General features: G+C 49.6%; 1 protein-coding gene across 2 annotated transcripts; it reads left to right on the top strand.

The window, feature by feature from the left end:
• The first annotated feature begins 82,492 nt into the window (after positions 1-82,492).
• Positions 82,493-205,921, top strand: JAGN1 (jagunal vesicle mediated transporter 1). Of its 2 annotated transcripts, XR_013601155.1 has the most exons (4): positions 150,804-150,999; positions 170,575-170,680; positions 200,421-203,816; positions 203,909-205,921. XR_013601155.1 is itself a non-coding variant. In XM_078661844.1 (3 exons), exons 2-3 carry the CDS (start codon positions 170,592-170,594, stop codon positions 200,881-200,883), a joined length of 552 nt encoding a protein of 183 aa, XP_078517970.1. In that variant the 5' UTR covers positions 82,493-82,625; positions 170,573-170,591; the 3' UTR covers positions 200,884-201,924. The 2 variants fall into 2 exon arrangements, 1 of the variants encoding a protein (XP_078517970.1); XM_078661844.1 differs by lacking the exons at positions 150,804-150,999; positions 203,909-205,921 and adding an exon at positions 82,493-82,625 and having other exon boundaries at positions 170,573-170,680; positions 200,421-201,924.
• Positions 205,922-288,358: the final 82,437 nt, after the last annotated feature.

Here is a 288,358-nt window from a genome sequence, read left to right as displayed (position 1 = left end):
CTCGCCCAGGGACTGTCTGAGGGTTCGATCACTCCTAGGGTCAGCATTTTGGACACCTCGGTCTGGATGCAGGCTCGTACCCGGTCTGGTACGCGGTACGCTCGGTGTCGAATAGGAGGGGTGTCCACATCGTGGAGGCACCAGGGGGTGACTCCGGGGGTGAGGGAGAACAGGGAGGCGAACTGCCTCAGGAGCGTTTGGCATTCTTGGTGTTGCTCCGGGGACAGGGCCTCGGAGAGCTGGACCCCTTCCACTGAGCCATCCTGCTCGAGGGCCCTCAGTAAGTCCGGAAGGGGTTCAGAGTCTTCTTCTGTCCCATTATCGGTAGCCATCAGGAGGCTGAGTTCGGATCGCACAAAATGGGGTTTGAGCCTGTTGGCATGGAGGACCCGTAGGGGGTTCCGGGCAGTCTCCATGTCGATTAAATAGGTGACGGGCCCCTTGCGTTCGATTACCTTGAAGGGCCCGGAGCATCTGTCTTGGAGTGCACAGGGCTCAACCGGGGACATCACCCAGACCTGTTGTCCAGGTTCGAACTCAATGGAGGACGTGTGCTGATCGTACCACCTCTTCATGTCCTCCTGACTGGCCTCGAGGTTGGCTTTGGCGGCGTCTCGGAACCGCCGGGTCTGGTTGCGGAGAGCCAGGAGATACCTGTAGATGTCCGGGGGAGTTTTCTGGGGAGGCTGCTCCCAACCTTCCTTGACTAGGCTGAGGGGGCCCCGGACGGGGTGCCCGTACAGGAGTTCAAAGGGGCTGAAGCCGAGGGACTTCTGCGGGACCTCCCGATAGGCAAACAGGAGGCAGGGAAGTAGCACGTCCCACTGGCGTCGAAGGGGTTCTTCTAGACCCATAATCATCCCCTTGAGGGTGCGGTTGAATCTCTCGACCAGTCCGTTTCCTTGCGGGTGATAGGGGGTCGTGAATTTGTAGGTGACCCCGCATTGTTGCCAGAGGGACTTCATATATCTGGAGATAAAGTTCGTGCCCCGGTCACTGACGACCTCCCGGGGGAACCCCACCCGGGAGAAGATCCCCATCAGGGCCCGGCCCACCACGGGGGCCGTCACGGTCCGAAGAGGGATGGCCTCGGGATAGCGGGTGGCGTGGTCTACAAGGACCAGGATGAACCGGTGTCCTTGGGCTGTTCGAGGGTCGAGGGGCCCCACAATGTCTATTCCCACTCGTTCAAACGGGGTGGTGACGACAGGAAAGGGTTGTAACAGTGCTTTGATTTTTCGGCCACTTTTTCCGCTGGCCTGGCAGGTGGGGCAGGCCTTGCAGTGGTTGGTGACATCCTTCCGCATGTGGGGCCAGAAAAAATGGGTCACCAGGCGGTCGTAGGTTTTATCCTGCCCCAGGTGTCCGGCAAGGGGGACATCGTGGGCTAAGTTCAGGAGGAAGTCTCGGAAGCGAAGGGGCACCACCAGCACCCGACTGGCCCCTAGTTCTGCAACTTTCTGCTCGCTGTAGAGCAGGTCTTGGTCCCAGTAGATCCAGTGGGCCCCCGAGGTATCCCCGGTGCTCTGGGCCAGGGCTTGCTGCCGGAGTCCTTCGAGAGAGGGACAGGTTTTCTGTTCGGCCCGGAATTGTTCCTGCGTGGGGCCTCCCTCCTGCCGCCATTGTGCCAGGTCAGGGACGTCCCGAAGCTGGTCGGATCCTTCTTCGGTTTGGGTCAATGGACTGGCTTCTGGGGCGGCCTCCTCGGGGATGAGCGCGGGAGGAGGTTCTGGCCACTCGGGCTCTTCTGGGCTGGGGACCGCACGGGCGGTCATGGACCTGGTCGTGACGCAGACCCATTCGGGGAGGCCGAGCATCCCCAGGTGCTCCCTCCGTTCGACAGCTGCCCAGGGAGAGCTTTCAAGGTCGTTTCCTAGGAGGCAGTCCACGGGGGCATCATCGCGGACAGTTACTTTTAACATCCCTGTTACTCCTCCCCACTCGAAGGGGACGCAGGCCATGTGGCATAGGCTTTCGGAATTGTCGGCTGATCGGACAGGGCAAAGAACGTTCGGCAAGATTTGGTCTGGAGTGACGAGGTGGCGTCGGACCGCCGTTACACTGGCCCCGGTGTCGCGGAGGGCTTCCGCCCGGCGGCCATTAATGTTGACCCATTGACCGTACTTCTGGGTGTTGGCGGGAAGGGGGGCCCGCGGAATCATGTCTCTCTCCCCTAAGCAGACCAGTGCCATGGCGGCGGGTGCCCATTCAGAGGGATCGGTCTCGTACTCTTCCTGATCTTCCGGGATTAGTTCTTCCCCTAGGGCCGCCGCTGCAACTTGGCGGGGGGTAGTGTTCGGATTCTTTGGGCAATTGGGATCACTGGCGTAGTGGCCGGGTCGCTGGCACCTGTGGCACGTAATGTTGGCCCGGAAACCGGCCCGGACGGCAGGGCTTCCTCGGCCAACCGGGGTCGAGGGGTTTCTGGGGGGTGACGAGGGGCCGGGGTCTCTCCCCCGACCCTGACTTCCTCCTCCCCCTCGGGGGCGATACGGTCTGGATAATTCGCTGGGTGCGTTCCGGCCAACTCGGGTGCTTTCCCACCGGTCGGCTTCGACGGCGAGTTGTCGAGGGTCGGTTAGCTTACTGTCCAGGAGGTGTTGCCGGAGCTCCACGAAGCAGTTGTTCGACAGGTGCTCCCATACGATAAGGTCAAAGAGTTGTTCGTAGGTGGTTACTTTGTTGCCCTTGATCCACCCCTCGAAGGCTCGGCTAAAAAAGTTCACGTACTCCACCCAAGTTGTACCCGGAATCCGTTTGCAGTCGCGGAACCGTTGGCGGTACATCTCCGGTGTGAGCCCGTATCGAGTGAGGAGGGCGGCCTTCATGTGGTCGTAGGAGGTCATCAGCTGGTCCGGGAGTTGTAGCAGGGCGTCCCGCCCTTCGTTGACAAACCTCCCCCATAATCCGGCTCCCCAATCGCTTCGGGGAATCCGGTGGGAGGTCATTGCCACCTCATAGGCTTTAAACCACTGCTGTATATCATCGTTCTTGTGGTATTCCCGGATGACATCTTTGGGGATGTGAACCTTGGGTTCGGTCGAGGCAGACGGGGTCGGTCGTTCGGGGAGCCCGAGGTCTTTATTCTGTTTCTGGACCTCCAGTGTTTTGAGATTGCGCTCATGTTCGTACTCTAGTTTCTTTTCCTCTAGCTCTCTCTGTCTTTGCTTGTCTTCTCGCTCTTCCCTGAGCCGTAAGTGTTCCAGGGTTATTTTTTGTTCTGCCAGCTTGAGTTCTCCATCCAAGCGAAGTCGGGCTAGTTCTAATTCGTGGAGTCTGGTTTTTTCTCTTTCTCGGATCTCTTCCAGGGAGAGACCCGCTCTTTCTTTAGTTGGTGCGGGGCTCGTCTCGGTTGTTTGTGTTCGGGGTACGGCCGTACCCGTTTCCGCCCAGGCTTCTAGGGCTCGTTTGAAGTCTTCCTTCGTACTCAGACCCGTGGTTGGGAGACCAAGTTCCATGCAATATTGCTTCAGTTCTCGGTGGTTGTAATCTTCCAATTTTTCCATCTGGAATTTCTCCGTTGTTCCGCTCTCTGTTGTCATGGTGGTCGTGTGTCGTGGGTCGGGTGACTTTCTGTACGATTATGCGTAGGTTCGGATCCCGTCGCTGGCCACCAATGTTAGACGGGGACCCTGAGGGTCGGCCGGATACTGAGGGAGAGATCCCCGAGTGGGACCGTCTCCTGCGATCGTACAGACAAGTTACCTCCCTCCCCACAAACAGGCACCACACCAAGTCGAGTTCAATGCTTTATATAAGGTTCTTAAGGCAAGGATATCAGCGATACAGGATATCTCGGACCCGGGGGTCCTCTCACTTCTAGTCTCTGTAGGGAAAAAGGGGGTAGCAGGACAGTCTTGGTACCGGATCGGTACAGGTAGTGGTAAGAGGCGAGCTCACAATCCTCGAGCTGGAGTGTCTGTGGATCGGGCCGCGGCAGCGCCAGCAGGCCAAGATGATAGTCTCCCTAGGTAGGGGGCCGCGGCAGCGCCAGCAGGCCAAGACGATGGTTTCACGAGGCAGAGGGCCGCGGCAGCGCCAGCAGGCCAAGACGATAGTTTCACGAGGCAGAGGGCCGCGGCAGCGCCAGCAGGCCAGTCACAGATGAGTTCTTCTCGGGTCTCTCGACTCCAGGATACAACTGGTTTCCTGGTCTGGTCCTGCCCCAGTTATAGGTCTGGTCCCCTTTGATGTCCGGACCCTCGCGCCTGGGGGGCCGGGAGGTCCGGGATGAGGGAGTCCAGACACCCAGCAGGGGGGTGGAGCCAGCGCCCAGGCGGCCGGGGGCGATCGACACCTGGCGGAGGAGAGCCGTTGACGATTCCTTTCTCCCATTGACTCGCCAAGTGGTCACTCTGCCTCCCGGGGGGAGGTTGGTGCCTCGATGTCGGGCCCGGCCGGGCCCAGGGTGAGGGTCGAGTTGAGGCCACGCGGCCTCGTGCTGTAGTGGCCCAAGATGGCGGCTGGGCCGAGGCCGTGGTGTGGATGGTGACCCGGGCCAGCTGGGTTCGGAGCTGGTGTCTTGTGGGTGAGGAATTGCAGTGTACTTCGGGTGGTCGTCGGGGACTCTGGCTGGGGATGCAGGGGGAGCCAGGGTCCAGGTCCCATTGCGGGGAGGGGGCAGCCCGACCATGCGGCCTGTCCAACACCACTCCAGTTTGGACCCAGCCATATGCAAATCAGTCATGACCCTGTTCCTTGTGGGAACAGTCCATCCCAAACTGCCAAGCCAGGTCCACCCTGGACCGGAAAAAAGCATCCTGGGACCAGTGAACGGTGGATTTAACCCAGATCTCATGACTAGGGGTGAATGTATGATTCATTCAGCATTCCGTCCATCATTTATTGCATAGCAGCCTGTATTCTCATAGCCACTGGAATTATGCGATTGTGCGGCTGCACTGATTTTCGCATAATTACAAAATGTGCCACATAATTTATCAACCTATCACCTGCCCCTCCCCACCAACAGCAGTGCGGACTACAGTACAGCCTGCATTAACTCGATGCAGAAAACCGAGACGGAAGAACTACCGTGCTATCACTTCCGGTGCAGCAGGGGCAGCCACTTCCGGTGTGCAGAAGGCGCTGTGGCCTTCGGAGCAGCAGCCGGGGAGGTGTCTTCTGGTGCCGCTGTAGTGACGGCCTCTTCCGGCTGCAGGGGGCGGTCTGTTCTTGAGCAGGGGCGGTCACTTCCGGTGTTGCTGCGGACGCTCTCTTTCGTGATTGGCTGCCTGTTCCTGGGGTCGGTCATTGTTCTTGAGCCCCCTGAAGCCTCGGTCCGTCCCTGCGCCGCCCCTCCGGCCTGTCAGTCGGTCGCCGTCCGAGCCCTCGTGGCCTGCAGCGGGTCTGGAGCCGGGGAGCTGCCGCCGGAGGTGAGGTGCCCGCGGGAGGGGGCGCTGCTCATTGAGGGGGTGAGGCCCCCGCGGGAGGGGGCGCTGCTCATTGAGGGGGGGGTCAGGGAGGTGAGCTCCGTTCATTCACCTCTTCACCCGGGTGTGGCGGAGGAACAGCTGCACCCCTCTTCTGCCCATGCACCCTGCCCCCTTTCCTGCCCTCTGCCTGTCTTTCCTTCACACTTCTTCTGTCCGTTATTCCTGCACCCCTCTTCTGCCCCATAACCCTCTTCACGCCCTGCTCCCCTCTTCACCCCCTGCACTCCTCTTCACCCCCTGCACTCCTCTTCACCCCCTGCCCCCTCTTCATGCCCTGCACCCCTCTTTACCCCCTGCACCCCTCTTCAACCCCTGACCCTTCTGCCCGTGCACCCCTCTTCACCCCCTGCCCCCTTCTCCACCCCCGCACCCCTTCTTCACCCCCTGCACCCCTTCTTCAACAACTGACCCTTCTGCCCGTGCCCCTGCCCCCTTCTTCACCCCCTGCCCCCTTCTTCACCCCCTGCCCCCTCTTCACCTCATGCACCCCTCTTCACCCCCTGCACACCTCTTCACCCCCTGCACACCTCTTCACCCCCTGCACTCCTCTTCACCCCCTGCACTCCTCTTCACCCCCTGCACCCCTTCTTCAACAACTGACCCTTCTGCCCGTGCCCCTGCACCCCTTCTTCACCCCCTGCCCCCTTCTTCACCCCCTGCCCCCTCTTCACCTCATGCACCCCTCTTCACCCCCTGCACACCTCTTCACCCCCTGCACTCCTCTTCACCCCCTGCACCCCTTCTTCACCCCCTGCCCCCTTCTTCACCCCCTGCCCCCTTCTTCACCCCCTGCCCCCTCTTCACCTCATGCACCCCTCTTCACCCCCTGCACACCTCTTCACCCCCTGTACACCTCTTCACCCCCTGCACACCTCTTCACCCCCTGCACTCCTCTTCACCCCCTGCACTCCTCTTCACCCTCTGCCCCCTTCTTTACCCCCTGCACCCCTCTTCAACCCCTGACATTTCTTCTGCCCGTGCCCCTCTTCACCCCCTGCCCCCTTCTTCACCCCCTGCCCCCTCTTCACCTCATGCACCCCTCTTCACCTCATGCACCCCTCTTCTGCCCATGCACCCTGCCCCCTTTCCTGCCCTCTGCCTGTGTTTCCTTCACACTTCTTCTGTCCGTTATTCCTGCACCCCTCTTCTGCCCCATAACCCTCTTCACGCCCTGCTCCCCTCTTCACCCCCTGCACTCCTCTTCACCCCCTGCCCCCTCTTCATGCCCTGCACCCCTCTTTACCCCCTGCACCCCTCTTCAACCCCTGACCCTTCTGCCCGTGCACCCCTCTTCACCCCCTGCCCCCTTCTCCACCCCCGCACCCCTTCTTCACCCCCTGCACCCCTTCTTCAACAACTGACCCTTCTGCCCGTGCCCCTGCACCCCTTCTTCACCCCCTGCCCCCTTCTTCACCCCCTGCCCCCTCTTCACCCCCTGCACACCTCTTCACCCCCTGCACACCTCTTCACCCCCTGCACTCCTCTTCACCCCCTGCACTCCTCTTCACCCCCTGCACTCCTCTTCACCCCCTGCACCCCTCTTCAACCCCTGCACTCCTCTTCACCCTCTGCCCCCTTCTTCACCCCCTGCCCCCTCTTCACCTCATGCACCCCTCTTCACCCCCTGCACACCTCTTCACCCCCTGCACTCCTCTTCACCCCCTGCACCCCTTCTTCACCCCCTGCCCCCTCTTCACCTCATGCACCCCTCTTCACCCCCTGCCCCCTTCTCCACCCCCGCACCCCTTCTTCACCCCCTGCACCCCTTCTTCAACAACTGACCCTTCTGCCCGTGCCCCTGCACCCCTTCTTCACCCCCTGCCCCCTTCTTCACCCCTGCCCCCTCTTCACCTCAAACACCCCTCTTCACCCCCTGCACACCTCTTCACCCCCTGCACACCTCTTCACCCCCTGCACTTCTCTTCACCCTCTGCCCCCTTCTTTACCCCCTGCACCCCTCTTCAACCCCTGACCTTTCTTCTGCCCGTGCCCCTCTTCACCCCCTGCCCCCTTCTTCACCCCCTGCCCCCTTCTTCACCCCCTGCACACCTCTTCACCCCCTGCACACCTCTTCACCCCCTGCACTCCTCTTCACCCTCTGCCCCCTTCTTTACCCCCTGCACCCCTCTTCAACCCCTGACCTTTCTTCTGCCCGTGCCCCTCTTCACCCCCTGCCCCCTTCTTCACCCCCTGCCCCCTTCTTCACCCCCTGCACACCTCTTCACCCCCTGCACACCTCTTCACCCCCTGCACTCCTCTTCACCCTCTGCCCCCTTCTTTACCCCCTGCACCCCTCTTCAACCCCTGACCTTTCTTCTGCCCGTGCCCCTCTTCACCCCCTGCCCCCTTCTTCACCCCCTGCCCCCTTCTTCACCCCCTGCCCCCTCTTCACCTCATGCACCCCTCTTCACCCCCTGCACACCTCTTCACCCCCTGCACTCCTCTTCACCCCCTGCACTCCTCTTCACGCTCTGCCCCCTTCTTTACCCCCTGCACCCCTCTTCAACCCCTGACCTTTCTTCTGCCCGTGCCCCTCTTCACCCCCTGCCCCCTTCTTCACCCCCTGCCCCCTTCTTCACCCCCTGCCCCCTCTTCACCTCATGCACCCCTCTTCACCTCATGCACCCCTCTTCTGCCCATGCACCCTGCCCCCTTTCCTGCCCTCTGCCTGTGTTTCCTTCACACTTCTTCTGTCCGTTATTCCTGCACCCCTCTTCTGCCCCATAACCCTCTTCACGCCCTGCTCCCCTCTTCACCCCCTGCACTCCTCTTCACCCCCTGCCCCCTCTTCATGCCCTGCACCCCTCTTTACCCCCTGCACCCCTCTTCAACCCCTGACCCTTCTGCCCGTGCACCCCTCTTCACCCCCTGCCCCCTTCTCCACCCCCGCACCCCTTCTTCACCCCCTGCACCCCTTCTTCAACAACTGACCCTTCTGCCCGTGCCCCTGCCCCCTTCTTCACCCCCTGCCCCCTTCTTCACCCCCTGCCCCCTCTTCACCTCATGCACCCCTCTTCACCCCCTGCACTCCTCTTCACCCCCTGCACTCCTCTTCACCCCCTGCACTCCTCTTCACCCCCTGCACTCCTCTTCACCCCCTGCACTCCTCTTCACCCCCTGCACCCCTCTTCAACCCCTGACCTTTCTTCTGCCCGTGCCCCTGCACCCCTCTTCACCCCCTGCCCCCTTCTTCACCCCCTGCACCCCCTCTTCGCCCCTACACCCCTCTTCTGCCAGAGCCCCCTGCACTCCTCTTCTGCCCAAACACTGGCTGCAGAAAAGGTACGAGCCCCCCACCCGCCATACTGGCAGTTTAAAAGACACAAGAAGCTTCTGGGGGCAGATGAGGCACGAGGAGCCTTAGAATGACGCCAGGCATAGGGTCCCATGAGACACAAGCGGTCTCCCACAGATTGGTACCTCTTATGCATATAGAACAAGCATTTGCAATGCAATAGGTCTCGCATTAGGAACGTTTTTGGTATTGTAAATGACAATTATTTTATTTACGTGTTGGTTTTGAAAATAGCGAAATTAATAGCTTTGTCATTTATAATGCCAATACTTTTAACTTTTGCAAATGTGACATCATTACGTTTGTAATGCAACATGTTTTGTATTTACGTGACGTAGATTTATTGACATTACAAATAACAATGGCTTTTAATTTTTTTTAAATAATCAATACTTAAATAAAAGTTATTGTAATTTATAATGGCAATAGCTTAAACTTCTGTAAATAACTTTTGTGAAGATTATGTTGTGTATTTTATTGCGACGAAAATCCAAGAACAGAAGTGAAATATTAACATCTTTTTGTGACATTTGTATTAAAGCTTGAAACATTGAGAGAACATATTTGAACCAGTTGTTGTTGAATGGTTGCACAGATTGATGCTGTGGTGGCGCTGAGTGATGTTGGGGTGGCGACGAGTGATGCTGTGGCGTTCAGTGATGCTGTGGTAGCGCATAGTGATGTGTGGTGCCCCGGAGTGCTGTTGTGGTGGTGCTGAGTGATGCTGTTGTGATGTGATAGACAGATAGAGGGAGGGCGATAGATAGGTAGAGGGAGGGCGATAGATAGGTAGAGGGAGGGCGATAGATAGATAGATAGATAGATAGATAGATAGATAGATAGATAGATAGATAGATAGATAGATAAATAGAGTGAGGGCTACAGATAGATAGACAGAGTGAGGGCGATAGATAGGTAGCATGGTAGGGTTTCTAAGCCATATAAAATAACATATAATACATACATTAATAAATAATGACTAAAAGTACTCAACTGGTGCTTCTAAAATACGCCTACCCCGGTGTACCTAACCTAGGGCTAGTACGAGGGAAGAAGTAAGTGAGGTGTAGCTTAAGTTTAGTATTCTTTTGCCAAGAATCTATTCCAAGAACTCTCTAAGGGTCTAATCAGCTCCGTACCTTGGTTTAGAATGAAGGAGGTCTTGTATCTCTCTCTCAGGACTCGATTTCCCAGCAACCCGCAAGGGTAGCCTGGAAACACTGGAGCTGGATTTCTCGGCAGGAGAAAGGACAGCGTCTCTCTCAGTGTGTCAGCTGGAGGGTCGGCTTCCTTCGGCACTTGCTGTAGAAGGGCGTTGGGCAAGTAGATAGTCGAACTACTCCAAACCACTGTGTGTTTGCCTGGGCAAATGTGGGCATATTTATACCTGGAAGGTGCCAAGCTTGATGTAAGGTTGGACATAATAACGTCATCAAAGACTCAGTTCTTTGAAAACTCCATGAGTTCTTGGATAAATCAATATTCAAGCAAGGGGAAGTCCCTGACTGCTGAAGGAGGGTTTTTCCAAGAAATCCTTGTGGATTCTAGGAACTAGTGGAAGTAGCCATGCTGTATTTGGGCTGCATAGGTTAAGTCTAAATATGGTTATGATTCCTATGCCTATATAATTATAGGGTGATTTATACCTATATATGGGCATTAATCGGGAAAATTACAATAGGGTCCTAAATTCATATACAACAAAGTGAGGGCAATAGATAGATAGATAGAGTGAGGGCTACAGATATATAGCTAGAGTGATCCTAAGATCCTGAGTATAACTCACAATACTTTGTATAACAACGGGCCTAAATGCCTCCCAAAGAAACTTAATTGGTATTGTTAGACGGGGACCGGGAGGGCCGGCCGAGCACAGTGATCGCACAGACAGGTAACTTCCCCCCCACAGATGGACACCACACAAAGATTAGGGTAACACCTTTTATAGGCACTTCGGGTAGTAGTGTGGTACGATACAAGGCGATCAGGACACGATGATCCTCTCAATTCTAGTCTCTAGCAAGGGAAGGGGGTAGCGGGACAGTCTTGGTACCCACGGGTACGGGTGTGTAACGGTGATAGCTCACAATCCTCGAGCTCGGTGTTCGGATGGGTCAGACCGCGGCAGCGCCGGCAGGTCCCGAAGAGGTCGTAGGTGGCAATGGGCCGCGGCAGCGCCAGCAGGTCCCAACGAGGATGAAGGTTACAACGGGTCGCGGCAGCGCCAGCAGGTCCCACGAGAATGCAGGTTGCAACGGGCCGCGGCAGCGCCAGCAGGTCCCAACGAGGATGGAGGTTACAACGGGCCGCGGCAGCGCCAGCAGGTCCCACGAGGATGCAGGTTGCAACGGGCCGCGGCAGCGCCAGCAGGTCCCAACGAGGATGAAGGTTACAACGGGCCGCGGCAGCGCCAGCAGGTCCCACGAGAATGCAGGTTGCAAAGGGCCGCGGCAGCGCCAGCAGGTCCCACGAGGATGAAGGTTACAGAGGGCCGCGGCAGCGCCAGCAGGCAGGACAATAGTTCACAAGGCAGGGCTGTGGCAGCGCCAACAGTCCGTCAAGGATGAGTTCGTCGCGGTGTCTCTCGACTCCAGGATACAACTCCCTTCCTGTCCTGGGGCTGCCCCAGTTATAGGTCTGGCGCCCTTTGATGTCCGGACCCTCGCTCTTGGAGGTCGGGAGGTCCGGGATGAGGGAGTCCAGACACCCAGCAGGGGGGCGGAGCCAGCGCCCGAGGAGGCTGGGGGTGCTCGGCACCTGGCGGGGGAGAGCCATCGACACTTCGTACTCCCATTGACCTGCCAAGTGGGCCGTTCACCTCCTGGGTGGAGGGTGGTGCCGGGATGTCGGGGCCTGGCCAGGCCCAGGGTTGGGGTCGGGCTGAGGCCGCGCGGCCGCGTGGTGCCGTGTCCAAGATGGCGGCTGGGCCGAGCAATGGTGCTGACGGTGGCCCGGGCCCTGTCTTGCGGGGAGGGAGCGAGCCCTTCATGTGGCCTGTCCAACATGCGTCCCCCCCAGCTGAAGGCGGGGAGAGTCACCCATCTTCTTGGGGACTTTCCTCGTCGAGGCGGAAAAAGCGGGACAGGCCATCCGCGTTGGCGTGGTCTTGGCCAGGGCGATGTTCCACAGTGAAGTCCATCCCCTGCAGGGAGATGGACCATCGCAATAGTTTGGGGTTCTCCCCCCGCATCTGCATGAGCCATTGCAGGGGCCGATGGTCCGTCTGTACCCGGAAATGGGTTCCGAAGAGGTACGGCCGGAGCTTCTTGAGGGCCCACACCACCGCGAAGGCCTCTCGCTCAATGGTGCTCCAGCGCTGTTCTCGGGGCAGTAGGCGTCTGCTGATGAAGGCCACTGGTTGGTCCACTCCCTCGGGGTTCAGTTGGGAGAGGACGGCCCCAATACCCTGGTCGGAGGCATCGGTCTGCACGATGAACTCGCGGCTGTAGTCGGGGGCCTGGAGCACAGGAGCGGTGCACATGGCGGCCTTCAGCGTCTCGAAGGCTGCTTGACAGTCGGGAGTCCAGTTGACTCTTTTTGGGTGGTTCTTAGACGTGAGCTCCGTGAGGGGCCCCACAATGCTGCCATAGTCCCTTACAAACCGCCGGTAATATCCGGTGAGCCCCAGGAAGGCTCGGACCTCGGTTTGTGTCTCGGGGGGTTGCCAGGACTGAATGGCAGCTACCTTGAGTTGGAGGGGGGCCACCAGACCGCTCCCCACTTGGTGTCCGAGGTAGGTCACGGACCCCTGGCCGATTTGGCACTTGCTGGCCTTTATGGTGAGGCCGGCCTGTTGGAGGGCCTGCAGGACCTCTCTGAGGTGGTGGAGGTGATCCGTCCAGTGGCGGCTGTATACCGCGATGTCGTCCAGGTAGGCGGCGCTGAATTCTTCGAGGCCTGCCAATACCTGGTTCACCAGTCTTTGAAAAGTGGCTGGAGCGTTCTTCATGCCGAAGGGCATCGGGGTGGAGAAAGCGGAACGTTCTTGGGCTCTGGGGGTGAGGCCGATCTGCCAGTAGCCCGCTGTCAGGTCGAAGATGCTTAGGTAGCGGGCTGCCCCCATGCGGTCGACTAGTTCATCTGCTCGGGGGATAGGGTGAGCGTCGGTTCGGGTGACCGCGTTCAGACCCCGATAGTCAATGCAGAACCGGAGTTCAGGGGTGGTGCCCGGGGCCGCGGCCTTGGGGACCAGGACGACCGGGCTGGCCCAGGGACTGTCCGAAGGTTCGATGACTCCGAGGGCGAGCATCTTGGAGACTTCTTCTTGGATGCATGTACGTACCCGATCCGGTACTCGGTACGCCCGGTGTCGAACAGGAGGACTGTCCCCCGTGTCCACGTCGTGCAGACACCAGGAGGTGACTCCGGGTGCGAGAGAGAACAGGTTTGCGAACGGCAGCAGGAGGGCCCGGCAATCTTGACGCTGCTCTAGGGTCAGGGCCTCAGAGAGTCGGACCCCGTCCACCGAACCATCTCTTTCCCGGGTCCTCAGTAGGTCAGGGAGGGGCTCGGAGTCTCCTTCTGCGCCACTGTCGGTAGCCATCAGCAGGCTGAGCTCTGAGCGCACGAAGTGGGGTTTGAGTCGGTTGGCGTGGAGGACCCGGAGGGGGTTCCGGGGGGACTCCAGGTCGATGAGATAGGTGACGGGGCTCCTGCGCTCGATCACCTTGAAGGGCCCCGTCCATTTGTCCTGCAAGGCACATGGTTCGATGGGGGACATCACCCATACCTGCTGACCCGGTTCAAACTCGATGGAGGAGGCATGTTGGTCGTACCACTTCTTCATGTCCTCTTGACTGGCCTCCAGATTGGCTTTAGCGATCTCCCTGAATTTCCGGGTCTGATTACGGAGGGTCAGGAGGTATTTGTAGACGTCCGGAGGGGTCTTTAGGGGGGCCATTTCCCATTCCTCCTTCACTAGGCTGAGAGGCCCGCGAACGGGGTGTCCGTACAGGAGTTCGAAGGGGCTGAAGCCGAGGGACTTCTGGGGGACTTCTCGGTAGGCGAAGAGGAGGCACGGTAGTAGCACGTCCCACTGGCGGCGTAGGGGTTCTTCCAGCCCCATGATCATCCCCTTGAGGGTGCGGTTGAACCGCTCGACCAGTCCGTTCCCCTGGGGGTGATAGGGGGTGGTGAATCGGTAAGTGACTCCGCACTGCTGCCAGAGGGATTTCATATACTTTGAAATAAAGTTCGTACCCCTGTCGCTGACGACTTCCCGGGGGAAGCCCACTCGAGAGAAGATCCCCATCAAGGCTCGACCCACTACTGGGGCTGTTATCGTACGAAGGGGGACCGCCTCAGGATAGCGGGTGGCGTGATCCACCAGGACCAGGATGAAGCGATGTCCCTGTGCTGTTCGGGGGTCCAGGGGCCCCACAATGTCTATTCCCACCCTTTCGAACGGGGTGGTCACCACGGGGAATGGTTGTAGGGGTGCCTTGAGTTTGCGGCCGCTCTTCCCACTGGCCTGGCAGGTCGGGCAGGACCGGCAATGGTTGGATACGTCATTTCTCATTTTGGGCCAAAAAAAATGAGTCACCAGGCGGTGGTAGGTCTTGTCTTGGCCCAGGTGCCCGGCCAGGGGGACATCATGGGCTAGGTTCAACAGGAAGTCTCTGAAGTGGAGGGGCACCACCAGCACTCGCCCGGCCCCCAGTTCTGCGATTTTCTGTTCGCTGTACAAGAGATCATTGTCCCAATAAACCCAGTGGGCCCCGGTGGTGTCTCCTTGGCTCTGGGCGAGCGCTTGCTGTCGCAATCCCTCGAGGGAGGGGCAGGTCTTTTGCTCCTGCCGGAATTGTTCCTGGGTGGGCCCCCCTTCTTGACGCCACTGAGCCAGGTCGGGAAGCTCGGGGGGCTGTGTGGACCCCTCTGGGGTGGGGTCCGGGTGGTCGGTCTGGAGGAAGTCTTCTTCTGGAGTGATCGAGGGCGGAGGTGCTGCCCATTCTGGTTCTTCTGGTCTAGGGATGGTGCGGGTGGCCATGGACCGGGTGGTTACGCACGCCCAGTCTGGGAGACCCAACATCCCCAGATGCTCTCTTCTTTCCACAGCGGCCCACGGGGAGCTCTCGAGATCGTTCCCCAGGAGGCAGTCTACGGGGGCATCGTCACGGACAGTTACTTTCAGCATGCCGGACACTCCTCCCCATTCGAAGGGGACGCAGGCCATCCGACACAGGCTCTCCGAGTTATCTGCCGATCGGACGGGGCAAAGTACGTTTGGTAGGATTTGTTCTGGGGTCACCAGGTGACAGCGGACGGCCGTCACACTGGCCCCGGTGTCACGCAGGGCCTCGGCCTTGCACCCATTGATGCTCACCCATTGGCTGTACTTCCGAGTGTTGGCGGGCAGGGGAGTCCGCGGGACCATGTCTCTTCCTCCTAGGCATGCCAGGGTCATGGCGGCGGGTTCCCACTCGAACTGCTCCGACTCATAGGTCTCCGTGTCTTCGGAGACTTGTTCTTCTCCCAGGGCGGCGGCCGCCATCTGGCGGGGCCCGGGGGCCTGGTTCTTCGGGCAGGTCGGGTCACTGGCATAGTGGCCGACTCGCTGGCATCGATGACACGTCACGTTAGCTCGGAACCCCGGGCGCATCGGGGGGTTTCCCCGGCCTGCTGGGGCCGGGGTGGCGTTAGTGGGTGCGGCCGGGGCGGCGTCTCTGCCCCGGCCCGGGCCTCCTCCTCCTCCTCGGGGACGATGGTGACCTTGGTTGGTTCTGTTCTGCTCATTCGGCCCACTCCGGGCCACTCGGGTGCTCTCCCACCGGTCAGCCTCGGTGGCGAGCTGCCGGGGTTCAGTCAATTTACTGTCGAGGAGGTGCTGCCTGAGCTCGACAAAGCAGTTGTTGGAGAGGTGCTCCCACACAATGAGATTGAAGAGTTGTTCGTAAGTGGTTACGTTGTTACCCTTGATCCACCCCTCGAAGGCTCGGCTGAAATAGTTCACGTATTCCAACCACGTCGTACCTGGGATCCGGGTGCAGTTGCGGAACCTCTGGCGGTACATTTCGGGTGTAAGTCCATATCGACTGAGGAGGGCGGCCTTCATGTGGTCATAGGACGTCATTTGATGGTCCGGAAGCTGCAGCAGGGCATCACGACCCTCGTTGACGAATCTCCCCCATAGACCGGCTCCCCAGTCACTTCGAGCGACCCGGTGGGCGGTCATGGCAATCTCATAGGCCTTGAACCACTGCTGTATGTCGTCGTTCCGGTGATATTCTCGGACCACATCCTTGGGGATGTGGACCTTCTGCTCGGTAGGACCCGGGGAGTGCGGTTGCTCGGGCACCCCTAGGTTTTTGTTCAGTTTGCGTATTTCTATCTCCGCTAGTTTGCACTCGTGCTCGTATGCCAGTCTTTTTTCTTCGAGGTCTCTCTGTCTCTGTTTTTCCTCTCGCTCTTCTCTGAGCCGTAAGTGTTCTAAGTTTATTTTTTGTTCCGCCAGTTTCAATTCTCCGTCTAATCTGAGTCGTGCCAAGTCTAACTCGTGTAATCTATTTTTTTCCCGCTCTTGGATCTCTTCATGGGAGGGGCCTGTTCTCCGTTCCTCCGTCCGGGTGGTGTTGACTTCCGGGGCTGCGGGGTCCCGGGGGGTTGCGGTATTTGTCTCTGTCCAGGCCTCTAGGGCGTTTTTGAAGTCTTCTTTTGTGCTTAGCCCGGTGGTAGCAATGCCTAAGTCCATGCAAAATTGTTTGAGCTCTCGGTGGTTGTATTCTTCCAGCTTTTCCATCTGGAACTTCTCCGCCGATCCGCTCTCTTTGGTCGTCATTGTGGTTTTAGTCGTAGGGTGAGTTACTGTCTGTACGGTACGCGTTGGTTCGGATCGCGCCGCTAGCCACCAATGTTAGACGGGGACCGGGAGGGCCGGCCGAGCACAGTGATCGCACAGACAGGTAACTTCCCCCCCACAGATGGACACCACACAAAGATTAGGGTAAAACCTTTTATAGGCACTTCGGGTAGTAGTGTGGTACGATACAAGGCGATCAGGACACGATGATCCTCTCAATTCTAGTCTCTAGCAAGGGAAGGGGGTAGCGGGACAGTCTTGGTACCCACGGGTACGGGTGTGTAACGGTGATAGCTCACAATCCTCGAGCTCGGTGTTCGGATGGGTCAGACCGCGGCAGCGCCGGCAGGTCCCGAAGAGGTCGTAGGTGGCAACGGGCCGCGGCAGCGCCAGCAGGTCCCAACGAGGATGAAGGTTACAACGGGTCGCGGCAGCGCCAGCAGGTCCCACGAGAATGCAGGTTGCAACGGGCCGCGGCAGCGCCAGCAGGTCCCAACGAGGATGGAGGTTACAACGGGCCGCGGCAGCGCCAGCAGGTCCCACGAGGATGCAGGTTGCAACGGGCCGCGGCAGCGCCAGCAGGTCCCAACGAGGATGAAGGTTACAACGGGCCGCGGCAGCGCCAGCAGGTCCCACGAGAATGCAGGTTGCAAAGGGCCGCGGCAGCGCCAGCAGGTCCCACGAGGATGAAGGTTACAGAGGGCCGCGGCAGCGCCAGCAGGCAGGACAATAGTTCACAAGGCAGGGCTGTGGCAGCGCCAACAGTCCGTCAAGGATGAGTTCGTCGCGGTGTCTCTCGACTCCAGGATACAACTCCCTTCCTGTCCTGGGGCTGCCCCAGTTATAGGTCTGGCGCCCTTTGATGTCCGGACCCTCGCTCTTGGAGGTCGGGAGGTCCGGGATGAGGGAGTCCAGACACCCAGCAGGGGGGCGGAGCCAGCGCCCGAGGAGGCTGGGGGTGCTCGGCACCTGGCGGGGGAGAGCCATCGACACTTCGTACTCCCATTGACCTGCCAAGTGGGCCGTTCACCTCCTGGGTGGAGGGTGGTGCCGGGATGTCGGGGCCTGGCCAGGCCCAGGGTTGGGGTCGGGCTGAGGCCGCGCGGCCGCGTGGTGCCGTGTCCAAGATGGCGGCTGGGCCGGGCAATGGTGCTGACGGTGGCCCGGGCCCTGTCTTGCGGGGAGGGAGCGAGCCCTTCATGTGGCCTGTCCAACAGGTATGTACCCAAAAGACCCTTAAGGACTAGCAATAAATCATTTCTGATCCAACCACGTGTCCGGACCTCCAGATACGGTCATCGTTCTTTTTCCTACCTTGCCCCTTTGCTCTGGAACAAACTGCCTCCCCACCTCCTATCCAACACTGAACACAAACAATTCCGTAAAACTTTAAAAACCTGGCTCTTTCCAAAGTAGCCCTGGCATAGTGTATACAGCCTCATATGCGGTCAACCGTTTTTGTGCTGCAAGCGCCTTGAGACCTCACGGTGATAAGTTGCGCTATGTAAAAACCTTTGACATTGACATTGAGGGCGACAGATAGATAGAGTGAGGGCGACAGATAGATAGAGTGAGGGCGATAGATAGATGTGTGTTGTTGTTTGGGTGTGTGTGTGTGTGTGCGTGGTTGTATGTGTGTGTGGTTGTATGTGTGTGTGCGGTTAGAGAAGGATGTATGTGGAAGAGAGCAGCAGATCAGCACAGCAGAAGAGAACAGGGAGTTAGAGAAAGAGGCGGGTGGACGAGAACAGCAGATTAGCACAGGAGAAGAAAACGGAGTTAAAGAAGGAAGCAGGGTGCAAGAGAGCAGCAAATCAGCACAGGAGAAGAGAAGAGAATAGGGAGTTAGAGAAGGAGGTGGGTGGAATAGAGGAGCAGATCAGCACAGCAGAAGAGGACAGGGAGTTAAAGAAGGAGGTGGGGTGCAAGAGAGCAGCAAATCAGCACAGGAGAAGAGAAGAGAATAGGGAGTTAGAGAAGGAGGTGGGTGGAATAGAGGAGCAGATCAGCACAGCAGAAGAGGACAGGGAGTTAAAGAAGGAGGCGGTGGAAGAGAACAGCAGATCAGCGTGGGAGAAAAGAACAGTGAGGGCGATAGATAGATAGAGTGAGGGCGACAGAGTGAGGGCGATAGATAGAGTGAGGGCGATAGATAGAGTGAGGGGGACAGATAGAGTGAGGGCGACAGATAGAGTGAGGGCGACAGATAGAGTGAGGGCGACAGATAGAGTGAGGGCGACAGATAGAGTGAGGGCGACAGATAGAGTGAGGGCGACAGATAGAGTGAGGGCGACAGATAGAATGAAGACGACAGATAGTGAGGGCGACAGACAATGAGGGCGACAGATAGAGTGAGGGCGAAAGATAGAGTGAGGGCGATAGAGTGAGGGCGATAGATATGTGTAAGGCCAGATTTTGTTAAAGCCACGCCCTTAAGTACATTGATCACGCCACTTTGAGAATCCCCCTCCAGTTCATCCCACTTAAAGCCTTGCTGAAAGGAGCACCCCAACCTGCAGCCTTTATCGTATAAGCTTCTGCAATAAATGTGGAAATGTGTGCACGTAAGCTCAAGCAAAGCCTGCGCGTTTACAACCACCTTTAGAGCTTCAGAAAGACCACAAGACCAGCTCTTTCTGTGAGAATGTAGTGCTCCGATGTTAAATGGGAGAAGCTTTGCTGATTCACTGCTGATGAGGAGGTTGCCCGGATATTGTTTGTATATTTACCTCTGCCATGACACCACGTCTTCGCCATGCATACTCATCAGTCTCTTCCAAAGAAGCGGTCAAACAAGTGGGACATCAACGTGCTACCCTGTTTGTGAGTGCGTGTGTTTGTGAGTGCGTGTGTTTGTGAGTGCGTGTGTTTGCGTGTGTTTGTGAGTGCGTGTGTAAGTGCGTGTGTTTGTGAGTGCGTGTGTTTGTGAGTGAGTGCGTGTGTTTGTGAGTGCGCGTGTTTGTGAGTGCTTGTGTTTGTGAGTGCTTGTGAGTGCGTGTGTTTGTGAGCGTGTGTGTTTGTGAGTGCGCATGTTTGCGAGTGCGCGTGTTTGCGAGTGCGTGTGTTTGCGAGTGCGTGTGTAGCTGGAGCCCGTGATTGATTGAAATGGAGGGGGGAGGGAGAGCGGTGGGTGAAAGCAGAACCAGCGCACCGCTTTGAAGTCCCCATAAAGTCTTTCAACACAGATGCCAGCAGCGCGGAAGGATTGTTTGTTGCCTTAGTAGCTCATGAGCTTAGAATCCTCCAGGAATATGATGGATACAAAATAATCCATCCGAAGAAACATATTGAAAGTGTCTTTCGGTTACCAGTGTATATTAGTGTATAATAACGAGCGGGGGAAGTGGGAAATGTACCTCTCGTATCGTCCTGTGGTTTGGCCAGACTCTCCACGCCCTTAATTACATTGACCACGCCACTTTGAGAGCCCCCCCCAGGTCATCCCACCTAAAGCCTTGCTGAAAGGAGCACCCCAACCTGCAGCCTCTATCGTATAAGCTCTGCAATAAATGTGGAAATGCGTGCACGTGAGCTCAAGCAATGCCTGCGGGTTTACAACCACCTTTAGAGTTTCAGAAAGACCACAAGACCAGCTCTTTCTGTGAGAATGTAGTGCTCCGATGTTAAATGGGAGAAGCTTTGCTGATTTACTGCTGATGAGGAGGGTGCCCGGATATTGTTTGTATATTTACCTCTGCCATGACACCACGTCTTCGCCATGCATAATCATCAGTCTCTTCCGAAGAAGCGGTCAAACAAGTGGGACATCAATGTGCTACCCTGTTTGTGAGTGCGTGTGTTTGTGAGTGCGTGTGTTTGTGAGTGCGTGTGTTTGCGAGTGCGCCTGTTTGCGAGTGCGTGTGTAGCTGGAGCCCGTGATTGATTGAAATGGCGGTGGGAGGGATAGCGGTGGGGGATAGCAGAACCAGCGCGCTGCTTTGAAGTCCCCATAAAGTCTTTCAATACGGATGCCAGCAGCGCCGAAGGATTGTTTGTTGCCTTAGTAGCTCATGAGCTTAGAATCCTGCAGGAATATGATGGATAAAAAAAAATCCATCCGAAGAAACATACTGAAAGTGTCTTTCGGTTACAAGTGTATATTAGTGTGTAATAACGAGCGGGGAAGTGGGAAATGTACCTCTCGTATCATCCTGTGGTTTGGCCAGACTCTCCACGCCCTTAATTACATTGACCACGCCACTTTGAGAGCCCCCCCCAGGTCATCCCACCTAAAGCCTTGCTGAAAGGAGCACCCCAACCTGCAGCCTCTATCGTATAAGCTCTGCAATAAATGTGGAAATGCGTGCACGTGAGCTCAAGCAATGCCTGCGCGTTTACAACCACCTTTAGAGCTTCAGAAAGACCACAAGACCAGCTCTTTCTGTGAGAATGTAGTGCTCCGATGTTAAATGGGAGAAGCTTTGCTGATTTACTGCTGATGAGGAGGGTGCCCGGATATTGTTTGTATATTTACCTCTGCCATGACACCACGTCTTCGCCATGCATAATCATCAGTCTCTTCCGAAGAAGCGGTCAAACAAGTGGGACATCAATGTGCTACCCTGTTTGTGAGTGCGTGTGTTTGTGAGTGCGTGTGTTTGTGAGTGCGTGTGTTTGCGAGTGCGCCTGTTTGCGAGTGCGTGTGTAGCTGGAGCCCGTGATTGATTGAAATGGCGGTGGGAGGGATAGCGGTGGGGGATAGCAGAACCAGCGCGCTGCTTTGAAGTCCCCATAAAGTCTTTCAATACGGATGCCAGCAGCGCCGAAGGATTGTTTGTTGCCTTAGTAGCTCATGAGCTTAGAATCCTGCAGGAATATGATGGATAAAAAAAAATCCATCCGAAGAAACATACTGAAAGTGTCTTTCGGTTACAAGTGTATATTAGTGTGTAATAACGAGCGGGGAAGTGGGAAATGTACCTCTCGTATCATCCTGTGGTTTGGCCAGACTCTCCACGCCCTTAATTACATTGACCACGCCACTTTGAGAGACCCCCCCCCCAGTTCATCCCACTTAAAGCCTTGCTGAAAGGAGCACCCCAACCTGCAGCCTTTATCGTATAAGCTCTGCAATAAATGTGGAAATGCGTGCACGTGAGCTCAGCAATGCCTGCGGGTTTACAACCACCTTTAGAGTTTCAGAAAGACCACAAGACCAGCTCTTTCTGTGAGAATGTAGTGCTCCGATGTTAAATGGGAGAAGCTTTGCTGATTCACTGCTGATGAGGAGGTTGCCCGGATATTGTTTGTATATTTACCTCTGCCATGACACCACGTCTTCGCCATGCATACTCATCAGTCTCTTCCAAAGAAGCGGTCAAACAAGTGGGACATCAACGTGCTACCCTGTTTGTGAGTGCGTGTGTTTGTGAGTGCGTGTGTTTGCGTGTGTTTGTGAGTGCGTGTGTTTGTGAGTGCGTGTCTTTGCGAGTGCGTGTCTTTGCGAGTGCGTGTCTTTGCGAGTGCGTGTGTTTGTGAGTGGGTGTGTTGGTGAGTGGGTGTGTAGCTGGAGCCCGCGATTGATTGAAATGGAGGGGGGAGGGAGAGCGGTGGGTGAAAGCAGAACCAGCGCGCCGCTTTGAAGTCCCCATAAAGTCTTTCAACACGGATGCCAGCAGCGCCGAAGGATTGTTTGTTGCTTTAGTAGCTCATGAGCTTAGAATCCTCCAGGAATATGATGGATAAATAAAAATCCATCCCAAGAAACATATTGAAAGTGTCTTTCGGTTACCAGTGTATATTAGTGTTTAATAACGAGCGGGGGAAGTGGGAAATGTACCTCTCGTATCGTCCTGGGGTTTGGCCAGACTCTTTAATTAATGGCGAGTTGTGTCAACATTGCAACAGACGTGGCTTCCATCTGGCACCAAGGGTCGCAATCGTTGATTCTTGGGAGGGGAATGAGGCCTTGCCAATTGCTCCCCCCCACGGCCATCCTTGTTGGGCAAAGGGAGGGGCGGAAGGCTGCAGCCAGAGGCCACCATCCTCGCAAACACACAGTCGTGCAAGAAAGTACCACTATCCCCGCTAAAAGCCAAATGAGTGTTGTGCCAAATGAATGTTGTGTAATCGTGCCATGGACGTGCAGTCAAATGCGCTCGCCACTCTCTTTGAAAGCGTTTATAGAGGAACACTCTATTAAGTAATGAGCTTTGCAAACTAAAAAAAACAAGAGATAGAAGTGTTGCAGAGAAAGAGCATGTCAGAAAAGATGCCGCCAGTGGCATAACAAGCAGCTACAACAATACGCCGTTTGCGAAGAAGGAAAGGGAGCACTACTCAAGCATCCACAGTGCACTTGCGGGCAAAGAGATAGTGTAATAAAACTATCACAAACGTTTAAAACACATCAGTGCAGGAGTCATGCACGAGCCGTCGTTAAATTATCAATGCAGAGTGGTAGATTGTTCGGGTAAGTGTTATGGGTGCATTTTTGTGAGAGACGGTTGTTATGCGGTATCTTAACGAGGAATTCCAAATGGGTGCTGCTATAATAGGGTCGTGAGAGGGCAAGTCAAATATTGGGCTGGTAGGATTTTATGCCGTAATGGTAGGCGCATTTGTGCAAGAATAACGGCTAGGAATGGGCATTGTATAATCGGCTTACTAAAAGGGATCGTGTGGAAGGTGAGGTTATTCTAAGAGGGAATAATAGTTTAGTGCAGGCAGGGAGGGTGTTGCGGCTAGGTGTGGGCAGTAATCGTGCAAACGTTGAGTTTGGTAATGTGAGCAATTACAAACAAGCACTCGGCATTGCTGTGGCGGGGGAGTGCATTTCTTTCAAATCTGATGCAGGGGCAGGGGAGCGGCAGCCTTTGAAGTCTGATTGGGGGGGGAGCAGCAGCCTTTGAAGTCTGATGCCGAGGCACAGACAAATGGTGGTGTGTGATGTGGCTGACGTTGTGCACGCGTCTGTCTCACATGAACTGTGTCTAATCCGCAGCTTGGTTAGACTTTTCTGACAGCTTACTAGAATCTCGCCGGAGCAATGCGCAAGCGAGACCTAAAAATACATTAATTTGTCCTTTTGTAATGTAACTGGTGCTCTTGTAAAACACTCATGTTCTCGCTATATAAAAATGCCCCAAATATGGTTCAAGTATGAATCGATTGGTTTACGATGGTTTTTCGCCATTGGATGCATTCTAGTAACCACTTATGCAATATTTGTTGCAGTTGAGTAGACATTAAAAGGTGGTGGCAGGGCAACTGATGCACAAAGATGGGGCTGCAGGACACAAGTACATTGCAGGCAGACAATGTTTGGTCTGTTAGAAGTGGGTGCTATTTCACACCTGCCCCACATAAGCAGATGTCTTGAAATAGATTACTTAAGCACCCTTCCCCCACTCAAACACGTGCACTTAATTCACGGAAGTAGTAAAAAGTTTAGGGGTTTGGCGGTTTTTAAAAGGTAATACAACCTTTTTATATGACCCTTGCAATGTTACAATAACACACATTGGGTTTACACTTTCGTTACGTTGTCAATGGCGTGTTGGCATGACATGTTTTAATGCTGTTTAGTTGCAATGAGAAATTATTTTTTTCACGCATTGTCCATAAACGATACCATATTTACAAACTATATTAAACTTGTTGTGTTATAACATTGCCAAAATATGCCGAGGAATTAGGATGACAACAATTTTACCATCTGAAAAACACAACAAATCACTTGAAGCAGAACCCGGAGTGTTCGAGAGGTGCGGGGCAAAGGGGAGGGGTGATGTCTGAAGCTAGTGAAGACACCTCTTCACTCACACGTTAGCCCAATGGTGTCTTACACTGTATATATGTCTCCTTCTGGGCGTGGGACGCTGTGCAGTGATGGTGAAGCAGGAGAAAGTGTATGTTGGGTGGAGGGGTTAGTTGCGCATCCATGAGGCTGGCAAGACATTTCTTCGAGTTACTTTGAGTGGAGGGGCGGCAGCCTCCTTTGACCTGATGTAGAACACCAGCACCAAGCAGAGGAACCCACTGCCACAGAATCCTCCATAGCTGCTGCAATTTGAGTGCATTAGAACCAGAGAGCTGAGGAGTCCAGACCTCAAACCCTCCCAGAGATGTGCAGAACACCAACAAAAGTAGTTTCACATTGCTGCATTTGTGTGTCCCTCTTTTCACTGCGTTTTATGACTCTCAAATAGAAGTTTTCAATAGCTCTTAAACATGTGTAAAGGAAAATCAGATCGGGCTGCTGAGAAATAGCGAGTAAATTAAGCAATCAAACCAGCTTGTCCCGGTCGGGAGAAAGGGAGTGGCTATCAGTGGTGGTATTTGGGGCTGGCGGCAGCAGAGGCCATTAAGCAGCTTTTATTGGCGGTCAGCCTCTCTGGCGGACTCGCTTGTGTTACAGCCACAAAACTGAGGAGGAGCGAAGGAGGGAAGAGTCCACTGTTGACCTAGTAGGTGTTAGAAAGCTAAATAAACAAATGAGAGCAATAAAGCAACAAGCTAGCGGCATTGCTGTGGCGGGGGAGCGCATTCCTTTGAAGTCTGAAGCGGGGGCCGGGGAGCTCATTCCTTTGAAGTCTGAAGCGGCGGTGGGGGCGGGGAATCAGAGTGGCCGCGGTCGCTTTGATGTTCTTGACCTTCTTGCTTTGTGGGAGGGGTAGGGGGAGCGAATTGCTGTGGACGCGCCTGGCTCACATGAACTGTACGCGATCCGCAGTGGGTAGACTTTTGAGGTCCGCTTACTATAAATCTCGCCTATCATCCCTTCGGGATCGAATAGGCGAGACCTAAAAAAGGGCTGTGAGAGCAGCTTGTCATTTCAAAGGGATAAAAGTGACTTGAAACTAGAATGCAGGACCGTGAGTGTCCCGCAGTACCTCTGTGCGGCAGCAGGACAGGAGCCACATTTGCAGAAAAATGCTGGATAATTGGCTACAATAGATGAGCCTCAGGGATGAGTCCTGCCATGCTTCATTGCTCAGGGTTAAGGGCCTAGAGCTGTTCCTGAGAGCCACTGCCTTCCTCAGCTGTGAATTCTTGCTTTGAGGTGATAGATGCCTGCAGACTGAAGTCTGTTCTGTACAGTGCAGTGTCCTTGTGTCCTTCCGTGCAACGTGTGCTTATGGCTTGTTACTTGGCGTTTATAGTGTACTTAAACCATTAGATTGTGTATTCCATATGGTTCTGCGATTTCCTCCCGGCCAACATCTGTCATCTCTCCTGTAATCAGAGTATCGCTGTCTCAATGTCAACCGTTTTTTTTCCTGCTCATTTTGTTAGCACATCAGATTACAAAGGCTGATGTTGATGACCCACCAATTAGCTGTATTTACTTTAATGTTAGATCGCTTCCTAGACGTTGCATGGAAATTTGGGATGGCCTTCATAGCTGCAAACCAGATTTAGTATTCATCACAGAGACATAGCTTAATAACCATTCTATGCCGGATCTGGCTTTTGGGTTACTGACTGGATATAGAGTAAACAAAGGCGATCGTGATGCAAGAAAGAGCAGGGGTATTCCAATCATTTCCAGAAATGCTTACAAGTGTGTTAGGCCAAGGTTTCCCAGTCGGTGGGTCGTGTCCCACCAGTGGGTCACACACTGATTTTTGGCGAGTCCTCTAAGCAATAAATGAAGATACCTTTAAATTCTGTATTTATCTTGTCACGTTTGCTGTGTTTCAAAGACCAGTCCAATGTCAGGCTTTGTCTTCTGACAAATTGCTGCTTATTTTTTTAACAATGGATGGATTGGTGTTTTCAAACTTCTCTCATTTTGCAGTCAGAAAAAGGAAAGTAAAGTGAATTATGTGACAATCGTGCTGGGAAACGGGAGTGTTTAAAGCAAAGGCTGTCGTATGGCATTTTTTGTAACCCACAACAAAAGGTAAATAAATGAACTGTACACATTCAGCAGTTAGAAAGAAAAAAGTAGCACATTTTTTGTAATTCTGAAGTGTGATGTAAACAAAGATTCTAATAGGATCAAACCATCAAGGTACTTTTACTTGGAATTGCACAAATGATGAATATTCACTGAAATCCGATTTCAACACGTTATCATTTGTGTGCATAATAGTTCTATCAATAAAACGGTGTCTGGGCAAGTTTAGTGGCCATTTCTATGGAAAATGTGCTGCCTGTGAATGACACCGTGCTCCCACATGATGCTTTATTACATTTAAAAAAATCACCCACCTGTAGAAGACAGGAAATGTCTTAATAAAAGCAAGGACTCCAGTGTTGATTAAAAGGAAGCTTAATCCATAGGTTCCAACCACAAGAGGAGCGCCTCATCAATCTGGAGTCCGACAAGCAACTGAATATGCCCAACGAACACCAGACTTCAGAAGGCTCCCCACACTTAAAGGAATACATTCTGTGCATGCGATAGTAAAGGAATACATTCTGTGCATGCGATTGTGCATGCGATACAAACACATTCTAAACACATTCTAAACAGTACATTCTAATTACATTACACTACATCACCTTCCCCCTTTTACAGAAACAAAAAGAAAACATCAAATTCAATAAAAGATAAATTCATTGAATCTTGCTGGAGCTTTCCTGATCCGGCCACTATGACTGCAAGAAGGAATGGCAGGAATGGCAGCCCTATCAGTACTGCACGAGGGAGAAGAAGAAATTTCATTTGTTGAAGTGGAAGGATGAGAATCCAACCTAACGTCCTGATGTAACCAATGCATCCAATCACACCCATCCTGAGATAACAAACTTTTCCTCTTACAGATAAGAGCCGCTTGATCTACAGACAATTTCACCAATTGTCTAACATTCCACCAACCTTTCTCTCCCAAGAAAACAGTATTTTTACTAACTTTAACAACTTGAACAGGACTCGTAAAAATTGAATTCCCTTTAGCCACCTTGAAGGGTTTCTTAATCATAACCCAGTCCCCCACAGATATTTGAGTATCTTTCACATTTTTGACTCTATCAAAATTTTCCTTCATCACCGTCTGCTTTTGTCTAACAGTAGCACTAAGATCATCATGACCTACTTTACTCAGACTAGAATCCATTTTACAAAGCCAAGAAGGAAATAAAGAAGAATGTAACTTCCTTCCCCTCAATAATTCAAATGGAGACACCTGAGTTGTACAATGTGGTGAGGTGTTATAATTCCAAATTTTCCTCTCAAGAAACTTAAAAACATCTAGCCCTGCGGCCAACGCAGTTTGGATACCTTCTTTCAAAATCTTGTTCCCACGTTCAACCAACCCATTGGAAGACAGGGAATAAAGCGCCACTTTAAACTGTTTGACATCGTGTACATTCAAAAACTTGCGCATTTTGTCCGACACAAAATGTGTCCCATTATCCGTTACCAAAACCTGAGGTGCCCCTTCCAGCAAAAACACCCTCTCCAAAAAAGAAATAGTAGTATCAGAATTAGGAGCCTCCACAAATCTGTAATACATCCACTTCGAAAAGTAGTCAATGGCCAAAATAAGATATATTTTCCCCTCAGGTAGCACGTTATACGGGCCTGAAAAATCCAGGCCTACCTTCTCCCAAGCAACTCCAGGGAATTGGGTAGGCTGCAATGGAGAATTGTGTGTTTTCCAATGTTTATCAGACAACAAACACTCCTCACAGCTGTTCAATAAAGCTCTTACCTGAGCATCAATGCCAGGCCACCAGTAATGAGATGTAATTCTCATGCACGTTTTCGTCACACCCAAGTGACCCATGTGCGCCAGCTTAATAATTACATTTCTCAAACCGCTAGGTGGGACAAAGTTATCTCCTCTCAACAAAACGCCATCCTTCACAGAGAGTTACTCAGCTATTTGAGCAAAATTCTTCAAATCCCCATATAAATTCCTCATATCAGGCCATACTTTGGAAGAAAACTCCAAAGCTTGAGACAAAATGACATCTTTTAAACGGTGTACAGTCATAATATCGAGTCAATTATTTCGACTGGACAGAATATCGAGTAAAAAATATAGAATGGACATAATATCGACTAGACATAATATAGACAACAAAAATATCGACTAGAGAAAATTAATATCGAATAGAATGGACATAATATCGAATCAAAAATATAGAATGGACATAATATCGACTAGACATAATATAGACAACAAAATTATCGAATTTAAGGTAAGTTAATAATAATTTTTATTTTTTGTGTAATATAAGTCTGTAGCGGGTTGTGGGTTTATAGGGGAATAGGGTGGGAAGTAATTTAATTCAAATTAATTAAATATGTTAATTTATTTATTGATATATATTTAGAATTAATTGTTAATTAATTATTAATTGGTAATTAATTAAAATATAATTGGTAATTAATTATAATTGATTAATTGATAAATATTTTAATTTTAGTAATTTATTTTCTGTAGCGGGTTGTGGGTTTATAGGGGAATAGGGTGGGAAGTAATTTAATTATAATTAATTAAATATGTTAATTTATTTATTGATAATAATTTAGAATTAATTGTTAATTAATTATTAATTGGTAATTAATTAAAATATAATTGGTAATTAATTATAATTGATTAATTGATAAATATTTTAATTTTAGTAATTTATTTTCTGTAGCGGGTTGTGGGTTTATAGGGGAATAGGGTGGGAAGTAATTTAATTATAATTAATTAAATATGTTAATTTATTTATTGATATTTTTTAAAAATTAATTGTTAATTAATTATTAATTGGTAATTAATTAAAATATAATTGGTAATTAATTATAATTGATTAATTGATAAATATTTTAATTTTAGGGTTCAGGGTCAGTTTTCAGTTTTTGGGTAAAGGGGTATTTTTAGGGTTCAGGGTCAGTTTTCAGTTTTTGGGTAAAGGGGTATTTTTAGGGTTCAGGGTCAGTTTTCAGTTTTTGGGGTAAAGGGGTATTTTTAGGGTTCAGGGTCAGTTTTCAGTTTGTAGGTAAAGGGGTATTTTTAGGGTTCAGGGTCAGTTTTCAGTTTTTGGGTAAAGGGGTATTTTTAGGGTTCAGGGTCAGTTTTCAGTTTTTGGGTAAAGGGGTATTTTTAGGGTTCAGGGTCAGTTTTCAGTTTTTGGGTAAAGGGGTATTTTTAGGGTTCAGGGTCAGTTTTTAGTTTTTGGGGTAAAGGGGTATTTTTAGGGTTCAGGGTCAGTTTTCAGTTTGTAGGTAAAGGGGTATTTTTAGGGTTCAGGGTCAGTTTTCAGTTTTTGGGTAAAGGGGTATTTTTAGGGTTCAGGGTCAGTTTTCAGTTTTTGGGGTAAAGGGGTATTTTTAGGGTTCAGGGTCAGTTTTCAGTTTGTAGGTAAAGGGGTATTTTTAGGGTTCAGGGTCAGTTTTCAGTTTTTGGGTAAAGGGGTATTTTTAGGGTTCAGGGTCAGTTTTCAGTTTTCGGGTAAAGGGGTATTTTTAGGGTTCAGGGTCAGTTTTCAGTTTATGGGTAAAGGGGTATTTTTAGGGTTCAGGGTCAGTTTTGGGTTTTTGGGGTACAGGGGTACTTTGTAAAAATAAAGTAAAATTACATTTAAATTACATTTATTTAATAAAATTAAATTATATTAAATTATATTATAATATTTTTTATTAATTTATATTCAAAAAATTATTATATACTTACCAATACTTATGTTGTAATGGTATGCGTTGTAAAGGTATATGCGTTGTAAAATATGCGTTGTAAATGTATGCGTTGTAAAAGTTTTTGCGTTGTAAAAGTTTTGTTGTAATGGTAGGCGTTGTAAAAGTATGCGTTGTAACGTCATACATCCCTGGAGTGGGAATAGTAATTTTAACCTCTACGCTATCCAGCGCTTTCCCTACTGTTGCACCCACTGGAGTGGGAGTAGTAAATTTTACCTCTACGCTATCCAACACTTTTGCTAATGTTGAACTCACTATAGTTGTAACAATAAATTTTAAACATTTTCTAAAATGTTATATATGTTTATTTAATAATATGTTTAATATATATATATATATATATATATATATATATATATATATATATATATATATATATATATATATATATATATATATATATATGTGTGTGTGTAATTTTTGGTGATATAATTGTTTTAATTATATAAATTATTTATTAAAATTATGTTTTTTTAATAATTATTTCTAAGTTTATATTAAATATATTTATTACTATATTAGTTTTAACTTACTTTTAAGACATTTTAAAAAATCGATATTTTGACAGTCTATATTTTTGTAAGTCGATATTTTGGAGTCGATATTTTGGTACTTACCTGTTTGAAGATAGGGAGTCGATATTTTGTCAATCGATATTTTTGACTCGATATTTTTGTATCTCGATATTTGTGTCGTCGATATTATGTCAGTGATCCCTTTTAAACATGCTTCCTTCCAGTCTTCCTCTGAAATAGCAGAACTCCATTCATCAATGGCATCCACCACAGACACACATTCTACATCCTCCTCTACCAAATCATCTTCATCATCTTTATCCATCAACATTCTGGATAAACAATCTGCCCTGAAATATTTACCCCCGGCAATATGTTTCAATTCAAAATTAAACTCTTGAAGTTTAGAGACTAGACTGGTCAACCTTGGAGACAGACTATTGGATCCAGTCACCTTGCAAAAAATAAAAGAAAGAGGTTCATGGTCCGATAACATCACAAACCTACGACCCCAGATGTACATTTTAAATTTCTGAGCGGCCCACACGCAGGCCAAAGCCTCTCTTTCGATTGTACTATAATGTTTCTCGAAATCTTTCAAAGACCTTGAAGCAAAAGCTACGGTTTGTTCCTTACCATCCACCTGCTGACTCAACACCGCACCTAATCCTTTCATACTCGCATCTACCGAGATAACACAAGTACAGTCGTCTCTAAATGCATGCAAGGCCCGAGCCGAAACAATCAACTCCTTAACCCTAACAAAAGATTCATCTAAATCCTTAGTCCATATGAATTTATGTCCTTTGTTAAGTAACAGACGAAGAGGTTCCACAACTTGAGCATAATTTTCCACAAACCTAGCATAATATTCTGCCAGTCCTAAAAAAGAACGCAAAGAATCTTTATCCCCCGGAGGTTTGGCTTCTTTCATAGCTCTTACCACAGAAAACTTTGGTTTAATGCCAGACTCTGATATCATATGACCCAAGTATTCCAACTCTGACACCCCAAACTTACACTTGTCTTCTCTCACGGTCATTCCTCTACCTCCTAGAATGGATAAAACTTTCCTCAATAAAATGTTATGCTCATCCATTGGTTTGGCAAATATTAAAATATCGTCCAAATACGCTTGGACCCCCACCAGGTCTTTGAATAAGGAACCCATCAATCTTTGAAAGACACTGGCTGCTGATGCCAACCCAAACGGAAGCCTCAAAAATTTAAAAGCGCCGAATGGGGTAATAAAGGTAGTAAGTTCTTGAGATTCCTTTGACAAGGGGACCTGATGATAAGCTGACTTTAGATCCAAAATTGAAAACCATTTGGCTCCACCTAGATTTGCTAATAAATCATGGATCTTTGGCAGGGGGTGACAGTCTACCTTTATATTTTTTTTAAGACCCCTGAGATCCGCACATAATCTGATCTCATTATTCTTTTTTCGAGCTACGACGATGGGGGCGACCTATTGGGAGGACTCAGAGGGTTCAATAATTTTATCATTACATAAATCTTCAAGCATTTTTTTAAGTTCCGCTCTGACACTCAGAGGAACTGGACGAACTTTATGAAAAACTGGAGTTGCCCCAGGAATTTGTCTAATCTTGTGTTCAGCCCCATTTACCAAACCAATTCTATTGGTGAAAACATTCTTAAATTCATTTAACAGATCCAAACGATCTATTTAATTTTTCTTTTTAAAACACGCTAAGAAAAAGGCAGAGAAGAAAAGGTGTGTGAGTCACCGAAGTTATCGCACGAAGAAATCCATTCGAGTCACTGACATCAACTCCTGTAGTAGAAATCCTCAACTCCGACTTCTTTGGAAGAAGTACGTAGAAATCCCTTCAAAGTTTACCCAAGATGGCCGCCAAAGTACGTGAGAGCATATTACGTCATACGCTGATCCCAGAATGCAACAGGAGCAAAGTTACTCGAAGAAAGGAAGTTCCGAGCAGGCACCAAGGAGAACGATGAAGATTCTGAGCTGGAATCTCCCAGGTATTTACATTTGAAAATGTTGTTGAGCGAATGCAGCCAAAGATAGTCAAAGGAATAACAATGACACGAAGTCACACAAATGCCATAAAACTCAGGAATCGGAAAATAATTGTCAACAAAAGACGAATAAATCCAGGCAGATTCCACAAGTTGACGCACAGAATTCCGATTAGTTTTAGGCTAGGTTAAGTGCCGTGTGAAGTTTAAAATCCAGTATAATAGTCACAAAGTTGTAGAGAAGCAAGGAGATGTGACAAAATCAGGAATTAAACCAACCATGACGGCAAAATCCAAATCCGAGCATGAAATTAATTTCTCTGTGCTGCGTGAAGTAAATTTTTCTGAGCTGCGTGGGTCGCTGGTTGGAACGAAAATCCCGATCGTCGCCAATATGTAGAAGACAGGAAATGTCTTAATAAAAGCAAGGAATCCAGTGTTGATTAAAAGGAAGTTTAATCCATAGGTTCCAACCACAAGAGGAGCGCCTCATCAGTCTGGAGTTCCGACAAGCAACTGAATATGCCCAACGAACACCAGACTTCAGAAGGCTCCCCACACTTAAAGGAATACATTCTGTGCATGCGATAGTAAAGGAATACATTCTGTGCATGCGATAGTAAAGGAATACATTCTGTGCATGCGATAGTAAAGGAATACATTCTGTGCATGCGATAGGGCATGCGATACAAACACATTCTAAACACATTCTAAACAGTATATTCTAATTACATTACACTACATCACCTCATGCTTATTAACGGTTGGAGGGTTGCACTATATTGTTGTTCTAAAAAGTAGGTCATGGTTCTAAAATGTTTGTGATGCACGTTGTTAGGGTGACCAACTCCTCGATATGGGGGGGGGAGGGGGTAACTGTGAGGTCTCAATTTTAAGGACAAGTTGGATTCCTTAAATAAAAATCTGGAGAGCGAGTTGCAGAATCAGGACCCTATGCACAAGGCAGAGTACACTCTTGATTTGTTATTTACTAGTCTAACTATGGTAACCTTACAGTATTTTGACACTATTATTTTGTCAAATAATTTTTTTAATACATTTTCCTTCACTCGATCAAGTGGTTCTTCAGACAGATATAGTTCAACTTCTGCTTTAGGGAAATTATGGAGGAAAGTTAATCCTGCATCATTTACAAGGAATTTCAGTCCTATGTTAAGAGAAGATTGCTCATTGGAAATAGCTCTAAATGAGTTTGCCAAAGCTATGACAGAGGCTGTGGGTGCTTGTGCCCTGCAGAAGTTGAGGAATTCTACCAGACAATCGTTATCTGCAGAGTGGTATACTAATGCGCTAAGGGAAGTAAAGCGGAAATGTAATACTATTGAGCATTGATAACAGTACTCTAAGGGCTTTGGCGGACCAGCAGGCCAACAATATCACACAAAAAGCTTATTACAAACAGCTCAGACAAGCAAAGAGACAAATCTTTGTAAAAAGATTGGACGAGAATAGTGGCTCATTTTGGGTGCTATTTAAAATAGTTAAGGAGGTGGTCCACCCTGACGTTTTGAGCAAGTCCATGAGAGCTGCAGGCAGGCGTTGTGAGGAACTGGCTGCGTTCTTTAATGAGAAATTAATTTTATATGTTCGAGGTTTGAAAATCGACTCCCTGTGGATGAGAATCTTTTCAGAGGTACCAGTCCTCACCCAAGGGTGGTTTTTTGACATAACGATGGAGAGGGTAGAAAAGACTATGGAAAAGTTGAAATCTGCTTCACGTTTGAATCCATGCCCGTATTTCATCTATTCCAGTTCGGCCCCTATATTAAGCCCATATTTCACACTGCTTTTTAATAAATCATCAAAGAATGCAGTGTATCTCCTGCCTGAAAGCATGCCCTGGTTTTGCCATTGGTGTGTAAAGCTGGTGTGGATGCTTCTACCTTGTCTAATTACTGCCCTATCTAGCTTCTTCCATCTATGGTAAAGGTACTGGAAAGATTAGTTCAAGTCCAACTATCAAACACTTTTTTAGAGACTAACAAGCTGCTTGACCCCACTCAAACTGGGTTTAGAACTAAAAACGCCCCTGAACCTACCATGCTGGCGTTATTGGACAGTATCAGGTATGGGGTCAATCCGGATAAAGCCGCTGCCTTTATCCTAATAGACCTGTCCGATACTTTCAACAGTGTCTCTCGTAGTCTATTGCAGCAGAGTTTGCACGGAATTGGCCTGCACTTTTCTACCTTGCAGTGGATTGGCTCATTTCTGAGCAACAGATCTCAATCGGTACAGCTGACCCCTTTTAATTCGAAACCACATTGTTTAACATATATATTTCATCTCTGGTGGCCATTGTTATGGCTGGGGGTTATAGACCCTTACGTACGCTGATGATTCTCAGCTCATTATTTGTATCCATGAGAGACATGAGGAGACATGCATATTGTCTGAAACTCAATGCTGACAAAACTGAAATCCTGTTCTTTGGTGGGGCTTGTTGAGTTTGGAATGACTCCAGGTGGCCTACGTTCATAGGCCTTGCTCCAAGACCGAAGGTGGTAGTCGGGAATTCAGCTTTCTAATCAAGGATTCCCTCTTTTTGCAGGATCAGGTAAATGCTGTGTGCAGGAGGTGTTTTGGACTCCTGCGCTTGTGCAGGTGGTTTCGGTGGATCCTCACGGCGTGGCCGAAGGGTGTTGTACACACATTGATTAGGAGTAGGCTAGATTACAGGAATGCTCTATATTTAAAAATGGCTAACTACTCGTTCATCCACCTTCAATCTGTTCAAAATTCAGCAGCAAGACTGATTTACTGATTTGTAATGTTACCAAGAGGAGTTGGACTACGGCCTGTCTGAATTCTTTCCACTGGTTTCCTGTGCACAAGAGAGCCACGTTCAAGTTGCTCTGCAAACATATAAAACACTCTGACACAAGTCCCAGTTGCTTTTTACAAACCAGCGCGTGCTCTCTGCTCTTCGAAGCAGGCCCAGTTATATGACAGGAGAATTGAGAACTCCAGAATGGGTGGCTTGTCTTTTGATTACTTAGTGGCCTCTCGCTGGCATTTCTTGCTTCTTATTCTTCACCTGACTTCGGCTCTGCAAACTTTTCCGAAGATATTGAAGACCTGGCTGTTTCCGCTTTAACCCCTCCCATGCTCATGACGAGGTCAGCTTGTCATGAGCCACGGTGCTCGTGTGCTCATGATGAGCTGAGCTCGTCATGACCTTTGGAACGCTCGCACGCTTCTCTAATTCCCCTGCTGTGCGAGCGTTCTACAGGAACAGGTGTGGTCATGACGAGCTCAGCTCGTCTTGAGCACACGAGCACCGTGGCTCATGACGAGCTGACCTCGTCATGAGCACCGGGGCGCTGTGCGCGTCCCCCGCCCCCTAGCCCAGCGGGGGAATAAGACCCGCGGCCAAGGGATTAATGGCCTTACCGTGCATGAAGTTCATGTCAATGAGGTCTAGTGCCGCAAAATATCGCCCGGGGAATGAGGATGCGCTTAATGAAAAGAAAATAGTATGGACGATGGGGCCCTCAATTGAATTTAGAAAAGCTCCAACCTTCCCATTAAAATGTTATTTTTTATATTTGTTTGTGAATTAAATAACATATTTCATCCTTTGTGTACTTCTTTGATGAATGCAGGTTTATTTATTTTTGTTGTTATTGCTTTGCTGTTTAAATAATTGGAAGTGCTTAGGTCCAGATCCCTGGCTTCCTGTAATGATTCAGAGGGGTTCCCTAGATTCCATTAATGATTCAGTGGGGGATCCACAGAAATCAAAAGAATAAGAACTGCTGGTTTGGAACGCATTCTTATCTTTAAAATGTTGGCCTCCATATTGAGTTTTATGTGATTGCTTTTGTTTTATCTTTGTATTTCTTTTAAATCTTAACTGAAACTAACCATACTGCTTTGAACCTTGCTTGCTAAAGCTGTGTTTTTTGGGACGTTATCATATAAAAGAGCTTAATTTCTATCAAAGAAACAGAGGCAAATGTTAGAATGCTTTACTTTCAGTATCTCAACAGCAAGAGCAAACCATAACCTGAATCCACTACGATACCCATGAACTCTGGGAGGATTTTCTTACATAAATAATTTGACCACTATCTCCAATAGGTATACCCCTCCCCCCCTGATGATGGAAAAGCTGGTCATCTGCTCATGTCAGTGGGGCCAGATATTCAGATTAAGGCTTTCCACCTTATGTCAGGAAGGCTATAGATCCAAGTCTTTAGTAATTTCCTAAAGAATGATTCGGAGGTGGTTTGACGAAGAGGAGGGGGGAGTTGATTCCAAGCCTTAGAACCTATGACTGCCAGAGATTTCCCTCCCGTTGTGATCAGTCTGAAGGTGGGAATGATCAGCAGGTTTGCGTTGGTGGATCTCAGGTTGTGGGATGGAAAGTATCGCATGAAGCTCTTTTGAAGATATTTGGGCCCTCGTGAGTGAAAGGCCCTGAAAGTGATAACTAGGACCTTAAACAACACACGCTTATGAATAGGTAGCCAGTGGAGGGCGCCCAACGCCGCTGAGGCCGAGGATTTCCTGGGCCATCTCAGCACCAGTCGGGCGGCTGCATGCTGGACCATCTGCAGCTTATGCAAAACTGCTTTGTTCGTTCCTACATATAAACTATTGCAGTAGTCTAGCCGAGATGTTATAAGGGCAACCGCCACCATTTGTGTGGCTGAGAGTGGTAATAGGTCAAAGAATTTCCTCAGACCTTTAATGATGTTGAAACAGGTACCAGCCACGTCTAAGGCCTGTTGCTTGAACGACAGAGTGGCATCAAACTTGATTCCTAACTGCATTTATTGTGTTAGGGGGCGCAATGGCGTCTTCAGGCCACCACTGCTTTGGACTGAACTGGTTTTGTTGCCCGAAAGGCAAAATTTCAGTTTTTCCTGAGTTACACCTCAGGTGGTTGTTGCTCATCCATTCAAAGGTGGCTGAGACGAAGTTTTTGGGATTTTCTTCTGCCTCTGTCGGGTCATTGTCCAGCACCAGGATGAGCTGTGTATCATCCGCAAAGGAAATGGTGTTGATCTTAAAGGATGATATTAGTTCAATCAGGGGGGCCATATATACGTTAAAGAGCGTCGGGCTCAGGCCGGATCCCTGAGGGACCCCTGATGTGAGCTGTTTTTCCTCTGAGCTGAACTGCCCTAACGTGATCACTTGCTGCCTGTTATTCAGAAAGTTCTGAATCCAGTCTAATACCTTTCCTGCTATGCCAGATGTAGCTAGACGGTCTATAAGGATGGCACGAGAGACCGTATCAAAGGCCGCGGACAGGTCTAATAGTACCAGAACAGCCTTCTTGCCTTGGTCCATAGCAGCACGTAAGTTTTCAGCGGTAAAGAGGAGAGCTGACTCTGTTGAGTGTTGGGCTCTAAAACCTGATTGGTTGGGGTGCCAAACATTGTTTTCCTCCAGAAAGGTTGTGAGTTGCCTATTCACAAATTTCTCGTTTAGCTTGCACAGGACAGGTAAAAGCGAGAATGCCCGTAAGTTTGAATGGGTCCCCGCCCTGTGCTTTGCCCTTCTTTGCACTCAGTGTCACCAAATCCAGAACATACCAGCATCCAACTGGATGTTGAACATCTGCATTGACAGCAGCACTCCATGTGACCCCTCACTGATCTACAGTTCTTATTAACTGAAGAACATTGGTATACAAAACTCCTCAGAAAAGTGGATGGGGCCCACAAGACTATTCTTATACAAGAATCCCCTTTCAAATAAATCATTGTCACTGTAACATGAACATTAAAAAGAAAAGGCTGCAAATATTCATTCAACTTTCGAGGAGTTGTGTTTGATAATAGGGGCCGTGAGCCATTCGATTGGGGTGGTAGGACTGATTCATAACCAGTCTACTTGGGGTAGCTTGAGGGTTGCCTCCGAAACTTTTTGGGATTAAGAACAAGGGGGCCTTGAGGTTCCGTCTGCCCTAACCTCTTCCTCAGGAAAAATTTCTGGTAGATGGTTAGTAATAAATTGTCCTTTCCATTGGCTGTATAGCCAATGAAACTATGGTGGCTTGCTTATACGGAAAACATGTTTCGTCTTCTCAAATTGGTCTTTCTGAAAGAGTGAAGCTCCTTTGCCTCCTTTCTGTGATGTAACAGGACCCTATGACAGGACCTTTGTGGCCCGTTGACAGGCCTGCCCTTGGTCACTGCCTGCACCTCATGTGGGTCATCCAGTACATTGGACCCATTAGCCCTTCATTAACCTTCGGTGAAGATTTGGACGCTGCCCTAGAACTTCCACTAGGGTGGCTTGGTGGCTAGGGTGGCTTGGTGGAGTGGAAAAGTGAAACACAAAATCCTATTTCTAATGAAGTGGCAATATTACCTCAAAGACTGACAAACATATCTTAATCTGCATTATATATAGTGCTTCATACCCTATGCCAGCCATTTCTAAGCACTGTAAATAACACATTTTACTATTCCTCAATTTATGGTCCTCGTTTTGCAGAGTTTGTAAAGCTGCACGTCCGAATCTGCTTTCCTGGTATTTATTTTTTTATTTATTGCAGAGTTTTATATAGCGCGAACTAGACCCGAACTGAATCAGGTATCAGAGCGCTTTACATAGCACCAGTTACGTTACATGAGGACACGGTATTCAAACTCCTACTCTGAGGGACACTGTTCAGATGCAACACTGTTTCATATTTATGTGCAGACATCTGTGTCGACATTTTGCCTGGGGATAAGGGTGTGTCCACAATGCAGCAATGATTTTGTCCATCACAATTGCAGGCCCATTAGCTTGAGCATTGTCCTGAGTTGGGACATGTGTGCCACTCCACATGACAGCCAGCAGGTTTTATGTGCAGGCAACTGTGTCATCAGGGAACGGATGCCCATGTGAGGACTGACATATTTAAAGTTGTCACATAAATGATTGTACCTTGCCACTCACAACACTTGTTAAAAGTTCTTCATGTTTAGAATGTGTTCATTTGTCGAATTGTGGAAATAACACTTATGTGCCTGCATGATAGATGTCTCACAAGGTAGTGCACACAAAACGACATTTCCATTTTCATGGAAGACGCTGGCACCTTTTCAAAGAAGCCAGTCTTAGCGATAAATGGTGTGGCTTGATCTCCATATGCATGTTCCCACAGTGGTCTTGAGTTCTTGAAAGTCCTTTGTTGTCGATGATACAAGCTAAGGAGTGTCAAGACATCAAGACCTACATTGGCCCATGTAAGTGGACATTCTGCAACGCCATTTGTTTCTGACAAATTTTTATTTGGAACGGTGCCAGCTTTTTCAATGAAGGTGGAAGTGTTTTTTTGTGTGCACTTCCTTGCGAGACCTATTTCATGCAGGCACATAAGTGTTCTTTTCACAAAATGGCAATTTACCACATTCAATACATGTCGATTGTGTAAAGTATCATGAGTACCAAAGTACCAACATTGAAAAAATCTTTTTTATGACAAATGTACTTACAGGGCTCTGAGTGTGGTGACGTGTGGAGTGGAGTGGAGAAGTGTGGCTCACCGGTTAGAGGCGGCAGACCCAGAAGCAGAGGTCGGCCCAGGACCAGGGTTCAATTCCCGACGCGGCAGGGTACGGAACCAATGTCAGCGGGCTCGATAAATCTCGCCTCGGTGCCTCTCTAACCATGGGTCCCACGCTGCAACTCTGGGCAATAGCTTGCTTAATCTCCACAACGGCCTCCTCGCTGCTGGGGATGCCTGGCTTCACCTTGGGGATGCCCAACAGGGACCATCTCACAGGGAAAGCCAGGACGGGTTCCCCAGCGGCACACAGCGCCAAGAAACCATGTGGTGAACGTGCGCTCTACAAATTCAGACTAACATAACATAACACCTTGGGGAGTGAGGTGGGTTAGTTTGCCCTGAGGGGCACCACTACTGTTTCTTTCATGGTGAACAAGAGGTGGCATCACTTCATTGTATTGATCTGCTCTCCTGTAAACAAAAACTAGCTTCTCTGGGTATTTCTCATTCAAGTTGTGGCCTGGAGTGTTCTTTGGATCCTTGTGTCCAAGTAGCATTGTGTCTAAACCAACTGGGCAGTAAAGGGCTCAAAGATGAGCAGAGGTATCTGGCTGTTACTCATGATGCATGGCATGATTTGCACTGTGAACCTATTGATTTTGTGCTCAGATGTATACAGGTGACATGCATTTCTGTTTCTTCTCCTTGCCCACAGAATCCTCACCTGAAACTGGAGGAGACTGCTGCACGGACCAGGAGGAGGGACCCAGCCACAGTGCCACCAGCGTGGAGGAGTCCAAGGGAGCCAGTGGCATGGAGGGTGAGGGGAGTCAGTCTGCGGACCTGTTGGGAGGCAACACTTCATCCCACGCCGACGGATCCGATTCTGGCTCCCTGGAGGAGGGGGAATATGCAGCAACACCTGGCAGCATCACCAAGTCTGTCCCCGCCTCCTCCAGCACCATCTCCACCCTCCCAGTTGCTCCCGTCCCTTCTGTCCGTGTAGCCCCCTATGTCTCCATCAGCCCCGGCACCGCAGCCCCTGCCCCTGCCACCCCTGCTGACCTCAGTGCGGAGTTTGAGGACTTACTCCGCCAGTTACAGGTTGGTCAGACATCGATGCTGAATGTCCTCCAAGTCCACACTCAACTCCTGACACAGTTGTTGTCTTTCATGGAGGGCATGTCAACAACGATGTCTGACGTATGTCAGATTATGCACTCCATAGAATCATCAATGACGGCAGTAGTTTCCCTCGTGGAGCAGTCCGCCCCGCCCCCCTCATAAGGACCCATCCACACTCCCCTCTCCCATACCTGTCCCACGCACACGCAGGAGGGCATGACCACGCACCCCAACAGACACAGGCAGCACACCCCCACATAAGGTGAAGCACACACCTCCTGGCACGCACACTCAGGGGGCTGCAGGTACACCCACAGGGGTTGGGGTTAGACCACATACACGCAGCCAGAGTCACAGTCCGCACTCCTCACAGCCCTCTTCCCTCCACTCCAATAGTGTCCTCCGGTGCAGGGGTTGGGCTGGACTAACTGGCTGCAGTGTGCTGCGCAGTGTATATGTCCACCTTCGGCGCTGCACCACCCATTGAGGTGGATGCGTCCACCCCTGCACCCACCACACCTACCCTTACCACTCCTGTCCCTGCGGTGCCTGGTCCTGCCCCCGATAGTGCCCCCCTCCCTCCCCCAAGGGTCAGCATCCCATGAGGTACTCCATGTGCAGGCAAGTTAGAGTTAGACGGCCTACCCAACGTCCCCCACCAAGGACATTTGTGTGAACTGGCCATTGGCCTTATTTGAGCACGGACTCATTTTTTAACATCTTATTTTTTTCCAGCTGAATAAAGCCTTTTATTTTACGTTCACCACTATTGCATTTCAGGTACTTGATGTTGGTGATGAGGTTCCTGGAGTTGGTGTCCTGCTAATGTTTTGGGGTTCTGAAAGATGTTTTTTGTTAATGGTCATGTGGTGGACCATGGTATCTGTGTGCCATCACAATGTCTCTGCAATTAATCATTGATTGTGTGTGTTCAGTTTGGCTTAAGGCATTGTCCCAAGGAGTGTTCCTTCCTCTGTGGCACCTGACATCTTCACTGCAGACAGTTGCACAATTGTTGTGCTGACATGTGTGCACATTTCCTTTTTTGGTGACAGTTCCCTTCAACAATCGCCATGCCTGCTCACAGATGTCTACTGCTCATTCGTCTGTGCCATCCTTGCTACTCACTGTACTTGTATTTTGAGTATGTACAAATGCCTTCAGGGGCACATTCACCCTTTTCACCACTATGCACGTGTGTAATCACAGTCTACCCCTATGATGGGAATTGTTATGCAGGGTATTTGGGCACATGACTCTCAAGTTTGTGCATTGTATCTAAGGGGATTCAACCCTATTCCTTCCATGAGAGACTACATCTTGGGTGGTCTGAATACCACCTGGCCATTCATATCAGTCCTGGGATGTGCGAGACAGTGTGTGTTCCCTTCCGCTCTCTTTGTTTGGTAGGCAGTTACATCACTGTACACTATTGTGTCATGATGGTAGGGTGTGTATTTAGCCTGCAGCCGCCATGGGTGTGTATGCATGTGGATTTTGACATCACACCCACATGTGGGGTGTCACGCAGTGTGTGAAAGTAATCCATCCTCCAGGTAGTGGGACACTGCTGTAAGTCATGTGTTGCTATGGCACTATCATTATAGTCACACGTTAGGGATGTGCACATACCCCCATGTAGTTGTGATATGCTGATGATGATGTACCCCCCCTATATCTGAGCACTGCTGGTAGTCCTATCCACCCACCCCTCATATGGCTGGCCACTGCTGAGAGTCATATCCACCGCCCCCATACTGTTGGCCACTGCTGGGAGTCATATCCACCCACCCCCATATTGTTGGCCACTGCTGGGAGTCCTCTGCACCCACCCCCATATGACTGGCCACTGCTGGTAGTGATGTACACCCACACCCCCTTGGAGCTGGACACTGGTGGGCCAGACCTGCACATACCAATGTGAAGGTAATATGCAGGGCCAGATTGACGTGTACCCTTCTGTGTGTGCAATACGCAGGGGTTGCTGGACACGCACCCCAGGTAACCGGACATTGGTGGTGATGTATGGCATACAGATTATGGGGTGGGACTTTGGTATGGGTGATGTTTCCCGCCCCTCAACCCCCTAGCCCCTGGTTGTTGTTCTCGCACCAGGTCCTAGGCATACAGGACTGGGGTGACACAGACGATGGAGTTGATGGCGTGTGTGTGCCTCATATCACTATTGCAATGGTGCCATACGCGAGCGCACCGCACCCCTACATTCCGGGTGTGTGTGTCTCGTATCACTATTGTGATGTTGCCATACGCGAGTGTGTGAAACGCACCGTACCCCTGCATTCGCATCAGCGTGTGAAACGCACCCTACCCCTGCATTCGCATCAGCGTGTGAAACGCACCATACCCCTGAATTTGCATCAGTGTGTGAGACGCACCGTACCCCTGCATTCGCATCAGCATGTGAAACGCACCATACCCCTGCATTCGCATCATCGTGCGACACGCACTGTACCCCTACATTCGCATCACTCACACCCCATTACCCAAGCCGGCCCTCTGTCCGCTTCAGGTGGGTACACAATGCAGCTTGTTGGGAACTCTCAGACACACACCCCTCTAACGGGATTGACTCATCTGTGACCCTGCCTGGGGAGTTATCAGCCATCACTTGCCTTTCACCTGATGTTATCAAGGGCTGAGGAGAGCTTGAGATTCCCTGTACTTTCCTAACAGCATATACTTTAGAACATAAACACTACTATTTCCAAGCACCTGCTTTCAAAGCTACACAGGAGGTTTCAGCATCTAATTTTGTATGCAGGAGAAGAGTGCTGGCGGGTGGTGGAAATGGACCTCCCTTTGTACTTCTAGCGTTTGTTGTTATTCGCAGCTGCAGGCCACCTAAAAACCTGCATCCTCTCCTGTTTATCCAAGACTTGAACTCTTTCAGCCGGCATCCGCCAGGGGGATGCTAGGTGGGTGACGGCTGCTTCTCCACTGGTACTGGTCTCTGGTTTGGTGGGGTCTCTCTCTCTCTCTCTCTCTCTCTCTCTCTCTCTCTTTTTCTCTTTCTCTCTCTCTTTCTCTCTTTCTCTCTCTTTCTCTCTCTTTCTCTCTCTTTCTCTCTCTTTCTCTCTCTTTCTCTCTCTTTCTCCTCCCTCCTCCCCCCCCCCCTAGAAATAAGGGTCGCTGGCAGCGCACTGAATACTGCATTCAACATCAGAAGCCCCAGAAACAGAGGTCACTGAAAGGCCCTCCAAGCACACAGGTGTACCTCAGTCTCATCATGGAGTCACTGAGGAACCCTGACCACATATGAATATACTCCTTTCACAACAGGAGCCCCAGAAATAGGGTCACTCAAGGAGGCCTGCAGCACACAGGTATACCACATTCATCATCAGTTCCCCCCGAAATAGGGGCCACTGAACAACACCCACTGCAGCCGACATCAGTAGCCCCAGGAACAGAGGTCACTAAAGAACACACACAACACTTAGATCTAATGATACCAAACCCTCAACCCCAGAAAAAGAGGGGCCAGGAAAGAAAGCCCAGGACACCTACCTCCAATAACACACAGAAATACAGTGGCTTTTCAACTGGGAGTCCCCAATAAGCATTCATATAGCATAGGCCTGAACATCCTTAAACTCGCACCCTGAGAAAAGGGGTTTCCCAAACAAAACTAATTACACACGGATTCAACCAGAGTCAACCTGCAAGTAACAAGGGCCACCAAAAGGAAACCCAGGATCCAAGGTTCTAACTAACTAGTCCCTGCACCCCACACACAAGTAAATCAATTTCAGAACACCCATAGTAACACAGAACCTCCAGCACCAGTACCTACTGGGAAGAGAGTACTGAAACTCGTCACTTACCAGAAGGGGTTACTAAGTAACAGAGAAACGCATCCATACACCAGGCACAGCTAAACCCCACAATACCCAGCACGATACAATCGTATCCTGAGAGAGAGGATTTATCTAAAATGTGTGTTTGTGAGTGGAGGGGCAGACTGCGGGTGCTGGGCACTGTTATGTCTTTGAGCATTCTAGTAGCTGGGCGTGGGTGTCATGGGGTGGAGGAAGAGGCGGGGCACGAACAGGAAAGAGTTAGTTAGAGTAGGGACAGGGACGATGAAGGAGTGTGTTAATAAAGCTCCTTGAACATCAAGTAGTGTCTGTCATTATTGCATGCACGACACTACAGCTGGCGACGAAGGAGGGATGAAATAACCTGCCTACCCCAAATTGAGGAAACGAGTGCCCTGTCCCTGGGCAGCACCGAGAAGTAGTCGCCGTCACGACACGTGTGCCCCCAGAGAAGATCGCCGCCTGAGGACCCAGGCCAGCGACAGCTGTGACAGCTCCACGATCCGTCGATCGTGTGGAGCGCTGCCGAGTGAGTACTAAAATAAGTTTGCTGCCGAGAAGTCACTTCGCGCCAAAACGGGAGTTCACCCCAGATGCGTGCAACTTGGCAAGGCATCGGAAGTGACAGCGAGCGAAGCGACAGAATCGCAAGCCTACCGTGACCCCTTCGCGAAGAAGTTCCAGAGAAAGCAAGTGGAGCGCGGCTGCTACAGTGCTACTGACAAGATCGGCGATCCGGTGAGTCTCAGTAACTGGATCAGAGTGAGGAGAATGAATAAGGTTGAAATCTCGTGGGAGCTGAGATTTCACTAGCGGTGGCCATCTTGAAGTCAGGCTGCTCACGGCTCCAGCAAACAAGCATTGGTGAATGCGAAACAAGCACTGGTAAATGCAGAAAACAAGCACTGGCAAACGCAAACAAGCATTGGTAAATGCGAAACAAGCAGTGGCACCTTAAAAAGGGTTTCGACAAAACGACTGGCACCAGTAAGATAAAAGGTGTCGTAGCCAATCGCGCTCAAGGATGTCGAATCCACCGCAAGAGAATAGCCATGCTGCCGTGGCTACATCGACTGAACCTCGAATATCACACTTGCGTCCCCCTGAACCACTAATGTTGGTGGCTGGCGGAAGCATGGGCCCTCGATGGCAGGAGTGGCTAGAAGATTTCGAGGACTATCTTGAAGGTTCAAAGGTCACTGTAGATCATGGGTACTCACAAACTTTCTCTCGGGGGCCAAATTTACATTGTGGTTTGGGTCCGAGGGCCGCACCAGTGGGGGCGGGGTCAGTGGGGGAAGGGGCGGGGCTAGAGCACAACAAAAAAACTGTGGCCATGAGGTTGAACACAGGTCCCTGCAGCCACCAGACCCGGCATACACACATCTCTCTTTCTCTCTCTATCTCTTTCTCTCTCTCTGTGTCTTCCTCCCTCCATCCCTCTCTCTATCTCTGTCACACTCCCTCTATATCTCTCTCTCTCTCTCTCTCTCTCTCCCTCCCTCCATCCCTCTCTCTCCCTTTCTCCCTGTCTCCCTCTGTCTCACCCACTCTGACTCTCTCTCCCTCACTCTGACTGTCTCACTCCCTCTCTCTGTCTCCCTCTCTCCTCCCCTCTCCCTCACTACCCTTCCTCCTCTCCTCCCTCACTCCCCTTCCCACTCTCCCTCTCTCCCTCCCTCACTCCCCTTCCCTCAGTCCCTCCGTCACTCCCCTTCCCACTCTCCCTCTCTCCCCTTCTCCCCTCCCTCCCTCACTCCCCTTCCCTCTCTCCTTCCCGCACTCCCCTTCCCTCTCTCCCTCCCTCACTTCCCTTCTCTCACTCCCTCAGTCACTCCCCTTCCCTCTCTCCCTCCCTCACTCCCCTCCCCTTCCCTCACTCCCTCCGTCACTCCCCTTCCCTCTCTCCCTCCCTCACTCCCCTTCCCTTACTCCCTCCCTCACTCCCCTTCCCCCGCTCCCCCTTCCCTCTCTCCCCTTCCCTCACTCCCCTACCCCGCTCCCCTTCCCTCTGTCCCTCCCCACTCCCCTTCCCTCCATCCCCCACTCCCCTTCTCTCTCTCCCTCCCCTTCCTCACTTCTGCTTCCCTCCCCCGCCTCCCTCACTCCCCTTCCCTCACTCCCTCACTTCTGCTTCCCTACCCCGCCTCCCTCCCTCTGTCGACCTCTGCCCTCTGTCTGTCTCCCTTTCTCTGTCTCCATTTCTTGGTCTCTCTCCCTCTCCCTCTCCCTTTGTCTCCCTTCCTCCCTCGACGTAAAGAGTTTCAGTAACTTCAGAATGCTCTTGCCCCATGAACTCCTATTCAATAAGACTAATTCTCAGCAGTGGCTAATCTTGATTCATTTCACTTTCTGGAAGTAGCATCTCTTACGTGCCCTCACTCCAGACAGTGCCACCAACCATGTGAACCCTGAGGTGTTCCGAGACCCTTGCCACACTATGATGCATTATATTCTAATGCTAAAATCATTGCATGTCTCTCCAAAAGCAGCATAGACAAATGCTCTTCTTGGGCACTCCAGGATGAAGAAGCGCATGACCCTCACCACCATATCGGAAACTGCCCTTGACTCGATACTGAAGGAATTAGCTGCATTACATTTAGAGCAGTGCAACTCTGTGGTAAAATGTCACCTTGAGTAGACTGCTAACATGACTGTGTCTGCCAGGGCTGAGAAAGCTTCCCGCTTCCAGCCGCACCCGAGCACTTCACACGTCTTTAGAAAGACCATTTGCATGTTAGTGGAGCTTTGTGAATTTCACCTCTTCTTAGGCCCCTGCAGCTCCGCTCTGTGGGCGCCGGGTGATTAATTCCAGTGATAGGCAGAGCGGAGCTGCAGGGGCCTAAGAAGAGGTGAAATTCACAAAGCTCCACTAACATGCAAATTGTCTTTCTAAAGACGTGTGAAGTGCTCGGTTGTGGCTGTGTGTGTGTGAGAGACTCTGCTGCTCTGCCTATCACTGGATTGAATCACCTGGCCCCCTCAGAGCAGCAGAGTCTCTCTGAGTGTCGCTGCTGCACCCGGCAGTGTTTGCAGACATTCTTTAATAAAAATGTGTTCTTAAAACACGGGTACGAGGTCCGCGGGCCACCAGGGCAGGCGTGCCGGGCCGCCACCGGCCCGCGGGCCGTACTATGAGTACCCCCTGCTGTAGATAGAGAGAAACTCATTGCACTGTGTAATTTAGTTGGCAAAGAAGTCAGCAAAGTGATTAAAGAGCTGCCAGAAGATGACAAAGGGACTTATGCCAAAGCAAAAGAAGCGCTGAATAAGAAATTCATACACAAGAGGAACGTGGACTATGAGAGATATGTTTTTCATCAAGCTCGTCAAGACAAAAAAGAAATGATGAGCACCTTCATCTCCAGGTTACGACGACTGTCTCAGTACTGCAATTTTGATGCGTTTTCAACGGAAGATGCTATCCGACTGCGAGTGATTGAAGGCTGTCACTCCGAAATACTCTGGAGGAGGTTGCTAAGAAAAAGCCATAACCTTGATGAGATAGAAGAAACGACAAGGGTACGTGATCAGGCGGAGGAACACGCCAAGTGCATGGAGACAGGAAGAAGCGAGAGAAAAGAACAAGCCTTCTGGACGCACAGCACCAAGACTCGCAGGAGGTCAGGTGAACAGCAGAGGAGGTCCAGACCAGCCTCTCGTCATCAACACAAAGGACGCAGACGCTATGAGTCTAGCCGGAGAGCCAAGAAGGCTGAATATGCAAAGAAACTGGACAGGTCTAGAAAGTGCTATCGATGTGGATACGATTATCCGCATTCAGACGTCTGTCCAGCGATGGGTCAACAGTGCCACAAGTGTGGGCGCAAGAACCACTTTGAAGCAATGTGTGGAACGTATAACAAAGAAAGGAGAGGTGAAACGAACAGGCGGCAGTCTGACCCCAGAAGACACCACGCCAAAGCGGTGCAAGACCGGGCGATGTCATCCTCTGGATCGTCCCGCTCCAGCCGAGACTCTCGTGAATCTCAGTGGACCAGAAGGTCACCGAAACGATCACCGTCGAGAGAGTCCAGATCGACGAAGGCAGAGTCTAATTATACTGATGAATATGCCTGCATGGTATCAGACCCTGATCAACTAAAAAGGTATTCTCCATTGGACATAAAAGTGGGGACTCATGCGACACAGTTTATGCTTGACAGGGGGGCATCCGTGAACTACATGCCCGTGACCGAATATAACAAGATGAAATCACCACCTCACCTGAGCCCAGCGCACGTAAGAGTTTTCACCTGGATGGCGAAGAAACCACTTCCATGCTTGGGCAAATTCAAAACAATTCTCACACACGAAGACAAATCGGTGACAGCATATATCCATGTCATTGAAGGTCCCGAGGCGGAGTGCCTCCTCAGCCTGCCGACGGTGGAACGTCTCCGCCTGTTGGAGATCCTTTACAGAGTCAGTGATGATCTGGATTTAATCCCCAAGTTCCCCAAATTATTTACTGGGCTAGGCAAAATGAACAAATGCCAGATCCGCCTCCACATCAATGATCAAGTGCGCCCTGTGGCTCATCACCCTCGACGAGTGCCTTTTCATCTTCAGCAAGCGGTGGAGGAGGAAATTCAGGAGCTGTTACAAACTGACATTATCGAAAAGACAGATGGTCCGACGCCATGTGTTAGACGGACCGGGAGGGTCGGCCGAGGATAAGGGGAGAGGTCTCCGGGGAGATCCGTCTCCAGCAATCGTACAGACAAATAACTTCCCCCCCCCACTGACGTACACCACACAAGGATAAGGTTCAACGTTACTTTATAGGCAATTCTTTAAGTACGGTGAGGTGGTACAAGGAGGTCTGGACTCCGGGGTCCCCTCTATTCTAGTCTCTTGGTTGGGTAAGGGGGTAGCGGGACAGTCTTGTTACCACTCTGGGGGATATGGTGGTAGATGAATTAGCTCACAATCCTCGAGCTCGGCGTTCTAGATGATCGGGCCGCGGCGGAGCCAGCAGGTCCCAGGATGGTTGAAGGTAGCGACGGTCCGCGGCGGAGCCAGCAGGTCCCGGTGAAGATGGGTGCAGAGAGCCGCGGCAGCGCCAGCAGGCAGGTCGGTAGTTCGCAAGGCAGGGCTACGGCAGCGCCAGTAGTCCGTCAAGGATGAGTTCTTCACTGCGTCTCTCGACTCCAGGATACAACTCCTTCCTGCTCTGGAGCTGCGCCAGTTATAGGTCTGGCGCCCTTTGATGTCCGGACCCTCGCATCGGGAGGTCGGGAGGTCCGGGATGAGGGAGTCCAGACACCCAGCAGGGGGGTGGAGCCAGCGCCTGGGGGAGCTGGGGGCGATCGGCACCTGGCGGGGGAGAGCCATCGACACCTCTTTCTCCCATCGACCTGCCAAGTAGTCCGCTCACCTCCTGGGTGGATGGTGGTGCCGGGATGTCGGGGCCTGGCCAGGCCCAGGGTTAGGGTTGATCGGAGGCCACGCGGCCTCGTGGTGCCGTGTCCAAGATGGCGCCCAGGCCGGGCGAGAGGGCCGGTAGGGAATCGGGCCCACGATGTGGAGATGTTCAGGGGCAGGGGCCCTATAGGAGACGGAAAATGGGTTGTTGTTGCGTGTAACACCTGAGGAGCGGGGCTCGGGCCTGGTCGTGCGGGGAGGGAGCCAGCCTTACACGTGGCCTGTCCAACATGCGTCCCCCCCAGCTGAAGGCGGGGAGAGTCACCCATCCTCTTGGGGACTCTCCTCGTCGAGGCGGAAAAAGCGTGACAGGCCATCTGCGTTGGCGTGGTTTTGCCCGGGTCGATGTTCCACAGTGAAGTCCATCCCCTGCAGGGAGATGGACCAACGTAATAGTTTCGGGTTTTCCCCCCGCATCTGCATTAGCCATTGCAGGGGTCGATGATCGGTCTGGACCCGGAAGTGGGTGCCGAAGAGATAAGGCCGGAGCTTTTTGAGGGCCCACACCACGGCGAAGGCCTCCCTCTCGATGGTGCTCCAGCGCTGTTCTCGGGCCAGGAGCCGTCTGCTGATGAAAGCCACTGGCTGGTCAAGTCCTTCGGGGTTCAGCTGGGAAAGGACTGCCCCCACGCCATGGTCGGAGGCATCTGTTTGGGGGCCTGGAGCACCGGGGCGGAGCACATGGCGGCCTTCAGCTCCTCGAAGGCCGCTTGACAGTCTGGGGTCCAGTTGACCTTCTTGGGTTGGTTTTTGGATGTGAGTTCCGTGAGGGGCCCTACAATGCTGCCATAGTCCCTCACGAACCGCCGGTAGTAGCCTGTGAGTCCCAAGAAGGCGCGGACCTCGGTCTGGGTGATGGGGGGCTGCCACGACTGGATGGCAGCGATCTTAAGTTGCAAAGGGGCCACCAGACCGCTTCCCACCTGGTGCCCGAGATAGGTCACGGACCCCTGGCCAATTTGGCATTTGCTGGCCTTGATCGTGAGGCCAGCTCGTTGGAGGGCCTGTAGCACCTCTCGGAGGTGGTGGAGGTGGTCGGACCAGTGGCGGCTGTACACAGCGATATCGTCCAGGTAGGCGGCGCTGAATTCTTCGAGTCCTGCCAGGACCTGGTTCACTAGCCGCTGAAACGTTGCTGGGGCATTCTTCATGCTGAATGGCATGACCTTGAAGTGATAGTGGCCATCAGGAGTGGAGAATGCAGATCGTTCTTGGGCCCGGGGTGTGAGACCGATCTGCCAGTAGCCCGCTGTCAGGTCGAAGATGCTGAGGTAGCGGGCAGCTCCCAGGCGGTCGATTAGTTCATCTGCTCGGGGGATGGGGTGTGCGTCTGTTCTGGTGACCGCATTCAAGCCCCGGTAGTCGACGCAGAACCGAAGCTCCGGCGTGGCGCCGTGGGCGGCCGCTTTGGGGACCAGTACCACTGGGCTGGCCCAGGGGCTGTCTGAGGGCTCGATGACCCCGAGCGTGAGCATCTTGGCCACCTCCTCTTGGATGCAGGCCCGTACCCGATCTGGTACACGGTAGGCCCGATGGCGGACAGGGGGACTGTCTCCAGTGTCCACGTCGTGTAAGCACCAGGGGGTGACCCCTGGGGTGAGGGAGAACAGGGTGGCGAACTGCAGCAGGAGGTCTCGGCAGCCTTGGCTCTGTTCCAGGGTGAGGGCCTCCGAGAGTCGGACCCCGTCCACGGAGCCGTCCTTCTCCCGAGACCGTAGGAGGTCAGGGAGGGGTTCGGAGTCCTCCTCGGTTCCATTGTCGGTTGCCATCAAGAGGCTGAGCTCTGAGCGTACAAAGTGGGGTTTAAGTCTATTAGCGTGGAGGACCCGGAGAGGGTTTCGTGAAGATTCCATATCGATGAGATAGGTGACAGGGCTCTTGCGCTCGATTACTTTGAAGGGCCCCGTCCATTTGTCTTGCAGGGCGCATGGTTCGGTGGGAGACATTACCCACACTTGTTGGCCGGGTTCAAATTCGATGGAGGATGCATTCTGATCGTACCACCTTTTCATGTCCTCCTGACTGGCCTCCAGGTTTGCTTTTGCCATCTCTCTGAACCGTCTGGTCTGGTTGCGGAGGGTCAGGAGGTACTTGAAAACATCTGGAGGGTTCTTTAGAGGGGGCATTTCCCAGCCCTCTTTGACTAGGCTGAGCGGCCCTCGCACCGGGTGCCCATACAAGAGTTCGAACGGGCTGAAGCCGAGGGACTTCTGGGGGACTTCTCGGTAGGCAAAGAGAAGGCACGGTAGTAGCACATCCCACTGGCGACGGAGGGGCTCTTCCAACCCCCCAATCATCCCTTTGAGCGTGCGGTTGAACCGCTCAACCAGTCCGTTTCCTTGAGGGTGATAGGGGGTCGTGAATCGGTAGGTGACCCCACACTGTTGCCAGAGGGACTTCATGTATTTTGAAATAAAGTTTGTGCCCCGGTCGCTGACGACTTCTCGGGGGAAGCCCACCCGGGAGAAGATCCCCATCAAGGCCCGGCCGACTACCGGGGCTGTCACAGTTCGCAGGGGAACAGCCTCGGGGTAGCGGGTGGCGTGGTCCACCAGTACTAGGATGAACCGATGTCCTTGTGCTGTACGGGGGTCCAGGGGCCCCACAATGTCTATCCCCACCCTCTCGAACGGGGTGGTGACCACTGGAAAAGGTTGCAGAGGTGCTTTAAGCTTGCGGCCGCTCTTCCCGCTGGCCTGGCACGTGGGGCAAGACCGGCAGTGTTGGAGTACGTCGTTCCTCATCTTGGGCCAGAAAAAGTGGGTCACCAGGCGACTGTAGGTTTTATCCTGACCCAGGTGGCCAGCCAGGGGGACATCGTGGGCCAGGTTTAGCAAGAAGTCTCTAAAGCGGAGGGGCACCACTAGTACTCGACTGGCCCCTAACTCTGCGATTCTCTGTTCGCTGTACAACAGGTCATTGTCCCAATAGACCCAATGGGTTCCGGAGGTATCCCCTGCACTCTGGGCGAGGGCTTGTTGGCGGAGTCCCTCGAGGGAGGGACAGGTCTTCTGCTCGTGGCGAAACTGTTCTTGGGTGGGCCCCCCCTCCTGACGCCACTGATCCAGGCCGGGAAGGTCCTGATGCTGAACGAGCCCCTCGGGAGTTTGTTCTGGGGTGACGGCACGGTCGGTGTCTGGAGCGACCGGGGGAGGGGGTGCCGGCCATTCAGGTTCTTCGGGTCGGGGGATGGCACGGGCAGCCATGGACCGGGTGGTTACGCACGCCCAATCCGGGATGCCCAACATCCCTAGGTGCTCTCTCCTCTCTACGGCGGCCCACGGGGAACTCTCAAGATCATTTCCCAGGAGACAGTCTACGGGGGCATCATCTCGGACCGTCACTTCCAACATGCCGGAGACTCCTCCCCACTCGAAGGGGACGCAAGCCATCCGACATAGACTCTCCGAATTGTCGGCTGAACGGACAGGGCAGAGGACGTTCGGCAGAATCTGTTCTGGGGTCACCAGGTGACATCGGACGGCCGTTACACTGGCCCCGGTGTCACGTAGGGCTTCGGCCCGGCGTCCATTAATGTTCACCCATTGACTGTACTTCCGGGTGTTGGCGGGTAGGGGGACCCGCGGGACCATGTCTCTTCCCCCTAGGCACGCTAGAACCATGGCGGCTGGTTCCCATTCCTGGCGTTCTTGCTCACATTCCTCATGTTCTTCGTAGCTTTGTTCTTCCCCCAGGGCGGCGGCAGCCATCTGGCGGGGTCTCGGAGTCTGACTCTGTGGACAATTCGGGTCGTTGGCGTAGTGGCCGACTCGCTGGCATCGGTGACACGTGACATTGGCTCTGTATCCCGGCCGCGCCGGGGTGTTGCCCCGGTTGGCCGGGGGTGGGGTGCTGGTAGTGGGAGCGGCCGGGGCGTTGTCTCTCCCTCGTCCCTGGCCCCCTCCTCCTCCTCGGGGACGGTGCTGACCGTGGTTGTTCCGGTTCTGTTCATGGGGCCCAGTTCGGCCCACTCGGGTAATTTCCCACCGGTCAGCCTCGGCGGCAAGCTGTCGTGGATCAGTTAATTTACTGTCGAGGAGGTGCTGCCTGAGCTCGACGAAGCAGTTGTTCGATAGATGCTCCCATACCATGAGATTGAAGAGTTGCTCGTAAGTCGTTACGTTGCTTCCCTTGATCCACCCCTCGAAGGCCCGGCTGAAATAGTTCACGTATTCCACCCAAGTTGTGCCCGGGATCCGAGTGCAGTTTCGGAACCTCTGGCGGTACATTTCGGGTGTGAGCCCATAGCGGGTGAGGAGGGTAGCTTTCATGTGGTCATAGGAGGTCATCAGATGGTCTGGGAGCTGTAGCAGGGCATCGCGGCCCTCATTGACGAACCTCCCCCATAGACCGGCTCCCCAGTCGCTTCGATCGACCCGGTGGGAGGTCATAGCGATCTCGTAGGCCTTGAACCATTGCTGTATGTCGTCCTCTCGGAAATATTCTCGAACGACATCCTTGGGGATGTGTACCTTCCTTTCTGTTACCCCCGGGGGGGCGCGGTTGCTCGGGCACTCCTAATTCTTTGTTCTGCTTGCGTAAGTCTATCTCAGCTAGTTTGCGTTCGTGTTCGTACGCCAGTCTCTTCTCTTCAAGCTCTCTTTGTCTCTGTTTCTCTTCCCGTTCTTCTCGGAGCCGCAGATGTTCCAGATTTAGTTTTTGTTCAGCTAATTTGAGTTCGCCATCCATTTTGAGCCGGGCCATCTCTAGCTCATGTAGTCGGTTTCTTTCCCGTTCTTGGATCTCATCTTGCGAGAGACCCGTTCTTCGCTCCTCGGGAGCCGTGGTGTCTTTCTCTGCTGTTGCGAGATTTTGGTCCGGGGGTCTGACGGCCCCGGTTTCTGCCCACGACTCAATGGCGTGCTTGAAATCGTCTTTAGTATTCAGACCGGTGGTAGCGATACCTAGTTCAATGCAGAATTGTTTCAACTCACGATGGCTGTATTCTTCCAATTTCTCCATCTGGAATTTTTCGGTGGATCCGCTTTCTTTGGTTGACATTGTGGTTTTGTCGTGGGGTGAGCTACTCTCTGTACGATTACGCGTTGATTCGGATCCCGTCGCTGGCCACCAATGTTAGACGGACCGGGAGGGTCGGCCGAGGATAAGGGGAGAGGTCTCCGGGGAGATCCGTCTCCAGCAATCGTACAGACAAATAACTCCCCCCCCCACTGACGTACACCACACAAGGATAAGGTTCAACGTTACTTTATAGGCAATTCTTTAAGTACGGTGAGGTGGTACAAGGAGGTCTGGACTCCGGGGTCCCCTCTATTCTAGTCTCTTGGTTGGGTAAGGGGGTAGCGGGACAGTCTCGTTACCACTCTGGGGGATATGGTGGTAGATGAATTAGCTCACAATCCTCGAGCTCGGCGTTCTAGATGATCGGGCCGCGGCGGAGCCAGCAGGTCCCAGGATGGTTGAAGGTAGCGACGGTCCGCGGCGGAGCCAGCAGGTCCCGGTGAAGATGGGTGCAGAGAGCCGCGGCAGCGCCAGCAGGCAGGTCGGTAGTTCGCAAGGCAGGGCTACGGCAGCGCCAGTAGTCCGTCAAGGATGAGTTCTTCACTGCGTCTCTCGACTCCAGGATACAACTCCTTCCTGCTCTGGAGCTGCGCCAGTTATAGGTCTGGCGCCCTTTGATGTCCGGACCCTCGCATCGGGAGGTCGGGAGGTCCGGGATGAGGGAGTCCAGACACCCAGCAGGGGGGTGGAGCCAGCGCCTGGGGGAGCTGGGGGCGATCGGCACCTGGCGGGGGAGAGCCATCGACACCTCTTTCTCCCATCGACCTGCCAAGTAGTCCGCTCACCTCCTGGGTGGATGGTGGTGCCGGGATGTCGGGGCCTGGCCAGGCCCAGGGTTAGGGTTGATCGGAGGCCACGCGGCCTCGTGGTGCCGTGTCCAAGATGGCGCCCAGGCCGGGCGAGAGGGCCGGTAGGGAATCGGGCCCACGATGTGGAGATGTTCAGGGGCAGGGGCCCTATAGGAGACGGAAAATGGGTTGTTGTTGCGTGTAACACCTGAGGAGCGGGGCTCGGGCCTGGTCGTGCGGGGAGGGAGCCAGCCTTACACGTGGCCTGTCCAACACCATGGGTGTCTCCTGTCGTCATAGTCCCAAAGAAAGGCACTCCAGACAAAGTGCGCCTATGTGTAGACATGAGACTTCCCAATACTGCCATAGAGAGAGAGCGTCACCCAGGACCCCGCCTGAGTGACATGATAACCGCCTTGAATGGAGCCCGAGTATTTTCCAAACTTGATCTGAACAAGGGCTATCACCAGCTGGAACTCCATGAGAAATCGAGATATATAACGACTTTCGCTACACATTTCGGTTTGTTTAGATACAAGAGACTAAGTTTCGGCATTTCATCAGCAGCTGAAATCTTTCAGGAAATGATTCGGCAGTCCATCAGACATATACCCAACTCGCTGAATTACAGTGATGACATCCTGGTATATGGGTCAAACACGCAGGAGCATGATAAGGTGCTGGATCGAGTATGCCGTGCTCTTCTGGAGGCCAACTTGACTCAATAAAGATAAGTGTGAGTTCCACCAATCCACTCTCAAGTTCTTTCGCCATGTGTTTTCGGGAGCCGGCATGAGGCCTGACCCGAAGAAAGTGACTGCACTCAACACCACCAAGAGGCCCCAAGATGTCAGCGACATTCGTTCCTTTCTGGGCATGGCGAGCTATTGTGCCAGATATATCAAAGACTATGCCACCATCAGTCATCCCCTGAGGGCTCTCACCAAGCAAGGACAACCTTTTGTGTGGAGTTCTGTTGGACTTTGGCCCTTAGGGCAGGTTCACCCCTAGACTTTTTGCTTGAAATGGTGACCTGGAGATGGTGATTTTTGGATTGTGCGCACTTTCACTGTGTCCCAGTGGAAAGTGCGTGCGCACTCTGAGTGCATGTGCTGAGCTAGGCCTGCCCGCCCATAGGAATGCATGGGGAATGTATGTGTCCCTGGTAGTTCCTGATGCGTGGGGTGTACAGGCTTGAGTCTGGTATGTGTGAACTCGTGAGAGTGAATGCTGCGAGATGGTGTATGCAGCATGTATGTGTCTAGTAGCGAAGCGCCATTTCTAGACATGGCTGTACGTGTGCTGTGAGGGTGCTGGCGTGTGATTGGCTGGAGCTGGCTGGCATGCCAGGCTCCAGGAAGTCTGGATGGGTCTGCCCGGTGGTGAGTGGGAGATTAGCATGAGTAATGTGTGGGAGGAGTGTACCTGTGTCCTGGATGGGCTGGGTTTTCCCCACACAATGCTGGCTCCGCCCCCCTGTGGTGTGTCTAATGACCCAAGCCCTGCCAGTGAATAGAGAGGGTGGTTGAGGTAAACAGAGTACTCAAGAACCAGCTGCGACTGGTTCCGCCCCCACTCTGCACCCTCAGACAAAGGAATGCACTGTATAAAAATGGGGCTGTGTCCCCACTGAAGTTGTTCTTTCTTGATCCTACTTGAGGGGGCTGCTGCTGCTGCTGGGGCCAGGAGGAACCGCCACTTGGACTGCCTCCCTGCCTGGAGGGCCAGTGAGCTGGCCCCTGGCCCAGCCTTGCCCCCCCCTGCCTGCCAAGGAGGACTTTTGCTGGACTTGTGTTTCCCCTGAAGCGCCTGGAAGCGCTTTATTTTGTCTGCCAGCGCTGGGAGCGCTCTATCTGCCTGAGGGCACCTGGGAGCACTGTGTCTGTGCTTCTAGCGCTTAAGAGCGCTTTATTTTGTCCTGGCGCTGTAGTTTGTGCCCACAGCGCTTGGGAGCGCTTTATTGTCCAGGAGCGTTGTTCATCGTCTCAGAGCGCTTGGGAGCGCTTTCTGTAAGGCAGGTGCCCACCCTGCATTTCGCTGCTCGAGCGGCTGCCCACGCCGCATATTTGTTTGATTTATTTAACACGGGAGCCCACTCCGTGTGAAATCACCGCTGCAGCCCGGGAGACCCGGCCGGGCCGCCGCGCTGCCTACGGCGACCCGGAAGTCCCGCCTCCTTCCTCCCAGTGCCGCGCTGCTATTGGCTGCAGCCGCGACCCGGAAGACAGGCACAAGACGCCCGGACGAGGGCAGGACCGGCGAGGTTCCCTTCTGCTTCCCCCGGTCTGGGGAAGCCTAGGTGAAGACAGAGGTTGGCCCCAGCCGGCGGGGCCCCCGCAGCGGAGCCGAGAAGCAGCCTGCCGAGGCTCCCGAAGGAGAGAGGAGCCCCGCAGCCCGTGAGGAGAGCAGGAACAGCCGGTGAGTGAAAGCCGGCTAGGGGAGAAGTGCGAGGTCGCGCACCTTCCCCCCCCCCCCTGCCTCTACTCGAGCGGCCCCCACTTGACAGCGGGCCGCTCCACCAAGGCGCACCTTTGCCCCACGAGTCCCCCGAGCCGGGACTCCAACGGTTGGGGGCAATTACTGGATCTCGAGTCCCCCAGAGGGGGGGACCCCCAAGAGGGCGCCAATTGTCGTGAGAGCCCAGCGAGGCTCTTGAGAGGGCATTTCTTTGTGAGAGCCCCGAGGGCTCCAACCAGGTGGAAAGTTGCTTTGCGAGCCCTGAGAGGCTCTTGGGGGCACATCAGGAGTTAAGAGCCCAGAGAGGCTCAGGCGACCCCATTGTTGTTTAAAAGCCCCAAGAGGCTCAGGGGCCATTTGTGTATTCAGAGCCCAGCGAGGCTTCAAGGGGACAGTCATTCTGCAGAGCCTGTGAGGCTCCCCCAGCGTGTTGGCCCCATCATTGTGCTACCAGTTGCCCAGCACTTTGTGGGCAACTGCCACGTTTAGGCCCTGACATTGGACACAGGGCGTCCTAGCCCCAGAGAGGCCAGTTGGCCTAGGGACAGTCACAGGTGGTGACTTACGTGAGTTTGGCGCAATTGTTATTGTTTTTGCACCTCTGAATGTATTGTTTATGCGTCATGTGCCTTTACACCTCTGAATGAATGTTATGCATTGCATCATGTGTTTTCCTCTTACACCCCTACAGGTATTGTGATACATAGGTGGTTGTTTTCTCCCTAGTACAGGTGGTGCTAGTGAGATCCTGTTACCAGTAGTTACTGGTTGTGTGCTATTCTGTGCTAGATTCTATGTTCTAAGTGCTATTTCTGAAAGTGCTACTTCTGATTCCTGACAGTGGTCCAGGTGGCCCTGTCTTGTAAATATCCCCCTGTAAATTCTGCCCGTGCCTCTGGCACATTGTAAAGTGTGTGTTTTATCTAATGTGTTTTGGTGTAATACAAAGGCTATTTTTATATAACCTTGTGTGGAGTTTCCTTTGTGGTGGGCCTTTGGTTGTTGTTGCTGGGGTGCGTGCGCAAATACTTAACCTACATCGCCTCCAAGTTTAGCCTTGCTGCTCGCGCCACGTTACCTAGAGGGTGAGTAGGGGTTATCTTGGCGTGTAACTCCCTTGCCCTGACTTGGGTGTGGTGGTCTCTGACTGACTTTGGCGAAAGCCCTGGCCAGCCGGGGATCCCATTTCCAACATTGGCGGCAAGCGGTGGGATAAGGATTTGTGTTTGCGTTGTACCTTGGTAGCAGCTGGCTGCACCACAAAACTCTGCATTTTAGATGACCACATTTTAGGGGATTGTTTTTTTTGAAGTTTCATATTTTCTTCTCCTGAAGGTATCATTGTGCAATTGTGTCAGTACATTTGTCCCCTACCCTGCGCCCAGAGTCTGGTACCTGTGTCACTTGTGGTCAGGTTGAGAAGTCAGGGGTGGTAGAAACTGCCTTACTAGTCCGAGGGGGGGGTTGTGTGTGGATGAATGGTGTTTGGCACTAGGCAAGTGAGTGGAGTTCTCTGGGATAGAGAGCTTGCTGATACCTTGTGAATTGTGTACTCCTGTGTTAGCTCAGACCCCTAGGTTCCCTGTGTGATCTCTTCTCTAGAACGTCTGCCAGAATGGAGCCTGCTTTTGATGTCTGTGATCTGTTTAGATACAGTATGGGAGAGTTGGTAAGGTTCTGTGAAGAGAGAGACATAGGGGTGGACGAGTTAGACACTCAGTCCGAACTTAGGAGCAGCCTGATCCTATGGCAAAAGTGTCAGTGGGACCTTGAGCGCAGTGAGGAAAGGGCCCGGGCTTCACACCAGGAGGGTGGTGGGTCTGTGGGGAGCCCTGAAGATTCAGAAGAGGAGGAAGAAAATGATAGCACAGGGACGCCAGCAGATAGTGAGGACCCCATAGATAGGGAGTCCCTTGCTGGGTCCAGCATAGGAGGCAGCGCCTCATCCCTTTCCCTGTCCCCAGAGGAGCTGGAAGATAGGAGGAGAGAAAGGGAGCACCAGCTGGCTTTAGAAAAGCTCAGGTTGGAGCATGCCCAGGCTATGGCACAGCTGGGCATTAGAAAGCAACAGCTGGAGACCGAGAGGGTCTTAGCGCAGGAAAGGATAGAGGAGGCTGAGAGGGCCGCCACCAGAGGCAAAGTAGCTCTGGAGGGTAGACTATCCCCTGCGCGCAGTGTTGAGTTTCTGGATCCCCCAGGGAGGGTTGGGTCCAGTGGTGGCAGCTATTTAAATCTCAGTCTAGAAAGTCCCAGTTCCCAGAGTATGGTTCCTGTTTCCCCAGAGGAGGAGAATAGGTTGAGGTTTAGGAACCTTAGGAAACCGTCTCATCAGTCTTGGGAAGACTTTGAGGATGACTGTTGTGAAGCCCTGTGTGATTGGGTACGGGAGCCCACGAAATGTGATTGGGACCTATTGTTCGATATGCTTCTCAGAGAGCAGTTGCTCAGTTGTTGTTCACCAGGGTTGCGCCAACACCTGTTAGGGTGTGGATTGTCTGAACCATGTGAGCTGGCAGAGGAAGCAGACCGCTGGGAAGGGACCAGAGGTTCTGTAGAGTCATTGGTGAGTGACTCCAAAAGTAGTGGGTCAGGGATCTTCCAGCCCAGCGTGGTGGAAGAGGCTCAGTGTAGCCCAGCTAGGTCCCTGGTTAGTGAGAAGGGTGTAGGGGCTGACTACCTGGCTCAGTGGAGCAGGAGTCAGTGGGTGGCTGAGAGCCCCCAGAGGCCCGAAGCCCTGTCTCAGAACCTGGGTGGTTTCTTGAGGGAACACCAGGTTGGGGACCTAGGCTGTCCTGTTAGTCCACTTGAGGAGGATCTCCTAGTGAGTAGAGGACCTGGAGTGTCTGTAACCAGAGCTCCTGTGGTTCTAGAGTCTGGCAGTACCGCTCCGGTAGGGAGGGTACAGGAGTCCAGAGGGAGGAGTGATTGGGGGAGTTCCCCAGTGGAAGGACCAGTGGGTCAGGGACTACCCAGTTGGGCTAGGTTCCCGTGTAGTGACCATGGTAACAACACTTCTGGTCTGGGGGATCGTCACGCACTGTCAGGTGGACAGAGGGCGGGAGATCTGCGCCAGACAGACAGTCACACAACAGATGTGACATTTGTTAGCCTCAGGGGGATGGAGTGTAAGTCCCCAGAAATCCTGGAGTGCCAGGCAATTGTTCCACCGAAGGTTTTAGACCAGAGGTTGGAAGGCCAGGTTCAGGGTCAGCCTGACCTGAAGGGTAGGACGACTGTAACCAGTGTCTTGACCGGTTCTTCTTCCAGAGGAACTTCTCCAGGTGGGAGAGGGCAGACCTCTGGAAGGGGGTGCAGAGGGTGGGAGAGCCCACCTCTGACCCCGGTGCAACCTGAGTGGATAAGTCCTGGGTTGGAATGGCGTTCTAGGGGTACCCCTCGCAGAGGGAGGAGGAACCCTAGGAGAAGAGGTAGGGGGAGGAGAGCCTTCCCCGAGACTCCTGGTCCGCCTGAGGTTGTAGGCCCTCGGCTGGAGTACCAGTGGCAGTCTAGTCCTGTCTTGCAGACAGGAAGAGTGGAAAATGGCTCCTATGTGCCAGGGGTTACTACCCCCCGCTCTGCGAATTGGCATGGACCCGTGGCACCTGGGTGGCCCAGGGCCTGGTCCTGGCCGCGGACAACTTGGGAGTACCAGTGGGGTAGCCCAGTTGGTCCAGACAGTGTGTTGAGAAGGAATCCCATGGGTTCACCGTGGCATAGAACAGGAGGGTGTCCCTGCAGTTGCGGGCCCGCGTCCGTGTTCTATCGCCCCAAGCAGGGAAGTCCATCACGGTGGTGATTGGTCTCCCCTGCGTTTTGGCTGGAAGGGGGTTATGTTGGACTTTGGCCCTTAGGGCAGGTTCACCCCTAGACTTTTTGCTTGAAATGGTGACCTGGAGATGGTGATTTTTGGATTGTGCGCACTTTCACTGTGTCCCAGTGGAAAGTGCGTGCGCACTCTGAGTGCATGTGCTGAGCTAGGCCTGCCCGCCCATAGGAATGCATGGGGAATGTATGTGTCCCTGGTAGTTCCTGATGCGTGGGGTGTACAGGCTTGAGTCTGGTATGTGTGAACTCGTGAGAGTGAATGCTGCGAGATGGTGTATGCAGCATGTATGTGTCTAGTAGCGAAGCGCCATTTCTAGACATGGCTGTACGTGTGCTGTGAGGGTGCTGGCGTGTGATTGGCTGGAGCTGGCTGGCATGCCAGGCTCCAGGAAGTCTGGATGGGTCTGCCCGGTGGTGAGTGGGAGATTAGCATGAGTAATGTGTGGGAGGAGTGTACCTGTGTCCTGGATGGGCTGGGTTTTCCCCACACAATGCTGGCTCCGCCCCCCTGTGGTGTGTCTAATGACCCAAGCCCTGCCAGTGAATAGAGAGGGTGGTTGAGGTAAACAGAGTACTCAAGAACCAGCTGCGACTGGTTCCGCCCCCACTCTGCACCCTCAGACAAAGGAATGCACTGTATAAAAATGGGGCTGTGTCCCCACTGAAGTTGTTCTTTCTTGATCCTACTTGAGGGGGCTGCTGCTGCTGCTGGGGCCAGGAGGAACCGCCACTTGGACTGCCTCCCTGCCTGGAGGGCCAGTGAGCTGGCCCCTGGCCCAGCCTTGCCCCCCCCTGCCTGCCAAGGAGGACTTTTGCTGGACTTGTGTTTCCCCTGAAGCGCCTGGAAGCGCTTTATTTTGTCTGCCAGCGCTGGGAGCGCTCTATCTGCCTGAGGGCACCTGGGAGCACTGTGTCTGTGCTTCTAGCGCTTAAGAGCGCTTTATTTTGTCCTGGCGCTGTAGTTTGTGCCCACAGCGCTTGGGAGCGCTTTATTGTCCAGGAGCGTTGTTCATCGTCTCAGAGCGCTTGGGAGCGCTTTCTGTAAGGCAGGTGCCCACCCTGCATTTCGCTGCTCGAGCGGCTGCCCACGCCGCATATTTGTTTGATTTATTTAACACGGGAGCCCACTCCGTGTGAAATCACCGCTGCAGCCCGGGAGACCCGGCCGGGCCGCCGCGCTGCCTACGGCGACCCGGAAGTCCCGCCTCCTTCCTCCCAGTGCCGCGCTGCTATTGGCTGCAGCCGCGACCCGGAAGACAGGCACAAGACGCCCGGACGAGGGCAGGACCGGCGAGGTTCCCTTCTGCTTCCCCCGGTCTGGGGAAGCCTAGGTGAAGACAGAGGTTGGCCCCAGCCGGCGGGGCCCCCGCAGCGGAGCCGAGAAGCAGCCTGCCGAGGCTCCCGAAGGAGAGAGGAGCCCCGCAGCCCGTGAGGAGAGCAGGAACAGCCGGTGAGTGAAAGCCGGCTAGGGGAGAAGTGCGAGGTCGCGCACCTTCCCCCCCCCCCTGCCTCTACTCGAGCGGCCCCCACTTGACAGCGGGCCGCTCCACCAAGGCGCACCTTTGCCCCACGAGTCCCCCGAGCCGGGACTCCAACGGTTGGGGGCAATTACTGGATCTCGAGTCCCCCAGAGGGGGGGACCCCCAAGAGGGCGCCAATTGTCGTGAGAGCCCAGCGAGGCTCTTGAGAGGGCATTTCTTTGTGAGAGCCCCGAGGGCTCCAACCAGGTGGAAAGTTGCTTTGCGAGCCCTGAGAGGCTCTTGGGGGCACATCAGGAGTTAAGAGCCCAGAGAGGCTCAGGCGACCCCATTGTTGTTTAAAAGCCCCAAGAGGCTCAGGGGCCATTTGTGTATTCAGAGCCCAGCGAGGCTTCAAGGGGACAGTCATTCTGCAGAGCCTGTGAGGCTCCCCCAGCGTGTTGGCCCCATCATTGTGCTACCAGTTGCCCAGCACTTTGTGGGCAACTGCCACGTTTAGGCCCTGACATTGGACACAGGGCGTCCTAGCCCCAGAGAGGCCAGTTGGCCTAGGGACAGTCACAGGTGGTGACTTACGTGAGTTTGGCGCAATTGTTATTGTTTTTGCACCTCTGAATGTATTGTTTATGCGTCATGTGCCTTTACACCTCTGAATGAATGTTATGCATTGCATCATGTGTTTTCCTCTTACACCCCTACAGGTATTGTGATACATAGGTGGTTGTTTTCTCCCTAGTACAGGTGGTGCTAGTGAGATCCTGTTACCAGTAGTTACTGGTTGTGTGCTATTCTGTGCTAGATTCTATGTTCTAAGTGCTATTTCTGAAAGTGCTACTTCTGATTCCTGACAGTGGTCCAGGTGGCCCTGTCTTGTAAATATCCCCCTGTAAATTCTGCCCGTGCCTCTGGCACATTGTAAAGTGTGTGTTTTATCTAATGTGTTTTGGTGTAATACAAAGGCTATTTTTATATAACCTTGTGTGGAGTTTCCTTTGTGGTGGGCCTTTGGTTGTTGTTGCTGGGGTGCGTGCGCAAATACTTAACCTACATCGCCTCCAAGTTTAGCCTTGCTGCTCGCGCCACGTTACCTAGAGGGTGAGTAGGGGTTATCTTGGCGTGTAACTCCCTTGCCCTGACTTGGGTGTGGTGGTCTCTGACTGACTTTGGCGAAAGCCCTGGCCAGCCGGGGATCCCATTTCCAACAAGTTCCCAATGTGAGAGGGCCTTCCTGGAAATCAAACAGGCTGTTGAGGCTGCAGACAATCTGGCATACTTTAGCCCCAAGAGAAAGACTGAAACAACAGTGGATGCCAGTCCAGTAGGTCTGGGTGCCATCTTGGCCCAGTATGACAAAGACAATGATCAACGGCACATCGTGGCCTACGCCAGTCGCAGTCTGACTGAAACAGAAAAGGCCTATTCTCAACCAGAGAAGGAGAGTCTCGCAGTTGTCTGGGCTTGTGAGCACTTTCACGTCTTCATCTATGGCAAGCATTTCACCATGATAACAGATCATCAGGCGTTGGTCACCATATTTGGCAACCCTCATGCCAAAATGCCACCTAGGATAGAACGTTGGGGCCTGCGCCTACAGGAATACACATACACAATCATACACAAACCGGGGAAAGGGGAGAATCCGGCGGACTACATGTCCCGACACCCTCAGGAATCCCAGACCTCGCCTCCGTCAATTGCTGAAGAATACATCCATTTTGTAGTAGGATCAGCCCGACCTCCGGCCATTCCCTTAGAAGCAATCCAGGGGCCACTGCCCAAGATGGTGTACTTCAGGAAGTCATGCGCCGACTGCGCACCCATCGATGGAGACACGACAGTGAGGAGGAGCAGACCGATCCTCAGGTCCGCCAAGAAATGCAGGCGTTCAGACACATCTGTGAAGAGCTATCCGCCACCTCGGAGGGGCTCCTCCTGAGAGACCATCAGATTGTCATCCCGAGGCAGTTACGACAAGGAGTCATTAACCTGGCCCATGAAGGTCACCGGGGAGTGGTTGCAACCAAAAGAAATCTCCGTGAGCGAGTCTGGTTCCCGCTGCTTGATACCATGGTGGAGGCCACCCTCAAAGACTGCCCTCAGTGTCAACTAGTCAGCCATGGAACACCCCCGCCCCGCTTCAAATGACTAAACTACCAAATGGAATCTGGCAAGAACTAGCCATGGACTTTTACGGACCCCTTTAGTCGGGCAAGTATGTGGTGGCTATCATGGATGAGTACTCAAGGTTTCCGATAGCCCAATTCGTGTCCTCCACTAATGCCTCCTGCGCCATCGCAGTTCTTGATGAGGTGTTTGCCGCCTGGGGTGTCCCAAAGGAACTCAAAACGGACAATGGTCCTCCTTTCAATGGCCAGGAGTTTAGTGAGTTTGCACGGCACCTTAACTTTAGACATCGAAAGGTCACGCCTCTGTGGCCACAGGCTAATGGCACTATTGAGAGGTTCATGGCAACTCTGAAGAAAACATTCAAACAAGCCACGCTTGAAAAGAAGGACTTGCAAGTTGCCCTCAACGAAGTCTTGCGAGCCTACCGGACTACCCCACATGCCACCATAGGAAAGTGCCCGGCCACTCTCATGCTGGGGCGACCCATCAGAACCAGAATCCCGACATGGGAAGGTGCTCTGCGACCAGTGTCTCCGACACCTGTCCACCAAGAGGTGGCTCTTGCTGATCGCACCAATAAGAACAAGATGAAATCATATGCGGACCATCGACGGCGAGCCAAGTCTCCTTCCTTGCAGACGGGGGACTGTGTGGTGGTCAAACAAGAACAATCCCGCAAGACAGATTGCAGGTTCAAAGACGAACCGTTGGTTATCACCCAACAAAAGGGCACCATGGTCACTGCGGCATCTGACAAGAGAAAGATTACCAGAAATGTGTCTCACTTTCAAAAATGCACGCCGGGCCTGAAGGAGGCTCTTGAACAAGATGGAGACATACCGGACACACAAGGACCCAGTCAAGTGGGCACAATCCAAAGACTTGATCAGCAGACTGAGGCTGAATTGGATGCTGGCGGTATGAGTCTGAGACCGAGAAGGAACATTCACAGACCTAAAAGACTGATTGAAGAACTTGAATAAAGTTAGTTCATTCTTTTGTTAACAACGGGGGAGATGTTATGTCTTTGAGCATTCTAGTAGCTGGGCGTGGGTGGAGTCATGGGGTGGAGGAAGAGGCGGGGCACGAGCAGGAAAGAGTTAGTTAGAGTAGGGACAGGGACGAGGAAGGAGTGTGTTCATAAAGCTCCTTGAACATCAAGTAGTGTCTGTCATTATTGCATGGACAACACTACAGGCACAACTCCAGTTATTTGATTTTGGGAGGAGGAATGCAATAAGTAACATGCAATAAGTAGCACTGAACATCAGTTTGTGCTGCAGCTGCTGCTTTGAAACAGAAATAGAAACAAGAGGAAGTGAGCAGGAAAGAGGAACCAACAAATGCTGGAGTTTGTGAGGGCTTGAGAGTGTGTGTGTGTGAGAGAGAGAGAGTGAGGAGGAGAGTGAGAGAGAGACAGGAGGGGAGAGAGAAATGAGGTGACGGAGAGAGAGAATGAGAAGGAATCATGAACGAATGAAAGTGCTCGAGGGAGACAGATAAGAGAGGGGTGACAGAGGAAGCTAGATGAGAAGGAGGTCAGAATGTGATGAAGAAAGGAGTATACCAGGGTATGAGAGAGAATGCCAAGTGGAGGTTGTATGAGGGAAAAGGCGAGCACATGGGAGGGGAGGTTTAGCAAGAGAGGAGAGAAAGTGAGTGCATGTGCGAGAGGAGGAGTCAGAGGAGGTGATGCAGGCGAGTGGAGGATTTTTAGAGGGCAGGTTGTGAGCAATTAGATTATTATATATATAATATTATTGAGTTAATAATTAAATTGTGTGGTCATCTCTAAATTAGCCAGACAGCTCCACCTTGTGGCAGACTGTCACGCCGGTGCTGACAATTAGGAGCCGGTGCAGAGCACCGGAAACTACTGACTCAAATTAAGCACTGCAATGAATTTTTTTTTAGTTGTGATATCCTCAGCGCTCACTTTGTAAACAAGCATTTGCAATGCAATAGGTCTCGCATTAGGAAAGTTTGAGCTATTGTTATTGTAAATGACAATTTTTGTATTTATGTGTTGGTTTTGAAAATAGCGAAATTAATAGCTTTGTCATTTACAATGCCAATAGTTATAACTTTCGCAAATGTGACACCTATAGCATTTGTAATGCAATATGTGTTGTATTTACGTGACTTAGATGTATTGATATTACAAATAACAATGGCTTTTTTTTTTTTAATAATGAATACATAAATAAAAGTTATTGTAATTCATAACTGCAATAGCTTAAACTTTTGTAAATAACTTTTGTGAAGATTATGTTCATTGTATTTTATTGTGACGAAAATCCAAGAACAGAAGTGAAATATTAAAATCTTTTTGTGACATTTGTAATAAAGCTTGAAACATTGAGAGAACATATTTGAACCAGTTGTTGTTGAATGGTTGCACACTTTGATGAGGTGGTGGCGCTGAGTGATGTTGTGGTGGCGACGAGTGATGCAGTCGCGTTCAGTGATGCTGTGGTATCGCATAGTGATTTTGTGGTGCCCCTGAGTAATGCTGTGGTGGTCCTGAGTGATGCTGTGGTGATGCGATAGATCGATAGAGTGAGTGCGATGGATAGATATAGTGAGTGCGATAGATAGAGTGAGTGCGATAGATAGATAGACGGAGTGTGATAGATAGATAGAGGGAGGGCGAGAGACAGATAGAGGGACGGCGAGAGATAGCGGGAGATAGATAGAGTGAGGGCGACAGATGGATAGATATATAGAGTGAGGGCGATAAATAGATAGACAGCGTGATGGCGATAGATAGATTGAGTGTGATAGATAGACTGATAGAGTGAGGGCAATAGATAGACAGAGTGAGGGCGATAGATAGAATGAGACGAAGGGATAAAGAAGAAAATGCAATGACACGGTGAACGAAGGAGAGAGGGGAGCATGTAAACGGGTCTAAAGGGACGTTAGTAAGAGAGACAGAACAACAGAAGTGAGTGGATGGCAGAATGTTGAGAGGAGGAGAGAAAATAGAGAAATATGAGGGGTTAGTGGGAGAAGAAGGGAGGGGACAGCGAGGCAGAAAGAAGGAAAGAGGAATAAAAATGGAGCACGAGGAGGCTGGAAAAAATTGTAAAAGGGAATGAAAAGACATAAAAATAACACGCTGCAAGTTTCCAAACATTAGAAAGAACACAAAGCAACCAGTCACATTTTGTTTAACAGTGGTAGTTGCGCTGGACAATTTTTTAACTGCGTGTACTTGAAGGTTTGCGCTTATAAATTGGCTTGACCTAAAAAGAGGAGGAGGATGTAAAAACACGGAGAGCAAGGAAGAAGTGGAGGTAAATGAGGAATAGAAGGAGAAGCAAAAAAACATGATGAAGTGATATGTAGAAAGATGGAGCAATACAAGTGATAGTTGAGAAAGCAGGGCAGTGAGATGAAGGGGAGAAGGGAGATTAGTGCAGAGATTATTGTTAAACTGTGACATGGAGGCAAAAGCAGTTAATAAAAAGAGAGAGCATTACAGGCCACAAACAGCTTTAAATTACTCTGCGTATTGCTAGGCGCGAGCAGGCAGGAGAGGTGTGTGGGGAACGAGAAGGGGTGACGGGGGTGTGAGGGAGAGGGCAGGGGAAGGAGCGGGGGAGAGAGGAAGGGAAATGTATTAGTACGGAGCAGGGGGAGAATGGGAGAGGGGAAGAGAAGGCCGAGAAGAGAGGAAGTGGGGAGAGAGGGTCAGAAAATGAAGGTGCACAAAATGCTGCAACTGTGTAACCCCACCCCCCTCGCAGTCCTCCCCACCAGCACTGAATCAAAGGCATTAGGGTAAGTAACAGAGGCGGCGGGCCAGCGCTAAGCTGCCAGGCTGAGCGCTCCCTGGGGCAGCTGAATAAAGCAATTAGCAGCTCCCCTGGAAGCCGCGCGGCTGATCAGTGTCACGTACATGCCTCAATATCGTTATCAGGTCAGAATGTCGGCAATGATGCTGATGTACATTGTGTGAGTACAGCCTATAAGGCGTTACGGTTTCATTTCATTTTAACCTCATGCCAAAAATGATTTTTCTGCGAGGTGCACTTTTTTTCAATCGAAGAGACTGCCCTTTAAAACAAGAAGGCATTGCACTAGGGGCAGGCACGAAAAGAAAGACGGTACTTCTTATACACGTTTCTGTGAACCGCAGTAAACAAACAAGAAAAAACACAGAAGCACTACATTTCAGTGATCGCGATCACAAAAACAAACAAGAACAAGGGATGCGGGTGCTTGCACACTCTGCAAGTTCAAGAAAAGGAAACTTAAAAGATGACTTCTGTATGTTGCTGTAAATCTGGGGTAAAAACTGCACGGGTCAAAACGTACATTCAAGATATTAAGTAAATATACAATACAATATTAAGTAAATGATGCCTTCGACTCTAGTACCGATGAGGGAGCACTGCAAATGACAATACAAATGCATGTCTCTTGTCAGATCAATACAAATACAATCACTACTAGCTAGGCTCTTTCTTTCTGAACTTGATTGCGAGAAAAAAGTGTAGCTAAAAGACCACTTAGTAATGCAGGAAACTTTAAAAAACAAGGCATGTGGCATAGAAGGATGCTGGTAAAAACAACAAGCCCTCGGCATTGCGCGCTGGGGAAAATTCACGCTTGAATGCCTGAAGTCGGAAGGGTGGGAGGGAACCTTTGAAGTGTGAAGCTCTCGGCATTGCTGTGGCGGGTCTGAAGAGCGTGCACGGGCACATGAACTGCATGTAATCCGAATCCGCGCTTGGTTCAAAGAGTTTGTTTCAGCTACAATAGATCGACATCTGCAATGCGCAAGCGCATTGGCAGAGGTCGCCCTAAAAATGAAGTACCAGGTCCATTCTTGGAAGCCGACTGCAGCCTCACCATGCATTGCTCCTGCCAGCACTGCCAGTGGCAGTACCAACATAACACCTAACCTTCGCACTCCTACCAGAATGACAATTTAGACTATTTCAGGCCACACAAAGCTAGAATGGCATGAGAGGCTTGCATTATTCATTTTCAAAGTATATCGATATAATAAACACTTGTGTTCTGCTCATTTCAAAATAAACAGACTGTGCCACCATGTGGTGATCTGTCACTAGAGCCGGTACTGCCAATTAAGTGCGGGTGCCGAGCACCGGAAACCACCAGCACAAATTAAGCTCAGGATATCCTCAGTTTAAATAACCTGAAAGGAGGCAGGTCCAGCTTTACCTGTAAACTGGATTCAAGAAATCTGAGCCAGGTTTCCCGCTTAAAAATGGTGCATCTCCTCCTGCCCCATCCGGAGCACAGCATTCTGCTTTTGCCCTGGGGTCTGCACCACCCAAACTTCAGGGCACAGTGTTTTGAAATTAATTGAAGGATTAAAGGCACAGATTTCAGAGTTCCTTGTGTGCCGCCAATTATTAGGCAATAATAATGAAACAGCAGTTTAACTCTGGTGATTAATGTATCTGTTGGAAGGATCCCAGTTTTCCCTAGCCCCAGTTTTGACATATACAGTCGTGCAGAGGATTAATGTGACTCTTGCAAAGCACATGTGTAATGTGAGGATCAAAGACCTCCAGCCAACATGACTAGGGGCCAAATAGGAGAACGGCTGTTCATTCTCTTATTTGGCCCGAGTCTCTGGAATAATCTTCTATCACACCTCCCATCCATAGTTGATCATAGATGCTTCAGAAGAAAACTAAAATCCTGACTCTTTTCCCAGTAAGCTGTCCTTCACTGTCTTTTGCTGTTGTCCGTCTGCTGATGTTGCTGCCCAGCGCCATGAGACCTCCCTGGTGATATGTGCACTTTACAAGAACATTTGACATTGACATGAGACTCGGCCACAACCTGGAAAGGTTTTCCTACTCTGTCAGGTGAGGAAGAGAATAAGAAAACAGGCTGCATTGGTGCAGGGCCTACTCTGCCTCACATCCCCCTGTCCAGGCCGCTGCCTCTGGGCAGGGGACCTATCCTAATAGTGATGGGACCCTTTTTTAATTGGACTAGATCTATTTCCTCGTTTCTCCTTTTCTTGGGGCTAGATGCATTCCTCTCTGCTAACCCTATCTTAGCCACGGCAACCTCCAGCTTACCTAAAGAGGTTACCCAGAACTGGAGTAATCCCACCATGACCAGCAGGGTCAGGGGGCCTGTCTTGATATGAGGTCAGACCACCATACCAAGGACAGTGCAGCCATAAAAGCTAACACTCAGCAGTGGCTACTGACAGCTGTCAGCACCCAGACCATACCTTTAGCTGACCACTGATAGGTGGATGGGCTAACAAATAGATTTATTGGGTTCAGGGGGTCCTACTGCTATTTTGGAGTGGGGGGTTACTAGATTTTGAAGAAAACACCCTCCAGTCACTCTCTCTTCTGCTAGCTGAGGGACCACAACCTCCTGCTGAACAGTTGCCGGACTAGTTAGGACTTTTTGTGGGGCTGGTAAGGCTTCACCAGTGCCAACTTTCTACCTTACCAGAGCTGAATTTCATTGGCACACTAGAACTTTTTCTGAAAGTTGCCCACCTTTCCTCCTCTTGCCTTTCCTCTGGGGCCTAATTTTACCAACTGTAGGTTCAGCACCTCTGGAATCCTTGGGAGAGGACTGTCACTGGACCAGTACCTCTTTTGGGCTCAGACCAACCTCTGGGATGTCATTTCCAAGGAGACAATCAAAAATTTGCTAGCATTCGCGCCAAGAATTTTCAATTCTATTAAGGACACGGAGGCGAGGATTATGCTTCTCTTATCTTTACTGCAAAACACAGCAGCCAATGAAAACATACAATTAGTTTAAAACAACTACATTGCCCAAGATGCACACTTATAAGCCATGCCTCCATAGTCCATAAGAGCCTTCTGCGTGGTGCCATCTTCCTCTTTCTTTGCAGAAAACGCAAGTCCAAACTTCAACAATGAATACGTCCATAACCTTCTCCAAGGTGGAAGAATAACCATGAAGTCTTCAAGCACAAGCTCTTGCCATCCTCCATTGTCTAGTCAGACTTCTTGTCTGATCCTGAAATAAAGGATATGAACAACCATAACCACTGTGTAACCAAGTAATGCATAACATTAAACAAGGGTGGGTAAGCTTTAATACCATTAATAAAGCCGGGTGGGATAATCCTCGCCTCCGTGTCCTTAATAGAATTGAAAATTCTTGGCGCGAATGCTAGCAAATTTTTGATTCTATTACAGGACCAGAGGCTTCAGATTATGCTAGTTCAACGCTTTCCAAATACCACCGAAGTAATATCACCCACCGGCTTGTAATAAAACGTTTTGAAAGTAGATTCTGAAGATCAATCAGCACAACGCATAATGTCTTGAATGCTGGAACCCAACATATATGATTTGGAGGCCATAGCGCTTTTTACAGAATGCGCCCCAAACCTCTGGAGGTCAATACCAGCTTCCTGCATGATAAATCTGAGCCATCTAGCAATAGTGGCAGCCGCCACTCGCTTATACGGTTTTTGCAAAGCAATCAGCAGCTGAGAACAACCCTGCGGCCTCAATGAACTTGTACATTCTTCATATACCTTTAAACATTGTACTACACATAATTTCTCATTTTCCGGAAAAGCATTGTAGTCAATGTGAAGGGAAAGTGTCTTAGTACGTCCAGTAATAGCGAAAGAAACCCCTTCTGGGGTAAATACTCTACCTGTAACGTCGAGAGCTCTCACATCCGATGATCTTCTACATGTTGACAGACACAGCAACATCGCCAACTTGGCCGATAGCTGTTTTCTAGAAAGCAGAGCATTATTAGGCCAACGATTAAACAATGAGATAACTAGGGAAACATCCCACAGAGCCGTATATTTGGGTTTAGGAGGGTTAGCGACCCTGGTTCCTTTAAGAAGTCTGCATACCACCTGATTCATGCCTACAGGCTTGCCATCCACCAGCTCATGACCTGCAGAAATGGCCGATCTAAAATTGTTGACCGAGCGATAAGCAAGGCCCTCCGAAGCTTTATCTGAAAGAAAGTTTAACACTTGGGGTAACTCCGCCCCCACGGGATCCAAATGTTGTTCCACGCACCAATCCACCCAGTTTTTCCAGGCTGAGGAATAACGTTTCCTTGTGGAAGGTGCCCATGCTTGCTTGATAAATTCAGAAGCTGTGTCCGAAACTCCTGGCATGTGCCATTGTTGCCGGAAAGCCTCCATGCCATCAGCGTGAGGCGGCCCTCCAGAATCATGGGATGACGTTCCTGAAGAGGGCCCAGGAGCAACGATGTCGACTCTGAGAGCAACCCGGGGAGGTCGCAGCTCCACTTTAGCAACTTCGGAAACTAAGGCTGAGATGTCCACCACGGTGTCACAAGGACTATCACTGCCGGACGAGTTTGTTTCCACCTCCCTTCTTCTGTACTAAGAAGAAGTTGCTGCAAAAACCGTGAGGCCCCCCATTGCACGGCGCTATCGCGTGTTTTTGCAGCAATTTCTTTGTCTATAAAACTGCGATCTTGTAGGGAAAAATGGAGATCCGCGGGGAGACCGCTCTGAAAAGGAGGAGAATAATACTCCAAATGAAAACCCATGACGGTCTGCAATACCCATGCGTCCTGGGTCAGCCTCTGCCAATGCAGAAGACAGTGCCTGGTGCGACCCCCCCAATGGAAAATGGGAATGCTCCGGGACACTCACCTGAAGATTGCTGGGCTTTAAAGTTTGCCCTGTTGCCACCATTCTGGAATCGTCCCCGGTTGAATCTGCGGCGTGACGGGTAGAAAGTACCTTCACGTGTGGAGTCCCACTCCCCTCTGCCACGACCGAAGTCACCTCTTTGGGAGCCTTGCTTGAAACCGCGGCCTGACGAGCGGCCCCTGCCTCGTCCGGTCCGATTAAAAACACCTTGTTGAAAAACTCTTCTAATTCCTATTTGAGCCTTGTCTAGGGATGTAAAAGTGCCAACATATTTCGACACGTCCTTGACAAAGTGCTCTCTGAAGAGATGCCCACTAGCCAAGAGACCGGGTTCAGCCTCCGCCAGCTCGGTGAGGTTGATGTCCATCCTGATGAGTAGCGATCTGCGTCTTTCGGCTGAGATCGCACAATTAGCGTTGCCTAGTAGGCATATGGCGCACTGGGTCCATCCCGCGAGTATATATGGCTCCACTGGAGCAGCGCCCTCCTTTGCCACGAGGGCCATTTCCAGAATTGTAGCCAAGGGGCCCACAATGTCCAGTAACTTGTCTTGACAACCGTGCCAAGCTCGGTCAATGCCCCGTTTGGGATCCTTGGAGAATTTCTTTAGGAATGTGAGCAGACTCGCATCTATCTCTGGTGTCTCCGTCACCTTGTCAGGGACTTCCGGGCGTGGACATTCTGGCCTAAGCCGGTTACGCACCTCTCTAGGAAAGCTCTTTCTGAGATTCTCATGTAAGTAGTCAGAGACCTCCGGAGGTGGGGTCCAGTCCGAGGACTGGGGGTGCATTATATCAGTAGGATCAAATGTAAAAGGAGTGTTCGGGAGGTCCCAAGCCGACTGGTTTGAGGGCTTCGCCTTCTTGGGAGGAGGAGGCTCCTCGGAGGTATCGGTATCCGTATCCGTGCCCGTCGTGGTGTTATCAGTATCCGTGTACACCCTCTGTTTAGACTTTGCCTTGCCCCCAGAATAGGTGGTCGCCTGCCCCACTACTGGCCAGCACTTTCAGGGCGTGTGCGTGTGGCCAATGCCGACCTGTATCAGTGCTCTCATTAGAAGCCGAAGCTTCAGACTTCCTCTTCTGCGACTCCTTGCCATAGCCCTGACGCTTGGCGAAACTTTCAAGCTGCTGTTTAATAGGTCGCAGGGCCGCAGCCAAAGCCTGGTGGACGTTCTGTGGAACCGCGCTCTCAATTGCTCTATTTACAGAAGACTGGACAGAGGCGTCCAAAGCTCCCACCAGGTTATCCTCCAAGACAGTCTCCTGCTGTCCTCTGTAAAGCTCCTACTCATCATCATTGGGGTATCTAACCCAGTCTTCCATGACTAAAGGTGGTGTAAAATACACTCTTTTATGTATATAAGTAATTATAACCACAAGCCACCAGGAGGAGTGATGGGGGGGTGTCAGCCCACCTGCACACCAGTTCAAGAAACACTCTGTATAGTTCCAAACCCCCCTCAGCAAAGCTGTAATTGCAGGTCAGAGACTTAGGCCAGTCAAAATGAATACATGGAGCGTGTGCGCACTCCTATGGCCCCGATTTTACAACCAGCAATGGCGATACACGACAGAGTGGCAAAACCGAACTTTCAAGTGTGCCAGTAAGGCCAGGGAATCGCGCTGAGGCGCGCTGCCCAAATCGTGCCCAAAAAGGAGCCCAAAAGCAGCCCAAATGCGTGCGTTGGGGCGCGCGCTTCAGCTGAGAGCCACCCGGCGCGTGCGGCGTAGGAGGGCAATCAGGGAAGCCCAGACGCCAACACCCTGAAGCGCAAGAACGGGAATGAAAACCAAGCCGGGGTAAAAAGGTGTGTGAAAAACGGCTGCCGCACTGCCCGGTCAAAGACCGAATTTCACACGCGACTAGAGCGTCTCTTCTGTATTAGAAATGGGCACGAGTATCCTCCGCTAAAGAGCGGGCATGTGTAAACAGCGCTAGTGGCCCATCTGAGACCGGGCAAAGCGCGAATGTCGGAGCGTTCCCTCCTAATCAATCAACAACACCCTGCAAGAGAGTTCGAAGCAGTAAACCACAACAATATTAATAATCCCAATGATATAATCACAAGTATAAATGAAATCCCACATGCAAATAGCAGAGTGAGGAAACATGAAAGGGTGCACTTAACTCTTGCTGTGAGCAGCAAAGAAAGAGGAAGATGGCACCACGCAGAAGGCTCTTATGGACTATGGAGGCGTGGCTTATAAGTGTGCATCATGGGCAATGTAGTTGTTTTAAACTAATTGTATGTTTTCATTGGCTGCTGTGTTTTGCAGTAAAGATAAGAGAAGCATGATCTGAAGCCTTTGGTCCTGTAATAGAATCAAGGGGGGAGGTCTGATCTGACTATCACCCTCTGCAAACTAAGGGACCCAGCGATCTCCAAGGATACTAACACCAGCGGCATACCAGTAAGCTCACATGGGACAGCCCTTACTTTTCTAGTCTCTGGTGGTAAATACTGATCTGTGGATACCAGTCTGTCATGCACAATGGTGTCACAAGTATCCCTCAGGGCAGTGATTGGGATTTCATTCATCTTGAGGTGATGAGGAGTGTCTGCTTCCCTCAGGAATCATCACCTCACCTTCTGCACCCTACTTCATAGTTAAAAGCTACAAGGATGTCCTCATCTGAGGAGCAATCCTCAAAGGCTACACTGACCATCCCACTGCCTCCCTTTTTCCAGGGAAAAGCTAAGTCCCCTCTGTAGTGCCCAACCTGCTGAAAATCAAAGCAGGCCCTACTATCTATCAACTTTTTAGGCTTAGGGTCCCCACTACTCTGGTGGACACTAGAGGTGGGGTTGGATGTTCTATCCATTTTGTTAGGGACCTGGGTCTCTGAATGAACTTCTTTGGAGGACTTACCACTCCCTTCTTTTCCCTTCTGTGGGCCTAACCCCCCTTTCTTGGAATGACCCTCCCCCCCTGATGCTTTTTGGGTCTCATTGTCCTAACCCACTCATCAGCTTTCTTAGCCAGCTTGCTGGGACTAGACAGTGATGTATCTAATAAATGCTGATATAACTTTTCTGATGTACAATTCTCAAATGTGCTCCTTCATAATCAACCAGTAGAGCCCTTCATAGTCCTGCGGTATACAGGAAGGGGGGTCCCCGCAAGGAGAGAGTGTTGTGTACAACACACACTAAGAAGGACAATTAAACTAGAAAAACTTCAATCCAAATTACTTATGAAAAAATATTGTCCTTTATTTAACAATACCTGATTTCATTTGTAAAACAACCATCGTATTTACAATTAGTAATAGGCCCCAATCGGGTAGGAAAAGAAAGGGAAGGGGGGGTGCTCAGGGCAGTGCAAAGTCGTAAAGAAATAGATACAATCAAGAAGGGGTGCATTTGCTACAATTTAACACAGATTTCGAAATGACTCAAAATAAAGCCGAAATAATTACGGCATCATTTGAAAACAGTCAATCTAAGAACATTCTACGGCTACATACATAGTTGAAAAAATCATGGGCATGTGCCGGAAGTCCAAAAAAGAAAGAAGAAGGCGTCGACGTTTCGACCCCTAGCCGTAGGTTACTTTTAATCCTATAACGGGGTCATCATCAGGACAAATGCAGGGGGTAGTGGGGCATTTGAATATCAAATTTAGACGCGAGGTGATAGAGGGTGATGGTGGTATAAAAATACCAGTTGCCGTTATCCGCACCCGGGTAAGGTATCAGTTAATTACACGAATTATTAGATACAGGAAGTAAAGCGCTGTCGGCCTTTACCCCGGGGATATTAGTTCTGAAGTGGTTTGGTAGCAGAGTTTTTTTAATTGGGACTCAACATGGCGGGATACCGAGAGTCCAGGTAATTGTTATATAGTTGCGCCACTATAAATGTGTCTTGTATTTTGCAAGCTCGATCTCTAAATATGAACGAGGCGAGGGTTAGACGGCTGCTGCGTCCTCCGACGTCAAATTGCTAGCCGCCACGTTGCTTCCCGTAATCCATTACCGGGGATGCCGACCTCGTTTGAAAAATATATATATCCGGTATTTCGAGGTCGCTGCAGTCTGCTTTTACTCGAACCCAACTCCGTCAGACAGCTTCATAGTCCTGCACCTTGTTACCTTTCAGCCATCCACCTGGTATCTTGACTGAGAAGTGTACAAAATAAACCCAGGTCTGACTTGAGGTTTTGTGAGTCTCCCTGAACGTAACCCTGTAGTCTTCAGTGGTGAGCCCAAAGCTCTCAGTGGGGGGCTCTTTTGTGAGGTCATAGGACTCAGCATCGGTCTCACTAAGTGTCAGGAGGCTATCCCTGCACGTGTATGAGAACAACTCCTAGAGTAGAGCACACCAATGTTTCTGGTGGAACCTTCTGATTCTACAAGCCCTCTCGAGGGCAGAGAACCAGCTAGTTACTTCATCACCTCCTACATATTTTGGTACAATCCCTTTGGAGATTTTAGGGTCAAAAGCTTCATCTTTCTCCCTATTTAAACATGTGCTGCCACCAGAGTTAGGTCCTAGGTCCTTCTCAGCTCTTTCCTTTTATAGGGCTAAGATTCTCCTCACTAGTTTTTGACGATCAGGGTCTTCCGCTTCTATTTCATCTGGGGGACTACCAGAAGTACTCCCAGTAAAGGTGCAGTCAGTAGGGAAATATAATTTGAGGACACATCATCCTCACAGAAAACTCCCTCCCCTGTTTCATTAGGGCGTTCTTCCATTGCCCTGGCTCTGTCATGTCCAGCAAGCAGGTTCTTCAGATGAGCCTTTGTAGGTTTAGACCCCATGGCAAGGTTCCATGCATTACAGAGGTCCTCAAATTGGGTCAACTTAAGCTTCTTGTAGGGTTCAGGTTGAGCACCCGATTGGTACCCTCTGCTCAGACATGGTATTAGATCCATTGGGACCTTTTAGAATATCAAGAAAAAATCAATCAGATTATTTTTCTTTTTGTCTGTTTCGGATACTTTTAACATTTGAATACAATTGGACTGGGGGACTTAGCCAAGGCCCTAACAGTTCAAATTTTGAAAAATCGACAAAAATTATAAAATAATGTTTTAACTAATGTCAATTGCGGATTTACTTCATGGAATCACCTATTGGCCAAGTGGTATCAGCAAATGCAAAGTCTTGGAACCCACAGCTGCCACCAATGGGAAACAACCATTATAAAGCAACTTTTACAACGCACTACCATTACAACGAAACTTTTACAACGCAAAAACCATTACAACGCATGTATTTACAACGCATGTTTTTACAACGCAGGTACCTTTACAACGCATACCATTACAACGTAAGTATTGGTAAGTATATAATTATATTTTAAATTTTATATGTTTGGGTTTTTTATGGGGTATTTTTAGGGTTCAGGGTCAGTTTTCAGTTTTTGGGTAAAGGGGCATTTTTAGGGTTCAGGGTCAGTTTTCAGTTTTTGGGTAAAGGGGTATTTTTAGGGTTCAGGGTCAGTTTTCAGTTTTTGGGTAAAGGGGTATTTTTAGGGTTCAGGGTCAGTTTTCAGTTTTTGGGTAAAGGGGGTATTTTTAGGGTTCAGGGTCAGTTTTCAGTTTTTGGGTAAAGGGGTATTTTTAGGGTTCAGGGTCAGTTTTCAGTTTTTGGGTAAAGGGGTATTTTTAGGGTTCAGGGTCAGTTTTCAGTTTTTGGGTAAAGGGGTATTTTTAGGGTTCAGGGTCAGTTTGGGGTTTTTGGGGTACAGGGGTATTTTTAGGGTTCAGGGTCAGTTTTGGGTTTTTGGGTAAAGGGGTATTTTTAGGGTTAAGGGTAAGTTTTGGGTTTTTGGGGTACAGGGGTATTTTTAGGGTTCAGGGTCAGTTTTGGGTTTTCGGGGTACAGGGGTATTTTTAGGGTTCAGGGTCAGTTTTGGGTTTTTGGGGTACAGGGGTATAAGGTAAAAATAAAATAAAATTAAATTTTAATTAAATCAATTAAATAAAATTACATTGAATTAAATTAAATTAAATTATATTATTTTCAATTATTTTAAATTAAAAAAAATAATATATACTTACCAATACTTACGTTGTAATGGTATGCGTTGTAAAGGTACCTGCGTTGTAAAAACATGCGTTGTAAATACATGCGTTGTAAAAGTTTTTGCGTTGTAAAAAATTCGTTGTAATGGCATGCGTTGTAAAAGTATGAGTTGTAACGTCATACATCCGCCACCAATGTAGGAAGATGGCTTTTTATATAGTGGGCCAAAATGAGGTACACTGGGTAAAGAGCCCAGGCAGCCCTTATTGGTTTACAGAAACAAAAATGGTAACACTAAATGCTCTCTTTTGTGGCAGTGTTGGAGAGCAGTTTATGCTTATTAGAGGGTAATGATAAGCATTTGTTTTACTCACAGAGGCATTAAATGAGATACACATTCAAGAATAAATCCTAGACCAATTTATAAAAATAAGTAGTATTTTTATATAAATTATTATACCAAGAACTTTATTTTCAAGTGAGTACTTTTCTAAATATCGATGTATACAAGTAAATAAAATGTTCACTTAAATGCGTCTTTAAGCAGCAGTGCTTTCCTACAGGAAAGAAGGCCTATGTTGCATACAGTTATTTGTGGTCAGTTTCTGGGGGTCTCCTTCTGGACTGAGTCATAGAGGGCCAAGGTCCAAAGAACCACCAGAAGTTACTCATTACCTGCCCTGGGGTGCTCGGGTGCAGAGATGCTGGTCAGGTTGGTAGATTTGTGCGCTACGGTGTTGGAAAGAATTGGGGGTCACCTGGAAACAGGTTGCAGAGGGGGATTTGGGGACATGTCTGGGAGCTCCCAATGGAGGGCTCTGGTCACAAGGGATCAGAGATCAAGAAACACAGATGATTCTCGGGTAACCGGGCTGAGACGGTCAGGTGCAGATAGATAGATCGGCTGGGTTTGGTGCATGAAAGGCCCATGTGATTGTCAGTCTCGCCGGTTGTGGGAGTAAAATCAGGACAGCTGGGCCACTCTGGAAGTGGGTCTCTATGGTGCCGAAATCCCTCAATGGCTGCTCATTCTGGGTGCAGTAGGAGTCTGGATTGGACTCACATGGGCTTTGTTTGCTACAAGGGGTCCGGTACAATGCCACTCCAGTTTGGACCCAGCCATATGCAAATCAGTCATGACCCTGTTCCTTGTGGGAACAGTCCATCCCAAACTGCCAAGCCAGGTCCACCCTGGACCGGAAAAAAGCATCCTGGGACCAGTGAACGGTGGATTTAACCCAGATCTCATGACTAGGGGTGAATGTATGATTCATTCAGCATTCCGTCCATCATTTATTGCATAGCAGCCTGTATTCTCATAGCCACTGGAATTATGCGATTGTGCGGCTGCACTGATTTTCGCATAATTACAAAATGTGCCACATAATTTATCAACCTATCACCTGCCCCTCCCCACCAACAGCAGTGCGGACTACAGTACAGCCTGCATTAACTCGATGCAGAAAACCGAGACGGAAGAACTACCGTGCTATCACTTCCGGTGCAGCAGGGGCAGCCACTTCCGGTGTGCAGAAGGCGCTGTGGCCTTCGGAGCAGCAGCCGGGGAGGTGTCTTCTGGTGCCGCTGTAGTGACGGCCTCTTCCGGCTGCAGGGGGCGGTCTGTTCTTGAGCAGGGGCGGTCACTTCCGGTGTTGCTGCGGACGCTCTCTTTCGTGATTGGCTGCCTGTTCCTGGGGTCGGTCATTGTTCTTGAGCCCCCTGAAGCCTCGGTCCGTCCCTGCGCCGCCCCTCCGGCCTGTCAGTCGGTCGCCGTCCGAGCCCTCGTGGCCTGCAGCGGGTCTGGAGCCGGGGAGCTGCCGCCGGAGGTGAGGTGCCCGCGGGAGGGGGCGCTGCTCATTGAGGGGGTGAGGCCCCCGCGGGAGGGGGCGCTGCTCATTGAGGGGGGGGTCAGGGAGGTGAGCTCCGTTCATTCACCTCTTCACCCGGGTGTGGCGGAGGAACAGCTGCACCCCTCTTCTGCCCATGCACCCTGCCCCCTTTCCTGCCCTCTGCCTGTCTTTCCTTCACACTTCTTCTGTCCGTTATTCCTGCACCCCTCTTCTGCCCCATAACCCTCTTCACGCCCTGCTCCCCTCTTCACCCCCTGCACTCCTCTTCACCCCCTGCCCCCTCTTCATGCCCTGCACCCCTCTTTACCCCCTGCACCCCTCTTCAACCCCTGACCCTTCTGCCCGTGCACCCCTCTTCACCCCCTGCCCCCTTCTCCACCCCCGCACCCCTTCTTCACCCCCTGCACCCCTTCTTCAACAACTGACCCTTCTGCCCGTGCCCCTGCCCCCTTCTTCACCCCCTGCCCCCTTCTTCACCCCCTGCCCCCTCTTCACCTCATGCACCCCTCTTCACCCCCTGCACACCTCTTCACCCCCTGCACACCTCTTCACCCCCTGCACTCCTCTTCACCCCCTGCACTCCTCTTCACCCCCTGCACCCCTTCTTCAACAACTGACCCTTCTGCCCGTGCCCCTGCACCCCTTCTTCACCCCCTGCCCCCTTCTTCACCCCCTGCCCCCTCTTCACCTCATGCACCCCTCTTCACCCCCTGCACACCTCTTCACCCCCTGCACTCCTCTTCACCCCCTGCACCCCTTCTTCACCCCCTGCCCCCTTCTTCACCCCCTGCCCCCTTCTTCACCCCCTGCCCCCTCTTCACCTCATGCACCCCTCTTCACCCCCTGCACACCTCTTCACCCCCTGTACACCTCTTCACCCCCTGCACACCTCTTCACCCCCTGCACTCCTCTTCACCCCCTGCACTCCTCTTCACCCTCTGCCCCCTTCTTTACCCCCTGCACCCCTCTTCAACCCCTGACATTTCTTCTGCCCGTGCCCCTCTTCACCCCCTGCCCCCTTCTTCACCCCCTGCCCCCTCTTCACCTCATGCACCCCTCTTCACCTCATGCACCCCTCTTCTGCCCATGCACCCTGCCCCCTTTCCTGCCCTCTGCCTGTGTTTCCTTCACACTTCTTCTGTCCGTTATTCCTGCACCCCTCTTCTGCCCCATAACCCTCTTCACGCCCTGCTCCCCTCTTCACCCCCTGCACTCCTCTTCACCCCCTGCCCCCTCTTCATGCCCTGCACCCCTCTTTACCCCCTGCACCCCTCTTCAACCCCTGACCCTTCTGCCCGTGCACCCCTCTTCACCCCCTGCCCCCTTCTCCACCCCCGCACCCCTTCTTCACCCCCTGCACCCCTTCTTCAACAACTGACCCTTCTGCCCGTGCCCCTGCACCCCTTCTTCACCCCCTGCCCCCTTCTTCACCCCCTGCCCCCTCTTCACCCCCTGCACACCTCTTCACCCCCTGCACACCTCTTCACCCCCTGCACTCCTCTTCACCCCCTGCACTCCTCTTCACCCCCTGCACTCCTCTTCACCCCCTGCACCCCTCTTCAACCCCTGCACTCCTCTTCACCCTCTGCCCCCTTCTTCACCCCCTGCCCCCTCTTCACCTCATGCACCCCTCTTCACCCCCTGCACACCTCTTCACCCCCTGCACTCCTCTTCACCCCCTGCACCCCTTCTTCACCCCCTGCCCCCTCTTCACCTCATGCACCCCTCTTCACCCCCTGCCCCCTTCTCCACCCCCGCACCCCTTCTTCACCCCCTGCACCCCTTCTTCAACAACTGACCCTTCTGCCCGTGCCCCTGCACCCCTTCTTCACCCCCTGCCCCCTTCTTCACCCCCTGCCCCCTCTTCACCTCATGAACCCCTCTTCACCCCCTGCACACCTCTTCACCCCCTGCACACCTCTTCACCCCCTGCACTCCTCTTCACCCTCTGCCCCCTTCTTTACCCCCTGCACCCCTCTTCAACCCCTGACCTTTCTTCTGCCCGTGCCCCTCTTCACCCCCTGCCCCCTTCTTCACCCCCTGCCCCCTTCTTCACCCCCTGCACACCTCTTCACCCCCTGCACACCTCTTCACCCCCTGCACTCCTCTTCACCCTCTGCCCCCTTCTTTACCCCCTGCACCCCTCTTCAACCCCTGACCTTTCTTCTGCCCGTGCCCCTCTTCACCCCCTGCCCCCTTCTTCACCCCCTGCCCCCTTCTTCACCCCCTGCCCCCTCTTCACCTCATGCACCCCTCTTCACCCCCTGCACACCTCTTCACCCCCTGCACTCCTCTTCACCCCCTGCACTCCTCTTCACCCTCTGCCCCCTTCTTTACCCCCTGCACCCCTCTTCAACCCCTGACCTTTCTTCTGCCCGTGCCCCTCTTCACCCCCTGCCCCCTTCTTCACCCCCTGCCCCCTTCTTCACCCCCTGCCCCCTCTTCACCTCATGCACCCCTCTTCACCTCATGCACCCCTCTTCTGCCCATGCACCCTGCCCCCTTTCCTGCCCTCTGCCTGTGTTTCCTTCACACTTCTTCTGTCCGTTATTCCTGCACCCCTCTTCTGCCCCATAACCCTCTTCACGCCCTGCTCCCCTCTTCACCCCCTGCACTCCTCTTCACCCCCTGCCCCCTCTTCATGCCCTGCACCCCTCTTTACCCCCTGCACCCCTCTTCAACCCCTGACCCTTCTGCCCGTGCACCCCTCTTCACCCCCTGCCCCCTTCTCCACCCCCGCACCCCTTCTTCACCCCCTGCACCCCTTCTTCAACAACTGACCCTTCTGCCCGTGCCCCTGCCCCCTTCTTCACCCCCTGCCCCCTTCTTCACCCCCTGCCCCCTCTTCACCTCATGCACCCCTCTTCACCCCCTGCACTCCTCTTCACCCCCTGCACTCCTCTTCACCCCCTGCACTCCTCTTCACCCCCTGCACTCCTCTTCACCCCCTGCACCCCTCTTCAACCCCTGACCTTTCTTCTGCCCGTGCCCCTGCACCCCTCTTCACCCCCTGCCCCCTTCTTCACCCCCTGCACCCCCTCTTCGCCCCTACACCCCTCTTCTGCCAGAGCCCCCTGCACTCCTCTTCTGCCCAAACACTGGCTGCAGAAAAGGTACGAGCCCCCCACCCGCCATACTGGCAGTTTAAAAGACACAAGAAGCTTCTGGGGGCAGATGAGGCACGAGGAGCCTTAGAATGACGCCAGGCATAGGGTCCCATGAGACACAAGCGGTCTCCCACAGATTGGTACCTCTTATGCATATAGAACAAGCATTTGCAATGCAATAGGTCTCGCATTAGGAAGGTTTGAGCTATTGGTATTGTAAATGACAATAATTTTATTTACGTGTTGGTTTTGAAAATAGCGAAATTAATAGCTTTGTCATTTATAATGCCAATACTTTTAACTTTTGCAAATGTGACATCATTACATTTGTAATGCAACATGTTTTGTATTTACGTGACGTAGATTTATTGACATTACAAATAACAATGGCTTTTAATTTTTTTTAAATAATCAATACTTAAATAAAAGTTATTGTAATTTATAATGGCAATAGCTTAAACTTCTGTAAATAACTTTTGTGAAGATTATGTTGTGTATTTTATTGCGACGAAAATCCAAGAACAGAAGTGAAATATTAACATCTTTTTGTGACATTTGTATTAAAGCTTGAAACATTGAGAGAACATATTTGAACCAGTTGTTGTTGAATGGTTGCACAGATTGATGCTGTGGTGGCGCTGAGTGATGTTGGGGTGGCGACGAGTGATGCTGTGGCGTTCAGTGATGCTGTGGTAGCGCATAGTGATGTGTGGTGCCCCGGAGTGCTGTTGTGGTGGTGCTGAGTGATGCTGTTGTGATGTGATAGACAGATAGAGGGAGGGCGATAGATAGGTAGAGGGAGGGCGATAGATAGGTAGAGGGAGGGCGATAGATAGATAGATAGATAGATAGATAGATAGATAGATAGATAGATAGATAGATAGATAGATAGATAGATAAATAGAGTGAGGGCTACAGATAGATAGACAGAGTGAGGGCGATAGATAGGTAGCATGGTAGGGTTTCTAAGCCATATAAAATAACATATAATACATACATTAATAAATAATGACTAAAAGTACTCAACTGGTGCTTCTAAAATACGCCTACCCCGGTGTACCTAACCTAGGGCTAGTACGAGGGAAGAAGTAAGTGAGGTGTAGCTTAAGTTTAGTATTCTTTTGCCAAGAATCTATTCCAAGAACTCTCTAAGGGTCTAATCAGCTCCGTACCTTGGTTTAGAATGAAGGAGGTCTTGTATCTCTCTCTCAGGACTCGATTTCCCAGCAACCCGCAAGGGTAGCCTGGAAACACTGGAGCTGGATTTCTCGGCAGGAGAAAGGACAGCGTCTCTCTCAGTGTGTCAGCTGGAGGGTCGGCTTCCTTCGGCACTTGCTGTAGAAGGGCGTTGGGCAAGTAGATAGTCGAACTACTCCAAACCACTGTGTGTTTGCCTGGGCAAATGTGGGCATATTTATACCTGGAAGGTGCCAAGCTTGATGTAAGGTTGGACATAATAACGTCATCAAAGACTCAGTTCTTTGAAAACTCCATGAGTTCTTGGATAAATCAATATTCAAGCAAGGGGAAGTCCCTGACTGCTGAAGGAGGGTTTTTCCAAGAAATCCTTGTGGATTCTAGGAACTAGTGGAAGTAGCCATGCTGTATTTGGGCTGCATAGGTTAAGTCTAAATATGGTTATGATTCCTATGCCTATATAATTATAGGGTGATTTATACCTATATATGGGCATTAATCGGGAAAATTACAATAGGGTCCTAAATTCATATACAACAAAGTGAGGGCAATAGATAGATAGATAGAGTGAGGGCTACAGATATATAGCTAGAGTGATCCTAAGATCCTGAGTATAACTCACAATACTTTGTATAACAACGGGCCTAAATGCCTCCCAAAGAAACTTAATTGGTATTGTTAGACGGGGACCGGGAGGGCCGGCCGAGCACAGTGATCGCACAGACAGGTAACTTCCCCCCCACAGATGGACACCACACAAAGATTAGGGTAAAACCTTTTATAGGCACTTCGGGTAGTAGTGTGGTACGATACAAGGCGATCAGGACACGATGATCCTCTCAATTCTAGTCTCTAGCAAGGGAAGGGGGTAGCGGGACAGTCTTGGTACCCACGGGTACGGGTGTGTAACGGTGATAGCTCACAATCCTCGAGCTCGGTGTTCGGATGGGTCAGACCGCGGCAGCGCCGGCAGGTCCCGAAGAGGTCGTAGGTGGCAACGGGCCGCGGCAGCGCCAGCAGGTCCCAACGAGGATGAAGGTTACAACGGGTCGCGGCAGCGCCAGCAGGTCCCACGAGAATGCAGGTTGCAACGGGCCGCGGCAGCGCCAGCAGGTCCCAACGAGGATGGAGGTTACAACGGGCCGCGGCAGCGCCAGCAGGTCCCACGAGGATGCAGGTTGCAACGGGCCGCGGCAGCGCCAGCAGGTCCCAACGAGGATGAAGGTTACAACGGGCCGCGGCAGCGCCAGCAGGTCCCACGAGAATGCAGGTTGCAAAGGGCCGCGGCAGCGCCAGCAGGTCCCACGAGGATGAAGGTTACAGAGGGCCGCGGCAGCGCCAGCAGGCAGGACAATAGTTCACAAGGCAGGGCTGTGGCAGCGCCAACAGTCCGTCAAGGATGAGTTCGTCGCGGTGTCTCTCGACTCCAGGATACAACTCCCTTCCTGTCCTGGGGCTGCCCCAGTTATAGGTCTGGCGCCCTTTGATGTCCGGACCCTCGCTCTTGGAGGTCGGGAGGTCCGGGATGAGGGAGTCCAGACACCCAGCAGGGGGGCGGAGCCAGCGCCCGAGGAGGCTGGGGGTGCTCGGCACCTGGCGGGGGAGAGCCATCGACACTTCGTACTCCCATTGACCTGCCAAGTGGGCCGTTCACCTCCTGGGTGGAGGGTGGTGCCGGGATGTCGGGGCCTGGCCAGGCCCAGGGTTGGGGTCGGGCTGAGGCCGCGCGGCCGCGTGGTGCCGTGTCCAAGATGGCGGCTGGGCCGGGCAATGGTGCTGACGGTGGCCCGGGCCCTGTCTTGCGGGGAGGGAGCGAGCCCTTCATGTGGCCTGTCCAACAGGTATGTACCCAAAAGACCCTTAAGGACTAGCAATAAATCATTTCTGATCCAACCACGTGTCCGGACCTCCAGATACGGTCATCGTTCTTTTTCCTACCTTGCCCCTTTGCTCTGGAACAAACTGCCTCCCCACCTCCTATCCAACACTGAACACAAACAATTCCGTAAAACTTTAAAAACCTGGCTCTTTCCAAAGTAGCCCTGGCATAGTGTATACAGCCTCATATGCGGTCAACCGTTTTTGTGCTGCAAGCGCCTTGAGACCTCACGGTGATAAGTTGCGCTATGTAAAAACCTTTGACATTGACATTGAGGGCGACAGATAGATAGAGTGAGGGCGACAGATAGATAGAGTGAGGGCGATAGATAGATGTGTGTTGTTGTTTGGGTGTGTGTGTGTGTGTGCGTGGTTGTATGTGTGTGTGGTTGTATGTGTGTGTGCGGTTAGAGAAGGATGTATGTGGAAGAGAGCAGCAGATCAGCACAGCAGAAGAGAACAGGGAGTTAGAGAAAGAGGCGGGTGGACGAGAACAGCAGATTAGCACAGGAGAAGAAAACGGAGTTAAAGAAGGAAGCAGGGTGCAAGAGAGCAGCAAATCAGCACAGGAGAAGAGAAGAGAATAGGGAGTTAGAGAAGGAGGTGGGTGGAATAGAGGAGCAGATCAGCACAGCAGAAGAGGACAGGGAGTTAAAGAAGGAGGTGGGGTGCAAGAGAGCAGCAAATCAGCACAGGAGAAGAGAAGAGAATAGGGAGTTAGAGAAGGAGGTGGGTGGAATAGAGGAGCAGATCAGCACAGCAGAAGAGGACAGGGAGTTAAAGAAGGAGGCGGTGGAAGAGAACAGCAGATCAGCGTGGGAGAAAAGAACAGTGAGGGCGATAGATAGATAGAGTGAGGGCGACAGAGTGAGGGCGATAGATAGAGTGAGGGCGATAGATAGAGTGAGGGGGACAGATAGAGTGAGGGCGACAGATAGAGTGAGGGCGACAGATAGAGTGAGGGCGACAGATAGAGTGAGGGCGACAGATAGAGTGAGGGCGACAGATAGAGTGAGGGCGACAGATAGAGTGAGGGCGACAGATAGAGTGAGGGCGACAGATAGAGTGAGGGCGACAGATAGAATGAAGACGACAGATAGTGAGGGCGACAGACAATGAGGGCGACAGATAGAGTGAGGGCGAAAGATAGAGTGAGGGCGATAGAGTGAGGGCGATAGATATGTGTAAGGCCAGATTTTGTTAAAGCCACGCCCTTAAGTACATTGATCACGCCACTTTGAGAATCCCCCTCCAGTTCATCCCACTTAAAGCCTTGCTGAAAGGAGCACCCCAACCTGCAGCCTTTATCGTATAAGCTTCTGCAATAAATGTGGAAATGTGTGCACGTAAGCTCAAGCAAAGCCTGCGCGTTTACAACCACCTTTAGAGCTTCAGAAAGACCACAAGACCAGCTCTTTCTGTGAGAATGTAGTGCTCCGATGTTAAATGGGAGAAGCTTTGCTGATTCACTGCTGATGAGGAGGTTGCCCGGATATTGTTTGTATATTTACCTCTGCCATGACACCACGTCTTCGCCATGCATACTCATCAGTCTCTTCCAAAGAAGCGGTCAAACAAGTGGGACATCAACGTGCTACCCTGTTTGTGAGTGCGTGTGTTTGTGAGTGCGTGTGTTTGTGAGTGCGTGTGTTTGCGTGTGTTTGTGAGTGCGTGTGTAAGTGCGTGTGTTTGTGAGTGCGTGTGTTTGTGAGTGAGTGCGTGTGTTTGTGAGTGCGCGTGTTTGTGAGTGCTTGTGTTTGTGAGTGCTTGTGAGTGCGTGTGTTTGTGAGCGTGTGTGTTTGTGAGTGCGCATGTTTGCGAGTGCGCGTGTTTGCGAGTGCGTGTGTTTGCGAGTGCGTGTGTAGCTGGAGCCCGTGATTGATTGAAATGGAGGGGGGAGGGAGAGCGGTGGGTGAAAGCAGAACCAGCGCACCGCTTTGAAGTCCCCATAAAGTCTTTCAACACAGATGCCAGCAGCGCGGAAGGATTGTTTGTTGCCTTAGTAGCTCATGAGCTTAGAATCCTCCAGGAATATGATGGATACAAAATAATCCATCCGAAGAAACATATTGAAAGTGTCTTTCGGTTACCAGTGTATATTAGTGTATAATAACGAGCGGGGGAAGTGGGAAATGTACCTCTCGTATCGTCCTGTGGTTTGGCCAGACTCTCCACGCCCTTAATTACATTGACCACGCCACTTTGAGAGCCCCCCCCAGGTCATCCCACCTAAAGCCTTGCTGAAAGGAGCACCCCAACCTGCAGCCTCTATCGTATAAGCTCTGCAATAAATGTGGAAATGCGTGCACGTGAGCTCAAGCAATGCCTGCGGGTTTACAACCACCTTTAGAGTTTCAGAAAGACCACAAGACCAGCTCTTTCTGTGAGAATGTAGTGCTCCGATGTTAAATGGGAGAAGCTTTGCTGATTTACTGCTGATGAGGAGGGTGCCCGGATATTGTTTGTATATTTACCTCTGCCATGACACCACGTCTTCGCCATGCATAATCATCAGTCTCTTCCGAAGAAGCGGTCAAACAAGTGGGACATCAATGTGCTACCCTGTTTGTGAGTGCGTGTGTTTGTGAGTGCGTGTGTTTGTGAGTGCGTGTGTTTGCGAGTGCGCCTGTTTGCGAGTGCGTGTGTAGCTGGAGCCCGTGATTGATTGAAATGGCGGTGGGAGGGATAGCGGTGGGGGATAGCAGAACCAGCGCGCTGCTTTGAAGTCCCCATAAAGTCTTTCAATACGGATGCCAGCAGCGCCGAAGGATTGTTTGTTGCCTTAATAGCTCATGAGCTTAGAATCCTGCAGGAATATGATGGATAAAAAAAAATCCATCCGAAGAAACATACTGAAAGTGTCTTTCGGTTACAAGTGTATATTAGTGTGTAATAACGAGCGGGGAAGTGGGAAATGTACCTCTCGTATCATCCTGTGGTTTGGCCAGACTCTCCACGCCCTTAATTACATTGACCACGCCACTTTGAGAGCCCCCCCCAGGTCATCCCACCTAAAGCCTTGCTGAAAGGAGCACCCCAACCTGCAGCCTCTATCGTATAAGCTCTGCAATAAATGTGGAAATGCGTGCACGTGAGCTCAAGCAATGCCTGCGCGTTTACAACCACCTTTAGAGCTTCAGAAAGACCACAAGACCAGCTCTTTCTGTGAGAATGTAGTGCTCCGATGTTAAATGGGAGAAGCTTTGCTGATTTACTGCTGATGAGGAGGGTGCCCGGATATTGTTTGTATATTTACCTCTGCCATGACACCACGTCTTCGCCATGCATAATCATCAGTCTCTTCCGAAGAAGCGGTCAAACAAGTGGGACATCAATGTGCTACCCTGTTTGTGAGTGCGTGTGTTTGTGAGTGCGTGTGTTTGTGAGTGCGTGTGTTTGCGTGTGCGCCTGTTTGCGAGTGCGTGTGTAGCTGGAGCCCGTGATTGATTGAAATGGCGGTGGGAGGGATAGCGGTGGGGGATAGCAGAACCAGCGCGCTGCTTTGAAGTCCCCATAAAGTCTTTCAATACGGATGCCAGCAGCGCCGAAGGATTGTTTGTTGCCTTAGTAGCTCATGAGCTTAGAATCCTGCAGGAATATGATGGATAAAAAAAAATCCATCCGAAGAAACATACTGAAAGTGTCTTTCGGTTACAAGTGTATATTAGTGTGTAATAACGAGCGGGGAAGTGGGAAATGTACCTCTCGTTCATCCTGTGGTTTGGCCAGACTCTCCACGCCCTTAATTACATTGACCACGCCACTTTGAGAGACCCCCCCCCAGTTCATCCCACTTAAAGCCTTGCTGAAAGGAGCACCCCAACCTGCAGCCTTTATCGTATAAGCTCTGCAATAAATGTGGAAATGCGTGCACGTGAGCTCAGCAATGCCTGCGGGTTTACAACCACCTTTAGAGTTTCAGAAAGACCACAAGACCAGCTCTTTCTGTGAGAATGTAGTGCTCCGATGTTAAATGGGAGAAGCTTTGCTGATTCACTGCTGATGAGGAGGTTGCCCGGATATTGTTTGTATATTTACCTCTGCCATGACACCACGTCTTCGCCATGCATACTCATCAGTCTCTTCCAAAGAAGCGGTCAAACAAGTGGGACATCAACGTGCTACCCTGTTTGTGAGTGCGTGTGTTTGTGAGTGCGTGTGTTTGCGTGTGTTTGTGAGTGCGTGTGTTTGTGAGTGCGTGTCTTTGCGAGTGCGTGTCTTTGCGAGTGCGTGTCTTTGCGAGTGCGTGTGTTTGTGAGTGGGTGTGTTTGTGAGTGGGTGTGTAGCTGGAGCCCGCGATTGATTGAAATGGAGGGGGGAGGGAGAGCGGTGGGTGAAAGCAGAACCAGCGCGCCGCTTTGAAGTCCCCATAAAGTCTTTCAACACGGATGCCAGCAGCGCCGAAGGATTGTTTGTTGCTTTAGTAGCTCATGAGCTTAGAATCCTCCAGGAATATGATGGATAAATAAAAATCCATCCCAAGAAACATATTGAAAGTGTCTTTCGGTTACCAGTGTATATTAGTGTTTAATAACGAGCGGGGGAAGTGGGAAATGTACCTCTCGTATCGTCCTGGGGTTTGGCCAGACTCTTTAATTAATGGCGAGTTGTGTCAACATTGCAACAGACGTGGCTTCCATCTGGCACCAAGGGTCGCAATCGTTGATTCTTGGGAGGGGAATGAGGCCTTGCCAATTGCTCCCCCCCACGGCCATCCTTGTTGGGCAAAGGGAGGGGCGGAAGGCTGCAGCCAGAGGCCACCATCCTCGCAAACACACAGTCGTGCAAGAAAGTACCACTATCCCCGCTAAAAGCCAAATGAGTGTTGTGCCAAATGAATGTTGTGTAATCGTGCCATGGACGTGCAGTCAAATGCGCTCGCCACTCTCTTTGAAAGCGTTTATAGAGGAACACTCTATTAAGTAATGAGCTTTGCAAACTAAAAAAAACAAGAGATAGAAGTGTTGCAGAGAAAGAGCATGTCAGAAAAGATGCCGCCAGTGGCATAACAAGCAGCTACAACAATACGCCGTTTGCGAAGAAGGAAAGGGAGCACTACTCAAGCATCCACAGTGCACTTGCGGGCAAAGAGATAGTGTAATAAAACTATCACAAACGTTTAAAACACATCAGTGCAGGAGTCATGCACGAGCCGTCGTTAAATTATCAATGCCGAGTGGTAGATTGTTCGGGTAAGTGTTATGGGTGCATTTTTGTGAGAGACGGTTGTTATGCGGTATCTTAACGAGGAATTCCAAATGGGTGCTGCTATAATAGGGTCGTGAGAGGGCAAGTCAAATATTGGGCTGGTAGGATTTTATGCCGTAATGGTAGGCGCATTTGTGCAAGAATAACGGCTAGGAATGGGCATTGTATAATCGGCTTACTAAAAGGGATCGTGTGGAAGGTGAGGTTATTCTAAGAGGGAATAATAGTTTAGTGCAGGCAGGGAGGGTGTTGCGGCTAGGTGTGGGCAGTAATCGTGCAAACGTTGAGTTTGGTAATGTGAGCAATTACAAACAAGCACTCGGCATTGCTGTGGCGGGGGAGTGCATTTCTTTCAAATCTGATGCAGGGGCAGGGGAGCGGCAGCCTTTGAAGTCTGATTGGGGGGGGAGCAGCAGCCTTTGAAGTCTGATGCCGAGGCACAGACAAATGGTGGTGTGTGATGTGGCTGACGTTGTGCACGCGTCTGTCTCACATGAACTGTGTCTAATCCGCAGCTTGGTTAGACTTTTCTGACAGCTTACTAGAATCTCGCCGGAGCAATGCGCAAGCGAGACCTAAAAATAAATTAATTTGTCCTTTTGTAATGTAACTGGTGCTCTTGTAAAACACTCATGTTCTCGCTATATAAAAATGCCCCAAATATGGTTCAAGTATGAATCGATTGGTTTACGATGGTTTTTCGCCATTGGATGCATTCTAGTAATCACTTATGCAATATTTGTTGCAGTTGAGTAGACATTAAAAGGTGGTGGCAGGGCAACTGATGCACAAAGATGGGGCTGCAGGACACAAGTACATTGCAGGCAGACAATGTTTGGTCTGTTAGAAGTGGGTGCTATTTCACACCTGCCCCACATAAGCAGATGTCTTGAAATAGATTACTTAAGCACCCTTCCCCCACTCAAACACGTGCACTTAATTCACGGAAGTAATAAAAAGTTTAGGGGTTTGGCGGTTTTTAAAAGGTAATACAACCTTTTTATATGACCCTTGCAATGTTACAATAACACACATTGGGTTTACACTTTCGTTACGTTGTCAATGGCGTGTTGGCATGACATGTTTTAATGCTGTTTAGTTGCAATGAGAAATTATTTTTTTCACGCATTGTCCATAAACGATACCATATTTACAAACTATATTAAACTTGTTGTGTTATAACATTGCCAAAATATGCCGAGGAATTAGGATGACAACAATTTTACCATCTGAAAAACACAACAAATCACTTGAAGCAGAACCCGGAGTGTTCGAGAGGTGCGGGGCAAAGGGGAGGGGTGATGTCTGAAGCTAGTGAAGACACCTCTTCACTCACACGTTAGCCCAATGGTGTCTTACACTGTATATATGTCTCCTTCTGGGCGTGGGACGCTGTGCAGTGATGGTGAAGCAGGAGAAAGTGTATGTTGGGTGGAGGGGTTAGTTGCGCATCCATGAGGCTGGCAAGACATTTCTTCGAGTTACTTTGAGTGGAGGGGCGGCAGCCTCCTTTGACCTGATGTAGAACACCAGCACCAAGCAGAGGAACCCACTGCCACAGAATCCTCCATAGCTGCTGCAATTTGAGTGCATTAGAACCAGAGAGCTGAGGAGTCCAGACCTCAAACCCTCCCAGAGATGTGCAGAACACCAACAAAAGTAGTTTCACATTGCTGCATTTGTGTGTCCCTCTTTTCACTGCGTTTTATGACTCTCAAATAGAAGTTTTCAATAGCTCTTAAACATGTGTAAAGGAAAATCAGATCGGGCTGCTGAGAAATAGCGAGTAAATTAAGCAATCAAACCAGCTTGTCCCGGTCGGGAGAAAGGGAGTGGCTATCAGTGGTGGTATTTGGGGCTGGCGGCAGCAGAGGCCATTAAGCAGCTTTTATTGGCGGTCAGCCTCTCTGGCGGACTCGCTTGTGTTACAGCCACAAAACTGAGGAGGAGCGAAGGAGGGAAGAGTCCACTGTTGACCTAGTAGGTGTTAGAAAGCTAAATAAACAAATGAGAGCAATAAAGCAACAAGCTAGCGGCATTGCTGTGGCGGGGGAGCGCATTCCTTTGAAGTCTGAAGCGGGGGCCGGGGAGCTCATTCCTTTGAAGTCTGAAGCGGCGGTGGGGGCGGGGAATCAGAGTGGCCGCGGTCGCTTTGATGTTCTTGACCTTCTTGCTTTGTGGGAGGGGTAGGGGGAGCGAATTGCTGTGGACGCGCCTGGCTCACATGAACTGTACGCGATCCGCAGTGGGTAGACTTTTGAGGTCCGCTTACTATAAATCTCGCCTATCATCCCTTCGGGATCGAATAGGCGAGACCTAAAAAAGGGCTGTGAGAGCAGCTTGTCATTTCAAAGGGATAAAAGTGACTTGAAACTAGAATGCAGGACCGTGAGTGTCCCGCAGTACCTCTGTGCGGCAGCAGGACAGGAGCCACATTTGCAGAAAAATGCTGGATAATTGGCTACAATAGATGAGCCTCAGGGATGAGTCCTGCCATGCTTCATTGCTCAGGGTTAAGGGCCTAGAGCTGTTCCTGAGAGCCACTGCCTTCCTCAGCTGTGAATTCTTGCTTTGAGGTGATAGATGCCTGCAGACTGAAGTCTGTTCTGTACAGTGCAGTGTCCTTGTGTCCTTCCGTGCAACGTGTGCTTATGGCTTGTTACTTGGCGTTTATAGTGTACTTAAACCATTAGATTGTGTATTCCATATGGTTCTGCGATTTCCTCCCGGCCAACATCTGTCATCTCTCCTGTAATCAGAGTATCGCTGTCTCAATGTCAACCGTTTTTTTTCCTGCTCATTTTGTTAGCACATCAGATTACAAAGGCTGATGTTGATGACCCACCAATTAGCTGTATTTACTTTAATGTTAGATCGCTTCCTAGACGTTGCATGGAAATTTGGGATGGCCTTCATAGCTGCAAACCAGATTTAGTATTCATCACAGAGACATAGCTTAATAACCATTCTATGCCGGATCTGGCTTTTGGGTTACTGACTGGATATAGAGTAAACAAAGGCGATCGTGATGCAAGAAAGAGCAGGGGTATTCCAATCATTTCCAGAAATGCTTACAAGTGTGTTAGGCCAAGGTTTCCCAGTCGGTGGGTCGTGTCCCACCAGTGGGTCACACACTGATTTTTGGCGAGTCCTCTAAGCAATAAATGAAGATACCTTTAAATTCTGTATTTATCTTGTCACGTTTGCTGTGTTTCAAAGACCAGTCCAATGTCAGGCTTTGTCTTCTGACAAATTGCTGCTTATTTTTTTAACAATGGATGGATTGGTGTTTTCAAACTTCTCTCATTTTGCAGTCAGAAAAAGGAAAGTAAAGTGAATTATGTGACAATCATGCTGGGAAACGGGAGTGTTTAAAGCAAAGGCTGTCGTATGGCATTTTTTGTAACCCACAACAAAAGGTAAATAAATGAACTGTACACATTCAGCAGTTAGAAAGAAAAAAGTAGCACATTTTTTGTAATTCTGAAGTGTGATGTAAACAAAGATTCTAATAGGATCAAACCATCAAGGTACTTTTACTTGGAATTGCACAAATGATGAATATTCACTGAAATCCGATTTCAACACGTTATCATTTGTGTGCATAATAGTTCTATCAATAAAACGGTGTCTGGGCAAGTTTAGTGGCCATTTCTATGGAAAATGTGCTGCCTGTGAATGACACCGTGCTCCCACATGATGCTTTATTACATTTAAAAAAATCACCCACCTGTAGAAGACAGGAAATGTCTTAATAAAAGCAAGGACTCCAGTGTTGATTAAAAGGAAGCTTAATCCATAGGTTCCAACCACAAGAGGAGCGCCTCATCAATCTGGAGTCCGACAAGCAACTGAATATGCCCAACGAACACCAGACTTCAGAAGGCTCCCCACACTTAAAGGAATACATTCTGTGCATGCGATAGTAAAGGAATACATTCTGTGCATGCGATTGTGCATGCGATACAAACACATTCTAAACACATTCTAAACAGTACATTCTAATTACATTACACTACATCACCTTCCCCCTTTTACAGAAACAAAAAGAAAACATCAAATTCAATAAAAGATAAATTCATTGAATCTTGCTGGAGCTTTCCTGATCCGGCCACTATGACTGCAAGAAGGAATGGCAGGAATGGCAGCCCTATCAGTACTGCACGAGGGAGAAGAAGAAATTTCATTTGTTGAAGTGGAAGGATGAGAATCCAACCTAACGTCCTGATGTAACCAATGCATCCAATCACACCCATCCTGAGATAACAAACTTTTCCTCTTACAGATAAGAGCCGCTTGATCTACAGACAATTTCACCAATTGTCTAACATTCCACCAACCTTTCTCTCCCAAGAAAACAGTATTTTTACTAACTTTAACAACTTGAACAGGACTCGTAAAAATTGAATTCCCTTTAGCCACCTTGAAGGGTTTCTTAATCATAACCCAGTCCCCCACAGATATTTGAGTATCTTTCACATTTTTGACTCTATCAAAATTTTCCTTCATCACCGTCTGCTTTTGTCTAACAGTAGCACTAAGATCATCATGACCTACTTTACTCAGACTAGAATCCATTTTACAAAGCCAAGAAGGAAATAAAGAAGAATGTAACTTCCTTCCCCTCAATAATTCAAATGGAGACACCTGAGTTGTACAATGTGGTGAGGTGTTATAATTCCAAATTTTCCTCTCAAGAAACTTAAAAACATCTAGCCCTGCGGCCAACGCAGTTTGGATACCTTCTTTCAAAATCTTGTTCCCACGTTCAACCAACCCATTGGAAGACAGGGAATAAAGCGCCACTTTAAACTGTTTGACATCGTGTACATTCAAAAACTTGCGCATTTTGTCCGACACAAAATGTGTCCCATTATCCGTTACCAAAACCTGAGGTGCCCCTTCCAGCAAAAACACCCTCTCCAAAAAAGAAATAGTAGTATCAGAATTAGGAGCCTCCACAAATCTGTAATACATCCACTTCGAAAAGTAGTCAATGGCCAAAATAAGATATATTTTCCCCTCAGGTAGCACGTTATACGGGCCTGAAAAATCCAGGCCTACCTTCTCCCAAGCAACTCCAGGGAATTGGGTAGGCTGCAATGGAGAATTGTGTGTTTTCCAATGTTTATCAGACAACAAACACTCCTCACAGCTGTTCAATAAAGCTCTTACCTGAGCATCAATGCCAGGCCACCAGTAATGAGATGTAATTCTCATGCACGTTTTCGTCACACCCAAGTGACCCATGTGCGCCAGCTTAATAATTACATTTCTCAAACCGCTAGGTGGGACAAAGTTATCTCCTCTCAACAAAACGCCATCCTTCACAGAGAGTTACTCAGCTATTTGAGCAAAATTCTTCAAATCCCCATATAAATTCCTCATATCAGGCCATACTTTGGAAGAAAACTCCAAAGCTTGAGACAAAATGACATCTTTTAAACGGTGTACAGTCATAATATCGAGTCAATTATTTCGACTGGACAGAATATCGAGTAAAAAATATAGAATGGACATAATATCGACTAGACATAATATAGACAACAAAAATATCGACTAGAGAAAATTAATATCGAATAGAATGGACATAATATCGAATCAAAAATATAGAATGGACATAATATCGACTAGACATAATATAGACAACAAAATTATCGAATTTAAGGTAAGTTAATAATAATTTTTATTTTTTGTGTAATATAAGTCTGTAGCGGGTTGTGGGTTTATAGGGGAATAGGGTGGGAAGTAATTTAATTCAAATTAATTAAATATGTTAATTTATTTATTGATATATATTTAGAATTAATTGTTAATTAATTATTAATTGGTAATTAATTAAAATATAATTGGTAATTAATTATAATTGATTAATTGATAAATATTTTAATTTTAGTAATTTATTTTCTGTAGCGGGTTGTGGGTTTATAGGGGAATAGGGTGGGAAGTAATTTAATTATAATTAATTAAATATGTTAATTTATTTATTGATAATAATTTAGAAGTAATTGTTAATTAATTATTAATTGGTAATTAATTAAAATATAATTGGTAATTAATTATAATTGATTAATTGATAAATATTTTAATTTTAGTAATTTATTTTCTGTAGCGGGTTGTGGGTTTATAGGGGAATAGGGTGGGAAGTAATTTAATTATAATTAATTAAATATGTTAATTTATTTATTGATATTTTTTGAAAATTAATTGTTAATTAATTATTAATTGGTAATTAATTAAAATATAATTGGTAATTAATTATAATTGATTAATTGATAAATATTTTAATTTTAGGGTTCAGGGTCAGTTTTCAGTTTTTGGGTAAAGGGGTATTTTTAGGGTTCAGGGTCAGTTTTCAGTTTTTGGGGTAAAGGGGTATTTTTAGGGTTCAGGGTCAGTTTTCAGTTTGTAGGTAAAGGGGTATTTTTAGGGTTCAGGGTCAGTTTTCAGTTTTTGGGTAAAGGGGTATTTTTAGGGTTCAGGGTCAGTTTTCAGTTTTTGGGTAAAGGGGTATTTTTAGGGTTCAGGGTCAGTTTTCAGTTTTTGGGTAAAGGGGTATTTTTAGGGTTCAGGGTCAGTTTTCAGTTTTTGGGGTAAAGGGGTATTTTTAGGGTTCAGGGTCAGTTTTCAGTTTGTAGGTAAAGGGGTATTTTTAGGGTTCAGGGTCAGTTTTCAGTTTTTGGGTAAAGGGGTATTTTTAGGGTTCAGGGTCAGTTTTCAGTTTTTGGGGTAAAGGGGTATTTTTAGGGTTCAGGGTCAGTTTTCAGTTTGTAGGTAAAGGGGTATTTTTAGGGTTCAGGGTCAGTTTTCAGTTTTTGGGTAAAGGGGTATTTTTAGGGTTCAGGGTCAGTTTTCAGTTTTTGGGTAAAGGGGTATTTTTAGGGTTCAGGGTCAGTTTTCAGTTTATGGGTAAAGGGGTATTTTTAGGGTTCAGGGTCAGTTTTGGGTTTTTGGGGTACAGGGGTACTTTGTAAAAATAAAGTAAAATTACATTTAAATTACATTTATTTAATAAAATTAAATTATATTAAATTATATTATAATATTTTTTATTAATTTATATTCAAAAAATTATTATATACTTACCAATACTTATGTTGTAATGGTATGCGTTGTAAAGGTATATGCGTTGTAAAATCTTGCGTTGTAAATGTATGCGTTGTAAAAGTTTTTGCGTTGTAAAAGTTTTGTTGTAATGGTAGGCGTTGTAAAAGTATGCGTTGTAACGTCATACATCCCTGGAGTGGGAATAGTAATTTTAACCTCTACGCTATCCAGCGCTTTCCCTACTGTTGCACCCACTGGAGTGGGAGTAGTAAATTTTACCTCTACGCTATCCAACACTTTTGCTAATGTTGAACTCACTATAGTTGTAACAATAAATTTTAAACATTTTCTAAAATGTTATATATGTTTATTTAATAATATGTTTAAATATATATATATATATATATATATATATATATATATATATATGTGTGTGTAATTTTTGGTGATATAATTTTTTTAATTATATAAATTATTTATTAAAATTATGTTTTTTTAATAATTATTTCTAAGTTTATATTAAATATATTTATTACTATATTAGTTTTAACTTACTTTTAAGACATTTTAAAAAATCGATATTTTGACAGTCTATATTTTTGTAAGTCGATATTTTGGAGTCGATATTTTGGTACTTACCTGTTTGAAGATAGGGAGTCGATATTTTGTCAATCGATATTTTTGACTCGATATTTTTGTATCTCGATATTTGTGTCGTCGATATTATGTCAGTGATCCCTTTTAAACATGCTTCCTTCCAGTCTTCCTCTGAAATAGCAGAACTCCATTCATCAATGGCATCCACCACAGACACACATTCTACATCCTCCTCTACCAAATCATCTTCATCATCTTTATCCATCAACATTCTGGATAAACAATCTGCCCTGAAATATTTACCCCCGGCAATATGTTTCAATTCAAAATTAAACTCTTGAAGTTTAGAGACTAGACTGGTCAACCTTGGAGACAGACTATTGGATCCAGTCACCTTGCAAAAAATAAAAGAAAGAGGTTCATGGTCCGATAACATCACAAACCTACGACCCCAGATGTACATTTTAAATTTCTGAGCGGCCCACACGCAGGCCAAAGCCTCTCTTTCGATTGTACTATAATGTTTCTCGAAATCTTTCAAAGACCTTGAAGCAAAAGCTACGGTTTGTTCCTTACCATCCACCTGCTGACTCAACACCGCACCTAATCCTTTCATACTCGCATCTACCGAGATAACACAAGTACAGTCGTCTCTAAATGCATGCAAGGCCCGAGCCGAAACAATCAACTCCTTAACCCTAACAAAAGATTCATCTAAATCCTTAGTCCATATGAATTTATGTCCTTTGTTAAGTAACAGACGAAGAGGTTCCACAACTTGAGCATAATTTTCCACAAACCTAGCATAATATTCTGCCAGTCCTAAAAAAGAACGCAAAGAATCTTTATCCCCCGGAGGTTTGGCTTCTTTCATAGCTCTTACCACAGAAAACTTTGGTTTAATGCCAGACTCTGATATCATATGACCCAAGTATTCCAACTCTGACACCCCAAACTTACACTTGTCTTCTCTCACGGTCATTCCTCTACCTCCTAGAATGGATAAAACTTTCCTCAATAAAATGTTATGCTCATCCATTGGTTTGGCAAATATTAAAATATCGTCCAAATACGCTTGGACCCCCACCAGGTCTTTGAATAAGGAACCCATCAATCTTTGAAAGACACTGGCTGCTGATGCCAACCCAAACGGAAGCCTCAAAAATTTAAAAGCGCCGAATGGGGTAATAAAGGTAGTAAGTTCTTGAGATTCCTTTGACAAGGGGACCTGATGATAAGCTGACTTTAGATCCAAAATTGAAAACCATTTGGCTCCACCTAGATTTGCTAATAAATCATGGATCTTTGGCAGGGGGTGACAGTCTACCTTTATATTTTTTTTAAGACCCCTGAGATCCGCACATAATCTGATCTCATTATTCTTTTTTCGAGCTACGACGATGGGGGCGACCTATTGGGAGGACTCAGAGGGTTCAATAATTTTATCATTACATAAATCTTCAAGCATTTTTTTAAGTTCCGCTCTGACACTCAGAGGAACTGGACGAACTTTATGAAAAACTGGAGTTGCCCCAGGAATTTGTCTAATCTTGTGTTCAGCCCCATTTACCAAACCAATTCTATTGGTGAAAACATTCTTAAATTCATTTAACAGATCCAAACGATCTATTTAATTTTTCTTTTTAAAACACGCTAAGAAAAAGGCAGAGAAGAAAAGGTGTGTGAGTCACCGAAGTTATCGCACGAAGAAATCCATTCGAGTCACTGACATCAACTCCTGTAGTAGAAATCCTCAACTCCGACTTCTTTGGAAGAAGTACGTAGAAATCCCTTCAAAGTTTACCCAAGATGGCCGCCAAAGTACGTGAGAGCATATTACGTCATACGCTGATCCCAGAATGCAACAGGAGCAAAGTTACTCGAAGAAAGGAAGTTCCGAGCAGGCACCAAGGAGAACGATGAAGATTCTGAGCTGGAATCTCCCAGGTATTTACATTTGAAAATGTTGTTGAGCGAATGCAGCCAAAGATAGTCAAAGGAATAACAATGACACGAAGTCACACAAATGCCATAAAACTCAGGAATCGGAAAATAATTGTCAACAAAAGACGAATAAATCCAGGCAGATTCCACAAGTTGACGCACAGAATTCCGATTAGTTTTAGGCTAGGTTAAGTGCCGTGTGAAGTTTAAAATCCAGTATAATAGTCACAAAGTTGTAGAGAAGCAAGGAGATGTGACAAAATCAGGAATTAAACCAACCATGACGGCAAAATCCAAATCCGAGCATGAAATTAATTTCTCTGTGCTGCGTGAAGTAAATTTTTCTGAGCTGCGTGGGTCGCTGGTTGGAACGAAAATCCCGATCGTCGCCAATATGTAGAAGACAGGAAATGTCTTAATAAAAGCAAGGAATCCAGTGTTGATTAAAAGGAAGTTTAATCCATAGGTTCCAACCACAAGAGGAGCGCCTCATCAGTCTGGAGTTCCGACAAGCAACTGAATATGCCCAACGAACACCAGACTTCAGAAGGCTCCCCACACTTAAAGGAATACATTCTGTGCATGCGATAGTAAAGGAATACATTCTGTGCATGCGATAGTAAAGGAATACATTCTGTGCATGCGATAGGGCATGCGATACAAACACATTCTAAACACATTCTAAACAGTATATTCTAATTACATTACACTACATCACCTCATGCTTATTAACGGTTGGAGGGTTGCACTATATTGTTGTTCTAAAAAGTAGGTCATGGTTCTAAAATGTTTGTGATGCACGTTGTTAGGGTGACCAACTCCTCGATATGGGGGGGGGAGGGGGTAACTGTGAGGTCTCAATTTTAAGGACAAGTTGGATTCCTTAAATAAAAATCTGGAGAGCGAGTTGCAGAATCAGGACCCTATGCACAAGGCAGAGTACACTCTTGATTTGTTATTTACTAGTCTAACTATGGTAACCTTACAGTATTTTGACACTATTATTTTGTCAAATAATTTTTTTAATACATTTTCCTTCACTCGATCAAGTGGTTCTTCAGACAGATATAGTTCAACTTCTGCTTTAGGGAAATTATGGAGGAAAGTTAATCCTGCATCATTTACAAGGAATTTCAGTCCTATGTTAAGAGAAGATTGCTCATTGGAAATAGCTCTAAATGAGTTTGCCAAAGCTATGACAGAGGCTGTGGGTGCTTGTGCCCTGCAGAAGTTGAGGAATTCTACCAGACAATCGTTATCTGCAGAGTGGTATACTAATGCGCTAAGGGAAGTAAAGCGGGAATGTAATACTATTGAGCATTGATAACAGTACTCTAAGGGCTTTGGCGGACCAGCAGGCCAACAATATCACACAAAAAGCTTATTACAAACAGCTCAGACAAGCAAAGAGACAAATCTTTGTAAAAAGATTGGACGAGAATAGTGGCTCATTTTGGGTGCTATTTAAAATAGTTAAGGAGGTGGTCCACCCTGACGTTTTGAGCAAGTCCATGAGAGCTGCAGGCAGGCGTTGTGAGGAACTGGCTGCGTTCTTTAATGAGAAATTAATTTTATATGTTCGAGGTTTGAAAATCGACTCCCTGTGGATGAGAATCTTTTCAGAGGTACCAGTCCTCACCCAAGGGTGGTTTTTTGACATAACGATGGAGAGGGTAGAAAAGACTATGGAAAAGTTGAAATCTGCTTCACGTTTGAATCCATGCCCGTATTTCATCTATTCCAGTTCGGCCCCTATATTAAGCCCATATTTCACACTGCTTTTTAATAAATCATCAAAGAATGCAGTGTATCTCCTGCCTGAAAGCATGCCCTGGTTTTGCCATTGGTGTGTAAAGCTGGTGTGGATGCTTCTACCTTGTCTAATTACTGCCCTATCTAGCTTCTTCCATATATGGTAAAGGTACTGGAAAGATTAGTTCAAGTCCAACTATCAAACACTTTTTTAGAGACTAACAAGCTGCTTGACCCCACTCAAACTGGGTTTAGAACTAAAAACGCCCCTGAACCTACCATGCTGGCGTTATTGGACAGTATCAGGTATGGGGTCAATCCGGATAAAGCCGCTGCCTTTATCCTAATAGACCTGTCCGATACTTTCAACAGTGTCTCTCGTAGTCTATTGCAGCAGAGTTTGCACGGAATTGGCCTGCACTTTTCTACCTTGCAGTGGATTGGCTCATTTCTGAGCAACAGATCTCAATCGGTACAGCTGACCCCTTTTAATTCGAAACCACATTGTTTAACATATATATTTCATCTCTGGTGGCCATTGTTATGGCTGGGGGTTATAGACCCTTACGTACGCTGATGATTCTCAGCTCATTATTTGTATCCATGAGAGACATGAGGAGACATGCATATTGTCTGAAACTCAATGCTGACAAAACTGAAATCCTGTTCTTTGGTGGGGCTTGTTGAGTTTGGAATGACTCCAGGTGGCCTACGTTCATAGGCCTTGCTCCAAGACCGAAGGTGGTAGTCGGGAATTCAGCTTTCTAATCAAGGATTCCCTCTTTTTGCAGGATCAGGTAAATGCTGTGTGCAGGAGGTGTTTTGGACTCCTGCGCTTGTGCAGGTGGTTTCGGTGGATCCTCACGGCGTGGCCGAAGGGTGTTGTACACACATTGATTAGGAGTAGGCTAGATTACAGGAATGCTCTATATTTAAAAATGGCTAACTACTCGTTCATCCACCTTCAATCTGTTCAAAATTCAGCAGCAAGACTGATTTACTGATTTGTAATGTTACCAAGAGGAGTTGGACTACGGCCTGTCTGAATTCTTTCCACTGGTTTCCTGTGCACAAGAGAGCCACGTTCAAGTTGCTCTGCAAACATATAAAACACTCTGACACAAGTCCCAGTTGCTTTTTACAAACCAGCGCGTGCTCTCTGCTCTTCGAAGCAGGCCCAGTTATATGACAGGAGAATTGAGAACTCCAGAATGGGTGGCTTGTCTTTTGATTACTTAGTGGCCTCTCGCTGGCATTTCTTGCTTCTTATTCTTCACCTGACTTCGGCTCTGCAAACTTTTCCGAAGATATTGAAGACCTGGCTGTTTCCGCTTTAACCCCTCCCATGCTCATGACGAGGTCAGCTTGTCATGAGCCACGGTGCTCGTGTGCTCATGATGAGCTGAGCTCGTCATGACCTTTGGAACGCTCGCACGCTTCTCTAATTCCCCTGCTGTGCGAGCGTTCTACAGGAACAGGTGTGGTCATGACGAGCTCAGCTCGTCTTGAGCACACGAGCACCGTGGCTCATGACGAGCTGACCTCGTCATGAGCACCGGGGCGCTGTGCGCGTCCCCCGCCCCCTAGCCCAGCGGGGGAATAAGACCCGCGGCCAAGGGATTAATGGCCTTACCGTGCATGAAGTTCATGTCAATGAGGTCTAGTGCCGCAAAATATCGCCCGGGGAATGAGGATGCGCTTAATGAAAAGAAAATAGTATGGACGATGGGGCCCTCAATTGAATTTAGAAAAGCTCCAACCTTCCCATTAAAATGTTATTTTTTATATTTGTTTGTGAATTAAATAACATATTTCATCCTTTGTGTACTTCTTTGATGAATGCAGGTTTATTTATTTTTGTTGTTATTGCTTTGCTGTTTAAATAATTGGAAGTGCTTAGGTCCAGATCCCTGGCTTCCTGTAATGATTCAGAGGGGTTCCCTAGATTCCATTAATGATTCAGTGGGGGATCCACAGAAATCAAAAGAATAAGAACTGCTGGTTTGGAACGCATTCTTATCTTTAAAATGTTGGCCTCCATATTGAGTTTTATGTGATTGCTTTTGTTTTATCTTTGTATTTCTTTTAAATCTTAACTGAAACTAACCATACTGCTTTGAACCTTGCTTGCTAAAGCTGTGTTTTTTGGGACGTTATCATATAAAAGAGCTTAATTTCTATCAAAGAAACAGAGGCAAATGTTAGAATGCTTTACTTTCAGTATCTCAACAGCAAGAGCAAACCATAACCTGAATCCACTACGATACCCATGAACTCTGGGAGGATTTTCTTACATAAATAAATGACCACTATCTCCAATAGGTATACCCCTCCCCACCTGATGATGGAAAAGCTGGTCATCTGCTCATGTCAGTGGGGCCAGATATTCAGATTAAGGCTTTCCACCTTATGTCAGGAAGGCTATAGATCCAAGTCTTTAGTAATTTCCTAAAGAATGATTCGGAGGTGGTTTGACGAAGAGGAGGGGGGAGTTGATTCCAAGCCTTAGAACCTATGACTGCCAGAGATTTCCCTCTCGTTGTGATCAGTCTGAAGGTGGGAATGATCAGCAGGTTTGCGTTGGTGGATCTCAGGTTGTGGGATGGAAAGTATCGCATGAAGCTCTTTTGAAGATATTTGGGCCCTCGTGAGTGAAAGGCCCTGAAAGTGATAACTAGGACCTTAAACAACACACGCTTATGAATAGGTAGCCAGTGGAGGGCGCCCAACGCCGCTGAGGCCGAGGATTTCCTGGGCCATCTCAGCACCAGTCGGGCGGCTGCATGCTGGACCATCTGCAGCTTATGCAAAACTGCTTTGTTCGTTCCTACATATAAACTATTGCAGTAGTCTAGCCGAGATGTTATAAGGGCAACCGCCACCATTTGTGTGGCTGAGAGTGGTAATAGGTCAAAGAATTTCCTCAGACCTTTAATGATGTTGAAACAGGTACCAGCCACGTCTAAGGCCTGTTGCTTGAACGACAGAGTGGCATCAAACTTGATTCCTAACTGCATTTATTGTGTTAGGGGGCGCAATGGCATCTTCAGGCCACCACTGCTTTGGACTGAACTGGTTTTGTTGCCCGAAAGGCAAAATTTCAGTTTTTCCTGAGTTACACCTCAGGTGGTTGTTGCTCATCCATTCAAAGGTGGCTGAGAGGAAGTTTTTGGGATTTTCTTCTGCCTCTGTCGGGTCATTGTCCAGCACCAGGATGAGCTGTGTATCATCCGCAAAGGAAATGGTGTTGATCTTAAAGGATGATATTAGTTCAATCAGGGGGGCCATATATACGTTAAAGAGCGTCGGGCTCAGGCCGGATCCCTGAGGGACCCCTGATGTGAGCTGTTTTTCCTCTGAGCTGAACTGCCCTAACGTGATCACTTGCTGCCTGTTATTCAGAAAGTTCTGAATCCAGTCTAATACCTTTCCTGCTATGCCAGATGTAGCTAGACGGTCTATAAGGATGGCACGAGAGACCGTATCAAAGGCCGCGGACAGGTCTAATAGTACCAGAACAGCCTTCTTGCCTTGGTCCATAGCAGCACGTAAGTTTTCAGCGGTAAAGAGGAGAGCTGACTCTGTTGAGTGTTGGGCTCTAAAACCTGATTGGTTGGGGTGCCAAACATTGTTTTCCTCCAGAAAGGTTGTGAGTTGCCTATTCACAAATTTCTCGTTTAGCTTGCACAGGACAGGTAAAAGCGAGAATGCCCGTAAGTTTGAATGGGTCCCCGCCCTGTGCTTTGCCCTTCTTTGCACTCAGTGTCACCAAATCCAGAACATACCAGCATCCAACTGGATGTTGAACATCTGCATTGACAGCAGCACTCCATGTGACCCCTCACTGATCTACAGTTCTTATTAACTGAAGAACATTGGTATACAAAACTCCTCAGAAAAGTGGATGGGGCCCACAAGACTATTCTTATACAAGAATCCCCTTTCAAATAAATCATTGTCACTGTAACATGAACATTAAAAAGAAAAGGCTGCAAATATTCATTCAACTTTCGAGGAGTTGTGTTTGATAATAGGGGCCGTGAGCCATTCGATTGGGGTGGTAGGACTGATTCATAACCAGTCTACTTGGGGTAGCTTGAGGGTTGCCTCCGAAACTTTTTGGGATTAAGAACAAGGGGGCCTTGAGGTTCCGTCTGCCCTAACCTCTTCCTCAGGAAAAATTTCTGGTAGATGGTTAGTAATAAATTGTCCTTTCCATTGGCTGTATAGCCAATGAAACTATGGTGGCTTGCTTATACGGAAAACATGTTTCGTCTTCTCAAATTGGTCTTTCTGAAAGAGTGAAGCTCCTTTGCCTCCTTTCTGTGATGTAACAGGACCCTATGACAGGACCTTTGTGGCCCGTTGACAGGCCTGCCCTTGGTCACTGCCTGCACCTCATGTGGGTCATCCAGTACATTGGACCCATTAGCCCTTCATTAACCTTCGGTGAAGATTTGGACGCTGCCCTAGAACTTCCACTAGGGTGGCTTGGTGGCTAGGGTGGCTTGGTGGAGTGGAAAAGTGAAACACAAAATCCTATTTCTAATGAAGTGGCAATATTACCTCAAAGACTGACAAACATATCTTAATCTGCATTATATATAGTGCTTCATACCCTATGCCAGCCATTTCTAAGCACTGTAAATAACACATTTTACTATTCCTCAATTTATGGTCCTCGTTTTGCAGAGTTTGTAAAGCTGCACGTCCGAATCTGCTTTCCTGGTATTTATTTTTTTATTTATTGCAGAGTTTTATATAGCGCGAACTAGACCCGAACTGAATCAGGTATCAGAGCGCTTTACATAGCACCAGTTACGTTACATGAGGACACGGTATTCAAACTCCTACTCTGAGGGACACTGTTCAGATGCAACACTGTTTCATATTTATGTGCAGACATCTGTGTCGACATTTTGCCTGGGGATAAGGGTGTGTCCACAATGCAGCAATGATTTTGTCCATCACAATTGCAGGCCCATTAGCTTGAGCATTGTCCTGAGTTGGGACATGTGTGCCACTCCACATGACAGCCAGCAGGTTTTATGTGCAGGCAACTGTGTCATCAGGGAACGGATGCCCATGTGAGGACTGACATATTTAAAGTTGTCACATAAATGATTGTACCTTGCCACATACAACACTTGTTAAAAGTTCTTCATGTTTAGAATGTGTTCATTTGTCGAATTGTGGAAATAACACTTATGTGCCTGCATGATAGATGTCTCACAAGGTAGTGCACACAAAACGACATTTCCATTTTCATGGAAGACGCTGGCACCTTTTCAAAGAAGCCAGTCTTAGCGATAAATGGTGTGGCTTGATCTCCATATGCATGTTCCCACAGTGGTCTTGAGTTCTTGAAAGTCCTTTGTTGTCGATGATACAAGCTAAGGAGTGTCAAGACATCAAGACCTACATTGGCCCATGTAAGTGGACATTCTGCAACGCCATTTGTTTCTGACAAATTTTTATTTGGAACGGTGCCAGCTTTTTCAATGAAGGTGGAAGTGTTTTTTTGTGTGCACTTCCTTGCGAGACCTATTTCATGCAGGCACATAAGTGTTCTTTTCACAAAATGGCAATTTACCACATTCAATACATGTCGATTGTGTAAAGTATCATGAGTACCAAAGTACCAACATTGAAAAAATCTTTTTTATGACAAATGTACTTACAGGGCTCTGAGTGTGGTGACGTGTGGAGTGGAGTGGAGAAGTGTGGCTCACCGGTTAGAGGCGGCAGACCCAGAAGCAGAGGTCGGCCCAGGACCAGGGTTCAATTCCCGACGCGGCAGGGTACGGAACCAATGTCAGCGGGCTCGATAAATCTCGCCTCGGTGCCTCTCTAACCATGGGTCCCACGCTGCAACTCTGGGCAATAGCTTGCTTAATCTCCACAACGGCCTCCTCGCTGCTGGGGATGCCTGGCTTCACCTTGGGGATGCCCAACAGGGACCATCTCACAGGGAAAGCCAGGACGGGTTCCCCAGCGGCACACAGCGCCAAGAAACCATGTGGTGAACGTGCGCTCTACAAATTCAGACTAACATAACATAACACCTTGGGGAGTGAGGTGGGTTAGTTTGCCCTGAGGGGCACCACTACTGTTTCTTTCATGGTGAACAAGAGGTGGCATCACTTCATTGTATTGATCTGCTCTCCTGTAAACAAAAACTAGCTTCTCTGGGTATTTCTCATTCAAGTTGTGGCCTGGAGTGTTCTTTGGATCCTTGTGTCCAAGTAGCATTGTGTCTAAACCAACTGGGCAGTAAAGGGCTCAAAGATGAGCAGAGGTATCTGGCTGTTACTCATGATGCATGGCATGATTTGCACTGTGAACCTATTGATTTTGTGCTCAGATGTATACAGGTGACATGCATTTCTGTTTCTTCTCCTTGCCCACAGAATCCTCACCTGAAACTGGAGGAGACTGCTGCACGGACCAGGAGGAGGGACCCAGCCACAGTGCCACCAGCGTGGAGGAGTCCAAGGGAGCCAGTGGCATGGAGGGTGAGGGGAGTCAGTCTGCGGACCTGTTGGGAGGCAACACTTCATCCCACGCCGACGGATCCGATTCTGGCTCCCTGGAGGAGGGGGAATATGCAGCAACACCTGGCAGCATCACCAAGTCTGTCCCCGCCTCCTCCAGCACCATCTCCACCCTCCCAGTTGCTCCCGTCCCTTCTGTCCGTGTAGACCCCTATGTCTCCATCAGCCCCGGCACCGCAGCCCCTGCCCCTGCCACCCCTGCTGACCTCAGTGCGGAGTTTGAGGACTTACTCCGCCAGTTACAGGTTGGTCAGACATCGATGCTGAATGTCCTCCAAGTCCACACTCAACTCCTGACACAGTTGTTGTCTTTCATGGAGGGCATGTCAACAACGATGTCTGACGTATGTCAGATTATGCACTCCATAGAATCATCAATGACGGCAGTAGTTTCCCTCGTGGAGCAGTCCGCCCCGCCCCCCTCATAAGGACCCATCCACACTCCCCTCTCCCATACCTGTCCCACGCACACGCAGGAGGGCATGACCACGCACCCCAACAGACACAGGCAGCACACCCCCACATAAGGTGAAGCACACACCTCCTGGCACGCACACTCAGGGGGCTGCAGGTACACCCACAGGGGTTGGGGTTAGACCACATACACGCAGCCAGAGTCACAGTCCGCACTCCTCACAGCCCTCTTCCCTCCACTCCAATAGTGTCCTCCGGTGCAGGGGTTGGGCTGGACTAACTGGCTGCAGTGTGCTGCGCAGTGTATATGTCCACCTTCGGCGCTGCACCACCCATTGAGGTGGATGCGTCCACCCCTGCACCCACCACACCTACCCTTACCACTCCTGTCCCTGCGGTGCCTGGTCCTGCCCCCGATAGTGCCCCCCTCCCTCCCCCAAGGGTCAGCATCCCATGAGGTACTCCATGTGCAGGCAAGTTAGAGTTAGACGGCCTACCCAACGTCCCCCACCAAGGACATTTGTGTGAACTGGCCATTGGCCTTATTTGAGCACGGACTCATTTTTTAACATCTTATTTTTTTCCAGCTGAATAAAGCCTTTTATTTTACGTTCACCACTATTGCATTTCAGGTACTTGATGTTGGTGATGAGGTTCCTGGAGTTGGTGTCCTGCTAATGTTTTGGGGTTCTGAAAGATGTTTTTTGTTAATGGTCATGTGGTGGACCATGGTATCTGTGTGCCATCACAATGTCTCTGCAATTAATCATTGATTGTGTGTGTTCAGTTTGGCTTAAGGCATTGTCCCAAGGAGTGTTCCTTCCTCTGTGGCACCTGACATCTTCACTGCAGACAGTTGCACAATTGTTGTGCTGACATGTGTGCACATTTCCTTTTTTGGTGACAGTTCCCTTCAACAATCGCCATGCCTGCTCACAGATGTCTACTGCTCATTCGTCTGTGCCATCCTTGCTACTCACTGTACTTGTATTTTGAGTATGTACAAATGCCTTCAGGGGCACATTCACCCTTTTCACCACTATGCACGTGTGTAATCACAGTCTACCCCTATGATGGGAATTGTTATGCAGGGTATTTGGGCACATGACTCTCAAGTTTGTGCATTGTATCTAAGGGGATTCAACCCTATTCCTTCCATGAGAGACTACATCTTGGGTGGTCTGAATACCACCTGGCCATTCATATCAGTCCTGGGATGTGCGAGACAGTGTGTGTTCCCTTCCGCTCTCTTTGTTTGGTAGGCAGTTACATCACTGTACACTATTGTGTCATGATGGTAGGGTGTGTATTTAGCCTGCAGCCGCCATGGGTGTGTATGCATGTGGATTTTGACATCACACCCACATGTGGGGTGTCACGCAGTGTGTGAAAGTAATCCATCCTCCAGGTAGTGGGACACTGCTGTAAGTCATGTGTTGCTATGGCACTATCATTATAGTCACACGTTAGGGATGTGCACATACCCCCATGTAGTTGTGATATGCTGATGATGATGTACCCCCCCTATATCTGAGCACTGCTGGTAGTCCTATCCACCCACCCCTCATATGGCTGGCCACTGCTGAGAGTCATATCCACCGCCCCCATACTGTTGGCCTCTGCTGGGAGTCATATCCACCCACCCCCATATTGTTGGCCACTGCTGGGAGTCCTCTGCACCCACCCCCATATGACTGGCCACTGCTGGTAGTGATGTACACCCACACCCCCTTGGAGCTGGACACTGGTGGGCCAGACCTGCACATACCAATGTGAAGGTAATATGCAGGGCCAGATTGACGTGTACCCTTCTGTGTGTGCAATACGCAGGGGTTGCTGGACACGCACCCCAGGTAACCGGACATTGGTGGTGATGTATGGCATACAGATTATGGGGTGGGACTTTGGTATGGGTGATGTTTCCCGCCCCTCAACCCCCTAGCCCCTGGTTGTTGTTCTCGCACCAGGTCCTAGGCATACAGGACTGGGGTGACACAGACGATGGAGTTGATGGCGTGTGTGTGCCTCATATCACTATTGCAATGGTGCCATACGCGAGCGCACCGCACCCCTACATTCCGGGTGTGTGTGTCTCGTATCACTATTGTGATGTTGCCATACGCGAGTGTGTGAAACGCACCGTACCCCTGCATTCGCATCAGCGTGTGAAACGCACCCTACCCCTGCATTCGCATCAGCGTGTGAAACGCACCGTACCCCTGCATTCGCATCAGCATGTGAAACGCACCATACCCCTGCATTCGTATCACCGTGCGACACGCACTGTACCCCTACATTCGCATCACTCACACCCCATTACCCAAGCCGGCCCTCTGTCCGCTTCAGGTGGGTACACAATGCAGCTTGTTGGGAACTCTCAGACACACACCCCTCTAACGGGATTGACTCATCTGTGACCCTGCCTGGGGAGTTATCAGCCATCACTTGCCTTTCACCTGATGTTATCAAGGGCTGAGGAGAGCTTGAGATTCCCTGTACTTTCCTAACAGCATATACTTTAGAACATAAACACTACTATTTCCAAGCACCTGCTTTCAAAGCTACACAGGAGGTTTCAGCATCTAATTTTGTATGCAGGAGAAGAGTGCTGGCGGGTGGTGGAAATGGACCTCCCTTTGTACTTCTAGCGTTTGTTGTTATTCGCAGCTGCAGGCCACCTAAAAACCTGCATCCTCTCCTGTTTATCCAAGACTTGAACTCTTTCAGCCGGCATCCGCCAGGGGGATGCTAGGTGGGTGACGGCTGCTTCTCCACTGGTACTGGTCTCTGGTTTGGTGGGGTCTCTCTCTCTCTCTCTCTCTCTCTCTCTCTCTCTTTTTCTCTTTCTCTCTCTCTTTCTCTCTTTCTCTCTCTTTCTCTCTCTTTCTCTCTCTTTCTCTCTCTTTCTCTCTCTTTCTCTCTTTCTCCTCCCTCCTCCCCCCCCCCCCCCCTAGAAATAAGGGTCGCTGGCAGCGCACTGAATACTGCATTCAACATCAGAAGCCCCAGAAACAGAGGTCACTGAAAGGCCCTCCAAGCACACAGGTGTACCTCAGTCTCATCATGGAGTCACTGAGGAACCCTGACCACATATGAATATACTCCTTTCACAACAGGAGCCCCAGAAATAGGGTCACTCAAGGAGGCCTGCAGCACACAGGTATACCACATTCATCATCAGTTCCCCCCGAAATAGGGGCCACTGAACAACACCCACTGCAGCCGACATCAGTAGCCCCAGGAACAGAGGTCACTAAAGAACACACACAACACTTAGATCTAATGATACCAAACCCTCAACCCCAGAAAAAGAGGGGCCAGGAAAGAAAGCCCAGGACACCTACCTCCAATAACACACAGAAATACAGTGGCTTTTCAACTGGGAGTCCCCAATAAGCATTCATATAGCATAGGCCTGAACATCCTTAAACTCGCACCCTGAGAAAAGGGGTTTCCCAAACAAAACTAATTACACACGGATTCAACCAGAGTCAACCTGCAAGTAACAAGGGCCACCAAAAGGAAACCCAGGATCCAAGGTTCTAACTAACTAGTCCCTGCACCCCAAACACAAGTAAATCAATTTCAGAACACCCATAGTAACACAGAACCTCCAGCACCAGTACCTACTGGGAAGAGAGTACTGAAACTCGTCACTTACCAGAAGGGGTTACTAAGTAACAGAGAAACGCATCCATACACCAGGCACAGCTAAACCCCACAATACCCAGCACGATACAATCGTATCCTGAGAGAGAGGATTTATCTAAAATGTGTGTTTGTGAGTGGAGGGGCAGACTGCGGGTGCTGGGCACTGTTATGTCTTTGAGCATTCTAGTAGCTGGGCGTGGGTGTCATGGGGTGGAGGAAGAGGCGGGGCACGAACAGGAAAGAGTTAGTTAGAGTAGGGACAGGGACGATGAAGGAGTGTGTTAATAAAGCTCCTTGAACATCAAGTAGTGTCTGTCATTATTGCATGCACGACACTACAGCTGGCGACGAAGGAGGGATGAAATAACCTGCCATCCCCAAATTGAGGAAACGAGTGCCCTGTCCCTGGGCAGCACCGAGAAGTAGTCGCCGTCACGACACGTGTGCCCCCAGAGAAGATCGCCGCCTGAGGACCCAGGCCAGCGACAGCTGTGACAGCTCCACGATCCGTCGATCGTGTGGAGCGCTGCCGAGTGAGTACTAAAATAAGTTTGCTGCCGAGAAGTCACTTCGCGCCAAAACGGGAGTTCACCCCAGATGCGTGCAACTTGGCAAGGCATCGGAAGTGACAGCGAGCGAAGCGACAGAATCGCAAGCCTACCGTGACCCCTTCGCGAAGAAGTTCCAGAGAAAGCAAGTGGAGCGCGGCTGCTACAGTGCTACTGACAAGATCGGCGATCCGGTGAGTCTCAGTAACTGGATCAGAGTGAGGAGAATGAATAAGGTTGAAATCTCGTGGGAGCTGAGATTTCACTAGCGGTGGCCATCTTGAAGTCAGGCTGCTCACGGCTCCAGCAAACAAGCATTGGTGAATGCGAAACAAGCACTGGTAAATGCAGAAAACAAGCACTGGCAAACGCAAACAAGCATTGGTAAATGCGAAACAAGCAGTGGCACCTTAAAAAGGGTTTCGACAAAACGACTGGCACCAGTAAGATAAAAGGTGTCGTAGCCAATCGCGCTCAAGGATGTCGAATCCACCGCAAGAGAATAGCCATGCTGCCGTGGCTACATCGACTGAACCTCGAATATCACACTTGCGTCCCCCTGAACCACTAATGTTGGTGGCTGGCGGAAGCATGGGCCCTCGATGGCAGGAGTGGCTAGAAGATTTTGAGGACTATCTTGAAGGTTCAAAGGTCACTGTAGATCATGGGTGCTCACAAACTTTCTCTCGGGGGCCAAATTTACATTGTGGTTTGGGTCCGAGGGCCGCACCAGTGGGGGCGGGGTCAGTGGGGGAAGGGGCGGGGCTAGAGCACAACAAAAAAACTGTGGCCATGAGGTTGAACACAGGTCCCTGCAGCCACCAGACCCGGCATACACACATCTCTCTTTCTCTCTCTATCTCTTTCTCTCTCTCTGTGTCTTCCTCCCTCCATCCCTCTCTCTATCTCTGTCACACTCCCTCTATCTCTCTCTCTCTCTCTCTCTCTCTCTCCCTCCCTCCATCCCTCTCTCTCCCTTTCTCCCTGTCTCCCTCTGTCTCACCCACTCTGACTCTCTCTCCCTCACTCTGACTGTCTCACTCCCTCTCTCTGTCTCCCTCTCTCCTCCCCTCTCCCTCACTACCCTTCCTCCTCTCCTCCCTCACTCCCCTTCCCACTCTCCCTCTCTCCCTCCCTCACTCCCCTTCCCTCAGTCCCTCCGTCACTCCCCTTCCCACTCTCCCTCTCTCCCCTTCTCCCCTCCCTCCCTCACTCCCCTTCCCTCTCTCCTTCCCGCACTCCCCTTCCCTCTCTCCCTCCCTCACTTCCCTTCTCTCACTCCCTCAGTCACTCCCCTTCCCTCTCTCCCTCCCTCACTCCCCTCCCCTTCCCTCACTCCCTCCGTCACTCCCCTTCCCTCTCTCCCTCCCTCACTCCCCTTCCCTTACTCCCTCCCTCACTCCCCTTCCCCCGCTCCCCCTTCCCTCTCTCCCCTTCCCTCACTCCCCTACCCCGCTCCCCTTCCCTCTGTCCCTCCCCACTCCCCTTCCCTCCATCCCCCACTCCCCTTCTCTCTCTCCCTCCCCTTCCTCACTTCTGCTTCCCTCCCCCGCCTCCCTCACTCCCCTTCCCTCACTCCCTCACTTCTGCTTCCCTACCCCGCCTCCCTCCCTCTGTCGACCTCTGCCCTCTGTCTGTCTCCCTTTCTCTGTCTCCATTTCTTGGTCTCTCTCCCTCTCCCTCTCCCTTTGTCTCCCTTCCTCCCTCGACGTAAAGAGTTTCAGTAACTTCAGAATGCTCTTGCCCCATGAACTCCTATTCAATAAGACTAATTCTCAGCAGTGGCTAATCTTGATTCATTTCACTTTCTGGAAGTAGCATCTCTTACGTGCCCTCACTCCAGACAGTGCCACCAACCATGTGAACCCTGAGGTGTTCCGAGACCCTTGCCACACTATGATGCATTATATTCTAATGCTAAAATCATTGCATGTCTCTCCAAAAGCAGCATAGACAAATGCTCTTCTTGGGCACTCCAGGATGAAGAAGCGCATGACCCTCACCACCATATCGGAAACTGCCCTTGACTCGATACTGAAGGAATTATCTGCATTACATTTAGAGCAGTGAAACTCTGTGTCACCTTGAGTAGACTGCTAACATGACTGTGTCTGCCAGGGCTGAGAAAGCTTCCCGCTTCCAGCCGCACCCGAGCACTTCACACGTCTTTAGAAAGACCATTTGCATGTTAGTGGAGCTTTGTTGATTTCACCTCTTCTTAGGCCCCTGCAGCTCCGCTCTGTGGGCGCCGGGTGATTAATTCCAGTGATAGGCAGAGCGGAGCTGCAGGGGCCTAAGAAGAGGTGAAATTCACAAAGCTCCACTAACATGCAAATTGTCTTTCTAAAGACGTGTGAAGTGCTCGGTTGTGGCTGTGTGTGTGAGAGACTCTGCTGCTCTGCCTATCACTGGATTGAATCACCTGGCCCCCTCAGAGCAGCAGAGTCTCTCTGAGTGTCGCTGCTGCACCCGGCAGTGTTTGCAGACATTCTTTAATAAAAATGTGTTCTTAAAACACGGGTACGAGGTCCGCGGGACACCAGGGCAGGCGTGCCGGGCCGCCACCGGCCCGCGGGCCGTACTATGAGTACCCCCTGCTGTAGATAGAGAGAAACTCATTGCACTGTGTAATTTAGTTGGCAAAGAAGTCAGCAAAGTGATTAAAGAGCTGCCAGAAGATGACAAAGGGACTTATGCCAAAGCAAAAGAAGCGCTGAATAAGAAATTCATACACAAGAGGAACGTGGACTATGAGAGATATGTTTTTCATCAAGCTCGTCAAGACAAAAAAAGAAATGATGAGCACCTTCATCTCCAGGTTACGACGACTGTCTCAGTACTGCAATTTTGATGCGTTTTCAACGGAAGATGCTATCCGACTGCGAGTGATTGAAGGCTGTCACTCCGAAATACTCTGGAGGAGGTTGCTAAGAAAAAGCCATAACCTTGATGAGATAGAAGAAACGACAAGGGTACGTGATCAGGCGGAGGAACACGCCAAGTGCATGGAGACAGGAAGAAGCGAGAGAAAAGAACAAGCCTTCTGGACGCACAGCACCAAGACTCGCAGGAGGTCAGGTGAACAGCAGAGGAGGTCCAGACCGGCCTCTCGTCATCAACACAAAGGACGCAGACGCTATGAGTCTAGCCGGAGAGCCAAGAAGGCTGAATATGCAAAGAAACTGGACAGGTCTAGAAAGTGCTATCGATGTGGATACGATTATCCGCATTCAGACGTCTGTCCAGCGATGGGTCAACAGTGTCACAAGTGTGGGCGCTAGAACCACTTTGAAGCAATGTGTGGAACGTATAACAAAGAAAGGAGAGGTGAAACGAACAGGCGGCAGTCTGACCCCAGAAGACACCACGCCAAAGCGGTGCAAGACCGGGCGATGTCATCCTCTGGATCGTCCCGCTCCAGCCGAGACTCTCGTGAATCTCAGTGGACCAGAAGGTCACCGAAACGATCACCGTCGAGAGAGTCCAGATCGACGAAGGCAGAGTCTAATTATACTGATGAATATGTCTGCATGGTATCAGACCCTGATCAACTAAAAAGGTATCCTCCATTGGACATAAAAGTGGGGACTCATGCGACACAGTTTATGCTTGACAGGGGGGCATCCCTGAACTACATGCCCGTGACTGAATATAACAAGATGAAATCACCACCTCACCTGAGCCCAGCGCACGTAAGAGTTTTCACCTGGATGGCGAAGAAACCACTTCCATGCTTGGGCAAATTCAAAACAATTCTCACACAGGAAGACAAATCGGTGACAGCATATATCCATGTAATTGAAGGTCCCGAGGCGGAGTGCCTCCTCAGCCTGCCGACGGTGGAACGTCTCCGCCTGTTGGAGATCCTTTACAGAGTCAGTGATGATCTGGATTTAATCCCCAAGTTCCCCAAATTATTTACTGGGCTAGGCAAAATGAACAAATGCCAGATCCGCCTCCACATCAATGATCAAGTGCGCCCTGTGGCTCATCACCCTCGACGAGTGCCTTTTCATCTTCAGCAAGCGGTGGAGGAGGAAATTCAGGAGCTGTTACAAACTGACATTATCGAAAAGACAGATGGTCCGACGCCATGGGTGTCTCCTGTCGTCATAGTCCCAAAGAAAGGCACTCCAGACAAAGTGCGCCTATGTGTAGACATGAGACTTCCCAATACTGCCATAGAGAGAGAGCGTCACCCAGGACCCCACCTGAGTGACATGATAACCGCCTTGAATGGAGCCCGAGTATTTTCCAAACTTGATCTGAACAAGGGCTATCACCAGCTGGAACTCCATGAGAAATCGAGATATATAACGACTTTCGCTACACATTTAGGTTTGTTTAGATAAAAGAGACTAAGTTTCGGCATTTCATCAGCAGCTGAAATCTTTCAGGAAATGATTCGGCAGTCCATCAGACATATACCCAACTCGCTGAATTACAGTGATGACATCCTGGTATATGGGTCAAACACGCAGGAGCATGATAAGGCGCTGGATCGAGTATGCCGTGCTCTTCTGGAGGCCAACTTGACTCTCAATAAAGATAAGTGTGAGTTCCACCAATCCACTCTCAAGTTCTTTCGCCATGTGTTTTCGGGAGCCGGCATGAGGCCTGACCCGAAGAAAGTGACTGCACTCAACACCACCAAGAGGCCCCAAGATGTCAGCGACATTCGTTCCTTTCTGGGCATGGCGAGCTATTGTGCCAGATATATCAAAGACTATGCCACCATCAGTCATCCCCTGAGGGCTCTCACCAAGCAAGGACAACCTTTTGTGTGGAGTTCCCAATGTGAGAGGGCCTTCCTGGAAATCAAACAGGCTGTTGAGGCTGCAGACAATCTGGCATACTTTAGCCCCAAGAGAAAGACTGAAACAACAGTGGATGCCAGTCCAGTAGGTCTGGGTGCCATCTTGGCCCAGTATGACAAAGACAATGATCAACGGCACATTGTGGCCTACGCCAGTCGCAGTCTGACTGAAACAGAAAAGGCCTATTCTCAACCAGAGAAGGAGAGTCTCGCAGTTGTCTGGGCTTGTGAGCACTTTCACGTCTTCATCTATGGCAAGCATTTCACCATGATAACAGATCATCAGGCGTTGGTCACCATATCATGCCAAAATGCCACCTAGGATAGAACGTTGGGGCCTGCGCCTACAGGAATACACATACACAATCATACACAAACCGGGGAAAGGGGAGAATCCGGCGGACTACATGTCCCGACACCCTCAGGAATCCCAGACCTCGCCTCCGTCAATTGCTGAAGAATACATCCATTTTGTAGTAGGATCAGCCCGACCTCCGGCCATTCCCTTAGAAGCAATCCAGGGGCCACTGCCCAAGATGGCGTACTTCAGGAAGTCATGCGCCGACTGCGCACCCATCGATGGAGACACGACAGTGAGGAGGAGCAGACCGATCCTCAGGTCCGCCAAGAAATGCAGGCGTTCAGACACATCTGTGAAGAGCTATCCGCCACCTCGGAGGGGCTCCTCCTGAGAGACCATCAGATTGTCATCCCGAGGCAGTTACGACAAGGAGTCATTAACCTGGCCCATGAAGGTCACCGGGGAGTGGTTGCAACCAAAAGAAATCTCCGTGAGCGAGTCTGGTTCCCGCTGCTTGATACCATGGTGGAGGCCACCCTCAAAGACTGCCCTCAGTGTCAACTAGTCAGCCATGGAACACCTCCGCCCCGCTTTAAATGACTAAACTACCAAATGGAATCTGGAAAGAACTAGCCATGGACTTTTACGGACCCCTTTAATCGGGCAAGTATGTGGTGGCTATCATGGATGAGTACTCAAGGTTTCCGATAGCCCAATTCGTGTCCTCCACTAATGCCTCCTGCGCCATCGCAGTTCTTGATGAGGTGTTTGCCGCCTGGGGTGTCCCAAAGGAACTCAAAAAGGACAATGGTCCTCCTTTCAATGGCCAGGAGTTTAGTGAGTTTGCACGGCACCTTAACTTTAGACATCGAAAGGTCACGCCTCTGTGGCCACAGGCTAATGGCACTATTGAGAGGTTCATGGCAACTCTGAAGAAAACATTCAAACAAGCCACGCTTGAAAAGAAGGACTTGCAAGTTGCCCTCAACGAAGTCTTGCGAGCCTACCGGACTACCCCACATGCCACCATAGGAAAGTGCCTGGCCACTCTCATGCTGGGGCGACCCATCAGAACCAGAATCCCGACATGGGAAGGTGCTCTGCGACCAGTGTCTCCGACACATGTCCACCAAGAGGTGGCTCTTGCTGATCGCACCAATAAGAACAAGATGAAATCATATGCGGACCATCGACGGCGAGCCAAGTCTCCTTCCTTGCAGACGGGGGACTGTGTGGTGGTCAAACAAGAACAATCCCGCAAGACAGATTGCAGGTTCAAAGACGAACCGTTGGTTATCACCCAACAAAAGGGCACCATGGTCACTGCGGCATCTGACAAGAGAAAGATTACCAGAAATGTGTCTCACTTTCAAAAATGCACGCCGGGCCTGAAGGAGGCTCTTGAACAAGATGGAGACATACCGGACACACAAGGACCCAGTCAAGTGGGCACAATCCAAAGACTTGATCAGCAGACTGAGGCTGAATTGGATGCTGGCGGTATGAGTCTGAGACCGAAAAGGAACATTCACAGACCTAAAAGACTGATTGAAGAACTTGAATAAAGTTAGTTCATTCTTTTGTTAACAACGGGGGAGATGTTATGTCTTTGAGCATTCTAGTAGCTGGGAGTGGGTGGAGTCATGGGGTGGAGGAAGAAGCGGGGCACGAGCAGGAAAGAGTTAGTTAGAGTAGGGACAGGGACGAGGAAGGAGTGTGTTCATAAAGCTCCTTGAACATCAAGTAGTGTCTGTCATTATTGCATGGACGACACTACAGGCACAACTCCAGTTATTTGATTTTGGGAGGAGGAATGCAATAAGTAACATGCAATAAGTAGCACTGAACATCAGTTTGTGCTGCAGCTGCTGCTTTGAAACAGAAATAGAAACAAGAGGAAGTGAGCAGGAAAGAGGAACCAACAAATGCTGGAGTTTGTGAGGGCTTGAGAGTGTGTGTGTGTGAGAGAGAGAGAGTGAGGAGGAGAATGAGAGAGAGACAGGAGGGGAGAGAGAAATGAGGTGACGGAGAGAGAGAATGAGAAGGAATCATGAACGAATGAAAGTGCTCGAGGGAGACAGATAAGAGAGGGGTGACAGAGGAAGCTAGATGAGAAGGAGGTCAGAATGTGATGAAGAAAGGAGTATACCAGGGTATGAGAGAGAATGCCAAGTGGAGGTTGTATGAGGGAAAAGGCGAGCACATGGGAGGGGAGGTTTAGCAAGAGAGGAGAGAAAGTGAGTGCATGTGCGAGAGGAGGAGTCAGAGGAGGTGATGCAGGCGAGTGGAGGATTTTTAGAGGGCAGGTTGTGAGCAATTAGATTATATATATAATATTATTGAGTTAATAATTAAATTGTGTGGTCATCTCTAAATTAGCCAGACAGCTCCACCTTGTGGCAGACTGTCACGCCGGTGCTGACAATTAGGAGCCGGTGCAGAGCACCGGAAACTACTGACTCAAATTAAGCACTGCAATGAATTTTTTTTTAGTTGTGATATCCTCAGCGCTCACTTTGTAAACAAGCATTTGCAATGCAATAGGTCTCGCATTAGGAAAGTTTGAGCTATTGTTATTGTAAATGACAATTTTTGTATTTATGTGTTGGTTTTGAAAATAGCGAAATTAATAGCTTTGTCATTTACAATGCCAATAGTTATAACTTTCGCAAATGTGACACCTATAGCATTTGTAATGCAATATGTGTTGTATTTACGTGACTTAGATGTATTGATATTACAAATAACAATGGCTTTTATTTTTTTTTAATAATGAATACATAAATAAAAGTTATTGTAATTCATAACTGCAATAGCTTAAACTTTTGTAAATAACTTTTGTGAAGATTATGTTCATTGTATTTTATTGTGACGAAAATCCAAGAACAGAAGTGAAATATTAAAATCTTTTTGTGACATTTGTAATAAAGCTTGAAACATTGAGAGAACATATTTGAACCAGTTGTTGTTGAATGGTTGCACACTTTGATGAGGTGGTGGCGCTGAGTGATGTTGTGGTGGCGACGAGTGATGCAGTCGCGTTCAGTGATGCTGTGGTAGCGCATAGTGATTTTGTGGTGCCCCTGAGTAATGCTGTGGTGGTCCTGAGTGATGCTGTGGTGATGCGATAGATCGATAGAGTGAGTGCGATGGATAGATATAGTGAGTGCGATAGATAGAGTGAGTGCGATAGATAGATAGACGGAGTGTGATAGATAGATAGAGGGAGGGCGAGCGACAGATAGAGGGAGGGCGAGAGATGGATAGATAGATAGATAGAGTGAGGGCGATAAATAGATAGACAGCGTGATGGCGATAGATAGATTGAGTGTGATAGATAGACTGATAGAGTGAGGGCAATAGATAGACAGAGTGAGGGCGATAGATAGAATGAGACGAAGGGATAAAGAAGAAAATGCAATGACACGGTGAACGAAGGAGAGAGGGGAGCATGTAAACGGGTCTAAAGGGACGTTAGTAAGAGAGACCGAGAATAACAGAAGTGAGTGGATGGCAGAATGTTGAGAGGAGGAGAGAAAATAGAGAAATATGAGGGGTTAGTGGGAGAAGAAGGGAGGGGACAGCGAGGCAGAAAGAAGGAAAGAGGAATAAAAATGGAGCACGAGGAGGCTGGAAAAAATTGTAAAAGGGAATGAAAAGACATAAAAATAACAAGCTGCAAGTTTCCAAACATTAGAAAGAACACAAAGCAACCAGTCACATTTTGTTTAACAGTGGTAGTTGCGCTGGACAATTTTTTAACTGCGTGTACTTGAAGGTTTGCGCTTATAAATTGGCTTGACCTAAAAAGAGGAGGAGGATGTAAAAACACGGAGAGCAAGGAAGAAGTGGAGGTAAATGAGGAATAGAAGGAGAAGCAAAGAGACTTGATAAAGTGATATGTAGAAAGATGGAGCAATACAAGTGATAGTTGAGAAAGCAGGGCAGTGAGATGAAGGGGAGAAGGGAGATTAGTGCAGAGATTATTGTTAAACTGTGACATGGAGGCAAAAGCAGTTAATAAAAAGAGAGAGCATTACAGGCCACAAACAGCTTTAAATTACTCTGCGTATTGCTAGGCGCGAGCAGGCAGGAGAGGTGTGTGGGGAACGAGAAGGGGTGACGGGGGTGTGAGGGAGAGGGCAGGGGAAGGAGCGGGGGAGAGAGGAAGGGAAATGTATTAGTACGGAGGAGGGGGAGAATGGGAGAGGGGAAGAGAAGGCCGAGAAGAGAGGAAGTGGGGAGAGAGGGTCAGAAAATGAAGGTGCAAAAAATGCTGCAACTGTGTAACCCCACCCCCCTCGCAGTCCTCCCCACCAGCACTGAATCAAAGGCATTAGGGTAAGTAACAGAGGCGGCGGGCCAGCGCTAAGCTGCCAGGCTGCGCGCTCCCTGGGGCAGCTGAATAAAGCAATTAGCAGCTGGAAGCCGCGCGGCTGATCAGTGTCACGTACATGCCTCAATCTCGTTATCAGGTCAGAATGTCGGCAATGATGCTGATGTACATTGTGTGAGTACAGCCTATAAGGCGTTACGGTTTCATTTCATTTTAACCTCATGCCAAAAATGATTTTTCTGCGAGGTGCACTTTTTTTCAATCGAAGAGACTGCCCTTTAAAACAAGAAGGCATTGCACTAGGGGCAGGCACGAAAAGAAAGACGGTACTTCTTGTACACGTTTCTGTGAACCGCAGTAAACAAACAAGAAAAAACACAGAAGCACTACATTTCAGTGATCGCGATCACAAAAACAAACAAGAACAAGGGATGCGGGTGCTTGCACACTCTGCAAGTTCAAGAAAAGGAAACTTAAAAGATGACTTCTGTATGTTGCTGTAAATCTGGGGTAAAAACTGCACGGGTCAAAACGTACATTCAAGATATTAAGTAAATATACAATACAATATTAAGTAAATGATGCCTTCGACTCTAGTACCGATGAGGGAGCACTGCAAATGACAATACAAATGCATGTCTCTTGTCAGATCAATACAAATACAATCACTACTAGCTAGGCTCTTTCTTTCTGAACTTGATTGCGAGAAAAAAGTGTAGCTAAAAGACCACTTAGTAATGCAGGAAACTTTAAAAAACAAGGCATGTGGCATAGAAGGATGCTGGTAAAAACAACAAGCCCTCGGCATTGCGCGCTGGGGAAAATTCACGCTTGAATGCCTGAAGTCGGAAGGGTGGGAGGGAACCTTTGAAGTGTGAAGCTCTCGGCATTGCTGTGGCGGGTCTGAAGCGCGTGCACGGGCACATGAACTGCATGTAATCCGAATCTGCGCTTGGTTCAAAGAGTTTGTTTCAGCTACAATAGATCGACATCTGCAATGCGCAAGCGCATTGGCAGAGGTCGCCCTAAAAATGAAGTACCAGGTCCATTCTTGGAAGCCCACTGCAGCCTCACCATGCATTGCTCCTGCCAGCACTGCCAGTGGCAGTACCGACATAACACCTAACCTTCGCACTCCTACCAGAGTGACAATTTAGACTATTTCAGGCCACACAAAGCTAGAATGGCATGAGAGGCTTGCATTATTCATTTTCAAAGTATATCGATATAATAAACACTTGTGTTCTGCTCATTTCAAAATAAACAGACCGTGCCACCATGTGGTGATCTGTCACTAGAGCCGGTACTGCAAATTAAGTGCGGGTGCCGAGCACCGGAAACCACCAGCACAAATTAAGCTCAGGATATCCTCAGTTTAAATAACCTGAAAGGAGGCAGGTCCAGCTTTACCTGTAAACTGGATTCAAGAAATCTGAGCCAGGTTTCCCGCTTAAAAATGGTGCATCTCCTCCTGCCCCATCCGGAGCACAGCATTCTGCTTTTGCCCTGGGGTCTGCACCACCCAAACTTCAGGGCACAGTGTTTTGAAATGAATTAAAGGATTAAAGGCACAGATTTCAGAGTTCCTTGTGTACCGCCAATTATTAGGCAATAATAATAATAAAACAGCAGTTTAACTCTGGTGATTAATGTATCTGTTGGAAGGATCCCAGTTTTCCCTAGCCCCAGTTTTGACATATACAGTCGTGCAGAGGATTAATGTGACTCTTGCAAAGCACAAGTGTAATGTGAGGATCAAAGACCCCCAGCCAACATGACTAGGGGCCAAATAAGAGAACGGCTGTTCATTCTCTTATTTGGCCCCGAGTCTCTGGAATAATCTTCTATCACACCTCCCATCGATAGTTGATCATAGATGCTTCCGAAGAGAACTAAAAACCTGGCTCTTTTCCCAGTAAGCTGTCCTTCACTGTCTTTTGCTGTTGTCCGTCTGCTGATGTTGCTGCCCAGTGCCATGAGACCTCCCTGGTGATATGTGCACTTTACAAGAACATTTGACATTGACATGAGACTCAGCCACAACCTGGAAAGGTTTTCCCACTCTGTCAGGTGAGGAAGAGAATAAGAAAACAGGCTGCATTGGTGCAGGGCCTACTCTGCCGCACATCCTCCTGTCCAGGTCGCTGCCTCTGGGCAGGGGACCTATCCTAATAGTGATGGGACACTTTTTTACTTGGACTAGATCTATTTCCTCGTTTCTCCTTTCCTTGGGGCTAGATGCATTCCTCTCTGCTAACCCTATCTTAGCCACGGCAACCTCCAGCTTACCTAAAGAGGTTACCCAGAACTGGAGTAATCCCACCATGACCAGCAGGGTCAGGGGCCTGTCTTGATATGAGGTCAGACCACCATACCAAGGACAGTGCAGCCATAAAAGCTAACACTCAGCACTGGCTACTGACAGCTTTTAGCACCCAGACCATACCTTTAGCTCACCACTGATCGGTGGATGGGTTAACAAATAGATTTATTTGGGTTCAGGGGGTCCTACTGCTAATTTGGAGTGGGGGGTTACTACATTTTGAAGAAAACACCTTCCATTCACTCTCTCTTCTGCTAGCTGAGCGGCCACAACCTCCTGCTGAACAGTTGCCGGACTAGTTAGGACTTTTTGTGGGGCAGGTAAGGCTTCACCAGTGCAAACTTTCTACCTTACCGGAGCCGAATTTCATTGGCACACTGGAACTTTTTCTGAAAGTTGCCCACCTTTCCTCCTCTTGCCTTTCCTCTGGGGCCTAATTTTACCAACTGTAGGTTCAGCACCTCTGGAATCCTTGGGAGAGGACTGTCACTGGACCAGTACCTCTTTTGGGCTCAGACCAACATCTGGGATGTAATTTCCAAGGAGACAATCAAGGGAGAGATCTGATCTGACTATCACCCTCTGCAAACTAAGGGACCCAGCTATCTCCAAGGATACTGACACCAGCGGCATACCAGTAAGCTCACATGGGACAGCCCTTACTTTTCTAGTCTCTGCTGGTAAATACTGATCTGTTGATACCAGCCTGTCATGCACAATGGTGAGACCGTCACAAATATCCCTCAGGGCAGTGATTGTGAATCCATTCATCTTGAGGTGATGGGGAGTGTCTGCTTCCCTCAGGAATCGTCAACTCACCCTCTGCACCCTACTTCATAGTTAAAAGCTAAAAGGATGTCCTCATCTGAGGAGCAATCCTCAAAGGCTACACCGCCCATACCACTGCCTACCTTTTTTCTAGGGAAAAGCAAAGTCTCCTCTGTAGTGCCCAAGCTGCTGAAAATCAAAGCCGGCCCTACGGCCTATCAACTTTTTAAGCTTAGGGTCCCCACTACTCTGGTGACCTCTAGAGGTGGGGTTGGATGTTCTATCCATTTTGTTAGGGGCCTGGGTCTCTGAATGAACTTCTTTGGAGGACTTAACACTCCCTTCTTTTCCCCTAACCCCCCTTTCTTGGAATTACCCCCCCCCCAATGCTTTTGGGGTCTCCTTGTCCTAACCCACTCATCAGCTTTCTTCGCCAGCTTGCTGGAATAAACAGTGATGTATCTATTAAATGCTGGTATAACTTTCCTGATGTACAATTTTCAAATGTGATCCTTCATAATCAACCAGTAGAGTCCTTCATAGTCCTGCACCTTGTTACCTTTCAACCATCCACCTGGTATCTTGACTGAGAAGTGAACAAAATAAACCAGGTCTGACATGAGGTTTTGTAAGTCTCCCTGAACTTAACCCTGAAGTCTTCAGTGAAAGGGGGGCTCTTTTGTGAGGTCATAGGACTCAGCATCGGTCTCACTAAGTGTCAGGAGGCTGTCCCCGCACTTGTATGAGAACAACTCCTGGAGTAGAGCGCACCAATGTTTCTGGTGGAACCTTCTGATTCTACAAGCCCTCTCGAGGGCAGAGAACCAGCTAGTTACTTCATCACCTCCTACATATTTTGGTACAATCCCTTTGGAGATTTTAGGGTCAAAAGCTTCATCTTTCTCCCTATTTAAACATGTGCTGCCACCAGAGTTAGGTCCTAGGTCCTTCTCAGCTCTTTACTTTTATAGGGCTAAGATTTTCGCCTCAAGGGCTACTCTCCTCACTAGTTTTTGACGATCAGGGTCTTCCGCTTCTATTTCATCTGGGGGACTACCAGAAGTACTCCCAGTAAAGGTGCTGTCAGTAGGGAAATAGAATGTGAGAACACATCATCCTCACTGAAAACTCCCTCCCCTGTTTCATTAGGGCGTTCTTCCATTGCCCTGGCTCTATCATGTCCAGCAAGCAGGTTCTTCAGGCGAGCCTTTGTAGGTTTATACCTAATGGCAAGGTTCTATGCATTACAGAGGTCCTCAAATTGGGTCAATTTAAGTTTCTTGTAAGGTTCAGGTTGAGCGCCCGATTGGTACCCTCTGCTCAGACATGGTATTAGATCCATTGGGAAAGAAAAACCAAAGGTGATGATGGACGGAGCGTTGACAATACAAACACTCACCCCCAGTCAACTGATCTGGGTTTAATCCATCACTGTTCTTTAGCCCACTATGCCACCCCAGTTCAGACATGGCCAAATGCATATCAGTCTGATCCTGTGCCTCGTGGGAACAGCCCAGCCCGAACTGCCAAGCCATGTCTTCCCTGGACTGGAATCAAGCTTCCCAGGACCGGTTTCTGGCATGACGGCCGTCTTCAGCCCGGCTTGCTTGACTCCAGTGGCAAAGTGAGCAAGGGACTCACGTCTGAGCATACCCTGCCAACTTAGGGCGAACAAAGAAAAACCAAAGGTGATGATGGACGGAGCGTTGACAATACAAACACTCACCCCCAGTCAACTGATCTGGGTTTAATCCATCACCGTTCTTTAGCTCGATGAGGACTAAAAACATTAAACAAGCATTTACAATGCAACGGTTTCGCCTTTGTAAAAGTTTGAGCTATTGGCATTGTAAATGACAAATTTTGTATTTATGTGTTGGTTTTGAAAGCAGATAAATAAATGGCATTGTCATTTACAATGCCACTAGCTTAATCTCTCTGGCTACAGGGCCCGCATTCACCAACATAGTGTGCATTATTACTGCAGATGTTTTAACGTATCCAGATAAATGGAGATTAAGGGAAACTACTCACTTAAGTAAGAGCCAACATGGGGAACTAGCTTATTTAGTTAAGCATGTGTGGAAATAACATCCTCTTAACGATGTTGCCAACGAAACAGGGGCACAAAGTACACTACTCAGCATTCATGCAACCAAGGGGCTTCCAGGTCGATAAACCTGGATATCTTAATACTCCACACACTTGTTGGCAGGGTATACCCGAAGTGGGTCCCTTGCTCACTTTGCCACTGGATTCAAACTAGCCTTGCTGATTAGGGAAGTTACCCGAAAGTGGCCCCAGGATGCTTGTGTCCGGTTCAGGGAAGACCTGGAATGGCAATTTGGGCTGGACTGTTCCCATGAGGCACGGGGTCAAGACTGATTTGCATATAGCTGGGTCTGAACTGAGGTGGCAAAGTGAACTAAAGAACGATGATTGATTCAACCCCGATCTGTGACTTGGGGCAAGTGTCTGAAAAGTTTCAGCAATTCATCTCCTTGTGTTTGCTATTTAATACTCTAGTCTACACTTAACTCTAAAATCTATCCATGTCTGTGGATAAAGTGGCTGACATTCAGAATCTCATTGCTCACTAGTCAAGTGGTGTTCTTACTACAGTTATGTGACAAAATAACCATTTCCCTTGACATCCAGACGCTCGTGCAATTATCTGCAGGATAGAGCAGCAGATATCAAAAGCACTTGTGGTACACAAAACACTCCAATCCTTAAAGCGAGATGTGACCTACTATGGTCTTCATAAGGTGGGATATCCCCCATTGATGTTAAAAAATAACTGACAGAGCCAATCCTCCTCTGCAATCTCCACTTTAGCCACAGGGACGAGTCAGACATGCTGCAAGGGACCAGGAGTTGAAGTGACTAAACATGTCTTCTTGCCATTGTGCCGGCATGCGTGAAAAAAAACTGAAAAAAGTGTGAGCAACCTCGAAAAAGGGTGCTTGGAAGCCGTTATTGGGATTAGTTGATGGAATGGCTTGAAGCTTCCTAACAACATGTATTCTTTGAGCTGTTGAGTTTCTAAAATGACTGTTTTAAAAACAATAGCACTGTTTACTTACATTGCTAAAATCTACATTTTGGAAGCAGGTTTTATCAAAAACTTTTTCCGCATTTTGTAGCGCCCTATTAGACTGTTTGCAATTTTAAGAACTTAGTCACAGTGCTTTATGTTAAAGACTGGGACCCCGTATCACTAAACATACGCAAGTCACTATTCACCCTGCAACGACCTCGTCTACAATGCCATTTCTGTGTTGGCTAAGTACCAGATCAAACCATACAGGGTTCAAGAAAGTAGAGAAGAAAAAAAAACTTTCAAAAGTTCCGACTATTGTGTTTTACGCAGGGAGCCTCAATCAAGGAACATCAAACAAGCATCTACTCCACTGGTCGGAATAGAAGTGATTTTCCATTTTCAACGTTCGGAAAGAACCGGCAGTAGACAGGAAGCGTTTAAAACGTGCACAGGTAACTAACACCGGCCTTCAGACGGACTCTTAGGAGGCCACCATTAATTTGTTACTTCTTCTCAACTACTTAGGCTACAGGCAACCTACTTTGAAGTGGCGTGAGCTCCTCACAAGGTTCATAAACCAGCAGCATAACAGTGAACATATTGGCCTACTGAAAAGATATTGCCTGTGGTTAAGAAACAGTTACTACATAAGGCAACTTAAACCTGTGCAACTACCCGAAATCTGTATCTGGAAGGAAATGGGGGGGGGGGGTTAAAAGTAACAGCATTTTTGATGTCATGTATATGCTAAGGTTCTAGTGAGTGCGTTGGGGTAATAATGGCCGTACTATACAATAAGGCTACTTTGCAAGAATAAAGTTAGTTAACGAAACCGCGACTTCACCTGACTATAGTGAGAACAGGCAAGAAACTCTGAAAGGGTGCAGTTTATAGTGAAACCGGTAATAAGGAAAACATAAAAAGATTGTGGGCAATTTACTTAGGACCCTCCCCCCCAATGCATTTGTCCGTCTGTAATGCAACTAGTGCTCATGTGAAGCGCTCTGATACCTTCGGATCAAGCTCGCGCACTCACCGACTGTCTTCTGGCGGGGCTCTCCTCCTCACACGGGAGCCTTGCTCCCTGCAGCACTCCTCCGGCGGTCGCTTTGGGGCCGCGGGCGGGGTTCCTCTCCTCCTGGGCTCTTCTCCTAGATGCAGCAGGGCTCCCTCGCATCACGGGAGCCCTGCAAACCGGCCGCCATGCTTCTTCTTTCTTCCCCCCGGGCTGCGGGGGCGGGCACTTCCGGCCGGCCGCGCTGGGATTGGCCGGCCGGCCAACCACTTCCGGGTCGCTGCGGGCAGCGCAGCGGCCCTTCTCCTTAGGTAGGCAGGCGGGGGCTGATTTTTACGGGCAAATGCCGGGTGGGCACCGGCTCTAGATAACAATCAATCGGGAGTGGACACGGACGGCGGGAGGGGGCGGGAGGGGACACGGACGGCGGGAGGGGGCGGGAGGGGACACGGACGGCGGGAGGGGGCGGGAGGGGACACGGACGGCGGGAGGGGGCGGGAGCGGACACGGACGGCGGGAAACGTGCACAGGACAGCGAGGGGGGGGCGGAAATGGACATCGCATCAGTGAAAGGGGAGGGAACGGGAAAAAACGTAACTCCGCCCTGGGAAAAAATCTCGGGAACGCCCCCGAATCTGGTCCGGCCTTGACGGACAGATCTCTGTTCCAATGGCTAGCCTCCATTTATGGAGCTAGCCAATGGGACAGGGGGGCGTATTCCATTCTCCTTACTGGAAATCAAGAGATTTCTCTGGAGGCGGAGCTAAGAGCTCCGCCCTCCAGCGAAACCTAAAAAGCCTGTCATGCACAATGGTGAGACTGTCACAGGTATCCCTCAGGGCAGTGATTGTGAATCCATTCATCTTGAGGTGATGGGGAGTGTCTGCTTCCCTCAGGAATCGTCAACTCACCCTCTGCACCCTACTTCATAGTTGAAAGCTAAAATGATGTCCTCATCTGAGGAGCAATCCTCCAAGGCTACACTGACCATCCCACTGCCTACCTTTTATCTAGGGAAAAGCGAAGTCCCCTCTTTAGTGCCCAACCTGCTGAAAATCAAAGCAGGCCCTACGGTCTATCAACTTTTTAAGCTTAGGGTTCCCCCCCGATGCTTTTTGGGTCTCCTAGTCCTAACCCACTCATCAGCTTTCTTAGCCAGCTTGCTGGAATAAACAGTGATGTATCTATTAAATGGTGATATAACTTTTCTGATGTACAACTCTCAAATGTGATCCTTCATAATCAACCAGTAGAGTCCTTCATAGTCCTGCATCTTGTTACCTTTCAACCATCCACCTGGTATCTTGACTAGGAAGTGAACAATATAAACCCAGGTCTGACTTGAGGTTATGTAAGTCTCCCTGAACTTAATCCTGTAGTCTTCAGTGGTGAGTCCAAAGCACTCAATGGGGGGCTCTTTTGTGAGGTCATAGGACTCAGCATCGGTCTCACGAAGTGTCAGGAGGCTGTCCCCGCACTTGTATGAGAACAACTCCTGGAGTAGAGCGCACCAATGTTTCTGGTGGAACCTTCTGATTCTACAAGCCCTCTCGAGGGCAGAGAACCAGTTGGTTATTTCATCCCTTTAGGGATTTTAGGGTCAAAAGCTTCATCTTTCTCCCTATTTAAAAATGTGCTGGCACCAGAGTTAGGTCCTTCTCAGCTCTTTCCTTTTATAGGGCTAAGATTTTCGCCTCAAGGGCTACTCTCCTCGCTAGTTTTTGAAGATCAGGGTCTTCCGCTTCTATTTCATCTGGGGGACTACCAGAAGTACTCCCAGTAAAGGTGCTGTCAGTAGGGAAATAGAATTTGAGGACACATCATCCTCACTGAAAACTCCCTCCCCTGTTTCATTAGGGCGTTCTTCCATTGCCCTGGCTCTATCATGTCCAGCAAGCAGGTTCTTCAGACGAGCCTTTGTAGGTTTAGACTCCATGGCAAGGTTCTATGCATTGCAGAGGTCCTCAAATTGGGTCAACGTAAGTTTCTTGTAGGGTTCAGGTTGAGCACCCGATTGGTACCCTCTACTCAGATATGGTATTGGATCCATTGGGACCTTTATAGAATATCAAGAAAAAATCTATCCGATTATTTTTCTTTTTAGCTGTCTCGGACACTTTTAAAATTTTAATACAATTGGACTGGGGGACTTAGCCAAGGCCCTAACAGTTCAAATTTAGAAAAATCGACAAAAATTCTAAAATAATGTTTTAACTAATGTCAATTGCGGATTTACTTCATGGAATCACCTATTGGCCAAGTGGTATCAGCAAATGCAAAGTCTTGGAACCCACAGCTGCCACCAATGTAGGAAGATGGCTTTTTATATAGTGGGCCAACATGAGGTACACTGGGTAAAGAGCCCAGGCAACCCTTATTGGTTTACAGAAACAAAAATGGTAACACTAAATGCTCTCTTTTGTGGCAGTGTTGGAGAGCAGTTTATGCTTATTAGAGGGTAATGATAAGCATTTGTTTTACTCACAGAGGCATTAAATGAGATACACATTCAAGAATAAATCCTAGACCAATTTATAAAAATAAGTAGTATTTTTATATAAATTATTATACCAAGAACTTTATTTTCAAGTGAGTACTTTTCTAAATATCGATGTATACAAGTAAATAAAATGTTCACTTAAATGCGTCTTTAAGCAGCAGTGCTTTCCTTCAGGAAAAAAGGCATATGTTGCATACAGTTATTTGTGGTCAGTTTCTGGGGGTCTCCTTCTGGACTGAGTCGTAGAGGGCCAAGGTCCAAAGAACCACCAGAAGTTACTCATTACCTGCCCTGGGGTGCTCGGGTGCAGAGATGCTGGTCAGGTTGGTAGATTTGTGCGCTACGGTGTTGGAAAGAAGTGGGGGTCACCTGGAAACAGGTTGCAGAGGGGGATTTGGGGACATGTCTGGGAGCTCCCAATGGAGGGCTCCGGTCACAAGGGATCAGAGATCAAGAAACACAGATGATTCTCGGGTAACCGGGCTGAGACGGTCAGGTGCAGGTAGATAGATTGGCTGGGTTTGGTGCATTAAAGGCCCATGTGATTGTCAGTCTCGCCGGTTGAGGGTGTAAAATCAGGACAGCTGGGCCACTCTGGAAGTGGGTCTCTATGGTGCCGAAATCCCTCAATGGCTGCTCATTCTGGGTGCAGTAGGAGTCTGGATTGGACTCACATGGGCTTTGTTTGCTACAAGGGGTCCGGTACAATGCCATTCCAGTTTGGACCCAGCCATATGCAAATCAGTCATGACCCTGTTCCTTGTGGGAACAGTCCATCACAAACTGCCAAGCCAGGTCCTCCCTGGACCGGACACAAGCATCCTGGGACCAGTGAACAATGGATTTAACCCAGATCTCTTGACTGGGGGTGAATGTATGATTCATTCAGCATTCCACACATCATTTATTTGCGTAGCAGTCTGTATTCTAATGGCCACTGGAATTATGCGATTGTGCAGCTGCACCGATTTTCGCATAATTATATATTTGTTGTACATGCCACATAATCTATCATCTGACACATAATCTGCAGATTTTAACCCCAAAAATGTGTTCTAGCTCAAACGGTTCAAAAGTTTAAACAAGCATTTTCAATGCAATAGGTCTCGCAATTATGCAAGTTTGAGCTATTGGGATTGCAAGTAAACTATGCATTGTATTTTTTTTCTGATCTTAAAACATAAATAAAACGTATTGTTATTTACAATAGCTTATTTTTTTGAATACTGAAGGTGTAGGTATTTTATATGTGTGCTCCTATTTACACACATATATATGTATATAAGTAAAAGGCGCTTATTGAGCGGAAAATATAAAAGAATATACAAAGTACATATGGGCATTGGGGGTACATATGGATCGGCGTAAAAGGTACATGTATAAGAATATGGATATATAAGTTGTAAGACACATACCGTGCTCTTTGTTAAGCAGGCAAACACAAAAACATTTTATAAAAATCTGCCGCATAATAATAGCCCCGGCATCTCTTTCGTCACAAATTAAGCACTGGGAAAGCGGCTGTTACCAAGCCAATATTAAATTTGTATTTATAGCTAAGCCACAAAAAACAAGGAACTGCAGCTGGCAAGGTACACGTGCCTTGTGTGGGAAGTTGCCTTTACAAATAAAATAAACGTGAGTGCTGAGTGTCTTAGGTTTTTACGTACATTAACTCCCAAACAATAAGCAATAAGTAACTGCAGATGGCTAGGCACAGGTTTATTGTGTGGGTAGTAAAAGGTGCAGATTGAGAGGGGAATGTAAAAGAATATACAAAGCATATATGGCTATTGGGGATACATATGGATGGGCGTAAAAGGCACATGTGGAAGAGGATGGATTTGTGTGACACACAAGTAATGAGGCATATATAAAGACCAATATTCAGTAATATAATGTACAATGCATATTAATGTACCAGAAGGGTACTTAAGGAGAGTACAGCGCACACACAAATGGTAGGTACACGTGCACTGTAGAAGACATAAGCGTTAAAAACCACAGGAGGTGAGAAAACGCTGTGCAATATAACAAAAATGTAGGCGATAATAAAAGCTTCATATAAACATTAAAGGGCACGCCTCAAACGAAAAAGTAAAAAATCTGAATAAGGTGAGAAAATGCCATGCAATGTAACTACAATTTAGAAGGTAATAAAAGTTGCATATATAATTTAAAGGGCATTCCGGAACTTGAATAGCTGAGATAGTAAGCAAAGGCACAATGTGGAGAGAATGTAGCCTAACGGCTATGGCGTCTGGCCTAGGAGCTGGGGAACTAGGTTCGAGTCTCGGCAGGGACACCCCAGATTCTGTGGTTTTGGGCAAATCTATTAATGTCCATGTGGCTAACAAAAATCAATGTAAGTGTATGTAATGAAACTCGTGCTGGTGTAAAGCGCTCTGATACCTCGGAGTCTAGTTAGCGCTATCTAAACCTCCACACATATAATGTGAGAGTAAAGTGTAAAGGCTAAACAGATATTAACAAGCATTGGAAATGCAATAGGTCTCGCATTAGAAAAGTTGGAGTTATTGGTCTTGTAAATGACATATTTTATTTATTTGTTGGTTTTTAAAATTGCTAAATTGATGGCTTTGTCATTTACAATGCCAATAGTTATAACTTTCGCGAATGTGACACCTATAGCATTTGGAATGCAACATGTTTTGTATTTACGTGACTTAGATGGCAGCTCTGGTCGTTAGGCCACATCTTTAGAGAGCAGGAGAGTGCAGCAGGGGAGAGAAGCACAGCAATGCAATAGGTCTCGCATTTGTGATTGGAAAATATGTACATCATTTATTGGGTGTATGGGTTCAATGTTCTGATTTGCTACCTTTGCTTCAAATTGTAAAGCGCTCTGATATCCTTCGGGATCAAGTTCGCGCTATATAAAACTTTATAAATAAATAAATAAATAAATTAGGAAAGTTTGAGCTATTGGTATTGTAAAGGACACATTTTTTATTTATGTGCTTGTTTTGAAAATAGCGAAATTAATAGCTTTGTTATTTACAATGCCAATAGTTTTATCTTTCGCAAATGTGACACCTATTGTAACACAATATGTGTTGTGAGGGTGGGTGAGGGTGAGGGGTTGAGGGTGAGTGAGGGTGAGGGGTTGAGGGTGGGTGAGGGGTTGAGGGTGAATGAGGGTGAGGGTGAGGGTGGGTGAGGGGTTGAGGGTGAGGGGTTGAGTTTGAGTGAGGGTGAGGGTGAGTGAGGGTGAGGGTGAGGGGTTGAGGGTGAGGGGTTGAGGGTGAGTGAGGGTGAGGGTGAGTGAGGGTGAGGGGTTGAGGGTGAGTGAGGGTGAGTGAGGGTGAGGGTGAGTGAGGGTGAGGGTGAGGGTGAGTGAGGGTGAGTGAGAGTGAGGGTGAGTGAGGGGTTGAGGGTGAGGGGTTGAGGGTGAGTGAGGGTGAGGGGTTGAGGGTGAGTGAGGGTGAGGGGGTGAGGGTGGGTGAGGGGTTGAGGGTGAGTGAGGGTGAGGGAGGGTGAGGGTGGGTGAGGGTGAGTGAGGGTGAGTGAGGGTGAGGGAGGGTGAGGGTGAGTGAGGGTGAGTGAGGGTGAGGGTGAGTGAGGGTGAGTGAGGGTGAGGGTGAGAGGGTGAGGGGTTGAGGGTGAGGGGTTGAGGGTGAGTGAGGGGTTGAGGGTGAGTGAGGGTGAGGGGTTGAGGGTGAGTGAGGGTGAGGGGTTTAGGGTGAGTGAGGGTGAGGGGTTGAGGGTGAGTGAGGGTGAGGGTGAGTGAGGGTGAGGGTGAGTGAGGGTGAGTGGGGGTGAGGGTGAGTGAGGGTGAGTGAGGGTGAGGGTGAGGGGTTGAGGGTGAGTGAGGGTGGGTGAGGGTGAGTGAGGGTGAGGGGTTGAGGGTGAGTGAGGGTGAGGGGTTGAGGGTGAGTGAGGGTGAGTGAGGGTGAGGGGTTGAGGGTGAGGGGTTGAGGGTGGGTGAGGGTGAGGGGTTGAGGGTGAGTGAGGGTGAGGGGTTGAGGGTGAGTGAGGGTGAGGGGTTGAGGGTGAGTGAGGGTGAGGGTGAGTGTGAGGGGTTGAGGGTGGGTGAGGGTGAGTGAGGGTGAGGGGTTGAGGGTGAGTGAGAGTGAGGGTGAGTGAGGGGTTGAGGGTGAGGGGTTGAGGGTGAGGGGTTGAGGGTGAGTGAGGGTGAGGGGTTGAGGGTGAGTGAGGGTGAGGGAGGGTGAGGGTGAGTGAGGGTGAGTGAGGGTGAGGGGTTGAGGGTGAGTGAGGGTGAGGGTGGGTGAGGGTGAGTGAGGGTGAGTGATTGAGGGTGAGGGTGAGTGAGGGTGAGGGGTTGAGGGTGGGTGAGGGTGAGTGAGGGGTTGAGGGTGAGTGAGGGTGAGTGAGGGTGAGGGGTTGAGGGTGAGTGAGGGTGAGTGAGGGTGAGTGAGGGTGAGGGTGAGTGAGGGTGAGTGAGGGTGAGGGTGAGTGAGGGTGAGTGAGGGTGAGGGGTTGAGGGTGAGTGAGGGCGAGTGAGGGTGAGGGTGAGGGGTTGAGGGTGAGTGAGGGTGAGGGGTTGAGGGTGAGTGAGGGTGAGGGGTTGAGGGTGAGTGAGGGTGAGGGTGAGTGAGGGTGAGGGGTTGAGGGTGAGGGGTTGAGGGTGAGTGAGGGTGAGGGGTTGAGGGTGGGTGAGGGGTTGAGGGTGAGTGAGGGTGAGGGTGAGGGGTTGAGGGTGAGTGAGGGTGAGGGTGAGTGAGGGTGAGGGTGAGTGAGGGTGAGGGGTTGAGGGTGAGTGAGGGTGAGTGAGAGTGAGTGAGGGGTTGAGGGTGAGGGGTTGAGGGTGAGTGAGGGTGAGGGTGAGGGTTTGAGGGTGAGTGAGGGTGAGGGGTTGAGGGTGAGTGAGGGTGAGGGTGAGTGAGGGTGGGTGAGGGGTTGAGGGTGAGTGAGGGTGGGTGAGGGTGAGTGAGGGTGAGTGAGGGTGAGGGTGAGTGAGGGTGAGGGTGAGTGAGGGTGAGGGTGAGTGAGGGTGAGGGGTTGAGGGTGAGGGTGAGTGAGGGTGAGGGGTTGAGGGTGAGTGAGGGTGAGGGGTTGAGGGTGAGTGAGGGTGAGGGGTTGAGGGTGAGGGTGAGTGAGGGGTTGAGGGTGAGTGAGGGTGAGTGAGAGTGAGGGTGAGTGAGGGGTTGAGGGTGAGGGGTTGAGGGTGAGTGAGGGTGAGGGTGAGGGTTTGAGGGTGAGTGAGGGTGAGGGGTTGAGGGTGAGTGAGGGTGAGGGTGAGTGAGGGTGAGTGAGGGTGAGGGGTTGAGGGTGAGTGAGGGTGAGTGAGGGTGAGGGTGAGTGAGGGTGAGGGTGAGTGAGGGTGAGGGGGATTGAGGGTGAGTGAGGGTGAGGGGTTGAGGGTGAGTGAGGGTGAGGGTGAGTGAGGGTGAGGGGTTGAGGGTGAGGGTGAGTGAGGGTGAGGGGTTGAGGGTGAGTGAGGGTGAGGGTGAGTGAGGGTGAGTGAGGGTGAGGGTGAGTGAGGGTGAGTGAAAGTGAGGGTGAGTGAGGGGTTGAGGGTGAGGGGTTGAGGGTGGGTGAGGGTGAGGGGTTGAGGGTGAGTGAGGGTGAAGGGTTGAGGGTGAGTGAGGGTGAGTGAGGGTGAGGGTGAGTGAGGGTGAGGGGTTGAGGGTGAGTGAGGGTGAGTGAGGGTGAGGGTGGGTGAGTGAGGGTGAGGGTGAGTGAGGGTGAGGGTGAGTGAGGGTGAGTGAGGGTGAGGGGCTGAGGAAGTAAGGATTTTTCAACAATAGGCCACCATGGAAATGGAAAATAATTTTTCTACATGGGTTACGATGTACCTTCGACACCTCGAGATGCTATGAAATGTAGCAAGAGACACACGGCATGCAAAAACAGAATGTAATTAACATTCGCTCCAAGCCATACAATCTTTCCTCGTGGAGAATGCCTGCACATGCAGCCCTTGCGTGCGTCCTATGCCTGAATTGGCAGTACCCTAGCAAAGCATCCTCTGGTACTGCCTTCCCCGACCTGTTTTTTTCTACCGAAGCAAAACAACAGCACGATGTCATCGCACTGCTGCCAAATGTAACAGAAACATTCCTACTGCAACCTTGAGCCAGATACGTCGGGGGATTCATGGCCGCATTCCAGAGACAGCTTGTAACTGTTTAACTGAAACCGGAGAACCCACGTTTATGGAAAATAGCGCATTGGACAAATCGCATGCGCCCATCAAGCATCATCGTCAACGTGGACAAGGCGGCAGCCCTCCTTCACAACGTGCATGGAAGCTGGCATTGCAAATGCAAAATGTCCACATCAAAACACAAGCATATGACTTATGCTATCAAAAAAGGAAAGTGTTTGCATAACCACAACGCCAAATCTTTTTTATTCTAGGACACAGCAGACTCGATGTTGTCAATACCGTTATAAAACACTGGGCAAAAATGACAAAAATATACTACGCAACGTAAATTTTTAAAATATATTTGGGAAACTGACCTGGACTCTCGCCACGCCACGGACCTCCGCTGCTGAATCCTGCCTGCTAAGCCGCTGCTGCTCGCCGGACCCGCTGCGCGGGTCCCGCTTCGCGGTCTTAGCAGTTGTGGGGAATTTTGCCTGGGGCTTGTTGGGACACCGGCAGGGCTGCGAGGGTAGAGCGGGTGGACTCTAAGTTCCAGGAGTCCCCGCGCGCCCGTGTCAGCTGGGCTCCTCTCCCTGCCGGCCGCGCCCCCAACACAGCTGCATTTAATCATCTCCAGCCCCCACACTAGCGGGAAACTGACCTGGACTCTCGCCACGCCACGGACCTCCGCTGCTGAATCCTGCCTGCTAAGCCGCTGCTGCTCGCCGGACCCGCTGCGCGGGTCCCGCTTCGCGGTCTTAGCAGTTGTGGGGAATTTTGCCTGGGGCTTGTTGGGACACCGGCAGGGCTGCGAGGGTAGAGCGGGTGGACTCTAAGTTCCAGGAGTCCCCGCGCGCCCGTGTCAGCTGGGCTCCTCTCCCTGCCGGCCGCGCCCCCAACACAGCTGCATTTAATCATCTCCAGCCCCCACACTAGCGGGAAACTGACCTGGACTCTCGCCACGCCACGGACCTCCGCTGCTGAATCCTGCCTGCTAAGCCGCTGCTGCTCGCCGGACCCGCTGCGCGGGTCCCGCTTCGCGGTCTTAGCAGTTGTGGGGAATTTTGCCTGGGGCTTGTTGGGACACCGGCAGGGCTGCGAGGGTAGAGCGGGTGGACTCTAAGTTCCAGGAGTCCCCGCGCGCCCGTGTCAGCTGGGCTCCTCTCCCTGCCGGCCACGCCCCCTAGATCACCCTTGCATATCTTTAAAAAGAGCAGTCTTTCCCGCTGCGCGGGAGCGCGCGGGGAGAAGCCCGGGACAAGGGCGGGACCGTCTGTGGCCGTCCGGGGCCGGAGGAGGCCGGGCTGGGCCTGACCTCTTTCTTTGCAGTCCGGAGGACATTGTTCATTACATTATGGATATGGCAACAGAAGAAGAAACCCCGGGTAAAAAATCCAGATTACGTAACGGTTCCCTGGAGAATTACTTTCCCAAGAGGAGCGAGGGAGAAAAGGATTCCATTCTAGCAGAGGGCAGGGCAGAGCGGCGTCGCTCCGTTGAGAATATGAAACATAGACCCCTCACTGATAGTCTACTTGAATTGAACCGGGAGGGTGATTCGAATGTCCTAAGTGAGGATAACGTAAGTCAAGATGGAGTCCCCCTATTGTTTCGTGATTTTGTAGCCACTCCTTGTTTGCCCTTAGATAATATTATAATTGTTTCACCCACTCCTAGTTGTAGTCGTGTGGCTGACACATCTAAATCTAGGGAGCAGAAAGTTAAGTTTTTTCCTGCAGCCCAGACCCACCGCCCTCCCCCTAGTAAAAAAAGGAGGAAACAAAGGGTGGTATCAGGTAAAGCCAAAACATCGCACGCTGATTTTGGTAAAGGGACAAAAACTCCGATTACAACTGAGACTCCTCCAGTAGTAGAGCAGGACTATACACCACAGGTAGCTGTCTCACTGGTTCATTGTCCATCTTTAGCAACCACTCAAGATGAGGTTCCTGATAACAACAATAGAGCCATCCCACCTATTACTTCACCACTACTTCCCCCCACAGTGTCAGGGAACTTGGAATTTTTGTTGAGAACTCTCCTTTTAACCATCAATGAGTCTATTAAAAAGGTGGAAATTAGATTAACCATATTGGAAGCCGCCATAACTAGTATGTCTACCCTTACCAAAAATAAAGGAAGTGGGGCGGTGCATTCCACACCCCCTCCTACCACACCACAAAGGAAATCTAAAATTCCTTCTACCCCCGCTCTGACTAAGCAAACTCGCCAGCCTCCGGGTGGAGCTGTGCCCCCAACTCACAACACACCGCCGCCTATACAACCAAAAGCACCAGCCACTGAATTGGGAGCGGGCCCCACTAAATCATCCCTAAAGGCCTCGACGAGCAACAATCAGATCGCACATGGGGATGGTGGAAAAAGTAGAATACCTCATAAAAGGGTCCCACAAGTAGAGATTCCCCCAGAAGCTGTGCCCTACGTGGTGATTTTAACGGGGGTCCCGCAGTTAAAAGAAAATAAGAAGGAGGGATATGCCGACCTCAAGAACAAAATTATCCATTGGTTGCGGTTGCACAGGCCGATAGCACCTAACATCGATGGGGACATAGCTCTTGTTAGACGGATCAACTGGCTGGGGAGTAGAACTAAAGATATCGAGGGGGACCTAGTGGTGGTCAATTTTAGAGACCCTCGGGCAGTTGATTACATCCTAAATTGGCCACCTGGAAATGGGGAAACCTGTATTACCCCACGGGCTTTAACATACTCTACCCCAGGTCAGAAGTCACCAACTCTAAATATTCAAACAGACCACAATCTTATAGGCCGCCCTTCACACTACCCTATATTAATAATCATTCCCAGTATGGGCATCAGTTCACCAGGGTGCCTGATCTACACTCCGCCTGGTCCATGGTCCCCCATGGACTTAGGCTGAACCAGGGCTCCAGTATGAACCACCTGAGACCCTTTACCCCGTTGGATACCTACAATCGGTTTTTCCAGCTGTCAGGGCTGGAAGACTGCGATTGAAGTTGGGGGCAGGGGGGGGGGGGGGGAAATGATAATGAACTTCCTGGGGATGAGGATCCTCGTCCACCTTGGGGTAGCATATATACTGAAGAAGTTAGTCTACCCGCAGACCATATGGCGACCACCAATGACATAACTGAGGATTCTAGGCTAGCTGGGCCCGTGATGAGTATGGTTGGCTGCCTCCCAACCCCCATTTCATTGGCCCAGGAGGGGGTGAGCCCTTTGACTAGGGTGGTTAACGAGAGTTTGCCCAAGGTGGGTTACACTTCTATGCCTAGAGGAAGGCGGGTAATAAACCTCCTCTCGTGGAATATTGCTGGGCTAAAGAGGAAGCTAGAAATTCCGGAGTGGCACATACTCATCGAGCAGTTCGATGTTTGCCTGTTCCAGGAGACATGGAGTCTTGTTCCTCTACATAAATCGGGGTATTCCACCCATTCTGTGCCCGCAGTAAGTAAGGGAAAGGGCAGACCATCGGGCGGTCTCATAGTTTGGATAAAAATAGATCTGAACTGGGTGGTCACTAGCCATATTGTGGAGTGTAATGATATACTCCACCTTTCAGCAAGAGGACGGGAGGATGTCGTCAGGCTTGACCTTTTTAATGTTTATGCGAGAGGGACACAGGGTGACTCTCCCTCTTTGACCTTAACAGCCCTGGATTCGGCTTTAGCCAATTGCCCCTGTTCAGCTAAAATTCTTGTGGGGGGTGATTTTAATTGTACATTTGAACCCCTCCTCGGAGACGACCCCTTAGGAATTGAAGAGGAGGACTCAAAATGGTTCATCCCAACTCTCTCCCTGCCCCCTATTAGGAAGTGGTCACCTAGGCCCATACAAATTAATGCACTGACAAGGGACCACAAATTAAGAGCCCTTAATGGCAGGACCATATCTGATCAGTCAGGGGCATTGACCTTTAATAGACTCTCAGGGCCGTCCCGAATCGATTACATCCTAATGGATGTTGGATTCTGGCCGGACCTAATTGATATGGAGGTCGTCCCAAGCCAGGATAGTGACCACAATCCCCTGTGTTGCAAGTTCAATTGGGGTGTTCTGAATGACAGGCGAGCAATTGTCACCTTAAAATTAACTAAAGAAGCTATCCCATTTAACAATAACCGTAGATTGAAATGGGATAAGGCTAAGCTTAATGAGGGCGATATAGGAAGCATCAAAGCGATGGTTGAGGGTTTGTCTTCCAACTTAGAAATCTGGGTTGGTGAAAATCGGACTGTCAATTGCCAACTACCCTCCCTTGACTCTGCCTATAAAACCACAATCGATCAAATTGGCCAATTTTTTATCTCGAAGGGGAAAAGTAATAGGGCTCCTGCTATACCCTCTACTCTTTGTAAATCATGGTATAATGATCATTGTAAGAGCAAAAGGAAAAAATTGACAAAAGCTCTGCTCTCAGGGGACCCTTTACTGGTTAGAGCGGCCAGGAAGGATTATCTGAAAGCATTATCATTGGCCAAACGGGAGTGGGAGGAACAGCATTGGCAGGATCTCTCCAATGCTGTGAGCAGTAGGAACCCGAACCTTTTTTGGGAATTGGTTAATAGAACAAGGCAGAGCAAATCGCAACCATTGGCTGATCATATAACTTGCCAGCAATGGTTTACTCATTTTTCATCCCTATATGGAGACTCGGAGGAAACAACTAGTCCTGGGGTGAATAGCCTGGGTGAAGGGGACCCCGTAGATGATAATGTCCTTTTATTTTCAACCGCAGAAGTAGTGATGGCGATTAGTCACCTAACCCCTAAGAAAGCCGCCGGGCAGGATGGGATCCCTGGAGATCTGTTGATGGCGGAGCCAGAGGCCTGGGCCAAACTAATTGCGATAATAATGAATCTGATCACGAGGGGACACCAGGTTCCAGACTCCTGGAAAGGGGCCGAGGTAGTTACTGTGTATAAGAAGGGGGCTAGAGATGACCCTGCGAACTACAGACCCATCAGTTTGATAGACACAATCCAGAAAGTGGTCGGCAGGGTCATCATTTCAAGAGTAGGCGACTGGATAGAGGAGGCTAGTATCCTCTCCCACTTACAAGCGGGGTTCAGAAGGAAGGTAGGCACGATGGACCAGGTCTTTCGTCTTTTTGCCATCTATTGGAAGGCGGTTACCATCATGAAAGGCAGTTTGTATATGGCCTTCATCGATCTCAAAACTGCATTCGACCTGGTCCCTCGTACAAAACTTTGGGAAATTCTAGGAGAGATGGGTTTTCCCAGTGGTCTTCTGAGCCTAATCGTAAAGCTGCACGAGGGGAACTATGCAAGGGTTAGATGGGGATCCCAGGGGCAACTAACAGACAGGATCCCAGTGCGGAGAGGAGTACGTCAGGGCTGTGTCATGGCTCCGACCCTCTTCTCCTTATTCGTAAACGGAGTGGTTGACCATCTAAAGGGGGAGGAGTCGGATGCCCCATCCCTGGCGGGGGAGAGAATCCCCACACTTCTCTTCGCTGACGACACCCTATTAATTTCCAAATCCCCGGTGGGCTTACAAAAACTCTTGAATCGGTTTAGCTCCTTCTGCACCATCCGAGGCTTAACAATCAATACATCGAAAACCAAATTGATGGCTTTTGCACCCTCAAAAAGATTTAAAAATAATTTTGTGCTCAACAACGCCCCCCTCGAGCTGGTCGAGTCTTTTGACTATCTTGGTGTCCGGATCAACAGCCGCATGACCTGGAAGGATCATCTTTCCAAAATGTTATTAAACCATCGAAGAGTATCCGGGGTGACGCTGAAGGAGATCCGTGAATCAACCAGTAAACCAGTCTCCCCAGCTATGACCATCTATGAGGGCCAGATTCTTCCCGCAGCACTTTATGGCTCCGAACTTTGGGGGTTCGAAGGGGTTTTGGACTTGATGCGAGCGGAAAACAATTTTTTTATGAAAGTGGTAGCTCTTCCCGCTTCCACCCCAATGATCCCACTAAGATTAGATCTGGGCAGAAAAACAGTAAAGGACTTGGTGAGGCTACGCCCGTTGCTATTCTGGTCCCGCCTAAGAAGAACTGAGGAGCTCGCTAAGTATGCAGAAGGGCTGGATGAACTACTACTACTGGACACATGTAAAAAAAATAGGATGGCTAAATAAACTGAAAGAATTGGCTTTCAGCTTGGGTCTAAGAGAGGCATGGGAGCTGCAATCACCACCACCCAAAGATGTTATAAAAAAACTATACTGGGATTGGGTACAGAGTAACGCTACGAGGCTTACGAATGTGGGCTCACTTACTGACCAATTTTTGACAATTAAGTGTGTGCGAAAATTGGAACCCTTTCTCGACTTAATAACTAAACCATTGGATCGAGCGCTGTACCTAAAATTGCGATATGGGACGCTCCCGGTTCATGACTTTACGGTGAGATGGTCGAATACAGATGCCCGCTCGCGTGCATGCCCTGGCTGTGCGGCCCCTAAGGAATCGGTGGCTCACTTGTTTTTTGCCTGCCCAGCCTATAAAGGGGCGCGGAAATTCTGGTTGAAACCCGTCTGTAGGGAATTAGGGCTGAGGTGCCATAGCCAGGCACTACGTGTCCTCTCTACAGATTCTTCATCTGCCAGTATGATCTGTGGGGTGGCTAAATTTTTGGGAAGTGCGTGGATGACACGTTCCCGCTTACTGAAATTACACTCCGGAGGTTCCACAAGCTGAGGACGAATTTACTGCTAGTAAATTGACGAATGAGGTGTCCATGCTTTTACTGTATTTTGTAATCTTTTATTGGTATTTTGAAATGTTTATGTATTCTTTTATGGTGATAAATTGCCGAATAAAGATATTCCAAACAAAAAAAAAAAAAAAAAAAAAAATAAAAAATTTGACACGTGTCAGTAAGAAATGAAGAAAGAAGGGGCCGAGCACCTTGGTAAAGTTCAGAACAGATAGCGTTATTTTTTTAATTAACAAAATGCAAATAATGTGGAGAGATTTCAAGTGATTCAGGAATGGGCGCCCGTGTAAAGAGAAAGTACGGCCGGCCTGGGCAGTGATAGGGGAGGAGGGAGGAGAAATGCGAGTCACGGCAGCAGCAGCCTTTGATGTGCCGGCCGGCCGTGAATAATTAGGGGGTGAGAAATGCGCTCGGAGGGCTGCCTTTGATGTGGTAATGCGAGGCAGGCAGGCAGGCGGCTGGTGGCATTGTGCACGCGCTTTTTAGGGCTTGCGCTTGCGCAATGACCTAAAAAGCACATGCACTACATGCAATCGCCAGTGAAATCGCCAGTGGTGGTTAACCTCTGTTTAAGCCACAATAGAGCTTCGCCAGCTATGCGCTGAAGCGCATCAGCAGGCGAGCCCTAAAAAGGCTTATATGTGGTTAAAGCAGGCTGGTGTGGCCTGGAAAGGACACGCACAGATTCCAAAGACTTCCCAAAAAGCACTTTAAAGGTACAAATGGTACTGAAAAGGCACACGTAGGAGAATGGAAGACACTATGACGAACCAAACTACACGTTTTGTCTCCCCACCTCACCCACCACCACCACCTTGAGGTGCTATAGGCTAGTGGAAAAGAGGGAGAGTTTGAATTTCATTTCAGGTTGTACAACGAGCTAATAGGCCGAAGCCTGCTATTTATTTAAAACACCAGCATTTACTTTGTTATATCAAATAGCTACCGTACAGAATACAAAAGTAACAAGTGGCGTGCACGTCACGCCTGTGTGGGCACAATCATAGCCCCTCCCACGGCCTATTGGTGTCTATTATGCGCTTGGTGCGCGTAATAGACACCAATAGGCCATGAGAGGAACTATGCGCGTGCTTCGGGCCAATTGCGTGCAGTCTTTTAGAATAAGACGTACGCAAAGGCCAATGGGGAAGCTGAAAAGGAAACGCACGAGCATGTGCGATTCCTAGGTCAGCTTGATTTCCCCGTTTTTCACCTACTAAAGATCACGCAACTTGCGTGAGCACTGCTGGGCAGTTCAGCGCAGGTCGCGAGACCTAAAAAATGCAAGAAGTTTGCACAGTGGTAGGACCTTTGATAAGCTGGACAGGTCACCTTTCTTTTGCATATTGATATATTTGAGTGTTAAATGTGCACTAATGCATACATGCCAACCCTCCCGATTCAGGCGTGAGACTACCGATTTGAAGGCTAGTCTCCCGCCTCCCGATTCCTGCAAGCAAAAACCCGATTCCTCGGGGTTTGTTGACAGGGCGTTTGTGTGAAGTGCTAATTTTTCCAGCAATAGTCAAAGTGGCCATGCAGGGGCTCTCGATGGGGTGAAAAAACAACAAAGGGTCATTAACAAGGCAATAGTCTTTTGAAGACCTGTGAAGTAGGGGGGGGGCGTGTGTGTGCACAGGAAGCTGTTTTCGGCTGGGGTGTCACACAGGGGCGGGGGGGGGGAGGGGGGGACAACACTTGCATCACCCTCTCAGCCTGCCATTGCGCTCCATGCTTGTAAAAGGTAAGAAAAAAAACGTACATTTGTGTTTCAAATGTCCAATCCTGCAGCAGCACACTTCCAAAGCCCATACACGCCAGTAACCCGATTTGAAGCCCCATTCTCCCGATTTTAAAAAAAAAATCTCCCTCTTTGCTCTTCTGAAATGTTGGCATGTATGCTAATGTAATACCACCTAGGCCCAGAAAGTGTTATCAAGTTTGACAATTATGAAATAATGTAGAAATCATCATAACTTACTCAATCCTGCCCCATAATTCCAGTGGCTATTCCTCATAAAACAGAGAAATGGCCCTAAGAATAAGAACACAGGCCCGGTAAGTGTTTCTCTGAGCCCTCCGCCTCCGGACGGAGCTCCCTGTCCGAGGCTGAAGCCCCGCGGCCCCGGGTCCGCCTGTCACCTGACCCGGGCCTCCCCACCAGCCCACAGCCCACAGTACAGACTGCAATAACTCGACACAGAAGACATACGGAAGGACTACTGGGCAATCACTTCCGGTGCAGGAGGGGCAGCCACTTCCGGTGCTGCAGCATGCGCTGTGGTCTCCAGAGCAGCAGCCGGGTGGTATCTTCCGGTACAGCTGCTGTGACGGCCTCTTCCGGCTGCAGGGGGCGGTCTCTTCCGGAGCAGGGGCGGTCACTTCCGGTGCAGCTGCGGACGCTCTCTCTCGTGATTGGCTGCCTGTTCCTGGGGTCGGTCATTGTTCTTGAGCCCCCCCTGCAGCCTCGGTCCCTCCCTGCGCCGCCCCTCCGGCCTGTCAGTCGGTCGCCGTCCGAGCCCTCGTGGCCTGGAGCCGGGGAGCTGCTGCCGGAGGTGAGGCCCCCGCGGGAGGGGGCGCTGCTCATTGAGGGGGCGCTGCTCATTGAGGGGGTTGAGGCCCCCCGGGAGGGGGCGCTGCTCATTGAGGGGGCGCTGCTCATTGAGGGGGTTGAGGCCCCCCGGGAGGGGGCGCTGCTCATTGAGGGGGCGCTGCTCATTGAGGGGGTTGAGGCCCCCCGGGAGGGGGCGCTGCTCATTGAGGGGGTGTCAGCGGGGTTAGATCTGTTCATTCATCTCTTCACCCGGGTGTGGCGGAGGAGCAGCTGCACCCCTCTTCTGCCCCTTGCACCCCTCTTCTGCCCGTGCCCCCTCCACCCCCTGCACCCCTCTTCACCCCTGGACCCTCTTTTGCCCCTGCCTCCTGCCCCCTCTTCACCCCCTGCCCTCCTCTTCACCCCCTGCCCCCCTCTTCACCCCTCTTCTGTCTGTGCCCCCTCTTCACCCCCTGCACCCCTCTTCACCCCCTGCACCCTCTTCTGCCCCTTGCACCCCTCTTCTGCCCCTGCCTCCCGCACCCCTCTTCTGCCCCTGCCTCCTGCCCCCTCTTCACCCCCTGCCCCCCTCTTCACCCCCTGCACCCCTCTTCACCCCTCTTCTGCCTGTGCCCCCTCTTCACCCCCTGCACCCCTCTTCACCCCCTGCACCCCTCTTCACCCCCTGCACCCCTCTTCACCCCCTGCACCCTCTTCTGCCCCTGCCTCCCGCACCCCTCTTCTGCCCCTGCCTCCCGCACCCCTCTTCTGCCCCTGCCTCCTGCACCCCTCTTCTGCCCCTGCCTCCTGCCCCCTCTTCACCCCCTGCCCCCCTCTTCACCCCTCTTCTGCCCGTGCCCCCTCTTCACCCCCTGCACCCCTCTTCTGCCCCGTGCACCCCTCTTCTGCCCGTGCCCCCTCTTCACCCCCTGCACCCCTCTTCTGCCCGTGCCCCCTCTTCACCCCCTGCACCCCTCTTCACCCCCTGCACCCTCTTCTGCCCCTTGCACCCCTCTTCTGCCCCTGCCTCCCGCACCCCTCTTCTGCCCCTGCCTCCTGCCCCCTCTTCACCCCCTGCACCCCTCTTCACCCCCTGCACCCCTCTTCACCCCCTGCACCCCTCTTCACCCCCTGCACCCTCTTCTGCCCCTGCCTCCCGCACCCCTCTTCTGCCCCTGCCTCCCGCACCCCTCTTCTGCCCCTGCCTCCTGCACCCCTCTTCTGCCCCTGCCTCCTGCCCCCTCTTCACCCCCTGCCCCCCTCTTCACCCCCTGCCCCCCTCTTCACCCCTCTTCTGCCCGTGCCCCCTCTTCACCCCCTGCACCCCTCTTCTGCCCGTGCCCCCTCTTCACCCCCTGCACCCCTCTTCTGCCCCGTGCACCCCTCTTCTGCCCGTGCCCCCCTCTTCTGCCCGTGCCCCCTCTTCACCCCCTGCACCCCTCTTCACCCCCTGCACTCATTTTCACCCCCTGCACCCCTCTTCTGCCCGTGCCCCCTCTTCACCCCCTGCACCCCTCTTCACCCCCTGCACCCCTCTTCACCCCCTGCACCCCTCTTCTGCCCCCGCCCCCCTCTTCTGCCCCCGCCCCCCTCTTCTGCCCCCGCCCCCCTCTTCTGCCCCCGCCCCCCTCTTCTGCCCCCGCCCCCCTCTTCACCCCTTGCACCCTCTTCACCCCTTGCACCCTCTTCACCCCTTGCACCCTCTTCACCCCTTGCACCCTCTTCACCCCTTGCACCCTCTTCACCCCTTGCACCCTCTTCACCCCTTGCACCCTCTTCACCCCTTGCACCCTCTTCACCCCTTGCACCCTCTTCACCCCCTGCACCCCTCTTCACCCCCTGCACTCATTTTCACCCCCTGCACCCCTCTTCTGCCCGTGCCCCCTCTTCACCCCCTGCACCCCTCTTCACCCCCTGCACCCCTCTTCTGCCCCCGCCCCCCTCTTCTGCCCCTGCCCCCCTCTTCTGCCCCCGCCCCCCTCTTCTGCGCCCCCCTCTTCACCCCTTGCACCCTCTTCACCCCTTGCACCCTCTTCACCCCTTGCACCCTCTTCACCCCTTGCACCCTCTTCACCCCTTGCACCCTCTTCACCCCTTGCACCCTCTTCACCCCCTGCACCCCTCTTCACCCCCTGCACCCCTCTTCACCCCTGGACCCTCTTCTGCCCCCTGCACCCCTCTTTTGCCCCTGCCTCCCGCACCCTTCTTCTGCCCCTGCCTCCTGCCTCCTCTTCACCCCCTGCCCTCCTCTTCACCCCCTGCCCCCCTCTTCACCCCTCTTCTGTCTGTGCCCCCTCTTCACCCCCTGCACCCCTCTTCACCCCCTGCACCCTCTTCTGCCTCCCGCACCCCTCTTCTGCCCCTGCCTCCCGCACCCCTCTTCTGCCCCTGCCTCCTGCCCCCTCTTCACCCCCTGCACCCCTCTTCACCCCTCTTCTGCCTGTGCCCCCTCTTCACCCCCTGCACCCCTCTTCACCCCCTGCACCCCTCTTCACCCCCTGCACCCTCTTCTGCCCCTGCCTCCCGCACCCCTCTTCTGCCCCTGCCTCCCGCACCCCTCTTCTGCCCCTGCCTCCCGCACCCCTCTTCTGCCCCTGCCTCCTGCACCCCTCTTCTGCCCCTGTCTCCTGCCCCCTCTTCACCCCCTGCCCCCCTCTTCACCCCTCTTCTGCCCGTGCCCCCTCTTCACCCCCTGCACCCCTCTTCTGCCCGTGCCCCCTCTTCACCCCCTGCACCCCTCTTCTGCCCCGTGCCCCCCTCTTCTGCCCGTGCCCCCTCTTCACCCCCTGCACCCCTCTTCTGCCCGTGCCCCCTCTTCACCCCCTGCACCCCTCTTCACCCCCTGCACCCTCTTCTGCCTCCCGCACCCCTCTTCTGCCCCTGCCTCCCGCACCCCTCTTCTGCCCCTGCCTCCTGCCCCCTCTTCACCCCCTGCCCCCCTCTTCACCCCCTGCACCCCTCTTCACCCCTCTTCTGCCTGTGCCCCCTCTTCACCCCCTGCACCCCTCTTCACCCCCTGCACCCCTCTTCACCCCCTGCACCCCTCTTCACCCCCTGCACCCTCTTCTGCCCCTGCCTCCCGCACCCCTCTTCTGCCCCTGCCTCCCGCACCCCTCTTCTGCCCCTGCCTCCTGCACCCCTCTTCTGCCCCTGCCTCCTGCCCCCTCTTCACCCCCTGCCCCCCTCTTCACCCCTCTTCTGCCCGTGCCCCCTCTTCACCCCCTGCACCCCTCTTCTGCCCGTGCCCCCTCTTCACCCCCTGCACCCCTCTTCTGCCCCGTGCACCCCTCTTCTGCCCGTGCCCCCCTCTTCTGCCCGTGCCCCCTCTTCACCCCCTGCACCCCTCTTCACCCCCTGCACTCATTTTCACCCCCTGCACCCCTCTTCTGCCCGTGCCCCCTCTTCACCCCCTGCACCCCTCTTCACCCCCTGCACCCCTCTTCTGCCCCCGCCCCCCTCTTCTGCCCCCGCCCCCCTCTTCTGCCCCCGCCCCCCTCTTCTGCCCCCGCCCCCCTCTTCACCCCTTGCACCCTCTTCACCCCTTGCACCCTCTTCACCCCTTGCACCCTCTTCACCCCTTGCACCCTCTTCACCCCTTGCACCCTCTTCACCCCTTGCACCCTCTTCACCCCTTGCACCCTCTTCACCCCTTGCACCCTCTTCACCCCTTGCACCCTCTTCACCCCTCTTCACCCTCTTCACCCCTCTTCACCCCTTGCACCCCTCTTCACCCCTTGCACCCCTCTTCACCCCTTGCACCCCTCTTCACCCCTTGCACCCCTCTTCACCCCTTGCACCCCTCTTCACCCCTTGCACCCCTCTTCACCCCTTGCACCCCACTTCTGCCCCCTGCCCCCCTCTTCGCCCCCTGCCCCCCTCTTCGCCCCCTGCCCCCCACTTCGCCCCCTGCCCCCCTCTTCGCCCCCTGCCCCCCTCTTCGCCCCCTGCCCCCCTCTTCGCCCCCTGCCCCCCTCTTCGCCCCCTGCCCCCCTCTTCGCCCCCTGCCCCCCTCTTCGCCCCCTGCCCCCCTCTTCGCCCCCTGCCCCCCTCTTCGCCCCCTGCCCCCCTCTTCGCCCCCTGCCCCCCTCTTCGCCCCCTGCCCCCCTCTTCGCCCCCTGCCCCCCTCTTCGCCCCCTGCCCCCCTCTTCGCCCCCTGCCCCCCTCTTCGCCCCCTGCCCCCCTCTTCGCCCCCTGCCCCCCTCTTCGCCCCCTGCCCCCCTCTTCGCCCCCTGCCCCCCTCTTCGCCCCCTGCCCCCCTCTTCGCCCCCTGCCCCCCTCTTCGCCCCTTGCACCCTCTTCGCCCCTTGCACCCTCTTCGCCCCTTGCACCCTCTTCGCCCCTTGCACCCTCTTCGCCCCTTGCACCCTCTTCGCCCTCTTCACCCCTTTCACCCCTCTTCTGCCCGTGCCCCCTCTTCGCCCCCTGTCCCCCTCTTCGCCCCCTGCCCCCCTCTTCGCCCCCTGCCCCCCTCTTCGCCCCCTGCCCCCCTCTTCGCCCCCTGCCCCCCTCTTCGCCCCCTGCCCCCCTCTTCGCCCCCTGCACCCCTCTTCGCCCCCTGCCCCCCTCTTCTGCCCCTGCCCCCCTCTTCTGCCCCTGCCCCCCTCTTCGCCCCCTGCCCCCCTCTTCGCCCCCTGCCCCCCTCTTCGCCCCCTGCCCCCCCCTCCTGCCCCCCTCTTCACCCCCTGCCCCCCTCTTCGCCCCCTGCCCCCCCCTCCTGCCCCCCTCTTCACCCCCTGCACCCCTCTTCTGCCCAAACACTGGCTGCAGAAAAGGCACGAGCCCCCCACCCGCCATACTGGGAGCCGAAGAGACACGAGAAGCCTCTGGGGGCAGATGAGGCACAAGGAGCGTTAGATTGACGCCCTTCATAGGGTCCCATGAGACACAAGCGGCCTCCCACTGATTGGTGCCTCTTATGCATTTCAAAAAGGGCTGTGAGAGAGCAGCTTGTCATTTCAAAGGGATAAGATTGACTGGAAACCAGAATGCAAAACAATGAGCGTCTGCAGCAGCAGGACAGGAGCCACGATTAGGACAAACCTTAAAATGCTGGATGGTTGGCCACCCTCGATGAGGCACAGGGATGAACTCCCATGCTTCGTTGCCCAGGGTTAAGTGCATAGAGTTTTTTCCTGAGAGCCGCTGCCTTCTTGAGCTGTGAATTCTTGCTTTGAGGCGATAGATGCCTGCAGACTGAAGTCTGTTCTGTAGATTGCAGTGTCCTTGTCTCCTCATGTGCCACGTGTGCTCATGGCTTTGTTACTTGGCATTCATAGTGTACTTGTATCATGAGATTTTGTATTCCATATGGTTCTGCGATTTCCTGCCGGCCAACTTCTGTCATCTCTCCCGTAATCAGGGTATCCATGTCTCAATGGCAACAGATTTTTGTTCTTAATTTGTTAGCTCAGGTTAGAGGCTAATGTTGACGACCCACCAGTTAGCTGCGTTTACTTTCATGTTAGATCGCTTCCTACACATTGCATAGAAATATGTAATGGCCTTCATAGTTGTAAGCCAGATTTAGCATTTATTACAGAGACGTGGCTTAATAGCCTTTCTGTGCAAAACCGGACTATGGCGGTACTGACTAGATGTAGGGTACAAAAAGGCGATCTTGATGCAAGAAAGAGCGGCGTATTCCAAATCATTTACAGAAATGCTTGCGAGTGTGTTAGGGCAAGGTTTCCCAATCTGTGGGTCGTGCCACACCATTGGGTCGCACTCTGATTGTTGGTGAGTCCTCCAAGCAATAAATGAAATTGCCTTTAAATTCTGTATTTATCTTGTCACGTTTGATGTGTTGCAAAGACAGGTCCAATGTCAGCCTTTGCCTTCTGACAAATTGCTGTGTTTTTTTTAAACAATTGATTGGTATTTTCAAACTCCTCTCATTTTGCAGTCAGAAAAAGGAAATTAAGGTGAATTATGAGACAGTCATGCTGGGTACAGCGAGTGTTAAAAGGAAAGGCTGTCAGGTGACATTTTTTATAACCCACATCAAAAGATAAATAAATGAACTTTCAGCAGTTAGGAAAGGAAAAAAGATAATGTAGCACATTTTTTTGTAATTCTGAAGTGTAATGTACAGAGGGCCCGATTCACAGAACTAATTTAAGACAAAATCCTAAACTTACTACTTTTGGTATTCACAGAAGTTAGGATTTTGTCTTAAGTCTGTCTTAAGTCTGTCTTAAGTCTGTCTTAAGTCTGTCTTAAGTCTGTCTTAAGTCTGTCTTAAGTCAAAATCCTAACTTCTGTGAATATCAAAAGTAGTAAGTTTAGGATTTTGTCTTAAGTTAGTTCTGTGAATCGGCCCCAGAGATTCTAATAGGATCAAACCATCAAGATACTTTTACTTGGTAATGCACAAATGATGAATATTCACTGAAACCCGATTTCAACACGTTATCATTTGTGTGCATAATAGCTTTAACAGTAAAACTGTATGTCTGTGCAAATTTAGTGTATTTTACAACACAAGGGAACCCAAGGTGCAATCGTTAGGGACCTATGGGTAGTACTTTTTCCACAGAGACAATGGTCCCTAAAGTAACTAAGTGAATTCAATACAAAATAGACTGAATAGTTCTATATTGATGTCCAGCCGGACAGTTTAATTACATTTAATAAGAAATTCGTATCCAAAAATTTTTTTTGTTAAAAGATGTAAGTGGGACACCAGCCGGTGCCTGACTCAACAAACTCCACCAGGGAGAGACATACAACATAAATTTTGTAGGCAAAACAAAAGGCAGTCTGATTGGTATGAATTATATACAGACTATTCATAAACTACACATATGCACACATAAATACTGATATATTAGTGACATTTGTGTATTTTGTCGACGACGTTTCGAACTTCCATTAGTTAAGAGTTCATCTTCAGGACATTTGATCCTTTGCCTATTTACAGATGCTAACATAATTACCCATATTAGTGGTACAGTTGAAAATTAGCATCAAATTGGACATACAATTACATGTAGGGGAAGAAAGAAAAATAGAACAGAATCATTAGGGGGTTAGAAAAAATGGCATGTAAGTTACTCACAACTTGGATTACATTAAACCTGATCAATTTTGATCAGACAACTTATATTGACTTAGTTATAGGTGACTAACAACACCAACCCATGTGACATGGTTCTCAACCTATACAGAAATTTAGGCAGACAACACATTATGTACTGGGGGACTATCAACTAAGAGAGCACTGTGCAACCAGTATTTACCAACAGGGGAGCAAAATTTTATTGGCCTCTAACATTAAGATGAGTTCATGAGTTAATAGGTAATTTAGGGCTGACACTTACCAAGCCCGTCAATTTGGTAGAGGGACCACCACTTGGTTTGGGGTACCTGGGATTACCTATGAATTAAGAAAACTGAGTATTACAACCACTATGGCGCTGTATGAAACAGAGGATCAATGGAATAAGTGAAGAGGCTTACCGAATTACATATTGCGTATTGCGACTTGTAAGTGGTAATTGATGCCGGTTAGTGCAGTACTTGATAGAAGCACGTTCAAGAATACATTTCTGGGGAAACATCGATTGAAATTCCTTATAAACAACCTCCTCTATAACGTGTGGATCAGCACTTCATAGCCACACAGCACAAATGCGCTTACCGGTAAAACGAAGGAAACGTCCACAATAGGGATCCGGTTTCCAGAAGGGGACGTAGCCCTAAAATCGAAGAAGATTGGGCATAACATGTCCGTTTCTTAGTGCAATCTCGTTTAGCTAGCCATTACTATATTGCGAGCTAACACTCACCCGGGCTTGTACAGTCGCGGTTCCTCGATGGGAATCAGTTCTTCGTGTAACTGACGGCGCGCTGAGGTTGAAACGCCGCGCATGCTCTTTTAATGTTAACAACAGACAAGGGATTTGTCGGGTGGGAGTTTGGGGGCCATTTTGAAGTGGTGTAAAACGATAGGATGATTAATGATTCTAAAGGGACTAGTAAATCCGATTAAGCTAGTGAGGTAAGCGCCTCTTGTTAAAACCCAGTATTTTTTACATTTAGTGCGTGTGTTGACAAGATTGGTATTGGGTTTAAATTTCTAAACAGCCTAATTAAAGTGCATGAATTGTATGAACCGAGGACATTTTGTATGAAAGTTCGACCAACTGAGTATTTGTTTTTTTTGGGGGATTTTATATTCCAACAGCCCTGATTAAAGTGCATAAAGTGTAAATGCAAAACATTCCTTATATTAATCATGGTACATACATCCTGAAATACAAGAGACAATATTATTCTCATATTCTCATATGGCGATTGGTGGAACAGACCTTGAATTAGGCCTCGATTGCTACCAGATCATATTCAAAAACAATTCACAACAGTGTCATTACTCACTTATCCATACATCCTGAAAAACAAGAGACGATATTATTCTCACTTGTCGGTTGATGGAACACACCTTGAATTAGGCCTCGATTGATATCAGATCATATTCAGAAACAGTTCACAACAATGAGGTCCAGTCCTCCAATTTATTTAGTCCTTCATGTAGACTTCGTGTTTTCAAAATCCAGTGTAGCTCCTCCTTATTTAAAAGTTGCTGGAGATTAGCACCTCGTGGGGGTACCTTGACCAATGTAATCACAGTCCACTGGAAGTCAAGTTCTGTGTGTCCCAGTTCAACAAAGTGATCGACCAAAGGAGCATTTGGGGTCTTGCATCGAATGCGGCTCCTATGCTGACACATCCTTAGTTTAACTTTTTGCGTAGTTTGACCGATGTAAATCTTAGGACAACTACAAATGATAGCATAAATGACATTATTACTGTTACAATTTGTCAATTGCTTGCGAACATGTCTCACATCATTGAAAGAAAAATCTTTTCCTTCTACTGTACTGTCTCACATTGTGCAGTTACCATATTTGGCATGACCTGTAATGCGCGGTAATGACCATAACCCCTCCAAGATCTCACATTGTTCAGGAGCAGGTAGTGCAGCACGGACAAGATGGTTCTTAATGTTTTTTGACTTTCTGAACGCAAAAAGGGGTCTGTCAATTTGTAGGGTTCCTGCATTCAAAACTGGCCAATGGCGTTTTATGCTCTTAGTAATGGAATTGGAGACAGGAGAAAATGTAGTCACACAAACTAAACGTTCTTCCTTTTTCTTTGATTTTGGCTCAAGTAGTCACACGGGACACACTACTTGAGCCAAAATCAAAGAAAAAGGAATAACGTTTAGTTTGTGTGACTACATTTTCTCCTGTCTCCAATTCCATTACTAAGAGCATAAAACGCCATTCTTTCAATGATGTGAGACATGTTCGCAAGCAATTGACAAATTGTAACAGTAATAATGTCATTTATGCTATCATTTGTAGTTGTCCTAAGATTTACATCGGTCAAACTACGCAAAAAGTTAAACTAAGGATGTGTCAGCATAGGAGCCGCATTCGATGCAAGACCCCAAATGCTCCTTTGGTCGATCACTTTGTTGAACTGGGACACACAGAACTTGACTTCCAGTGGACTGTGATTACATTGGTCAAGGTACCCCCACGAGGTGCTAATCTCCAGCAACTTTTAAATAAGGAGGAGCTACACTGGATTTTGAAAACACGAAGTCTACATGAAGGACTAAATAAATTGGAGGACTGGACCTCATTGTTGTGAACTGTTTCTGAATATGATCTGATATCAATCGAGGCCTAATTCAAGGTGTGTTCCATCAACCGACAAGTGAGAATAATATCGTCTCTTGTTTTTCAGGATGTATGGATAAGTGAGTAATGACACTGTTGTGAATTGTTTTTGAATATGATCTGGTAGCAATCGAGGCCTAATTCAAGGTCTGTTCCACCAATCGCCATATGAGAATATGAGAATAATATTGTCTCTTGTATTTCAGGATGTATGTACCATGATTAATATAAGGAATGTTTTGCATTTACACTTTATGCACTTTAATCAGGGCTGTTGGAATATAAAATCCCCCCAAAAAACCAAATACTCAGTTGGTCGAACTTTCATACAAAATGTCCTCGGTTCATACAATTTATGCACTTTAATTAGGCTTTTTAGAAATTCATGCACTTTAATTAGGCTGTTTAGAAATTTAAACCCAATACCAATCTTGTCAACACACGCACTAAATGTAAAAAATACTGGGTTTTAACAAGAGGCGCTTACCTCACTAGCTTAATCGGATTTACTAGTCCCTTTAGAATCATTAATCATCCTATCGTTTTACACCACTTCAAAATGGCCCCCAAACTCGCACCCGACAAATCCCTTGTCTGTTGTTAACATTTAAAGAGCATGCGCGGAGTTTCAACCTCAGCGCGCCGTCAGTTACACGAAGAACTGATTCCCATCGAGGAACCGCGACTGTACAAGCCCGGGTGAGTGTTAGCTCGCAATATAGTAATGGCTAGCTAAACGAGATTGCACTAAGAAACGGACATGTTATGCCCAATCTTCTTCGATTTTAGGGCTACGTCCCCTTCTGGAAACCGGATCCCTATTGTGGACGTTTCCTTCGTTTTACCGGTAAGCGCATTTGTGCTGTGTGGCTATGAAGTGCTGATCCACACGTTATAGAGGAGGTTGTTTATAAGGAATTTTAATCGATGTTTCCCCAGAAATTTATTCTTGAACGTGCTTCTATCAAGTACTTCACTAACCGGCATCAATTACCACTTACAAGTCGCAATACGCAATATGTAATTCGGTAAGCCTCTTCACTTATTCCATTGATCCTCTGTTTCATACAGCGCCATAGTGGTTGTAATACTCAGTTTTCTTCATAGGTGTTAGACGGACCGGGAGGGTCGGCCGAGGATAAGGGGAGAGGTCTCCGGGGAGAGCCGTCTCCAGTGAATCGTACAGACAAGTAACTTCCCCCCCACAGACGGACACCACACAATGATAAAGTTCAACGATACTTTATAGGCAATTCTTCAAGTACGGTAGAATGGTACAAGGAGGTCTGGACTCAGGGGTCCCCTCTATTCTGGTCTCTGTTTGGGAAAAGGGTAGCGGGACAGTCTTGTTACCAAAAAGATGGAAATAGCTCTCAATCCTCGAGCTCGGTGGTGTAGATGAACGGGCCGCGGCGGAGCCAGCAGGTCCCGAGATGGATGAAGGAAGACGACGGTCCGCGGCAGAGCCAGCAGGTCCCGATGAAGGTGGTGGTTACAAACGGTCCGCGGCCACGCCAGCAGGTCCCGACGACGATGAAGGATAGGGTGGTTCCCAAAGCCGCGGCAGCGCCAGCAGGCAAGACGAGGGTGCACAAGACAGAGCTACGGCAGCGCCAGTAGTCCGTCAAGGATGAGTTCTTCTTTGCGTCTCTCGACTCCAAGATACAACTCCCGTCCTGCTCTGGAGCTGCCCCAGTTATAGGGCTGGTGTGCTTTGATGTCCGGACCCTCGCACCTGGAGGTCGGGAGGTCCGGGATGAGGGAGTCCCGACACCCAGCAGGGGGGTGGAGCCAGCGCCCGGGGAGGCGATGGGCGAGCGGCACTTGGCGGGGGAGAGCCATCGACACCTCTTGCTCCCATTGACTGACCAAGTAGCCCGCTCACCTCCTGGGTGGACGTTGGTGCCGGAATGTCTGAGGCCTGGCCAGGCCCAGGGTTGAGGTCGATCGGGGGCCAGGCGGCCTCGTGGTGGAGTGTCCAAGATGGCGCCCAGGATGGGCGCGCAGGCCGGTAGTGGGTCGGCCTACGCGGTCAACAGGTTCGAGTGTAGGGGTCCCGGCGGGGACGGTGGACGTGCAATGGTGGTGTGTGGTACTTGCGTGGCTGGGCTCGGGCCTGGTTGGGCCGGGGGAGAGCGGCCCTTCATGTGGCCTGTCCAACATGCGTCCCCCCCAGCTGAAGGCGGGGAGAGTTACCCATCCTCTTGGGGACTCTTCTCGTCGAGGCGGAAGAACCGGGACAGGCCATCTGCGTTGGCGTGATCTGGCCCAGGCCGGTGTTCAACTGTGAAGTCCATCCCTTGTAGGGAGATGGACCAGCGTAGTAACTTCGGGTTTTCCCCCCGCATCTGCATCAGCCACTGCAGGGGTCGGTGGTCGGTCTGTACCCGAAAGGGTGTGCCAAAAAGGTAGGGCCGGAGCTTCTTGAGGGCCCACACCACCGCGAAGGCCTCCCTCTCTATGGTGCTCCAGCGTTGTTCCCGTGGTAGGAGTCGCCGGCTGATGAAGGCCACCGGTTGATCACGGCCTTCGGTGTTCACTTGAGACAGGACTGCCCCAATGCCATGGTCGGAGGCATCCGTCTGGACGATGAACTCCCGGCTGTAGTCGGGGGCCTGGAGCACAGGGGCGGAGCACATGGCGGCTTTCAATTGTTCAAATGCAGCTTGACACTCTGGGGTCCAGTTGACTTTCTGGGGCTGATTTTTTGACGTGAGTTCTGTGAGGGGCCTCACGATAGTACCATAGTCTTTCACGAACCTTCGGTAATAGCCCGTGAGGCCCAGGAAGGCTCGTACCTCGGTCTGGGTGATGGGGGGCTGCCAGGACTGGATGGCGGCAATTTTTAGCTGCAGAGGGGCCACCAGGCCGCTTCCCACCTGGTGCCCGAGGTAGGTTACAGACCCTTGCCCAATTTGACACTTGCTGGCCTTGATCGTGAGGCCAGCTCGCTGAAGGGCTTGCAGCACTGCTCGGAGGTGGTGGAGGTGCTCGGACCAATGGTTGCTGTATACAGCGATGTCGTCTAGGTAGGTGGCGCTGAATCCTTCGAGCCCCGCCAGGACCTGATTGACGAGCCGTTGGAATGTTGCTGGGGCATTCTTCATGCCAAAGGGCATGACGGTGAAATGGTAATGGCAATCGGGAGTGGAAAAGGCAGAACGTTCTTGTGCCCGGGGTGTGAGGCCGATTTGCCAGTAGCCCGCCGTCAGGTCGAAGATACTGAGGTAGCGGGCAGCTCCCATGCGGTCGATTAGTTCATCTGCCCGGGGGATGGGATGTGCGTCTGTCCTGGTGACCGCATTCAAGCCCCGGTAGTCGACGCAGAACCGGAGTTCGGGTGTGGTGCCGGGGGCAGCTGCTTTGGGGACCAGTACTACAGGGCTGGCCCAGGGGCTGTCTGAGGGCTCGATGACCCCGAGCGTGAGCATTTTGGCTACTTCTTCCTGGATGCAGGCCCGTACCCGATCTGGCACGCGGTAGGCCCGGTGGCGGATAGGGGGGCTGTCCCCCGTGTCCACATCGTGCGTACACCAGGAAGTGACACCTGGGGTGAGGGAGAACAGGCTGGCGAATTGTGACAGGAGAACTCGGCACTCCTGGCGTTGCTCTCGGGTGAGGGCCTCTGAGAGTCGGACCCCATCTACGGAGCCGTCTTTCTCCCGAGTTCGTAGAAGGTCAGGGAGGGGCTCGGAGTCCTCTTCAGCCCCATTGTCTGTGGCCATCAGGAGGCTGAGTTCTGTCCGTACAAAGTGCGGTTTCAGTCTGTTAGCGTGGAGGACCCGGAGGGGGTTCCGGGAAGATTCCAAGTCGATGAGATAGGTAGCCGGACCCTTGCGCTCGACCACTTTGAAGGGCCCTGTCCACTTGTCTTGTAGGGCGCAGGGTTCGGTGGGGGACATCACCCATACCTGTTGCCCAGGTTCAAATTCGATGGAGGAGGCATTCCGGTCATACCACCTTTTCATGTCCTCTTGACTGGCCTCTAGGTGGGCTTTTGCTAGTTCTCGGAATCGCCGGGTCTGGTTGCGGAGAGTTAGGAGGTAGCGGAAAACATCTGGTGGGTTCTTTAGAGGGGGCATCTCCCAGCCTTCCTTGACTAGGCTGAGCGGTCCCCGCACGGGGTGTCCATATAGCAGTTCAAATGGGCTGAAGTCCAGGGACTTCTGGGGAACCTCTTGATAGGCGAAGAGGAGGCATGGCAGCAGCACATCCCACTGGCGACGGAGGGGCTCTTCCAACCCCCCGATCATCCCTTTGAGCGTGCGGTTGAACCGCTCAACGAGTCCGTTTCCTTGAGGGTGATAGGGGGTCGTGAACCGGTAGGTAACCCCGCACTGTTGCCAGAGAGACTTCATATATTTCGAAATAAAGTTCGTGCCTCTGTCACTGACGACCTCCCGGGGGAAGCCCACCCGGGAGAAGATCCCCATCAGCGCCCGGCCGACTACCGGGGCTGTCACAGTCCGCAGGGGAACAGCCTCCGGGTAGCGGGTGGCGTGGTCCACTAGCACCAGGATGAATCGATGGCCTTGTTTTGTGCGCGGGTCCAGGGGCCCTACGATATCGATTCCGACCCTCTCGAACGGGGTGGTGACCACGGGAAAAGGTTGCAGGGGGGCTTTCAGTTTGCGGCCGCTCTTTCCACTGGCTTGGCACGTGGGGCAAGATCGGCAATGCTGGTGTACATTGTCCCTCATTTTGGGCCAGAAGAAGTGGGTCACCAGGCGGCTATAGGTTTTGTCTTGACCCAGGTGTCCTGCCAGGGGGACATCGTGGGCCAGGTTTAGCAGAAAGTCTCTAAAACGGAGGGGTACCACTAGGACTCGGCTGGCCCCCAGCTCCGCGATTCTTTGCTCACTGTACAGCAGATCATTGTCCCAGTAGACCCAGTGAGTTCCGGAGGTATCCCCTGCGCTTTGGGCTAGCGCTTGCTGGCGGAGTCCCTCGAGGGAGGGACAGGTCTTTTGTTCTTGGCGAAATTGTTCTTGCGTGGGCCCCCCCTCTTGAGGCCACTGGTCGGGGTTAGCGAGGTCTGGAGGTTGAGCTGGTTCGGGGGGGACGTCACGGTCGGTGGTTTCGGCGGGGGCGACCGGAGGCGGTGGCGCCGGCCATTCGGGTTCCTCTGGGCGGGGGTTGGCACGGGCGGTCATGGACCGGGTGGTGACGCACGCCCAGTCCGGGACGCCCAACATCCCCAGGTGCTCTTTTCGTTCGACTGCTGCCCATGGAGAGCTTTCCAGGTCATTACCCAGGAGGCAGTCTACGGGGGCATCATCTCGGACCGTCACCTTCAACATGCCGGAGACCCCTCCCCATTCGAAGGGGACGCAGGCCATCCGACACAGACTTTCTGAGTTATCGGCTGAACGTACAGGGCAGAGAATGTTTGGTAAGTATTGTTCGGGGGTCACCAGGTGACAGCGGACGGCTGTTACACTGGCCCCAGTGTCACGAAGGGCTTCAGCCCGGCGTCCATTGATGCCCACCCATTGGCTGTACTTCTGGGTATTAGCGGGTAGGGGGACCCGCGGGACCATGTCTCTCCCCCCTAGGCAGGCGAGAGCCATGGCGGCTGGCTCCCATTCTTGGTGTTCCTGTTCATATTCTTCTTGTTCCTCTGAGATCTGTTCCTCCCCCAGAGCAGCAGCGGCTACTTGGCGGGGTCTTGGGCTCTGGTACTGGGGGCAGTTTGGGTCGTTTGCATAGTGTCCGACTCGTTGGCATCGATGGCAGGTACCATTGGCTCGATATCCCGGTCGCGCTGGGGTGCTGCCCCAGTTGGCCGGGGGGGTGGTGCTGGTAGTGGGGGTGACCGGAGCGTTGCTTCTTCCGCGTCCTTGGCCTCCTCCTCCTCGGGGACGGTGCTGACCATTGTTGTTCCGGTTCTGTTCGTAGGACCCATTTCGACCCACTCTGGTGATCTCCCACCGGTCAGCTTCGGCTGCGAGCTGCCGGGGATCCGTTAACTTGCTGTCGAGGAGGTGCTGGCGAAGTTCAATGAAGCAATTGTTCGACAGATGCTCCCATACCATAAGATTGAACAGTTGTTCGTAGGTTGTGACCTTGCTTCCTTTGATCCAGCCGTCGAAGGCTCGGCTAAAGTAATTGACATAGTCCACCCAAGTTGTACCCGGGATGCGGGTGCAGTCTCGGAACCTCTGACGGTACATCTCGGGTGTGAGGCCATAGCGGGTGAGGAGTGCAGCTTTCATATGGTCATAGGAGGTCATCTGGTGGTCCGGGAGTTGCAGCAGGGCGTCGCGGCCCTCATTGAGGAATCTCCCCCACAGACCGGCCCCCCAATCGCTTCTATCGATCCGGTGTGCAGTCATAGCGATTTCATAGGCCTTAAACCATTGCTGGATGTCGTCCTCTCGGAAGTATTCTCGAACGACATCCTTGGGGATGTGTACCTTCTTCTCTGTTGCCCCTGGAGTGTGGGGTTGCTCGGACACCCCTGCTTCTTTATTCTGTTTGCGTAGGTCGATTTCAGCTAGTTTCCGCTCATGTTCATATGCCAGTTTCTTTTCCTCGAGCTCCCTTTGTCTCTGTTTCTCCTCTCTTTCTTCTCGGAGACGCAGGTGCTCTAAGTTGATTTTCTGTTCGGCCAACTTCAGTTCAACGTCCATTTTGAGCCGGGCCATTTCCAGCTCGTGTAGTCGGGTTCTTTCTCGTTCCTGGATCTCGTCTGGCGAGAGACCCGTTCTTCGCTCTTCAGGGGCCATGGGGGTTTGTGCTGCGATGTTTTGATCGGGGGTTCCGGCAGCCCCGGTTTCTGCCCAAGATTCTAGGGCCTGCTTAAAGTCATCTTTGGTATTTAGTCCGGTGGTAGCGATACCTAATTCGATACAGAACTGTTTAAGTTCACGATGGCTGTACTCATCCAATTTCTCCATCTGGAATTTCTCCGTTGATCCGCTGTCTTTAGTTGACATCGTGATTCGCCGTGGGGTGAGCTACTCTCTGTACGGTTTATGCGGTGATTCGGATCGCGCCGCTGGCCACCAATGTTAGACGGACCGGGAGGGTCGGCCGAGGATAAGGGGAGAGGTCTCCGGGGAGAGCCGTCTCCAGTGAATCGTACAGACAAGTAACTTCCCCCCCACAGACGGACACCACACAATGATAAAGTTCAACGATACTTTATAGGCAATTCTTCAAGTACGGTAGAATGGTACAAGGAGGTCTGGACTCAGGGGTCCCCTCTATTCTGGTCTCTGTTTGGGAAAAGGGTAGCGGGACAGTCTTGTTACCAAAAAGATGGAAATAGCTCTCAATCCTCGAGCTCGGTGGTGTAGATGAACGGGCCGCGGCGGAGCCAGCAGGTCCCGAGATGGATGAAGGAAGACGACGGTCCGCGGCAGAGCCAGCAGGTCCCGATGAAGGTGGTGGTTACAAACGGTCCGCGGCCATGCCAGCAGGTCCCGACGACGATGAAGGATAGGGTGGTTCCCAAAGCCGCGGCAGCGCCAGCAGGCAAGACGAGGGTGCACAAGACAGAGCTACGGCAGCGCCAGTAGTCCGTCAAGGATGAGTTCTTCTTTGCGTCTCTCGACTCCAAGATACAACTCCCGTCCTGCTCTGGAGCTGCCCCAGTTATAGGGCTGGTGTGCTTTGATGTCCGGACCCTCGCACCTGGAGGTCGGGAGGTCCGGGATGAGGGAGTCCCGACACCCAGCAGGGGGGTGGAGCCAGCGCCCGGGGAGGCGATGGGCGAGCGGCACTTGGCGGGGGAGAGCCATCGACACCTCTTGCTCCCATTGACTGACCAAGTAGCCCGCTCACCTCCTGGGTGGACGTTGGTGCCGGAATGTCTGAGGCCTGGCCAGGCCCAGGGTTGAGGTTGATCGGGGGCCAGGCGGCCTCGTGGTGGAGTGTCCAAGATGGCGCCCAGGATGGGCGCGCAGGCCGGTAGTGGGTCGGCCTACGCGGTCAACAGGTTCGAGTGTAGGGGTCCCGGCGGGGACGGTGGACGTGCAATGGTGGTGTGTGGTACTTGCGTGGCTGGGCTCGGGCCTGGTTGGGCCGGGGGAGAGCGGCCCTTCATGTGGCCTGTCCAACAATAGGTAATCCCAGGTACCCCAAACCAAGTGGTGGTCCCTCTACCAAATTGACGGGCTTGGTAAGTGCCAGCCCTAAATTACCTATTAACTCATGAACTCATCTTAATGTTAGAGGCCAATAAAATTTAGCTCCCCTGTTGGTAAATACTGGTTGCACAGTGCTCTCTTAGTTGATAGTCCCCCAGTACATAATGTGTTGTCTGCCTAAATTTCTGTATAGGTTGAGAACCATGTCACATGGGTTGCATGGGATGGTGTTGTTAGTCACCTATAACTAAGTCAATATAAGTTGTCTGATCAAAATTGATCAGGTTTAATGTAATCCAAGTTGTGAGTAACTTACATGCCATTTTTTCTAACCCCCTAATGATTCTGTTCTATTTTTCTTTCTTCCCCTACATGTAATTGTATGTCCAATTTGATGCTAATTTTCAACTGTACCACTAATATGGGTAATTATGTTAGCATCTGTAAATAGGCAAAGGATCAAATGTCCTGAAGATGAACTCTTAACTAATGGAAGTTCGAAACGTCGTCGACAAAATACACAAATGTCACTAATATATCAGTATTTATGTGTGCATATGTGTAGTTTATGAATAGTCTGTATATAATTCATACCAATCAGACTGCCTTTTGTTTTGCCTACAAAATTTATGTTGTATGTCTCTCCCTGGTGGAGTTTGTTGAGTCAGGCACCGGCTGGTGTCCCACTTACATCTTTTAACAAAAAAAAATTTTTGATACAAATTTCTTATTAAATGTAATTAAACTGTCCGGCTGGACATCAATATAGAACTATTCAGTCTATTTTGTATTGAATTCACTTAGTTACTTTAGGCACCATTGTCTCTGTGAAAAAAATGTGCAAATTTAGTGGCCATTTCTATGGGAATGTGCTGTCTATAAATGACACTGTGCTACCACATAATGCTTTATTACATTAAAAAAAATCACTCACCTCATGTATTGTAGGTAGGTGGGTTGCACAAGTTTGTTGTTCTAAAAAGTGGGTCATGATTCTAAAATGTTTGAGAAGCACTTTGTTTGTGGATTCCTTAAATAGAATTCCGGAGAACAAGTTGAAGAATCTACATTTAACTCCGCACGTAAAGAAGGTCCCTATGCACAAGGCAGTCTACACTCTTGATTTGTGATTTACTAATCTAATGATGGTAACCATACTGTCTATTGACACTATTATGTTGCAGAGTTAATCCTGCATCATTTACAAGGAATTTCAGTCCTCCTATGATAAGGGAAGATTGTTCATTGGAAATAGCTGAAAATGTGCTTGCCAAAGCTATGAATCAGGCTGTGGATTCTTGTGCCCTGCAGAAGTTGAGGATTTGTACCAGACAATTGTTATCTGCAAAGTGGTATACTAATGCGCTAAGGGAAGTAAAGCGGGAATGTAATGCTCTTGAGCAGTGATTACAGTACTCTAATGAGAGCCATAGTTAGCAAATAGAAGTTTACTGTAACCGGATTACCAGATTATTTTAGTTCACCCATGGTGGCAGTGCTGCATTTATTTAATTTCCACCTAATCATTGTGCTGTTATTTCTTCCATTAAATTATTTTGACAGTAATGTGCTTCCTGAGTTGCAAGTAATGTGCTTCCTACGTTGTTAATATTAAACCTGATACACAAGTTGTTGTTGAATGTTTTCAGATGTGTGTGTTGGCTCGTGTTTATCAGCTCATCCGAAGGCCAGAGGTTTCATATGTAAAGCTTGTGTCACATCATGGACTCCTTGTTCTAGTGTGTTACTGCACATTGTGATGTTATTCACCTCTTCTCTGGTTCAAGCCTCACCTGCTTATCTGCCTCTTCCTTTTAGTTGTAGATTCGGTCGCCATGGCGTCCCGTGCGGGCCCCCGGGCTGCAGGAACCGACGGCAGTGACTACCAGCACCGGGAGCGAGTGGCGTCTCACTATCAGATGAGGTAAGATGTGTGGTCCAAAGGCACTTGTCACATCTTGCCTCCAAGGCACAAGACGGGGGTACACACAGGTACATGGGCGTCCACCCACCTGCCTAGAAGTTGGGCACCACAGAAATATGCTGAACTCGTCCTGGTGTAAGACACCGGGACACGTTCAGTAGCGCCTGTATGTTGTCTGCTTTCAATTCCCAGCAGCAACGTACAGGCATCGAGGAAGCTTTGTTTTCACTTCCAGCTGGTCCGAAGTTAAGGGGCAATCAGGCCTACTTTTGTTTGAATATCCTGACTGGAGGCGGCCTGCAACCTCACACTTAAATGTAAATGCTACGAAGGGGAAACAGAGGCACCCAGCTTGTTAACTCTTCACAGTTACTTGAGAGGCTTGCTTTTGCCTTTGTTCAGTCCCTGTATTTAAGAGATGTATGCACTGTAAGAATGTCAGATGTGTGGGTCTGTCCCAGTATGTACACAAATAACAATTTCAGTAGCACTATTTTATTTCTTTTATAGTGCTACGCAACCCAATGCAGGGTGTTTGAACTCTTTACATGATTACAACAAGGAGGGGTTGCTGGACTGTTCCTATGCGTGACTAAGGGAAAAATTATTATCTGGCGTGACCAAAGGTGTAAGTGTAACACCCTAGGGCATCCATTTTGTTGGATGGATTTGCCTCACACACCCAGAAAGGGTGTCATGCTTCATCATCGGCGGTTGCTCCTCGTCGGGGAGGCGGTGCAATCCCCGACGGGCTCACCTCAAAGAGGGGCTCTTTGGCGGAGATCTTTTTCCAACAGCCTTATGGTGAGGTGTGGGTGTGTGGGCAGGGTGGTATGTGATAGTGAATAGGGATATTAAAATGAAGCTAAGAGTACCGGAATGAACTTTATTCTGGGGGTCCCCTGGCTGCAAATAAAAACAGGGTGCTAGCTCACTAGGAGTCAACGAGTAAGGTCAGGTGAACCTAGGTGGGGCTAGTGGTGAAGGCGGTCGACATGTTTCTCGCAGTGGGCAATAGTTACCCGCGATTCATCAGGACCTATAAAAAGGTGATTTACAACATGCTGGTGTCATGTGTGGGTTGTTGTGTGTATTACCTCTGTGGGGGTTGTCCTATGCCTAACAGTCAAGAACTACCAGCCACCAGAGGGGTCGGCGGGATAAGGCATCAAGGATGTGTCCATGGGTCAACACTCCAGTCTCTTGTGCCTTAGCTGCATGACCTACCCTTCTCCGCCGAGCTCGAGTAGACTCTTTACATAACATACACATTATACATTAATAATAAATCATGTACATGTGTAAATCGATGTACAAGATGAGTTACATGAGACAGGATTACAAGGTGTAGGAGTCGCATGTTCTTCAAATCTCCCTGTGCTATATTACAAGGATTACAATGAATGAACTGCAGGAAACAAAAGGATGTCTGTTAAAAGCAGTAATCCACTTTATTATCTACAAAAAATAAAAAATGGACACCTGCATGTTAATTAATGTGCTTTAAACATATACTACTGTGATTCAAATCTGGGACTTCACAAAACACAGATCTCTCCAAAAAATGTGTTAAACTCCAGAGTTATCTCACCATTACTATTCCCTGAGATTTACTGGGCACCTTCACAGCAGATGCCTTAACCCGTTCTAAGATTTTAAAATGTAAACTGTGCAACCAATTAAGCATAAAAGATATAATGCCATGCTTCTCCTTGGGGCCAATTTCTTTGTGGCAGGGCTTAAAAAAATAAATGTATTAGTTGAGGCCCGGATTTTGCATCGGGTTTGCGCCACTTTTTTGGCACCACCCCGGCGCCAAATCTCATTTGTTAAATCTCATAATGCGCTTAAACGTACTCATGATTAGGGCTCCCTGTTTTCCGTTTTTACGGATTTTTACAGATAAATACAGACAGAAAACAATGTGTATTCTGTCAGCATTTATTTTAAAAGGTGGATAAATACAGAAAATGTGCTTTTTTTCCCCAATGACTCTTCGTGCTGTCCTTCATGAATTTAGCCCAACAGCTAAGCAGATGGACAGCATGGGAAATTAAAACTTGGGATGACATTTCTTTAAATAACTGCATTTGTCAACATAAATTTGTGGTATAATGATACTATTTGCCAGTGGATGTACTGTTATGTAATATTTGGCAACTTAAATAGCTAAAATATGACAGACATCAAAGAATGAGTGCGTGTCTATCATTTAAATAAATATGGAAATTTACAGTTTTACAACTACATTTATATGCAAAACACAAAATAAATATGGATAAATACAGATAAAAGGGGTAAAAATTAAATATGGATAAATACAGACGGAAATAATAAAAAAAAAATACCGCAAAACCTGGAGACCTACTCATGATATACCGGATAATCATATGCGGGAGGACTTATTATCTGATGTCACTTCTTGTGATGTCACATCCAGTCCAGCGAGGTCACTTCCTGTGATATCACAAGCAACGTCACGCGTCGTGAAATCAGGCGCTGTGATGGCACTCGTCATGATTTCACTTGCATACTGCCTAACCTGTAAATTAACTTCTCAGCAATGGCGTCTTTCAACTAGTGCGATCTCTGTGGGATCTCCCTTTGTGTGTGTGTGTAGGTACTGGGGTCTCCAATCCCGTAAGGGGTAGCTTGGCGCGAGCAGTTAGGCACCCGAAAGCTTAGGTGTAAAGTGACCATACAGCGCACACACCCACTGAGACAGCAAACGCACACAATGACTGACTCCACACCAGTAAGTTTGAGTAAAAATCAAATAGCTTTTATCTAGATCAGAATCAGGGTAATCAATAATCACGGTATCTCTATTTCACCAAAGCATTTCATCCAGGGAGTAAAGGGAGCAGTTCAATAATCCATGTAGCATATCGCAATAACCCTTTCCTTAAAGAAATAACGTTTCTTTACTCAGCAATAAACATTTCATTGAGGGTTTAAAGGCATTCTGGAAACACGGCATTAGGCAGGAATATAAAACATTCCCTTAAAGATAAGGCAACATCACATTTCATTTAGCAGTAATGAACCATTCAACAGGCCGGGGTAAGATTTCATGAAAACCCAGGCAACCTCTCCTTAGGTCAGCGTGAACCTTTTCATAAGTCAGGTATAAACATTTCCTTAATCCGGAGTAAAATTTTGTGAGGCAACCACAAACATTCCTTGAAGCAGGGTCTAGCAGTCGTCTGTAGCAAACTATTTCCCCCAACCAGGGGTTACCTTTTCTTAACTGATCCCCCCCCAAAGGTGTCTGTGGGGCTCTGGCCCAGTTCCAGGGTCAATCGGGGCCAACGGGGCCCACTAGGTCTTCCCCCAGGGAAGGGGCGAACTCGGGGCCTCCTTCGGCCTTCCGCCCTCCTCCCCGGGGATTTACCTTGACCTTCGGGCCTCCTCGGCCCCTTGCGTCGGTTTCTGGTGAAGGGGGTGGGCTCGTGCTCTTCTCAGAGCCCTCCGGTGTGGTGAGCTGGCCAGGGGAGGCCCGCGCTGCTAAGGCGCTCTTCCCGGGCCTCCCTCCGGCCCAGGGTAGTTCCGGCCCTCGCTCTGGCCCGGGGCCAATCCGGTCGTGTCCCCAGGAGGCGGGGGAGCCGGCCGCCAATTGCAGCGCAGCTGGCTAGGGGCGCGGCCGCAGGAACCAATAGCGGCCAGTGACACGGCCGGGTGCCCCTGTCACGTGGAGCGGGTACGGGCGCCTCACTGGGCCTTGCGCGGCCTACCTCAGCAATGTGGCGGTCCTCTCCTGGCTCCGAGGGGTGCCGGAACGAAATCAATGGGAGCGGAGGTGGCCACAATCCTGCGCGGAGCCGCGGCGGTGATGAGGGCCTCAGCGGGGCCCAGCGGCGGCGCGAGGCAGCGCCAGTCCTCTCCCGGCCCAGGGAGTGGGTCAGCCATGCTAATAGGCACTCCGAGGCACCCGGGCTGCAGCGGTGAGTGGGGGGGGGTGCAGCGCCACGTGGTCCCGGCGCCTAGAGAGGCACAGCGCTTCGGCCGGCGACAGGGATGACAGCGCTGGGTAGAGATAGCGCTTGGGGGGGCAATCAGGGTCGGAAACGCCAGCAAGACAGCAGTCCCAGTAGTTCAGGGCTAGTGCTAAGGATGAGCGCTTCACAGGTAGTATTACAAAGTTACCCCTACAGGGGGGGGGGGGGGGGACTCTGCACAGCAGGTTAGACGAACGAAACGTCTGATTCAATCTTCCATAAAGTTAAATGAGTTCATTGATACCGTTATCAAGTCTTATTTTATTGATCAGCTCATTGTTTTCATGGCTAAGTTCAATCAATTGATAATATCATAATTGTTGTCCTCATGGTTTCAATTTCACCAATAAACGATCATCGCAGTTTAAATCATTCCCAATGCATTTCGGGCGCTGACATGGCCCTTCATCAGGGGATTACTCTACAAGAAAGAAAGTGTGTGTAAGTAACTGGGCTGTTACTCAGTCGCAATCATAAAAAATGACAAGGTCTAGTGAATCCTGCTTTTAATGGATGTGACAATATCATGCTTTAAAGTGAAGAGTGAATAATGAGGTAAATTCGGTGCCGAGAGACAATACTAGCGAGTGAGCCAAAATCAGATTTGTGATCGAGTAGTGAATGCTCTCCAAATAAATAAATAGACGATGTTAATAGGAAACAGTGCTCGTGACAGTGCATGCTGGAGGTAAATGGTGCCATGCGTGCTTAGGTTAATCTGTGCAAATAGCGTTGCATGTCTAAGGACCAAACTAGTGGGGAAACAGAGGTTCACTCACGTGAACGCCGGGTCAATCGGCTTAAAGCCTGGGGAAACAAAAAACGAACACCTATCGTTAAATTCCAATCGCGTTGTCTCTACAATCGCCATTAACGCGTCCTCGTGCGAGGATACTCACTGTGATAAGGTGAAGAATGGCTAGGTATCCGCGTGGATGTTAGTGCTCCCGCAAGTGATCCGCGTTGTATCTAAAGGTTATCGAGTGAGTGATGTGCATAGTCAACTCTGGACAGAGAAGATGGACTCAAAGTTAGTCGCCATCTTGGAGTGGTGAAATCGGCGAGAAACGCTATAACTGTCACTGAATAGTGTAACTGAATCCATGCATGGTTATTAGGACACAATGTGATGATCTGATACAAACATGATAATGATGTGATTTGGACAAATAAAAATAGAAAATTAATACGCTTCACAGGTAGCCCAATTCACTTCAGTTTTAGGCTGGTTAACAGTTCAGGCAAGGCAGGACAGCAAAGGGGGTAGGCAGGACAGCACAGGGGCCCATGTGAAGACAGAGGGGCGAAGAAGTGACACAGCCCAGTACCTGGTTGATCCCCAGTAGTCCTGGTTAGCTCAGGTGGGTTTCTTCTTGGCGCTTGGTGGTTCTGGCGCCCTTGGTAGATATTTTCTTGAAGGGGGGGGGGTTGAGTTGGTGGCTGATGGCAGGATAGTCTCAGCAGGCCACTGCAGGTGGTCCCTGGGTTTCCCTCCCGTCGGGGTAGATCAGTGGGCTAGAGCAGAGTTCCTCACACAGCTTGGAAGGCAGCACCTAAGTCTTGTCACTCCCAGTGGTATAGGTCCCCCTCTAGGCCCTACCGCCGCAGTCTCCTGCGTAGGTTCCCCCAGGTCAGTGATGCCCCAACTGACTAAAAACTTTCCCTCCTTTCCTTATATATGCCCAGGTCAGGTGACCACACTCTAAAGCAAAAAGCAGACTCCTCCCCTGTTCTGGAAGGTTCCAGGAGCTTCCCTACTCTAGCTATGGGAGAAAAAGGCGGGCTGGTGTTGCAACAATGTTTAAGGGTCCCAGCCAGCTCCTAGCAACTAGGGTGCTACTAAAAACACCACTCTGCAGTAGCAGGGGCCTGTGGCAGCCATGTTGGAAGAAGAGAGCACCTGCACCTTAGCATTGATTAGCAATGAGAAGGCGCTCGGAGACCTAAGGCCAACGAAAAAGAGGGTGGAAAAAATGAGGCAAGGGCGAAAAAAACAGGGAAAGACCACCCAAGGGCTGACAGGTCTAACAGTGTGTTTGTCATGCACGGAGAAGAAACCCTGCCATCCTACCGGTAAAGCCCCCCGAGAGGCAAGTGGTACTCTGTGTGTACTTGTAACTTGTCTTTCATTGACTTAGGCAAAGCCTGTCTGACGTCTGTTGCTGATAACATCATTTGGGTATGATTGCTTGTATGACTGCCTCTTCTAAGCTGCCCCTGAAAGGTTAGTAGCACGGTCACACACCTGCACGGAGGCCACAGTTTCCAGCCAGTACTGGCTTTTTACCAATGAACGCAGAGAATGTAAGGTTGATCAGATGAGGTACGGAGTAAAGAGGAGGTCTCGGATGGAGAGTGCTCCTACCTCCAGTGCGGAGTCCTCCTAGAAGGCCTCTGGGACCTTTCCCTACGTGAGGTGGCATGCTTCATCACCGGGCCTGCTCCTCACTCCGAACATAAAGTGTGTACTGTATGGGTGGGTGCCAGGAGAGGGCTGTAGTGGCACGAGCGATTCTCTGCCAGCCCCACGCACCTCAGCCTACCAGCTCAGACAACTGCCTCGTGTAGATCTAGGAACCATAATCTGCATTTCTGTCCGAGGAGCTGCAGAGACCGTCTGATAGTAAACTTGCCCCATGTAGACTCAGGGTGGCTTACTGTTGCCTTCCTGTGGCAGCTGGAGCTGCGTGTTGAGCGCGTTATTGTCGGTGTATGAACCAGTCGTCTGCCTAATCTAACCCTTTACTGGCTCTGTGGCATGTCATCGGCACAAGAAGGGGCTCCCTGGCCCCCTTCACCTCATCACACTAGGTAACCTGCTAGGTGTAGGAGGTAAAAGTATGTGTTATAAAAGGCGAAACTACAAATCCCAGAAGGCCGTATGCTGGAGCAGCTGCATGTGTGCTACGCGACAGGGGGCAACTAGCCATCATAAGGGGTCATCTCTGAACGACAGTATACATGGAGCAGTGTCTGTTACATGCCTGAGCATTACCATTGGCAGGCTGCTGGGGTGTGCACTAGTAGTTTGCATGCCAGGATCCCCAGAAAAGGTCAGTAGGGCCGGGTAATTATCAGTCATACAACAGATTAGCCCTTCAAAGCTGGAAGGGCTAGTTCAGATCTAGGTTCCTATCTGACCAGCAACTTATTTTGTGTTAGTGCTGGGCGCAGTCATTCAAATGCCAAGATCACAGCGGAAAAGCTGGTGAGGGAAATGGTCAGATGTCTGTCTTAAACCTGAAAGGGCGATAGAGCAGGGGTAGAGTCTGTGTTTGGTGCTCTCTTGCGCACGCTCTGTAAATCCCCTCCTGTGTCTGGCGCCCTCTTGCCTCACCCTCTGTACAGTGCTCACTGTCTGGCGCTCTCTTGTCTCACCCTCTGTACATCCCTCACTGTGTCTGACTGTTGGACAGGCCACGTGTAAGGCTGGCTCCCTCCCCGCACGACCAGGCCCGAGCCCCGCTCCTCAGGTGTTACACGCAACAACAACCCGTTTTCCGTCTCCTATAGGGCCCCTGCCCCTGAACATCTCCACATCGTGGGCCCGATTCCCTACCGGCCCTCTCGCCCGGCCTGGGCGCCATCTTGGACACGGCACCACGAGGCCGCGTGGCCTCCGATCAACCCTAACCCGGGGCCTGGCCAGGCCCCGACATCCCGGCACCACCATCCACCCAGGAGGTGAGCGGACTACTTGGCAGGTCAATGGGAGAAAGAGGTGTCGATGGCTCTCCCCCGCCAGGTGCCGATCGCCCCCAGCTCCCCCAGGCGCTGGCTCCACCCCCCTGCTGGGTGTCTGGACTCCCTCATCCCGGACCTCCGGACCTCCCGACCTCCCGATGCGAGGGTCCGGACATCAAAGGGCGCCAGACCTATAACTGGCGCAGCTCCAGAGCAGGAAGGCAGTTGTATCCTGGAGTCGAGAGACGCAGTGAAGAACTCATCCTTGACGGACTACTGGCGCTGCCGTAGCCCTGCCTTGCGAACTACCGACCTGCCTGCTGGCGCTGCCGCGGCTCTCTGCACCCATCTTCATCGGGAGCTGCTGGCTCCGCCGCGGACCGTCGCTACCTTCAACCATCCTGGGACCTGCTGGCTCCGCCGCGGCCCGATCATCTAGAACGCCGAGCTCGAGGATTGTGAGCTAATTCATCTACCACCATATCCCCCAGAGTGGTAACGAGACTGTCCCGCTACCCCCTTACCCAACCAAGAGACTAGAATAGAGGGGACCCCGGAGTCCAGACCTCCTTGTACCACCTCACCGTACTTAAAGAATTGCCTATAAAGTAACGTTGAACCGTATCCTTGTGTGGTGTACGTCAGTGGGGGGGGAAGTTATTTGTCTGTACGATTGCTGGAGACGGATCTCCCCGGAGACCTCTCCCCTTATCCTCGGCCGACCCTCCCGGTCCGTCTAACACTGACGCTCTCTTGTCTCACCCTCTGTACATCCCTCACTGTGTCTGGCGCTCTCTTGCCTCACCCTCTGTACAGTGCTCACTGTCTGGCGCTCTCTTGTCTCATCCACTCTACATCCCTCACTGTGTCTGGCGCTCTCTTGTCTCATCCACTCTACATCCCTCACTGTGTCTGGCGCTCTCTTGCCTCGCCCTCTGTACATCCCTCACTGTGTCTGGCGCTCTCTTGCCTCGCCCTCTGTACATCCCTCACTGTGTCTGGCGCTCTCTTGCCTCACCCTCTGTACATCCCTCACTGTGTCTGGCGCTCTCTTGCCTCACCCTCTGTACATCCCTCACTGTGTCTGGCGCTCTCTTGTCTCATCCACTCTACATCCCTCACTGTGTCTGGCGCTCTCTTGCCTCGCCCTCTGTACATCCCTCACTGTGTCTGGCGCTCTCTTGCCTCACCCTCTGTACATCCCTCACTGTGTCTGGCGCTCTCTTGCCTCACCCTCTGTACATCCCTCAGTGTGTCTGGCGCTCTCTTGCCTCATCCTCTGTACATCCCTCACTGTCTGGTGCTCTCTTGCCTCCCCCTCTGTACATGCCTCTCTGTGTCTGGCGCTCTCTTGCCTCACCCTCTGTACATCCCTCACTATGTCTGGCACTCTCTTGCCTCACCCTCTGTACATCCCTCACTGTGTCTGGCGCTCTCTTGCCTCGCCCTCTGTACATCCTTCACTGTGTCTGGCACTCTCCTGCCTCGCCCTCTGTACATCCTTCACTGTGTCTGGCGCTCTCCTGCCTCACCCTCTGTACAGTGCTCACTGTGTCTGGCGCTCTCTTGCCTCACCTTCTGTACACCCCTCACTGTGTCTGGCGTTCTCTTGCCTCACTCTCTGTACATCCCTCACTGTGTCCAGCGCTCTCTTGCCTCACCCTCTGTACATTCCTCACTGTGTCTGGCGCTCTCTTGCCTCACCCTCTGTACATCCCTCACTGTCTGGTGCTCTCTTGCCTCCCCCTCTGTACATCCCTCACTGTGTCAGGCGCTCTCTTGCCTCACCCTCTGTACATCCCTCACTGTGTCTGGCGCTCTCTTGCCTCGCCCTCTGTACATCCCTCACTGTCTGGCGCTCTCTTGTCTCACCCTCTGTACATCCTCCCTGTGTCTGGCGCTCTCTTGCCTCACCCTCTGTACATCCCTCTGTGTCTGGCGCTCTTGTCTCACCCTCTGTACATCCCTCTCTGTGTCTTGCGCTCTCTTGCCTCACCCTCTGTACATCCCTCAATGTGTCTGGCGCTCTCTTGCCTCACCCTCTGTACATCCCTCACTGTGTCTGGCGCTCTCTTGCCCCACCCTCTGTACATCCCTCACTGTGTCTGGCGCTCTCTTGCCTCACCCTCTGTACATCCCTCACTGTGTCTGGTGCTCTCCTGCCTCACCCTCTGTACAGTGCTCACTGTGTCTGGTGCTCTCTTGCCTCACCCTCTGTACATCCTTCTCTGTGTCTGGCGCTCTCTTGCTTCACCCTCTGTACATCCCTCAGTGTGTCTGGCGCTCTCTTGCCTCATCCTCTGTACATCCCTCACTGTCACTGGCGCTCTCTTGCCTCGCCCTTTGTACATCCCTCACTGTGTCTGGCGCTCTCTTGCCTCACCCTCTGTACATCCCTCACTGTGTCTGGCACTCTTGCCTCACCCTCTGTACATCCCTCACTGTGTCTGGCGCTCTCTTGCCTCGCCCTCTGTACATCCTTCACTGTGTCTGGCACTCTCTTGCCTCGCCCTCTGTACATCCCTCACTGTGTCTGGCGCTCTCTTGCCTCGCCCTCTCTACATCCCTCACTGTGTCTGGCACTCTCTTGCCTCACCCTCCGTACATCCCTCACTGTGTCTGGCGCTCTCTTGCCTCGCCCTCTGTACATCCTTCACTGTGTCTGGCACTCTCCTGCCTCGCCCTCTGTACATCCCTCACTGTGTCTGGCGTTCTCTTGCCTCACCCTCTGTAAATCCCTCCCTGTATCTAGCGCTGTTAGAAAGGCGACCCCGGGGGAGGCAGAAGATGTCTGACTGACCACCCCTAGGTCCACCACTCCGTCGAGAAGTAGCCGAGCGTTATCGAGAGGCCTCCTGTGAGAGGGCCCTCTCCTAGGATCGTACAGCAGAGTAACCACAACACTACAAACAGACACCACACCAGAGGTTAAGTTCTTAGGCTTTATCAAGAATAAAGGTTGCTGGGTCTCAGCGGTATATACAGGCAGATCGAGGGATCTGTAGAGTCTTGTAAAAGGGACAGGGTAGCGGGACAGTCTTGGTAGGGATACAGGAAGGGATACCCTGCGCACAGCTCTCAATCCTCGAGCCGGGGGTTCCTAGAGGTCGAGCCGCGGCAGCGCCAGCAGGCTCTCAAGATGGGTCAGCCGCGGCAGCGCCAGCAGGCTCTCAAGATGGTTCAGCTGCGGCAGCGCCAGCAGGCTCTCAAGATGGTGCAGCAAAGGTGGGCCGCGGCAGCGCCAGCAGGCTCTCAAGATGGGTCAGCAAAGGTGGGCCGCGGCAGCGCCAGCAGGCTCTCAGGGTCTCTTCAGGTTACAGGCAAGGAGTTCTTCTGGTGTCGGCCGTGACAGCGTCAGCAGGGCTTCCAGTCCAGGATACAACTGACGTCCTAATCCAGGGCTGGCCCAGATATAGGACTGGAGTCCTTTGATGTCCGGACCCTCGCGCCTGGGGGTCAGAGGGGCCGGGATGATAGTATCCAGACACCCAGCAGGGGGTGGAGCCAGCGCCCAGGGAGGCCGGAGGGCGATCGAAACCAGGCGTCCGGGGACGGCTGGAGGGCCATCGAAACACCCCTTTCTCCGGGATCTGTCGAGTGGCCACTCGACCACCTGGGTGGATCTTGGTGCCTCGATGTCTGGGCTTCGCTGGGGCCTGGCCCGGGGCCGAGGCCACGTGGTCGTGACGTGGTGGGCCCAAGATGGAGTCGGGTGCGGCCTCGTGCTTAGGTCGTGAGGGGCCCACGATGGAGCCAGGTCGGCAGTGGGGGTCCGGGATGGTGGCCGGACCAGCCATGTTGGGGCGTGCAGTGTCGGGCAAAAGGGCTGCCCGATGCTGGGTGGAGGGCCGATGTCGTCCTGGGCCCGCCATGCGGGAGGGGTAGGACCACGCCATGAGGCCGGGTCCAACACGCGTCCCCCCCCCCCCCCCCCCCCCCCCGCCCCCAGCTGAAGGCAGGGGAGAGTCACCCATCTTCTTGGGGATTCTCCTCGCCGAGGCGGAAGAATCGGGACAGGCCGTCAGCATTGGCGTGGTCGTTGCCGGGGCGATGCTCCACAGTGAAGTCCATCCCTTGCAGGGAGATGGACCATCGCAACAGTTTCGGGTTTTCTCCCCGCATCTGCATCAACCACCGCAGGGGTCGGTGGTCTGTCTGGACCCGGAAGTGGGTGCCGAAGAGGTAGGGTCGGAGCTTCTTTAGTGCCCTCACAACGGCGAAGGCTTCCCTCTCGATGGTGCTCCAGCGCTGTTCTCTGGCCAGCCGCCGCCGGCTGATGAAGGCAACGGGAAGGTCGATTCCCTCAGGGTTCACTTGTGAGAGGACCGCCCCAATGCCGTGTTCCGAGGCGTCGGTTTGGACCACAAACTCTCGGCTGTAGTCGGGGGGCCTGGAGCACAGGGGCGGTGCAAATGGCAGTCTTTAGAGCCTCGAAGGCTGTTTGGCATTCTGGGGTCCAGCGCACCTTTTGGGGTAGCCTCTTGGAGGTCAGTTCTGTGAGGGGCCCCACAATGCTTCCATAGTCTTTTATGAAGCGCCGATAGTATCCAGTGAGCCCCAGGAAGGCTCGGACGGCGGTCTGGGTGACGGGGGGCTCCCAAGCCCGGATGGCGTCAATCTTTGGCTGGAGGGGAGCCACCAGGCCGCTCCCCACTTGGTGTCCCAGATACGTCACGGACCCTTGGCCGATCTGGCACTTGCTGGCCTTTATTGTTAGTCCGACCTGTCGGAGGGCTGACAGGACCTCCCGGAGGTGGGTCAGGTGCTCACCCCAGTGGCGGCTGTACACCGCAATGTCGTCGAGATAGGCGGCACTGAATTCTTCGAGTCCGGCCAGTACCCGGTTCACGAGTCTCTGGAAGGTGGCTGGGGCGTTTTTCATGCCAAAGGGCATCACTTTGAAGTGGTAGTGGCCATCAGGGGTCGAGAAGGCTGATCGCTCTTGTGCTCTAGGTGTGAGGCCGATCTGCTAATACCCCGCCGTGAGGTCGAAGATGCTGAGATATTTGGCGGCCCCCAGGCGATCGATCAGTTCATCCGCCCGTGGGATGGGATGGGCGTCGGTCCGGGTGACTGCATTCAGCCCCCGGTAGTCAACACAGAACCGGAGCTCCGGGGGTGCGTCAGGGACGGTGGCTTTGGGGACCAGGACAACCGGGCTGGCCCAGGGACTGTCGGAGGGTTCGACTACCCCCAGAGCTAGCATCTTGGCCACTTCGGATTGAATGCTTTGCCGAACTCGGTCGGGCACTCGGAAAGCTCGGTGTCTTACAGGCGGGTTGTCTCCGGTGTCCACATCGTGGACACACCACCGGGTGACTCCAGGGGTGAGGGAGAACAGGTCTGCAAATTGCCCCAGCAGCCCCCGGCAGTCTTGGTGCTGTTCTGGGGTCAGGGTAGAGGAGAGCATGACCCCCTCGACAGAGCCGTCTTTCTCGGTGAGGCTCATGAGATCTGGTACGGGTTCGGAGTCGTCTTCAGCTCCGTCATCGGTCGCTAGCAGCAGACTCAGTTCCGTGCGGGCGAAGTGTGGCTTGAGCCGGTTAGCGTGCTGAGCCCGGAGGTGGTTCCGGGGGGATTCCAGGTCCACCAGGTAAGTGACGGGGCTCGTGCGCTCCACCACTTTAAAGGGCCCCGTCCATTTGTCCTGGAGGGCGCAAGGTTCAACTGGGAACATGACCCAGACTTGCTGGCCTGGCTCGAATTCAATGGATGAGGCGTTCTGGTCATACCAGCGTTTCATCTCCTCCTGACTGGCCTCGAGGTTGGCCTCTGCAAGTTCCCGGAACTTCCGAGTCTGGTTGCGGAGTGTCAGGAGGTACTGGTAGACATCTGGTGGGGCACCTCGGACAGCCGTCTCCCAGCCTTCTTTGACCAGGCTGAGGGGGCATCGGACCGGGTGCCCATACAATAGTTCGAAGGGGCTGAACCCCAGGGACTTCTGGGGTACCTCTCGATACGCAAACAGGAGGCAGGGCAGCAGGACGTCCCATCTGCGTCGTAGGGGCTCGTCTAAGCCTTTGATCATTCCCTTCAGTGTCCGGTTAAACCGTTCTACAAGTCCATTTCCTTGGGGGTGATACGGGGTGGTGAACTTATATGTGACCCCGCACTGTTGCCACAGGGATCGCATATGTTTGGAGATAAAGTTTGTACCCCGATCACTCACGACTTCCCGGGGGAAGCCGACCCTGGAGAAGATCCCCATCAGTGCTCGGCCTACTACTGGGGCCGTGATGGTCCGGAGGGGGATGGCCTCAGGATATCGGGTGTCATGGTCCACCAGGACGAGGATGAAGCGGTGCCCTTGAGAGGTGCGGGGGTCCAAGGGTCCCACAATGTCGATCCCCACTCTCTCGAAGGGGGTGGTGACCACAGGAAAGGGCTGGCGTGGGGCCTTGACTATTCCCCCGCTCTTCCCGCTGGCTTGACACGTCGGACAGGATCGGCAGTGGTTGTGCACATCGTTGCGCATCTTTGGCCAGTAGAAATGGGTCACCAGGCGGCTGTAAGTTTTATCCTGCCCTAGGTGCCCGGCGAGGGGCACGTCGTGTGCCAAGTTCAAGAGGAAGTCTCTGAAACGGAGGGGAACGACCAGTACTCGGCTGGTCCCTAGTTCGGCAACTTTCTGCTCGCTGTAGAGAAGGTCGTGGTCCCAATAGACCCAGTGGGACCCCAAGGGACCTCCAGCGGCTTGAGTGGCAGCTTGTTGTCGGATTCCCTCGAGGGAGGGACATGTTTTCTGTTCCTGCCGGAATTGTTCACGGGTGGGGCCACCTTCTTGGCGCCATTGAGCTAGTTCTGGAAGGTGGCCGAGCTCGGTGAGGTCTTTATGGTTGGGCCCCTGGGGGCCAGGTTCAGGGTCGGCGTCCTCGGGGACGGCGGCGGTGGTGGTGCGGGCCACTCTGGTTCCTCGGTTGGAGCATCCTCTGGTGGGGCGAAGGCTCGGGCGGACATGGAGCGGGTGGTCGCACAGACCCACTCTGGAAGGCCTAGCATCCCCAGATGCTCTCTCCGCTCGACGCTGGCCCAGGGGGAACTTTCCAGGTCGTTCCCGAGGAGGCAGTCCACGGGGGCATCGTCCCGGACGGTCACCTTCAGCATACCCGACACCCCTCCCCATTCGAAGGGGATGTGGGCCATCTGGCACAAACTCTCGGAGTTGTCCGCCGTCCGCACCGGGCACATGATATTGGGGAGAACTTGCTCTGGGGTCACCAAGTGGCGTCGGACCGCTGTTACGCTGGCTCCAGTGTCTCGGAGGGCTTCGGCCCGGCGGCCGTTGATGGTGACCCATTGGCGATATTTCTGGGTGTTGCCTGGAATTGGGTCTCGGGGGACCATGTCTCGATCACCCAGGCATGCCAAGATCATAGCGGCGGGCTCCCACTCGGCCTGCTAGTGGTCGTTGTCGTCGTCCTCGCCTCTTTCTTCCCCCAGGGCGGCGGCCGCGATCTGACGGTTGGTAGGACCGGTGGTGCCGGGTCGCTGGTTCATCGGGCAGAGGGGGTCATTCGCGTAGTGACCCTGTCGCTGGCATCTGTGGCACGTCCCATTCGGGCGGGGCCCGGGTCGGGCATGGGGAACCCCCCTTCGGCCCAGGGCTGGTGAAGTGGAGGTAGGGGAGGACCCCGTGGGGGTGTCTCGTCCCCTGCTCTGGCCTCCTCCGCCGCCCCGTGGTCGGTGGATCCCCGGCCGTAGTCTCCCATCGGACTCCGGGGGACTCGGGTGCTCACCCATCTATCCGCCTCGACAGCGAGTTTTCGGGGCTCAGTTAGTTTGCTGTCGAGGAGGTGCTGCCGGAGTTTGATGAAGCAGTTGTTGGACAAATGTTCCCATATAAAGAGGTCGACCAACTGCTGACCTTGTTGCCTTTGATCCACCCCTCGAAGGCTCTGCTGTAAAAGTTCACGTATTCCACCCAAGTGGTACCGGGTATTTTTTTACAGTCTCGGAATCGCTGCCGGTACATCTCGGGGGTGAGTCCATAGCGAGTGAGGAGAGCGGTTTTCATGTGCTCGTACGAGGTCATCTCGGCGTCGGGGAGCTCTAGCAGGGCGTCTCTCCCCTCATTGACGAACTTCCCCCACAGGCCGGCGCCCCAGTCCTTGAGGGGTACTCGATGGGCGGTCATGGCGACCTCGTAGGCTTTGAACCACTGTTGGATGTCGTCGTTCTTGTAATATTCCTTGACGACATCCTTGGGTATGTGCACCTTTGTGTCCAAGGGCGGGGGCGAGGTCTTGCCCCCGGAGGCGTTGTCATCATTCGTTTTGGCTTTGAGTTCTAGTTCTTTTAGGCCGCGCTCATGCTCGAGCATGAGTCTCTTTTCATCGAGGTCTTTGTCTTCTCTTCTCTTCTAGGTCTCCTTCTAGCCGTCGTTGCTCGAGTGCGATTTTCCTTTCCTCCAGCTGTAGTTCTCCATCCAACCGGAGTCGGGCGAGCTCCAACTCGTGGAGCCGGTTCCTCTCTTGCTCTCGGGCGTCTTCGTGGGGGCTCGTGTCTGGATTGGCGGGACTCTCCCCCGCTGGGGTCGTGTCGGTCTCCGGGCGTCCGCTCGGGCCCGGGTTGTCTTCATTCCAGGGTGGAGTGTCATTGGTGTCCACCCATGCTTGTAGGGCTGATTTAAAGTCTTCCTTGGTGCTTAGCCCAGTGGTAGCGATGCCCAGATCTTTGCAGAATTGTTTTAATTCTTTGTGACTGTAATCTTCCATTTTCTCTTTCTGGAATTCCGTAGTCGGTCTTGTCTCTTGCGTAGTCATGGTCGTGGTGTGTTTTTCTCGGTAGTGAGTGAATCACCCTCTGTACGATCTGCGTCGGCTCGGATCCCGTCGCTTGCCACCAATGTTAGAAAGGCGACCCCGGGGGAGGCAGAAGATGTCTGACTGACCACCCCTAGGTCCACCCCTCCGTCGAGAAGTAGCCGAGCGTTATCGAGAGGCCTCCTGGGAGAGGGCCCTCTCCTAGGATCGTACAGCAGAGTAACCACAACACTACAAACGGACACCACACCAGAGGTTAAGTTCTTAGGCTTTATCAAGAATAAAGGTTGCTGGGTCTCAGCGGTATATACAGGCAGATCGAGGGATCTGTAGAGTCTCGTAAAAAGGACAGGGTAGCGGGACAGTCTCGGTAGGGATACAGGAAGGGATACCCTGCGCACAGCTCTCAATCCTCGAGCCGGGGGTTCCTAGAGGTCGCGCCGCGGCAGCGCCAGCAGGCTCTCAAGATGGGTCAGCCGCGGCAGCGCCAGCAGGCTCTCAAGATGGTTCAGCCGCGGCAGCGCCAGCAGGCCCTCAAGATGGTTCAGCCGCGGCAGCGCCAGCAGGCTCTCAAGATGGTTCAGCCGCGGCAGCGCCAGCAGGCTCTCAAGATGGTGCAGCAAAGGTGGGCCGCGGCGGCGCCAGCAGGCTCTCAAGATGGGTCAGCAAAGGTGGGCCGCGGCAGCCAGCAGGCTCTCAGGGTCTCTTCAGGTTACAGGCAAGGAGTTCTTCTGGTGTCGGCCGTGACAGCGTCAGCAGGGCTTCCGGTCCAGGATACAACTGACGTCCTAATCCAGGGCTGGCCCAGATATAGGACTGGAGTCCTTTGATGTCCGGACCCTCGCGCCTGGGGGTCAGAGGGGCCGGGATGATGGTGTCCAGACACCCAGCAGGGGGGTGGAGCCAGCGCCCAGGGAGGCCGGAGGGCGATCGAAACCAGGCGTCCGGGGACGGCTGGAGGGCCATCGAAACACCCCTTTCTCCGGGATCTGTCGAGTGGCCACTCGACCACCTGGGTGGATCTTGGTGCCTCGATGTCTGGGCTTCGCTGGGGCCTGGCCCGGGGCCGAGGCCACGTGGTCGTGACGTGGTGGGCCCAAGATGGAGTCGGGCGCGGCCTCGTGCTTAGGTCGTGAGGGGCCCACGATGGAGCCAGGTCGGCAGTGGGGGTCCGGGATGGTGGCCGGACCAGCCATGTTGGGGCGTGCAGTGTCGGGCAAAAGGGCTGCCCGATGCTGGGTGGAGGGCCAATGTCGTCCTGGGCCCGCCATGCGGGAGGGGTAGGACCACGCCATGAGGCCGGGTCCAACAAGCGCTCTCTCGCCTCCTCCACTGTACATCCCTCACTGTGTCTGCTGCTCTCTTGCCTCGCCCTCTGTACATCCCTCACTGTGTCTGGCACTCTCTTGCCTCGCCCTCTGTACATCCCTCACTGTGTCTGGCACTCTCTTGCCTCGCCCTCTGTACATCCCTCACTGTGTCTGGCACTCTCTTGCCTCGCCCTCTGTACATCCCTCACTGTGTCTGGCACTCTCTTGCCTCACCCTCTGTACATCCTTCACCGTGTCTGGCGCTCTCCTGCCTCACCCTCTGTACAGTGCTCACTGTGTCTGGCGTTCTCTTGCCTCGCCCTCTGTACATCCCTCACTGTGTCTGGTGCTCTCTTGTCTCACCCTCTGTACATCCCTCACTGTGTCTGGCGCTCTCTTGCCTCACCCTCTGTACATCCCTCACTGTGTCTGGTGCTCTCTTGTCTCACCCTCTGTACATCCCTCACTGTGTCTGGCGCTCTCTTGCCTCACCCTCTGTACATCCCTCACTGTGTCTGGCGCTCTCTTGCCTCACCCTCTGTACATTCCTCACTGTGTCTGGCGCTCTCTTGCCTCACCCCACTTTACATCTCTCACTGTGTCTGGCGCTCTCTTGCCTCGCCCTCTGTACATCCCTCACTGTGTCGGACGCTCTCTTGTCTCACCCTCTGCACATCCCTCACTGTGTCTGGCGCTCTCTTGCCTCACCCTCTGTACATCCCTCACTGTGTCTGGCGCTCTCTAGTCTCATCCTCTGTACATTCCTCACTGTGTCTGGTGCTCTCTTGCCTCACCCTCTGTACATTCCTCACTGTGTCTGGCGCTCTCTTGCCTCACTCTCTGTACATCCCTCACTGTGTCTGGCGCTCTCTTGCCTCACCCTCATACATCCCTCACTGTGACTGGTGCTCTCTTGCCTCACCCTCTGTAAATCCCTCCCTGTGTCTAGCGCTCTCTCGCCTCCTCCACTGTACATCCCTCACTGTGTCTGGTGCTCTCTTGCCTCGCCCTCTGCACATCCCTCCCTGTGTCTGGCACTCTCTTGCCTCACCCTCTGTACATCCCTCCCTGTGTCTGGCGCTCTCTTGCCTCGCCCTCTGTACATCCTTCACTGTGTCTGGCACTCTCCTGCCTCGCCCACAGTACATCCTTCACTGTGTCTGGCGCTCTCTTGCCTCACCCTCTGTACACCCCTCACTGTGTCTGGTGCTCTCTTGTCTCACCCTCTGTACATCCCTCACTGTCTGGCGCTCTCTTGTCTCATCCTCTGTACATCCCTCACTGTGTCTGGCGCTCTCTTGCCTCGCCCTCTCTACATCCCTCACTGTGTCTGATGCTCTCGTGCCTCACCCTCTGTACATCCCTCGCTGTGTCTGGCGTTCTCTTCCCTCACCCTCTGTACATTCCTCACTGTGTCGGGCGCTCTTGCCTCACCCTACTGTACATCCCTCACTGTGTCTGGCACTCTCTTGCCTCACCCTCTGTAAATCCCTCCCTGTATCTAGCGCTCTCTCGCCTCCTCCACTGTACATCCCTCACTGTGTCTGGTGCTCTCTTGCCTCGCCCTCTGTACATCCCTCACTGTGTCTGGCACTCTCTTGCCTCGCCCTCTGTACATCCTTCACTGTGTCTGACGCTCTCTTGCCTCGCCCTCTGTACATCCCTCACTGTGTCTGGCACTCTCTTGCCTTGCCCTCTGTATATCCCTCACTGTGTCTGGCACTCTCTTGCCTCACCCTCTGTACATCCTTCACCTTGTCTGGCGCTCTCCTGCCTCACCCTCTGTACAGTGCTCACTGTGTCTGGCGCTCTCTTGCCTCACCCTCTGTACACCCCTCACTGTTTCTGGCGTTCTCTTGCCTCACCCTCTGTACATCCCTCACTGTGTCCAGCGCTCTCTTGCCTCACCCTCTGTACATCCCTCACTGTGTCTGGCGCTCTCTTGCCTCACCCTCTGTACATCCCTCACTGTGTCTGGTGCTCTCTTGTCTCACCCTCTGTACATCCCTCCCTGTGTCTGGCGCTCTCTTGCCTCACCCTCTGTACATCCCTCCCTGTGTCTGGCGCTCTCTTGCCTCACCCTCTGTACATCCCTCACTGAGTCTGGCTCTCTCTTGCCTCACCCTCTGTACATCCCTCACTGTGTCTGGCGCTCTCTTGCCTCACCCTCTGTACATTCCTCACTGTCTGGCGCTCTCTTGCCTCACCCCACTTTACATCTCTCACTGTGTCTGGCGCTCTCTTGCCTCATCCTCTGTACATCTCTCACTGTGTCTGGCGCTCTCTTGCCTCGCCCTCTGTACATCCCTCACTGTGTCTGACGCTCTCTTGTCTCACCCTCTGCACATCCCTCACTGTGTCTGGCGCTCTCTTGCCTCACCCTCTGTACATCCCTCACTGTGTCTGGCGCTCTCTAGTCTCATCCTCTGTACATTCCTCACTGTGTCTGGTGCTCTCTTGCCTCGCCCTCTGTACATCCCTCACTGTGACTGGTGCTCTCTTGCCTCACCCTCTGTCCATCCCTCACTGTGTCTGGCGCTCTCTTGCCTCGCCCTCTGTACATCCCTCACTGTGTCTGGCGCTCTCTTGCCTCACCCTCGTACATCCCTCACTGTGTCTGGTGCTCTCTTGCCTCACCCTCATACATCCCTCACTGTGACTGGTGCTCTCTTGCCTCACCCTCTGTCCATCCCTCACTGTGTCTGGCGCTCTCTTGCCTCACCCTCTGTAAATCCCTCCCTGTGTCTAGCGCTCTCTCGCCTCCTCCACTGTCCATCCCTCACTGTGTCTGGCACTCTCTTGCCTTGCCCTCTGTACATCCCTCACTGTGTCTGGCGCTCTCTTGCCTCACCCTCATACATCCCTCACTCTGACTGGTGCTCTCTTGCCTCACCCTCTGTAAATCCCTCCCTGTGTCTAGCGCTCTCTCGCCTCCTCCACTGTACATCCCTCACTGTGTCTGGTGCTCTCTTGCCTCGCCCTCTGCACATCCCTCACTGTGTCTGGCGCTCTCTTGTCTCACCCTCTGTACATCCCTCACTGTGTCTGGCGCTCTCTAGTCTCATCCTCTGTACATTCCTCACTGTGTCTGGCGCTCTCTTGCCTCACCCTCTGTACATCCCTCACTGTGTCTGGCGCTCTCTTGCCTCACCCCACTTTACATCTCTCACTGTGTCTGGCGCTCTCTTGCCTCGCCCTCTGCACATCCCTCACTGTGTCTGGCGCTCTCTTGTCTCACCCTCTGCACATCCCTCACTGTGTCTGGCGCTCTCTAGTCTCATCCTCTGTGCAGCGCTCACTGTGTCTGGTGCTCTCTTGCCTCACCCTCTGTACATTCCTCACTGTTTCTGGCGCTCTCTTGCCTCACCCTCTGTACATTCCTCACTGTTTCTGGCGCTCTCTTGCCTCACCCTCTGTACATTCCTCACTGTTTCTGGCGCTCTCTTGCCTCACCCTCTGTACATCCCTCACTGTGTCTGGCGCTCTCTTGTCTCACCCTCTGCACATCCCTCACTGTGTCTGGCGCTCTCTAGTCTCATCCTCTGTGCAGCGCTCACTGTGTCTGGTGCTCTCTTGTCTCACCCTCTGTCCATCCTTCACTGTGTCTGGCGCTCTCTTGCCTCGCCCTCTGTACATCCCTCACTGTGACTGGTGCTCTCTTGCCTCACCCTCTGTCCATCCCTCACTGTGTCTGGCGCTCTCTTGCCTCGCCCTCTGTACATCCCTCACTGTGTCTGGCGCTCTCTTGCCTCACCCTCGTACATCCCTCACTGTGTCTGGTGCTCTCTTGCCTCACCCTCATACATCCCTCACTGTGACTGGTGCTCTCTTGCCTCACCCTCTGTCCATCCCTCACTGTGTCTGGCGCTCTCTTGCCTTGCCGTCTGTACATCCCTCACTGTGTCTGGCGCTCTCTTGCCTCACCCTCTGTACATCCCTCACTGTGTCTGGCGCTCTCTTGCCTCGCCCTCTGTATATCCCTCACTGTTTCTGGCACTCTCTTGCCTCACCCTCTGTAAATCCCTCGCTGTGTCTGGCACTCTCTTGCCTCACCCTCATACATCCCTCCCTGTGTCTGGCGTTCTCTTGCCTCACCCTATCTACATCCCTCACTGTGTCTGGCGCTCTCTTGCCTCACCCTCTGTCCATCCCTCACTGTGTCTGGCGCTCTCTTTTGCCCTCTTTGCATCCCTCACTGTGTCTGGCGCTCTCTTGTGCCCTCTGTGCATCCCTCACTGTGTCTGGTGCTCTCTTGTCTCGCCCTCTGTACAGCGCTCACTGTGTCTGGCACTCTCTTGCCTCACCCTCATACATCCCTCCCTGTGTCTGGCGTTCTCTTGCCTCACCCTATCTACATCCCTCACTGTGTCTGGCACTCTCTTGCCTCCTCCTCTGTACATCCCTCACTGTGTCTGGCGCTCTCTTGCCTCGCCCTCTGTATATCCCTCACTATGTCTGGCACTCTCTTGCCTCACCCTCTGTACATCCCTCGCTGTGTCTGGCACTCTCTTGCCTCACCCTCATACATCCCTCCCTGTGTCTGGCGTTCTCTTGCCTCACCCTATCTACATACCTCACTGTGTCTGGCGCTCTCTCGCCTCGCCCTCTGTACATACCTCACTGTGTCTGGCGTTCTCTTGCCTCGCCCTCTGTACATCCCTCACTGTGTCTGGCGCTCTCTCGCCTCGCCCTCTGTACATCCCTCACTGTGTCTGGCGCTCTCTCGCCTCGCCCTCTGTACATACCTCACTGTGTCTGGCGTTCTCTTGCCTCACCCTCTGTACACCCCTCACTGTGACTGGCGCTCTCTTGCCTCGCCCTCTGTACATCCCTCACTGTGTCTGGCGCTCTCTTGCCTCGCCCTCTGTACATCCCTCACTGTGTCTGGCGCTCTCTTGCCTCGCCCTCTGTACATACCTCACTGTGTCTGGCGTTCTCTTGCCTCGCCCTCTGTACATACCTCACTGTGTCTGGCGTTCTCTTGCCTCGCCCTCTGTACATCCCTCACTGTGTCTGGCGCTCTCTTGCCTCGCCCTCTGTACATTCCTCACTGTGTCTGGCGCTCTCTTGCCTCACCCTCTGTACATCCCTCACTGTGTCTGGCGCTCTCTCGCCTCCCCCTCTGTACATTCCTCACTGTGTCTGGCGCTCTCTCGCCTCCCCCTCTGTACATTCCTCACTGTGTCTGGCGTTCTCTTGCCTCGCCCTCTGTACATCCCTCACTGTGTCTGGCGCTCTCTCGCCTCCCCCTCTGTACATTCCTCACTGTGTCTGGCGCTCTCTTGCCCCGCCCTCAGTGCACCCCTCACTGTGTCTGGCGCTCTAGTGGGTGGGACTTGGTCTGTGCTACGTGTCGCTTACATACGTACATCCTTCTGGTTCACTAGCTTTAGACCTACCTCTGTGGGCCTTGGTCCACGCTGTGTTCGTTGTTGATGTCCATTCTTTTGCCTTCAAATATTTGCAGGATGACTGGCTGCAGGTTCTAGTCCATGGGAGCTCACACACCCGCTCTTTCCCACACTAGATCTCACCCCTCGGTCTGGGCTACTTCTAGTTGAACATTACACTCTTGGGCAGGCCACACATTGCACCTGGTGATTTCCTCTCCCAGAGCCGAAGCTCCAGGCACTCTCTGGTACAAAACCAGTTGGCTGTAATTTCCAGCTCGGCCACTAGATGGCGGGGGTGCATGCAGAATGGGAATATAAAACATGAGATTGCAAACCACATGATAATGTTAGCATAACGGTGGTTAATACCAATTCTTATCCTTAGTAATTCTCTTCTTATCCACAGACAGGGGAGTATATCAATATAAGGGAAATGTTGTTCATTTTGCCATAAATTAGCCATAAAACATACTGCCTTTTTTCTCATGAGGTATTCTTGATCAAGATCTCGAGAGATTTCTCTCCCATGAGCCCGGAGTTCTCTCTTGTCGGTCCCAATTTGTAAATTCTGCAGGCACAACTTGATCCTCATAACCCTACAGGCTTTAGTTATGGCTTCCCTTGTCCCCTTTGCCCTCTTCAGCTCACTCTGCACTATCTCATTTCTACACCATTGTGATATTTTGTCCTCTTCCCCACAGCCCAGGCGATGCCAGAATCTTAATGGCGCCATACACGCCATTATATCCCATGATATCATTCCGATTTCCAGTCTTACTGCCTGAACCATTGAGGGAGGTCTTGGACAACGATAATACATGTTTCAAACCTTTGCCCTCTTCGGCATCCCATCTATTTTTACCACTCAGATATAGCATTTCTGCTCCATATTGAAACTGTGGTGGTATCATGGCTGTTTTAACCTTTACAACGGGTCTGTCAGACATATCGCCATAGAGTCTGTTACATTTTTTTCAGACCACTGACCGAAGCAAGAGCCCTTAAACGTAATGCTTCTAGGTGGGTATGCAAATTCAATCTTTTTTTCTCAAACCACATTCCTAGGTACCTATATTCGTTTATATTTTCCAGCTTCGTGGAGCCCAAAAACCAACGGAACCTTATTATTCTTTAGTCAAAGCTCAATACCTTTTGTCTTATCCATATTTACTACAAGTTTTTTTTTAAACTGCAATATTCATTAAACGTTTTCTACTTTCTTTGCAGGCCTATCTCTGTATTATTACGAGATCATTCACATACAGTATACATGCAATATGTTTTCCATTTAGCTTTGGGCTGGCACCCCTCCAGTGCCCAAAACTGAGGTTAAATCTGCAATGAATAGGGAAAAAGTAGGGGGTCCAAAATGCATTCCTGTCTTAGCCCATTTCCAATATGGGATTTTCTACAATAGGGTTTCCTCTATATCGAGAATTACTTGCGCCCAATTACAGGTATGTAGCGCTTGAATTATCATCAGCAGGTCTTTTTGGGATGTTGTATCTAATCAACGCCTCCCACAACTTACTGTCCACTAGATAAAATGCTGAGCGAAAGTCTACAAAGCAGCAGAACAAACTGCCCCTCTGCTCCAGAGACTTCAAAGCAATGGACCCGAGTGCAAAACAGTGATAGACTGTAGAGTGGCCCTCCTTAAACCCTGCCCCCCCCGGGGGCACTCTCTGATTCGCTTCTACACAGTCCTAAGTCTTTCCAAAACTATTTTAGCAAATACCTTTTCCCTACATCCAGTAGGTTAATTCATCTATAATTCTTCGGGGCTTTTATATCTCCTCGTTTGTGAATAGGTCTTATAATTGCTCCTCTCCAATTTTCTGGTATATGACCTGAGGTAAGTATACCAAGGAACATTTTGTAAGAAGAATTCTGCCCATCACTCTGGCCGGGTCTTTATAATCACTGCAGGGAGGTTCTCTGCACCTGCGTCTCGGGTCAAGGTTAAATTAGATATAATCTTTTTAGCATTACTAGTTGTGAAGTGTTCCTTAATATCCTCCTTTGCACCTGGTCAGAATGTAGTTCTCAACCTCTCTGTTACGGGCCATTTTCCATATATTTCCCCCAAATACCTTCCCCAATCGTCTTCAGGTACTACACAATTCAAGGACCCCTGCATTTTGCCGAAACTGTCTTGGACCAACTTCCAACGTCCTTTTATATCTTTGGATTCTGTTGCTGCCAATCCTTTTACCCAGCAGCTCTCTTCATATGTTCTTTTATTTATCTCTGATCATTTTATATTTTTTCCTTAGTTTCTGGAGGTTATGGAGTGACTCTACCTTATATTTTCCCCAAAGTCTTCTTTTCCCTTTTCTTATACTTGCTTTTAATTTGGCCTGACATTCCATATTTTTGGTGCTGCACCCAAAAAGGGTAAGGTTTTTTTTAATTGAATTTAAATATTTTTGTTTAGTCGCATCTTTTTTTTCTGGGGTTATTTTTTTCCCTAGATTTTTTTTATTTTAGTTGGTTAAAAAGCTGAGCTATGGTCGGGGTTTGTACGTGACTCTACAATCAATCATAGCATTTGTAAAGCGCACTACATACCCGTGAGGGTCTCAAGGCGCTAAGGGGGTGGGGGAACGCTGCTACGGTTTGAAGAGCCAGGTCTTGAGGAGTCTCCTGCTGTTCCCAGCGCACATCTAAGGACTCGAGAAATGTCCTGGCTGCGCAGTGTCCCACAAAGGGGTAATGTAGAGGATGTGGTCTAACGGCTAGACTCCTGACTTTGGAGCTGGGAACCCAAGATTCGAATCTCGGTGTCGATTCCACATCCTGTAATTCTGGGCAAATCACTTAATCTCCTTGTGCCTACCAAAAAAATGAATGTGTCCTTGTGTAACGTAACTGGTGCTCATGTACAGCTCTCCAAGACCTTCGGGTCGAGTTTGCGCCATATAAACCTGCAAAAAAAAGTGTGCCCTAGAGACGCTACAGTACAATACAATTAGGGCTCCTGGTTTGATAGTATTTATTTTTTTAACATTTCCGTCTGTATTTATCCATATTTATTTTTTGCCCATTTTATCTGTATTTATCCATATTTATTTAGTGTTTTGTGTATACATGAAGTTGAAAAACTGTACATTTCCATATTTGTTTAACTGATAGACGCGCACTTATACTGCGATGTCTGTCGTGTTTTAGCTATTTAAGCTGTCAAATATTACATAACAGTACATCCAATACTAGCATATACCATAAATGTATGTTGACACATGCCAATATTTAAAAAATGTCATCCTGTTTTTTTATTTCCCATGCTGTCCATCTGCTCAGCTCCTGGCCCATAATTCAGGAAAGACAGCACAGAGAGCCCAATTTTCTGTATTTATCCACTTTAAAAAATAAATACAGAGACGCAACACATTGTTTGTGTCTTTATTTATCTGTAAAAATCCGTAAAAACGGAAAACAGGGAGCCCTAAATACAATGCATTATGTCTTAGTGTGTCCCTAGCAGAAGTGCCGCCAAAGCAGTAATGCGCACGTCAGCCACCCGAGGGCGCTGCAGGGCAACTAGTGATGAGACGGTCCATTCCATATTACATAAACTCAGTCTCCATGCTGCTGTTTGCCGGTTAGTGTCGCCTATGGATTTCACCAGAACAGGTCTGTATTGAAGTCGAGCTGGGAGGGTGTCATAGGTCAGGGGTTACACTACAGACTCGCACACCTGAGTCTTTTGCTGTTTGACCTGCTGCATTTACTTCCTTCTATTCTTGAACGTCAGGCGCTTGCTGCATGGCTAGCGCTACGAAGCCACCAGAAAAGGACGAGTAGGCGCATCTTTTATCCATTATAGTGACCTGTTGGCGATGCACGTTGTATTTTGAGCATTGCCACGATCCGTACTGCAGGAGAGGGTAGATTATTCTAGAACACACTGTCCCTGTGCAGCGCTGGCATTCCAAGGCTGCAGGCCTTCCCTTGTTGACTGTTTTTAAATGAGGTATTGAGTCAGAAACTGGTTCAGCAGGTGTTGAAATCCGAGTTACTGGGCACTGAGCCCCTGGCAGCTCATAGACCGTGCGTCACGGAGTGGCAGAGGAAAGGGGGTGGAGTGACGTGGGGTGGGGCGTGAAAAGCTGAGTGACGGCCAACTTGTGTGTTTATTTTTGAAATATCAGCTGCAGAGACATTGATAACAAGGACATATGTGACAGTAAATCTGTTCTAGATTACTTAATTGGTCACGAAGAGACTGCGTTTTAAAATATCTTACAGGGTTAAGGCACCTGCTGCAGAGATCCTTGTGTGCCCAGTAAAGTTGAGGATTATTATAGGGTAAAATAACTCTAGTAGTTAGCAGAGCTCTGGGAGAGTTCTGTGCGTTGCCCAGTCACAGTTTTGACCCCTAAAGTAGCAGAGCGGGTTAATGTTCCTCCTGCTAAGCACATCCCGTAACATGCATATCACAGATTTGTATTTTATGTAGCTATGTAAAAGGACTCCTGCTTGTGACACCAACATTATTTTGTCACATAACTGCAAGTTATGGGGTTATATCCTTTTTGTTTCTTTTTAGAATCTGTTATTCTAAGGTTGAAAAGAGGGAAAAGTCTTGTTAGTACAGACAACCACAGTTACTGCAATACATTGTACATCCGGACTAGGTGTCTTTCCCGACCATTCACTCTTAACATATAATGTCTACAAGTATGGCTGAAATATAATCTCTACACCTTATAACCCTCATGGTCTTTTCTGTACATTCAGTTACACATTTATATGATTTATTGTGTCTCCGTGTGTGATGCAAAGCACTCTTAACACCCTACACTGGGATGAGTAGTGCCATAAAAAAATTTACAGGTGCCATTTAAATCGTTTTACTGAAATTACTCACACACGGATAAATCTTGCATTTTTACAGTGCGTACACATCTTTTACAGAGGGGGTTGAAAAAAGTCTAAAACCTGCCTCCAAGTCACAGTTTCTCTAAAATACTTGTGAAGTGATAAACTGTGTTAGGCTTCAGATGGCTCCCAGTTAACATGATACCTGCACAAAGAAGGGCTGATTGTCTTTTAAATCAGGCCTTTGCTTTGGTCCCCAATAGGAGTCAGTGTTGCCTGCAGGTACTGCTCCGAATGGAATGCAGACGACTTGCGGACACTGCTGAATTATGTCCTGTGTCTGGAAATGACACTAGGGTTCAGCATGTTTCCCTGGGTTCCCCTCATCCCAGTTACAGCCCAGAAATTGCTACCAGAACTAGGATTTAGCGTAACCCCCTTACTTTCCAGCAGTACGAATTAGGGAACCCCCTTACTTTCCAGCAGTAGGATTTAGCGTAACCCCCTTACTTTCCAGCAGTAGGATTTAGCGTAACCCCCTTACTTTCCAGCAGTAGGATTTAGCGTAACCCCCTTACTTTCCAGCAGTAGGATTTAGCATGACCCCCTTACTTTCCAGCAGTAGGATTTAGCGTAACCCCCTTACTTTCCAGCAGTAGGATTTAGCGTAACCCCCTTACTTACCAGCAGTAGGATTTAGCGTAACCCCCTTACTTTCCAGCAGTAGGATTTAGCGTAACCCCCTTACTTTCCAGCAGTAGGATTTAGCGTAACCCCCTTACTTTCCAGCAGTAGGATTTAGCGTAACCCCCTTACTTTCCAGCAGTAGGATTTAGCGTAACCCCTTACTTTCCAGCAGTAGGATTTAGCGTAACCCCCTTACTTTCCAGCAGTAGGATTTAGCGTAACCCCCTTACTTTCCAGCAGTAGGATTTAGCATGACCCCCTTACTTTCTAGCAGTAGGATTTAGCATGACCCCCTTACTTTCCAGCAGTAGGATTTAGCGTAACCCCCTTACTTACCAGCAGTAGGATTTAGCGTAACCCCCTTTCTTTCCAGCAGTAGGATTTAGCGTAACCCCCTTACTTTCCAGCAGTAGGATTTAGCATGACCCCCTTACTTACCAGCAGTAGGATTTAGCGTAACCCCCTTACTTTCTTGCAATAGGATTTAGCGTAACCCCCTTTCTTTCCAGCAGTAGGATTTAGTGTAACCCCCTTACTTTCCAGCAGTAGGATTTAGTGTAACCCCCTTACTTTCCAGCAGTAGGATTTAGCGTAACCCCCTTTCTTTCCAGCAGTAGGATTTAGCGTAACCCCCTTTCTTTCCAGCAGTAGGATTTAGCGTAACCCCCTTACTTTCCAGAACTAGGATTTAGCGTAACCCCCTTACTTTCCAGAACTAGGATTTAGCGTAACCCCCTTACTTTCCAGCAGTAGGATTTAGCGTAACCCCCTTACTTTCCAGCAGTAGGATTTAGCATAACCCCCTTACTTTCTTGCAATAGGATTTAGCGTAACCCCCTTACTTTCAGCAGTAGGATTTAGCGTAACCCCCTTACTTTCTTGCAATAGGATTTAGCGTAACCCCCTTACTTTCCAGCAGTAGGATTTAGCGTAACCCCCTTACTTTCCAGCAGTAACGCTTCATATCCATGGGGCAGAGCATACGCCCTGCAGAAATCTGAGCAGCCCTCCTCTCCTATGTGCACCCTACCATTTCATGTGGGCGAGCGGAAGTAATTAACACTTTGGTCTTTGTGTTTCAGCGTATCCCTGAAGTCTGAAATCAAGAGGCTCATCTACGTGCACGTGCTCATCTGGCTGGTGCTGGCCACCCAGATGTGTGTGGCGCACCTGAGGCTGGTGTCCCATGACCTGGTGGCGATGCCCTACCAGTGGCAGTACCCCTACATGCTCAGCATCATCCCCTCGGTCTTCGGCCTGCTGTCCTTCCCCCGAAACAACATCAGCTACTTGGTCATCTCCATGATCCTCACCGGCCTGTGCTCGATTGCGCCGCTCATCTACGGCAGCATGGAGATGTTCCCCATGGCGCAGCAGCTCTACCGGCACGGCAAGGCCTATCGCTTCATCTTCGGCTTCTCCGCCGTGTCCGTCATGTACCTGGTCATGGTGGTGGCGGTGCAGGTCCATGGCTGGGCCATCTACTACAGCAAGAAGCTGCTGGACTCTTGGTTCACAAGTACGCAGGAGAAGAAGAAGAAATGAGGGCGCGGATTGGTTGGCGGAACGCGCACCGGGTGCGCGCACCTGTACGCGCTCTGCACGCTTCAGATCTAGCTAACTCAAGTTCAAGTTCAGAAATTTGTACAGCGCACTACTCACCCAGAGGGTCTCAAGGCGCTTGAGGGAGGGTGGGTGCATTACTTCTACTCCTACTGAGAACAGCCCACCAAGCTCCCTTACACCCTCACTTCCAATTCTTCCTCCACTCAGAACTGTTTTATTGAACATTGTAAAATAAAATGGGTGTGGGTCAAGCAGTCTTAACACGTATAGCGCATTTCTTTAAGTAAGCCATAGTACCCAGCGCTGTGTACGCGTACAGTGACGAGACTCCCAATACCTCTGGGGCTTGGTCGGTGGCCCTTCACTGAGGACAACAGCAATGTTTTTAAACCTCGGACTTAAATTCTTATAATTTTGATGAGAGCACAGATATGTCTGTTGTTTTTTGTTCAGATTATTGTATGTGCGCTGTGTGTGAAGCTGGTCTCCGGCAGTCAGTGGGTTATTCTGTTATGCAATGTGTGCCACTAACACATCCGTGCCAGTCCTGGGCGGTGCCCTTGAAATCCTCCCTTTTGAGCCAATCCCCTCCAGCCCAGATTTAGGGCTGGAGGGGATTCTAGTTTAATCACATGTGATTAGGCTGCTCCTGAAGGCGGTGCTGGCATGCTTTGATTTTTGCATGTTGCTTGTCCATAGGCAGTAGTTGTGTGTACGCTAGTTTGAAGAAAAGCCTAGCAAAAGCAACCAGGTGTAGTTCAAAGTCAGACTCCGTAAGGACTCTATCTGGAGGGCCCGGCACACTTTGATTGTCCTATGTCTGTTTTCATCTCCAGGTATGTGGGCGTGTCTTAGCTTGGCAGGCCACACCCCCTCCTGTAATCCTGAGACTGGATTTGACATGAAAGGTCTCATTGATTGGACACATTTAGCAGTTGGACGTTTTGCATGTGGGCGGGGCGTTATTTTGGATTGGAAGTCTAAAGAAAAAACAAAGATTAAAAGACTGGAAATAAATAACCGTGCAGTTTTGGTTTTAATTCAATGCACATTTGTAAATGCAATGGGTTGTTGATGCAGCTTTCTGGTTTCTTCTGTGCCATTATATTGGGGATACCTTTTTCTGCAAGAATTTGTCCTCTATAAATCTGGCCTTTAGAGGGATGATTCTTAATCACTTCCTCAAGAAATGACCTAGACCACCAAGGCACGTTACACTGTTCCTGTTTTGATGTATCTTATGTTGTAAAACATTACAACCGCCTCCTCAACTTTATAGTTACGGGGTTGGAGGTACATTTAACACTGTGCCTAGCTTAAAATTCGCCCAGTCCCTTGTATAAAACAACAGTTGTGAGACCACCACAACAAACCCAGATGTCAAACCTAGACAAAGAAAAAATGTGTGTGAGCGAGATGGCACCTCACGGGCTCACCACCAACGGGAACCTGGCAGGTACTCACCAGGATTGCCCTGATCTCATCATCGGCACCATCAAGCTCTAAAGAAAAATGTGTCCAGAAAAAACAAACAAAACGTTTTTGCGAAAATGCAGAGAATATAAATGACAAACAACACCTATAGTGTCACAAAAAACATATATGACACACAAGCAACACAGATATGTAATTTTATTCTGTTTCTTTCGTGTTAGTTGTGTTCTCTAAAAAAAAAGTGAGTCTGGTTACTACTTATCCAACCATACTCCACTTGCCTTTTGAGTGGAGGGCGACCTATGGCCAATTTTTCCTTCTAAGCTCCTTGTTGTGATTAAAAATGATTCTTGATCAACCAAGAATTTGTCGATCATGACAAATCACCCCCTCAAGGCCCACCCTCATCTGGGATTTTATTTCCATCAGGCTGCACCAATATCACGGATTTCAGAAACCAGCAACTAACTCCATATTTTGTTAACCAAGATCAATCAAAAGCCCACATTGATTACATTTTGTAATTATTGCGAATTTGTAGCATCAAAAAGCAAGTTAACTTTCTTTTATTGCGTAGAAAAAGTACTTTAATTGGAAATTGCCAGGTTAAATCTTACCAACTGCTGGTAATGTACCACAAGGCGACCTCCATTGCCCTACTGAAGGGGCACCTGACTTAAACCAGCTAGTTCAGCCCTTCCCATAAGGAGGCGTCTGGGAAAACTTTACAAAACTTTGTTACCTGTTTTCTGGTCCGATGAGGTTTGTGCTCAGCAGGCGATGCCTATTCTAGTCACATTTGGGGTATGTGTGTGTGGGGTGTTCCAGGCTCGGTCCTTGTCAGTGTGGTAACCACATAATAAGTTTATTCGTCCCCACGCCTGGAATGGTTCCATCCATTGTATACATAATTATCTGTATTAGTAGCACGCGTTATGTGCTAATAGCCCAGCCGAGCAACCCCTTTCAAAGCCCGCTGGTTGTAATTTCTAAGCCTTTGTTCATGTTTTGAAGGAGGGGTGTCCCCTGCCCACAGCTTTGGGGTTCGGTTTCAGGAGAGAGGTTGGCCGGTGAATTTCATCCAGTCTGGAGGATTTCTGAGAGGTCTTCCACCTCGACTCACCCAAGTAGTGTATTTTTCCGCGGTTAAATGTGCACCCAGCTTCTGAATTGTGGCACCCTGGGAGCTTGTTGTGAGTCTGAGGCCTGGTGTGGGAGTCATAGCGATGACTGCAGCTTTTTCATTTTAATTTCTTTTCAATCTGGGCTTGGCGGGGAGGGGCAGTCGTATATCCAAGGGCAGGAGCTGTACCCTGAACAGTCTTTGCCACTGGTTGGATTCCCACCCGTGACACATCCCCTCCAGAGACCACCTGCTTGTAGTGTGATTGTGTCCCCAAGTGCACAGCCTTCAGCGTTTTACTTGAACCACAAATGTTAAGCCTCATTTCTTCAGCTTACTGCTCTTTCGTAGTGCTGCGCTTCTGTTTGTGTCTAAACCCGCCATGAAGCATTTTTATAACGTTGTGCCTATCTTTGAGGGCTAAGACACTAAATGGGCATCTCATAGCTGAACAAGAGTCAAGGACTCTGGAAATGCTGTCCCGGGACAGTAGATAGTGACGTCACAGCATGTCCCAGCTGTCGGTGTGGGAGCATCCACAGATGGGCATCTCTGGGCCCGTCCAGGAGTACCACGGAGGGCATAGTCGGGATACTGGGGAGTCTCAGCCTGGTGACACCCCGTCTGCTGGGGTGGAGCATGGACCTGGGGAATGTGACACGTGTGCCCTTGTGTGTAGCATGTTTGGTGAAAAGTATCATCTACTGTCTGTTCTCTATGGGAAACAGCCTTTACAACGTCTCTCGAACTATGCTGTGCCTTTACAACGCAGTCCGAACCACAAATGCATCTTTACAATGCATTTCTTTAACACGCAAGTCGTTACAGCGACTTGTCTTGGAGAAAGCGTTGTTGGACAGATGTTGGACTTAAAGTACCACACTCTCCCTACTGCTGCACAGGCTGGAGCTGGAATAGTAAATTATACCATTGCAAAGTCTACTGCTTTCCCTAAGGCGCGTCGTTGTAACGATTTGCATATAAAGGAATGCGTTGTGAAGATGCATTTGTGTTTCGGACCATTTTGTAAAGGCACGCGTGGTAAATGCATGCGTGGTTTGAACATACACCTGTAGATTGATGATGGGTGTGGGGCAGACCGCTGGTGCTTGTCACTGCAGATCTAGGGGTGAAATGTTGATGCCACGGCGAGCGATGACTTGTCATTTTAATGGGGGGGGGTCCCTATGTTTGCGCTTTGCCCATCTTTCGCATAGATTTGTTGGCAGATTTCTTCTTGGGTCCTTAAATAAACGTAAATCATTGTAAACATGATCTACGTTTATCATGCGAGACTGTGCGCCCTACTGCCCAAGCACAGGCGGTACGGTACATTGGGAGTGTTTTATAGGGTGATTATAGCATGTTTTTTTTTCTTCTGGAGTTTCATATAGCGCAAACTTGACCCAAAGGTTTCTGGTATCGGAGCGCTTTACATGAGCACCAGTTTAGTTAGACGGACAATTATTTTTTGTTAGGCACAGGGAGATGAAGTGATTTGCCCAGAATCACAGGATGTTGAACGTCGTTGCTGCGGCTCGAACCCAGTTCCCCAGATTTGAGGTCGATCACCCTAGCCGTTAGCCTACATCCTCTCCTGTTCTACTGGGTGGGTCAAGGGGAACACTGCACCTTCTTCCACGTGGCCTGCAAGGAGGGAGTGGGGGGGACACAGAAATACTTCAGACAGTTTACTGATGTGACCATGTAACTCACTCCCGGTACATCTAAGATCGAATTCCAATCTGCTATCTTTTCGCAAACAGCTTAAAACCTTCCTCTTCACCAACTGAACTCTTCTCCAAGCTGTTGCTTCCTGAGGCACTATCTTTCTTTCTTAGCGCTTGGACGCCTAAGGGCAGCAGTCGCGCTCAACAAAACCCCTTTTCATTTCATTTCATTTCATTTCATGTTGGACCATCTCAGAAAAAAGGATGCTGTCCATGTTTTGTCATCCATCGATAAATACTTTAATATGTCTGATGGTGCGCAGTCGTAACATGATTCAGTGTAGTTCTGTATCATATTAACCATTGTAAGTTGCAACAATGTTCGTATTTTCACATGTTACTATTTTGTTCTAACTTAATCACATGTGACTAGGCTGTTCCTGAAGGCGGCGTTGGCATGCTTTGATTTTCGCATGTTGCTTCTCCAGAGATAGTAGTTGTGCTTACGTTGTTGTGAAGGGATGCGTGCCAAATGCAACCAGGTGTCGTTAAAGGCGGATACTGTGAGGACTCTGTCACACTTTGTCCCATGTCTGTTTTCAACTCCAGGTAAGTGGGCATGCCATGGCTTGGCAGACCACAGCCCCTCCTGTAAGCCTGAGACTGGGTTTGCCATGAAAGGTCTCATTGCTTGCGTACATTTAGCAATTGGACGTTTTGCATGTGTATGGGGCGTTATTTAGGATTGGAAGTAAAAAAAAACACAAATAAAAGACTGGAAATAAATAACTCTGCAGTTTCGGTTTTAATTGAATGAACATTTGTAAATTAAATGGATTGTTTCTGCAGCTTCCCAGTTTCTTCTGTGCCATAGTGGGAATATCTTTTTCCCCCCCCAAGATTTTGTCCTTGATAAATATCACAGTTAGTGGGGACAGTTCTCAAGTTCTGCCCTCTTCTGGGTTTTATTTCCATCAGACACAAGCAAGATATCTGCCCTCTGTGCTTACCATGTCTGTGGTGGTCATTTGGGTCATGTGACTCTGTCCTTAAACTGGTTTGTCCACTTATTCCAAAGGTCTGAGATTACTGCGGGAGCTCATTCGGCGCATGGCATTTTACGATATAAGTACCAACTCAGACGCTCGGAGCTGGCATGGAATAAAAGATCTCTGCACTCTTGTGATCACACTGTGACATCCACTTTCATGCTCGGAGAGTACACGGCACAAAAGACTGAACACTCCTCAGATCACACTATGGTACCTACTCTCATGCTCAGAGATGACACAGCACAAACGACCTGAGCACTCTCGTGATCACTGTGGCACCCACTCTGAGATAATGCAGCACAAAAGATCTGTGCATTCCTGTGATCGCACTGTACCACCCACTCGCCTGCTCAGAGGTGACCCGGGATAAAATACCTCTGCCCTCTTGTGATCACACTGGCACCCCTCATGCCCAGAAATGACACAGCACAAAATCTCTGCTCTCTTGTGATCAGTGTGACACCCACTCCACGGTCATCGAGAAGGCTGTCAACGCCCAACTCTCCGCCTTCATAGAAGTGAACCACATCCTAAACTCCCAATCTGGCTTCCGAAGCAACCACAGCATGGAGACCGTGCTCATCACTGTCACAGACGACATCCACTGCCTCCTAGTCCGGGGTGAGACCACAGCCCTTGTCCTACTGGACCTATCGGACACCTCCGACACAGTCTCCCACTGCACCCTAATCCCGAAACTCCACGACGCAAGCATCCACTACAAGGCACTGGACTGGATCCACTCCTTCCTCACGGGCCTGACTCCAGCGAGTCTGACTGCTCCAATTCTTCTCAGAACCTACAGAGATCTGCTGCCGGGTGCCTCAGGGCTCCTCCTGAACCCCACCCTCTTCAACATCTACATGGCCCCCCTTGCAGCCATCTTTAGAATACATGCACTCAACATCATCTCCTACGCCGATGATACCCAGTTGATCCTCTCCCTCACCAACGAACTTACAACCAACTTTCAAAGCAAATGAAGGTGGTTGTCATATGGATGAAAGACATCTGCCTCAAGCTCAACTCTGACAAGACCGAAGTACTCATCCTAGGACCTGCCCCCTCAGCCTGGGACGACTCCTGCTGGCCAGCCGCTCTGGGACCCCCTCCCACCCCAACGGACCACGCTCATATCCTTGGCATCATACAGGACTCATCGCTCACAATAAACCACCAAATCAATGCAGTTACCTCAGCCTGCTTCCACACTCTTCTTGCTTTGAAAGACATTCAGATGGATCCCCTCAGAACTCAGAAAGACGGGCACCCACGCACTCGTCACCAGCAGACTCCTCTACGCCAGCGTCACTCAGAAACAGCTCAAGAAACTACAAAACGCTGCAGGCTGACTGGTCATCTACACCCCAAGCAGCAGCCACATCACACAACACCTCCGAAAACTCCACTGGCTCCCAGTCACAAAGAGAATCTCCTTCAAGCTCATGACACACGCCTACAAAGCTCTCCATGATGACGGACCAACATACCTAACCAACCGCCTCTCGTTCCACGTACCTGCCAGACAAAACCGCTCCACTCAACTAGACCTAGCTTCCGGCCCCAGGATCCACAGGACCAGAACAGGTGAAAGTTCATTCCCGTACCTCACTGCCAAGACTTGGAACACCCTGCCCCTCCACCTCAGGCCATTTAAGAAGGACCACAAGACCTGGCTCTTCGAATGATCCTACTCCCAGAGGGACCAGCAGCCTCCCCTCAGGCGCCTTGAGACCCTCACGGGTGCGCTTTGCTATCTATTGACTGACTCTCATGCTCAGAAATGACGACACAAAAGACCTCTGCAGTCTTGCGACCACACTGTGCCCCCATTCTCATGCTTGGAGATGACACAGCACAGAAGACCTCAGTACACCTCTGATCACATTATGGTACCCACTCTGACATGACACGGCTCAAATGACCTCCGCACTCCAGTGATCACACCTTGGCACGCACTCTCATGCTAGGGCCGGACAATTCCTATTGGGCGCAGGGGCAAGACTGATTTGCCTATGGCTTGGTCCAAACTGGAATGGCACAGGGAGCAAAGAAAACGATGGATTTAGGCCCAGATCTCTGTACTGGGGTGAATGTGTGACATTTTCTGCATTCTGTCCATCAATTGTTCTTTTTGCATTTGTCACCTCGAAGATCGCACTGCACAAAAGATCTGTGCGTTCTTGTGATTACACTACACCCACTGTCACGCTCTGAGATGTCGCGGCACATTAAACCTCTGCACTCTTGTGATCACCCTGTGGCGCCCACTCTCACCTTGTCAACTGACACAGCACAAAATCACTCAGCACTCTTGTGATCCCACTGTGGCACCCAATCACGTACTCCGTGTCTGCCCCACCCTTTGCCACCGGGCATGGAGGAGGTTTCACGAGGGTTGAGCAATTCCATTTACTCTGTATTAATAATTGGGTATTGCTTTGCAACCAAAGCCCTGGGACAAACCTATTCAATAATCCTAATGACAAACCAGAGTGACTCATTCAGTACTGCAGTGTTATGGTTTATTTGTACACATTCCTGTGTGGGCCCAATCTGCACAGCAGGATCCACCTTGTGCCTGGGTCTGGTTGCATTCCACCTCTGATTGCAGAACCACATTTATGTAACAGGATTTATTGCGTACCCCCTGTGGTGAAAAGGCACCAATGGCACTTCATGTATATGTGTGTGTTCATATTGCCTAAGTTTTAAGTGCCCAAAAACAGTTGCCTAAAACCCATATTTTACAGGGAGCTGTGAAATGTGGAAAATATTGCAAGATTCCTCGTGAAATATGGGTTTCTCATCTTACTGAGAGTCCCAGCCCGTTCCATAGAACTGTACCAGCTCTGTCCTCCTGACACAAACTGAAATAGCGTCAGCACTTTCATATAGGTGACTTGAAAAAGAATATTTGACCACTAGCACTAATTTGGGATGTAGTCAATTTCTCAATCTGGAATTATGCCAACACAACATTCCTTTATTCAAACTTTTAATGATGTCTTAAATGTTTCAATACATAGTTGATATCTAATGGAAATAGGGTATTTTCAGGTGTGTGTTTACGGGGGAGGGTGATGCAGGATAGTGTGATTTAAAGTTTCTTAGATGAATAAAATGTTTTTTTAGCTGTTGTGTCAAAGAACTTTCAATTCTGTTAAGGACACGGAGGCGAGGATTATGCTTCTCTCACTTTACTGCAACACACAGCAGCCAGTGAAAGTACAACAAACATGTCAGTAAACCACAAAAGTTTCCTTTCCCATTAACAGCTCCACGACATCACTCCCCATCTCCCAATCAGGACCTGAAATAGCCTATCAGACCTGCTGTCCCCATTGTCCTCCTTTCTTTGCGCGAGTCCAATCGAACCAGAACATTTTAAACGACAACAGCGCCGAAAACTCTGTATCGCCCAACAGACGAAGAACACTGTTCCAAGGAGGTCTTCTGCTCCACCTCTGCAGTGAGAAACGCTTCTTTGATGAATCTAGAACTTCAACCAAAACTACACAGAGAACCCCCAAACGCTTGCCATCCGAACCTGCAGAAAAAAGAATAATGCTTAATATCACTCAAATATTTCTCTATAAACAAGCCAGGGTGGGCATTATCTTAAAAATACCATTGCGATTGATCGTGTCAGTCACAATAAACATTAATAAGTATACAAATATACAGTAAGGTGGGATAATCCTCACCTCCGTGTCCTTTACAGAGCTGAAAAATCTTTAGCGCTTTGGCTGTCAAAATTATTTTTGAATGTCAGGACCAGAGGCGTCCGATTATGCTTGTTCAAAGCTGACCCACAACAGCAGAGGCAACATCAATAATTGGTTTATGATAAAACACTTTAAATGTAGAAGCCACAGTCCAGTCAGCAGCCGCCATAATGTCTTCCAATCGAGCCCCCAAAGAGAAAGATTTAAAGGCCATGCCATCTCTCACCGAATGTGCACCAAAAATGGAAGTGTCTATGCCATCTTCCGATAACAACCATGTAACCAATTGTGCCAGAGCGGCTGACTTCAGTGGCCTGAAAAGTTTCTGTAGAGCAATAAGTAGTTGCTTGCCAGTGGTCTAACGTACTTCTCTGGTGCAGTCTTTGCACGCCTTGAGATAGCACACTATGTAGGGTTTTATTATCTGGCAGCATTGGATAACTCGCACAACACAAATGTAATTGAATTAGAAATTAGAAATAACACATCAGAAGGTGAAAAAATGCTACCTTCTAAATCCAAGGCATGTACATCTGAGACCTGTGTACACAAAATGGGACACAAAAGAACTGTAGGTTTTTCTGACAGCTGCTTTCTGGAAATGTCTTAGCCAGCCAGCCATGCCCTAATAATTCTAAGGACCACATCTACATCCTACAAAACCAATATTTCGGTTTAGGCGGTTGGATCAAACTAATACCTCGTAACAATGTACAAACGAAAGAATGTTCACCTATTGGTCTCAATAGGTGGCCTGCAGAAATAGCTGACTGAAAATTATTAATCGATTTATAAGCCAAACCCTGATCTGCCAACCGAGATAGAACATTACCGATCAGACCAGTGCCTTTGTCACACCAACAAACTCTTCCATGCCGAAGCATATCCTTTGTGAGTACTGGTAGCCCAGGATTGATTGAGGTAGAATGAAGACCTTCCCGAAAGACCTGGTATTTGCAATCATCTCTTGAAACTTTCTAAGCCATCAATGCCAGCTGGTCTCACAGAATCAGCAGATGAGGAAGCCCCAATGGGTTGGTGCGAAGGTCCTGGAAGGTTGGAATCCGAATTGGAATTTGACGCAACATTTCCAGCAGCCAAGGGAATCATGGCTGAGCCCTCCAAAAGGGCGTCCCCAGAATTTGGTTTACCATTTGGTGCCGCATCCGAGAAATGCAAAAGGAACAATTAATGGATGGAATGCTGAACAATGGATGCCTTCACCTCCAGTCACAAAGATCTGGGTATAATCCATTGTTCTTTTTCTCACCGCGCCACCCCACTTTGGACCCAGCAACATGCAATTCATGGGAACAGTCCAGCCCGAACTTCCAAGCCAGGTCCTCCCTGGACCATAATCAAGAATCCTAGGACCAATTTCGGGGCATCACCTCTCATCAACAGGGTAGCTTGAAACCAGTGGCGCATTGAGCACGGGATCATCGTCTGGGCATACCATGCGCACTTAGGATGACAAAAACAAAGAAACAATTGATGGACGTAATGCTGAACAATGCAAACATTCATCCCCGGTCACAAAGATCTGGGTTTAATTCATTGTTTTCAGATCTCTGTAATGGGGTGAATGTTTGAGATTCAACATTCTGTCCTTCAATTGTTCTTTTTGCATTTGTCACCCGAGTAGGAAGGGTATGCCCAGACGTGGATCCTGCGCTCTCCATGCCACTGGAGTCAAGCCAGCCTGGCTGATGAGGGGTGAAACACTGACACCGGTTCCAGGATGCTTGTTTCCAGTCCAGGGAGGATCTGGCCTGGCAGTCCGGCTGGACTGTTCCCATAGGGAGCAGGGTCAAGACTGATTTGCATATGGCTGGATTTAAACAGGAATGGCATGGGGAGCAAAAAATACCATGGATTTTGGCCCAGATCTCTGTACTGGGGTGAATGTTTCACATTGTTCAACATTCTGTCCATCAATTGTTCTTTTTGCATGTGAGAAATGACCCTCGTAATCATGATGAACTATGGAAAGGCATAATGGATATTCCCCTGCCAAAACTCACCGCAAGGGGATCCGGTCTCCGACTGAAGATCGGGAATTGTGATTTCAGACGGGAAACACAAAGATCTGCTACACACAAGCCCCATGTTTGGTTGAGGCGCCGAAAGACTCTGGGATGTAACCTGCAGACTCTGGAATCCTATCAAGAATTCCAACTTGCAACCGCATTTTTCTTGCCCGGAATGTACTCTGCTATTACTGCGATCTTGTTCTGGAGACAAACGTGCCAAAAGTCCTTGGCAATCTCCCCTAGGGTCTTGACCTTGTTCCCCCACCACATTTGTTTATCTATCTCACAGCGGGGACATTGATCAGCCACAGGAGGATACAGCATTGAGACTTGTGAGGGGACAAAGTCTTGATTGCAAATGGCCCTGTCAACGGCTCGAAGCAGTTGATATGTAACTGATATTCCAGTGGTGACCAACAGCCTCCGGTGGAAATGGTTCCACATCTTGCTCCCCAGCCCCATCTGCTGGCAATCAATTCTATCACTACATCTGGAAAGCTGCGGAAGATGGCTCTGCCGTTCAAGGCCTCCATATGATCCAGCCACCTAGTCCTCTCTACTGTGGCCTCCTCGAAGAGGGATATCTGTTCTGAATACGACAATCCCTTCCCTTCCGAAGATGGAGGATCTTTAGGCGTTGAAGGGTCTGGTAATGAAGGGGACCAGTAATGACCTGAATAGATGGTGCTCAGTCCTCACAATCCTGAGCAGGGATCTCAAAGACTGTAGAAGAGGAGGGAGCCCGCCTCCATTCCCTTTTGATTGACAACATTTTCTGAAAGGGAAGATGTAAGTTGGCCTGAACAGATTCGATCTGGAATCCCAGAAATTCCATTGATTGGGAAGGGATGACATACGATTTGGGAGTATTTATTATGCAGCTTAAATCCTGTAGCAACTGAATCGTCCAGGTTAAATTGAGAAGAACCTCATTGGGATCTTGGGCCATTATAATCAATTAGTCTAGATAAACGATGAGACGGACCCCTCTGAGTCTGAAGGACTCCACCACCGATCTCATTAATTTGGTGACGCACCAAGGAGCCAAAGAAAGCCCAAAGGGAAGCGCTGCAAACTCGTACCACTGGTTGAGCCCATTGGAACAGTAGAAAATGCCTGTGCGGAGAAAAGATTGGTATTCTGAGGTATGCGTCTTCCAAGTCGAGCCCCACTAGCCAATCGTCCTTTCATCTTGAAGTGGATATAACCCACCCAGCCATTGAACTGTTGAGGTTTAGAACCGACCTGGAATCATCCACTTTCTTCTGCACCAGAAAGATCATGCTGACAAACCCTTTGGGATGCAGGTGAATCAACACAATCTCTTCCTTTCACAAAAGTTCTAGGATCTCTGCCTCAACGAAACTCGTCTCCTTGGGGATAAAGTTAGGAGAAGAAGCCTCTCCTGCTGTATTGGCCTCCCATAAAATTCTAGTTTGAACCCCTGCACTGTCTCTAATACCTATAGGTTGTTCGTAATCTGATGCCAATTTGAGAGGAAATGATGCACTCTGCCCCCCCCCCCCCCCCCCCCCCCCCCCCTTCAGCATGACCTGTCGGGGAGAAATCACTGGTACCTGAGTATGAGGAGTCTGCATTCCCAGCTGTCCCAAATCGATAACAAGCCTTGTTGAAACACCCTCGACCGTGGCGATCTCTGGCCGGATAGACGTTTCTTTGATTGGGGGCATTAGTTCAACCCCCTCTACCTCTAGGTTGGTAGCCTCTGCGGGAGGCCTTTGCCAAATCTATGGCTTGACGCTTGGCTTCTATAGTGTGTGGCCCTGGTAAAAAGGGTTCTGTGAAAAACCTTTTTAGAGCGGACTGTTTCTTATCATTGTGGAAAAAGTGGCCACAAACTTTCCCAAATCTTTTGGAAAATAATCACTGAATAGTTGCCCATTAGACATGAGACCCGACTCTTAAGGCATGAGTTTTGCCACTTTAGGGTCAATGCGCATAAAAATATAGCGGCGACTCTCCGATGATATTGCACAATTGACTTTGCTCAATAAACGAATAGCACGCTGTACCAGACCATAAGGACATCCGCATCCACAGCAGAATATGTCTCCTTAGCCTTGACCGCCATTTCCAGGATCTTGGTTAGAAGGCCGGAAAAATCCATCACTTTGTCTTGGCAACCACGCTAAGTGTTGTCAATGCCTTTCTTGGTGTCCCTGAAATACCTCTTCATAATGATTGCTGTGTTCTGGTCGATCTCAGGAGTGTCCACAACTTTCCCTGGAAGGGAACGGAAGGGAAGGGCGAGGGCATTATGTACATAGTTTTGCCCTGACCGCCTTCTCAAAGCTTTAACGTAGCTGGGGTTGCACATAGTCCACAACCTCCGAAGAGGGACACCACTTCGAAGACCTCACAAGCACTATTTCTTCTGGGTCGAAGGCCAGGAGTCTGTCCTGAAGAGCTTGTGACTCGCAAAAGTGAGTTTCGCAATTTCATTTCAAGGCTGACGGGGGACGCTCATCCAGGGAAAGGTCTGAATTTGAGGACCAGTTTGAGGCATCATCCTATGCTGCCTCAGATGGCTCTGAAGCACTAGACCGTCTCAGAGGATTTACATACACATAACCATGATCAAAAAAAGCCTTTTTATCCAAGGCCTTCTTGTGTGGCCAAGACTTTATTAACGGACACTTGCGACAGAATTGTCTATGTCCTCCACCAGTTTATAATCGGAGGGTTCATCATACCCCTAGTAGCCCTCATAGTCATTCTGGAAATAACCTGCCATGACAGGCAATGGATATAGGGTTTAAAGCCCCAGCCAGACCCAAGGAGGAAGAGGCAAGCAAAACAAGCATTGGAAATGTAATAGGTCTCGCAATAGAAAAGTTGGAGCTATTGGTTTTGTAATTGACAAATTAATTTTAATGTATGGGTCTTGAAATGTGCAAAAGTAATGCCTTTGTTATTTACAATGGCAATACTTTATACTTTTTCAAATGTAACACCTATAGCATTTGTAATGTCAACGATACATACAATCCAGACCCTACTGCCTTTGACAGCGCTCGTCATTTGCGAGAGGTACAATGGCAGGCAGGGTGGGTGTCTGTAAAGGTGGAGCAGCCAAGGAACTGAGTTAAGGAGCCACCGTGCTAAGAGAGAAGAGCTGTGTGACAACAGTCAAAGCAGCAGGGGACGAGCTGCATTTTTGCCACCCACTAAAAACAAGCTTTCGGCATTGTGGGGGGCTAATTGGTGAGAGTGGGGAAAGGGCCTGAGGTTTCAGTGGGACGGAGTTGGGCTCGCAGTTTGGATGGGTGAGGGAGGTGGGGGGTCGCATGGCTTGGGAGGAGGTGAAAAGGGGATGGGTACAGGAGGGGAGAGACATTGCATTAAGGGGGTGGTCGCAGCAGGGGCCTTTCATCCTTCTGAGGCCGTTTGGGTTGGGGATAAATGATGGCTATGCCCGGAAGGGGGTGGGGGGAATCTGGAGCAATCCCCGGGAGCGCAGAAGCAGAGATTGACTGGGAGAGTGGGGCGAGAGGTGGAAGGGAGCAGATGGCGCAAGGGGGTAGCGCACAGGGGCAACGAGGTGACAAAATGCCAAGTGCTAGGGGGCCGCTAATGGAGTATGGGTGGCGTGTCATCTATACAAGGAGGCTACTGGGTGAAGTGATGGTGCGGCGGGCAAGGAGGCTGGAGGGCAGTGAGGTGGCGTGCGTGCAAATGGGTGGAGGAGGGAGGCAGGCTGGCAGATTAAGAGACCGAGGGGTGCCGTGCACGTGATCGGTCAGTAGCAACGGATGAGAAAGCGGGACGGCAGTGAAGGGTTTGAAGGGATGCGGGAACCATCATACCTGGAGGTAGGAAGTCAAGGCGGGGTAGTGGATCGGCAAAATGGATCCGAAAAAGGGAAGCGAGCAAGCGTCTTCCTGGGGAGATCTGGAATGAGAAAGGTGCTGGTCGGCAAAAAGTACGAAGAGTGGGGCAGGGGGTGGGGCGCAGGGGTACTAACTTATGGGTATGTAGATCGGAGCGCCGGAGTCGGACGTCTCTGAATACGATGGCGATCGGGTTGATCGTGGAGTTGAGTGAACAGGACCTGCGGGAGGAAGACAGGGGGTGATTAGTGTACAAGGGAAAACTGAGCGGTACGAGTAGGGTTGGTGGGCAAAGGGGGTGCAGTAAGCATACCTGGTTCAATCGTTGTCACTGTATGGAGTGAATCCGGTATGCGAGCCCAGCAGCTAATCGGGCTGGAAACGACTTCCGCGTTTGGCACGGTGGTGGGAGTGGAGAAGAATGGTTATGACGTGTGGAAATGGGCGTGATCGGTGAGGGGGTAAGCTCCGATTGTGAGGGAGCTGGGAGGGCCGGAGGATGTCTCAGGCGAGGGATCAAGGCAAAGAGGAGGTCTGAGCCAACGTTGTCAAGCAAAACAAAACAAAACAAAACCTTGGTACAAGACAAGTTAGACAATTGAGCCACTGAATGGAGAAAAAAGCCTGTCAGCCAGTGGAAGGGCTGCAGGAACATAAGTACAAACATGTACGGAACACAGTTGGTGGGGAGAGATGTACAACATGGTCAGTGTGGTAAATGGTTTCTGACAAGGAACGAACATGTGACCCAATGCGCAGCGCGGCAGAAACGAGAGACACGGCAAGTGAAAGTACGGCCGGCCGGCCGTGAATAATTAGGGGAGGATCAGCCAGGTGAGAGCAGGAGTGGAGGCGCCAAGCTGGGGAACAGATGGCTGGTGATTTGATGCTGTGCACGCGCATTTTAGCTCAATGCGCTTGCGCATTGACCAAAAAGCGCACGGGCACAGCATCAAATCGCCAGTCTAGTTAAAGTCTGTTTAAGCCCCTATAGTCTCGCTCCGCTCAATGCGCATGCGCATTGACAGGCGAGACCTAAAAAGGGAGTGGGCAACACCAACAGGCTAAATGCAGAACTCTTGTGCAGGCAAGTCTGCTAAAAGACAACCATTGTTTTTTTAATTTGGAGGCAGCAGCCTTTAGCCCCTAGGTCCCAGCTCTATCAGTTTATTACAGCTCCTGGAGGGTGTAGAGGCGTTTTCCGCATAAGGGACGCCTGCACTATAAAGAGGACTGCTCGTGTTCTTCGTGAAGCGCTGGCGAGTTCTCTCACTCTTCGCTCCTGCTCCAACCGGTTATGAAAGGAGATCATGGTCTCCTGAGAGAAAGCGAAAATGAATTTAAATGCCTTCTAAAGGCACAAAAATAATAATAAACCATAGGACTGAGATCTCGTCTTCCAAAAGGTAGTGGATCTAAAAATGCGATCACGCTCATTCGCCGACTGCAATCGTATCAGGTCAACATTCCACCGAACAGCAGCTCTCTTGGAAATGCGCTCTAAATCAGTAAATTAATTAACATTACAAAATGCTTTATAGAGAAAAATCAGACTCATCTTATGGCTGCTGGAGCAGCAAAGAAAGAGGAAGGACAATGGGGACAGCAGGTCTTGCAGGTTATCCCAGGCCCTGATTGGTAGATGGGGAGTGATGTCATCTAGCTGTTCAATGGATAGGAAGCTTTTGTGGATTACTGGAATGTTAGTAGTAATTTCATTGGCTGCTGTGTGTTGCAGTAAAGTCACAGAAGCATAATCTGAAGCCTCTGGTCCTGACATAGAATTGACTGTGTTGTGATTGTTCCAGCTTTAGAAGCCAATGTAATTTGGACAAATCTTTGCAGACCGAATCGAATACATTTTTATTTTAACCAAACATTTTATTGAGGTTTTTAAATTTCATGGTGATATATACAAATTGTAAATCCATAATCCAGTTTCAAATGGCATGTTTTTGTAAGTAAGGCCTGTTCTTACTCATTGTTGATGAAAAATGACCATTTTTTTTTAGGAACAAGAGGAAACAGAACAAGCATTGGCAAAGCTAATAGGTTTCACTTATGAAAAATCTACTGGATTTGTCAAATTTTTTTGGGTTCAATAAAATAGATTTCTGAAGCACAGCCCAAGCGCTGTGTAGGTGAAACCTAACACGTGGTGATACTGAGACAGCGCTGTTCCTTGGTGACAACAGACAAGATATAGCCCCATTGTGACGATTCGATGCCATGGGTTAAAGTCACAAAAGGGCAGCAATTTAAATAGCAAATAACTCTGGCGTCTAGGCAGCCATTTTGTATTTAAAGGTCTGAATGAACCATGTTTTAATACATGTCAATGTAACTGCTAAACGAAAATCTTCCTTATGCGAAAAAAACATGATAAATATTTCAGATTATTTGCAAGTATTTAAAATCAATCATTTATGGGCATAAAGTATGTTGCACAACACCGACTGTCTGTCCACATCTGTACATCCCAGCTGCTCGTTGTTAACTTAAGATGATACAGGCTTTTCCTATCTATACAATAGCCAGATGATAACACAGTAGAACAAAGGGCCCTGGGACAGGTGATTAGCAAAGCAGGCAGTTTATTTGATCATACAATGGGAGACTTTCAAAGGCGCACAATGTTTACACAACTCTGCTGGGCGTTCTGGGCCTTCAGTGAAATGTTATCAGCTGTCCTTCAGTTACAAAGTTGGATAATAATTAAATAGTTGACATGTTGAGAGGGACCCTGCTATCACTAAAACTGGCTCAACGCATAGGCATTTTTGAAAAGGGGACATGTCTCCTAAGACAGGTAGGCCCAGGTTTGCAGAGGCGAGTGTGCCACAAACTGATTGCATTGTATTTTCTGTAGCAAAACTAAGATGTTTGCACCCAAGGGTAATTCTACGAGGCGGAGGTGCCTTGATTAATACAACGTGAGCATGCACTCATTCATTTCCAGTATCTCCTGCTGCCACCCCTACCTTCTGATTGCTTGAGGCTGTGTATCCAATTAACTCAGTATGTGTTTGATTTGAAGCGAGCAAATGAACACTGATATTTGACCCCATTTCGAATTAGATTTTTTAATAAATACATTTAGTGACATGAGACTTGAGTTTAATTGGTGAGTTTAAAGAAAAAGATTATTCCCAGCTGGAAAAAGAACTCTGATCGTAAAATTGGTCTCCTCAGCTTGTGGGGAGCAGCAACACTGGGGGGGGGTTGGTGGTAAGCAACATGAGGTTGTTGCATGGAAGCCACGGCGCTCCGGTGCTCATGACGAGCTCTGCTCGTCGTGGCCCGTGGAACGCTCAGGTGCGGGGAGAATTCCCCCGCTTTGCTGAGCGTTCCACGGGAGGCAATACACCTGTGACGAGCTGAGCTCGTCATGAGCACAGGAGCGCTGTAGCTCATGACGAGCTGAGCTCGTCATGAGCATGGGGGTACTGTGCGTGCCCCCTCCTCCCCCCCGCCCCCTCCCCCCAGCACAGCGGGGGAATAACCCCTGCAGCAAAGGGGTTAAAAAGTGCCTTCCGAAGTGTGTTGCCAGTGGAAGGGCACTGACCAGTGACTGGAAGCAGTACTTGGGCCCAGCTCCACTGCATGGACAAGCAAGCAAAGCAGCTGCAGGAAGACGTGTAAAGTGAAAGTAGATGACATGCTGACAAATCAGGAGCATGGAAATCAGAGCAACATTGATTCCAACGAATGGTAAGTAATGGGCGGGTTCGAAGCTCCTTTTAAGATTTATTTTTTTAACACGAGATTTTGCAAGCAAAATTTTAAAATAAGCTTCCCTCCTAACCCCCTACCCCCAGCCAAGATGTGTTGCAGAGTCCTAAAAACAAATGTCGGTAGAGTTGCTCCTAGGAGAGATTTGAAAGTATGCCGCCTCCTTCCGCGGGAGGAATCTGGAAGTCTTATTTCCACGAGGTTCGATATCGAAGACTTCAGAACTGGTTCAGTGCTCTAAGGCGTGATGAGAACATCAGTGCAGGAGCTCCCTCCATGAGGTAACCTATCAGGGGCTGCCAAAGTGACGTATGGCCTTAAGCATCATCCATGAGGTAAGTCAGTCTTTCCATTGCCATAAGATTTCAAATACAAAGGCGCCACTGGCTTCTTCCAAGAGGCCACTATTGCAGTATGTCGGCCCCCTATCGGAACTCCAAATCCTGCGTGTGTATCCCAAAAGACATATATTGCAAGTTCTCTGAAAGGGGGGTATCCCAAGATCATGCACAACGCATCGTACACCTCTTTCTAGTACGGTTGTATCTTTGGACAGAACCACCGAACATGGAGAGACCCCCACCCCATTCCCTCCAAGAGAATGTACTGCCTGATCTATAATCTTAACCCCTTGCATGCTGATGACGGCCCCCAGCTGTCATGCACTACATTGCTCGTGTGCTGATGACGGCTAGGAGCCGTCATGACCGCACCCGCGCTGAAATCTTCAGCACAGGAGCAGAATCGCGGCAGCATGGAAGGGGTTACTGTAGTTTAGCTGGGAGAATACACCAATCCTAAAGCAGTAATGGCACCTTGGACCCTGTGATTGATTTGATTTGATTGATTTGATTAAGGGATTTATAGAGCGCACGAATGCCCGAGGGTGTCTTGGCGCTGTAAGAGATCAAAAACTTGCTGGCCATAGAAAATATCGCCACTCCTGGTTAAGATGAAAACAGCCACGTTTTCAAGTTTTTGCGGGAGCTCTTATGTAAATCCTTCTATACCTGTATCCACTGTCGCTCTGTAATTCTATACGCAAGTCAAGCACGCCACTTATCGTTGCCTGGATGGGCGTATGGGAGCACTCCAAGAAGCAGCAGTTGGTGTAACAAGGATACAACTCCTCTAGTACCTGTTGTCAGTTTAAGAAAGTTTTCAATCAGAGTTAGATAAAAAATGGCCGCAATTTTCCAATCTTGTGTGAGATCCCAGTGTCGCGATTGTGCATATCTCAGTCCGTAAGATTCTTGGTCGAGTTTTAAAAAAATTCTATCTCATTGGTTCTTGTTGTCTTTTTTTTTAGTACAGCGTGTTTATGATGTTTACGATATATTACGCAGTGGCAATCGCCACTGTGTAGTTATGGCCAGGTTTCCATAGGAAATGAATTTTTGGATTTTGCTCCATTTGATGAATCTTCACGAAAATTTCCCCCAAAAAGGTTCTACCACCTCGGTAAGTTCTGCAGGGTCCTAGTTTGAATGACCCAGGCTGGTGGTGGTGGTGGGGGTGACCCATAGGGGTTGCGGAGGTGGGTTAGGGGGTGGGCAGCACTATAGGAGTCCATATTCCATAATGCGCCCCACAAAGTAAAAAAAATGGTAATGGCAATGCCCCTCTAGGGACATCAATCAAAACAAAAAATATGTAAATTCCCCTCCCAGGGCATTATGGGATGCTTTTTGAAGGAAAAGTGAATAATAAGTGAACGGCTGTGGCCGCTCATTTGTTATTCACTTTTTGTGTCCTTTAAAATTGTTTTATGGGTATCCCGGTACCACCTTGAACGCCCCCTTTTTTTAATTAAACAAGGGGCCACAGTGGGAACCCTAGGACCCCCGTGGCCCTGTTGACTCCTTACTCCTTCAGCAGCCGGCATAAAGTTTTACAAATAATTTGTTTTGGCATACTGTTTGAAATGGGATCTCTGGTTGGCTAAGGCTTGCCCCAAAGCCAGGCAGAAACCACCACTCTAGTCAGGGTAAGGGAGTTACACGCCAAAGATAATCCCTGCTCACCCCCTGGTAGCTTGGCACGAGCAGTCAGGTTTATCCCGGAGGCAATGTGTAAAGCGTTTGCGCATGCACACAGCAACAAAATACCAGGCACACCACGTAAGGAACTCCACACAAGGTTATATCACAAATAGCCTTTGTATTCTCACAACACATTAGAATAGTAATCACACAATATACACTGTGCCAACTGGCACTGGGCAATAGTTACAAGGGATTATATACACATGACAGGGCCACCACTGTCAGAACTATCACTTAGTAATAATAGTAAATGTAGAACATCTAATAAACATAGAACGCAACCAGTAATTACTGGCAAACACTGTACTCAGCACCATCCTGTAACACAAACCATACTATGCACAGTATCACATTAGGTGTGAAATATATTCTGTGCCAACCTAATAAGCCTAAACATATTAGACCATAACCTCCTCAGCATAACTCACGTTAGGAAATATTCTCACTAGGATAAACCACAGTAGAGGATAACGCAAACATAAACACCGTATGCGAAACCTCATAATCATAAAACCACATTTAGAGGCATAAAACAGGGTGCGTACATTATAATACAGGAATCACTTTTCCTAGCACCACTTAAATCACATTAGGGCCTGGCGCCCTATTAACCTAGCAGCCCCCCTGGCCAACTGGCCTTCTCAAAGGGGCTCAAATGCCCTATGTCCCAAATGTCAGGGCTGCTGCCGAGGCAGTGGAATTCACACAAGTGCGCCATTGCGCTGGGGCGTAGGAGTGCATCTCACTCCTATCTCTCTCTTTAAAAATGCCCCCAAAGAACTGTTGGCCTAAACGCGTCAGCTGGCACTAAGTGCTGCGTAGCTGTGAAGTAAAGGAAGGCCTGAGCACTCAATGTGCCCTCTGAAGAAATAGGCAGAAATGTTGCAGCTGCCCGTGCTGGTGCGGCGCAGCTGGGGACAAGGCAAAACTGGCCCTGGCACGACTGTGCCCTCAGGGCCCCACGGGCTCTCTAAATAAAATCACCCCATCGGTGCAGCTGCCCTCTGCAAGTGGGGCAGCTGGGAGAAACAAACTTGCATGTAAGGGCAGGTGGAGATTGCATGAGTTACGAGACCAGAAGGTGAGCTGTAAAAAACTAGAGCGCGTTTGGCGTACAGATTACCTCCAGGCAGACAAAATCAAGCTCAAAGCCAGTCAAAGGATCTACAAAGAAATGATCAGAAAAGCCAAAAGCATACATTTTACTGATCGGATTGAGGGAGCTAAGAACTCCACTAGAGAACTCTTTGACACCATTACTAGTTTGGTCACTCCTAAGTCAGTAACTATTCCTCCAAGTTTGGAACTTTGCGAGACTCTCGCCAAGTTCTTTTTAAATAAAGTGGAACTGATCTTTTCGGCATTGGAACATCAAGTGGGGTTGACTCTTCTTGAAGGGACACACAGGACTACTTCGGCCAATCCACACGAGGCGAAACTCTCGGCGTTTCGTCCGGTGAACTCCGAAGAGATAAAAAAAATTGCTTCAGGCAACTAAATCAGGCTCGCCTCAAGACCCCTGTCCTGCCTCAGTGGCACAGCTGGCAGCCATCCCTATATCGTGCACTCTTGCAGATCTTTTCAATCAGATGCTTGACACTGGAGAATATCCAACATGCTGGAAACGAGTGTCGATTGCCCCACTGCTTAAAAAACCGACACTCGATATTTCAGATCCCAATAGTTACCGGCCCATAGCTAGGCTACCACTGCCAGCGGAGCTTATTGAGAAAGTCATGAACGCACAGCTCTGTGCCTTTCTCAGGTCCTCCCGGTGCTTGGACATAGCCCAACATGGGTTTAGGGAAGGCCATAGCACCGAGACAGCCCTGATCAAGTCCACGGAAGAGATTAGGAAGGTGCTGGATGCAGGAGGACCGGCAGCTCTCGTACTCCTCGATCTTTCCGCGGCCTTCGACATGGTCCATCATAGTATTTTGGTGGATCGTTTAGAAGGCTGCGGAATCCAGGGGACAGCCCTGAGTATATTGAAATCCTTCCTTGCCGATAGGGTCCAGGTGGTGGCACTCTGAGACTTTGAATCTAGACCTTTCAAACTCCCAGGGGGGGTCCCACAGGGCTCCTCCCTAAGCCCCACCCTTTTTAACATTTAAACGTTTCCTCTCTCGCCCCAGTGATTAGGTCATTTGGATTTGAATTAACATCTTACGCAGATGATAACACAGATTGTGGTATCTCTGCTGCCGGGGAGAGAAGAAGGAACAGCGGCTAGGTTCCAGGACTGCATGACAGCGGTGAGTTCATGGATGGCAGGAAACTGCCTTAAATTGAACTCCTCTAAAACCGAGGTTCTTCTCTTCGGCGCTGATGTCAGTTTCTGGAGCCCCAAATGGTGGCCCCACGATATGGGAGCCCCACCCATCCCGGCAACGAAGGTAAAGAACCTGGGAGTTCTTATTGACAGCCAACTCTCTTTTAAACCCCAAGTCAGTGCATTAACCTCCTCCATCTGCTGGATTATGAAAACTATTAGGAAAGTTCTCCCCTTCCTATCTGACAATAGCAGGAAAACGGTGGTGACAGCACTCGTGCTGTCCCGCCTTGATTACTGCAATTGCAAAAACACACAGTGCCCACACCACAATTACTCATTCAATATTCAAGAAGGGTAAGAAACCAGTTTATTGTAACCACCCTTAGACAGCATTACTCAGTGTCTATCATTTTATGCTTTTTTTCAAATTTTCAAAAAATCATAACAGAATAAAGGACTACGTATTGGAATATTTACAAGACTAAATACACTTTGTACATACATCAAAAGACAAACATTATTTACACACTAAAAAACGTTTTCTGCATCAAACATTACAAAAAATTATAATTACATCACAACCAACAAATATTACAATAAAAAACATGAAGAAAAATGATTTCCAAGGGGGTATAAGCAACTTAATAGCTTGTAAACGCTTAAATACTGGACCAGCCGGTCCTAGTGTCGTGAAGTTGACAATTTATTCCACCCAAGAAAGACTGCCGACGCGTTTCAAGAACCAGGCACAAAGTCACTGGTCTATCATCAGGGCTGTTTATTCTTTGTACCTGAAAAGATGCAAAGACATTGTTTTACTTTAACAGGCAAATTCATAGTGAGTGCCTTTCTCCAATCGTGGGCAAGGAGTGATAATAAAGGATAGCTACATACCAAAATTGTTTTAAAGAGGGGAGTGATGGTTAATCTTCTTGTGGTCCAACTCGATAGTTATTGTGGTGGCCAGACAGAGATGTCTAAAAAAGATGGGCAATTGGTTTTCAATTTAACCCACTCGGGTCTTTTAATTATCAAGCTCCAGTCAAAGATGTAAAAAAAGGGGAGAAGCGTACCTTATTTTTTGTGAACTGCCGTAGCACGGCGAATTTTGCTTGTACGGCGTCACCATCAAGGTGTAATTCTACAACAGTAATGGCATTGGTTTCAATCATGTGGTTTTTTCAAAACATTCTAAGTGAGTGGATATAACTCACAGAAGAATTAGCCTACCTGACTGAAGTATCTTGTTCTTAAAGATTTAAAGGGAGAAACCGCTGTCACCGTCCTGTAATAGAACGAAACGGCGATTTCAAAAAAAGATCTCTCAAAAATATTGAATGAATGCTCAGACCACGATAAGGCGGTGTTTGTAAATACCTGCTCCTCTGCCACAGCTCGCCCGCGCTCGAGTCTGCTTTCTTTCAATAAAGATGGCCGCCGCACTTTTCTGTTTGTTTTATACTTCCTGGTGCAAAATTGCATTATGGGACTTGTTTTATACTTCCTGGTGCATTATTGATTAAATGCGACTACAAGTCCCATAATGCAATTTTGGGACAGTTAAGGTCGGCCAATCAAGGGCTAGTTAAGATCTCTCGGATTAGGAAAGCACGGTGGGGAGGCCGTAGTTTCATCTCAGGAGCCTCCACCGTTTGGAATACACTGCCTCTGGCTTTGAAACAAAGCACTAATCTGATGGCCTTTAGGAAAAACATCTAAACCTGGCTCTTTGGCCTATAGAAACCGAAGAACATCTAAAGGGAGATTTCATATCATTCCAGCGCCAGGACACCGTGCGGTAACAGCGCGCTTTATAAATGGTATAAATAAATAAAATAAAATGTAAGGGTGGGTGGAGCTTTCAAATAAGGGTGGGCATAGCTTGCATCTAAGGGTGGGCATAGCTTGCATCTAAGGGTGGGCATAGCTTGCATCTAAGGGTGGGCATAGCTTGCATCTAAGGGTGGGAATAGCTTTCTTGTAAGGGTGGGTGGAGTTTGCATGTAAGGGTGGGTGGGCTTGCAAGTAAGGGTGGGTGGAGCTTGCATTTGCAGCATTTCCTGGTGCCTTCCTGTACCTAGTGGTGGAATTCACTTAATTAAGTGATGGCCCTTAATCAAGACACGACAAGGCAACGTACAGTCTCATAGTCCTCAGAAGCACTAAATGTGTGTGGGTTTGTATGTTTGAACCACACATGCATTAACAACGCATGCCTTTACAATGCGGTCCGAACCACAAATGTGTCTTTACAACGCTCTGAACCACAAATGCGTCTTTACAACGCTCAAAACCACAAATGCATCTTTACAACGCTCCAAACCACGAATGCGTCTTTACAACGCTCCAAACCACGAATGCGTCTTTACAATGCTCCGAACCACAAATGCGTCTTTACAACGCACCAAACCACGAATGTGTCTTTACAATGCATTTGTTTACCATGCATTTCGTTACAACAGCTTGCCTTAGGGAAAGCGCTGGACTTTGGAATAGTATAATTTACTATTTAAACTCCAGTCTGTGCAACAGTAGGGACAGTGTTGGACTTTAAGCCCAACATCTGTCCAACAACGCTTTCGCTAAAGCGAGTCGCTGTAACACACCGTGGTTCGCGCTCCGTTGTAAAGGCCGTGCCCCGACGTGTGGCCCTATAGCAGGGAAAGGGGACCGAACACACCATGGTGCCCAGAGCACCAGAAGTACATGTGCTAATGCTGACAGCGAGGTCTGGTCCTCACACAAGAGGAACAGGTGCACAAGTGGGGGGTTTTGAGCCTGGGAGTCCTCGGAAGACGGAAGAGCGTTCCAGAGGATGGGGGGTCGTACAACAGACCTCCAGCCCCCCATGAGGGTCATGGAGGAGGAAGTCACTGCAGGTCCAGGCTGGGGGTGGAGAGTATCTGGTAAACATTGATGGTGGACAGGGGGCCTCTGTGGGAGCTACTCCCAGAGGCCTCTCTGCTGCGAGTTACTAAAGGGCTTTGGAAGAGCTGACATCTGTGGAATGGACCCGCAGTTTACAACCGAATAACAAAACACTTAAAGCAAATAAGTGAGGATTTTTCTGAGTGGAATGAAGGTTATTTCCAGATAGGCTCGTAGTTCACATATATTTTTCTCCAGTTTGTAAGCTGTTTAAAAATAAAAATAAAAGTGTCATCTCATGTCTTATAGTTGCTGGAGAAGGACCCCTTGTTTTGAAAGAAAATTATTCCTGGTGAGCATTTCCCACGGTCGCAGACATCTCGCTCTTTGCTGCCGGATGAGTGTTCAGTTTCACGAGGGGAAGGGAGGTTTCTGAGGCCTTTGTGTCCTTATTGCCAGCAGCACAAAGTGCCTACGTGCACAGGAGGAAAGTCCAAGCACTTCTCTGCAGCCCAGGGGTTGTTACCGTAGACTGTCACTGGCCTTTGTTGTACTCTTAGAGAGAGATGCTTTGTGTGCCTGCCTCATACCCTCTGCCCTTTGTTACTCGCTTCTCTTTGTTATGGTTTTCAGCGAATACGAATACAAAGAATTAATTTGGCCGGGGGGGGGGGGGGGGGGGGTGAGGGGGTTCGATTGAAAAAAAAGATCTTTATACTACAAACCCATATTCATAAAGGAGAAAGGAGTGCAGCTGGCGCTGGTAACAATGTGCTGGACTGGACTCTGACAAGGAGTAGGTACCAGGATGTGGGGTGGGGATTTAGGGCTAGGGTGGGGGGGGGGGGTGGTGCATCCCACAGGATGATAACAACATTCAAATGTTGCTGTCCAGTAATTCACCTCAGAATTCAGTGGTTAATTTGTGGGGGAAAAAATGCCAGGGACCTGGACAGGAGGCCTCCACAGCTTGCACCACCCATTGCCACTGCCAACTTTGCCAATGACATAACCAACACAACTACTAACCAGCCCACTGATTACAAGTGTCACAATTCAGACTATTCCAGGCCCCAAAAGCTATACAAATGTCTTTGGCATAAGGCATTAGTTGTTTTTCATGACTACTGAATTATTAAGCAATTGCTGTTCTACTCAGCTCTAAATTATACAAACAGTGCCACCATCTGGCAGCTGTCATACGTGTGGGTGTTTGCAATTAAGTGCTAGTGCCGAGCACCGGAAACCACTGGTTAAAATTAAGGACTGCCTCAGATCCTTTACCTTACTGGTTGTTAGCCTCCTGCTCCTGTTCTTGTCCCCTCTCCCTGCCCTGGGGAGCAGGTCTCCTGCTCTCCCCACTGCCACTACTGCCCAGGGCAACTCCTGTCCTAGTGTCTGTCCTATTGCCAACAGCAGCCAGCAGACCTCGTGCCAGCAGTCCTCCAGAAGCAGACCCCTGTGCCTGCTGCCAGCACACCACCCCTTAGGCTTCCTGCCCTCTGCCGCTCTCCTCGCACCCTCCTCTTCCCACCTCCCACACTGCCCTTTTCCCGCTCTGCCCTACTCCCAACTCCCCAGCACCCCTCTCTGAGGCCCTATTATTGATGGCCATGGTGCTGCCACGCGCATGTCGTTAGCGCACCAAAGGCAAGCCCATCTGCGCCCATCCCCACCTGGACCGCACCCAGTGCCAGGACCCCCTGGTCCTACCACCATCCGCTGCTACTTCGCAGACAAGCTCCTGGACCTCAACACTGGACACCAGGACTCCCGCTGCTGCATATCCTCCTTGCACTCCACCGAAGGACGTTCCGCCTGTCACCACTGCCACTTCTGCCTCACAGTACCACCTACCCACACAAGACCCAACACCACTACCTCCCAGAAGACCACCAACAACCCAGAACTGCTAGACTGCATCCTGCTCAACGCCTGCTCCCTCAGGAAACATGCTACGGAAATCTGGGACACCATCACCACCCTCACCCCAGACGGCCCCTTCATCACCAAAACATGGCTGAAGCCTGCCTCCAACCCCGACATCGCCACCACCATCCCCAATGAATACAAGATGATACACTGGAACCACCCCAACAAGCAAGCTGTAGGTATTGTCATAATGTTTAAGGAAACCATCAAGTGCTCGGCCATGGACGAGGACTCAAAGCCTTTCATGCAGCTCTTCAACTTCCTTCTACACATCAACACCAAGACAACCATAAGAGGCACCCTCGCATACAGACCATCAGGACCCTAACCAGCATTCTGGAACGCCATTAGCAACGTCAACGCCCCCCTCGACATCGACTCCCTCCACTAGGTTCTGCTAGACAACCTCAGCTTCCACATCGAGGACCCCAGGGATGCCAACTCCACATCCCTACTGGAGAACCTTAACAATATCCGACTCACTCAACTAGTCTTCGAACCCATCCACAGAGCCGGACTCACCCTTGACACCATCTTCTCTAGTGACAGAATCAAATTCACCAACACCTCTGAACTCTCATGGACCGACCACACAATGGTCCATTTTCCCATCTTGAAAGCACAGCACACCACCACCAAGCACCAAACCCCCAGCTTCCGCAGCTGGGGAAAAGTAACTGAGAGCCAATGGACGTAGACTCTCAGCACCACAACACCTGACGCAGCAGCCAACTTCGAGCAGATGGTCCACAACTTCTCCAGCATGCACCAATAAAGTCGACACCTTGAAACCGCCAAAAACCAACTAATCGCCAAGACAAGCCAGTTGGTACACCCGGAGCGCAGAACCACCAAGCGCAACTGTCTTCTACTCGAGAAACAATGGCGCATCATCAAGAACCTCTTCAACAGAGCCACACACAAAACTGCACTCAACGGCTACCACCAGCATATCTAGGAGGCCAAAAGAGCAGCTATCACAGGCCGCATCAACGCCACAGCCAATCACACCAAGGAGCTTTTCAAAATGATCAAGGAAGTCTCCAAACCGACTGCCACAGAAAACACAGTTCAGCCCTCCCAACAACTCTGCGACTCACTATTTGACTACTTCCACAGCAACATCTACAACTACTTTAACCCCCAACCCACCTTGCTCAGCCTCAACAAACTCATCAAACTAGCAAACCCCAGTCATAACTACTTGGTCCCCACTCGACGTTCAGACCACCACGGCCATCATGTCCTCCATCCACTCTGGGGCACCCACCGACCCCTGGCCCCACCATCTCTTCAACCTCTGATTCAACATAATCCGCCCTAAACACACCAACCACCTCAATGCTTCCATCTCTACAGCATCCTTCCCAGATGGATGGAAGCACGCAGACATCAGATCCACCTAAAGAAGCCCTCAGCCGATCCCAGCAACCTCAAAAACGCCCAGCTGATCTCCCTACTTCCATACCCAGCCAAATGACTCAAAAAGGCCATCGACTGACAGCTCACCGACTACCTAGAACAAAACCACATACTCAACGGACCACAATTAGATTTCCAGGCCAAACATAGCACCAAGACCGCACTCACCGCCACAACTGACAACATTGACCAAGGAGAAACAATGGGTCTGATTCTCCTAGATCTGTCTGCAGCATTGAACACCATCATCCTCCACATTCTCATTGACAGACTCCACAACATAGGCATTCAACAACACGCCCTCAAGTGGATCATCTCATTCCTCTCAGGATGCACCCAGAGCATCTGTCTACCTTCTTTTACCTCTGCTCCCAAGGACATCATATGTGGCGTGCCCCACGGATCATCCCTCAGCCCCACTCTGTTCAACATCTACATGACCCCCTTGCGGACATCGTCAGATAAAACTGACTCAACATCTTCTCCTACGTCGACAATGCTCAGCTCATCCTCTCGCTCGCTAAGGACCCCTCTAACACCAAAACCAACCTCCACAATGCCACGACCAACATAACTGACTGGATGGGAAACAGCTGCCTCAAACAGAACTCTGACAAAACTGAGTTGCTGATCTTAGGAAAGAACACCTCCGCCTAAGACCACAGCTGGTGGCCGCAAGAACTCAGACCCACATCCTGACCATGCTCACGACCTCAGCATAATCCTGGACAGCCAACTGAGCATCAAACAAAAAGTCAACGCGGGGGGCGTGGCTACGCGAGCAGCAATGGCGGTCGCAGCTTGTTAGAGCTCCCGCCGGCCCGCATTTGATCCGGCTGAATTATCCTGGCCCCCGTACCCACTACTCACACCCTTGTGGGGCAGACATCGCTGGTGGCGCCAGGGATCCTCCGGTGCCGTCGGCAGAGATCCTAGGTGCTCGGACGCGCCAGAACAAGGGACAGACGAGTGAGGCCTAGCATACCGGAGTGGCGCCGGGACCTCGATTTTGGCGATCCCCTGCCGGACGGCCTCTGGGTGGGTCGGCTGGCCCACCGCTCGCCACTTGACCTCTGCTGACCTGAGGGCCGAGGGATAATAGACGATTTTCTTCCTGGGGCCCTGCTGGAGAGGTGTGTGTTCCTAGCGCTGTGACTCTGCCTGCTCGGCTGCGGCGGCCCTGTGATCCGGGTGCAGCCGTGGCCTCGAGTTTCACGACCCCCGCCGCGAGAGCTTTCGCCCGCACCTACTGTGGCACTGGAATGCTCGGAGCGAACCTCCCCTGCTGTCTACAAACAACGGAAGTCCCGAAGGTGGCTGGACAATAACGGGCAGCCCGGAGCGCCTTGGCTGGCTACGTGCCTAGGGGCAAACCGTGAGTACCCCCCCCTGGGTCCCCGGGCACTGCAGGAGTTTGGGCTAACGCTGTTGCGCCCGTGAATTGTGGAAGAGGGACGCTGCCCGGCCCGCAGGGGGGGTAGGGGACACCGACTGTTGGCGAGTGGAGAGCTGGTCTCGGGGCCTGCCTGGACCTGGCCCGGGCGCAGAATTCCACCAAGGATAAGACTATCCGGCCCCCACTGAGGGAAAAGTTGCTTTCACGCGGCCCTCCCCTGATAAACTTAGCGGAAGGGTCTTGGGGTCCCTGCACGGCCATCTCTGCATACGTAGTGGGCGATTCACGAGGAACTTGCAGCCATGACCAGGGGAGGTGGCGGCCCCACCAAACAGGCGACAATCGACAAGTTCACCGGGCCCAGTGGGGGCCCTGGACCATCAGGAGGTGGACAGCAGGGAGGAGGGCCGGATAACACAGCACTTATGGCGGCCATCACCCAGTCAAGGGATATGCTAGATGCCAAAATAGGTGCAGTGGGCGCAGATGTCACCCAGTTGCGTCAAGACTTGCAGAATGCCGTAGCACGGATCACAGAGGCTGAATCCAGGGTGTCGGTGGTGGAGGACGACGTAGGCACTCTCAAGAAGAAAATGGCGGCAATGGAAACTGCGCAACGGGGCCTGGCGCTTCGAGTGGAGGATGCTGAAGGGCGCGCATGCCGCAACAACCTCCGTTTCATTGGCTTTCCGGAACGATGCGAGAAGGGTAACATGGAACAATTCCTCACGCAGTGGCTGGGAACCTGGCTGCCCCCGGAGGCTTTATCCAACTGCTTCGTTATTGAACGCGCACACCGCGCCTTGTCACAGATGCCACCGGAAGGTGAACGGCCCAGGGCAGTAATTGCTAGACTTCTGAACTATCATGACCGGGATGTCATTCTGAGGGAAGCGAGAACCAGAGAGGCTCTTCTTTACGAAAATCGAAAGATAATGATCTTCCCTGACTACACGAAGCTAGTGCAGCAGCAGCGCCAATCCTTCATGGCCGCCAAAGCGAAACTGCGAGGTCTCAAACTCCAATACTCCCTGTTGTACCCAGCGCGCCTGAGGGTGATTTTCCAATCGCAGACACTATTTTTCGACACTCCGGAAGACCTCTTTAAATGAACCGACGAGACAGTGAGGATCAGGCCGAATTCTCAACCGGGGCTGAACCCGGGCTCTTCGAGGGGGTCATCACAGGAACGGAGAGGCCAGGCGACCAAGACCAAGAGGAACCGGCGATCTAAGTCACGAAAGCGGTCGGCCTCCTTGAGCGGCACCCAGGCCAGTGGTAGGACCGAGGACTCGGACCAATCTGAGATGGATCATGGCCAGCTCTGAAGATTCAGCGCCCCTCTGTACACTTGACGTTACAGGTTCTGGCTAACGGCGTAAGGGCTTTTGGGGCTCGATGGACTGGTAGCATCATGGCTGCCTCAAGATTGGTTTGCGGCTGATCACTGAACATGGGGGGGGGATTGTGGGTTGGGGTTCGGGGACTACACATAAGGGGCTACTGCTCTCCTACAGATGTGGGAGGTTTTGGGAGAGGAGGGATGAGGTTACTGTTTCCTGGGGAGTTGGGATCCATTGGCATGGCTGGCTCAGGGCCCTCTGTTTTGGACTCGGGGTTACCCATGCCGCGACAGGTACTTCATGGTTTCTTGAGGTATAGGGGGGGGAGGGGGGGTGCGGGTGGCCGGGAGCAAGGCCGCTGAGTTGGGACCGAGACATGATCAGGACTATGAAGACATTAAGTTGATGGTTGGTTTTGGGGTTTGGGGTAGGACGAGAGTTCCTCGCCATGTTGTCTTGGGGTTCTGGGGCGAGAGGGTGGGAATGCACGTGTGTTTTGCTATGGTGTTCATTACTGTGTGCGATGAGTGGCAATGGCGTGGACGTCCTGTTGGGTGGATCCCACTTGACTATGGCTGAAACGACTCATAGACTCCCCGAGGCGTCTCTGCGGGTGATCACGTGGAATGTCAGGGGGATGCTCGACAAGATTAAGCGTGGGGCGGTGTTGCGCTGGGGGAAAAGAGAGAGTGCTGATATTTTCTTGCTCCAGGAAACCCACATGATGGGCTCGAAAGTGCTGGGTCTACAGAGGTTCGGCTATCACCAAGTATTTCATGCCGGATTTTCCCGGGGATCCAGGGGGGTGGGCATTTTGATACATCGCAGGGTGGCCTATGTCCATGAGAAGCAGTGGGTTGACCCACAAGGTCGCTATATCTTTGTCAAGGGCATGGTGGGCACTGAATCTGTGGTCTTTGGGAGTGTCTATGCCCCCCCCCCTGCAATGGGCCCTAGCTGAGAAACTGTGCACAGTGTGGGAGGACATCCCCGAATCCCTGGCGGTGGTTGGCGGTGATTGGAATGATGTGATGGACGTGTGTGTGGATCGCCGGCGGCGCCGGGAAGTAGGTGAGACTACCCCTCCCCCCCCACACACCAGACTGCATGCTATGACTGAGGGACTGGGCTGGACGGATACCTGGAGACATATGCACCCTACAACACGCGAGTATACGTATGTCTCTGCTGTGCATGGCTCCTATTCAAGATTGGACTATGTGTTTGTGCCTGGCGACTGCTTGTGTAGAGTGAAGAGTGCTGACATCTTGCCGAGAGGCCTGTCCGATCACTCCCCGGTATCGATTAGGGTGGAACTCCGTCGACAACGCCAGCCGTTTAGATGGAGGATGTCCTCGTGGCATCTCCAGCAGCCTGCCTATGTGACGCACTTGCGTGAAGCGTTAGACCTGTATTGGCGAGAAAACCTAGTGGGAGACATTGACGCCGGGGTGGTGTGGGAGGCCATGAAGCCCACTATACGGGGAGTGGACATCGCGTGGTGTGCCGCGGCCCGTCGGAAGCGGCGGGAAATGATCGCAGAAGCGGCCACGCAGGTGGAAACTTTGGAAGAGCAGAACCGGGTGGGGGGCGATGAAGCCGGGCTACTACTACTTCTCCAGGCTCAACCTATGCATCTGTCCTACTCGATGAAGCAAAACAGGCGTGGCTAGCCACACGCAGTACAATATACCAATTTGGGGGACAAGTCATGTACGATGCTTCATAGACTCTGCCAACGTCACCTCCAGCCGCTTACGCTGCCAGGACTCACGTCCGACGACGGCGAGGTCCTTACTGACCCAGTCGAACTAGCAGCGAGTTTTGCCACATACTTCGCTACTCAGTACGCCCCATGCGACCGCCTATCAGCTGACGAGGTGACTAAATTTATCGAGGACATGCCCCCCAAGGCGGTGTCGGATGAAACCAGGAAGGCCCTCGATGCACCCCTTACAGCTGAGGAGCTGGGCGATGCCCTGGGACAGCTTAATACCGGAAAAGTCCCTGGCCCGAGTGGCTACCCGAGTGAGCTTTATAAGAAGTTTCATGTACAGCTGGGGTCCCACTATCACCGTGCGCTTGAGACGGCGCGTGAACAGGGCACACTGCCCCGAGACTGGCGACATGCCGAAATCGTAGTATTTCAGAAACCAGGTAGACCCCCAGAGAGACACGACTCATATCGCCCCATTTCATTACTCAATATTGAGGCTAAAGTCCTGGCTAGGGCCCTAGCGAATCGTTTATCCCCGCATATAACAGACCTAGTGCATCCGGACCAGGCCGGGTTCATGCCTCATAGAGCGACGCGGCATAAAATCCGACGCGCACAGGCGGCGATTGACGCCATGGGAGCCACAGGAGAGCAGGCGGCTCTGTTGCTAGCTGACATTAACAAAGCCTTTGACTCCGTCAGCTGGGCATACCTTTTTGCACTTTTGCCCCGTCTCAATCTAGGCCCGGTTTTCCTGTCCTATATCAGGCTACTATACACAGACATTACGGCCTCGGTGCGGGTTGCAGGGGCGGTGTCGGAGACGTTTCAAATTGGACGAGGGACCTGACAGGGATGCCCGCTCTCCCCCTGTCTATTCGCTCTACTTATGGAGCCGTTGGCTGCCTGGGTGCGTATAGATGCGCAAATGCGGGGCTTTGTATGGAACGACAGCTTATCGGATAGGATTGCGCTTTACGCGGACGATGTCCTTTTCTTTCTTACCGATCTGCAGCGCTCGGGACCGCGCGTACTGGAAATTATGCGAATCTTTGGGGACATCTCGGGCCTATATTTGAACCTGCGTAAATCTACCCTCTGGGTGCTGAGTGGGGACACCGTAACGGGTCCCTGGACGTCGGGGCTACAGGTGGCTACACATGGCCTGAAATATCTGGGGGTGTTCCTGTCGGAGTCAGCAAACATTGCCTGGGAACGCAACATAGTGCCCGTTTGGGACCGAGTTCAGACCGATGTCAAAGCTTGGTCTCGGATGCCCCTATCTATATTTGGCAGATCTGCAATTTTTAAGATGGTCGCACTCCCGCGTCTCCTCTACCAATTGCAGAATCATCCCTATCCAATTGCACCCCGGTGGTTCCGACAGGTCAATTCGATCTTGGGCCGCTTTCTATGGGCTGGGGGGCGGCCAGAGTAGCACTACGTACGTGCTTCTTGTCCACTTACTGCGGAGGCCTGGCCACCTCCGACCTACTGTCCTATTACCAAGCCGCTCATCTGCTTATCCTGAACGAATGGTGGTATGGCGACGGCGGGGATCTGGCCTATGCCCTGGAACGCACATTGATGGGCGACAATACGCTCCACACAGTCCTCTACTCGGCCCGCTTGCGCCGGAAGCTGCCGAGGGTCACGAGACTCGTTTTTGCTGTATGGCGACAGCCCAGTATTACCAACATAGATTCGCTTCCCGAATTTAGTCCCATTGAGGCAAAAGTCTTTATGGGTGATCTGGGAGATAAGAAAGTCTCTCGTATATATCAGACGATGGTCACTCATTGCTCCTCCACCCTTCTTCCGTTAAAGACGACTTGGGAAGCCGATGTTGGCCCCCTCGATGAAGATGACTGGAGGGAAGCTCTGGAGTCCCCTAAGGGGGCAGCCATTGTCATACGGTTTAGACTGATCCAATTCAAAATTCTCCATAGGGCCTACTACACCCGTGAGCGTCTGTGGAAGGCAGGCTTGATTGGATCCCCGGAATGTTTGCGCTGCGGAAATGCGGTGGGCACTTTGCTCCACACGATATGGTCGTGCCCTAGGCTGGTGGGCTTCTGGAGGGGTGTGTGGGGCTGCCTGTCTGAAGTACTGAGTTGGACTCTTCCTCGCACTCATTGGAGGGGGTTGGTGGAAACATATATAAACGCCACCTGTTGCTCCTGGGACTGGTGGTGGCCAAAAGAGACCTGGCTCGGGCTTGGAAAGATGTGAGGCCCCCCCCCCTGTGTGCATGGAGAGCCGGAATGGACTTTTGCATGGGTCTGGAGCGACCGATCTTTGAAGCACGAGGGTGCCCCCGCAAACATTTCAAGGTATGGAAGAGGTGGGCTGATTATAGGGGGTTGACACTGGACCCTCCGGCAGAACTGGAGGAAGATCTTTAGTCCCCTGATATTTGCAAGTCCTTGCAATACGCCACGAGTATCATATCATGATTACACACCGAGGCTATCTGTACACACGTGCACGGGGGTAGGGTGGGACACAGGGGTGGAGGTGGGAGGGTTGGGTAGTTGGGGTTAGTAGGGGTAGGGGAGGGTATAGCTGTATTCTTTTATAATTGCTTTCTCTTGACTACTTGATTGGACGCTTGGTCCTATGCTGCAACTGTACCACAATGCTTGGTGGTGTTCTCCTGAATGTGGGGAGCCACACGTATTACTTGCCCGATCCTACAAATAAAAATTTGTTGTGAAAAAAAAAAAAAGTCAACGCAATCACCTCTTCCTGCTTCCACACCCTCCGCATATTCCGCTGAATATTCATATGGATCCCAGTAAACACTAGAAAGATTGTCGCACAAGACCTTGTCATCTGCCGTCTCGACTACAGCAACGATCTCTACACTGGTATTTCCACCCAGCTCCTCAGAAGACTCCAGACAGTTCAGAACACAACAGCCAGACTCATCCTGGACTTCCCCAAGTGTACCCACATCTCTCCTCACCTCAGAAATCTCCACGGTCTCACTGTCCAGAAAAGATGCCAGTCCAAGATGGTCACACTCACCTACAACGTCTTCTACAAACATGAAACCGATCCGGTATAAGAGCGCTTTAGAAATATTTTAAAATTCAAATTCAAATTCAAACATGGACCTTCCTACATCAACCACTGGCTGAACTTCCATCTTCCCTCAAGACACCTGCGCTCCACTTCACTTGCCCTCTCGCATGTCCCCTGCATCCCTCGCACCTGCAGGTGGGGCCGCGCATTGTCCTACATCACCACCAAAGCCTCTAATGACCATCCCCTACACTTCCAAACGACACTCTCCCTGGCAGGTTTCAGAAAGCAACTCAACACCTGGCTTTTCGACACAGCAACACCAGCGCACAGATACCCCTAGGGGTGATAGTGGTGAGCTTTAGAAATGATGTATTGATTGATTGAGAATAAACTGTATATGAAATTTCAGATTGGAAGGCCTTGTACGATGAGGTCATATGACCTGAAATACTGCAGTCTTGTATTGGTTCAGGCTAGAATCTCATTCAATATTACTGCACAGTAAAGTCCACATTTGTAAAGCGCACAATCACCCGTAAGGGTCTCTAGGCGCTGGGGGCCGTCGGGAAGATTAAGCGAGCTATTGCCCAGAGTCACATGGTGCTGGGCTAACCTGCCGCCGGGGATCGAACCGTGGTCCCCAGATTCCAGCGTCAGTCGCCCTGGCCGCGGCGCCACACCTCTCCCCAGTGTGGTCCTCTAATGTATTGTTTAAATGTTTCATGGTTTATTTTCAATATGTGCTCAAAAAGGACGTGCGGTAAAAAAATGAGGGCTGGATAAACTGAATACATTAGCCACAGAAGTGTTGAAGGTGGGGTTAATTGTGTGAAAATATAAAAAAAAAAATGAGTAAACCTTTGCCAGGCCTAACTCTTCCCTTTTAATGCGTTTGTCACCACTAGTGTAGGACATAAACAGCCCATAGGGTAGGGTGCAGTGTGTTTAAAAAGTTGAACATGTACTGTTAACTTTTACATATCCTGGGCGTTAAAAACTCTCATATTTGTGTTTCGGTACTGCAAGGCCTGGCTCTCCCATAAAATAACATTGGACTACCTTATTACATTTAATAAGTATTAACTTGCTGTTGGGAGCAGGTACCAAAGTCTAGTTTGGTCTCTAAACAATTGTGATTTTAAACCCACTTTAATGATTAAGTGGGAGTTTAAGTCACAATTCTCAAAATGCCACTTTAGAATGTTAAACAAACAACACTAGGGCAACCCAGTAAACCCCCAGGAGACTGGGTATAAATATGTATAAAAAAAATCAGCAAAAGGAAAATGTATTTTTAAATAGCAGTAAAACATATATCTGCTAACTTAATTACACAAACAAATGATCAATCAAACAATTAGACTTTTTTCAAACATGAGGCACACTTCTAGATAAGTCAGTATTAAATATAATTTATTATATCACAATATCAAAACAAGGAATATCCCAAAACAATGTACTGAATCATAGGCGGGTCCCTAAATCCAAGCAATGTCTGTCAACAGTTTATTACCCAATGTTAAACATAGATGTATAGACATAATTTAATGACTTTCAGCTGAACAAATCAGGATAGAAAACCTTTGTGTCACCTGTGCAATGTGAGCAATACAAGGTACACCTCTCAGGCAAACCACACAAATGTGATAACTGACTAAAAATGTTCATGTCTCATACTCATTGCCTGCAGCTTGTAACAGCCTGTATTCTGGATCATATTAATAGGTGTAGGTGTGGTTAGGAGGGACCATCTCTGGCAGGATGAAGGGGTAGAGCTGTCACCTACCACAATTGCACATCACAAAGACTCTGCCTCAGCACACTCAGAAAAGGCTCACATGTCTTTGTGCCCCTAGACAAGCTGGAGCCAGAACAGGAAGGCAGGAAATTCCAGACACCTCTGTAGGGGAAGGACTCTGAAGCTTCTCCCACTTCAACATGAGCACCGGATATAAATACAGGACCCTCAGACCTACTCTTCAAATCACCTCTGGACCTGTGGACTCTACCAGGAAGAAGGACTGCCCAGCTGTGAAGTCTGCCCTACTGATCTGCTAGCTGACCAAGGAGTGCTTTGCTGACCAAATCCGGCTATTGCTATGAGCTGCCCTGCTAAATCCAGCCTGCCTGTGTGGACCCAGAACTCCAGAAAATCTCCAGTGGTCAGCTGGTCCCCTGTTCAAACCATAGAGACATAAGGAGCCTCCTCAATGTTTCTCCCTGCATCTCAATGCAGCTGGCCGTTGACTCCATCCCCAGCACAACGCAGCTTGTCTTCAATGCCGACACATGTCAAGGCAAATCCCTAAAAGCTCCAGCGACACAGCATGACGTTGACATCTGCCCAGGCCAATGCATCTCGTCCCCTGTGCCAATGAATCGCAACACAAGTCCCCTCAAGCCTCACCACCTTCCAGGACAATGATGCAAGACCTTGCATCACAGCTCTTTGTCAACAGTCATCGACTCCACTGCTGTTCGATGCATCTTGATGCCGAACCTCGCATTGGAGTTCCTTGTCAATGGTTCCTCGACGCCGGCCCCTACAGCTCAATGCAAGGAGTTTGCATCTCGATGCCTAGGCCACAAAGTACCTTTCAGTAGACTGAACTCAGTCTTGTATCTGGCCTGCTCTCCATCACGGTCGGCCTGAACTTGTGACTTGGACCTGGTATACCTGACTTGGAACTGGTCTACTGCAACCAGATATCCGCGATTGGCGGTTTTTGCTTCTTAGCTCTTGATTTGTCACAAAACCTTTAAAATTGCATATCTCCGGTTCTACTAATTGGACTTTTGTTGTCTTGGTGTCAAATAATGGATTCAAATTTTTTTCTGAATTGGTGTTGGATTTTGTGTTGTGTTTTCACTTTATTACTGTTTGAAGTGCTTCACAATTACTTTACACATTGACTGAGTTACACCTGACTGCTTTTGTGCCAAACTGCCAAAGGGTTGAGCACAGGCTAATTTGGGGTTTGTTTGTGTTTCACCCTCACAAGAAATTTGGTTGCTGCTTGAGTAGGGTTTTAACCCCCCCCAACCAGTAACCCAATTTCCTACAGCAACTGAACACACGTATGCAGTTATTGTAAACGAATTGCTGGTGTGTGGGGAGTATTGAACACCTTAACACCTTGCATGCTCATGACGAGGTCAGCTCGTCATGAGCCACGGTGCTCGTGTGCTCATGACGAGCTGAGCTTGTCATGACCGTTGGAACGCTCGCACGCTGGGCTAATTCCCCTGCTGTGCGAGCGTTCCACACAAACGGGTGTGGTCATGACGAGCTCAGCTCGTCATGAGCACACGAGCACTGTGCCTCATGACGAGCTGACCTCGTCATGAGCATGGGGGCGCTGTGCACGCCCCTACCTCCCACCAGCACAGCGGGGGAATATGCCCCGCAGGGAAGGGGTTAAGAAGAACCTAAAGGCATTGTTAGTATGAACTGTGTTCAGATCACAGACCTTTTGTAGCCATATTGCCCCCTGGTGGTGGGTGGAATGCGTTGGCGCACATTGCCAAGCTATGCTCGATACTGCAGGAGTACTATTTAAACATTGCTTATGCCGCTAAAAGAAACATTATGGTGGATGTTCTGTGAAGACTTCCATGTGAGGACATTAAAAGCTGCACAGAAGGAGTCCACAACGATTTGGAAGCCATAGCCATCATCAAAGAAGGGAAGGTTGAAGCATTAAGTGTTTGTAATGAGAGGATATGGAAAGAAGGAGAGAACCAGGATCTGTGTTATAAGCTCTCAAAAAGTGCATTGAGAATATGTGACCAAATTGTGATTGAACTGAAGTGCAGTTTATATTTGCAAGTAGCTAGTGAGCTCGAAAATAAAGGTGGGGGGCTCCTTGCATACCTCCAGAAAGAATTGTCAATAATGATTCTGGAAATTGCCCAACATGGATACCCAGGAATGTCTTCCTTGAAAAATGATTAAGCATTTTTTCTGTTGGCCATGAATTGATGGAGACGCGGGTGAGAGGGTGAATGGAGTGTGAAGAGTGACAGGACATTGAAAACAAGAACATCTCCCTTCGGCCCTGTTCACTAGCCTCAGCATCCCTGGCAGAAAATAGCTTTTGATATTTTAAGAATTTACAACAAACTTCCCAGTGGTTCTAACTTCGGATTAGTTGGGTTGGATTATCCCTCCAAATGACTCTAATATGGGGTGTTCGAAACTAAGTAAGCAGATCAAAGTGATAAGGGTCATCCCTCGTTTTGCGTAACCTAGGATGGTGAAATGTGGAGTATGAGGAAGGTGATTAGGTGCAAGCAGAGTGGCCAGGATGAAGAAGCTTGTAAGAACATGGCCTAGCTTTCTGAGGGATAGGTATGGGGGTGATGCCTACCCTGGTTTCTTCCCTTGAAGGAACCCGTACTAGGAATGTTATGTTATGTTAGGCGTGCTTATATAGCGTATGGCTGCCCCAGCAACGGGCCATCCCAGCGCTCGCGAACAGAAACCAGGAGGGTGGGGCAGGGCAGAATAGGACAGGCTGGTATAGTCACTTTCAGGAGCGCGGCATACGTATACACCTGGCTAGATAGATGCAAACAGCCAGGTTTTAATCTGTTTTCGAAAAGACCAATGATCTTGTGTGCTGCGCGCCTCAAGTGGGATAGAATTCCATTGGGCAGGGGCCAAAGACCTGAAGGAGCGGCCTCCCGTTCTGCTCCTGCGCACCCTAGGGGTGCACGCCAAATGCAGGTCTGCGGAGCGCAATGCTCGTGTTGGAACATAGAAAGTATAGAGTCCCTGCAGTATCTGGGGGCCCTGGCCATGTATGATCCTATGGGTAGTACAGAGAGTTTTAAACTGAATTCTCTGTTTCATAGGCAGCCAGTGTAGGCGGTGCAGAAGATGGGAGGTGTGACAGTATTTAGGGAGGGCAAAAAGAATGCGGGCAGCTGCATTCTGTGCCCTTTGGCGTCTCTTTGTGACAGTTTTATTAACGCTCACTAGCAGCCCGTTACAATAGTCAAGATGTGACAAAACCACTGATTGAATAATCACTTGTCGAGTGGGAGCCTCAAAGAACCCCAGAATGGGTTTGAGTCCACGTAAGAGGCCAAAGCAGGTGCCTGCCACCTTTTGAGCATGGAGCTCAAAAGAGAGGGAATTGTCCTTCAGGACCCCCAGATTCTTAACTACCCCTTTCGGTTGGGGAGGAGGGCCCAGTGCCGCAGTCCACCACTGATAGTCCCATTTATGGGAGTCACGGCCAACCAAGAGCTCCTCCGTTTTTGAGGAATTAAGTTGAAGATAGTGGTCAGCCACCCAATCTGAGATGGCCAGGTCATCTTCACAAAATTTTAGTTGGTCATGCACTGAGTCGTTAGTGAAAGTGAAAATCAGTTGCGTGTCGTCCGCGTATGATATCATAATAATCTTCCGGTCTTTGCCCAGAAGAGCAAGGGGGCGGACGTACACGTTGAACAACGTGGGGCTCAGAGCAGAGCCTTAAAGGACACCACAATTGAGGGGGTGAGTGCCGGACAAATATGGAGGGGCGTGGATCTGAAAGGAGCGATCAAATAGAAAAGACGCAAACCAGGCCAAGGCCCCCCCACTGACCACGATCTCCCCGAGTCGATGGAGCAAAATCTCATGGGAGACCGTGTCAAAGGCCGCACTCAGATCGAGCAGAATCAATGCTGAGGTGCTGCCCAAGTCCTGCGATGCCCTCAGTTCCTCTGTGACTGCCAGCAGGGCGGATTCCGTACTATGCTTAGGCCGGAATCCGTTTTGTGACCTGTCCAGGATCTGATTAACTTCCAGATACTTGCATTTACCTGTCTGTTTCATGGGTTGCATGAATGAACATATGTGATGCTGATGTCCTACTAAGGATGCTACAGACAATATCATAGCGTTGGGTACCTAAAGCATGGCTAGGTCAGATGTCCCCATAAACATCTTACTGAATACAACTATGGAGCAGAGAAAAAGCCCTCAGAACTTAGCTGTAATTGAACAAGTGTAATCCATGAAAGTGAAGTAACAGCAATTTCGTCACAATGAAACTAATGAAATGCAGAGTTGTCCCTGTATTACCAGTAAATGCACTGGAGGGAGCCTGGGAGCTTTTCAACTCTTTCAAACAAACACAGCTTCAAACCACAGGTGGGTTTTATTAGTCCTAGTGGTGAGGGTGTTGTTTGTGTAGGAACACCTGCAGAGTGTCTACAGATTAGCTGTGCTTGTGTTATCATTGTCTGAATAAGACACAAACATTCTTCATTGTGCTAAATTTACTTAGTACTGGATGCCCGAAGGACACAGAGTCTCAGCTGTCTGCCCCCTCTGGGTGTTACTTGGTTTCTTCCAGGGAGATCTTGTTCAGAGAGTGTTGTCCTTTCATTCTTCTCTCCTGTAGGATTGGAGGTTGCGATTTTCAGTCGCATTGCCTGTTCTGGAGAAGCGCTTACTGTGGAGATAGGGGCTTAGGGTACCCTCGGCCCTGATGCTAGCGCAGACCAGGAGCCCCTTCGCTACCTTTACATAGTACAAGACAACCATAAGGCCCTGAAGGACATGAAAACAGTGGTTGGTGCATCTGTTATTGAGGTCTTTGAAGCATCACTGGAGCCATTCCTCATCGGATTCTGTAAAAACCCACGCTCGAACCGGTGGAACCAGGTCATTTCTGTCCTATGGCCCTTCTCTTTGCCCATCTAACTCATTAGAGGAGGTACTACAGGTCAGGACAGTGTCAAGATCAACAAATGTCTTCATTGTTTCCAGGCCAGGTCTTTGTTCCGCTTCAACTACCTTAGAGAAAAATCTAGGATTCTTATGGGGTCATTTAGAACATGGTGGACCGTCGGCCAGGTTTTGTAGGTATCAAGGACCCCCTGATAGGGATAGGACTCCTGGGTCAGGGAAAACTATTTTTATGTAAGGGTATATACCCAGGCAGACTAATAATACAAGAAAAATGGCTATTTAGAAAAACATATTATATAAATATTAATAATAAAATTAGTGCAATGGACTGAAATGATATCAACAAAGGTAATTTTAATTCCAATAAAAACATATAGCTTTATATACACAATATGCACGATAAAAACTACTGATTCCTTGTGTGACCTCTCTTTTAACACATCTTATGAAATCATAGCAATTTGATAAAAAGATATTTTTTATTCCTTATTTTTGAGTCTCTGGTTATGGAGAATTGGGCTGTGTGTGTCAACGCGTTTCGACAAGATCTTTTGTCTTCATCAGGACAAATGAATATTCAGCCACTTTTTCTAGACAAAATAAAACAATATTTTTAGATGACATCGAATTAACAGTGCATTGCGTCTTTTTTATACTTCAAAAAATAGAATATCTTTCATTTAATAAAAACATTATTTTCACTTAGCCATACTTGTATTTTCACACGAATTTTTCGAATAAAAAGAGTTGGAAAACGTACATATCTCATAACTCATGATGTAAATAGTCCACAATCCATCTTCATATTCAAGATAACGAAACATTACTAAACATACATACATACAAATGTTAAGTTGACAATTGGCATAACATTTTGGCGATTTTGTATTAACGGAATATTTATATCCGTAAAATTTGTACTGCTTTAAAAGAAGGCACTTTATTTTTATTTTTAATCCCTCCTAGGTTCATCCAGAATTTAATAAGTTCTTTTTATTTTAACCGGCCTGTATTTAAATAAGATTTCACTCACAAACTGTGTTTTAACTAGGAAAGGGCTCATTTTCTAGAAAAAAGTATCGGCAAGACATTTTATGCAAGGGACAAAAATTATTTTAAGTGAAATCGACTTTGATTACTTGCTATTTGTTCTTTATGAACCCAGGGGTCAAGAGAAGATACATTTTAATTAAAAAGAAGAAACTAAAAGAGACCTTCCTTAGTTCGTAGTTATCTAACTTTTATTTATTATTTTTCTTACCTAAAAACAAATTCTGAAAAGATTGTTCAGAGTTGATGAAGGGAGTAAGGCACCTTTTCTTTTTATATCTGGTGTAGGTATGTGATATCTGTTATTAAAAAAAGAATTACGATTTGTTATTTTTGGGTTTCGCCTGCCGAAGGCTGCGCTCTGCGCAGCTTTTCGGCGCAGGTGAAATCCTTTGTTAACAATAAGGACTTCGGGAACGTCCCCCGGCTCTCATTGGCTAGCTCCATAAATGGAGGCTAGCCATTGGGTGCCGGATCTGTCCGTCAAGGCCGGACCAGATTCGGGGGCGTTCCCGAGATTTTTTCCCTGGGCGGAGTTTCGTTTTTTCCCGTTCCCTCCCCTTTCACTGAAAGTGATTTCAGATGCGCTGTCCATTCCCGCCCCCCTCCGTGTGCCTCCCCGCCCCCGCCCCCCCCTCACTGTCCTGTGCACATTTCCCGCCTCCCTCCCGCCGTTCGTGTCCTCTCCCACCCCCCTCCACGCCCACAAATCCTCAAAATCCGGAAGCTTGTGTCCGCCATTTTCTCTCCTTGCAGTGAAGGTAAGCCCGTGTTTGTTTCCCTCCGTGCCTTCTTCCCCCTGTCTGTTTCCCGCCCCCCTCCCGCTCTCCGTGTATTTTGTTTGTTTCCCTCCGTGCCTTCTTCCCCCTGTCTGTTTCCCGCCCCTGTCCGTTTCCCGCCCCCCTCCCGCTCTCCGTGTATTTTGTTTCCCTCCGTGCCTTCTTCCCCCTGTCTGTTTCCCGCCCCCCTCCTGCTCTCCGTGTATTTTCAGCAGTTACTTTGCAAAGAACAATTTCCGCCGCTCGCGCCTCAGAGTAGCATTGGAGCAGGAAAACTGTAGCGGAGGGAGGGGAGAACACGTGCAGTGATTTGGTGTAGGACAAAACACACTTGTTGGGTATGAGAGAAGTACCTCTGCCCTAACGGTTCATAGACTGACGTCATGACTGCGGCCAATAAAGTTAACCCGAATTGTGGCTGGCTTGGCACCAGGCTTGGGTGTGGCCCCTACACCTCCATGTGCAATACAATAAACATCAAGTTATGTTTCTAGATCTGTTCGTGTATCTCTGTTTTGATCTGTCTGACGACCTGCCCCCTCTGTCTTTCTGTCGCTCTATCGATGCCTGTCTGGTCACCAGAGCTCCACCCTAGTGAACTGTGATATGCGGTGGTGAAACACACACGTGCACCTCGTGACATGGGGGGTTTAAAGGATCTGTTTCCATAGATGGCCACTGAAGCAGGGGTCACCTGTCCGAGCGGTTTAAAGCTCGGATACCCAGGGAGCTCCTGGGCGCAGGTAATCCTCGAATGCCATCCCTGTATCCATTACAGAGGCGGTGCTCCGAGCCAGGGGTGTGCACGGCATCGGGGTACACGTCACCCTTCAGCCTCTTAAATGCGCGTTATCAAAGGGCTCTCGTTGCAATGGATACGGCGCTCCTGAGACCCGCTCCTGTTTCCACGGATTAGTCTGCGGGTCTTTGGGGGGGGGGGGTCTCCGTGGCCTGCTTTCCTTCCAAGCACCTGCGGATGCCAGCGCACCTCATCCCTGCGGTTTAATATAAGCATGCATAAAATAGCCGCCTTCACCTGAGCCGCGCCTAATCTCAGCTCCCAAAAGCGGTTTAAAGCGCTCTAGTTTCACCTAATCCCGAAACCCAAACCAGAATCCACGAGGAAGCGGGGGCTGCGGCGGAGCGGGCAAATAAAGGCTCCCCCAGACTGAATTATTAAAAGGGGTGGGGGTCACCGGGGAGGGGTCGGTCTTCGGATCTGAAGCCTAAAACCTGCTGGGGCGGAGTATTCTGGGGCGGGCTGGGGGTGCTTAAGAAGGTGGTGGGCTTTACTTAGGGCTGCTTGACTCGCACTCAAGCCATGAATGAAATTTGTCACTCGTGCAAGGGGTACACACAAAACCCGGCCTGGAGTCGGGCCGCCCTTCTGTGGGTGGCTTTCCTGACAGGGCCAGCTGTAGAAGCAGAGTGCCCTTACCTCAATGTTAATGTGGTTTAAGATTGCTTACATAGCGCACATACGCTTCAAAGGGCGTCTTGGCGCTAAGAGTTCGGAACCCTAACACTTAAAGGCGAAGGCCGCAAAAATTCTCAAAAGCATTTGCGCAACAGGCCCGTTTGCAGTTCGCTCCTAAAGAACAGAAAGTCAGACATTGACCTCAAAGAGGTGGGCGGAGGATTCTAATGTCTGAGATACAAAGGCAGTGAACATTCACCCCTCTTGTTGGTGCAATAAACCTCGGCCCCTGAGCCGCGCAGAAGCGTGGACCGTAGAGCACTAGAGGGCGGGGTGTTACTGTCCGAGGACTCCACGAGGCGCCCCATAAATTCACCTGAGTCTTATGCACGTGGGTTTGAACCCCATTCTCGCCTCGGCCACCAGCCTCTGGAGAACACTGACTCCTGGGGACTTCCAGGCACCCACACACATCTCTGCTGCGGCACGAGGAAGCAGCCCGGGAATGCCTTGCAAGTTTGGGTTCACGCACTTTTTCCCAACTGATTTCCATCCTGGAAGTTGCTGCAGATTTACTCCTGCCAAGGAATGGAGTAAATCTATTTTCAGGCCGGGAACTGGCAGAGAAAGTACTAAAAAATGGTGATGGAGACCACAAGGGGTTACTTTAATAACAAGGAATCATTGTATTAGGTTTGCCCAAATTGTATTGATATGAATTTATATAAAAAAAAGTTTTCAGACGTATAAAAAAAAAATAGCTTAAACATTATTTTGTATATTCAAGAAAATAAAAAAGATATATATATATAATTTTTGAATGATCAGTCTGCCTGATTGTTGCATGGTGTACCTGCCTTTAGTATGAGCCCAATGGAGGCCATTTAGTTAAGAAATATAGGTCAGATAAGAGTGTCTCTTTTTGATAATTGCTATTTCCCCCCTTTACTCTTGGACCTTATATTTAACTCAGGGGGTACCTTTTCCTCATATAGACTACAAGGGGTTACTCCATGGGGAAAAATGTTTCCTTCTCTTCATAATGAGAGTAAGTTCCGTTGCGCTCCAGCACAGGTGTTTCGCACACAGGACTGTACACTTTGGCAAGTTATGCACGTGAAAGCCGTCCAGGTGCAAGTGAGTAGGAATACACAACCTCTTCCAAGAACAAGATAAAAACACACTCCTGCTGCCGGTTTTCAAAACTCTTCTCAGAAACCTTTGCCAAGTTTCCAAATTCCTGGCAGTACTCACTGAAACCACAGCATCATCATGCACCTTGAATTCACATCCATCAAGCTGAGCTACAGTGGTTTTTCGTACACTGCGACTCCTTCTCACAAAATGTCCCTGACGACTGCACTTAAAACAGGCCTGAGATTAGGCAGGCCAAGGCTTAGCAGAAGCTGCACGAGCCTTGTTACCACGTCTGAAACATGTGTGAATCACAATGTCCTACTTCACTTCACAGGGACGTTCAGATTTGCTCCAATGTCCATTTTTTACATCCTTGCGCTCTTCCTCGCTTTCTTCTTTTCCACAAAGCACATTCCCTTCGTTCTCAGGAGATAATTCCCCAGGAGTCGATAGTTCCTTAAAATGGGCATCCAACTTTTCGATAGCCCTAGAAAGACTTACTCCATACTCAAGATCTGCGTCTACAGCTGACAGCAATCTTTCTGTTGCTGGTTCTTTCAATTCATTGATCCCATGTGGTTTCATCTTTAAACTCACAATAATTGCAAGTAAAAGCTGGTCTCCTTCAGGCAGATGTAAAGTCAGCTATAGATTCTCTCTGTTCTTGACTTCTTTGTAAGAACTTGTGTCTTATTCAGCAAAACCCCCCTTATCCAAACATTTGATGACCGCGGCCCACTCATTCCATTACTTCCATAGGTACTACCTTTCCTGAAACCCCATCTTGAAGTACTTGAAAATTGACTTCCAACAAAGGCAAGGTTTTTAACATTGATCTTCCTTCAGGACCTAAATTATGTTTCCGCCCGGTGAGATCTCTGAATGAGCGGCCTCAGTTCCGAGTCGGACCGTGACAAGCAGCGCCAGGCAGGAGCTGTCATCAATGGGCGAAGAGTTCTGGGGCGGCAGGGGTGCGGTGCCTGCAGACCCCCACAACTGGCAGGGGCAGCACAGCCGGGCCCGGCACAGCCCGCAGGTACACACGCGGAGCCCCCGGTCATGCTCGGCCAGGAAGCTGCAGCAACGCTGCAGATGTGCACTGCCGTAAAAAAGTTCAGCACTGACTTCCTGAGCAGGACATCACCACAAGCCCTCTACCCCGTTAAAAAGACACACGTGCACTCCAGTGGAGAGCGCTACTTACTGCTGCGAGTCCTCTTGTGCCTGCACTTTGTGCGCTGCCGTCGCCGCGGGAGGGAGTCCAGGCATGCACAGTCCTCCTCCTGGGTGCAAGGTGCTCGTCCCACTGGATGCCGATTTTGCAGAAAAGCTTCACCACGGACCCGATTCCAAAAGGGGAAAAAAACAACAGGAAAAAAACTTGCGTGTGCGCCAGAGAGTGAGGAAGCAGCTCTGCCTGTCGGTGCTGCTAGCTGTGATCAGTGACTGAGCTGCTGCACTAGTCTCAGGAGACTCCTGGCAGCTCACACGGACAGGCACACTCCACACTGCATCTATTATCGAGCAGCTTGGGAAATGGAGTCCAGGCCAAGGGGCGCTCGCAGCTGCAGCTGGAATCAAGTGCCTAGCACTCCAGCCGCCGGCTTACACACACACGGTCTTCTTAGTCTAAGAAGAAACATCCATCCCTCCCATCCCCTCCCCCACCGTCAGACTCGAGGCTTCAAGCTCTAACTTGTGCATTTGAAACAGTGACCACAGCGCCATGAAACCGCCCAACTCTGGAAGGACAGATCTGAATATGGAACCAGAGGCAGTTCATGTTATGTGTATGTCTCTGGGTGGGTGGCTCTGGGTGGGTGTGTGTGTGGCTCTGGGTGGGTGTGTGTGGGGCTCTGGGTGGGTGTGTGTGGGGCTCTGGGTGTGTGTGTGTGGGGCACCGGATGTGTGTGTGTGTGGCTCTGGGTGGGTGTGTGTGTGGCTCTGGGTGTGTGTGTGGCTCTGTGTGTGTGTGTGGCTCTGGGTGTGTGTGTGGCTCTGGGTGTGTGTGTGGCTCTGTGTGTGTGTGTGTGTGTGGCTCTGGGTGTGTGTGTGGCTGTGTGTGTGTGTGTGTAGCTCTAGGAGTGTGTGTGTGTGTGGCTCTGGGTGGGTGTGTGTGTGTGGCTCTGGGTGTGTGTGTGGCTCTGGGGGTGTGTGTGTGTGTCTGTGGCTCTGGGTGTGTGTGTGTGTGTGTGTGGCTCTGGGTGTGTGTGTGTGTGGCGCTCTGGGTGTGTGTGTGTGTGTGGCTCTGGGTGTGTGTGTGTGGTAGTAATTGCTGTCTGCTGAGCTCGTCCGTAGGGTACAATAGGTCTCACATTTGCGAAAGATTAAGCTAATGACAATGTAAATGCAAATGACATTTATTTATCTGTATTCAAAACCAAATCATAAATACAAATTTTAACATTTACAATGCCAATAGCTCTAACTTTTCCAAAGGCGAAACCATTGCATTGTAAATGCTTGTTCTATAATGACATAAAAACGTTTCAAAAAAACGTTTCTGAATTTTCCTCTCTCATGGAACCAGGTCATTTCTGTCCTATGGCCCTTCTCTTTGCCCATCTAACTCATTAGAGGAGGTACTACAGGTCAGGACTGTGTCAAGATCAACAAATGTCTTCATTGTTTCCAGGCCAGGTCTTTGTCCTGCTTCAACTACCTTAGAGAAAAATCTAGGATTCTTATGGGGTCATTTAGAACATGGTGGACCGTCGGCCAGGGCACAACGGGCATCATCTCTTGTTCCCTGGCAGAGTTCAGTCTGCCCTGTTTAGAAATCCTGGGGGGACTCTGTGGTACAAGATGCCACCGCTGCTCCTCTCAGGGCATTGCAGCTTTGAAGAGCGGCATCGGGTTGAGCGTCCCACTCAGATACTTTTTTTAATTTAGAAAAGAAAATCCCAAAGCAAGAGTTTGTTTTTTACTGCAAACATGAATAGCCTCTTACACACCGAGGGCCTCATTTATGAAAAGTGATGCATCTTCTGGGTGAAAGTGTGCTTTACAAATACACATGTTGCGTTGTGTTATGTTGCCTGTTTTATGTGCATATAAGCCTAATTGATGGATGGTCCAGCTAATGTATTTCTCTCCTTATGTTCTTTGAATAAACTTTTATACTTTAGTCCCTGCTTGTCATTCTTATGAGAATGTTAATAGCATTATTTTGTTGTTGTTGTATAAATCTTTATTCAGTAAAAATTCTCACCATAAAAGAATACATTTTATACAATTATACATTACTTTTTGTTAAAAAAAAGAAATAAAGAACATTGGGTAAAACCCAGCAACGATAAATGTACTGATAACATTTAATAGAGACGGGTCAATCATGGAACACCAAAGTCAGTTAGAGATTACACCGCTCCCGGTCCAAGCCCTTGGACCACATTGGGCAGGCAGAGGAGATACGAATTTGCGCTCCAACATATCCGGAAGTTGAGTTGATGGTTCCGATTGGAACCCTCCTTTACTGATTGGACCTACTTGGATGAGGTGAATTGACCACAGAACCAATAACTGCACCTTCAGGGTTCAAGTAGGTTTATCCCGAAATTAAAATTGACTCAGCCCCAGCCTGATCCCCAGAGACAGTGGGAGACGAGGTGGCTGTTGTGGTTCCCCGGCAAGAACAAGAGTATCAATATGGATATTGCCGCTGACCGCGTGACCCGCAGGGGAACATGGGCGGGGCAGCGCTTTAGTCCCACCCGGGAAGCTTCAGCTGACACCGATGGGGCGCCCCTCCCCGCGTCCACCATTCACCGGCCAGGGGAGGGCCTACCTGTGGGAGGGGCAACCCACTATATTCACCGCGGTGGCCAAGGCTCGGCCTCTCTCCATCCCAGTCCTCCCGCGGCTCAAGCGCTGTTCCCACCCTGAACCCTGACCCAGCAGCTTGAGCGGCGGCGCGAAGTAATAGAATGTTGTAATGTTCTTCTTTGTGTTGCAGGCGGAGTTACAGGGCGATCTGGAAGCAGACGGGTACAGTAAGGGTACCTCTGCGGCAGAAGGGTACAGTAAGGGTACCTCTGCCTGGCACAGTAAGGGTGCCTGAGCCAAGGACCAGAAGCCGAAGGAGGTTCCGGAAAACCGCGACGGCGCCCCGTTAGTCCTTCGGGCGGTCGGGGGGGCCTGAACCGACCGGGGGTGTGCCACACCGCTCCGCCCTGACAGGGGGGGCGGGAGTATAACGAAGTTGGTAATGTGCTGCACCGTCAGAGCATCGACTTGCCGTGCAAGATGGCTCCTTAGGCATGCGGGACAGCGAGGGGCTGCCTGCTTTGGATCGCCCGTAAGATGACCCACCTTAAACGTCATACGTGTGTTGTATGAAATAAACCTGCAGCAGTTCTTTCCCATAAATATGTCTCCAGAGTTTCATTGGGGAGGAATTGTGTATATGTACAAGCGGGCGTGAGTGAATGGAGGTGTGGGCACTAATGCGCATGCGAAGGACAAATGAGAAGTGAGGTCCAAAGAAGTGCATGTTGGGACTTGTAATTTGGAATGTTGCTGTGAAATGCAGTGGATGGATTTTGAATTAAAAAATTACGTGGCATCAGTTACTTTTGAAGACTACAGTATATGAATAGTTTCAGCTGAAAGACACGTCCAGTTTAAAGTTGTAAAGAGGTACCTCACTTAGATTAGTTGAGTTGTTGAAATTGTCTGCTAAGGTGAGGTGCTCTGTGAGGCACTATCAGTCACACCAGGATAGAGAGTAACTTCTCCGTTGTGTAAATGTACTAAAGGAGCTCAGTGGTTGTTCATTACTCAGTGCGCGGGCGTGAGCACGCTGGGTGCAGTAGACTTCCATAGGTCAAGAGTTTACTACTGTGTAAAAGTAGATAGTATTCCCTGTACTATAGAGATTTCAGTTTAGAAGAAGTAGACAAAAGTTGACACTGAAAAAAGGTGGGAAAAGTTCAAAAGGAGCCGGCAGTATATGGGTACTCACATCACAAGGTGCAGCGCAGGGATTGGCTGACGAACGCTGAATCCATGCTGTGATTGGGTGACCTTTTACAGAGATGTGCTGGTATTGGAGGACAAATCATGAGCTCTGCAGAGTGGAGAGTGCACGAGATTGTAACGAGGAGTGATTTGAAAATATCGATGAATTAAACCCAGATCTGTGACTGTGGGTGAATGTTTTGCCATTGTGCAACATTCCGTCCATCATCTTGTGTGTTTTGCTGTGATATAAAATATTTACAGATCAGGAAATCCCATTTTGAAAAAGCAGAAAGATGCAAGTAAGGAAGATAAATTTCCATCAGAAGCCACACCAGCTAGGAAAACAGCGGCAAAGAGAGGGTTACACACATGCATGTTGCTCACCTAGTGGCAAAAATACACAGCAAAAGATGGACAATTACGGGTCCCGTTAAGTAGCACTTTCAACATGCCAAGAATAGAAATCTTGAGATGGAGAATGTATGGTTTCAGAACCCAGCCTAGACCCACACAATTTGAGTCTCTGAATCTTTGGGAGTAAGTTGCAAACAAAAAGAATAGAAAGACATTTGCATTAAAAGTCAGTGGTAAGGCTTATTCATAGATAAGCTTACCGGATGACGAGAAGGCAGAAGAGATGGAGGGACGAAGTGATTGAGACTATAGGAGCTTACCCGCTGATAGGGATTGAGGACACAGAGTAGGAAAAGTCTATTTATAAAAGGTAATCTAGGGATGATACCGATGCGGAGAGTGAGGAGAAGGACACCTTTATAGACAAACTCCTCAGAATAAGACCACCCCCATATAATGCAGCACCAGGTGCCACAACCCAGGCAGTTGCTGAGATCAGAGTAGCCTCTAAGACCCCTTTGGACGCTAGCGAACCTCCAAGCAACACTTTGACTTCTTTTATTGTTCAGACTTCGACACTTGCTGATTGGCTATGTAACAACTTTCAGATTGCCCAAGTATCACTCCCATTACACCAATTACTAGCACACTTCAGAGTGTTAGCCCTCCAAGTATTTCTCTGAAATTGGCTGATGTATTCAGTATGTTAAATCCCAGCACTCACAGGGTGAGACTTTAGGATCCCCGCTACAGGAAGTACCACCACAACTCCACAAACTCCTGAAACCCCGCAACCCAAAGAACAAACCCCTCAGAGACTGAATGTAGCCCAACTATAAATTGAGTTTAAGGAGACTGCAAAAGCCAATGTAGGGTTGGACTTCTTAGGACAGAATAACGAGAATTAGCTGCTTTACATGAGTAAGGAAGCTACGAGGGGGGCACAAGAGGTGCACGCGACAATGGAGGGAGTGCTCCTGCCACACCTATTTTGCAGTAGTCCACTCAATTTAAAGTCAAGGGAAACACTGTGTATAAACCAGAGGAACATCTACTTCTTTTGCCAGTGTAAACATCTGACCTGGAGGCAGATCATTATAGATTTGATTTGGCGCAAATAAATAAATTGCTTGAGAATGTCAGGATGATGATGGGTGACAAGGAGTTAAGATTGTTAAAACTGAGCGCATTAAAGACGCACATGAGTAAATTGACTGAGACTATTAGGGAGTGGAGCGATGTAGAGAAATATAGAGAGTTGTTGTGTTTGAAAGTGGTTTATTAGTAATGATAAGTAGTGACTTACCACTAGTAATAAGGCCACAAATGCAATAAAAGAGTCACTCAAGTTCTCAATAAATTATTCCCTTGCGCAACCCTTGGTAGCTGGCAACGAGCAAGCAGGTGTAACTTAGGAGACAGGTGCGTGAAGCATTTAAAAAAAACAATACATTAAATAAGCAAGACACAACACACAATAAAAATCCACCACCAATTTATTAAAATAAGTTATATTTTTATGAACAAACAGACACCAAAACAACACATATCCATTATAGGGAACCAGAGATATTAATTTTTTAAGAATAAAACACTTTCTAGTGCTTAAAAACCTATAGCGTCAAATTGGGACATCTGGTCGTGCTTGACCAGGACAAAGTCAAAGTTTGAAGCCGACCGTGATGGAGCTCTGGTTGAATACACTAAATGGGGGCCTCGGTCAAAGTTTTATCTTTGCACTTAGCCGGTTTTCTCGATCTTTTTCTCTTGACATCTAACAAGGCTCCTTTTCGAGGCCAGATTCGCATCAACGTCGTTGGCTTGATTTTATGTGAGGCCCTGGGAAATTCCTGGAGGTGTCAGGATCCTTAGGAGGATTCCGGCTAAAACAATAGCCAGTAAGTATGGGCGGAAAATCCGTTCCTCTCGCGGATTTTGCGGATTTTCGGTAAATTCGCAATCCGCGAGATTCGCGAATTTCCCGCAAAATCCGCGAGCAGAACGGATTGGGTCAAAAGTTCAAGCTGACTTTTGTAACTCTTTTAGAATGGCGCCGGCAAGCTGCCAGAGCCATTCTAAAATAGTTACAAAAGTCAAATTCAACAGGAAGCTCTAATAGATAAAGTAAAGCAGGTGCTCGAGTTGAAGCTCAAATTCAGTTACACAATCATTAATCACCCCAAACTTGGGGTGATTAATGATTGTGTAACTTAATTTGACCTTCAACTCAAGCACCTGCTTTACTTTATCTATTAGTGCTTCCTGTTGAAGCTCTTTGTAGCTATTTTAGAATGGCGCTGGCAGCTTGCCGGCGCCATTCTAAGTGGGGCTGAGGGCAGAAGGGGACAAAAAATGAGTGGGGCAGAGGGCAGAAGGGCACAGAAAACGAGTGGTACAGAGGGCAGAAGGGCATAAAAAACGAGAGGGTGGCAGTGATTAACCAGGCAAAAAAAACCCGCGAACACGCAAAAATAAAATAATTCGCACAAATTCACGAATGTTGCGGATTTGCGAATTCGCAGATCGCGAACTCGCAAAATTCGCCCATGCTTAATAGCCAGTATATCCTGAGGTAAGACTAACAGGAAGTGGCAAAATACTACTGAAAGCAATACAAGGAGGTTGATCTGGCAGTGCTGGAAACTCAAGATGTCTACCATCTCAGCCACTCCTGCAGCTCACTAGTTTCTCACTTAATCACGAATGGAATGTGAAGGCGCACGGTCAAACAAATGCGCACTTCACTTGAGCCAATTCCTGAGGAAGCAGCATTTTCTGCTGTGCTAGATAGAGTAGTGGCATCGGTCTCGTCATTTAGTTTTTCTTGTCTCCGGAATGGTAAGCATTTCCTTTTCTGGTGCTGGTCTTGTTCAATTGAGAAGGCTAGGAACATGAGTGAATAGTGTCTCGTCTGGGAGTCTTTCAGCTCTCGACTCCATGGAAGTATTGTGTGTATGCTTTTTTCCTTGAATAGTCTACACACTGTGCACTCTCAAGGAAAAAATAGAATCTCTCCCTTGAGATAGTAACTCTATTTTCCTCGGGCTGAGAGACATTGCGGTAGTTAATAGGAACTTGTTACGCACATCGATAATCTTTTGCGGTTCGAGTTCTAAACTCAGCAGTATTGCCAAAGTAAAATCTCCTTATCCAACCAATATTTCAGGTCCGCAAGAAACTTACCTATACATGTTAATCGTTTCTCAAAATATGAAGATTTAAACAAAAACACAAGGAATGCATAAAAGACTTAAGAAAGAGAATTAATTTAAAACCAATTATCTGCAGGAATAGTTGTTCCTGTGAATATTGTTCGGCCTTTAGTCACGTAAGTAAAATCTAAAAAAGGAAAAGATAATGATTATGATGTTATGCTAACAGAATCTGCATGAATAATTCTTCAATTAAAAAAGCACATCAGATAGTCAAAAGAAGTATATGTACAAGAAGGCATAGAAGAGGAGCAATAGCCCTTAATTGTTTTGGGTATGATAATAATGATTAAGAATATATGAGCAAGCTAGAATGTTAATACTAGAATAGGGTTACTCATGTTCTGTTTCTTTCTTGCAGTTCCCCCAAATATCGCAGAAGGGTGCCAATAGAGAGAAAACATAATTGAGAATCAGAAATAACCGTTCTGGAGAAGAACCATAATTATTGGGCTGTCTCTTCTTATCTCCCCATCCCCTTTCCCCCTTGGAACTTGGCTCACTTTAAGTGCTTAACTGAGTGGTTGGTTTTCCTGGAGGGGATATACCCTGGGGCGTAAGATAACCTGGCCAAAGGGCCAGGTTATCTTACGCCCCAGGGTATATCCCCACCAATTGGGGACTTTTTTGTTTCTGTATACTGCTTACCCGGTCCCCTAAACGGTCCTAGGTGTACCTCCCTCCTTGTGTTGTGGTTTTCCTGGAGGGGCATTGGGAACAGACGTCTTTCTGCTCCCGCTCAAGTCTGTCCAAGTAAGTTTATGACAGAGTGAAGTGCCGAGTCGACGTCGTGCATCTGAGCAGAACGGCTGAGGGAATTGAATTAAAGAACTTAGGAGCGATTTTGGGGTGTGTTCATAAAGAGCTAGTAGCGGTGAGAGAAGAAAATAAAACCTTTAGGCAAGAGATAGTAAGCTCTAGGAGGGAAAACTCGGATTTAGCCACTCGTATGGAAGAACTGGCGTCTAGGTCAAGTCTGAAGATTCCTACCTCTGAGAACCCTAACATTGCCACTGGCTTCTGCACCTACTCCAGTAATCTACTCATTATCTCCCGTGATTTCCTTAGCGCCCCCAGGGCGTTTTAATGGAGAGCCTAAAAAAACTCACATTTTTCTGACACAATGTTCCTTTAATTTTATGTGTTGTCCAAAAGTTTTCACCGATACATAGTCTTGAGTAGCTTTCATTTTTGTCCTATCTTAGTGGCGATGCAGCATCATGGTCAATGCCTCTAGTAACAAAGGATAATCCAATACTATATACCTTCGAAGAGTGCAAGAAAGAATTTCTTCGACTATGTGACAGAAGAAAGGTATCTCAAGAGACCAACAATGAGTTGCTGCAACTGAAACAAGGACATCGAGAATTGGTTACTTACCTGGCTCAATTTAACAAATTAGTAGTGGAGACTGTTGAACCAATAGAGGTCCATATTTGAAAGGAGAAAAAGAGAAAAGAAGATTGAATACATTGTGTCTCTACTGTGGAGCAGGTGGTCATTTTAAGTAGATGTGCCAGAAGAAACCTAAGATGTTGGTGAAGGAAAACTTGCAGCACCATCAGTAAATGGAGTTGGAGTGGTGGTTGCAGATCGAGAAACAACACCAATGAACCACCTGTTGGCAAATACCTTACAGGTATCTTCACCTCAATGGTCCTTTGGGTGATGCTGAAATGTCAGTATCTGGTTCTCAAGGAAGTCTCAGTGTTGATTGACTCTGGGGCTGCAGGACATTTCTGTGATTTAAAGTTTGCTGACCAGATAGACTTAAAGGCCATTAGAAAAGACAAGAGTGAGGCTTTTAGAGCGGTTGATGGCACCAATCTGTCATCGCGACCCATTGTAAGCCACACAGAACCAGTACAGTTACAATGCTTGGAAGGACATCAAGTGGTGATACAATTCAATTTAATTGATGCTCTGCAGTTTCAACTCATATTAGGACTCCCCTGGTTGACTGAACATAATCCTACTATAAACTGGAGTGCTAGATCCATCGAAATGAATTCAGCAGCAGTTCAACTTTTCCAAGATGGAGTATCTATGTGTGTGATACAGACCAATGAGATTCCAGAAGAGTAAAAGGATTATGTAGATGTGTTCATTGAAGTTGAAGCAGAGAACCTTCCCCCACATAGGTCGTATGACTGCAAAATCGAAGTTGAGCCTGGGTCAAATCTACCCTGCAGTGGGATCTAAGCACTAACAGAGAAAGAGAACCATCATTTAAAAGATTACCTAAAGAAATGTTTGGAGAACAGATTTATTAGACCTTCTCAGTTCCCAGTTTCATTGCCACTTTTCTTTGTTCCTAAGAAAGGAGGGAACCTGAGAACTTGCATTGACTATAGATCAATCAGCCGCATCACAATTAAGAATTGTTATCCATTGCTCCTCATTTCTGTGCTCCTAGACCAAGTGAAAAGAGAAAGGATTTATTCCAAACTGGATCTCGGGGTGCTTACCATTTGATTAGACTACGAGAAGGAGAGGAATGGAAGATGGCATTCAGCACTAAATATGGCCTGTTTGAATACCAAGTAATGCCTATGGCCTATGCAACACTCCTAGCGCATTCCAGAATTTCATAAACGGCGTCTTAAGAGACTTCATAGATCAATGTGTCATTGTATACATCAATGATATTCTGATCTATTCAGCTTCTGAAGAGGAAAATCAAAAGCAAGTAAGAGCAGGTCTTCAAAAGCTGAGGGAGAATACCCTGTATGCACAGCTGGAGAAGTGTTCTTTCAATGTGACTACAGTGCAATTTTTGGGATTCATACTCTCCTCTTCTGGCATAACTATGGATGAACAGAAGGTAAGGGCCTTCACCGATTGGAAACCACCAACAACAGTGAAAGAGGTCCAAAATGTTATTGGTTTCGACAATCTCTAAAGGAGGTTTATCTATGAATTTCCTATAAAATTATCCCTCTGACTCAGTTACAGAAGAAAGGTGTACCCTTAAAATGGCCAGAAGAAGCCTTTGATTCTCTGAAGAAAAGTTTCACATCCGCTCCCGTGTTACTTTATGCTGATCCCTCACAACCGATCCAGCCAGAGACAGATGTGTCAGAATTGGCCATTGGGGGTTTACTATCGAAAAATAAAAAGGAAATCTGGCATTTGCATCCTGTGGAATATCGCTCCCGAAAATCGAATCAAGAGGAAGTGAATTATACAATAACAGAGAAAGAACTATTGGCAATAAAAGAGGCCTTCAAGGAATGGAGACACGATTTAATGGGAGCTAGACACACTGTGACCATTTTCACGATCATAGAAATTTGAAATGTTTAAAATCCGCAAAAACCTTAACTCTCCAACAACTTTGATGGTCATTGTAATTCGCCAACTTTGATTTTGCAATAACATACAGACCTGGAACAAAGAATGAAAAAGCTGATGCACCATCAAGGTTGGATACGGAAAATCATAAGAATTCAATTGAAAAAATTGAGGTTATTCCTCAAGACAAAATTGTTGGAGCAATGAAACTTTTGCAAAACAAGTTATGCAGTCCCTTAGTTCAGAGGAGATGATTGAATGGCCTGATCAAGATTCAAAAAGAGCGAGCGGAGTCCAGTTAACCTATCAAGATGGAGCTTTGTATTTACCTACTAAAGAACTACAGATTAAGGCAATATATGAATGGCATGATAGTCCTTTGGCAGGGCATAAAGGAATCCAAAAGACTGAAGACTTGATAAAAAGGAGGTTCTGGTGGCCACAAATGAATCAAGACATTTATCAATATGTGACTAGCTGCGAGATCTGTGCTCAGGAAAAGACTGGAAGACAGGTTGATAAAGGTACTTGAGCCCTTTATCAACTTCCACATTCCCTGGCATATAGTGTCTTTAGACCTACCCTCTAAACAAGGATATAACACCATTCTAGTCTGTGTAGACACCTCCACTATGATGGCACATATTATTGCTTTAAAGATTATTCCAACAGCGAAACAACTAACACAGCATTTCAATCAACACATAATCCGAATTCATGGTATACCCAAGATTATTATCACAGATAGGGGGACCCAGTTTGTATCCAAATTCTGGAGGGCTTAGCACCAGTTCCTAGCGCCCACGGCTGAATTGGCATCACTTGGAGGGCAGGACTTACTTTAGTCAAAGTGTAAGGTTCAAGGTTGTTGTAACGTTTTGTGTCCCTGTAGCTCAGAACAGGAGGTCAGCCAACTAGCCCTTGGAGTCACTCTGGTAGTCCTGGGATCAAGCAGCAAGTCAGGCCTCAAGCAGCAGGGCAGTCCTCTGGTAGCAGCAAGGCACTCTTCCGAAATACAAGGCATTCCTTCTGGTGGTTCTCCGCAGATCCTCTCCTGTTCTTACCCCTTGCCTTTGTAAAGCGCTCTGATATCTGCAAAGATCTTGTTCGCGCTATATAAAACTTTCAAAATAAAATAAATAAATAAATAAAAATGAATGCGCCGCATTTACAATGCAGCGCACCATGGGGCAAAAATGGACAGATGCGTGTTGCATCTGGTGCCATAAAGGCGGCGCATTGCTGGAGTTGCATCGCAAGCACGACGCAGATCCAGCAAGGCTCGGGGGTGTCCTATCCCTAACATGCTGTGTCAAACCTTTTGCCTGCTTCAAGCAGGCACAGGGTTTAGACGCAGCGTGGCCCTAAAAGTGACTGAGTGAAATCTTGTAGATTTCACTCAGCCACTTTTAGGAGGCGATCCTGCACTGGAACGCCCCCCCCCCCGCCCCCTTGCCAGAACACCTACTTCTGGCACAGGGCTTTACAACGTAACGCATCTCCCAGATGTGTCACATTGTAAATACCCCGCACCGCGGCGCAGGATTTGCGCCGCCGCTGCGTCACAAAAGTGACGCAACGGTGGTGTAAAAGAGGCGCAAGGGGCTTGTAAATCTGCCCCCATGTTCCCAATGAGGGAACTCCAGAGGAAGCGGAGGACACAGAGAGTGCACAAGGAGAGGCCCTTGTCGTGGAAGGTACAGTCAGTCTCTGCACAGTATAATGAGTGAACTGTTCTGAGTTGTGCCTTTATTATTTCGACTGGCTTTCTCCCGTGTCTGAGCTGATTGACTTCTGATGCTGCTGCAGAGAAACAAAGAGACTGCATCCCTGTTGAGCGGGCAGAGCAATCTGCCCCGAAGCTGCCACAACCTGGAGTCATCGTTTGAGAAGACGGTTGATCCTGGCAACCGTACCAACCTGAGGCGGAGTACCAGCCCACAGTCACCCGTTGAGGCCACCGCAGCAGAGACTGTGCCTATGTGAAGACCCATCTCCCACTAACCTTCTGCCAGTGCATTCTGGCGCAGCTGTGGGCCTGCAGCAAGAAGTCAGTGCTGTGAGGGAGGTGGGTGCAATTGCATCCACCACTCGCTCTGGACTAGTGAACATCATGTGGAGGTCAACCATGGCCAGTGCTTAATATGTAAAATATAAGTACCACGGCTCTCGTCACTGAAAAAAAGCAGCAGTACTGTACGGTATTTAATTTTACTGTGAGATTAAAAAGTAATTTATTTTTCATAAAATGTAGATCTGCTGGTCTTGACATTGCTGTATTGTGTCTGCTGGGGGATTGTTGAGTTCTGAGCTCTAGCCCTTCACCCTACCTCCTTGAGAAGCCTTTGGATGCCCCCCTTCGGCCTCACTTCCCTCTGAGTCAGGTGCAGAAAGGGTTGCACTTGGTCCAGTTTGCAGAGCCACAGGAGAAAAGACTCCAGGACACCAGTGGCAAATGAGCTCCCCACCAGGGTTGGGGACTAGCAGCCTTTGTTTGGCATCTGGTACCGTCAAAATGGGTCTGACACTATGGGCCTTATTACGATAACGGGTGATGGGACCTCAGCCCGCTATCATGTCTGTCATGACACACATGACATGGTGGTGGGAGCACCATGAAAAGGCCTGACTGCGGAGGCACCACATCTTATCAGGACTGTGATTCCAACCTCCACCTGTCAGCATCAGATGATCCTGTCGAATTGGGCGGTCTTTCCCCCGATCTCTGCGGTCTGATCGCCTGCATTGTAATGCAGCAGCTGGACTGATGGCCTGTCTGTCGGACAGACAGCCACCGTCGGCCCGTCAGTGGCGGTCCACCCGACATCGTAATAAGGTCCTATGTCTAAGGGTATCAACAGAGTCAGCAAGGTGCCTTTAATGCAATTATTACGCATGAATCGCCTCCAGCTGTGTTTTGCAGCTGCCCCTTCCGCAGAATGGCCATTGATTTCTTTTTTCCAAAGTGACTTCCGCGCTTGCTCAGTCCCAGAGTACAGCATGTCTGCGGACTCCCGCGAGTCATCGTCATATAGCTCTAGAGCAGACGTAAATATTGTGTGGTGTCATTCCTTGTCCGTGGGTCACCTTGTAAAACACATGCTCGCATACTTTCCCCATTAATCATTAATTTGAAAGAAAACAAATGCTCCGCATGTGACGCAAGCAGGCAAGCGGCTTCCTTGACTATTGGAAAGTGAAAGAAAGTCCCAGGAGTAGGAACCTGCCCCAGGCTAGCACCGAGGTTCTCATTCTCTGTTTGTCTACTGACGTCAGACTAGAGGCAGACTGAGGTAGTCAGATTTCCCAGGAGGAAGCTACTTCTCTCAGGAGGGCAGGGGCTTAGTACCAACATCGGCACATTCCCCAGCCCTTCCACAGCAATTAACTGAATAACAGACACAACAACATTTTGGTGGAGAAAGTTGCTGCAGGTTTATTTGCATAACAATATGCCAACATGGTGGGTTAACTTGCGGGCGATCCTACGGCAGACAGCCCCTTGCCACCTGCTCACCTGATGAGCCATAAAACCCCGGTGATATTAACCAAGGGGTGTTGTCATTTTGGGGGAGGGGATAGCCCCTCCATCCGGCAGACCGCCAGTCTACCCCTTACTCACGCCCCTCCCCTCTACGGGGGGCGGAGAGTTGCAGGCAACCCCAAGTTGCTCAGGTCCACAACCGCCCGTAGGACTAACGGGGTGCCGTCGCTCCTCCAGGATCCCACGCGAGGACCTTACTGGGGATAATTGGCTTTAGCACCCTTACTGTGCTCCTGTAGAGGGTACCCTTCTGTACCTTACAGCTTTTGGATCGCCCTGTAACTCTGCCACGGCCCTCACTTACACCCTGCTGCTTCCAATGCCTCCCCCAAGTCCAGCAGGAATAAGTCCATACCCACTTTGGGCAGGTGTATTCCATCGTCCTCAAAGCACCCAGTGCATTTCTCATGTAGCAACCCATGCCTGACAAAACCAAAACCCCTTTGCTCCGTGAATTTACGTATTGCGCTGTTCACCCGCCTGCGCGAGATCTCCATGGCTTCCCCTGACCGTGCACCCTGCCATACTCGCCTTGGCGTGATTTCGGACCACCATAACTCGCAGGTCCCCAGCATGTTACTCATCTCGCACAAGGTACCCCTCCTCTCATGAAGCAGGTCCCTTCACCCCAGGGGAACTAGATCATTCCCTCCTAGGTGTATTAACAATACATCGGGTGGCGAGTCCCCCCGCCCAGTCTCTGTAGAAATACAAATACACCGACTTCTTATGTCGCACAATATTTTACACTACTACTTTTAGTTCCTGTACCAGAGTTTGCTCCATGTCCCTTACGATCGTATATATTTCTTGTAACAGTTGGACTCCCAATGACCCACCTGTTTGATATGTTCCACTGGCAAGCCCGCCTGGAAAGCCGTGGTTGCTGCCCCTATTCTGAAGGAGTGGCTGCAAAATCGCTTGCCCTGGACCTTATTACCTGATAGCTCTAAACACACATCCATTATGCGCTGTACCTGATATTTGGTCACGGGTGCGCAGTCTGCATGCATAAGGAGGGAACCCTCATATGCGGGGCGCAGCGCCAGGTACATCGAGACTAGGCGCACTGGACAATACCTGGCGATCTCCAGTTTGTTCAGCACGATCACCTTCCCTGCCCCCGCCTGGTATGTTTTAGATCTACGTAGGCTTATGGCAGAGGTCTTCAAACTTTGGGATGCAGAGACCCCCCTGTCAACATTTTCAAGCGTAAGGATCCCCTCCTGACAAAAATTTCTAAACCTCTAGGTTCTGAGGAAGGTGAGGACCAAATTATGTGACCGGCTTGACTAAATTGTCTGAGTAGAAAATGTAAATAATGTTCTGTGATGCTGCGTATTTTAGGGTAGCATTGCTTTATTATTTATAATTTTTTTAAACACAGTAATACTGAGGAAAGATTTCACCCCATCAGTACCAGTTTATAACGAAAATACAGCAATTGACATCAGAAAGATGTCTAGTCAACCTCTGTGAAGGGCCTCCCAATCAGGAGGAATACACGCTGCCACATTAGAAGCTCACCTGGCCATGGCCAGGAGCAGCAAGGGTGGAATCAAACCGTGGCGGTCTTGTGCAGAGTTAAGCAGTTTACCCATGCCCCTTTCCTCTCACCCCCTTCCTTCCATCCCTCTCTTCTCTCCTCTCCCAACCCCGGATGCCTCTCTCACAATGCAGGCAGATGGTTATTAGCCCCAGGACACCTTTTGGTAACAGTAGCGCACTACAAATGTAAATAATAGGCAGAAGCAGGGGATCCACTAGACCTGAACTTCGGGGGGAAGCGGGGGGGGTTAACACTCCCAGCCAGGGCTTGTCCAAGCACTGGTCGCACACAGTGCAACAGTCTTTCCACCTTCTCCATGAATTCCCTCACTACCACTCACCAACAATACACCTCATCTCTCTATAGCACCTGTCTGACAAACATTTCATTTTTTTATAGCGCTTCTCATAGTTTACTCACTCAGTTCTGTGATGTGCATGGTAAATCTTCTTTGTACCAGGCACTTTAACCTTCTGCACTGTGTGGGTGACAAGAGTGCCCATGTGACTGCACGGTGAGCAATGCAACAGTGAGAGAGTAGGGTAAAAAGAGTGACTGCAGGGTGAGTGAGGTGACCATATGAATTTGGGTTCGGCTGTAAGTGCAGAGCGGGACAAATTAGTGCATGGTTAGTGATGGCCTTGTTTGAGTGAGCTACAGATTGAGCAGTAAGTGGGGGAGAGGTGAGTGAAGTGTCACATGAGTGCAGGGTGAGAAGTGTGCTCGTGTGACTGCAGGGTGAGGTACAGAGTGAACAATGCAAGCAAATTTTTAGCGCAGAGTGATCACTGTGAGAGCAGGGTGAGCGGGTGAATGTTGTGAGTGCATGGTGATCATTGTGATCACTGTGAGTACATTATGATAACTGTGAGTGCAGTGTGAGTGGGTGAATATTGTGAGTGCCTGGTGCTTGGTGTGAGTGCAGGGTGAGCGGGTGAATTATGTGAGCGCATTGTGATCAGTGTGAGTGCATTGTGATAAGTGTGAGTGCATTGTGATTAGTGTGAGTGCATTATGATCACTGGGAGTGCAGGGTGAGCGGGTGAATGGTGTGAGTGCATGGTGATTGGTGTGAGTGCAGGGTGAGCAGGAGAATGATGTGAGTGCATTGTGATCAGTGTGAGTGCATTGTGATCAGTGTGAGTGCATTGTGATCACTGAGTACAGGGTGAGCGGGTGAATGGTGTGAGTGCATGGTGATTGGTGTGAGTGAATGGTGTGAGTGCATGGTGAATGGTGTGAGTGCATGGTGAATGGTGTGAGTGCATGGTGATCAGTGTGAGTGCATGGTGATCGGTGTGAGTGCATGGTGATCGGTGTGAGTGCATGGTGATCGGTGTGAGTGCATGGTGATCAGTGTGAGTGCAGGGTGATCAGTGTGAGTGCATGGTGACCAGTGTGAGTGCATGGTGATCAGTGTGAGTGCATGGTGATCAGTGCGAGTGCATGGTGATCAGTGTGAGTGCATGGTGATCAGTGTGAGTGCAGGGTGATCAGTGTGAGTGCATGGTGATCAGTGTGAGTGCATGGTGATCAGTGTGAGTGCATAGTGATCAGTGTGAGTGTATAGTGATCAGTGTGAGTGCATTGTGATCGCTGTGAGTGCAGGGTGAGCGGGTGAATAGTGTGAGTGCATAGTGATCAGTGTGAGTGCATGGTGATCAGTGCGAGTGCATTGTGATTGCTGTGAGTGCATGGTGATCAGTGTGAGTGCATTGTGATCGCTCTGAATGCATGGTGATCGCTGGGAGTGCATTGTGATTGCTGGGAGTGCAGGGTGAACGTGAAAGTGAAGGCGAGCATGAGAAGTGAGTAGTCTGAAAGCAGGGTGCATTCCCTGAAACTTGAAGCGCAGGGTTTGATATAAGTTAAACTATTGCAATAATGGCATTAATCAGGGTTTGAGGGTGGAGGAAATAAATAATGTGCTGATCCTGCAACAAACTTCCAGTCTAATGATTAGGGTTACCAGCTCATTATTTTGATGGCCCAGAAATAAGCAGTCACCAAAAGCTGTATTTTTTGCACTTATCTGTGAATACTTAGAACAGCAAATATAAATAGAAAGCACTTTTAATTGTGATCTAGGGATGCCTCAATGATCCATGACTAATAATTAAAGAGAATAAAGACAGAACAGTCACATAACTAATTAATACATACTTTTTTATTTATAACTCAATTTAGTGTCAAGAGCAGGTCTCTGCAGGATGTTTAAACAACACATAGCAGGCATGTTTCTTTTGGCAACCCAACTTTATATTTCTTTTCATTAAATGCATTCTCACACTACAGCAGTAAGTGTAAAAATACAAACGTAAGGAATAGGCAGAGTGGGGGCCCAGGGGGTACTGGAACCATAAAAAACTAAGCTTTGGTAATCCGTTAACAAAGGCATGTAAATATGCTAATGGTCTTTAAAGACCTGTGAAAAACTCGGGCCAGAGATAAGACTCCAGACACTGCCCAGCCGAGGCCCCAGGAGCGCGAGCTGCACTGCAGCAGCCCGGGCTGAGTCACAGGATGGGGGAGGAGGGGCCTGAAGCCCTGGAGGCCAGGGCAGAAGCGACCCCCTTTGCATCGCTCCATGGCCCCCCTGGGGGTCACGCCTCACAGTTTGAATACCCCTGGCTTATGGTGAGGGACAATATGGAGGGATCCTGTGAAATGAGGTCGGGACCACCACAACCCGCATGTGCTCCAGCCCAGGTTTAATTTGCCATGCACCCAGCTAAGACCTTTGATATCACCATCAACCCCCTGAGGGGCCAGGCGACAGGCAACCAGCGGTACCTGCCAGTCCCATTTCACCCCACCTCCTTGCCGCCTTGCGGCATTCCCTGCTGCAGGAGTCTAGTTGCGACCCCTACTTGCCCCTCTTGACCCGTAATGATTGCCCCACTGAAGATGTGTGGTTACCTGTCATCGGGGTCGGTGGATCGCATAACACGTGCCTTGAATGTACAATATATGTGGTGTTGTGCCAGAGTAGGAGAATCAGAACCTAATAGTAACTGTGCATAGGGCATGTGTTAATATCCAAAACTGTAAATCTTGATAATGCACGCCATGTGCTAGTATTCAACTGTGACATCTGGCTTACGCATGGTGCAACACCAACTGGCCCATCAGCTCAACTTTACAAACCTAGGAGCAAGGCTGAGCTGGTTACCCCAGGTTCATGCCGCGCACGCCTTAACCTAAGCAGCTCTTACTAGCGGAGCATTCGTCCCAACAGAACTGACTTACTGCGTGCCTGATTTGGTGGTCCTCCCTAAAAGCCAGACAGTGCCACCTCATGGCAGACTGTCAGGGGCGCCGGTGGTGACAATGGTGACAGTGCTTCCCACCAGGAAACCACGTTAATAAACCACCTAGTCAAATATAGCACAGGAGAACTCGCTGCTGAAAAATCAGTGGAGGGCCCATGCCGCGCTTACGGAAGTCCAGACTTGACTTTCTCACCTTGTGGGTATAAACAAGGTACAAAATGACTACCTGGACGGGCCCTTTCCCCTGCTGTGTGCAACCAATTGTGTGTCCCAAATACTGACCTTCAGGTAACTTGTAGAAAAGTCCCCTATGCACCCCACAATGAGTACCAGACAAGTCTGCTGCCCATCTACTCATGTGGTTACTCCTCCTGTCATCTATGAGCTGAGGCCAGTAGTTGCATAAGGATATTAAGCAACCACTGGGGCTGTCGTGTAAGAATATCTAAAGCCGCCACTCTGAACTGATCCTACTGAGCCAAGGCAGTAGTACCTTTATGGTAATTGCAAATCCGCTACACTTATCAATGCTTCTATTCTCCCCCACAAGAGGTCTAAACCGGGTTGTCTCCATGCCCCCCAAATGTAAACTCTATGTGGGTAACATGGCCCCCAACCCCTATAACAGACAGTGCCCCTCCAAACTCAGCGGATATTTCCTCTCCAAAATTATGAGGAAACCCAATCCAACTAGAGCGGCTTGATTTGGCTTTCTCGAACCTATTCACTTAAATCTGTCCGGGCCCCGGTAAAACGCTTACTACCTGTAAAAAGCCAAACAAAATCCCCTTGTTGTGCTTCTGCCAACATCCAGAGCAGGCAAGAGCATGTCACGCCCAGCTGGCCTGACCTTGCTCCTGCTGTGTTGGGAGTCAATAAATACAGAAGCACCACTGTGTAATGACCGCATCAGCGAACCCCCACAGGCAACTGTTAACGTCAAAACAATGGAACAGCGGCTCCCTAGAACATTGACTGCACATGCACGCGTCCGCGACGCAAGCCAACGATTCGCATGACGTAACCAATCTAGCGCTGCAAATGCCCCCATGCGTCCTTTCTTTGACTCGTATCACCAGTCGAAAATGAAGTAGTACTGTACTTGAGACTGACTCCAAGGACATGTCAAACCACTTTGATCTATCTGCTTGAAACCATAGAGCCAACCACTGATCGGTGTTAGTGAATAAGGACCTAACAGGAATAAAATCTAAATTACCACCAACATGAATAATAAGCGCTCCCTGGCACCGAAAATGGCAGGCATAAAAAACATGTTTAGGCATTTCCACAGGTGAATCGCCTATTGAGCTGTAGCCTGGCCCGCCCCCTTTCCGCCACGGACGTGACCCGCAAACCCTCCGAGGTGGTGGAACCGCGACAGTGAAAATCTGGACACCTCCCCCATGCACAAGGGGGGCCCCAACCTCCTTGCTGTTGGTGATTAGGATGTGCGCCCAGTGCGCCTTGTCCTGTCTGACGACACGCCTCGCCATCCAATGCAAGGCCCAAAAGCCAACATTGATCAGAGGACCACGTGGTAGTGGTATGAAAATCGGGACTGCAAGTCACGTACAATTATTGGAAAGAAAAAAAGGGGGCCCACCCTGAGCCATTACTTGAAGCCATCACACAGCGGCGCACACGTTGTACCGGAAGGCAAGGGGCACTGTGATATGAGGGACCCCGAAATACTGACCTAACTTAACTACTAGTGTGTCGCAGCCTGTGCTGCACAAGAACACGCGCTAGTAAACTGGAATCATTGGACAATCCTGTCTGCGAGAAAAAGGGGGTGGGAGAGAACCCTGGCCATCCATGCTGGACTGACAATCCCATGAATCCCTCAACTACGGAGAAAATTGACATGTCCCTAAAACCACTGTTTCACCTGTGTCTGGGTTGCTTAAATGACTGCACGCCTCAAGCTGCTCTGCCACCACCCCGATCACAGTACTTACTTACACAGGCACGGTGTCGGACTTTTGAGCTTCGTTGCGTTCGAGTGACAGTACGTAATTCTGCGTGCGAAGAGAAAAGGTAGAATGTTAACAATGCCCCAGGCGCGTCCTGCGACCCCTCCCCTGGGTGTCTGGCACCCCCAAGAGCACTTAACAAGGAACAGCATACTCCCGCTTCCAGTCCCAGCTGCCCTTCTCCGAGTGGTGCCTTCGTACTTGATCCGATTTTCCTGAACTTAGAAAAAAGGTTACACCCCATTCCTGGACGTGCTGACCCAGAACCCCACACACTGGCCCCAGTGTGCTCTTCCCCTGTACCTGCTCTGAGCCCTGGCAGGCCAGCCTGCTAGGCGTGGTTTGACCATCAGAGAAAGAAACCTATGTGTTTCTGGAAGAGAGAACAAATACATGAAAACAGCCCATAATCAGCATTGACCGGTAAGCATATTGCTAACTCGGTCGTAAGGATCAGAGCCCCTTAGTTGAGCACCAGTTGCTTTACAAGAGAACACATTCCATTATTGCACAGGGGATGCATGATTTGCCCAGACTCACCAGTGGTTTTAAAAGAGAACACATTCAATTATGGCACAGGGGATGCATGATTTGCCCAGACTCACCAGTGGTTTTACAAGAGAACACATTCAATTATGGCACAGGGGATGCATGATTTGCCCAGACTCACCAGTGGTTATACAAGAGAACACATTCAATTATGGCACAGGGGATGCATGATTTGCCCAGACTCACCAGTGGTTATACAAGAGAACACATTCAATTATGGCACAGGGGATGCATGATTTGCCCAGACTCACCAGTGGTTTTACAAGAGAACACATTTAATTATGGCACAGGGGATGCATGATTTGCCCAGACTCACCAGTGGTTTTAAAAGAGAACACATTCAATTATGGCACAGGGGATGCATGATTTGCCCAGACTCACCAGTGGTTTTAAAAGAGAACACATTCAATTATGGCACAGGGGATGCATGATTTGCCCAGACTCACCAGTGGTTATACAAGAGAACACATTCAATTATGGCACAGGGGATGCATGATTTGCCCAGACTCACCAGTGGTTATACAAGAGAACACATTCAATTATGGCACAGGGGATGCATGATTTGCCCAGACTCACCAGTGGTTATACAAGAGAACACATTCAATTATGGCACAGGGGATGCATGATTTGCCCAGACTCACCAGTGGTTTTACAAGAGAACACATTCAATTATGGCACAGGGGATGCATGATTTGCCCAGACTCACCAGTGGTTTTACAAGAGAACACATTCAATTATGGCACAGGGGATGCATGATTTGCCCAGACTCACCAGTGGTTATACAAGAGAACACATTCAATTATGGCACAGGGGATGCATGATTTGCCCAGACTCACCAGTTGTTTTACAAGAGAACACATTTAATTATGACACAGGGGATGCATGATTTGCCCAGACTCACCAGTGGTTTTACAAGAGAACACATTCAATTATGGCACAGGGGATGCATGATTTGCCCAGACTCACCAGTTGTTTTAAAAGAGAACACACCAATTATTGCACGAGAAATACATAATTAGCCCAGACTCAACAGTTGTCTTACAAGAGAAAGCATCCAATTATTGCACAGGAGATACCTGCTTTGCACATACTCACCAGTTGGCTACAATTGGATTACGCCCATGGGTGGAACCTGCGCATCCCCCCCAGGCGAGGTGCCAGGAGACCGGAACATTCGCGCGGACTCCGTCAGAGCGCCCCACCACAGGAACAGCAATGGCACAAGGGGAGAAAACCACAAGTGAACACATCCCAAATGCAAAACCATGTCACATGAGGCAAAAGCGACAACCGTGAGCAAGCAAAATACAAGAGGAGCAAACGGTACCTTACAGGAGGAAAAAGCGACATGCGTGCAAGCCACCAAAGCGTACAAAGTACAAGTAGAGGTTTAATACACGTGGAGGGCTCTGCCCACAAGGGGGCCTACATCCTCAGAGCCCCCCTCATCCCTGCTCACCCCTGCCCCAGAAATGCCTCCGGTGATCGAACCGTGATCCCCAGATTCCAGAGTCAGTCGCCCTAGCCGCGGTGGCACACCTCTCAGGGTAGGGGGCTGGGTAGTTGGGACAGGGAATACTGTACTTTTTACGGCTGGGGTGGTTTTAGGGTTTAGAGTAGAGGCTGGGGTGTTTTTTAGCTATGGGGTGAAGGTTTTAGGGCTCAGGGCAGAGCGAGGGGGGTAAGGGGTGAGTTCTGGGGTGAAAGATTTAGAGCTAAGGGTCGGTCGATTTCAAATGTAAGGGCTGGGGTTTAGGGCTCAGGTCGCGGAGGGGCTGGGGTCGCACGTCAGGCCAAGTGGCTGTGTTTTAGGGCATATAGTAGGGACTAGGGCAGAACCTTAACCACGCATATACCTTTGCCAAAAATGTCATTACAACTAAATTTGTTGTAAAGGCATGCACGGTAAAGGCCTGCGTGGTTAAGGCGTGGTCATTGTTAAGACCGCGTTGTTCAGCCATGCATGCCTGGGGCTTGTGTGGTTGGAACATACAACCTAAAGGGAAAACACTCTATACCATGCAATTTGAACAACACATGGCTTAACAACGCAGGCGGAACTACAGACGTCTAAACCACACATATGCCTTTACCACACGTATGCATTGTTTAGACAATCGTAGTTGTCAGCCCTCTATACTCAGGAGGAGGAGAACTCGGCGGAGGGATGGAGGTGAATTCCTGCCCGGAGGAGGAACTTTGTGAGGGCTTAGTGAGTACGATTTTTTATTAATTTCTTTTAGCGACGCCATGTTTTAGGGCTCAGGGTAGGGGGCTGGGTAGTTGGGTAGTTGGGCAGGTAATACTGTACTTTTTACAGCTGGGGCGGTTATAGGGCTTAGAGCAGGGGGCTGGGATATTTTTTTAGTTATTGGGTGAAAGTCTTAGGGCTTAGGGCAGAGAGAAGGAGGTCAGGGTCGAGTTCTGGGGTGAAGGTTTTAGGACTAAGGGGTAGGGGGGCCTGGGCGATTTCAAATATGAGGGCCGGGTTTTAGGGCTTAGGGCGCAGAGGGGCTGGGGGGCTTCTGCTTTTAGGATTCAGGACGGGGCTGGGGTATTTTTAGTGCTGATGTTACACGTCAGGACAGAGTCTGTGTTTTAGGGCATAGAACAGGGGCTAGGGCAAAACCATATCCACCCAAATATGTCATTACATCTAAAGGGCATATTATCAACGGCCAGCGATAATTATCGCTGGCCGTGCTTAGCGAATATTTTATTATCACAGGCTATCTCTGGAATGTATCGCCCTGGTAGCGCGTTATTAACAACGCGTTACTCCAGGGCGATAAAAATTCCAGAGACAACGAGGTTATCACCATTTTGCAGGGAACATCGCTGGTTTTCCAGCGATGTTCCCTGCAAAACGGGGATAACCTTGCTGATACGACCCACAGGGTCGTATCAGCATAATCCACCCCAATGTTAGGGATAGGTAAGTCTGCATTTTAGCAGACGTTAGTTTTTTGAGAAAACAGCAGTTTTCTCCCAAAACTAACGTGTGCTAAAATGCTGGGGCAGCCTTGTAAATATCACGATGTGAACATCAGTGATATTTGTAAGGTTGTCCATCGGGGGTACGCCCAGTGACGCCCACTTTGCATCTCTTTAGAGACGCAAAAGGAGGCGTTGGGAAAAAGGGTGCTAACATGCGATTATGCAGGTTAGCACCCTCTTGTAAATAGGGTGATAGTTTTATTGCCGCTTTTTGGCTTTTTAAGATAAGCCCTTGTAAATATGCCCCTAAATTTGTTGTAAAGACATGTGTGATAACGGCATCAGTGGTGAAGATGCGGTCGTTGTTAAGACCGCATTGTTCAGCCATGCGTGTTTGGAACAAAGACCCGTTTTAAGGGCTACTTAAGTGAGTGGCACAATAAGCGCTGTAGGTCCTGGGTGCAAGTAGTACCACTTTACTAGGGTCTTAAAAGTAAATTAAATATGCCAATCAGGCAGGTGTAGGCCAATTTTACCGTGTTTAAAGGAGAGAGCAAAAGCAATTTAGCACTGGTTAGCAGTTAAAAAATGCACAGAGTCCCGACGGCAACAAAAACGAAATTCAGAAAACTGAATAGGTGAAAGCAAACAGTTTGGCTGCGACTCTGCAGAGAGGGTCAAGTTAAACACTAATATCAAGTCAAAAAACAAACACTTGCCAGAGCAGGCAAACAACTGTGTTCATAGCAGCAAGTCTAAACCAGGAGAGTAACATCAGAAAATAATCCTGTACTGTCCGTCACTGGAACATACAGGGGCTCAGGTCGCCCACCTTTGGGGTAAAACATCTACAAAGATCTCATTGAACAAAAATAAATCCTCATCATCTTCTAGGAGACGTGGCATGGTACTTTTAAAACCTCAAAAAATACTTTAAGCACTCTGGGCCCGATTCAAAGAACTAACTTAAGACAAAATCCTAAACGTACTACCATTTTGGTATTCACAGAAGGCACTTACTCATTTCGGTATTCACAGAAGTTAGGACTCCTAACTGTAGGACTCCTAAATGCCTTATGTGAATACCGAAAGTCTTAAAGTTAGGATTTTTCTCAGTTTAGGAGTAGTAAAGTTAGGATTCCTAAACTGAGAAAAATCCTAATTTTAAGACTTTCGATATTCACAGAAGGCATTTAGGAGTCCTAAAGTTAGGAGTCCTAACTTTTGTGAATACGGAAATGAGTAAGTGCCTTCTGTGAATACTAAAATGAGTAAGTGCCTTCTGTGAATACTAAAATGAGTAAGTGCCTTCTGTGAATACCAATATGGTAGTACATTTAGGATTTTGTCTTAAGTTAGTTCTGTGAATCGTGCCCAGACTGAGGAATTAAAATACTTTCTCAATAAGTCACAAATACAAACCAGGAAGATTACGTTGCATAAAAAGTTGGTAGTGATATGAATTAACCCCTTCGACGCTCATGACGAGCTCAGCTCGTCATGAGTTATGCCTCTCGTACGCTCATGACGAGCTGAGCTCGTCATGAACCGCGTGTTTTTGAAAAACTTAGCGCACAGCGGGAAAACCGCTAGCGCGCATGCGGTTAAATAGAAACCAGCACCAAAGGATCATACATGGATCAGAAGCTCTAAGGAGATACTCCAACAAAGCACAGCTGTGCATGTATGTTGATCATACGTCCCACTGGCGGACTCTTCCTATCATGTGAACCTTCTGCACCATAGAGGTGAGACTCTCATTCTTCCAAAATTGTGAGCAGGCAAGCATTTTTTTAGCAGAAGAAGAAAAATGTGGGCTAAGGTCACCACCTATTCAGTTTTTCAGTGACAAGCCTAGCATTTCTTACCTCAACACCAATAACAAGCTGGAAAAGTCACTAAAAGCCTGTATTTTCCACTGTTGAAATTGAAACTATAATTTGAAATACAGATAATGTTAAAAGTAATTTAGAGATGCCTACACTATTCCTAATATACAATGATGTATATTCCTAATATACAAGCAAACAGCGCCTTGAGACCCTCACGGGTATGTAGCGCGCTTTACAAATACAGTGATTGATTGATTGATTGAGACAGGACTGCCATGTGAGCCAAGAAGGCAAAGACTCCTGGTCCTTCCACTAATCCTGGTACTTCGGTGAATCTATGTTTCGGGGCGGGACGTCCCCTGCATGGTGAATTGGCGTGTTCCCATGCGGCAGTACTAGGCCCCGGACATGTCCTGTCAGCTGGATGGATTCACTATGAGTGCCCTCATAGAAGGAGTAGGCCACTGTCCGTCTTTGCGGTAGCACCTACAGCGGTTGTAGCGTTGTACTTGGCTTTGTGAATCTCTAGTGAGTCCAGACCTTGTTCCTGTGTCAGTGAAAGTGTGCTCTACTGACCATTCTTGTGCAAAGCTCTGCTTTCATGTGAAACTGAGATCTTTTGACTGACATCCTATGTGTATGTTGAGTGTACGTGTGTGTATAGGACACATGCAGTACGTGTGTGGTTGCGGGGCTCTGTGTATGGGTGAATCTGAGTATTGATGGCAGTGGGATTCATTTTGGGAGCCCGGGTTGTACCATGGTACAAGACTACATATGAGAATAGCTTCCCCACCCAGTGTAAGTGCATTGCCTGCCTTCTTGTGCCTGGGGGGTGGAGACCCAGACACTGAAGCGAGGACGATAAAGGCAGGACTACCTTTAGAAATTCCATGAGGACTTTGTTGTCAAGGGGCCTCCATTAGTTCTTCCTGAGCACTGCCATTTGATGGATGGTAGGAGTGAATGCTGAGACTGTAGTTTCTGTTGTTCAAGTTGAGGAAGTTTCTAGGCCAGGCCTGCCCTTTTGTCTGCCCCTGATTTCTGCTTCAGAAAGCCTGATAAAAGCCAGGTGAGAAAGCTTACTCTTCCGTGGGATGTCATTGTATGTACTCCTGCTTATAGACAGCCTCACAGCTACCACCTGTTGTGAGAAGCCTCACTTCACAAAAGTTGTGTCTGTAGAACTGCCTGAGTCAAACTCTTTTGAAAGAACCGCCACTGACCAGTTCTGAAGTATGAGAGAATGGATCCACACCCCCTGTCTGCTAACCATGTGTAAGAGAGGGAGCCAAGTCCCTGGGTTCTCTTGACCAAGGAAGGGAATGCTCCTCAGACTTCCCGAAGAGCTGCTATGTAACCAGGGCTGGTGTCTGCCTGAAAGCAAATCCTTTTCCAGGGTCGGAGGTGGCGATCTTTCCCCCGACCTCTGCAGTCCGACCACCTGCATTATAATGCAGCAGCTGGACTGATGGACTGATGGCCCGTTTGTCGGACAGACCACCACTGAGGGAGGACCTGTCAGTGGCGGTCCACCCGACATCGTGATAAGGTCCTATGTCTAAGGGTATCAACAGAGGCAGCAAGGTGCCTTTAATGCAATTATTACTCATGAGTCGCCTCCAGCTGTGTTTTGCAGCTGCCCCTTCCGCAGAATGACCATTGATTTGTCTTTTTCAAAGTGGCTTCCGCGCATGCTCAGTACCTGAGTACAGCATGTCTGCAGCCTCCGGCGAGGCACGTCATACATCCAAGGAGCAAAAGAAAATATTGTGTGGTGTCATTCCTTGTCCATGGGTCCCCTTGTAAAACACATGCTCGCATACTTTCCTAATTAATCATTGATTTGAAAGAAAACAAATGCTCCGCGTGTGACGCAAGCAGGCAAGCGGCTTCCTTGACTGTTGGAAAGTGAAAGAAAGCCCCAGGGGTAGGAACCTGTCCCAGGCTAGCACCGAGGTTGTCATTCTCCGTTGATTGCATGCTGACCTTAGCATAGAGGCAGACTGACGTAATCAGATGTCCCAGGAGGCAGTTACTTCACTCAGGAGTACTGGGGCAGGTGTATATCATTCTCAGGAAACAATTCGGTGCCTTTGAAAAGGCAGCAGCTCTGCAGAGCGGCCGGATAACAGGTGAAAGGCCAATGCTTTTGAAAGGTGAACGGGCTGGGGAAGGGACAGTCGCATGTTTGGTGACCAAAGGATAACAAAGAAACGGCGTGGTGTGGGGATTTCGGTCACATTAGAACGGGAAACAGCCTTTACAACGCAACCGTTACAACGCATGCTAGTCAGTCAATCCACTTTATTCGATTAATTGAAATCAAATTGCATTGCATGCTGTTGCAAGGCAAAAGGTGTGCAGCAGTGAGTAGAAGGGGCTGGATTTAACTCCAACACCTTCCCTACTGTTGCACACACTGGAGTTGGAATAGAAAATTAATCTATTCCAACTTCCAGCGCTCCGACAGAAAGTCGGGGTAAAGTTTTGCGATGTAATGGCATGCGTTGTATCGTCACATATTCCATAAGATGTCCAGTTTAACCTTGGAAGGTCGAACAGGGGCACCTAGCCATGCGTGACAAATCACCAGGGATTTGAAAGGTAGCAATTTCCATTTGAGTTCTTCCCTTTTGGATCTGTGAAGAGGTTGGTGCTCACTTTTCTCCCCTGACCCAGGACCCTGCCTTACCTGTCTGCCTTAGTCAAACAGCCACCCACCAGCCAGGAGTCGAAAGGCTCGTTCCTGAAGTAAGATCCAGTCGGGGCAGAGACCTCAGCACAGAATAGATAGGACAGGTGGCGGAGTGGACCTTCACATGGAGGTGTGTGAATAGTGTATTGTAGTTTTTATCTCACACGAAAGGGGAGTCTGAAAGGCGCATAGATTACCTGACAGCTACTGTACTGCTCCAAACTAAAGTATCAATTTGGGGAGAGGAGTTGGCCTAACGGTCGACCTTGAATCTGGGGACCGGGTTAGAGTCTCGGCAATGACGCTCAACATCCTGGGGCATATTACCAACGGTTAGCGATATTTATCACTAACTAGGCTTAGCAACACATTTTTTATCACTAAGCATTGCCGGAAATTATCGCTGAGATAACGTGCTATTAGCAACGTTTATCTCCAAAGCGATACATTTTCCGGCGATAGCGTGAATATCGCTGAGAACACAGCGGTATTCACGCATTAGCGACAAAATGCGCTTAGCCATGTTATCCACCTCCCATTGGATAACATGGCTAAGAACTGGTCAGAGCAGGTGTTAGTTTTTGGCGATAGCGGGAATATTTCCATCGCTACGCCTGCCTTGTTAATAGGCGATAGCGATGTTAGCAACTGCTTTCAGTCGCTAACAGGTTGGGTACGCCCACTTTGCATGTCATCAGTGATAAATATCGCTGACATGCAAAGCGGGACCCAAACCGCTCGCTATCGCCTAAAGCTGTCGCTAACTGCTGTCAGCGACAGCTTGCTAATAGAGCGATAGAATTATCGCGCTTAGCGGCCGAAAACGTCCGCTAAAGCGGCGATAATTGCCTATCGCCCTGCTTGGTAATATGCACCCTTGTGATTCTGGGCAAATCACGTAATCTCCCCGTGTCTAACAAAAATGAATGTGTCCTGATATAACACAACTGGTACTATGTAAAGCGCTCTGAAACCCGATACCGGGTCAAGTTTGCGCTATATAAAACTCCATAAAAAAAAAAACACACTATGTACAGGGATATGTGGGCTACGACTCTTCCATGGGAAAGCGTGTTCTATAGCACATATAGTACTACTACCTATGGGGGCAGAGTTAGGGGCAGAGTGCAGAAGAAAAGGTGAATAAAACTATCTCATGGGTGGCGAAAAACTTCATTCAAGTGCCCCCATGGTTAAGAATAAAAAGGGTAGTGAAATAGGGATATGGATATTACCCTATCTTGTGGTCAACATGTTTCTGCTGTATATGACTGTGTAGTTCAAGGCATTCCTCAGGACAAAAGTTGTGAGTCACTCTCCCATATGTAATGTGTATACGTAGGACAATAAAAATGGTATAATTAGGCCATACAATCCTGTGGCAACAGCATCTTAAACGGACCAGATTGATTTGATTTAGGTTTTTGTATAGCGCTTGAATCACCCACGGCAGGGTATCTCAGCGCTTGGGAGACGCATCATTTGCAGAGGCGAGAAAGGTTAGAACGGGGCGGTTTTTAGTATTCTCCTGAACTCCCGATGGTCCTGGCACTGTCTTATGGCAAGCGGGAGTTGGTTCCAAATGATGGCACTGTAAGAGTCATACCAAAAAAAGTAAACAAATTTAACACAATGCTTCATAGTCAGTGACCACCACCACCACTGCAAACTGTGTGTTGGGTGCTCCCAGTGAGCATGTTACACTGCCTTCCCATAATTATGTAGGCAAGGATTGACTCAACCGGCAGCAGACTCTCCCAGCAAGTAGAACTCTAAGGGCCCGATTCACAGAATGAACTTAAGACTCAATCCTAAACTTACTACTATTTTGGTATTCACAGAATGCACTTACTACTTTTGGCATTCACAGAATGAACTTACTACTTTTGGTATTCACAGAAGTTAGGATTTCGTCTTAAGTTTGTCTTAAGACAAACTTAAGACAGACTTAAGACAGACTTAAGGCAGACTTAAGACAAAATCCTAACTTAAGTCTGTCTTAAGTCTGTCTTAAGTTTGTCTTAAGACAAACTTAAAACAAAATCCTAACTTCTGTGAATACCAAAAGTAGTAAGTGCATTTCGTGAATACCAAAATAGTAGTAAGTTTAGGATTGAGTCTTAAGTTCATTCTGTGAATCGGGCCAAAAGTGAGTATTCACAGAAGAATTTTTTTTCTTTTTTTTAAATAAAGCACACCATACCAAGGACAATATATCACCCCCCATGCCCAGGGTCTCATGGTTTGCCTCTATGGTAAGTGTGATCATGTAGAAAAGAAAATCAAGAGTTATAGATAGCCAAGGGACCATGTCATCATCCCACTCTGACTAAACTATATTGTTGCGGAATTGATTTGCCCCATAAAGCCAACATGGAGATGCTGAAAAACAAGGTAAAAATAACAACCGTCACATCTTAAGAAACAATGAGGAAATGAAAAATTACAAATAAAAAAATTACATCACTCCTCAGCGTCACCGGGTGCGGACAGCTCAATGGTGCCATCACTAATTTCAATGCAAAATATTGGAAATATAGGGATACAAGGGTTGAGGCTACAATGTCCATGTACGGTATCTCAATTTCATCGAAATGCGTGTACGGACTGCGTGGAGCAGATTTTTCTATGTGCACACAGACACATCACAAACTGCATACAGTACAGAGTAAACACAACCACAAATCAAGTAGACCTCATACTGAAGTCTGGGCCAATAACGCCTCAACTAATGCCTCGTTGTCAACTGTGTACACACCTATGGATAACCAGTAACGCTCACCTTGAACGCGATGGAGGTGTCCGGCGGGAGTAACGTGCGAGTTTAGAGGAACTCTTTTAACCTTTGCCCTTAAAACCAGTAGTACCGGCAGGGCATTCATGGGAATTGTAGTTCTCGCTAGCAATATCAGCCGCCACCTCTCAAGACAACATCAGTCTGGCTATTTATTTTTAGAGAAAGATAGTGCACGCGGTATGTACTTCATCCTGACATAAAGTAAGACTGGATAGAAGGGAATACAATGAAATAAGATAGAACAGTGATGACGCTGGGTAGCACCCAAGGTGTTTTTAGGCCCACCATCTAGCTGTTTCATGCATTGGGTGAAATTACAAGCAACACAGGAACCACACGGGAAGTGACCCTTGACAGGTTCCCCAGTCCATAGTGCTCGTGCGGTGTCAGAGGTATGGGGGTGGCATGGTTTCGTATGGACCAGAATGTTGCCCAGATTGCTGCTACGTTTCAGTGCAAAGAGAGTTTCTCACAGTGTTTGTCACCTTTATTAAGGATGTGCCAGTTCTTATTAATCACTTTCTTCACTGTATCTGTCAAATGGCTGAATGTGCTGACACAGGCCAGTCTTTCCATCTTAGGTTTAGAATATGTTTCCAGGAGTGCCTCATGATTGTTGTTTCGCGGCTTTCCGAACAAGATCTTTTGGATGCTGTTGTGCCAGAAGGTTCTCACTAAGGTTTCTGGCATGCTCTTTGTACCTGACAATTTCTTCTCAGATGAAGGAACTGTCCTTCCGGGAGGTCATCCCGTAGGGCCATGGAGGAAAACTGGTGCAACTGAGCAATGAGTTGCGAACCATCGGTTTCTGATACAGTTCAGTGTAAATGCCACCTTCCTTGGGGTACAGATTGAGGTCAAGAAACAGAAGTTGTGTCTTACCGTACTCACAGGTGAACCTCAGACGACAACTTCAGGTTCATCTGGAAGGGGTTGTCCGTTGGGTAGATGTAAATACTTTCAAACCAGTGCATGTATAGATTGGCCATACATGGGGCAAAGGTACTCCCCATGGACGTGCCGGTCACTTGCCAATAAAGTTGGTCTTCAAAGTAAAAGAAATTTTCTTTCATAGCAAAAGAGGCACACTCTCTAACAAAATATTTGGGGGTCAAATCATCCCGTGGATGTGGTTCCAGCAAGTACTCTACAGTTTCTATAGTATTATGTTACGGAATATTGGTATATAACGCTTTCACATTATATGAGACCAGAACATTTCTTACTGGATCAAACTGGACTGTGATCAAGAAGGACAGGATGTGTTTAGTGTCCTGCTGGTACGAGGGCATCTCCGCCACTAGTGGTCTAAGAAAACAATTCACAAATTGGGATAGAGGTTCTAGTATAGAACCAATGCCGGAAACAATAGGTCTCCCTGGTGGCGGTCTCTCAGTTTTGAGGATCTCGGGCAAAACACAAAAAGCAGGAATTCTGGGATGTGCTTGAATAAGAAAGTCAGCTTCACCGATGGTGATCCAGCCTGATTCTTTTTCTCTCTGTACAAGAGCATTGATGTCGCCTTGCAATCTCGGCGTGGGGTCACGTTGAATGAGTTTGTAATATTTTGTGGCACTTAGCTGTCGAAGACACTCCGTGCGATATGTTATGGTATGCAAAATCACAGAGGCCCCTCCTTTGTCTGCGGGCTTCAGTACAATCGCCGGGTCAGATCCTAGCTTCTGTAAGCACAACTCCTCTTCTTTTGTCAGATTGAAGAATGGTTGTCTGGCTTGACCCTAATAGGTTATAAAATCCTTGAAAACCGCCTTTTCAAAGGTAGCTACCTCTGATGGTACTTGTTGGAGAGAAGAAATTTGGACTTGTTTTTTATGTCAGTATTGGGAGGGGTCTGAGGAATGGTATTGTTCTGTTTATCACAGAAGATAGATAAACGTATTTTATGAAATAATTCAGCTAATTCTTGGCGTGTTCTGTAGTCGTCGCCCATGTAGGTAGGCACAAATCCCAGACCCTTATCCAAAACCCTAGTTTCAAGGGTGGTCAAAGGTCTACTGCTACAATTAACTATTAGGTTGTTGCTCAGCTTGTTGATGCGCTTGTCATGCTCCTGGTTACGTGTTGTTCTAGAGACGGGTCCCAGTGTACCTGAGGTCTCTGGTGCTCTTAGCGGGTCTCTCGAGTTAGACCACTGTTGCCTCTTCTCCGGCCTCTTCGTCCACGGTCCTGCCCAAAAAAAGGCTGGTAACCAGGTCCACTGAACGGCATTGGTTGAAATGGGTGAGCTGGAAAAACCCCAGGTTTGGGTTGGCCACCAGCCAGCGTGTTGAGGTAATGATTGGTAGTTGCCTCGCCCTCTTGGAGACCATGTTTTATTCCTTTGGGAGCTATCCGAGTCACTTGAGCCCGATTCATCAGTGTTACCCCACTCATCTGAGTTCGATGTCCACTCGTTCGTGTTACGGCGCCAGCCTCTCTCACTCTACAGCTATTTTTCTTAGGCTGTTGTGTTGAATAGTCATCAGATGTATAAGGACACACTTTCTCCTGGGAGAACCTTTCAAGATCTTTTTTCAGTTTGTTCACTTTGTACTTTATAATATGCTCCTTGTTCTCATTAAATGTCTTGGTTATATCCTCCAACTCCTTTTTGAAAGCAGTATTCTGTATAGAGCATTTCAATGGGTTCTCCAGGGATTGAAACTCTATAATGAGAAGATCTGCTGTTTCTTTGGCTGTGTTGATCACTAAGATCAACCAATCTCTCGTCAATTTCCAGGCAATTTCTGACCAATTGATTTTAAAATGTTTATTATCCAAAAAGAGTTTGGGAGCTTTGATAACAATCAGGTCTTGTGGGGCAATATTGCCCCTCAAGTATTCTGTGAGTATAGCCGAATGAAGAGCTGTCCTAATGTGTTGTATTTTTTAGGTTCGTAAGTTTGGTCCATTCATCTGACTGTGACAGTGTTTGCGAAATATGTGTGTCTATAATGCTTGGTCTCTGTAAAATGACTTGTACCCTATCCTCATCAAAAGCTAGGCCTGTGTTGTCAGTCATCATGGGCCTAAGTGAAAAGTGGTAAATTTGCTAATTGAAACTAGCTATGTATCAAAATCAAAATCAGTAAGACGACTCACAGTCCAAGAGGCTGTACTTAAGTATTTATCTCACACGAAAGGGGGGTCTGAAAGGAGCGTAGATTACCCAACATCTAAAGTACTGCTCCATGTATCAACTCACACTACGTACAGGGTTAAAAAGGTAAAGACATATAGGGGAAATGTGGGGGACTGCTTATGTTCAGACGAGAACCCTCACTCACCCTAGGGTGACCTGCTTCATCATAGGGTCCCCTCCCCACACTGGGACGCAAGGTACCCTTACGACTCTCCTGTGGGAAAGGAGCAGGGGTGTTCTATAGCACGCATAGTACTACTACCTATGGGGGCAGAGTGAGGGGCAGAGTGCAGAAGAAAATGTGAATAAAACTATCTCATGGGTTTCGAAAAACTTCATTCAAGTGCCCCAATGGTTAGGAATAAAAGCGTAGTGAAATAGGGATATGAATATTACCCTATCTTGTGGTCAACATGTTTTTGTCTTATATGACTGTGTAGTTCAAGGCATTCCTCAGGAACAAAGTCGTAAGTCACTGATATATGTAATGTGTATAAGTAGAACAATAACAATTGTATAATTAGGTCATGCAATCAGCTAACAAGCTGTTCTTGTGGCATTCGCATCTTAAACAGACCAGATGGCACATAATTATGTAGGCCAGGATTGACTCTACGGTCAACAGACTCTCCCAGTAAGTAGAACTCATAAACGTGATGGAGGGGTCTGGTGGGAGTAACCCGCGAGTTTTGAGGACTGCTTTTAACCTTTTCCTCCGAACATAAGCAGTGCTCGAAAGCATATTGCAGTACATGAGTAGTAATATTGTAGTGACACCAAGCATACTACAAAATACTGGGCCCGATTCACAGAACTAACCTAAGACAAAATCCTAAACTCATTTTGGTATTCACAGAAGGCACTTACTCATTTTGGTATTCACAGAAGGCACTTACTCATTTTGGTATTCACAGAAGGCACTTACTCATTTTGGTATTCACAGAAGGCACTTACTCATTTCGGTATTCACAGAAGGCATTTAGGAGTCCTAAAGTTAGGACTGCTAAATGCCTTCTGTGAACACCGAAAGTCTTAAAGTTAAGATTTTTCTCAGTTTAGGAGTAGTAAAGTTAGGGGTCCTAACTATCAACGCGCATGAGCAGGACCTCATAATGCTGATGGAGAGATGGACCAGAAGTTTGGAAAACTTAGACAAAATACACCAGGACCTCAACTTGGTCCTGACAATGACAGCGGGTGGGGATGGGTGGGTTGGATGATGGAAAGACAACAAGCCGGCTACTCTACGATGCTGGTCCGCCAGGCATCAATCCGGACCTGGAGTCCAATGACAATGTTTACACCTACATGCTCAGAAGTGGCATGCTGCCCAACCTCCACGTCATCCCGTCCTGGAGTTCATCCTGCCACGCATGCTATGCTATGCTATGCTATGCTATGGGATGTATAAAGCGTCCTGGTGGTAGTGGGCAAAAATAAACACTACACAAAGATCAGAAGTGTTACCTAAAAATCAATTCCTAAAGAGCCTGGTCTGGAGGGATTTTCAGAAGCTCGACTCGTTATTCATGGACCGAATGGTCCAGAGGGAGAGCGTTCCACAGCTTGGGCGCGTTAAAGCCAAAAGCCGGTCCACCACTTCGAGCTCTTCTGACTGTGGGCGGTGGGTAAATAGGAGTTGGTGGATCCGAGAAGCCTCTTCGGGAAGTAGGGGCAAGAGATGGGAGGGACACTCGTATGAAAGGCTCTGTGCACCAAGCACATGGATTTAAATTCCATCCTATGGGCAATGGGCAGCCAGTGGAGGTCACATCTCTGAGACTGGGAAGGGGAGATGTGTGAGTGCTCACGATGTCGGAGGTGAAGCGCGCAGTCATCCACTGCTGTTCTGGTCAGCCTTCTTCATGGAAGGAGAGGAGAGGCAGTCTCAAGCCTTGGTGTTGCTGAGGCCTGGTCAGTGGTCATGGCCTCCTTCCTTAATAGTGGGGGGGCTACTCTTCAGACACCACCAGCTCTTCTTGGCCTGATGCAGTCTCAAGGGTGAAGCCCACCCTTCCGTGGCTGCAAACTCCATCCAGAGTTTCTCGGATGACAAAAGTGTCTGCCACTGGGTGGACAAAGTCAGACTGTCCTCCCACCTCACCCGTGGTGGTATTCTGAGGTGTTCACCTAGCGGCGGAGGTCCCACGTCTCCTCCTCCCCTGGTCCTGCAGCTCCTCACCTAGGTCTTGGCAGCCCACCGCAGAGACGGAGCGAGAGAGTGGAGGACTTGCTTCTTTGCTACTACAGGTGTACCAATCAGATATCCTGCAGTTCATCCAACACCAGCTCCTGTGAGCCAGACTCCCATTGGACACCTAACCTACCATGTCCCCCCATTTGGCCAACACAGGAGCAGTCATAGCATGACCCCACCGATCACTCTTCTCCCCCATATAACTGTGAATAATGTCATAATTTACACAATTCATTTCAGCCAATGAGATGGTTCCCTTTACTCAAACCATGTCACACTGACATCCCCTGATGATATCACACAGCAGTGCAGGCCTTACTCACAGGGTCATGTAATACAACAGAGGACTGTGCTTTGCCTAACCATTGTGTACATGTTTCCATGAGACAATTGTGTGACCTTCGCTTCATTTCCACATTATGGGCCCGATTCACAGAACTAACTCAAGACAAAATCCTAAACTTACTACTTTCGGTATTCACGGAAGTTAGGATTTTGTCTTAAGTTTGTCTTAAGACAGACTTAAGACAAAATCCTAACTGAAGCCTGTCTTAAAACAAACTCAAGACAAAATCCTAAACTTACTACTTTTGGTATTCACAGAAGTTAGGATTTTGTCTCAAGTTTATTTTAAGACAAACTTAAGACAAAATCCTAACTTCTGTGAATACCAAAAGTAGTAAGTTCATTCTGTGAATGCCAAAAGTAATAAGTTGAGGATTTTGTCTTGAGTTAGTTCTGTGAACCGGGCCCTATGTGAATAATTTACATGCATAAAGGCAATCGCTAATAGTGTTTTGCTCCTTCCATGTGGTCTGCAGAATGCATAGAAATAGCACAAAAAGGAGGAGAAATAAAAGTATTTCTCCTCATTGCGCCACTTTAACGCCTCCCCAGGAAACGCATTTGTTTTTGGCACGGTCTCAGATTTGCGAATCCTTGTAAATCTGCAGCGGTGTTGAAAAGCCATGGATATGGTGTGTCAACACCCATGACCCGCTCCTTTGACAGCCTGTAGTTGGCTGGGTCGTCTCGGCACCCCCTCTTAAATATCGGGACGACTTCCGCCCCTTTCCAGGAATCTGGGACAGGTGCACCATTGTTAATAGCGTTTAGTAAGGATGAGATCAGCTTCCCCCAACCCCTTTTGCTGGCACGCAATAGGTCGCCCGGTATCCCATGTGGCATCACCCATACTCCCAAATGTAAAATGATCTTCACCTCAAAATCTGCACAGGTGGATCTGACCAATCAAGCTCCACATCTTCACAGGGTCAATCCACCCCAGGGTATAACCAAACATTCTACTGCTGGTTGGATGCAAAGCATGCAAATATTTGAGAAAAAGAGCTGTAGTAAACAAGTTATATAGTGTATGCCATCTCCTATGTGGTAGGAATTCAGAACAGTAAAGTGT

Source organism: Lissotriton helveticus, chromosome 9 (genome assembly GCF_964261635.1).
Source record: "Lissotriton helveticus chromosome 9, aLisHel1.1, whole genome shotgun sequence".
Taxonomy (NCBI): Eukaryota; Metazoa; Chordata; class Amphibia; order Caudata; family Salamandridae; genus Lissotriton; species Lissotriton helveticus.
This window is presented reverse-complemented; position numbering and strand designations above follow the sequence as displayed.

Bases quoted from the DNA above. Each gene is read 5' to 3' on its own strand.
- JAGN1 (XM_078661844.1), top strand. From the start codon at position 170,592: ATGGCGTCCCGTGCGGGCCCCCGGGCTGCAGGAACCGACGGCAGTGAC. The intron at 170,681-200,420 runs GTAAGATGTGTG...TTTGTGTTTCAG, and splicing joins GCGTCTCACTATCAGATGAG to CGTATCCCTGAAGTCTGAAA.